Source organism: Homo sapiens, chromosome 2, assembly GCF_000001405.40.
Source record: "Homo sapiens chromosome 2, GRCh38.p14 Primary Assembly".
NCBI lineage: Eukaryota > Metazoa > Chordata > Mammalia > Primates > Hominidae > Homo > Homo sapiens.
Genome location: NC_000002.12, coordinates 215,240,385 through 215,443,261, shown reverse-complemented (window position 1 = coordinate 215,443,261; position 202,877 = coordinate 215,240,385). Strand labels below are relative to the sequence as shown.

Genomic DNA, 202,877 nt, shown 5'->3' with positions numbered 1-202,877 from the left:
GAAGGAGCCAGCGATAGCTGGAGCCTTGGAGGACCAAAGCCTGGGGAGGACTGCTGTCCTAGAGCAATGTTTCTCCCTTTTTCTTTTATGTATTAATGCCCTACCTTATACAACCCTCCAGGAAAGAAATGAAATTTAAAGTCTATCTAATATGATAAATTCATGGCCAGGCATGGTGGCTCATGCCTGTAATCCCAGCTCTTTGGGAGGCCGAGGCGGGCGGATCACCTGAGGTCAGGAGTTCAAGACCAGCCTGGCTAACATAATGAAACCCCGTCTCTATTAAAAATACAAAAATTAGCCCAGCATGGTGGCTCATGTATGTAGTTCCAGCTACTTGGGAAGCTGAGGCAGGAGAATCGCTTGAACCCGGGAGGCAGAGGTTGCAGTGAGCCAAAATCTTGTCCCTGCACTCCAGCCTGGGTGACAGAGCAAGATTCTGTCAAAAAAAAAAAAAAAAAAGTGTTAAATTCACAACTAAGGAATAAAATTTTTATTAGGTAGGGTTGAAATTTTTTAACCACTCCCCTTCTACCCCAAGAACCCACTTTTACCCTCTTGGGGCACTGTTGCCCCATTGATAATGCAGGTCCTAGGGAAAGGCAGCTGCCACTAGAACTCTGGCACTGAAGCCAGAACAAGGAGGGAGTGGGCAGGAACAACTCTCATCTCCGTCCTCTGTCCTCCAGCAAACAGAGGAAGCAGCCCCGCAGTTCACAGGGTCAGGCCCAGGGCCCAGAAGCAAGGCAGAACGATCTAGAGGAAGATAAAAAGTAACTGCCTGAGAGTGTTTCCAACGTTCTTTTAACATATAGGGCAAAGTCTCTTTGGGGAAAGCCATGTATGTCTTCGGTAAGAGCAAGAATTTTGTGTCAGGAGGACCGTGATTTCAATTTCAGCTCTGTCCCTTTCTTACAGCATAAGCTCTAGGACCATCTTTCAGCTCCGAGCTTCAGAGAGTAAAATGGCACTATTGATATCTACTTCTGGCAGTAGCTTTGAAGATAAAATAAAATAGCATATGCAGAGCACTTAGCACTGTGCCTGGCTGGATAGTCACTGAATGTGAATCTCAGAGTGTTTGTCATCTGCCCTTCTCTCCTTCCATTCATTCATTTGACATTTGCCAAGTACTTATCCAAGGGTGCCTGGTACCTAGTGCTGGGCATACAGAGGAAACAAGACAGAGCCTCTGCCCCCAGCAAACTTCCAGCCCAGTGGAGAGTCGATGGTAACAATCTTCCACATTTGATTCAAAATGCTGAAACACAGCCAGGCTGTTTGAAGGAAATTGGTTCCCAGAAGAATGGCCTTGGCTACAACAGATGGAAACTGGTAGCGTGTCAGTTGGCAGAGTCCTGTGTGACATCTTTTGATAAATTAATCTCATGTGAAAGAAGTCACCCACAAAATTCTTTAGCCAGTTGTCTTGCCCATACCTTTGGTTCTGAGGGAGACCATTATGTAATCACTTGACTAATCACCTGGTATTGACAGTGACACAACTTGACGCCACAATTTCTACAAGGCTTGTGATTGAGAAAACTTCATTCTTTGTCAATTATCAACAAACTTCTCAGACATTATACTCATGCGAGCTGCCTTCAGGGCATTTTCTTTTTCCTTTTCACATCTGTGCTTAATGAGTAGCATTTTTGCACATTGTTTTTCTAAGCTTTATATCCTCATCTGTAAGAGGAGAGGATGATAGTGCTTACCTTAAAAGTTTGTTGATGGTTAGATGAAAAAAATTCATATGAAACACTTAGTACTGGATCTGGTTTAGAGTGTTTAATAAAATGTAGCTATTTATTTCTATCTAGGTGCTGAAATCTTTGTGACTTCGTGACTACTTAAATGTGCATGCATGTAAGCAGTGCCTTAGTTTTCTTTTTTTTTTTTTTTTTTTTTTTTTTTTTTTTAGGCAGAGTCTCGCTCTGTCACCCAGGCTGGAGTGCAGCGGGGCCATCTCGGATCACTGCAAGCTCCGCCTCCCGGGTTCACGCCATTCTCCTGCCTCAGCCTCCTGAGTAGCTGGGACTACAGGCGCCTGCCACCATGCCTGGCTAATTTTTTTTTTTTTTTTTGTATTTTTTTAGTAGAGACGGGGTTTCACCATGTTAGCCAGGATGGTCTCGATCTCCTGACCTCGTGATCCGCCCGCCTCGGTCTCCCAAAGTGCTGGGATTACAGGCATGAACCACCACGCCCGGCCAGCAGTGCCTTAGTTTTTAATGTTTAAAATAGTAATGATTTTAAATGTCCATTTTATCTCAGTAAAATGGTCATACTTAATGAAAGAATATATCAAACTTATCTAGAAAATAGTTCAATATAAATTTACAATAACATGTATATGGCATCTTTACAATTCGATTGAATGTATTCTTAATTTATTTTAACTAATTAATTCACTAATTAGACAGGTAGGCATAAATATTGACAGCTCATATCAAAATAGTCTATTGTTGGCATAAATTGTTATTTACTAGATAATGTTTGTGGTTATTTTTAAGCATTTGGCTCAACTAACTTTTGTGATTAGCTGCATATGAGATGTTTAAAGTATGTTAATGCAAAAAGGATAGAAAATAATTTAAATATGGCAAAACTTCTATTTTTTTTTAAATTCAGCCTTTCAACAACAACAAAAAACTCTTTAATGCCAGCAACATGAAATAACATACAAAATTAAAATTTTTACAAGAAGCTGCTACTTTGCTTGGAAAGATGAAATGTTCTCCAAGACAGTTTTGGTTACATGTTCCAGCTACACAGTAGTTAGTTCCCATTTTACTGGATAAGTTAAACACCTTTGCCATGCCTGTTGGGAGTTACATCACTCTAATGAGAAAAGAATATTCCTGTTAAGAAGCAAAAAGCATAGATTAAGGCTTTTAAAAAGTGCTGATTAAAAAATAAAGTCACTTAAAATGTAAACAAAATGCCTATTAAGCGAAAACTGGTTAGCTTTCATGGCATAATTTAAAGCCCTTATCCAGTATTTTCTCCCTGGTTGCAGGCACCCTGTCAATTCTTGACAAACTTTTCAGACATTCTACTTACGAGGGCTGCCCGCAGGGAAGTTTATTTTTAACTTCTCACACCTGTGGTTAATGAGTAACATTTTTGTAAACGTGGCCATTTTCAAGGAAGAAGGGAAGCATTTTATGCCAAAAAAAAAAAAAAAATTCAAAATAAGAAAAAAAAAAAACTACCCTAATTTATCTCCCTCTAATCTACCTATAGAAGAAGATGAAATGAAAGTTCGAGCTCTCCAGAGTCAATGGCCTCCTCTCTAGCAGAACTGGAAGAAATTAATAACAGGATAAAAGCCAAAGGTTTCAGGAAAAACAGCCCATCAATTAAATGTTACACCTAAATGTAACATTTGAAATGTAACATCTAAATGTGACATATTTAAATGTAACCTTTAACATTTAACATTTCAATGTTAAATGTTAAATTTTTGAGACAGGATCTTGCTCTGTCATCTAGGCTGGGTCTGGAGTGCAGTGGTGTGATCACAGCTCCCTGCAGCTTTGATCTCTCGATCTTCTGGGCTCCAGTCATCCCCCAGGACTCATGTCAGACTCCTGAATAGCTGGGACGAGAGGTGCCTGTCACCATATCTGGTTATTATTATCATTATTATTAAGAGTGTCTCACTATATTGCCCAGGCTGGACTTGAACTCCTGGGCTTAAGTGACCCTTCCACACTGGCCTCCCAAAGTGCTGGGATTACAGGAATGAATCACCACACCTAGCCTGTTTTTATTTCAGTCCTTCTAAATGACTGGATCTGATCAATTATTTTTTGTGCTTAATCAAATGTCTCCATTGCTAATCTTCAAAACAAATGAAATCAATTTAATTCAGATTTCCATAATTGCTCATGCTCCTCCTTAACCTTCTGGAATAATAAAATTTCCCAATACCATTGCCCCCCGCCACCCACACCCCCCTAGTTCCCGAAAATATATGTGCTTCTTTTTGTTACAAAAAGTTTAAATTGCCTGAGGCTCTGGGAAAATTCTATCACTATGGCAATTCCAAGAAGAAACAAGGCACAGTCCTAAATGAAGATTTGTTCTGTCTCTACCACATATATGCCTTCACACAAATAGTAGGTTTCAGAAGGAGTTACTGGTGTAGAAGAAATCCACTACTATATTCAAGGCAAACTTCCTCTCAGAAAAATGAAGAAATGAGGACGCCTTGTGTATGTTGCTGCTACCTGAGAGCAAGTCTTTGAAACCAAAATCAGGAGATGGTTAAGAGTAAAAAAGAACAAATACTAATTTTTAAAATCAACTTTTGAAAAAAACAACTTTATTGAAGCATAATTTACATACCGTAAAATTCACTCATTTTGTGTATAATCCCCAGAATTTTGAAGCTTTTACCAAATTGTACAGTCATCACTGCAATGTAGTTTTAGAACACAGATTTCCATCACCTCAATAAGATTCCCTGTGCCCTTTTACAGTTAATTCCTGTTCCCAGCCCATAAACTTGGGTACCCATGAATCTACTTTCTGTCTCTATTGATTTCCCTTTTTTTGTCACATTTCTCTCTCTGAATACAGTTTTAGAAAGAAAGAAGGAAAGAAGGAAAAAGAAAGAAAGAAAGAAAGAAAGAAAGAAAGAAAGAAAGAAAGAAAAAGAAAGAAAGAAAGAAATCCAAGAGTATTTCCTACCAATAGGAGAATACAATTTACTGAGGAAGAACCCACCTGGATAAAATAGAATTCTTAAGGAAGTCCAACGATCCTGGACACCACACACGTTGGTTGAATTAGAGTCAGAGTGGTCTTTAAGATTTAATTATCTCTCCAATTAGAGATAACAGACTTAGAGTTACAAGGGACCTTGATAATTAAAGAATACTGTAGTAAGCCCTGTTATCTTAACTAAGAAACGCCTCTGTTTCTAAAGTTTAAAAAAAAAGGCAAAAAAAAAAAAAACCTTTCAAGTAAAAGAGTAAACTCCCAAGCATTCCTATAAAAATCAGTCAGATGTTATTTTTTTTCTTATGAGACAGAGATATCCTGTTTCCTTAAATAAATTAGATATCTATGGGATTGAAATATAAAAGTTTCTTCCAAAATGTAAGGTGGGCTTTCCACTTCAAGCTCCACTATGCATATGATTCTAGTGTATTTTCAGTGCAGTAAATATATCAAACTATCATGGTTTTGGTTGACCAAATACTTTTCTAATCACTTATTTCCTTCCCCCAGAATCAATGAATTTTAAGAAAGCTTTAGCTACAGGTTTATCTTGCTTACATCCGGATTTCCAGGTATCCTTCCCTCTGGAAGAAACACTCGGCTTCCCAGAAATTTACCAAGCATTTTACAAGGAGCTCTTTTATATTTGAAAAGAGAAAACTGTTTTGTCAAGTGATGAGAAATTCCAAAAAAATCCTCTAACCCAGACAGGATTCTAAATTTGGGGAAATCCATGGCACTCTTTCAATTTGGAGTGTGGGTCACAAAGATTCCTCAAGAGGTTTTTTTACACTATTTGTAGGAAACTGATATTTGCTGGGTGTTTTGCTTTGTTTTGGTTTGGTTTTAAATCCTTGCATGAATAAAAACAAATGCTAATTTTGTGTCTTTAATGTGTCAGGCATTTTATAGAACACAGAGTTCTAATTACTCCTGTGGCAATTACTGAAGGTGAAACTTTTGGAGAAAATAGGTACCTTGCCGAAATAAATATATTTTATTAGTAGCTTCTTGTGTTTTAAAGCAAATGGAACCTCTGAACTCCTAACACAAGGAGAAGGCAAAGCATTCAGTTCGGGTCTCTCTGGATCTACTGTGGAAGTGGTGGACTCCTCCTTCTGAAGATCTTTAAAAGCAATTGTGCCTGTGTTTATCTGACAAAAAGGACTGATGTGATGTGTTGCTAAATGAGAGACTTTTCAGATTCCCTTTCCACTCTGAGTTTAGAGTTCAAGGCGGGGGAATCTTAAAGGAGAACTTTCCACACTCTTGGAGTAAATAACAATTGAAATATAAAAAATCTGGCGGCGGGGGATGGAGGGGGCATTCTGTAATGGAACTTGTCAGCAAAAAGAAAATGGCAAATAAATGTGAGAAAGGGGCCGAAGGAGGGCAAGACAGTACATAGGGTGCCCCCCACCCACCCGGCTTTTAATGATTCAAGCAAAAAAATCTCTGCTTTGTGTGTAACTGGCACGGTGAACGTGGGAAAGGACACGAAGACCTTTCTCTCCCCACAGCTGGTCCAACTTTCCAATTTTCAGGTTGTTCACAGTGATTTCACTTTCAGTGGAAACGGGCGTCCCATCCCCAGGAAAGGAAGGCTTTCCTGCATGTGTAAAAAAGTAAACTGTTACTTTGTCCTTGCAAAAGAAAACTTCATTCTCTGAACTTCCCCGGGATCTGCAAAGCGCCCCGCGGAACTCCCGGTACTTAGTAGAAGCTCATTAAAGGTCTCTGTTCCCCTTTGCTCCCCGTTCGCCCGCTGGCCCTTTCTCAGAGCCAGACAGGCACAGCGCTGAGAAGGGAAGAAGTCCGAACAGGGAGCTGTGAAGACAAAATAAGGGAGTCCCGAGTCAGTACCCTTTAGTCCAAAGAAAGGGAGCGGGATGGGGGGAAAGGCAGCCCCGCCCTGGGACTGAAAAGTCTGGATTCTTAACAGCTGCAAGGTCGTGGATATTTTATGGGTTTTCTTCCTCACAAAATACACTCCTATAAGCAGAGATTCCCCCCCTCCACCCCGAAGAGAGGTGACGCAATGTCCTCAAACACTACCACCACCCCCAATAAAAAAGAAAAGGGAAGGGGGAGCGTCTTGCAACCCCTTCGCTTCACACAAGTCCAGCCACTCCCTTTCCTCCCAGCCGCTTCCCATCCCTTCCCCCATCCCCTAAAAAGTTTGATGACCGCAAAGGAAACCGAAAAAAAGTTGTCTTGCCCCAGTCCTGGCGGGCCATCAGCATCTCTTTTGTTCGCTGCGAACCCACAGTCCCCCGTGACGTCACCCGGAGCCCGGGCCAATCGGCGCGCGGTCGGCTGCGGCGGCCGGCGGGCGGGCGGGCGGGTGGGGTGGGGCGGGGCGGGGACAGCCCGGCGGGTCTCTCCTCCCCCGCGCCCCGGGCCTCCAGAGGGGCGGGAGGGGACCGTCCCATATAAGCCCCGGCTCCCGGCGCTCGGACGCCCGCGCCGGCTGTGCTGCACAGGGGGAGGAGAGGGAACCCCAGGCGCGAGCGGGAAGAGGGGACCTGCAGCCACAACTTCTCTGGTCCTCTGCATCCCTTCTGTCCCTCCACCCGTCCCCTTCCCCACCCTCTGGCCCCCACCTTCTTGGAGGCGACAACCCCCGGGAGGCATTAGAAGGGATTTTTCCCGCAGGTTGCGAAGGGAAGCAAACTTGGTGGCAACTTGCCTCCCGGTGCGGGCGTCTCTCCCCCACCGTCTCAACATGCTTAGGGGTCCGGGGCCCGGGCTGCTGCTGCTGGCCGTCCAGTGCCTGGGGACAGCGGTGCCCTCCACGGGAGCCTCGAAGAGCAAGAGGCAGGCTCAGCAAATGGTTCAGCCCCAGTCCCCGGTGGCTGTCAGTCAAAGCAAGCGTGAGTACTGACCGCGGGCTGAAACAGGCTGCCTCAGGGATGGGACCCTAAAGCCGACCAAAGTTGGGGCTGAAGTTTTGTGCGCGCGCGTGTGTGCGAGTGTGTGCGCGCTTTACTGAGAGAAACCAGCTGTGCACACAAAAGGACCGAGTTTTGAGCACGCTGGTTCTGAGGGCCTGGGATGATAAGACCGTGCATTGGAGGACGAGGACTCTGCGACTTTCCCGTGTTCTAATAAATTCTGCACGTTCAGATTGTCCTTCTAGGAATTAACCAAAACTTGCCTTTAAAGAGAAAAATGATGCATGTCTATAAATTTTCCGTCTGGGATTAGTGTGGTCCTTACTGCTACTTATTTCCTTCTGTTAAATAATTGGTCAAATATTTTCAACATGGGGGTGGAAAGGGGGTATTGAAATAGCTGTCTTGTTTCTAACTAACTTGGAAGAGATGTAATTGGTTCAGACCTCTTTAGGGCCGCTCAGGATACTTCACCAAGAACAGAGGTTGGAATTCTTTCCGTTTTTCAAAGACACACCCTCCTTTTGCTTTGAGAAAGCTGCTTAAAGTTGTCCTTTTTGACTATTACTCCAAAAGAATATTTAAGTTCCTTGCATGTTTTAAAAATGTGACTTCAATTGTCTGCCTTCCAAAATGTTTCCAACTTTTTTATGTAGACCCCTGGCCAGATGGAAATGACATCATTGTATATAACTTTTAGCAAAGTTAAAAGGAAAAAAATATGTACGTCAATATTCACATGAAGAAAATTCCATAATTTTGGGAAAAGGAGAAATGCAAATGTAACGTTTTCCTTCAATTATTTGCAGCCGGTTGTTATGACAATGGAAAACACTATCAGATAAATCAACAGTGGGAGCGGACCTACCTAGGCAATGCGTTGGTTTGTACTTGTTATGGAGGAAGCCGAGGTTTTAACTGCGAGAGTAAACCTGAAGGTAAGTGACAACAAGCCCCATAGTTAGTATCTTTTAATACATGAAGTGGTAATTGTTAAACTTTGCATTAGTAAGTAAAAATACATACACCATTTTTCTAATAGAATTACCTGTCATTTCCTCTTAAGTTTAAAAACTGCTTATATTTGCTTTTCACATGCTTTTACCTTTAAAACAAAGAAACGAATCTTTCCCAAATTAGTTCCTAGAGTCTTCTTTTTGCTTTACTCTCCCAAAGTTTTTGATGAGAAAAATGAAAGATTTTGTGTGTCCTCCGACAAAAAAAATTGCTTATAAAATTTTAATTTATTAGAAAGCAGTCTCAAATCTTAAACTGTTAGTTTATGAGCCAGAAAACACTTTGGGGACTTACATCGTAAAATGATTTGTCAGCGGCAGTTAACACAAAACCATTAGCCACTTCAAAGTTCTCATTCCTTTAGGACCAATGATATTTTTCTCATAAATTATAGCAACTCTGTCAGAGAAGCACTGATCAGGGGAAAATGGAAATCATAGGATTAACAACTGTCAAGGCCTTGTGGGAGGTGGGGATCTTCGAATTGTTTGTTTGTTTTTGTTTTGTTTTGTTTTTGAGACAGAGTCTTGCTCTGTCACCAGGCTGGAGTGCAGTAGCACTATCTCAGCTCACTGCAACCTCTGCCTCCAGGGTTCAAGCAATTCTCCTGCCTCAGCCTCCTGAGTAGCTGGGACTACAGGCACATGCCACCACACCCAGCTAATTTTCATATTTTTAGTAGAGACGGGGTTTCACCGTATTGGTCAGGGTGGTCTCGAATTCCTGACCTCAGGTGATCCACCCGCCTCAGCCTCCCAAAGTGCTGGGATTACAGGCGTGAGCCACTGTGCCCGGCCAATCGTTTGCTTTTTATGTGAACCTTGCTTTGACTTTCTGAGTCAGAGATTGGAATGTGAAACCCTTCACAAATCTAGCTCTGTCATAAGTTAGTACTTTATATGGCCTTTTCCTAAGAGCCTGAGATTTTTCTACAATATGAATAATTTACAGAAAATTTGACAATATGTCAAGGTCAAAAACCATGGCCTTATTAGAGCTTAGGATAAAAATCTGTATCTCTCACTTCATTTTATTCTTTGAGGTGTACCATGTTACTTGTGGAATAGAGAAGTGGGTTTTCCTTTAGAGGGGATTAGTGAACTAGAAAAGCTTGTACCTAAGTGAGGCTCACATGGACTTTCCTTTTCCCCTCAGCTGAAGAGACTTGCTTTGACAAGTACACTGGGAACACTTACCGAGTGGGTGACACTTATGAGCGTCCTAAAGACTCCATGATCTGGGACTGTACCTGCATCGGGGCTGGGCGAGGGAGAATAAGCTGTACCATCGCAAGTAAGGAAGAGATTGTGTAAAATGATGCCAAAATATCAAATATGAATTTCTCTGTTACCATCACTGTCATTTTCTGTTATCCATGACTGGATATTCCGAACTTTGAGGTTTGCCCCTGGTGACCAGGTACTCTTAAGTGGTCACCCAACTGGTTCCTGTGTTTCTTAAAGACGGGTATGAGCACAGATGGAATCAGTGTTTGATGTGTGTGCGTTTATGAGTGTGTGTGCATTTATGAGTGTGTGTGTTTCTGTACATAGTAGAACCAAGAGACCTCTTGGGTTCCATTTCAGTAAGACATGCTTAGGGGAGTTGCCCATTTTAAATCACCTGGATATCTTCAAGCTAGACAAATCATGAGACTTTTCTGCAGTGACTGGGAAGGTGTTCATGAAGAGTGAACCAGCCATGTGTTGTCTGGTCTTCATGTTTGCAATGCAGAGACCTCTTGCACCTCACAGAAACAGTCTGGTTTCTTGGTGACCAGTAGGTTATACCCAGGAAGCAGATGTCACTATTCCTAGGGATAATACAAAATTATTAACCCAATAGAGTTTGCTAAGGAACTTTGGGAACCGGGCTGATTCTCAACTCTAGTTTAGCTAAGGCACTCTTTCCAGTATGATTCACTGGGTTACCAATAGATTCTATTAAGATAGTATTTAAGTTTTTTAATCCATTCTTTAAATATAAGTCGTCTTAAAGACTTCTATTCAAAAGAACAAGTCCCGTGTGAATAGGCCCAATCAACTTTCCCCATATTTCATGTTAGGGTTTATCCAAGTTCACAGGCAAATCGCAAGAGGCAAGGGTCCATAGTGTTTACAATCTAGTTCAGCATTTGAATGTGCCATTGGGCTTAACAACTTAGAAAACTACCAGGATTTCCACACTTTATATGCATATGTCTGTTTGCTTTCCACCAAAATGACATTTCTATCCTAGGGTAAAATACAGGCTCTCCATGCTCCCAAAAGCTGGAGTGCTGTGCCTGATGTGGCCTTTTCACTGAATTAGTCTCAGTCTTAGCCTGCTGTGTATGAGTGAAGACCAAGCCTCCCAGCCTTTCTTTTCTGCTTAGGACCCAATTTCCTGTGATCTCTCTGGGAAAGCAGGATTCATGACCTCTTCCTTGCCATCCAGATTTCTCTGTGGTTTTCCATTGTGTTCTAAGCAAGACACTTAACTGAATTGACTCCAAGTGACCAGACCTGTTAACGTTTCCCCTGTCTCTGATGGGAAAGCTGTTGTCTGTGTCTCTACTTTAGCCAACCTAAGTACCTACCATGGGTGGAATATGAGACCAAAAAAAAAAATCTGTTCTGCCCTCTCCTAACATTTTCGTTGTATCTTCAACAGACCGCTGCCATGAAGGGGGTCAGTCCTACAAGATTGGTGACACCTGGAGGAGACCACATGAGACTGGTGGTTACATGTTAGAGTGTGTGTGTCTTGGTAATGGAAAAGGAGAATGGACCTGCAAGCCCATAGGTGTGTGAGTCTTAGGGCTGAGCAAGAGCTGGGATGCTTAGTTCTAATGTGGGGTTGGACCAGAATCACATCTACATAGGTCATAGACCTGAATTCCAGTGAAAACCAATAAAGAAATGGGAATTTTGTTTGAAATAATGAATTATTATATAATCCATAGTCTTCTTACAGGAGTTAGATCAAAAAGTACTGACTACACATAGAAGTCTTAACTTTGCTTCAAAAGCATAAGGTAGAATTGAAAGATTTAGAATGGAGTCATTTCTTTTACCTAATAGCTGATCTCAGATTCCTCCTTCGTCAAGATATAATTTATTTAAAAGAAAAAAAAATGACACTTTGGACACATTTCTATATGGAATGTCCTGGACCGAAACATGAAATAGTGTGTGCTTGTCACACTCTGCTCATTTCTTTTCAAATTAAAAGTTGTTGAGCTTCTTTGGATCTCAATCCTCAGTTGAATTTTGTAAGTACAAGCCTGAAAGTTTCTGGCTATAAATTTTACTCTGTTTACTTGTCTTCTAATTTAGAGGTTTTTGTCTTGTTTTGTATTGTTTTGCTTTCCAATATTTAAAAATAGCTTTCTTTGTCATTGTATTTAGGCCACTCAAAATTCATAATTGGTCATTTATAATTAAGATTGGAATTTTGCATATGTAGTCTCCCACAGACTAGATACATACATAGATCCTTGCTACTGGAAATGCTGCTGGGAAGTTTGGGGCTCGCTGAAAATATGTAGTCCATGTACTTATTAGGAGAATGGAATTTCTGCCTGCCAACTCAGCTTGAGCTTTCTTTTGCCTTGGCTACTTACTGTGTGCTTAGATGCTGGGTGTGTCATTCTTTCTGAACAGAGTGCCACTTAAAAAAAATGTGGCTGAATTTTTGCTTACACACTACACTTTAAATTACAGGGAGCTTGCACAATTCAAAATAACCTTTTTTTCCTGTTTTTCTTCCAAATTTCCCTACAGCTGAGAAGTGTTTTGATCATGCTGCTGGGACTTCCTATGTGGTCGGAGAAACGTGGGAGAAGCCCTACCAAGGCTGGATGATGGTAGATTGTACTTGCCTGGGAGAAGGCAGCGGACGCATCACTTGCACTTCTAGAAGTATGTTTTACATCTTTATGTTAAAGATTAAGCCAGGTATTGTTTTCTGGATTCCTAGAGAGAAGGGTAATACTATGTTACTCAGAACACATCCAGTATATCAGCATGCTTTGGTAACTTCTGGAAGTCAAGAAAACTTTCATAACCAACTTATTCCGCATCTTCAGAGAAGACTACATAAATAGAAAAACATATCACTTTGATAAGGTTCAATCTCAGCTCACTGCCACTGACATAGAGTTGAACAAAAGGTTTAGGTTTCCTTCTATGTTTGAAATTTAAATAGGGCACATTCACAGGCTAAATTGATAAAATTAAAAAGAATTTATCCCATAAATTAAAATGATTTATCTACTCTGGAGTTAGGGATAGTGTCTCTGACCTAACGCATTTGATTAGTGCTGTAAAGAAGCTGGCCTCTGGTGTCTTTACTGCTCCTTCTAAGATTGTCTTGGGGTCTTAATTGTTGCCTTTGGGTTTGAAGGCTCCTTTTTTGATATTGTAAACTAATAACAGCTAGAGAGTTTGTTGAAGTAAAACAGCCATTAACTACTGGTGTTGTAAATAAGTTTAAAATCAAATCCAAATAATTTGAACCTGTTTTATTTATCTAGCTGAACCCATTTAACTACCTTTAACATAGCCATCATCCAAATTCAAATTCTTTGCTAACAAAAATAGGTCTCTCATGAAAAGTGGTAACCATTTTGACCAAAGCTTTCCCAGAAACTTGCTGGTTTATTAGATATTTTGCATTTAAAATGTTACTGTGATCATCAGACTTCCAAGATCTTTGTGGCAATATTTTAGCTTAAGACAAATTAGATGTCTGATTCAAACCTTATCTGTTATTTAGAACTCTTTAAATAGCAAGTTGGGAAAAGTTTCTCAAAGAGAAGTCATTTATTCCAGAAAATTTTATAAGGACTTACTTTGTTCAAGGTATTATAGGGGTGCAGATATGAAATGAACATTAGCCCAGCCTTCAAAGAGTACTTAGGGGGTCAGGGAGATGAGAAAGTCTTATACATATTTATCATCTGCAAAACACAGTATTAAAGATTTCAACAGAAATACTGAAAGTAGTGCTATGGAGGTTCAGGGGATGATAATACTTTTCGCTGGGGATTTGGGAAAAAGCTCTAATCAGTAATTATACCTTCATGCAAACTTCTATTCTTGTGGTAGATGGATGTGGGTGTGTATTTGTTTGAACCTACATCAACTATTAATTTTTTTTCTCTAACCCAGGAGTTGCAACAATATCCAATTCACAAAGACATCAGATCCTCTATACTCACATCGTGGCACAGAGCAAATTTGGATTATAATTTAAATAATCTATTTACCAGATAAATGCACGCATAGACTAATGGTCATTTAGTTACAAATTATCATTTTATGTTGATCCCACTCTTCCAGTGGAGGGCTAACACTGAATAATTTGGGGCTATTTTGCTAGTGATTTTTAAATACTGTAGATGTTTGGGTATAGGGGAAGGGAAAATAATATTTTAGTCAAAGAAATTGTGCATCCTCTACATTTTTTACATAACAAATGAAGAAAGAGATACTACCACCTTCTTATAGCTTCTTTGTAGCCATTGGTGAAGACCCTTTGATACCTGCTTGCCTCCCCATTGTTATAAGCTTTTTTTTGTTTGCTTGTTTTTTTTGTTTTGTTTTGTTTTGTTTTGTTTTTGAGACAGTCTCACCCTGTCGCCCAGGCTGGAGTGCAATGGTGTGATCTCAGCTCATTGCAACCTCCACCTCCCGGGTTCAAGCGATTCTCTTGCCTCAGCTTCCCGAGTAGCTTGGATTACAGGCGCCCGCCACCACAGCCGGCTAATTTTTTTTGGTATTTTTAGTAGAGACGGGGGTTTCACCATGTTGCCCAGGCTGGTCTTGAACTCCTGACTGCAGGTGATCCACCCTCCTAAAGTACTAGGATTACAGGCGTGAGCCACCGCGCTTAGCCTGTTTTTAGTTTTCTAAAGCAAGGTCCCTATTGAAAGGCAGGCCATAAACAGTGATGACTAAGAAAAATCCTGGAAGAGCCTGAGAAGGAAAAAGATGAAATATAATGCCAGAGAATGAAGTTAGTCAAAGGAACAGTGTGAAAACAATAAATAAATAGATAAATGAAAATGTTATTTGACAGAGAGATGAAACTAGACTAAACCATTCAGCTGCCTTTCCACTGTAACAAATGTAATTTCATCTTTCAGAAGTGTAATACCTTGCAGCACCAGAGCTGAATATGAACATATTACCAAAAATAGATTACCAGGCATAGATAGCATTCCTTTTTTAAGTTTGAATTGACCACTTGCGACTCTCGACCTGATGTATGTATGTGCTTCCTTTGTGACACAGATAGATGCAACGATCAGGACACAAGGACATCCTATAGAATTGGAGACACCTGGAGCAAGAAGGATAATCGAGGAAACCTGCTCCAGTGCATCTGCACAGGCAACGGCCGAGGAGAGTGGAAGTGTGAGAGGCACACCTCTGTGCAGACCACATCGAGCGGTGAGGCACAGGACGAGCAGGGGCGGGAAATGGGGAAGCAGGTCAAGAAATATTTCCGCAAATCCATCTTTCCTTTGACATGCCATTTGAGGATAATTTGCAGTGTTTCAGCTAATAACCTAAGATAATTTACACATTATTGGTTGTTAAAACTTTTTTTAATGTCAAGTTTTAAATTTTTCAGAAAAAAAGAAAAATGACATACAAATAAACCTTAGGGGGAAAAAAGCCAGATTTATCTCCAAAAGATAAAACTGAGTTTTAAAGAATGCTAGCATCATAAAACTTACCATGGATAGATCACGCACACACGCACACACACACGTATTTTGAATATCCAAAGTTCATTTGAAAGGAAATGAGAGTTATAATTAATTATATGACTACCTGGTTCTTCTGCTAGGAAAGGACAAAAAAAGTGCATTTGGATTTTTTGTTTGTTTGTTTTTGAATGAAATATACTTCCCTGTCCCGACATTGAACTCTTTTTGTAGTGGAAACCATCCTTTATATGTGGTTTCTATGCTCTGGCAAACTTTGTTACATTCTATAAAGTAACACACAATTATTTCCTTCATGTATTGGCATTCGAAATTTTAGAAATTCAGAGAGGACTTAGAGATGGCCATGAAAGACATGATATCTAAGCATTCTTTTTAAAAAACAAGTTTTAATCATTTTTGGCATGAGAAAAAGATTTTTACGTCATAAATGTTTCATAAAAATCTGAAGAGAGAAATATGGCCAACAAGGACGTGCACTCCTCTCATTATTTTTAATATGTTTTGATTAACTTTTTACTATATGATGTGCCAACATCATTACGTAGTGTCTCAGCCATCCTTCAATTAAAAATATTAATTGTTCTAATTTTTCTTCTTTTGATGAGTTTTTGTCTTGCTTTGAGCACTTATGAAGGTGAACAAGATTAGATTTGATAATATCTTTGAGTTATTTTATTATCATTAATAAAATTGCTACTGGCCAAAAAAAATTATAAACATCGGCCACGCGCGGTGGCTCACGCCTGTAATCCCAGCACTTTGGGAGGCCGAGGCAGGCGGATCACGAGGTCAGGAGATCAAGACCATCCTGGCTAACACGGTGAAACCCCATCTCTACTAAAAATACAAAAAATTAACCAGGCGTTGTGGCGGGCGCCTGTAGTCCCAGCTACTCGGGAGGCTGAGGCAGGAGAATGGCATGAACCCGGGAGGTGGAGTTTGCAGTGACCCGAGATCGCACCACTGCACTCCAGCCTGGGTGATACAGCGAGACCCCATCTCAAAAAAATAAAATAAAATAAAAAATAAAAAAAATTATAAATGTCAGTCTACCAAAATAGATTAAAAGTGTAGGTGGGAATTAAATGGGGATAAACACTCAATAAATGTTAGCTATATATGAATATTGCCAATACTGAAAAGATTCCATTGTTCAAAAAAGTTTGAGAAGCAATGGGTTAAACAAAATGGAACCTGCTCTGCAGAATCTGTGTGTTCCTTTACATCATACTCTCCATGGTAGAGTGTAGGGGATGGGCGCCATGTCTCCCTAGTACGTTTGACCTTGGGATTCTTTGTCTGTGAACATCTTTGGGTTCTAGTGTTCAGCAGCACTTAGGGAGGCACTGAATTCAGTGTACCTTTGGTCTAGCCTCAGCCCTGATTCTGTTCTGCGGTGGGCCCTGGCCTTCAAGAGAACAGATATCTAAAAGTTGAAAGAAAAGATCGGCCGGGCGCGGTGGCTCACGCCTGTAATCCCAGCACTTTGGGAGGCCAAGGCGGGTGGATCACAAGGTCAGGAGATCGAGACCATCCTGGCTAACACGGTGAAACCCCGTCTCTACTAAAAATACAAAAAATTAGCCGGGCGTGGTGGCGGGTGCCTGTAGTCCCAGCTACTCGGGAGGCTGAGGCAGGAGAATGGCGTGAACCCGGGAGGCAGAGCTTGCAGTGAGCCGAGATTGCGCCACTGCACTCCAGCCTGGGTGACAGAGTGAGACTCCGTCTCAAAAAAAAAAAAAAAAAAAAAAAGAAAAAAGAAAAGATCAACACATCCTGTTGTGTTATTCTGAAAGGAAAGCTGTCTTAAGAGGATCAATTGGTTTTAGAAAAAACACAATAGAATCACAAATAATCCAGAGGAGAAATAAAATGTGGAAGGTGGAGGTGACCTCCAGAAAATCCAGGACAGCTGCTGAAGGCACCCTCTGATGAGCTCGGTTACTCAGAAGAGTGAGGATGTGTTGAAGGTATCTGCTGTATGGAGTGGCAGGATGATGTCTGTGATTGAGAAATATAATCCCGGCCAGGCGAGGTGGCTCATGCCTGTAATCCCAGCACTTTGGGAGGCCGAAGCGGGTGGATCCCCTGAGGTCAGGAGTTTGAGACAGGAGTTTGAGGTCAGGAGTTTGCCAACATGGCAAAACCCCGTCTCTACTAAAAAATACAAAAAAAATCAGCTGGGCATGGTGGTGCGTGCCTGTAATTGCAGCTACTTGGGAGGTTGAGGCAGGAGAATAGCTTGAACCCAGGAGGCAGAGGTTGCAGTGAGCCGAGACCGCGCCACTGCACTCCAGCCTGGGCAACAGAGTGAGACCCCATCTCAAAAACAACCCAAAAAACCAAAAAACAAACAAACAAAAAGAAATATAATCCCAGTAGCCCCAGCTGAGCTGGAGGATGGAGACCACTTGGTAGACACTTGTGGATTATTTCCTAGGCTAAATGCAAAAGCTACTGCTGAATAAGGGACATTTTTTTCCAGTCCCAGGCCAGTAGCGACATAGATTTCAGAGTGATCTCTGTGAGATCCTGAAGATCCTGACTGCAGAAAGTAGTGAATTGTCTTCTCTCACCCAGTTTTGTGACATTCCCTTTTCATGCCATTAGGATCTGGCCCCTTCACCGATGTTCGTGCAGCTGTTTACCAACCGCAGCCTCACCCCCAGCCTCCTCCCTATGGCCACTGTGTCACAGACAGTGGTGTGGTCTACTCTGTGGGGATGCAGTGGCTGAAGACACAAGGAAATAAGCAAATGCTTTGCACGTGCCTGGGCAACGGAGTCAGCTGCCAAGAGACAGGTATGCATTATCTTTTTGAAGAATAGGACTGATGACTTTATTATTTAGTTTTTGAAGGACAATACATTTTCAATGTGAAACAATAAAACAAACAAGAAGCCTGTAATCTTACCACCCTGTGATAACAATTAGGGTTGGCATTTGAAATAGTTTCTTCCAATCTTTTTAATTTATGTATTTTCTTTCTGGTCATGGATATCATGGGTAAAAATTTTATTGTATTTATCTGTCTAAAGTGTTGTTACAAGAGAGCTACTTTCTGAATAATCATCAATGTTTTATATTCTAAATCTCAAATTTCAGCAGCTTTGTGATGTAAACATCTTCCAATAACCTAATATATGTATTCTGCACTACAAACATGGTAGTCACTATGGCAATAACAATTGCTACACAATTCTCCCCCAGAATAGTCTCATATATTAATTTTATGGCATAGATATAGTCATAAATATTATCCCAACATCCTTAAGCAGCATCCTTAATTGACCTGTATAAATATAGCTTTACAAATAGAGAAACTGAGGCATGGCAGCAGAAGTGGTCATGAAGGACATCAGCAGAAGAACTCAGGTGTCGTTCTATCCACAGTAGACATGGATTCCTGAGTAATGCATTTTGACTGAAATTAACGAGATGATCATCTATACTCATAGCTTCTTCCTTTGAGGGCACAAGCTCAGTATCTCATTGAAGCCATAAATAAGCAGCTGCTGGTGGGAGATAAAGCATCTCTGTTTACTGACACTCTTTTGATTATGATTGTAGCTGTAACCCAGACTTACGGTGGCAACTCAAATGGAGAGCCATGTGTCTTACCATTCACCTACAATGGCAGGACGTTCTACTCCTGCACCACAGAAGGGCGACAGGACGGACATCTTTGGTGCAGCACAACTTCGAATTATGAGCAGGACCAGAAATACTCTTTCTGCACAGACCACACTGGTGAGTGTCCCAAGGGGGAGCCACAGAAGTGAGAAAAACTCACTTTCATGCCCTAGTTTTATTTGCCAGCATTCTAGCCATTTATTTTGAACCCGCCCAAGAAGCATCGCTTTTGTTCAGTTTGGACTCAAGAGATCGCAGCGCTCACGTAACAGCTGAGGATTCTTCCATCTTCCCCAGTACTGTTGGGAAATGACACCAAGGGAGTAGCCTTCCAGTTCATTTGATTTAACACATTGGGATTATGATGTGATTAAAGATACTTGTATTTTGGAATCAGTAGATGATCCCACAGGGCTGAGGAATACAAAGGATGAATGTTTTAGTGCCTTAGCTTATTTTCCAGTTAAAACAATGTTTTATTCAAAGCTATCATTTAATCTTTTGTGGGGGGGGTGCTGGGGAAATGACAGTGAAAGTGGGATTTAAACCTGTTTTGAAGGTGTGAAGGTAAATATGCTAAGAAGCTTAGAACTATATTATCAGACATTTTTTATTCTGAGATAGACTGTCTGTGAATGAGCTGCAGAAACCTGGCTCTCTCAGACCAGTAATTCTGTGTACATTGGAAAGCTCAGCGGTAATCTTTTCCTTCTTTGTTGTGTATTGTTCCTGGCAGTTTTGGTTCAGACTCGAGGAGGAAATTCCAATGGTGCCTTGTGCCACTTCCCCTTCCTATACAACAACCACAATTACACTGATTGCACTTCTGAGGGCAGAAGAGACAACATGAAGTGGTGTGGGACCACACAGAACTATGATGCCGACCAGAAGTTTGGGTTCTGCCCCATGGCTGGTAAGATGAAGCCCTTGTGGGTTGTCTTGTTTGACAACAATTTAGGGAGTAGAGACTAAAGACTAGTGTCCAGTTTACTCCCATTTCATTCATTAACACAATTTTGAGACAACAGAAAACTTCATGTGAAGTGTGTTTGTGTGTGTGTGTGTGTGTGTGTGTGTGTGTGATGTTACATCATATACATAAGGATTGGGAAGAATAATTAGATAATTATTTATATAATTTTTAAACCTCATTGACATGATTTAATGTCAAAAATATAATTACTTATTTGTAAGTCTGGAAATATGAATTTGCACAGGTTTGTCTTTGTAAAGAGCACACAACTGAGTAGCTTACAACATTTAATATATGTATGACGGCTTTAGTCACAGAGCTACAATATTGACACATGGTTGTGGTTTGATGGGCATAAGCTCTATCACTTATTAATAAGTGCCAAAGTGACTAAAACTCAATGTTTTCTAACAGGTAGGGAATCTCACTCTTTTTTTAAAGGTCCCCAGTTTGTATAGATGGCGAACAAATGGAAACGAATACCTTTTACTTGTTTTCAGATTTCAAGAACCCCATAGATTCCCTTTAATTTTCCAGTTGTAGAAACAAGAGCCTGGGCGGTAGGCACTGTCAAGTGTGACTATGAGACAAAGAAATTGCTTATACTTTTATTTCTTTCAACAAAAGAAGATGCTGAGTTTAGAAGAAAAAACCCACTTTTGCTTGTAATTCTATATCCAAACCCATAGTTTTTATTTGATCCAGAATAAACTGGAACTGGGAAAAGTTATGAAGCTGTAGTTAAATCCAGGCTTCTAGAACAGCAAGAACCCTTTGTGTGGATGTGTAGATATTATCTTAGTTTAACATCCCCTAACCCTTCCTGTAACTATTTTCTATGACACGTTTGGACTACGTTTTCTGCCTCCAGGGCTCAAAAATTCTACCCCTTCACCTGACAGCACTTAGATGTCTTTGATGCACACAAAGCTTCTTCCCAAGTGAGAATTCTTAGGATGACCAAACTGAACTGATCCTTTTGCACACATACATGTTTAGACCTGGTGATCATTTATCAAGTGCATTTCTTATCCATTTCCAAACAGCCCACGAGGAAATCTGCACAACCAATGAAGGGGTCATGTACCGCATTGGAGATCAGTGGGATAAGCAGCATGACATGGGTCACATGATGAGGTGCACGTGTGTTGGGAATGGTCGTGGGGAATGGACATGCATTGCCTACTCGCAGCTTCGAGGTATGCTGGCTGATTAACAAAAATATTTGAGATGGCAAAAGGTACAGAAAGGGACACTTTTTTTTATGAAAACTTGCACTATGCCAAAAGCAGGGGAAGAAATATGGAATGCCACGTCATTCATTAGTCTACTGTGCATGGTAAGATAAGCCTGAAAGGCTTAGCAGGCAGCCTGCTAAGACAAGCGGCATAGCAATGCTAATGTTCTGAAACACTCCTAGCATGTAAGTACTTAGGCTGAGCCAAAAAGATGGCTTCAAAAGTAAGAATGAAACATTTGATCCATTCAGCTTTAGGCTATGCCACTGGATTCATGTCTAGAAAAGATAGGATAATTTCTGTAAAGAAATGAAGACCTTGCTATTCTAAAATCAGATCCTTACAGATCCAGATTTCAGGAAACAAATACATAGGGGACTAACTTTCCTTGTTCAGATTAGTTTTTCTCCTTTGCACCCAGCTATATAATATGAGGAAGTATTGACTTTTTAAAAGTGTTTTAGTTTTCCATTTCTTTGATATGAAAAGTAATATTTCGGGAGAACCCTGAGCTATTAATAATCTATGTGGCTAGTGCGTAGATATTGGTCTGAATTTGTTCTCCTTTTGTGGTGTCCAGTGGGTAACACCATCCGGGAGTAATAATTACATGTGGTGTTGCAGAACTGAAAGAGACCTTAATAACACATAGAGACCTCACTCTATATAGATCAAGGAGCTGAGACCCAAAAAGGAAAAAGTAATTTTCTCAGGATCTCTCAAAGAGTGAGCAACAGAGTTGGCCTAATTTATTTTAGCGTTGTGAATACTGTTGACATTTTATTTCCCAAATCTAAGTATCTCCTCCCCTTCCCCCTATTCCAGAGACCAGACCACCACATCATGCTGGGTGTTAGATAAATATGTTTAATCTTCTTCTTATTTATCCTAACAAGCAGATATTTAAAGGAAATTATCAACTAAGCAAGAAATTTTCAGAAAGTAAGACATGTATTTGTTCAAATACTGGCTTCTCACAGGAAAGTGTATTTTACCACATTCTTTACTTGAGCATACTGTAACCTCTGCAAAAGTTACACATTTTGGGAAGAAAAAAATTTTTTTGGCAAAAATTGTATTACTGACCAAACTTTGAAAAAAATGTTATTCTATGCTTGTAGAAAAGTTATTTTAGTGGAAGGTGTTGATAATTAAGTGGAAGTAGTTGTATGCTTTGAGAAGCATACCTTTTTTCTTTCATCAATGGAACTTTAAAAAGTTTCTCACTCACCCACCTGTTTCCTAAACAGATCAGTGCATTGTTGATGACATCACTTACAATGTGAACGACACATTCCACAAGCGTCATGAAGAGGGGCACATGCTGAACTGTACATGCTTCGGTCAGGGTCGGGGCAGGTGGAAGTGTGATCCCGTCGGTGAGTAGCCCTATTTCCCTAGATGAGTTTGCACAGGGGGAATGGTTAGCAAGTTTCAGATAAGAAAAGCTATGTGAAATCACATGACTGAAGTTGGCTCCAGACTTTGATCAGTTGCTTGCAAAGAACTTTGCAAAGTCTTCTCTCTAATACTGGACCAAAATATCTCGATATTGGTAGTCGTCTGGTTTTTGCTGAATTTGGTGACAAATTTAGGCTTATTTTAATTGAATGGAATTTATTCTTGGGTTTAGAATCATAAAGATAATCCATGCTATTAAAAGTATTCTTTCCTTTTTTTTTTGTTTGTTTTTGTTTTTGTTTTTGTTTTTTTGAGAGAGAGTTTCGCTCTTGTTGCCCAGGCTGGAGTGTATGGCACAATCTCGGCTCACTGCAACCTCTGCTTCCTGGGTTCAAGCAATTCTGCTGCCTCAGCCTCCTGAGTAGCTGGGATTACAGGCATGCGCCACCAGGCCCAGCTAATTTTGTATCTTTAGTAGAGATGGGGTTTCTCCATGTGGGTCAGGCTGGTCTCAAACTCACTTCCTTACCAGCTGTGTAACAGCATGAGCAAAGGGTGTAAATATCACCCACCAAAACACTCTAGGTTTTTTTTTGGCCGCCCTTCAAAATAGAACTAAGCAAATAGTGAAGGCTGAGCCTTAAAAGAGCTGTGTTACCAGCACTACAAAGTTTAAGGTGATCCATTACTATTTCTTTACCAAAAGAGACAGGTTGCTCACTGAGAAAACAAACTGATAACATCCGTTTGTTTGACGTGAGATTACCAGAACTGAGAGAGAAGCCTGAGAGGTTTTCTTAGAAGCTGCTCAGCAGGTATACTCGTAAAGTCTAGTTCATTCATTTAAATGTCAAACAGTTTCTTTAAATTTTGAAGAAGTAAGGAAAATGAAATTATTGCAGATTTTTTTCTTGCTATTTAAATGTTAAGCCAGTTATATTAATATGGGTAAAAATAATAACTAATATTTAAAATTAATGTGTAGATTATCAATATACACTGAAATCTAAATCTTTACATTTTTATTTAGAAATATTACCTTTTAGAAAACTAAATATTCCTCCTAATAGGTACTTTGGTTTTTTTTTTACTACAAACTGTCCTGTAAGGTAAAGAATGTGAACAAAATATTTTTTTAACTGCATATATTTGTAAGAACAATTGCAAATTTCTATTTAAGCTAAATGTATGCTCTAGCACCCTGAAATTAAATTCGTAGTTATAAGTCTTCAAGGCTGTTTATCTTTTCCTTCCATGTATTTTAGACCAATGCCAGGATTCAGAGACTGGGACGTTTTATCAAATTGGAGATTCATGGGAGAAGTATGTGCATGGTGTCAGATACCAGTGCTACTGCTATGGCCGTGGCATTGGGGAGTGGCATTGCCAACCTTTACAGACCTATCCAAGTAAGTAGCTCTATTACTGCAAGTTGAGAACTGCCAATTGGGTTATAACAACAGGGCAGTGATTATTAATGCTCTCATGCCTAAGTTGGGGGTCTCCCCTCTTTCCCACCCTTTTCTCTTGTTATTATCTAATAATCAATTGAATTTTTGATTAAAATAATTTTTCTCTCTTCCTCTATCAAGTAAAAGGTAGAGAAGGCTATGAAAATGTGCCTGTTTATAATTTTACTTCTTAACTCTGTAAAATATTCTGTTAGGTTAAGACACTCTGGCTAATTTCATCTTATATCCATACATGGAAATAAAAACCACCAAGTGAGTTATGCTGGGAGTAAAGGTTTGGGGCTTTATATTATGATTCTTAACAGAGAAGCTGCATAGAGAGATGGCATGAAATGCAGCATAAGGTACGTGTTCATTCAACATGTCATCTAAGCTCCCTTTGCATCAAACTTTTCATTTGTTTGATCAGTTGCCACCAGGAACACAGTATGTTGGGCCAAGGGTTGAGTAACTTGGTCAACTCTCTGCCCACACAGTTCAAACACTCTCAAATGTTTATTGCTGGGTTTTTCCAGGTCACAAAGACATCATGCCTAGCTGTAGGTGTAATTAGTTCATTTGGGGGGAAAATTGCATTTAAATATTCACTGAGTGATTATAATAAAACATGTTAATAAAACATGAAAGGCTAATTAAAAGGCATCAGTTATTTGAGCAACTGCTGAGGTGCAAAGTCTCCAAAGTCTTCACTAACGTTTGACTGAAAATATGGCCTACATTCAGAAACAAAAGAGTTTCAGGGTGTCAGAATCTGCATGCGACAGAAATTAAGATTAACTCTGTGATAAAAGATTCACTGTGACAGAGAACAAGCTATGGGAACAACTTGGCCAAAGGTAGTGTTAGCCAAGCCTCATTCCTCCATTTCCTCATCTGTAATATGGGAAGATTGTAGCTGATTACCTTTAATGTTCCATCCTAAATACTAAACACCCAGATGCACCTTTTCTAGGAACTTGGAAGATTCTGCTTTTCCCAACCCTCAGACACTGTCAGTGCTGGGGAAGGTGACTTCACTTTTGAAGGCTTATAGCACAGATTGACCAACCTCCTAAATTGTATTTCTTGGAGGATTTAGGTGTAGGAATCACTTAATTTTTTGTAACTTAATATATATTTAAATCTGATTGTGGAAGTACTATAAGTATATGAATGGTTTGTTTGTTTATATGATGCAAATGATACTTAAATGGTAGAAACTTCTAAAAAAATGCTCTGTGGTTTCTATATTTATGATTGTTATTGGTGTTGCAATTTGCTGAAAATGATTTCCTTCTGAATGATTGAGAGAGATCTTCGTCTCTCTCAACATAAGGCTGTCCACATAGCTGCTTGCTGGAAGCATTTAGGTGGACATGTTGGAGATAAAATCTGGAAAGGAAGGAATCCTTGAGTATTGGAGTATTACATGTTGACCTTACTCCTACTCTTTAAAAAGGAGAACAGCAAGATCCCACTGAGCATAGAGGTGATTTCGGAGGGAAGAGATTGGAATTTGACCTCAGATATGCTCTTTGGTGCTTATCTGTATGTCTGGTTTGCTCCGTGGCCTAGCACGTAGGGCTTTAAGAGTGTGGTGAGAATAAGGGAACAGCAGATTACCAACAGATTGTCTCTGAGTCCTGCCTTGTTTGTTCCTCCTACAGAGAACTTGGTAGAGTTGTTCAAACTAGCAAAAGATAAGAGGCATTTGGTTTGTCAATAAGCAACTAGAAAAGCACAGATCTCAGCAAAATAAATAGAGAAAAAAAGGACTGAGTCAAAAAATCATAAATGTTTAACTTCTCCAAGGACACTACTATTGGAAATTATTCATTTAGACTTTATTTGAAACTAATTTTAAAAGTGTAGACATTGTACTATCTCCTTTTTTTGGTATCATCTCAACTATTTTATTGTTAGTTTATTCATATTGAATAAGAGAGGGAGTAAAGATTTCACAATGGCGATAGCTAGTATATGCCAATTAAGTTAATTTAAAAAGTTATACCAACTACCAGTAGCGAAAAAGGACTGTCAAAAGTTTAAATCTAAATAATGTAAAAGATGTCATAATTTTTAACTTTTCTGTCTTTAAAGGATACATAGTATAAGCTAGAGTAATTATACGTAGTATAAGCTAGAATATAGGAATTTAATTGATCTAAGAAATAACTGACACAAAGTCTCTTTACTTCCTGAACAAAAACATGCTAAATTCCATGCTGTTCAGTCCATTTCCTTTAAAGGTGGGCTATGCCACAGGGCTAGATTTTAAAACGTGGAATTTCACACCAGTGCTCGAAATCTTATGAAAGCAAAAGGGACCTCTGTAGTTGTACTCCACTTTGGCTTGAGTAAAAACCACTGCTGTACCCTTTTTCTTTCCTTTCCCTGCCCATTTTTATCCTCCTCCTTGTGTCCTTGTGGACATAGAAATATGATTAGGCTTAGAGGTGAACAGTAAAGGTCATTTATGTTATCTTTTCAAAACTTAATAGACATTTATCCATCATAAGCTTGTCCCCCCTCAAAATCATGATTGACAAGACTAAATAAAGTGTATATCAGGTGTCTCTTTATGGAGGAAATTGTAGTAGGATTTATTTAAAGGATCAATATTTAAATAGCCCTATGCCAATTATCATAAATAATTAAGGACATGATATTCCTAGCTTTCCTGATTTACATGGAAGTACGTTAAATAGTCACATCTCCAAAATTTTTCTTGAATAGTTGTCTTTAAAAATGTGTTTACATTTGTAAGGATCTTCATAAACAGAAGGGGTAATTCAAAGATAGGCATGGAATTGACTTATGCCAATTGATTAAAACAAACATCCTGTGTGTTCTGTGAAATACATACAACTTTAAAATGAAAAACTCATAATTTTATGCATGAATTTTGGTGTTCATGTGGCTTGGAAATATGTGCATTAAATGGAATTAAGATTCAAAGTATTTGCTAATCTTCAACCAACTTTGAATTGTTACTGGTGTGGAAGTGAGCATATTGTTTTAGAATTTCTGAATCTACATGGATATCCAAGTTATATATTTTTTCTGCTACAGAAAGCTTTGTTTTCCAAGAGAATTTAATGGCTTAGATAATAAAGTTTGAAAATCAATGTATTTTTTTTCCTAGAAGCTTTCAGAAAACTTAAATCTGTTAATAATCTGGTGAAGTGCTTTATTACACATACAAAATTTTGCTCTGTTTGACAGAGTGTCAGTTAGAAATTCTTGAAAAGGTTACTATAAGACACAATTTTTATTTCTAGTAATTTAAACATTGACTGACATCATAAAGATAGTGTTTTAAGAAAAGATAGTTTTCTGTTCTGCAAGCATAAATTTTCTAGCTATTTCATTATTATCTTAAATGGAGTTAACACTACTTAGAAATTGATGCTACTTCCCTTATTTTCCTTTTATTTTAAACAAAAGAACCAAAACCATACTTTAAATTTTGTTGATAACAGTGATATACATCAAGGTGTAGAAATACTGAATTTAGTATACACTTCATAAAGTCATTTCTGTTGACAACTGATTTTGGAAAAAAAATAAATTTAATCACTTAATAATTTGATGGATCAATGGTGTGATTTGGGAGTAAACTTCTTGAATAAAAATAAAACTTGATGTTTTTTCCAAACTGATAGACTGCTTAGACTGATGAGAAATAAAACTAGGTCTTTAATTATTACCTTTGCTATTTGTCTAAGATTCTACCCCCATTTAGAAATGTGTTTGTTTTACATCATCTCATATGGCCTTTGGAATGTTGTTTCCTTCTTAGGTAGTAGATTCATTCTTGATGAAAACCTTCCAAAATTAGAATTTGCTTTAAAAGAGGCTCAATACAATAAGTAAATGAAGTCTGTGTTCTGTATTACATTATTTTTGTAGGATCGTTTCACAATTTTCTCACAATTCTTACTTTGATAGTAGAGAAAATAAAAGCAAGCCAAGAGACTTTTTTTTAAAAATATATTTTATTTGCTATAAACAACTATGATTTGCATTTCTCATGTGAAGAATAATAATTATCGGCTAAAAATGGATTTGCTGCATTGATTTTCAACGTAAATATTTAAAAGATTAATGCCAGATAATTTTATTATACTCACATTTAACGACAAGCAAAGCTGTTTATAATGATGACTGTCCATGTACACAGTTTTAAGTTGAAGTGAGTGAATATTCAAGATAATTAAATGCTACATTTTCATTTTCAGGCTCAAGTGGTCCTGTCGAAGTATTTATCACTGAGACTCCGAGTCAGCCCAACTCCCACCCCATCCAGTGGAATGCACCACAGCCATCTCACATTTCCAAGTACATTCTCAGGTGGAGACCTGTGAGTATCCCACCCAGAAACCTTGGATACTGAGTCTCCTAATCTTATCAATTCTGATGGTTTCTTTTTTTCCCAGCTTTTGAGCCAACAACTCTGATTAACTATTCCTATAGCATTTACTATATTTGTTTAGTGAACAAACAATATGTGGTCAATTAAATTGACTTGTAGACTGAGGGGATTTTGGTTTTGGTTTTGGGTTTTGTTTTTTTGCGGTGGGGGGGCTGGTATTTGGAAGAATTTAGCTCTTTATGTTACAGAAATCTTTTTTGCAAGGACTTAGAAATGATAATGCTTAAGATTGTTCTTGCCCAATGTGGGAAGAGAATCTAAGGTTTTTATATGTCTTGCAACCTCATCAAAGGAAAATTACTGGCATCATTTTCATAATTTGAAAAAAAAAGCCAAATTAATATATTTCTTTTTTGATTCACTTTTTAAGTGATCATTTTTAAAACTTTACTTTTGACCCACTGAATTTATTTAGATAGAAGGAAAAGAGATGATGGGAGGGAAGTTTAGATAAAGGATGGAAGTTGGTTTTATTTAAACAATAGCCCTGTGATTTCCTAATGAGAAGTGACTAGAAATTGAAGAAACCAAATAAGGAGGATATTGGTCAATTTAGCTTTAGTTTCTCTTACTCTCTCAAGCCTGCCCTGTTTAACTCCAAAGTTCATGGCTCATAATTTGAGAAACACTGTTTTAAACACAGGAGAAAAAAATGTCCATTTTAAATCATAGCTATTGAATTCTACAATTACAAAGAAACAAACAAACAAAATTTGACCAACCCAGGCGGTTAAATTTAAACTCTTCAGGAAAAATTTAAGCTGTTAAAATTATTCTTTTTCTAAATTTCTAAAGTGGAGGGACAGAATTTTTCAGATTTAAAAGGGCCTCCTAGGTGCCCAGAAAATTAGTGGAAAGAACCACGTCTAGACGCATCTTTGATGTGTCAGAGTTCCAAGGATAAAAAGAAACTTTTAAAGTCTTCTATACTCAGCCAGGTTATCAATCAAATATGAGGGCAAAATAATATTTTCAGACAGATTTTAGGCAGTTTATCTTCCATATATCCTTTTCTTTAAGGGTATTTGTAGATACACTCCAGAAAAACAAGAGTGAAATATGAAGGAAGTTGTGGGGTCCAGCAAACAGTGCTTCCAAATCAGACCCCTGATAGAGGTGGAAAACTTTGCAATGCAACAACTGCGTAGCTGGCTTAGAGGACAGCCAATACAGATGGAACAGAAAGATGAGGATGGGATTGAGGGATCAGGGATTGAGGTCTCCAAGAATAAAAAGGGACTTCATGGAAAAAGTAGGCTTGTGGATAATTAATCACAGGGGCAAATAATGCAGTTAAAATAACAACATGACAATCAGGTGGAGGAATGTATAATAAACCCAAATGTGGCTGGGTAGAGTGGCTCACACCTGTAATCCCAGCACTTTGGGAGGCCAAGCCGGGCAGATTACCTGAGGTCAGGAGTTCGAGACCAGCTTGGCCAACATGGCGAAACCCCGTCTCTACTAAAAATACAAAAATTAGCCAGGCTTGGGGGCGCACGCCTGTAGTCCCAGCTCCTCAGGAGCTGAGGTAGGAGAATCACTTGAACCCAGGAGGCAAAGGTTGCAGGGAGTTGAGCCAAGATCGCGCCATTGCACCCTAGCCTGGGCAACAGAGCGAGATTCTGTTTCAAAAAACCCCCAAGTGTATTATAAGGCAATAATTCCTATACGAAGCAAACTAAAATGCAGCAATATTAAGGTATAAAAACAAAGAGGAATAATTCCATTGAACCTTGATTCTGGAAACTTTGATCCACCCAGCAGTCATGATGTTAGACTCATTGAAAAGAATGTATTTCTAATGCATGATGCGATCGGTCTATAGATGTGTCATGGAAACTTGGTTGCAACTTCAAGACAAAATAAAAAGTAAACATTTACATGAAAAATGGTGGATATGGAAGGTGGAGAAGAGAGGAGATAACAGCTTTATCTTTCAAAATAGAGAATTGAGAGATGGTACCAAAAGCTGATGAAGTAAAAAAAAAAAAAAAAAAAAAAGATACTTAATATAATACTTTAAATTACAAATATAAACACAAGAAGAACAAATATAATGATACAAATGTCAGACACTGGGAATGTCCAAGATTCTGGAAGGAAAGGGTGGTATTATTGAGCTAAATCCTCAACTTTGTCTGGGCACAGTGGCTAAAAATTAGCCGGGCATGGTAGCATGCACCTGTAGTCCCAGCTACTTGGGAGGCTGAGGCGGAAGGATCGCTTGAGCTTGAGAGGCGGAAGTTGCAGTGAGCCAAGATGGCACTACTGCACTCCAGCCTGGGAGACAGAGAAAGACCCTGTGTCAACATAAATAAATATATAAATAAATCATCAAGTCTCATATTAAAGACTCTGTAAATATGACTTATTGTTGACAAATGAAACAAATAGAGGTGTAAGCATGTTGTCTACATGGAGGCAAGACCAGAATAATAGAAAATGGAAACAGATTCCCTTAAAGAGGGGAATCGTGTCTTTCTCATTGGCTCAATGTAGTCTCCGTAGAGTCTAGAATGCTTCAGCACCTGGCACACTGCTTAACAAATGGTGAATGAAAAAAAAAAAAAGAAAAGTCATTCTTTTTCTTCTTTCACCCTATGTCCATAATCTGGCCATTTGCAGAACTTGATGTCCAGTGATCGAAATCAACAGCATCAGTGCATCCAATATCTTCTAGTCTCTCATCTTCTTATTACATCATTAATTTTATTTACTTTAAAATTAAGGATATCCAAAGTATTATGTGAGACCATTGCAATGGGAGACTTAAAAGTGGTATAAAATGTACTTTGGGCCAGGCGCAGTGGCTCACGCCTGTAATCCCAGCACTTTGGGAGGCCAAGGTGGGCGGATCACGAGGTCAAGAGATCGAGAGCATCCTGGCCAACATGGTGAAACCCCGTCTCTATTAAAAATACAAAAAAATTAGCTGGGCATGGTGGCGCATACCTGTAATCCCAGCTACTCGGGAAGCTGAGGCAGGAGAATCGCTTGAAACCAGAAGGCGGAGGTTGCAGTGAGCCAGGATCACGCCACTGCACTCCAGCCTGGGCAACAAGAGCGAAACTCCATCTCAAAAAAAAAAAAAAAAAAGTACATTGAATTGGAAAGTCTTCAAAAAGCAGCAGTGATGAATTTTTTGAGATTTTTAACAATTACAAAAATTCAGGGTTTTTTCTAATGGATGCCACCTGAGACTTTATTTTCTGTTATTTTCTTGTAATAACTAACCAAACAAGCTCATGTTGAAAAATGATTACTAAATTTGAGCTAATTGCAATGACTGGTTTCAAAATTTTCCACAGTGTATTTGAGTTAAAATTTCACTGTGAAGAGTACTACGATCACTCTCGCTTATTCCAAAAATATAAATGGACACTTGAGTATTTGAATTATTGAGGAAATGGTTGACTGGGTAATTTTTAAAAATCACTGGGCACAAAAAATATATTTTGACTTATATTAGTTTAGAGTATTTACACTTGAAAGAGTCTCATCTTTTCTGAAGGGTGTTTCTTTCATACACATTTTATTGCACTGAGTTTTGTGACCCATGGCATATTAATGAAGCTGAACAGGATGTGAAATATAAACTGGAAGCAAAAGATTAAATAAACCAAAATTGCATTTTTTCTGTAGTCTTGTCCAAAATTGGGTAACCACTTCTGATGGGGTAGCTCATATCCAAGAATGAGTCACAAAACCAGACTCGTTGAACCTGGTATATGATGAGTCACAAAGCAACATTCTGCCTTTGTTTTTTCAGGACAAGAAACTTGAATTGTATCCCACTGAGTTAAAAGATAAAATATATGGCATTGGCATTTCTGTACTTCAGAGAGGAATATATCTGTTTGTGGTAGGAATAAAAAATAAGTGAGAGAGGCAAAGCTTAGGTTCATCATATTATGTTACTGATATAACACAATTAACTTGGTAAAAGTGAAGGTGTGGGTGGGCGTGGTGGCTCACGCTTGTAATCCCAGCACTTTGGGAGTCCGAGGCGGGTGGATCACCTGAGGTCGGGAGTTCGAGACCAGCCTGACCAACATGGAGAAACCCCATCTCTACTAAAAATATAAAATTAGCCAGGCATGGTGGCACACGCCTCTAATCCCAGCTACTCGGGAGGCTGAGGCAGGAGAAGCGCTTAAACCTGGGAGGTGGAGTTTGCAGTGAGCTGAGATTGAGCCACTGCACTCTAGCCTGGGCAACAAGAGCAAAACTCTGTCTCAAAAAAAAAAAAAAAAAGTGAAGGTGCCCAGTGTCTGCAACTATGTCACCCCGGGCATATCACATATCACTCTGTTTTTCCGTCTGTAAAACGGGAGCAACAATGCCATTGCCTTATCATCAGAAGGATATGGAGACTAAATGGGAGAATGTAGGTAAACAGCACAGAGTATGGGTATCAGTAAGTAAACTGCAGCAGTTTGTTGATGTTAACAATAGTTAGCATTATATCTAACTATATCTAACGATATAACCATTGGGAATCCAGTTTTCCATGATTTTCCTCTAGAATGGAGCTGCCTAAGTCCTGCTTAAGTCATTTTTCTTTGAAGATTACTGAACATCATCTTCAAATGTTCATCCTTGTAAACACGTGTGTGTGTGTGTGTGTGTGTTAATTTAAATTTTCAGAAAAATTCTGTAGGCCGTTGGAAGGAAGCTACCATACCAGGCCACTTAAACTCCTACACCATCAAAGGCCTGAAGCCTGGTGTGGTATACGAGGGCCAGCTCATCAGCATCCAGCAGTACGGCCACCAAGAAGTGACTCGCTTTGACTTCACCACCACCAGCACCAGCACACCTGTGACCAGTATGTACACAACCACCCTCATGCCTCCTACCCCCGAGGTTCCTAGAGCTAGGCTCTCCTGAGGCAATGCTTTCCTTCTCAATTCATATTCTTCCAGGAGGGGCACCAACGTTTTTTAAAATGATGTTGGCGACGAGGACGGTAAATTTTCTAGATGACTGAAGGCTGACTTTCCCCTTTCTGTGACTCTCTAGGCAACACCGTGACAGGAGAGACGACTCCCTTTTCTCCTCTTGTGGCCACTTCTGAATCTGTGACCGAAATCACAGCCAGTAGCTTTGTGGTCTCCTGGGTCTCAGCTTCCGACACCGTGTCGGGATTCCGGGTGGAATATGAGCTGAGTGAGGAGGGAGATGAGCCACAGTACCTGGGTAAGCTCAATATGTCGCTCAAGACAGGTTCAGGGCAGCTGCTGGAAAACTCTCCTTGTGGGGGTGGGTGGCCTCTAGGCAGGTGGTATCTGTGGTTTGGAACTGGTTGACAGCTCAGACTGAACAAACCACCCTCTGGCATGAGGAAGGGAAGGACTGACTCTTTCTAAGAAGTGGCCGGGTTTTTCCCAAGCCACTGTCACATGTTCCTGGTCCCTGATGCCAGCTGCATCATGCGCCTACCTGTGCACAAGTTCCTACAGCAAAAGCTGTGTTCTTGGTGGAAGTAATTACCAGGACTGCAGCTGACAATGTGAGCACAGTACGGTCACTCATACTTTTCAAATTGTTATGGTGAGGGGCCTTTAAAAAACTTCATTGGCGCACTGAAGTGTGTGCCATCGTAAGCACTGAGTTCAGTGAATTTGAATTCTTATAAAGTGAACACACCACAAGACCAGCACCCAGATCAAGGAAAAGAATATCTCTCTACCCTCACCCCATCATCTTCCGCCAATAATCACTACCCTGACTCTTACTGCAGAGAGCTATTTTTAAAAATTTGGCATTCGATTACAAAAATTATACGTCTTTAGAAAAAAAGTTGGAAAAATGAAAGGAAGAAGGAGGAGGAGGAGAAAGGAGAAAGACAAGAAGTGGTGTTTTCCCATAGTACATTAATAATCACAGATTAGGTGGGTGCGGTGGCTAACTCCTATAATCTCAGCACTTCGGGAAGCTGAGGCTGGTGGATCACTTGAGGCCAGGAGTTCGAGATCAGCCTGGCCAACATGGTGAACCTCCATCTCTAATAAAAATGCAAAAAAAATAGCCGGGTGTGGTGGTGTGCACCTGTAATCCCAGCTACTCGGGAGGCCGAGGCAGAAGAATTGCTTGAACCGGAAAGGTAGAGGATGCAGTGAGCTGAAATTGTGCCACTGCACTCCAGCCTGGGCAACACAGCAAGACTCTGTGTAAAAATAATAATAATAATCACTGATTAGCTATTAGCACATTACCTTCTAGTCGCTTTTCCCTATGAATATATAATTCTTAAAATATCCTTCTTATAAGCTGTAGAGTCATTTGAGGGACTAGTTTGCTCTGATTAGTTACCTTTTCTTTTCATTTCAAAGATCTTCCAAGCACAGCCACTTCTGTGAACATCCCTGACCTGCTTCCTGGCCGAAAATACATTGTAAATGTCTATCAGATATCTGAGGATGGGGAGCAGAGTTTGATCCTGTCTACTTCACAAACAACAGGTACATGTGTGCTACATAGTGTTAAAAGAATCTTTTTCTGTAAAACACAGGCCTGTAGTAGCACTTCCTGACTGTTTGCCCCACTTTCTTTCTTTCTTAGCGCCTGATGCCCCTCCTGACACGACTGTGGACCAAGTTGATGACACCTCAATTGTTGTTCGCTGGAGCAGACCCCAGGCTCCCATCACAGGTCAGCTAAGCGTCCCCCTCTTTGGCTGCTATGTTAATCTTAATGACATCAGCAGGGAGGGCGCAGATTCTGACTGCGGACCTGCATATCACTTTAAATCTCCAATATAATTTATGGGAGAGGGGTTTGTGTGTGTGTGTGTGTGTGTGTGTGGCGGGGGTGGGGGAGTTATTTTCTATGGCACATTTCCCCTTGAAACCATTTCACCAACTCCCTTATACACACACACCACAACATACACACAACCTGTAAAGCCAGCTCATTGGCTTATTAAAGCAAGTGTTCCCAGGGTTGAAGAGGTGTAATTTCCTGAAAACGTTGCTCTAAGATTTATCCTTAAGGAGAAAGCTGAGCTGTCGTCTTAGCTCATTAGGTGATTCAACTGCCTCATCACTGAAGTTCCAAAAAGACACACACAGTGCTAGACAACTCTGCTTAGGCTGGTTCATTAATTGCTTCCCTCGTCTGGAGCTCAAAGAGGAAAAATCAGCTTAACATGAATATTTTCACCTAATGGCATCTCTAATTGACATTTATTAAGGATGTCAGGTCTTCAAGGATGACATTTATTATTAAAAAGGTTCGCATGACTGTTCTTATTTTATCTTCGTGCTGAATAGTCATTATTAGAAGAAGTGGCAATATTCAAAGAGTCAAAAAGTATCACTGGCTCTTCACTAATCAAGCAAGATGCTAAGGGATATTAGAAAAGGGAGGATTTATGGTGTTTCTAAGCCTCTGTCTCAAAGAAAACAGTGCATCTTACTTTTGCTCATGAATCTGCAGGGTACAGAATAGTCTATTCGCCATCAGTAGAAGGTAGCAGCACAGAACTCAACCTTCCTGAAACTGCAAACTCCGTCACCCTCAGTGACTTGCAACCTGGTGTTCAGTATAACATCACTATCTATGCTGTGGAAGAAAATCAAGAAAGTACACCTGTTGTCATTCAACAAGAAACCACTGGCACCCCACGCTCAGGTAACTTTTTTAAGAAGACACTTCCTATGTTATCTTATCAGGATTGTTCCTGAAGGAGGGTTGTTTTGTCTCTGTCAACAGTCCTCTCATTCAAGAAATCTTATATATTAGTTTTTCCCTAAACTTCTGATATTTAGCTGAAATGTCATAAGTAACTTATCAAAGCTGGCTACTGGCCTTTCTGATTAAAAACTGACACCATAACGTCCATCTACAAATTTTCCCCTAGAAGCTTAAGGGTCATTTCATTTTTGATTCTTAAGTATTATAAAATGATTCAGTAAAACAAAAACTGTTACATTATTTTCTGCAGTTATTTCAAAGGCTTTTTCTAAAAAATTTTTTAGTATCTTTTCTTATAACCCTCTCCCCCCACCACCATATGACACTTCATATGCTGGTAACTCACTTATTACCTATTTTAGATAAAAGGTTCAAATGTCATAATTTAAGCACTATGACTGGACCATGAAAATGTGATCTGATTAAGAGACAAAACTTAGCAAAACTCTCGAATGAGAGGCTCAATGAACTGCCTAACATATCCAAGAAACTGGCTTCTTAAAAGTAATCTTCAGCAGAGAATGTGAATGACCAGTTGACTCTTGTCTGTCAGATACAGTGCCCTCTCCCAGGGACCTGCAGTTTGTGGAAGTGACAGACGTGAAGGTCACCATCATGTGGACACCGCCTGAGAGTGCAGTGACCGGCTACCGTGTGGATGTGATCCCCGTCAACCTGCCTGGCGAGCACGGGCAGAGGCTGCCCATCAGCAGGAACACCTTTGCAGAAGTCACCGGGCTGTCCCCTGGGGTCACCTATTACTTCAAAGTCTTTGCAGTGAGCCATGGGAGGGAGAGCAAGCCTCTGACTGCTCAACAGACAACCAGTATGTCTTCTCCTATCTCTATCTCCCCTCCAAATTCTCCACCCTCACTTGCAGCCTGTGAGAAAGTGCAGTAAACCATTCACTCAGAGGTGTATGGCTTAGAGAGAGGGAAATACCCAGCCGGCAAGGGAATGCATAGTGAACACAAAGCACATTAAACTTGAAAACAAAACTCAGACAAGCTCCATGGATGCTAAGTGGTAACCCATTTCTAAAATACATGTACCAGCTGAAGGGTACTAAGAGGGGAGAACTGAAGAGAATCTAATTTGAGTGCATTTTTCGTGTAACTAAATATATCTAGATCAAAGTTAAAATGCAGGATCATAACACTTAGAGTAGAATTCATTTAACAATAGCAATTGTCAAGTGTCTAGTATTACTAGCCACCAGCTTATCTGCTCAGTTTTTACAAGCATTATTCTCATATTTACTCTTTGTTTTGACCTTAGGAAGGAAGGTCTTATTATTATTATTTTATTTATTTATTTTTTTGAGATGGAGTCTCGCTCTGTCGCCAGGGCTGGAGTACAGTGGCACCATCTCAGCTCACTGGAACCTCTACCACCTGGGTTCAAGCAATTCTCCTGCCTCAGCCTCCCGAGTAGCTGGGACTACAGGCGTGTGCCACCATGCCCTGCTAATTTTTGTGTTTTTAGTAGAAATGGGTTTCGCTGTGTTGGCCAAGCTGGTCTGAAACTCCTGACCTCAAGTGATCCACCCACTTTGGCCTCCCAAAGTGCTGGGATTACAGGCGTGAGCCATCGTGCCCAGCCGGAAGGTCTTACTAGTATCCGTATTGAATACTTAAAGAAACTGAGGCTTTAAAAAAGTTCTGCAACTTGTAGGGTCACAGAGATAGGAAGGGATAGAGCTGGCTCTATAACCTATGTCCGAAGCCCATGCTCTCAATTATTATACTCGACTGCCTCTTAAAGATTTCCTCTATTTGAAAGGTAATTTAAATTTCGGTGGGAAAACTGCTGGTTATTATTCTCAAGAATAAACTCCACAACTTATGTGATTCTGATAGTGCAAACTCACCAGTATCCTACCATGAATCTGAGGATACGTTATCATTACTGTAATTACTGTCTAATCTGAACCATGTGAAAATAACTTTTATTTCTCTAGCAAAGGGCTATTCACAGAATATTGCTTTTGACCCATAGAGAGCTTCTTCTTGCTGTCATTTTAGGAGGCATATCCCTTTTTCCTTAATCTGTTTGGCTCAGAGCTAACTGTGAACTTCAGAAGTGTTTGTTTTGCCTTTTTAAAAATACCATTGCTTTAATGTAACTATAATTTCTGAGACTGATGCGAAAGTCTTGCTGGAAAATTAGACTTCCCAAAGGATCACAGTCAAGCAAAATGGTTCCACAATTTCTCATGACTGGCAGAGTTTTGGCAAAGTTTTGTGTAGCACTCAATCTCTTACTGGCTCAGTTTTTCCAGGGTTTTGACTTTCACATAGTTACAACCTTGAGGAGAGAAAACTTAGACATTCAATCAAGTTTCAGGACTTGAGTTATGATCATTACTGATCTAAATATTTCTTGGCATGTTTCATCTTTTTTCCTAGAACTGGATGCTCCCACTAACCTCCAGTTTGTCAATGAAACTGATTCTACTGTCCTGGTGAGATGGACTCCACCTCGGGCCCAGATAACAGGATACCGACTGACCGTGGGCCTTACCCGAAGAGGACAGCCCAGGCAGTACAATGTGGGTCCCTCTGTCTCCAAGTACCCACTGAGGAATCTGCAGCCTGCATCTGAGTACACCGTATCCCTCGTGGCCATAAAGGGCAACCAAGAGAGCCCCAAAGCCACTGGAGTCTTTACCACACGTAAGCTGAAAATTAAGTGCCTTTTCTTAACTATATTTACATTCTCTATTCTTCATGCTTTAAAACAAAACAAAACAAAACAAAAAAAACATTAAAAAATTAGTACATAATTTAAATCAGTGATACTAAAAATGTGCTCCATAGACTGGCTGCTGGCCCGTTAATTGTTTGCTGCTAGTCTGCAACAAGAAAAACGGTTGTGCCAGAACGTAAATCACAAAGCACACTGCTTAGTACAGCTGAGAATTTTTCTGAAGCCAGATTTTCTTGATGAAGGAAGCAGTGTGTTAATTTGCACACATTGCCAAGCTCGCTCTTTCCTCTAGGGCCAGCACTTTGAGTAACATGGGTTTAAAGCAGTCTGTTATTAGAAAAATTAAATTCGATTACATTAAATGAATTTACCAAACACTAGTTAACGCAAGAAAAAATTAGCACCTATGTCTACATTCTATTACTTTGGGCATTGAATAGTAACTATAAATGCAGAATAAAAATATCTATGGATTGAATGGGAACCAACTAATTGAACATGAAGCCAAGGAAATGATTTCTTTATGAGTGTTGGCTGCAGAAGATTAAAGTACTTTTGCAGACGGAATCGCTCTTTTCTTAAATTACTCTTGAAATTCCTCAGAGGAGAAAAATACTAACAATAATTTTTGGTCATGTCTATCCTTTTGCTCAACATTTTAAAGGAAGTGGTCTTAAATCTCCCACATATCTACATCACAATAACAACCTCTATTCACAAACCGATTCCTATTAAATACATTTCCATTTACATTACAGAGAATTATGAGACTCCTTATTTCTAGCTGAACATCATTTGTTATTTTCAACTCGACATTTTGAATTATAGAAGCACCTAACATAAGTACTTTTTCAGCATATATTCTAACCATGGACTAGTTTGCAATTTTCTAAGAGCTTTCAACAAATGTTACTCTTCGACTAATTTAAAAGTATGGATGTTAAAAAGCATTCAAAAAGTCCATACAAGCCTAGTTTGTAAATAACTATGGAATTGATTTCCCAAAGAAAATACAAACTTTTCCCCATAAGAATTCATACTTTAAGAAAAACTTACTTCCATTTAAATTTACTGTATGAAGTTTGGCTCATGAAGGCTTTTTCCTAAATAATAGTTAATCGTAAGCAAGTAAAATTCACTTTTAATTTGCAAATAAGCTTACTTGAAAATTTGGCTAAAATTTTACACGGTTCTAAGATAGTCTAAGATCTACTCTCATGAAATTAATGTCTTTATATTTCTTGTAAATATTCATTTCTTATAAATGTCCTTCAGTGAATTAGAATGGAGATTTCAGTGAATGCGCCCTTTCAGTAGATGTCGTCTTTTACTAAAATGTAGAATTCTATAGTTGTCTTGTTCATTCCTTAACATGAGACATATTTTATGTAGTTTCTTTTGTTGAACACAGTGCTTATAAAAGAAAAAGCATTTTTAATGATGCTAACAATAATTAAGGGAAGGTGGTGGGCCAAGATATTTCAAGTACTTCTGAAGACTGATATATTGGATATATTATTTTATGCTTTGCATAATACATTCATATAAAATATAATGATTTTAACTGAAGTACTGATAGCCAAAACTAATTTTATTAGATAAAGGTTAACATAGTGTCTGGAACATTGTATGCTTTCAAAAACTATTTGGTGAATAGATAATTGAGAAAGGAATAATAATAAAAACAGCTAAATGAAGCTTATATTTAAATAAACTAATGTAAGCAGGGTATTCTACAACTCCATTTGAACTTTAAGCACTCCCTAAGGCTGTAAACATCCACAAGGCTTGCATGTTTTTGAAATTACTAAATTTCTGTAGTTTTTTACTATCTTACTAAGCTGAATTCTGGGAGTAACTTTTCTGAGTTTTATAACTTGTGCTAAATTCTTAAGAGCAAATGTGAGAAAAGTTAGGGGAAAAAGCTGTTTCTGGGGAAAATTCAGCTTAGTCTTATATTGATAGGGCAAATTTTATTTCTTTAACAGCTGGGCTGTTCTTCCCTAACAAGACCTGCCAGAACCCATAGCTCACACTTAGAATCACATCCTTTGTTTGACATCGTTTGTGGGTTTGTGGTTTGGTGATTTTCCCATAATGGCCTTCCCAGGCAGAGAGCATCATCTTAAACTTGGGAAGACTCTAGGTGGCTGGCTCAAGCAATAGAAAATACCTAGTCTTAAAGCCCAGGACAGTTGAGGCGAATATAATTTGTAAAAAAAGTTGTGGTTTTCACAGATGTTCAGTGAAAGAAACTGACTGTTCTCTGAATTGTTTTTTGTGGGCCATTAAAAATGGTCACACAGGGCTGGCCATGGCATTTTGGCACAGTCACCAGCAGTCAAGTGGTGTATAATTTCAGAGGTACTAAAAGGCATCGGGTCACCCATCCCAGTCATGTCCCCCCACCCCCCACCAAACACCATCAAAATAATAACATACATAGATGAAACAGCCCACTAAACCAGTAGTACCTCAATTCAGCCATTAGAGCTATCATTATGAAGTGGCCCACACATATATTTGGCTTTTTCTCACACAATATTTTTAAAATAAAAATAAAAAATGGCTCCTTAGAATCCAGACTGAAAAAAAAATGCGAGAATTGCGATGTTGATTCTAAATTCCCACATGGCAAAGAAAAAAAAATTGACTGGAGTTGAGTTGAGACTGGAGTCTGAACACTTTTTAATCCCTGTTTGTATAACTCTGGAGACTAATTCTTTGTCTTGCCAGCCATTCATAATTTAGTATAAATGCATTCAGAGGTTTTTTCCCAATGGGAACAAAATTTGATTGAGATGTAAAGAGAGGAAGAATTGTGGAGATGTCAAACATGTGACCAGAGCTATGAACACACTTGATACCCTTGAACTTAAACTTACCCAACTCAAAATATCTGGCCTTCTGCGATCTTACCTTTCTACATTTATAATAAGATTTGCAAGGTTGTTGGAAATCTCTATCTTAACTTTATATATACATGCCTCTTTCTTTCTTTTTCTTTCCTTTCCTTTCCCTTTCTTTCTTTCTCTTTCCTTCCTTCCTTCCTTTCTCTCTCTCTCTTTTCTTCCTTTCCTTTCCTTTCCTTCCTTTCTTTCTTCCTTTCTTTCTTTCTTTCTTTCTTTCTTTCTTTCTTTCTTTCTTTCTTTCTTTTCTTTCTTTCTCTCTCACTCTCTCTCTCTTTCTTTCTTTCTTATTTTTGGTGCTAAAACCCAAAACAAATCTTTTATTTAAAAATAAGATTTTTTTTTTTTTTGGCCAGGTGTGATGGCTCATGCCTGTAATTCCAGCACTTTGGGAGGCCGAGGTGGGTAGATCACCTAAGGTCAGGAGTTCGAGACTGGCCTGGCCAACATAGTGAAACCCCATCTTTACTAAAAATACAAAAATTAGCTGGATGTGGTGGTGGGCAACTGTAGTCCCAGCTACTTGGGAGTCTGAGGCAGGAGAATCACTTGAACCCAGGAGGCTGAGGTTACAGTGAGATGAGATTGCGCCACTGCACTCCAGCCTGGGTGACAGAGCAAGAGTCCATCTCAAAAAAAAAATTGTTTAAGTAAAATTTTATTTTCTTTCTTTTTTTTTTTTTTTTTTTTTTTTGAGATGGAGCCTTGCTCTCTCACCCTGGCTGGAGTGCAGTGGTGTGATCTTGGCTCACTGAAACCTCCATCTCCCAGGTTCAGGTGATTCTCCTGCCTCAGCTTCCCAAGCAGCTAGGATTACAGGCATCCACCATCACACCTGGCTAATTTTTATATTTTTAGCAGAGACAAGGTTTCACCATGTTGGCCAGGTTGGTCTTGAACTCCTGGCCTCAAGTGATTCACCTACATCAGCCTCCCAAAGTGCTGGGATTACAGGCATGAGCCACTGCGCCTGGCCAAAGTAATATTTTCAATAAGAAAAATAACAGTGATGTCAGGATGCTAGAAAATGCAAAATAAATTTGTTATAATTCCTGATTCTGGTGATAAAATACTAAATTTTTGCAGTATTATTCTGAAAGAATAATCACGTATTTAAAGTACAAATCTTTAGACTTCAAAGTGCATCCATGGTGGCAGATTTTGTTTAACTTTTATATAGCATCTTTTATTGCAACCAAAAATAGCTGACCATTATTGTGGAATAATTCAGCGTAAAGCTTTTTTTTTTTCTTTTTTTGAGACGGAGTCTCATTCTGTCACCCAGGCTGGAGTGCAATGGCATGATCTCGGCTCACTGCAACTTCTATCTCCAGGGTTCAAGCGATTCTTGTGTCTCAGCCTCCCAAGAAGCTGGGACTACAGGCATGAGCCACCATGACAGTTAATTTTTCATATTTTTAATAGAGACAGGGTTTCACCATGTTTGCCAGCCTGGTCTCGAACTCCTGACCTCAAGTGATCCACCCACCTCGGCTTCCCAAAGTGCTGGGATTACAGTCATGAGCCACCGATCCCCGCCCAGCATAAAGCTGTTTTTAGATCACCTTCTATAATTTACCATTGTTCTTAAATTAATGGTTAAGAAACAATATGATAATCAGTTTGTGGTGGCCAGTTTTACATTTTATAAGGGATTTTACACTGACGATATAGGGAAATTTATTGTCATCAAAGTCAAATCCCAACAATCATAAAAAGACATGAATTAGATTATATAATTTCAATGAAAGGACCACCTTAGCAAACATCTAACCCCTTGTTACTCAGGTATCATTCACGGGCCAGCAGAATTGGTATTATCTGTGTTTGTCAGAAATGCAAACTCCCTAGTTTTTTGTTGGACCTCCAGAAACAGAATCTGCATTTTAGCCAGACCCCAGATGATGTGTGTGGCACATTAAAGATTGAGAAGCCTGATCCTCTCCCAATTCTCACCCAATGAAAAAATATGTTACATCCTCTATCCACTGCTTGGTTAAACTGAGGTTCTCCATAAAAATACTTGTTATCTATATGCTATGCAATCATCTGTGAGTTTGAGTTTTGAATATGTGCATTGATTCTCTCTCACAGTGCAGCCTGGGAGCTCTATTCCACCTTACAACACCGAGGTGACTGAGACCACCATTGTGATCACATGGACGCCTGCTCCAAGAATTGGTTTTAAGGTAAACTGCAGATGTTCCTAATCTCTGTGATACAGCCCTGAGCTGTCCTTGTGGTTCCCATGTAGTGGAAACAGGGTGCTCAGGAGTCAGGAGACCTGGGTTTTGTCACCTGCTTCTGTCCATACATCTTTGACTACATTGTCAGGGCCTAACAGTCCTTCCCTGCCTACCTCACTGAATTGTTGGAAGGGTAGATGGAGGCTGCGAAAGTGTTTTGCAAAGGATAAAACATTAGCACGAAGCTGCTGCTTATTGTTATCTTATTTTCTCTATCCTTTCCTGCAGGGAATTACATTTCAAAAAAACATGGGAAAACTTTATTTGATGTGTTGTTCTAAATGAGTGTGAACAAGTTCACAAAAGCCAGTTTAGGGAGACCAGTTAAACTCAGAGTCACTTAAAAATCGCATTTTCATCCAATCAGTTTCATCTCCAACTGTTCAAAGCACTGAGGGTGAATCTCTTAATAGAAGTTAAGATTAAGGTTTCCCTGTGGATATCTGGATTCATCTTCTTTAAAGTAATGATATTAGGGAAGCGGTGAATACAAATGAATATGTTTAAAAGAATTCCATTCTTTGGCATTTAGTGTGAAGAGAGAAATATTTGTTATCGCTGGAAATCATGACTCAATCCCCTTGATCGTTTAAAAAAATACACCAAAGATAAAGTTTGTAAATGGCCATATTTATGATTATGCTACTCAAATATAGAAGAACTTTCTGAAGAGTGCCAGTATACCTTTTAATTCCCTTAATAATGTCATGCTGACTTTCAGAAGCCTTATGATGTGTGAAGGATCTCTCTAGAGTTGAACACTATTGGATAACAGTGTTACCTAAGTTTTTGAAATAGAATCTTAAAAGGATTTTAAATTATGGGCATAGTTATTCTAATTCTTCTCTTGTAATGTATCATCCTGCAGTTGAAGCTATGTACATATCTCTTCAAAAGGTGTGTTTTTGCAATACAGTTGCTACAGGGGCTGGTGCCTTTAAATGGCAACTAAAAGGTTAATTGAATGTGAATAACTCGTTAAAGGGAGAGCTCAGACATTCCTTCTAGCACACACACAGAAAAATAGAAATGAACTACCATGTGACCCACAGTCCCTGTATACGTCTGGTTTGTAACAAGAGATTCTTTATCAAGCAAAACAGTATGTAATGACATTTCTCTGGAACCTTCCATTACAAGCCACCTTAATGCAGTTTGGAAGATACCTCCCCCACCTGGGGGAATTTCCAGCTAAAGTATATAAAAGAGTCCCCAAATCATTTCCCAATAAAAGTACACTGTGCAGTTTCTGAAGAGTTTACACTATTTAAAGCATAATCATAGCCTCACAGCAGTAACAGTCCTCTGGAAATATTTGTCCTTGGTGTTTACTTTGCATTCCTTCCTCTAGCTGGGTGTACGACCAAGCCAGGGAGGAGAGGCACCACGAGAAGTGACTTCAGACTCAGGAAGCATCGTTGTGTCCGGCTTGACTCCAGGAGTAGAATACGTCTACACCATCCAAGTCCTGAGAGATGGACAGGAAAGAGATGCGCCAATTGTAAACAAAGTGGTGACACGTAAGAAGAATTTTTTCCCTTTTCTATTAGTTTTTAAAACTGTTCTACTTTTCGAAAAAAGCTAGTGTCAATATCACTTTTTACTTATGAGAATGGCACAGGGGAGATATCTTATCCTTACTTATATTATTAATGCTATTCCTGAATTTGGAGTAGCAGGTTCAATTCATGCTTTATATTTTATGGCATCAGAAATGTTCTTTCCATGTCAAGAATATTTATGAACTGGCAAGATGAAAATAATTTCAATAGTATTGCAAAATCATTAATCATAAAGAAGTCTTTGTCAGAGAATTACTGCTGTCCATCATATTTTCATAATGTAACCTATATTTTTATGGGAGGGAGGGAGGGAGGGAAGAAGCATGGAAGAGAGGGAGGTAGGGAAGGAGGAAAGATTACACAGGTCAAGAGCTTTGTGTCAGCTTTGACTTTTAAAATGTTCTTTCTGCATAGCATTGTCTCCACCAACAAACTTGCATCTGGAGGCAAACCCTGACACTGGAGTGCTCACAGTCTCCTGGGAGAGGAGCACCACCCCAGGTAAGTTTGGGATGGATCAGAGGGCAAGTATACACCATACCTTCCCAAGACAAAGATTTTAGAAACTGTGTTTCTTTCAGAGAAAGAAGGGATTCAAATTACAAATGCTTAGCTCTCCATAAAAACTATAGCAGTACATGATGTACATCATGGAGCAGCCTGCAGGATGCTTTAATGCACGTTGACTTCAATCACAGGAAGCAGAACAACCTTACACTAGTCTAGGGGGACAAGACAGATCCTCACACAGCTGTAGGGCTGAAGAAAAGCACTGTGGAAGGTGGCTTTTGCTGAGTGCATTAAAAATTGCCAAACAAATGGTTGAAGTCATATTACGTAATTTCCCTTTTGTGAGTTGTTACAGAGCCTAAGTTTATTATTCCCTGAAGTTTTATGAATGTTTTGTCATGGGTTGCACCACAAATATTTAAGGGTGATGAAAGGCAGAAATACCTTCATTTTACAGAATAAGAAAACTGAGACTTAGAAAAAATTGGCCTACTCATAGTCACACATTTTAAATGTTACAAAACTGGGATTGTAACTTAAGTTTGTAGACTCCTTCTCACACCCAATGTCACATATTTGGAATGTAATTTTTTTTTAATTATATTCTATGCAAACTGAAAATTCTGATTAAGGGGTTTCCTGACCATTTTTAGAGCTTTAAATGAAGCATTTGTCTAAATTCCTTGTTCACATATATTTGAAAATTATTTATAAAATGCTAAAATGTATAAAGATAGTTGTTAACAATATTCAAACAGCATGACGTACTATAGCAATAACAGGAAATTTTAGATACCCATTACTTTTGCCAAAACCACATGGAAGTCTCAACAAACCTATGGAGAAAAATCTTAAACAAAAATAAAAGTTCCAATTAATGTTGATTGCATTCTTACCTCATATACTTGTTAATTTAAGGGATATGTTTAGGTTATTATTTAGCTATTTCTAATTTTACTGTAAAATTCTTGTGAAATTTTTGTTTAAAAAAAAGTATTATATAGTTCTTATCTTTGCCGGGGCACAGAGCTAAGGCTATCATCTCTAAATCTGATTAATGTATGCAAACACACAGAATGAAACTAGCTCAGAATATCTCTTTTAATCTCCCTCTGAAGTAGAGTGATTTTGGTAAAGTTTTCATTATCTGCGGAAACATTGTTTAAGCCAAAGCTATACAATTTCCAGCTGAGTTGCTCTGAATTTGAAACTTTAAGTTGACAATCTTCGTGCTTGTTAGCAGCAGGATCATTAATATCTCGTCTCAATGGCCCAGCCCACACATATGGATGACCACTAGCAAGTGTAATGATCTCAATATTTATTTCTCATTCAGTTGGGTTTCCTTGTATTTGCCACATTAGTGTTTACCCTGTTCCTAATGGCAAAATATTCTGTCATCTCCTTGCCTTTTATAAAGTTTAATATACTTTCTCATTTTAATCTGTCCCCACAGATCTCTAGTCATCACTGTTTTTATTTGAATGTCTCTCATCCCTCTCAACTCTTTTACTGCCCAATTTCTGTGATTCCTGAAGACTTCAACAATCAATACTCTCTTTTTTTGTTTGTTTTGTTTTTTTTTTTTGAGACAGAGTCTCACTCTGTCACCCAGGCTTGGAGTGCAGTGGCGCCATCTCAACTCACTGCAACCTCCGTCTCCTGGGCTCAAGCGATTCTCGTGCCTCAGCCTCCCCAAGTAGCTGGGACTACAGACATGCGCCACCAAGCCCAGCTATTTTTTAGATTTTTAGTAGAGACAGGGTTTTACCGTGTTGGCCAGGCTGGTCTCGAACTCCCAACCTCAGGTGATCTGCCTGCCTCAACCTCCCAATCAATACTCTTTCTAGAATAAGTATCAGCACTTTTGTTTCTCACCTTTTCTCCTTTCTTGGTTCTCTTCCTATAAATCCCATAGTTTCAGACCTTTTAAATTAGGAGAGCTCTCTGGGGAATGTGCTTAAGGTGGAGAGCGATTCTATACTAGGCAGGTAGAAAGGAATATTCCTCAGCTGTCTTCAAATGATTCATTAAGGAAAAGCAGGGTACAGTGATAGGACCATGAGATTTGGAAACAAAGAAAGCTTTGGGGAATCACTCCCCTGGTTCAAGATTTCCTTTAAAGTGAGGATCTTGGCGGAGGTTGAAGTGAGCCAAGATCACACCGCTGCACTCCAGCCTGGGTGATAGAGGGAGACTGTCTCAAAAAATAAAAATAAAAAAATAAAGTGAGGATCTTAGTACTGCCTGAAAGGATTGTTGCAAGCATTGAATAACAGTGACAGTGGAGTCCTCAGTAAATGCCAAGTCCTGCATTCCGCCCTGTGAATCCATCATTGGAGTCTAGTTAAATATGCTCTGGCTCACAGATCCTCTGTGCAATAACTTCCCTTTTCTTTTTTCTCCAGACATTACTGGTTATAGAATTACCACAACCCCTACAAACGGCCAGCAGGGAAATTCTTTGGAAGAAGTGGTCCATGCTGATCAGAGCTCCTGCACTTTTGATAACCTGAGTCCCGGCCTGGAGTACAATGTCAGTGTTTACACTGTCAAGGATGACAAGGAAAGTGTCCCTATCTCTGATACCATCATCCCAGGTAATAGAAAAATAAGCTGCTATCCTGAGAGTGACACTTCCAATAAGAGTGGGGATTAGCATCTTAATCCCCAGATGCTTAAGGGTGTCAACTATATTTGGGATTTAATTCCGATCTCCCAGCTGCACTTTCCAAAACCAAGAAGTCAAAGCAGCGATTTGGACAAATGCTTGCTGTTAACACTGCTTTACTGTCTGTGCTTCACTGGGATGCTGTGTGTTGCAGCGAGTATGTAATGGAGTGGCAGCCATGGCTTTAACTCTGTATTGTCTGCTCACATGGAAGTATGACTAAAACACTGTCACGTGTCTGTACTCAGTACTGATAGGCTCAAAGTAATATGGTAAATGCATCCCATCAGTACATTTCTGCCCGATTTTACAATCCATATCAATTTCCAACAGCTGCCTATAAAATAGTTTTGTCCCTGTATGTGAGCACTGAAACAGCATTTGGTTGACACATCTAGTTTTTCATCTTGCAGTTTCAAATCCTTCTTTTTGAAAATTGGATTTTAAAAAAAAGAAGTAAAAGTCACACCTTCAGGGTGTTCTTTCTTGTGGCTTGAAAGACAACATTGCAAAGGCCTGTCTAAGGATAGGCTTGTTTGTCCATTGGGTTATAACATAATGAAAGCATTGGACAGATCGTGTCCCCCTTTGGACTCTTCAGTAGAATGCTTTTACTAACGCTAATTACATGTTTTGATTATGAATGAACTAAAATAGTGGCAATGGCCTTAACCTTAGGCCTGTCTTTCCTCAGCCTGAATGTGCTTTTGAATGGCACATTTCACACCATACATTCATAATGCATTAGCGTTATGGCCATGATGTTGTCATGAGTTTTGTATGGGAGAAAAAAAATCAATTTATCACCCATTTATTATTTTTTAACCTTCTTCATGCAAGCTTATTTTCTACTAAAACAGTTTTGGAATTATTAAAAGCATTGCTGATACTTACTTCAGATATTATGTCTAGGCTCTAAGAATGGTTTTGACATCCTAAACAGCCATATGATTTTTAGGAATCTGAACAGTTCAAATTGTACCCTTTAAGGATGTTTTCAAAATGTAAAAAATATATATATATATATATTCCCTAAAAGAATATTCCTGTTTATTCTTCTAGGGAAGCAAACTGTTCATGATGCTTAGGAAGTCTTTTCAGAGAATTTAAAACAGATTGCATATTACCATCATTGCTTTAACATTCCACCAATTTTACTACTAGTAACCTGATATACACTGCTTTATTTTTTCCTCTTTTTTTCCCTCTATTTTCCTTTTGCCTCCCCCTCCCTTTGCTTTGTAACTCAATAGAGGTGCCCCAACTCACTGACCTAAGCTTTGTTGATATAACCGATTCAAGCATCGGCCTGAGGTGGACCCCGCTAAACTCTTCCACCATTATTGGGTACCGCATCACAGTAGTTGCGGCAGGAGAAGGTATCCCTATTTTTGAAGATTTTGTGGACTCCTCAGTAGGATACTACACAGTCACAGGGCTGGAGCCGGGCATTGACTATGATATCAGCGTTATCACTCTCATTAATGGCGGCGAGAGTGCCCCTACTACACTGACACAACAAACGGGTGAATTTTGAAAACTTCTGCGTTTGAGACATAGATGGTGTTGCATGCTGCCACCAGTTACTCCGGTTAAATATGGATGTTTCATGGGGGAAGTCAGCAATTGGCCAAAGATTCAGATAGGGTGGATTGGGGGGATAAGGAATCAAATGCATCTGCTAAACTGATTGGAGAAAAACACATGCAAGTATTCTTCAGTACACTCTCATTTAAACCACAAGTAGATATAAAGCTAGAGAAATACAGATGTCTGCTCTGTTAAATATAAAATAGCAAATGTTCATTCAATTTGAAGACCTAGAATTTTTCGTCTTAAATACCAAACACGAATACCAAATTGCGTAAGTACCAATTAATTATAAGAAATATATCACCAAAATGTACCATCATGATCTTCCTTCTACCCTTTGATAAACTCTACCATGCTCCTTCTTTGTAGCTAAAAACCCATCAAAATTTAGGGTAGAGTGGATGGGCATTGTTTTGAGGTAGGAGAAAAGTAAACTTGGGAGCATTCTAGGTTTTGTTGCTGTCACTAGGTAAAGAAACACCTCTTTAACCACAGTCTGGGGACAAGCATGCAACATTTTAAAGGTTCTCTGCTGTGCATGGGAAAAGAAACATGCTGAGAACCAATTTGCATGAACATGTTCACTTGTAAGTAGAATTCACTGAATGGAACTGTAGCTCTAGATATCTCACATGGGGGGAAGTTTAGGACCCTCTTGTCTTTTTGTCTGTGTGCATGTATTTCTTTGTAAAGTACTGCTATGTTTCTCTTTGCTGTGTGGCAACTTAAGCCTCTTCGGCCTGGGATAAAATAATCTGCAGTGGTATTAATAATGTACATAAAGTCAACATATTTGAAAGTAGATTAAAATTTTTTTTAAATATATCAATGATGGCAAAAAGGTTAAAGGGGGCCTAACAGTACTGTGTGTAGTGTTTTATTTTTAACAGTAGTACACTATAACTTAAAATAGACTTAGATTAGACTGTTTGCATGATTATGATTCTGTTTCCTTTATGCATGAAATATTGATTTTACCTTTCCAGCTACTTCGTTAGCTTTAATTTTAAAATTACATTAACTGAGTCTTCCTTCTTGTTCGAAACCAGCTGTTCCTCCTCCCACTGACCTGCGATTCACCAACATTGGTCCAGACACCATGCGTGTCACCTGGGCTCCACCCCCATCCATTGATTTAACCAACTTCCTGGTGCGTTACTCACCTGTGAAAAATGAGGAAGATGTTGCAGAGTTGTCAATTTCTCCTTCAGACAATGCAGTGGTCTTAACAAGTAAGCAGTTGAATGTATCTGTTCCATAAATATTAACCTAGAGCATAGCAAATGAATTCTAAATTCTCAAGTAGGAGGAGCTAAGAGCAAGAGAGCTGCAACCAAGCTACAAACTAAACTCTGAATTCAATGCACAGCTCCATTAATTTTGAAAGATGTAATGTTTGTTGCTATCTTAATATACTTTTGATATCTACAGCTTTAAAAAAATCATAGTGGAAAAACACCTGCAGGAAAGTTCCATGACTTCAAACAAATTCTGCTTCTAAATAAGCACGTAAAAATAAGTGAATATCAAGAGAAATTATATGACTAAATCTAAATCTTTAGAGAAAAAAATGAGAACTGAAAATAGTGTCACCATATGTGCTTTATTCTCATTTTTATAAAAAAAGTGTCAGCAGTTGATTGATTTAGGATTTGAATACTTAGAAAAGTGACTGATTGTTTGGTCTAGATTAGAATGTTGTTGTGAAGAGAGTCAGAAGTTTAATTTGTACTTCAAAAAGAATCTGTTAGAAGGATTTCTCAGAAGACTGAGAGCTTAGAAAAAAAACTGACATTAAATAAATAACAACAATTTATGGAAATTGTCTCTTTCTAGTCCCAACCATTATAGAATAGACATCTTTTGTTAAAGAATAAAACAGTAGGCTGCAAGATGGTGCTGTGTTTCACATAAACAGTGCTTTTTATTATTTTCACTGTAATAGTCAAATATATAACAACAGCAAAAGATTCTACATAAGGGAAAAATAGCTTACATTTAGGTACATTACCAAGTATTAGTCTGAAAACATCTACCTTTCAAACATAATTTAGATAATGAAACACAAAGAAGAGCAGCTCAGCGTGACCATAATCTTGGTTTCTTACTTTGTGGCTGAGGGCAAGAATATCTTTATATTGGCATATCCACCACCCCAGGGCTGTTGCTTCTGTTCTAGAGCACCCTGGAATCACTAATTACAGCATCACCCAGTATACAAGCCCCTGCATCACAATGTCTGTCCCTTAGCCGTAGACCTGTCACATGCTAATCATGTGTTCTAAGACCTTATTATAATCCTAATGCTACAGATGACCTCAGGGTAGCCCCTCTCCCTCCTAGCAAAGTCATTATTATCCTCTTTTAAAGATGAAGCAAACCAGTGCAGTGGCTCTCGCCTGTATAATCCCAGCACTTTGGGAGGCTGAGGTGGGCCAATTGCTTGAGCCCAGGAGTTCGAGACCAGCCTGGGCAACACAGTGAGACCAAGTCTCTACAAAAAATACAAAAATTAGCCGGGCATGGTGGTGCACACCTGTGGTCTCAGCTATGTAGGAAGTTGAGGTAGGAGGATCACCTGAGCCTGGGGAGGTTGAGGCTGCAGCAAGCCATGATCGTGCCACTGCACTCCAGCCTGGGTGACAGAGTGAGACCCTGTCTCAAAAAAATAAACAAACAAATAAACATGAAGCCGTCGAGGTCCCCAGCAGTTAAGTAAATTGCCACTGGCCAGCTAGTATGGTGGAAATGGAATCCAGGCATCTGGTCCTCCATTCTGGCACTTTTCCAAACTTTTGTAGGGGGCTTTATAGAAACGCTGAAGGGCAAATGGTGTGCAGGGGAATGAGGGTTTAGTGAGTAGGAGTTCCAAATTTAGAAACCTCACTCTCTGTATCTTTTAGATATACAAATATTTACCATATATTACAGTTGCCTCTAGTGTTCAGTACAGTAACATGCTGCACAGGCTCATAGCCTAGGAGCAATAGGCTAGACCACATAGCTTATAGCTTAGGTGTGTCAAAGGCTCTACCATCTAGGTTTTTTGTTTTGTTTTGTTTTGTTTTGTTTTTGAGACGGAGTCTCCCTCTGTTGCCCAGGATGGAGTGCAGTGGCACGATCTGGGCTCACTGCAACCTCCACCACCAAGGCTCAAGTGATTCTCCTGCCTCAGCCTCCCGAGTAGCTGGGATTACAGGCGTGAGCCACCACGCCCAGCTAATTTTTTTGTATTTTTAGTAGACGAGGGGTTTCACCATGTTGGCCAGGCTGGTTTCAAACTCCTGACCTCAAGTGATCCACCCTCCTCGGCCTCCCAAAGTGCTGGGATTACAAGCCCATCTAGGTTTGTGTAGGTACACTCTATGATGCTTACACAATAAAATCACCAAATCACACACTTATCAAAATGTATCTCCACCATTAAGCTATGCCTGACTGTGTATCAAAATGGAAGAAGAAGCTGGGCACAGTGGCTCACGCCTGTAATCCCAGCACTTTGAGAGGCCAAGGCGGGTGGATCACAAGGTCAGGATTTCCAGTCCAAGCCTGGTTAACACGGTGAAGCCCCGTCTCTATTAAAAATACAAAAATTAGCCAGGCATGGTGGCAGGCACCTGTAATCCCAGCTACTCAGGAGTCTGAGGCAGGAGAATCACTTGAACCCAGGAGGCAGAGGTTTCAGTGAGCCAAGATCACACCACTGCACTCCGGCCTGGGCAACAGAGTAAAACCTCGTCAAAAAGAAAAAATAATAAAAATAAAAAAAAATGGAACAAGATACTCAGGGATGTATATTTAATTTTTTAAAAAATATTCTGCTCTCATTTTAATATGGCAGAACCGATTGCTTTCTAAGTGTGGCTTTTTTCCAGTAAAGGTTAATTATTAAGACCACTAGTCCTGGCCTGGGTCAATCCCAGTATGATCCTGGGCAAGTAAATTAAAGAAGATAACTTCTCTGTGCCTCAGTTTTTTTTTGTTTTGTTTTTTGTTTTTTCATTTACAAAATGGAGATAATTGTAGTAAATCAAATTTTTAGAGGTGATAGGTTTGTTCATTTCTTGAATGCGGTGATGGTCTCCCAAGTCACACATATGTAAAAACCCATCACTTTAAAGATATGCAGTACGTTGTATGACAAGAAATTGCTTTTAAAAGGAGCAAACTACCTTCCAGGGTTGTTGTGAGGCATAAATGGCAATCCACAGCACCACAGCAAGGATTATCATGTGCCCTCCAGAGACATACTCTCAGGTGGATGCGAGAAATATCCAGCTGTTGCAGCAACTTCATCCCACTCGAAATCCAGCTGAGTCACACTCACAGGTGGAATGGAGGGCTTCGAGAGGCCATGGGGCAAGGTGACCCTTCCTTATCATCTAATTACAGACCTTCTCAAGGTCTGTTCACTGAACACTTCGCTGTAGTGTTCACTTAGGTGTAAGTAGGCTATAGGACTGGACATTTGGATATTTCATCAGTTCAAATAGTCCTGGGCGTGCTTTAGTTTCTCATGCTTTTGAGCAGAGTTTTAAAATAAGCCCCATTTGCCCCTACAGATCTCCTGCCTGGTACAGAATATGTAGTGAGTGTCTCCAGTGTCTACGAACAACATGAGAGCACACCTCTTAGAGGAAGACAGAAAACAGGTGAGTGGTGTTGGCAGTATGACTATCCAGTAGCTTTTGCCTATCAATTCTGTATAACAAATGAAATGCTACTTCTAAAAATACATCTCCATTTTTTGTTGTCATGGTGTGTGTACCTTTGTCATCACAGTATGATTTTATCGCTGGTCTCAAAAACTAAAAGATACCTTACTCAACAATCACCTAGACTTTCAGTCACTAACAAATTAAGAAATTTGTTGTCTGTCCTTTTAAAAAACATTTTCTAAGAAGATCTTTGTTATTTAGATTTAGCAGACATTCCTTTTCATTAGGCAGCTCTGTCTAATGGCTGACCCAACACTCATTGTCATCTATTTGTCTTCCTTTACTAAGCCAGCAAGTTTACATTTTCTTTTTACTTAATAAAATATGCATTTACTAGAAGGAAGTTGAATTGAATCTCATAAATATTACATACTTAAATATGAATGCTTTTAATTTTTTCTTTCAAAAGGTACACTTTAGTGTATTCATTAATTTATTTATAGTCCACTTGCTTCCAAAAAGGACTTATGATATCTTAGTTTGGTTTCTTATTGAAAAGAACTAGTAAATGCTGTAACTGAAACAGAAATTTGCTGGAAGTCCCAGAGACTAAGTGATTTGAATTTGCAACAAACTCTGAATTTTTGTGCATTTTTGAAAAATGCATTTTTCAAAACTGTCAATTCACGAGGAATTATCAGCATTGTAATTTGTCTGGGATAATGTCTTTAGTTTCAGAAAGTTTTGTGTTTGGCATCATTACCACTCTGTTGACATATAAATTTCCTCTTGAGCTTAGGAGGCTTCTCTGAGAGTCAAACATTTACTTTGAGAGTGGGCAGATCTTGCTTTACTTGGAAGGATACACTTACAGGATAGAAACACAGAATACTTGAACACTGAAGAATTTGAAAATGTCAATTCTCAGAAGATCTTGAACACTTATCTCCAAATGTGACACAGAAACTTACTGTAATAACCCCTAAAATCTGCTTGAATTACTTAGCACAAGAAAAAAATGAATGCTTGAGCTGGCTATTTTGAATTGAGTCAATTTAAGATTTTAAAATTCATATGTAGCTTAGAATCAGTACATCTTACTCTTTGGTTTATGGCAAATCATGGTATTGATGAGACAGGAACGAAATGTTGGATGTACGTTAATTTCCCCTACACCTTCCTCACTTCCTAAACTGGTGGTGTCTTTTCTTTTTTTTTTCTCTTCCTCCCCCGGGTGGGAAAAACAGGTCTTGATTCCCCAACTGGCATTGACTTTTCTGATATTACTGCCAACTCTTTTACTGTGCACTGGATTGCTCCTCGAGCCACCATCACTGGCTACAGGATCCGCCATCATCCCGAGCACTTCAGTGGGAGACCTCGAGAAGATCGGGTGCCCCACTCTCGGAATTCCATCACCCTCACCAACCTCACTCCAGGCACAGAGTATGTGGTCAGCATCGTTGCTCTTAATGGCAGAGAGGAAAGTCCCTTATTGATTGGCCAACAATCAACAGGTAACTTTTCTTGTCTGCAAAGAAACTCAGAAGACTTTCCTACCCAGTTGGTAGATTCTGTAAAGTAGCTTGCTGTTGTCTGTCATCAGCTCTCAAAAAAAAAAAAAAAAAAAAAAAAAATAGATCATTGTCATGGTACATGGAGAGGGAAGTGAGAAAATGTGGAGAAACATCTTCCTTAGAATATGGTAAAGAAGCCCGGGCGTGGTGGCAGTAAAGAAGATAATTTTTTTCCTCTCAAGAAATTTCTCACCTGATTTGGGTATTTATGCATTTCTAATAACACAAGTTTTGTTGAAAATGTAGAAAATTGGCCGGACGGGGTGGCTCACGTCAGTAATCTCAGCACTTTGGGAGGCCGAAATGGGCAGATCACTTGAGGTCAGAAGTTCAAGACCAGCCTGGCCAACATAGTGAAACCCCATCTCTACTAAATATACAAAAATTAGCAAGGTGTGGTGGCATGCACCTGTAATCCCAGCTACTGGGGAGGCTGAGGCAGGAGAATCTTTGAACCTGGGAGGCGAAGGTTGCAGTGAGCTGAGATCAGGCCATTGCACTCCAACCTGGGTGACAGAGCAAGACCCTGTCTCAAAAAAAAAAAAAAAAAAAGGGCCAGGCGCAATGGCTCACGCTTGTAATCCCAGCACTTTGGGAGGCCAAGGCGGGTGGATCACGAGGTCAAGAGATCGAGACCATCCTGGCCAACATGATGAAACCTCGTCTCTACTAAAAATACAAAAATTAGCTGGGCGTGGTGGCATGCACCTGTAGTCCCAGCTACTCAGGAGGCTGAGGCAGGAGAATTGCTTGAACCCAGGAGGCGGAGGTTGCAGTAAGCCAAGATTGTGTCACTGCACTCCAGCCTGGTGACAGAGGGAGACTCTGTCTCAAAAAAAAAAAAAAAAAAGGTGGAAAACTGAACACTGTTTCAAAGTACCTTTAAAAATATAATTTTAGGGTAATAGTGTCATTGTTCTTAGCAGATAGAGGCTGAAGTACTTACGGGAACAGTAGCATCATGTTATCTGTATTTTAGTCTCAAGTCGTCAAGCCAGAGACAAATACCTAAGGGAAGGGTATATAGGTGTTCATTGTATTACTTTTTTTTTTTTTTTTTTCTTCCTGAAATGGAGTCTTGCTCTGTCGCCCAGGCTGGAGTGCAATGGTGGGATCTTGGCTCACTGCAACCTCTGCCTCCCAGGCTCGAGCAATTCTCTTGCCTCAGCCTCCCAAGTAGCTGGGACTACAGGTGCCCGCCACCACGCCCGGCTAATTTTTGTATTTTTAGTAGAGATGGGATTTTACCATGTTGGCCAGGCTGGTTTTGAACTCCTGACCTCAAATGATCCACCCGCCTCGGCCTCCCAAAGTGCTGGGATTACAGGCGTGAGCCACCACGCCCGGCCTTGTATCACTTTTTTTTTTTTTTTTTTTTTTAACTTTTCTGTAGTTTTGAAATTTTTCCAAATAAAATGTTGAGGGAAAAAAACTCTTCCCCAAATTTGAAATAATCATTTTATCACAATTTGAATGGGCTCTGTAACCCCTTATCTTGAATTCGTCATAATATAAAATTCTGCTAATTACACGTAGTATTTACATGATTGTATGGAAGAATCATTAAGACAATTATCTGGAAAATGAACAAACAGTAAATCTGAATATTGTTTGAAAATTACGGATGTGAAAAGTTTCCCTTTTTTTTCTAGTTTCTGATGTTCCGAGGGACCTGGAAGTTGTTGCTGCGACCCCCACCAGCCTACTGATCAGCTGGGATGCTCCTGCTGTCACAGTGAGATATTACAGGATCACTTACGGAGAGACAGGTACAGCAGTAAAATGCTATTTTACACTCTGATTAAATCAGATTCTGTTGTGGATAACCTGAAAGCCCAACAGTGAACAAAGAATTAAAGAAACTTTGGCAAGTCCATTCAACGGAGCCCTTGTTTTTTCCAAGAAAATACGTAAGATATAGATGATATAATTTGTTCTAAAACCCAAATAAAAAGTTGTTTATATACTACAACTAGAGGGGGAACGGCAGAGCTGAGGAAATAAAAGGATTGTAAATTCACAAACATATTATCAGTGGTGGAAATAAGTGATTTTTATTTTTTCTTCTCTTTACTTTTCTGTATTTTCCAAATTTTATTTAAAAGGAATGTATTCTGTTAAAAGTTTTAAAAAGGACACAATGCATGCAATCCTGGGTTGAGGGCTTACCTTCTCCCACTTCTAATGCTACTCTACTACTCAGTGACATTTTAAAGCTGAAATGTTAAAACAGCGCTAACTGTAATTTTCTCTCAATGTTTATACACTTACCAAGGTTTGCTACATGCATAAATACCCCTTTCTGTTCAAGATAGCGCTCTTTAAAAGGGAATAAGCAAGAAGATGTGATTTACATGCTGCTATAAATGTGGTAATTCAATTAATCAGTAATACCCAAGTAGCTCTAAACCCCTCACACTCTGAACTAACCCTTTTTCATACAGGAGGAAATAGCCCTGTCCAGGAGTTCACTGTGCCTGGGAGCAAGTCTACAGCTACCATCAGCGGCCTTAAACCTGGAGTTGATTATACCATCACTGTGTATGCTGTCACTGGCCGTGGAGACAGCCCCGCAAGCAGCAAGCCAATTTCCATTAATTACCGAACAGGTACAAACTTCTACTCTGGGGTGACACCAGCTTTTACTTATTCAGATACTGTTTTGCAATGTTCTCCCAAGGTATTTTTCTAATTGTAGAATAGATTTTCCTTTTTAATGAGCAACAACCTGCAGCTAGCACCTGCAGCGAACAGAGTTTTGAGCCAGATAAAGAAGGAAGCACCCCAAGGGCAGGAAGTTCAGTCAGTTTTGTCGATATATTCCGCATGTCTGCAATACGACAGGCATAGAGAGTGTTCAGTAAGTATTTGTGGGAAAAGAATGGATGAGTTGATAAAGTAGGAAGAGACACCTGCTTGTGGAATGTAGCTTCTTTGTGAATGAAGCAACCATCTCAAAAATAGGAAATGGTATTGAGATGCCTGCCCCATCCCTCTAAAAGCTCTCTCTGTATTCTTTCGAGAAGAAATACCTTTCTCATGTAAGCGATCATTCGAATATGTACCAGACCTAGAGAGGAGGACTTGTCCAATCTTGTCTCCAAGGACTGGGGCTTCACTGGTTTCTCCCTGCTTTTATTTGTAGAAATTGACAAACCATCCCAGATGCAAGTGACCGATGTTCAGGACAACAGCATTAGTGTCAAGTGGCTGCCTTCAAGTTCCCCTGTTACTGGTTACAGAGTAACCACCACTCCCAAAAATGGACCAGGACCAACAAAAACTAAAACTGCAGGTCCAGGTAAGAATCATCTGCATCTCGGCCAGGTGCGGTGGCTCACTCCTATAATCCCAGAACTTTGGGAGGCTGATGCGGGCAGATCACTTGAGGTTAGGAGTTCGAGACCAGCCTGGCCAATATGGCGAAACCCCGTCTGTACTAAAAAATACAAAAAAATTAGCTGGGCATGGTGGCTTGTGCCTGTAATCCCAGCTACTCAGGAGGCTGAGGCAGGAGAATGGCTTGAAGTCTGGAGGCAGAGGTTGCAGTGAGCCAAGATAGCCCCACTGCACTCCAGCCTGGGTGACAGAGTGAGAGACTCCATCTCAGGGAAAAAAAAAAAAAAAGAGTAATCTGCATCTCATATACAACAGGATAGATGGGGTAGGACCACCTAATATTCTTTTTTATATAAATGGCTACCTTGTTGTGAGTACTATGTATTTTTTTGTCCTATGTCATCATTGTCCCCATTCATGAGTTCAGGGCTCAAGATCATTATCAACCCTTTTCACAGTAGAAGTCTTAAGTGCATTTCTGTTTTTACATGGATAGTTCTATTTAGTGATATGGACATCTTAAATTACTAGATTCACCCTTCTGGTTTTGTTTATCATTCACACTAAGAAGAGATAAATGGCCTAACTGACTTTTTCAGCTCTTTTTAGCTATGTTGTCTTTGTTTTTAAATAGAATACTTGTGAAATTAGGATCTTAAGGCAATTTATTAGAGTCAAGTTAATTTTCATTTTTTCTGAGAGCAGTATCACTAATTGTTGGGGGCATCATATTAAGTTTTAGATCTTATCCTTGAGTGTGACTTCACTCCCATATGGTAATTTGTATTAGCAATGAACAGGTTTGTCCAAGAGGAAATCAAAGTCTGACTCTCCATATTTTTGTTACAATTCTGCAAATAAAAATTCTAGGCCACCATATGTTTACTACCAAACTCTAGACGCCACTTGAGGACTTTATAGTGGATGACGTGGATGTTGCATTTGCTTTTCACTCCCTTTGCAGATCAAACAGAAATGACTATTGAAGGCTTGCAGCCCACAGTGGAGTATGTGGTTAGTGTCTATGCTCAGAATCCAAGCGGAGAGAGTCAGCCTCTGGTTCAGACTGCAGTAACCAGTACGTAACCACTGCTTGGTTTCCATTTTCAAAGTCAAATTTTGTTCTTGGGTGTCTGAATGCCCACGACATGTCTTTTGCAATTACACATAGGGAAAGTGAACTTGTTGGTTAGTTTATGTCTTGAGCTGAGCCCTTTACGAACATCTTTTTTCCTTCTCAGTGCCAAGCGAGGAATTTACAGAGAAAGAAGTTGTGAAACCACCATAGTTAGTTGCTGTGCTTTGAATTTCTTTTGCTCAAATGGCCTCAGCGAAATCTTATTTGCCTATAGCAAATCTACAAAAAATTTTCCTAGACCGTCTTTTCTACAACTGGATGGTAAAGTTGATTGAAGTGTGCCTCATGTAGCTTTATGTTTGGGGCATTTGAAGGGCTATGGCTGGACCAGAGTGTAATATAAATGCTTAATAGAGAGGGGAAAAGAAGAGTGTAAGAACCATTATAGGGCTGGGCTCACGCCTGTAATCCCAGCATTTTGGGAGGCTGAGGCAGGCGGATCACGAGGTCAGGAGTTCGAGACCAGCCTGACCAACATGGTGAAACCCCATCTCTACTAAAAATACAAAAATTAGCCAGTCGCGGTGGCACGTGCCTGTAATCCCAGCTACTCAGGAGGCTGAGGCAGAAGAATCACTTGGACCCAGGAGGCAGAAGTTGCAGTGAGCCAAGATCATGCCTCTGCACCCCAGCCTAGGTGATAGAGTGAGACTCCATCTCAAAAAAAAACAAAACAAAACAATTATAACAATTTGAATCTGACATTGCAAATCAGCTTTACCACTTCCAAGGTATAGAAAATCCAGGTCTATGAGACTAACATCACATTGTAAAAATCAAATCGTGGTAGAATATCTTTAAATTAATATAAATACATCCCCATTGTGGGGACATTTTGCAGGGTATCTGCTTATCTCACATACACCTATGTTTTAATAAGTGATGCAACATTGCATATTTTCTAAACCAAGAAAAATTAAGCAAGTGTTTAAGTGATTTTTCCTTTTGATAGTGGGTTAATTGGACTTCATCAAAGAAAATGGTATCTGCAAAACTGCTTTGCATGTTATAAAAATGCTTATTTCACAACTTGCTTTTCACATAACCTCTTACCATTAATTTGCCTAACAGACATTGATCGCCCTAAAGGACTGGCATTCACTGATGTGGATGTCGATTCCATCAAAATTGCTTGGGAAAGCCCACAGGGGCAAGTTTCCAGGTACAGGGTGACCTACTCGAGCCCTGAGGATGGAATCCATGAGCTATTCCCTGCACCTGATGGTGAAGAAGACACTGCAGAGCTGCAAGGCCTCAGACCGGGTTCTGAGTACACAGTCAGTGTGGTTGCCTTGCACGATGATATGGAGAGCCAGCCCCTGATTGGAACCCAGTCCACAGGTATATGGTTAATTGCACCACCAGGTGCCCATGGGAGCAGCGGCTTTATGCCCTACTGAATGAATTATGCTTCACTGGGCTATTGATTCCCGTGTAAGGGTGAAAAAGAATTATTAGGAAAGATCCTCTTTAAAGAGGAATGGTAAGAAACAATAAAACTTAGGTGATATTTAAGGAAACAAGTCTGATTAAAAGAAATTTTGGAGTATCCTGGCTTATACACAAGACCATAAAGCAAGACATTTGAAGAGGATACTAAAGTTGTGGATTATTTCCTAAGCTCTGACTCCCTGTGATTACCCTCACTATGTATAAAGAAAAGAAGTTTGGCATTACAGAGCTTACTTATAAAAAGGAACCCAAACTCGGGCATTTCATAGCAGCATGATTCTGAGCACACGTGGGTAAGACCTTTCTTCTCTGGTTAGATATCATATGCTGGTGTATAATTAGCTTAAATGATTGTGATTTAGACACCTAGGAAATAATCAATAGGGCAATTGCTTTCCATAATACTTTATCTTCTTGTGCTTTATTTCTGAAGCAGAGTAGAATGCTAAAGATGTATCCTAGTGACAGCATAAACCCTAGAGGTGACAGTCTGTATTATTGCTTTTCGCTTCTCTTTTCTGCTTCTGTTGGGAGCCAGTTTTCTTCTTACGCCGCATTACAGAGAGAACGTCAAATTTAGCAGCCATATCTGCCATAGGGTCCAAATAAAGAGACAATAAAAACATTATTCTCTCTTTTTTGGATGGAATACTGCGTGAAATGGTTATCCATACAAAGATACTTTATGTAGAATAGAAAAAGGAGGCCGGGTGCAGTGGCTCACACATGTAATCCTAGTGCTTTGGGAGGCTAAGCCGGGAGCACTGATTGAGGCCAGGAGTTCATGATCAGCCTGGGCAATGAAGTGAGACCCCGTCTCTACAAAAAAATATGAAAAAATTAGCGAGGTGTGGTGACACATGCCTGTAGTCCCAGCTACTCAAGAGGCTGAGGTAGAGGATCACTTGAGCCTACGAGTTCAAGGCTGCAGTGAGCTATGATAACTCCACTGCACTGCCGCCTGGATGACACAGAGAGACCGTTTCTAAATTAATTAATTAACAATTTTAAGAAAGAAAAAGGGCCATTGCTTATTTTTCCATACAAAAGTAAAATAAATCATAATGGCCAATAAGCCAATGTAACTTTTTTTTTTAAGGGAAAGCAAAACTTGTAAAACCTAAAATCTCTTAGAGTTTTGGCATTTACCCAAATGTTTTCAGTGATTCTGAGAATTGGTGGATATAAAACACATTTCTCAGCAAACACTTTCTTCATTTTGCATCCCTTACTGTACGTACTTTCTTGTACTGAATCTTTGCTTGACCAGGGAACCCACCTAGCCCAACAAGAACAATCCATTCTACTTCTTGGAACTCACTTTATTTTCCTTTTCCCCCATTTCCTATAAGATAACCTCTAACCAATGACAATCTCGACAGCTATTCCTGCACCAACTGACCTGAAGTTCACTCAGGTCACACCCACAAGCCTGAGCGCCCAGTGGACACCACCCAATGTTCAGCTCACTGGATATCGAGTGCGGGTGACCCCCAAGGAGAAGACCGGACCAATGAAAGAAATCAACCTTGCTCCTGACAGCTCATCCGTGGTTGTATCAGGACTTATGGTAAGACATGACCGTTGTTCATTGGAATAAAGATGGAGATCATCTCTAACACAGTTTCTAAGGTGGTGAAAATATAATATCATAATAAATCTAACTGTTCTTTTCCTCTGCATCAAATAATCTTATTGTAATTTTATATCAACGGAATTCCTTTATGTTGACCTAAGTTTTCCAGATGACTATTGGGACAGAATTTTATAAATAGCTTTGGATTTTGTGCAGCTCTTTTAGATGTATTGTGCTTATTTTAAAAGGTTGTGGGGGGCAATTTACATATCCATTGGTTGAATGCATAAATCGACTTAGTTATGCATTTTCTGAGCTCTGTTACCTTGGTAAAGAATATTTTACAGTTTGTACCAGTCTACCTTGAGCCTACCCTCATTAAAACATTTTAAAATCCTTCCAGACATACATGCAGAAAACTGCTAGGAACCTAGGGGACTGATGTACCTCTTAACATAAGGCCAATTTCAGGGGAAACTACAGAAAGAGGGTTCAGAGACAAAATGGAACATTCTCTTTGCCTCTCTATGATAAGGAAAAAATTATGATTTACACCTGTCAGATCATAAAAAAGAAAAATACGCTAATACCCACTTTTCTCATTTTTTTTACCAGCTTAGTTTAAGTATATAATCTATGGCTTACTTAAGCTTAACCGCTAAGAGCATTTTAAAATTGATAAATACATTTATCACCTGCACTGTAGGAATGAAATTAATCTAGGAATTTTCAAGGTTGTGGGTTTTGCTGGTTTGTTTATTTTTTATTTTCTAACCATTGCATTTACCTAATGCTGTAGTGAAACTCCTTGGGTTTCAGTTGAGGACGTTGCTAAAGCTCACCATGCCCTTATTTCTCTAGGTGGCCACCAAATATGAAGTGAGTGTCTATGCTCTTAAGGACACTTTGACAAGCAGACCAGCTCAGGGAGTTGTCACCACTCTGGAGAGTAAGTAACAAAATGTCTTCATATGGACAAACCTTCTGTATAGACAAAAATTAAAGAATGGTAAATCAGTGGGGTTCAGTGGCTCATGTCTAAAATCCAAGCACTTTGGGAAGCTGAGGCGGGAGCGTCACTTGAGGCCAGGAGTTTGAGACCTACCCGGGCAAATAGCAAGGCCCTGTCTCTTAAAAAAAATAAAATAAATAAAATAAATAATTTTTTAGATTTATATGTTAACAGTGGAATGAGTCCTAATTTGAAAATCAATTTGATTGCCTTTTTGACGCATGACTGTCATCTTTTATACTCCTTCAGAAAGGGGTCTACTGACCCATAAAATGGAATCACTTCATAAGCTTATAATGTTGATATTATGGACTATGACTGACATCTAGTTTATGCTCTACTTGTTAGAATTTGTTTTCATAGAGCTAAGCTTGGGGAGACCCCACTGGCTTCTGCTATATCTTAACAATGCATATTAGGCCATTCTTGCATTACTATAAAGAAATACCGGAGACTGGGTAATTTCTAAAGAAAAGAGGCTTAATTGGCCCACAGGCCAGCAGGCTTTACAGGAAGCATGGTGCTGGTATCTTCTTGGCTTCTAGGGAGGCCTTGGGAAGCTTACTCATGGTGGAAGGCCAAGGGGGAGCAGGCACATCACATGGCTGTGGCAAAAGCAAGACCGAGAGAGAGAGAGAGTTGGGGGGGGAGGACCTTATACATTTAAATGACCCAGTCTCTTGAGAACTCACTGTCATAAAGAGGGCACCAAGCCACAAGGGATCTGCCCCCATGATCCAAACACCTCTCACCAGGCCCCACCTCCAGCATTGGAGATTACAACTCAACAGAGATTTGGACAGGGACAAATATCCAAATTATATCACAGCACAGTAACCATTGGACCAAATCAGGCTTAGATTCTAGTCTTCTGTTATATCAATACCTTGATGTATGCCTTTTCAAAAGTCAGGTAAAGTGTCAAAGTTTTATCATTTATAAAAGAGGGATGGCATTGTACCTGTTGAGAGAAAATACAAAATACTTGCCGTAATATTAGACACACACACACACACACACACACACACACTCTCTCTCTCTCTCACACACACATACACACACACACACACAAAATTGTTAGCTGGCCATGTTATTGTAACTCCTACCACACATATTTTTACATTATAATACATTAATAATTTTAATATTTATTGAAGTATTTGTAGATACTATAAAGCCAGCCCTGGGAACCACTGGTAGTATCTATAAAGCTTTTCAGCTCTTCAAAATAAAATGTCTGAGAGGTAGATATTTTCCTATTTTCTAATTACAGTTGACCTTTCTCTCTGAATGCCAAAGGAGATAATCTACACATTACTAGTTATATATTTCTTGAAATGGATGAATTTGATATATACCAAGGAAACGTTTTAAAATACCAAAACTTTACATGGATGAGCCAAGCAGGCACTAATCTCTAGCTATGCTCCTGTGCAGATGTCAGCCCACCAAGAAGGGCTCGTGTGACAGATGCTACTGAGACCACCATCACCATTAGCTGGAGAACCAAGACTGAGACGATCACTGGCTTCCAAGTTGATGCCGTTCCAGCCAATGGCCAGACTCCAATCCAGAGAACCATCAAGCCAGATGTCAGAAGCTACACCATCACAGGTCAGGGAACTCATTGCACTAACCACATTTGTTAACAAATACCCACAATGTAAACGGGCTTATTAACTGTTCTACGACTGACACTGATAAAATTTATTTTCAGTGTTATCATCATAACCCAGTTTTAGAACGTTATTTTCATGCTATGATCAGAAATAGTTTTGTCCTTTGAATGCCTGATTTTGTGTAATATTTGTCATGGAAATTGCGTAAGTGTCAATCAACAAGTTTGATCTTCCATCATTGTGCCCTTTCTTATTTAAAAAATTGTAACATAAGGTTTAAAACTAAAAGAAATAAAAAACAGTGATGTATAGATCTTAGCATTAAAAAGCATAGTTAATATAAAAGTAAACAATACCACTTAATAAAGGCCAAAATTGTAACCGAAGAATATTCAATATCTGAGGTCTTTTTTAGCTTTTTAAAATTGTGATTCCAAGGCTCAACTATTGACCATCTGATTACGGTAAAGAGAAAACCTCAATAAGTGGCTGACCCCCATTCTGCAAGAGGGCCTCTTCCAACATAGCATTTTTGCATTCCAGAATTTACTTTACCAGTGTCCTTGTCTGTATCAGTGATTCACTTTCGAGATATGTTTCTTGTTAACAGTTAACATCCATAGCATGCTCTACTTTACTGTTCAAATGTGGACCACTTTGGTAGTCTATATAAATATGGGATGATAGAAGAACCCAGAAAAATTGCAGGCTAGCTTGAGAATTCTCCTAGTAAAAAGCAAGAACTGTTAAAAATCATCTCTTCTCAAATCCCAGGTTTACAACCAGGCACTGACTACAAGATCTACCTGTACACCTTGAATGACAATGCTCGGAGCTCCCCTGTGGTCATCGACGCCTCCACTGGTAACTATACCTTCTACTGAGGAAATGCCATTGACTTGTATGCAATCAGTTTCATGAACTCAAAAAACAAATGTGAGGCGTATATTTTTGTATTATAGATTCCAGAGAATCTTGTTTCCGGTTTACAGTATTCTCAGATTCTTTTAAGTGTGTTTAGAACGGCTCGGGAGAAAAGTGTGGGAGTAATTTTCTTGGTTATTTGCCTTCTTAGAGACTTAATTTTGTTTTCTTTCAGCCATTGATGCACCATCCAACCTGCGTTTCCTGGCCACCACACCCAATTCCTTGCTGGTATCATGGCAGCCGCCACGTGCCAGGATTACCGGCTACATCATCAAGTATGAGAAGCCTGGGTCTCCTCCCAGAGAAGTGGTCCCTCGGCCCCGCCCTGGTGTCACAGAGGCTACTATTACTGGTATTGCTGCTTCCATGCTGTCATTTTCCTTCTTACTACCTAGGACACATGAAGTCCTTAGCAAACTCCCACAGCGTCTTTGATACTGTGTCATGAGAATGCGAAACTCTGTTCCTGATAACCTCAAAAAGCATTCTCTGTGTAGGAGTGGTAGAGCCTAATACATCCCAAAAGGCATGAGTGAAGGAAAATGCAATTTCAAGACTGTACTAATGGCATGACTAGACTCATGTTTTCCTTTCGCTGCAAGTTTGCCAGATACCTGTCAATTCAGTCCTGGAGAAAGATATTTTTCAAAGCATACTAGCTGATTGTGATTCTGTCATTACACTCAGCTCTCTATAGATATGGCAATCTTGCAGGACTTGCCAGTGCACCACCTGCCATTGACCTTGTTGACCACTATCACAGGATAGGTCTTGAGGCAGAGCAGTCCCAACCACCCACATTGGAAGAATGCCTGGAATGGGGAATAAGAGTTGTCTACCTTGGTGGGAAAGACTATAAGCCTCTAGTATTATTTTTGCCCAAGAGATGAAATATTTAAACTATCTGTATTAGTCTGTTTTCATACTGCTATAAAGAGGTTTAATTGACTCACAGTTCCGCATGGCTGGGGAGGCCTCAGAAAATGTACAATCATGGTGGAAGGAAAAGCAGGCATGTCTTACATGGCAGCAGGAGAGAGAAGCACACAGGAGGAACTTCCAGATACTTACAAAACTATCAGATCTTGTGAGAACTCACTATCATGAGAACAGCCTGGGGGAACCACCCCATGATCCAATCACCTCCTCTCCTCAATACATGGGGATTACAATTCCAGATGAGATTTGGATGCAGACACAGAGCCAAACCATATCAGTCTGTATAGAGTATCACCTGGACTTTAAAATTCCCACAGAACATACAGACATTAGAAGGAGACACTGGCTTTTTAGAATTGGGGGGAACAGGAAAATAGAAGCAGACATGAGAGGAATTGAACTAGACACTTCCCACAGAGGCTGCACAAACACTGGCCAATCTCTCCTACCCTTCACTTGCCTTTAGTTTCACTTTTCATTGATCTGCCACTGAGGACTGCTTGGTTATTAGGCCTAAGTAGATTCATGTATATAATCTGCAGGACTCTCTTTCAAATTTATATTCCAGTGGTGGTATATGATGCTGATAGATTTTCTTAAATTCAAAAAGGCAAATAAGACCACGTTAAAAGAATACCCTGGAAAGGCCAGGCGCGGTGGCTCACGCCTGTAATCCCAGCACTTTGGGAGGCCGAGGCAGGCAGATCACAAGGTCAGGAGATCGAGACCATCCTGGCTAACACGGTGAAACCCCATCTCTACTAAAAATACAAAAACAAAATTAGCCAGGCGTGGTGATGGGTGCCTGTAGTCCCAGCTACTCGGGTGGCTGAGGCAGGAGAATGGCTGAACCTGGGAAGCGGAGCTTGCAGTGAGCCGAGATAGCACCACTGCACTCCAGCCTGGGTGACAGAGCCAGACTCCATCTCAAAAAAAAAAAAAAAAAAAAAAAAAAGAATACCCTGGAAAAGTTAGCCAAAAAATGTCTATTCAGGCGTCAGATATGATAGTAAGATAATTAGTTTGCGATGCGGACTTTATATGCAGGATATTTGGGTGTTTATGGAGGAAAAGTGAAGTCGATTTTACCTTCAAGAGGCCAACAGCCAGCTGGAGAGGAAGTGCCTGCTCCCAGTAGCGTCTGCTGGTGAGACCGACTTCCACTTGACTAGCTGAGCCCATTGACATAATGTGATGGTTCTATTCTCCCTTCAGGCCTGGAACCGGGAACCGAATATACAATTTATGTCATTGCCCTGAAGAATAATCAGAAGAGCGAGCCCCTGATTGGAAGGAAAAAGACAGGTAAGAGTATCTTGCAGGTAACAAGGAGAAAGATAGGACAAAACTAATAACAAATGAGCAATCTTGCAATATGAAAAGGTTCTCCATGTTTTGATGCATTTCTTGTGATTTTTTTTATCTAACAGCATAGTGTATATATTGTATTCTTTAATAGGAGAAATAATTTAACATGCACTGCAGAGTTTGGTTTTATTTTTTTTCTTTACTACAGCCACTCAATATAAAGCCTTGTTATTCACCTTTTAAAAATTCAAACAAGATGTTAAAATGTAAAAGAAGAGCTATCATTGCTCTTCTTTTATACCTTCTGTTGAATTTTAAAATGTTTCCTTTTTTAAAGGAGGGAGAGAAACCTCTCACATTTATCTTTATTTGGTTTCTACAACTTAGAGCTAAATAATGTCTTACTTTTGCATCCAGTTTCAGTTAATTTCAAGAAAATGTGTATTCCTGATATAGGAAAATTTCAAAAATGAACATGTGTGTTTTATCTATTTTTACCATTTCAAACCATGAAAAACTGTTGAGCCAAACCTCTGTAATTCTCATACTTATGACACTGATATGATTAGTCTGGATTCTACTTCCTACAACTTGCTTCTCAAATTTAAAAAAGAAAGAGAGAAAGAGAAAGACTGCACATTTCAGTTCCATTAGGTCTAATTTGAGCAGAGGCAGCTTCTACGGGGCTCAGCGGTTTAAAGCTGTGTGTATGATAAATTCATACTAACACTTTTTTCTTTCTAAACTATAAAGAAACCTTTGAGAAAAATCCTAAAGATTTCTTTCTGGAAAAAGTGTTTTGTGATCTCAGAACTGCTCATTTTCTGGTGGCTTTTATCAAATTGATGAACAGTCATTGTTGCCTGAATCGATTATTATCATTGCTGCTACTTCCTGGAGCTTAATGCGCTTTGCTTTTTTGGCTCTAACCTCTCTCGGCTAGACGAGCTTCCCCAACTGGTAACCCTTCCACACCCCAATCTTCATGGACCAGAGATCTTGGATGTTCCTTCCACAGTTCAAAAGACCCCTTTCGTCACCCACCCTGGGTATGACACTGGAAATGGTATTCAGCTTCCTGGCACTTCTGGTCAGCAACCCAGTGTTGGGCAACAAATGATCTTTGAGGAACATGGTTTTAGGCGGACCACACCGCCCACAACGGCCACCCCCATAAGGCATAGGCCAAGACCATACCCGCCGAATGTAGGTGAGGAAATCCAAATTGGTCACATCCCCAGGGAAGATGTAGACTATCACCTGTACCCACACGGTCCGGGACTCAATCCAAATGCCTCTACAGGACAAGAAGCTCTCTCTCAGACAACCATCTCATGGGCCCCATTCCAGGACACTTCTGAGTACATCATTTCATGTCATCCTGTTGGCACTGATGAAGAACCCTTACAGGTAATTAATTGTTCTCTTCACTTCTCATGGGGCAGCACAGAAAGGAATAAGTTAGGTAACTGAAGTGACCAGCCCTCGAATAAAAAGTGGCTTCATGGCCGGGTGTGATGGCTCACGCCTGTAATCCCAGCACTTTGGGAGGCCGAGGCAGGTGGATCATTTGAGGTTAGGAGTTCAAGACCAGCCTGGCCAACATGGTGAAACCTCGTCTCTTGAAAAAAAAAAAAAAAAAAAAGTGGCTCCACTTTTAGAACCTCTTAGAAGATGGCACATTTAAGCCCTGCTTTTTTTTTTTTTTAAATCCCAATATGGCTCTACTTTGGAGGACATACCAGAGAGTCACTAGCTTTTATTTCATAGAGAAAATGAAACTATTTCTCTTATTCTCACACATTTGAGGTTCCTTTTTGAGTAAGATAGATGATTCTAGAAAAGAAAGATATTCTACCTGAATTTCCATTTGTGTGCAGAAGTCTAAAACACTACCTTTACGATTTGTCCTTGAAGAACCCCACTATCTACAACATATCTAAAGAAAAAAAAAAACAGGCGAAGCTGTGCATAGCAGCTGATAAGTGATTGATTCTCTAAAACGTATATTATTTAATTTGTGTTGACAGTATCCATTTTTTTTTTTCCCCGAGATGGAGTCTTGCTCTATGGCCCTGGCTGGAGTGCAGTGGCGTGATCTCGGCTCACTGCAACCTCTGCCTCCCAGGTTCAAGCAATTCTCCTGCCTCAGCCTCCCAAATAGCTGGGATTACAGGCATGTGCCACCGCACCCAGCTAATTTTTGTATTTTTAGTAGAGACGGGGTTTCACGATGTTGGCCAGGATGGTCTCGATCTCCTGACCTCGTGATCCGCCCGCCTTGGCCTCCCAAAGTGCTGGGACTACAAGCATGAGCCACCCACTACACCCGGCCCACTGACAGTATCAATTTTTATTGTGTTGTTACTTTTAGAAAGTGGCAGAATTTAAAAACTGACAACACTGTAGGAAATTTATGAGCTTAGAAACATGAGTTTGAGGATTTGCCCAACTGTTTTAAGGACTCCACACTGGGGTCAGATGTCACCTGGAGGAGCATGACCGTGTCTCCCATATAGCGCAGTGTCCAGGTTTTATGTGAAGCAAACATGGCCAGGGCTTCCAGAGGGCTTATGCAGACCTGCGACTGAAGCAAGATCAATGGCAGGCCGTCTCTAGTATTGTCGAGGGCTCCTGTTAACTACGGAGCACGTAGGTAGATTGTTGGCAGGAAAATCTGGCAGGAACGATGGCCCCTATCCTTGTTCCATTTCTCTCCTCAGCTGGTTAGGACCACTATACCCTCCCTCTTTTTTTTTTTTTTGTTTTTTGTTTTTTGTCTTCCTTTGCTTTGTTTAAACAGTGAGGGTTATTGGTAAGAGGAGAGCCCGTGTCATTCCTCACTATAATGCTTTCTCTCTGCTTTGGATGTACCGATAATTGCAGTTCAGGGTTCCTGGAACTTCTACCAGTGCCACTCTGACAGGCCTCACCAGAGGTGCCACCTACAACGTCATAGTGGAGGCACTGAAAGACCAGCAGAGGCATAAGGTTCGGGAAGAGGTTGTTACCGTGGGCAACTCTGGTATGTAAACACGTACTATTTAGACACAGGCTCCCCTCTGCTGTACACCAGAGATGGGCTTTTCTGTTGACTGTACCTTTGTTGCCATTGTCTTTTTATCTTTGGGATTTAATGCAACACATCAACATGAAATAAATGAGCAACTTTATATTAAATTAATCTCTCCCCCACCTCCTGCCATATCCTGTTGTCTTCACAAAATGCATACGTAATTGACAGACTCTCAAATGGTGATATGATTATAGATCTGGAAGGGATTTCAAATATTATTTAGTACAACACTCTGAGTCCTTACTTCTGAGTATCTGAGTTGATATAGGGCACAGGTTTCCTGATGTCTTTTCCCAGACCCTCTCCATCTCACCATGCTGCTGTCCTCTTGAGTGATTAAATACTGAAACGATTACCTATAAAGAAAATACCCCTTCTGCAGACATGGGGACAGTTGGCTTTTGCTCCTGATATAAAATGCTACCAACATTGTGCATTTCTGTCTGCAGAGAATGTTATTCCAATGTTATTTCCATTTTTTTCCAATGTTATTTCCATTTTTTTTTCTGACTATACAGGTTAAAAGCTTCTATAGAGGTTAAAAGATCATTAACTCTTCTTTGTAGCACCTGGGAAATCCTTTTAAATCAATAGCGTGCCACCTGGCTGCTCAATTTGCAGCAGCTGAAAATTCACCAAGGCACATGAGATAGGGGATAATCAAAACCGTGAATCCCCAATCTTCCAACAGGAGAGTTCTCTACTCCACACCAACAGAGAGTGCTAAGTCCTGTCTATGCCAAGTGACAGATTTTATTCCTAAGGCCAGTTGTTTAATTTTAGCCCCTTCCCTCATCTGATAGAAGACTGTGCTACTTTACATGTATAAATTCCTGTGAATTAAGCAGTTGAGCATTTGGCTGGAGAGAGGTTGGGAGGAGATTATTTTGTGTTTGTTGTATTACATATCCACAGTAATGCTTATCTTTGCCTTTTGTGGTTTTACTAGTAGAATGCCACGTGAACAGAATTTTCAAGAGCAAAAAGGTCTTTGTGCTTTTCTAAGTCATTTTTTTTTTTTTTTTTTAAAGATTCCATCTCTTTAACTTTAGTTAGGATGGAATTTGAACTCCTGGCTCTTTTGAGTATAGAAACCCCTAGTAACAATTTAAGTTCCTTCCATTTTTCTTTTAAACTCCTTATTCCCAGCAGCAGTATTCTACATTCTAACCAGGTTCTCCCAGCTTTGAGACGTCTCAGACTTACCAGTTCTCCAAAACGCTATTTTCTTTAAGGGTGACACCTTTTAAAAATTAGGCACCTCAAATATCTACTGCTTTTGAGCTTTTGAGTTTTGCACTGTAAAAAGAAAAATACACAGTGGGATTTTAAGTCAAATTAGTTTATCTAATTTTTAGGGAATAATTTGAAGCATGCTTTGTTTGCATAGATTTTTTTAAAATAAGCTTTTCCAAATCATAAAGAGATAAGATCTTAGGTAACATGAAGAGACTCCCTTACTTATTCCTAAATCATCTATATTCCAAGGGCATTTTCTTATTTGGAACAGTTGACCTCACTGATAAAGCTGTCTCACCACTATAATAACAATGTCCAAAATCTAGGCTTTCTGCACTATTATGCAAAAATTACAATAATAAAAGTGAAAATTACATTATAATGGTATATTAAAATGCTAAGACTTTTGCATTATAAGCAAAAGACAGCCTTTAATAATTATTCTTTATTTAGTGAACATTTTCTAAGTCTTGGAAAAGGGTCAATGTTTTGAATTCATGGCCTTATATAATCTTCACAAGATTCCCCAGGAGGTATAGATATTTTTATTATTACGCTAGTATTGCAGATGAGGGAAGCAAGGCAGAGTGGTATTAAATAGCTGGCCCAAGGTCACTCAGGTACCAATGGAGAGGCATCATTAGTCTTTGCATCCCACTAAAGTTCTCCACTAGCTTCAATTGCCTCAAGATCTGTTCCATGTTCTATGAAGTAGTTTCAACAGAAATGGCAATTATCTTAGAAGCAAGGGAAAAATAAAAGATGGGCTTCCTGTCGGGTGCCTGTGACAGGTGTCACATCTAACCATGGTTTTTTAGAGCAGTTAATGCCTTGATAGAACAGATGAATGCCTCTTAATCCTCCTGGAATTCTTGTTTTAGATTAAGTCATTGTATACAGTCATTCGATTTTCTTCTTATGGTCCAAATCGATTAATAAGATGTCTCTTTTTGCTTTTTCTTCCTTTTCTTCATAGTCAACGAAGGCTTGAACCAACCTACGGATGACTCGTGCTTTGACCCCTACACAGTTTCCCATTATGCCGTTGGAGATGAGTGGGAACGAATGTCTGAATCAGGCTTTAAACTGTTGTGCCAGTGCTTAGGCTTTGGAAGTGGTCATTTCAGATGTGATTCATCTAGTGAGTAGTTGCTTTGTCCATCCACTTCCGTGTTTGTCTCCTCAAGTTCCATGCATGCACTCATGTGCCAAGGAAGCATGTTTGGAAGACACAGGTTCTTCCAAACATGAAGCAAACAAGAGAATACTGTTTGACTCGAAGTAATATTTTGCATCATAGAAAAATGATGGGAAATTTTACTTGTTGGACATTGCTTCATTTCAAGGGTTGTATGCCAATACAACTATTAATTACACATAAGATTATGGTGCTAATTTGATTTTTGAAATTTTCTGTGAAAACAAATGGATAAAGACTTTTGGAACCAGGTCTATTTAAGAGTATTAGAGACACAGAAAAACCTCAAATCTCTTTTAATCTTCAGTGTTGAATGAGATCAGAGGTGAACATTTAGACTCAAAAACAGCCTCCTTCAACATAAACCAAACATGCACATATCATAGTACCCATGCACACACTTTTGCGTCACACACATAGCCCAGGTAGCTTGAACGTTGCTAGAAATATGAAAGAAAAAACAGATAATCTGCTTTTAGATCATTAAAAATCAACTTGAATTGATAAATGTTTGATTTTCAAATTCTAATACGTTTTAATTTTCAAATTTTTTAAGTTAAAATGTGCCTAGGAAATATCTATTATGCTTTGAGATTAGGATTAGAATTTATAAACCTTTCATTTATTCTTTGTGTTTAGGAGATGTGATGATTATTGACAATTGGTTCATTTTTATAGGTGTTGACCGTTATGCCTATAAATAAGCCTCCTATAGACATACAGAAATCATATCCTGTGGAATTAGAATATAAGACTTGGTAAAAGAGATTTTCAAAGTATTTTACTTAACTTGTATACTTGAAATCATTTAATCCAGACTGAAGTTGTAAAAGCCAGCCAGTGTTTTCAATATAGACTTCCATGTTTGACCATCTGAAAATGAAAAACACTAAAAACATCACATGCTGTTTAGGAGCTGGAAATTTTAATATTTGACTTCAAGTAGATGGTTTTTAACTCCTGAAATCGAACTACGTTTAAGTTTGTATGTTTATTACCTGTTTGAGCACTTAGGTGCAATTGTGGGAGCGGGGATGTCAAGTTCATTTATGTGACTCTTTGGCTCAACTTACATAATCTTTGTTTTGATATCACAGTTGTCTAATTATTTTACTTTGTAGCTTAAGGCAGGCTGAATTGTTGATAAAATGGAAAAAGTAGTATATTGTTATATAAGCTTCTGAGGTGTGTTTTGTTGTATAAGCCCTGGAGGTTAAAAAGTCATCCCTTATGTATAGTAGTTAAAGGCATAAAACTGTGACTTTTAGATATTCCACAGAACCAGACTTATTTGATGTGGATAATAACCAATGATTTAGCATTTTGTTTGCTTTTGTTTTATTTTATCCGGGTTCATTTTTTACTCTTCCCATGTACATGAAACAGGTGGTGGCGTGTAGAGATCAGCTGATCCTTGTTTTATGGTTAATTGAACTACTTTGTATCCAGGGTTTCTGCAAATCCAAAAGTGATTTTTCATCTAGGATCTATTCCTAACAGTCTACTCCAATCCCACTTTAGTTTTCCACAATTTTAAATCTTAATAGTGAGAATTCAAATGAAAGTCATTTCATTTGACTATTCTGATGACATGATTGTGGCAGAATAAATTGGGTCTTAAAATGCCCTAGAAAATGGTAAATGATAAAAAATAATATTTTAAAATTCAACCAAAGAAATGGCCCATTGGCCAGGTGTGGTGGCTCACACCTGTAATCCCAGCACTTTTGGAGGCTGAGGCGGGTGGATCACCTGAGCTCACGAGTTTGAGACCAGCCTACCCAACATGGTAAAACCCCATCTCTACAAAAAATACAAAAAAAAAAAAAAAAAAAAAAATAGCACTGTGGGGAGTGCCTGTAATCCCAGCTACTCAGGAGGCTGAGGCAGGATAACTGCATGAACCCAGGAGATGGAGGTTACAGTGAGCCGAGATTGCACCACTTCACTCCAGTCTGGGCGACAGAGAAAGACTTTGTCTCAAAAAAAAAAAAAAAAATAAAAAGTAAATAAATAAATAAAATAAATGGCCCATTATAGGGGTTTTTATCTTTAACTTGCTATTTTTCCAGATCATGGTTCTGAAGACCCTGTGACACGTCCCAGTTCACCTACTGTCTTGTGAGTCAGAATATACAAATAACTTTTTGGTCCTGACTTTCCCCACCCCTACAGGATGGTGCCATGACAATGGTGTGAACTACAAGATTGGAGAGAAGTGGGACCGTCAGGGAGAAAATGGCCAGATGATGAGCTGCACATGTCTTGGGAACGGAAAAGGAGAATTCAAGTGTGACCCTCGTATGTCATCACAGATCATTTTTAGTGCCTTATTAAGCATTCTCACTTTCATTATCAGGCTGTAACTCTCATTCACAGAAATGATTGGAGACTTTAGGTCTCCTTGAGGAGTGAACAGTGGGTTTCTTAATCTTTTGATTTGGGAAAGTGGAGACAAGCTTCAAAAATGAGTCATGATTTAATGTTATTACAGGACACTTTAGCACTTGTCCAACCTGAGTATTTTGACCATTATCTGCAGTAAAATGCTACAAAGAAGCTTTATTGGTCTGTAGATTCAACTTTTAAAATATGATTTCCATCTTCCCGTTGGACCCTTTCCAGTGTATTAGGTCTAATTTTTGGAAGTGCCACCCTAAGATCTGTATAGCAGTACTGCTCTTAGGGATGATTCACATAAATATGTGGTGTTTGCGCTGTGATGATACAAATTTAGGACAGAAATAGAACCCACCCCTAGATCAAGTCTGCAGTATTGTTCTCAGCTTATGCGTGCATCTGTCTTGTGTCTATATGCAGATGAGGCAACGTGTTATGATGATGGGAAGACATACCACGTAGGAGAACAGTGGCAGAAGGAATATCTCGGTGCCATTTGCTCCTGCACATGCTTTGGAGGCCAGCGGGTAAGACTGGATGTGCCAGGCTCCCTACAAGTTAGATAAGATAAAGGGTGGGCTCCTGCAAGGATGTGTCGTACACACAGGAGGGGCAGAGACCCTTCGGAAGTATTAAAATACCACATTTCCTGTTGGCATACAACTGCTGACATAGAGCTCTAGAGCAGCTCTATGTCTACCTTACATGCCATTCATTCTTTCTATTACTCTTAGTAGAAAGAATGAATGAATGGCATGTAGAGTACCAAAAACACAAGTCTTGAGTCATTCTTAATAGCAACACCTGTCATTTATATGATGTTAGAATCATTTTCCTAAGCTCCCTAGCATGTCAGAGATACTATTTACACTGAAAAATAGTGAAGCAGAGATACTATTCAAATTAATTAGTGGTAAATAGAATGTGTTTCATTTCAGCCGGTTCTCCCCATCCTGGGCAGCCTGAGACCCTCCCCTCCCCTACTATTCTCAGGCTGCTTCTATTTTTCAGCAAAGTGTTAAGTGCAGTGTAGCTCTAGGCCTCCAACTCCATTCTGATGGACAGGTGTCCCATGGCAACGTTGTTAAATATTTTGAATAATATCTCAGATGTAAGAAAATGCCACTTCTTTTAACCTCTCTCTTGATTCAGAACAGATGCTTGTTATAGGTCTAGCACTGTGCTAAGTAGTATAGGAAAAACAGAGGAAATGAGAAATGGCTTGGCTCTTAATGATATAGTTGAAGATGTTAAATTAGCATACATTTCAAAGTCAAGCTAATTAAGTTCTAAGTGGGTCTGACAAATACAGTTCTGGGTAGGCTGGAATTAGCAAGAAAGAGAAGCATGAACTGGCTGAGGTTTACGATGACTAAGGTTTAGTTGGGAGGGGAGAAAGCAGAGAGACACACCCCCTGGGATAGAAAGGAGCTGGCCCAGGTGGGCTTTGGTGAGCCAACCCTCTGCCTGCTGTCTTCTGGTAAGAAAATAGATGGGAAGAAGTGGCTTATGGAGGGCCTTGGCAACCCATTATTTAAGCCAGTACTTCTCAACCATTTCTAAAATATGCCCAGTATAACAAAAAATAATAAGCCTTTCTCTAATATGATTTCAAATTTCAAAATGAAATTATGTGTAACTCAAAAGCAATGGAATGTGACAGCCCTTTGTTTTCAACGAAGACATGCCCTCCCAGCAACTCCCCAAATCCTGGTGGGTGAGGGGCATGCTTCACACTCAAGGGTGAGACTCATTGGTTAATGCCAAATGCATTAACCAATTACAGGTATCCAAGATGCAAAGAAACATGATGGAAAATAGTCTTTGGGAAAATTAATCTGGCAGCAGGGGTGTTCAGGGGCCTGTCTTGGCTCCACCAGGGGCAGCCCATGGAAACTACTATGATCTTGTTTCACCCCCAGTGATTACATGGGGAGGGAGGTGCTCCCAATTCTGATGGAGGAGAATTGGAGATTGGAATTTAGATTGAATTCAGTATCTCTCTCTGTCTCTCTCTCTCTCTCTCTCCCATTAACACTTACAACGACTGTGATTGTATGACCTTAGAACTCAGTCATTCTGGTATGAAATTGTGTGATGGAGAATGAATTTGCTGGGAAGTTGATTTTGGTCTCACTTCAGCATCTTCTCATTATTTATGCACATGAAACCTTTCATGTGCGACACTTATTCTATTCTCAAGTGCTAAATGAAACATTTAAGACAGGAGTGGAAACTGTTCACTTTCTCATATGAAAGCAAGATTCAGTGATTCTGTAAGGAGGTAGTCACTGGTATTGTGTTAGGTATTAAGGGGCATATGTGCTTAAACAGAGAAATATGTCTAAAATATTTAAATTCTAATATAAAAAAGAAAGTGACTGTATTATTTAGGGCTGCATTTTAGTTGTAAGAAAAAAGTCCAACTCAAGCAAAAATGGCCCACACAATGGAACAGTCCCAGGACCCACCGGCTTCAGGGGCTGCTCCAGCAATGGCGCCCGGACTCCCTCTTGCTCCGCGTGCCTTCCCATGCACTGGCTTCGTGCTTCAGCGGGGTCTCTGCTGATGGTGCCATTGATGACTGACCTCCATGAGCTTGCTTTACCCCCTGCCAGCTTAAGAACAGTAGTGAAAGAGAACATGTGTGTCCTCCCATTTCCAGTAAAAACTTCAGGCAGGAGCCTCACTGGCTCAGCTTGGTCCCGTTTCCATCTCCCATGCCATCTCCGGCCAGGTGACAGGCTACCATGTCACTGCCTAGGGAAGTTTAGGAAGAGAGTGGCAAAGTGGTGCATTAGAAAGAACATGGCCAGGTCACCCCACCTCCTGGGCGGCAGGCCCAACTCCACCAGTGGTCCACTGTGTGACTTCCCTGCTCCCTCTAAGCAAGTCACTCCTCTCCTCTGGGTCTCTGTTTCCTTACCTATAAAATGAGAACGTTTCTTCATGTGATCTCAAGTCCCTTTTAAAATCGCTAGGATTCTTTGAAAACCTTTTCTATCATCTAGTGCAGAGAACTTGTTGAGGAAGTTGGGATTGGAATGAGCCTCAGCAGATGGGCAAGGTTTGAATAGGAAGAGAAGAGACATTTCAGGAGAAAGAAACAACATAGAGAGACAGATGTAGGTATAAGATATGGTAATAAGCCAAAATGTATTAAGAGTTATAAATGCATGAAATCATCATCAAAGCTTGCTTAGTGATTAACTGCTTATATTTTGCCAGTGCATATGATGTGACATTTTTCTTTAACTCAAACACTAAATTACGATGTCCTCAGGTTATCATAAACCCCATTTGACTTCATGCCTCTACTCTCTCAGGGCTGGCGCTGTGACAACTGCCGCAGACCTGGGGGTGAACCCAGTCCCGAAGGCACTACTGGCCAGTCCTACAACCAGTATTCTCAGAGATACCATCAGAGAACAAACACTGTAAGTGCATTAGCAGCACAAGTGTGTTCCCTCATACTAGACAGTCTCTTTCTACAGGTATCTTTCTTCAGAATGAACCAAGTGTTTTAATTAATTAAAAAAAAAAACAACTCATAAATGACTTAAGTGAAACACTGTATTCCATAATATAGTTTAAGTTATAATTTATGTAACTCTTGAACATCTCCTATTGCCCAGTATGCTGCTAGGTTCTTGAAACTAGGAAGAAATATTATCCTATCTATAAGCAGCTGTCATGAGTCCCCACCTCCCCGCATTTTTTTTTCTGTACACTTTACAGTATTTGCCACTAATTTTTTTTTCCTTCTTCCTTTTTAACAGAATGTTAATTGCCCAATTGAGTGCTTCATGCCTTTAGATGTACAGGCTGACAGAGAAGATTCCCGAGAGTAAATCATCTTTCCAATCCAGAGGAACAAGCATGTCTCTCTGCCAAGATCCATCTAAACTGGAGTGATGTTAGCAGACCCAGCTTAGAGTTCTTCTTTCTTTCTTAAGCCCTTTGCTCTGGAGGAAGTTCTCCAGCTTCAGCTCAACTCACAGCTTCTCCAAGCATCACCCTGGGAGTTTCCTGAGGGTTTTCTCATAAATGAGGGCTGCACATTGCCTGTTCTGCTTCGAAGTATTCAATACCGCTCAGTATTTTAAATGAAGTGATTCTAAGATTTGGTTTGGGATCAATAGGAAAGCATATGCAGCCAACCAAGATGCAAATGTTTTGAAATGATATGACCAAAATTTTAAGTAGGAAAGTCACCCAAACACTTCTGCTTTCACTTAAGTGTCTGGCCCGCAATACTGTAGGAACAAGCATGATCTTGTTACTGTGATATTTTAAATATCCACAGTACTCACTTTTTCCAAATGATCCTAGTAATTGCCTAGAAATATCTTTCTCTTACCTGTTATTTATCAATTTTTCCCAGTATTTTTATACGGAAAAAATTGTATTGAAAACACTTAGTATGCAGTTGATAAGAGGAATTTGGTATAATTATGGTGGGTGATTATTTTTTATACTGTATGTGCCAAAGCTTTACTACTGTGGAAAGACAACTGTTTTAATAAAAGATTTACATTCCACAACTTGAAGTTCATCTATTTGATATAAGACACCTTCGGGGGAAATAATTCCTGTGAATATTCTTTTTCAATTCAGCAAACATTTGAAAATCTATGATGTGCAAGTCTAATTGTTGATTTCAGTACAAGATTTTCTAAATCAGTTGCTACAAAAACTGATTGGTTTTTGTCACTTCATCTCTTCACTAATGGAGATAGCTTTACACTTTCTGCTTTAATAGATTTAAGTGGACCCCAATATTTATTAAAATTGCTAGTTTACCGTTCAGAAGTATAATAGAAATAATCTTTAGTTGCTCTTTTCTAACCATTGTAATTCTTCCCTTCTTCCCTCCACCTTTCCTTCATTGAATAAACCTCTGTTCAAAGAGATTGCCTGCAAGGGAAATAAAAATGACTAAGATATTAAAAGTATTTGAATAGTATAATATGGAGGAGTTTTATCTTAGGGAAACCCCATGGTATGATAACCCCCATCTAACATGTCTTACTTTGGGTCAGCTGACACTTTTGGCATGGCTTGATAAACTCCCAGCTAAACAGTTTGTTTACTCCTGATCTGTAAAGGTCATTTCTTTTTCAATTTAACATTGAGGAAACAAACTTTGGGATTAAATTTGACATTCAGGCCAGGCGCAGTGGCTCACACCTCTAATCCCAGCACTTTGGGAGGCTGAGGCAGGTGGATCACCTGAGGTCAGGAGTTTGAGACCAGCCTGGCCAACATGGTGAAACCTTGTCTCTATTAAAAATACAAATGTTACCAGGCATGGCAGTGGGCGTCTTTGGTCCCGGCTACTCAGAAGGCTGAGGTAGGAGAATGGCTTGAACCCAGAAGGCGGAGGTTGCAGTGAGCTGAGATTGTGCCATTGAACTCCAGCATGGGGGACAGAGCAAGACTCCATCCCAAAAAACATAAATAAATAAATGTGACATTCAGAATAGTAAATAGTGGAAATGGAAATAATTATTAGTAAAAAATTAGTAGTTCATAATAAACAAGACATGCAAAGCACTTTTTAAATATACTAATGTACAATGAAAGAAGGTATTTCAATAAACACCTGGCAAAGAATATTAAAACTAAATACAGAAAGATACTTCCTCATGTTCATTTGAAAAAAAAAAATACTAACTCCCATTTGAATTGATTTACAGTTTATAAAATGCTTTGACATTTAGCTATCTCATTTAGGGGAGGTTTTAGAGCTTAATTTTACAGGGCATGAAGCTCAGATGAGGTTTCCTTAGCGAAATACAGACCCAGCCCCTGGACTTCTATTTATTACTGATCTTTAAGCTTTATCAGCCCAATAGTCACCAAGAGAGCTGCTCTGTATGTTTTTTAAAAATCACAGAAAGTACAAAATAAAGGTGATATTAAACGACTGTCTCACATATGTCGGTCATCACTGCACCCTGGAGAGAGAACGTCATCTCGATGCCAATCTACACACTGTGGGAAGGGACAACCCCCTGAGACACATGTGCTGCAAAAAGTAAGCTGATGCTTCCATATTCATAGGTGAGCTGGTAAAGCAGGCCCTTCATCTGAATCTTGCTTAAAGCCTTGATATCTAAAAACATAAGGAAAGAGCAGCTTTAGGTTGAGACTGATGATGCTTCAAACCACTTGCCTAACTACAAACCTAAAAATATTTACCCTAAAATGCAGTGTAAGGGCCGGGAAGGGTGGTTCACACCTGTAATCCCAGTACTTTGAGGCGCCGAGGTGGGAGGGTTGCTTGAGCTCGGGAGTTCAAGGCCAGTCTGGGTAACATAGCGAGACCCCTGTCTCTACAAAAAATAAAACAATTAGCCAGGCATGGTGGCACATGCCTGTGGTCCCCATAACTCGGGAGACTGAGACAGGAGAATCGTTTGAACCCAGGAGGCGGAGGTTGCAGCGAGTCAAGATTGTGCTATTGCACTCCAGCATGGGCGACAGAGTGAGACTTCGTCTCAAAAATAAAAAATTTAAAAAATGCAGTTTAGGCAAATACAGTTGGACTGTATTAACTAAATGGATAGCAAGCCCCTTTACTTTTATGTTGAAATGTAAAAAACCTCAAGTTCCCCACTTAAGGTCAGGAAAAATGCCACCTTTTCCAAAATGTCTGTTGGATTCTCCAAAGTGATACATTAAATTTATGAAGTAAACGAATAGCAAATTAAACACATTTACAAGGCCTTTTCTTTTAGCATCACAATGCAAGAATGATGAAACTTTCTTTTGTACTGATCATTTCTCAGCAAATAGCATAGTATAGAGTTTTGTCTTGGGGAAACCCCATTGTATGATAACCCCAATCTAATGTGTCTTACTTTGTGTCAGCTGACACTTTTAGCATGGCTTGATAAGCTCCCAGCTAAACAGTTTGTTTACTCCTGATCTCAAACAGGAGAACCAACTATTTCCAAAGATCTTTTGCCGTTTTTATTGATTCAGGTTATTGCTTCCCCCGAGAATTGTTTTAAGCGGGCAAGATTGAAAAGGCATTACTAAAAGAAAAATCTATATTTAGGCAAGAAATCAACAATGCAAGAAAAATTAGGTAAAACTAGTAAATGTTAATCAGACTTTAAAAAGAAATATCATCGTTTTAAAGTTTTACATTGCCTTGCTACACTTGATTTGTAATAAAATGTTACATTTTATATTGTTTTCAGCTCTAATAATCTAAGTGAATTATGCAAATAAGTCTGTATAATAACATCACTATACACCTGTAGGGCACCCTTTCTATGGAGGTGAATAAAGAAATGATCAGGGGGAAATTACAAGTACAGGAAATGACTTTTCTATTTAATTATATTTCCATTGAAACTTCTATTCCATTTCTAGTGGTATGAAACTCATTAAAGTGATTAAGAAACATCACATCAGCACATTTAAGTGCTCAAATTGCTTCCTATTTAGTAAGTTCCCATTACTGTGATAGGGAATGTGGCAGGTTACAATTAAAAAATCCCATTTTCAAGGGAGACAATTCAACTCTTAAGAAAAAAAAAAAAAGACCGCTGTTGGGACTTCCCATGTTTGGAAACATTTAAAGATTACCATTAAGGCTGATAAAGCAGAAGAAACACAAAGATGACCTTGCAGAAACTAAGGAAGTTTTTTCAAAATACTTGAAATGCACGTTGTTTTCATTATCACATCGTCTCACTCCATATCCTCATTAAAATAAAAGATTCAACTTGAATTGCAAACAGAAACCTATATAAATTACAAATGAAGAAAAGATGTAATAAAAGAGCAAGAGAAACAGGGCTTCAGCCGAAAGTCCCAAATGGGAAATTCCTTTTTTAACATTCCTCAGTAGAGTCAGGTATGAGATATTAAAGCATGTTTTACATTTCCTTGAATTCCTTTTTACTTACTCTTTAGAGACATACAGGTTTTAACAATCTCAGGAGCCAAATTTATCTCTAAAACAGCTCATGTGGAGCCCCCAAAGGATTGAAACTAGCATTGGTTGAAGCTGTACGAGGCAGCCAGCCCAGAATGATGGACTGGGGCTGGCGTCAAGTGCCCTGAAGCTACCCAGCAGAGCAGGCTCCCTTAGGCAAGATACATCAAAGGCCAAGGAGTCTCCCATTGGGCCCTTTGCAACTTGGTACTTTGTAAATGGCCATTTCATTCTAGAATGAAGCACTGCCTTTGCCAGGAGACTGCTGGACAAGACTTTACAATGAAACATGCCCATCTCTGTAATTCAGCTTCAGATGTAAGATGCTGAGCCAAGTGCTGGAAAGCTATTTTTGACTCAAAAATGTACGGCGATGGTGGAGCAACTGGAACCCTCATTCATCGCTGGTGGAAATGTAAAACGGTGCGGCTGCTGTGGGAAACAGCCTGGCAGCTCTTCAAAACGTTAAACAGTTACCATACGACTTCACAGTTCCATTCCTAGATATATACTCGAGAGAACAGAAAACATATGTTCACACAAAAACTTGCACACAGATGTTCATAGCAGCATCATTCATAGTAGCCAAACACGGAAACAACCCAATGTCCATCGACTAATGAATGGATCAACAAAATGTGGTATATCCATATAATGAAATATCTGACCATAAAAGGAATGTACATGCTGCAATATAAACCTTTAAAATATTATGCTAAGTTGAAGCCAGACACGAAAGAGCACATATTATGTGATCCAATTTAGGCAAAATGTCCAGAATGGGCAAATCCATAGAAACAAAAGGTAGATTTATGGTTGCCAGGGGCTGGGGCGAAGGGGAAATGGACAGTGATGGCTAAGAGTTAACTTTTGGGGTGATGAAAATTTTATGGAACTAGATAATGGTGATTGTTGCACAATTGTGTGAATATACTGAAAACTGCTGAACAATACGCTTTAAAATGGTTAAGATGGTGAATTTTACGTTACATAAATTTTATCTTAAAAAATGCCACTTCAGTTATAGAAAATCTAATTTTTGCTCCTTCATGAGGAAGAGATGTGGGGTAAGAGTAGATGAAGGCTGAAGGAACTCAGAAACTTTGTGGCTACCAATTTGGAACCTGAAACAAAATTATCCATAAATAGACATCATTTTTCATAGTAATTTCCATAGGTTATCTTCCACTAGTTCCTATGCTTCCATATACACAAAAGCATTATGAAAAGAATAATCAGCATCTTTTTGAAACAGTATTTATCGTGACTCAGGTGGTATTTTAAGTGCCCGCAATATTTTGTCTCATTTGCTCTTCAGAGCAACTCTAAGACGTCAGTATTGTTCTCATCTCATTCTACAAATTGAAAGTGCGGGAAAGGCAATGTGAATCACTAAACATCACATAGCTTGTAAGTAGGAGAACTGGGACTCGAACCTGATAGACTAGCACCAGAATATGTGCTTTCAGCCAGAAGCTATTCAGCCTTTTGGAGGAGTGAATCCATCCCCATTTTACAGAAGAATCAAACTCCAAGAGGGTTAAGCTATGTGCCCAAGATTGCCCACCTACTGACTGGCAAAACAAGGTACTGATTATCCTAAGAGGCACAAAGACAATTTCCTCGAGGGAAAGATGGAGCCGTAATCAAGCACAGGAATGTGGGGGCCTTCTAGCAAAATCTCCTTCTTGACCTGGTTGGTGGTGACACAGGTGTTTGCATAAAAATTATACTTTAAATGGTAAAAGTTTCATGCACTTTTCTATATGCCTACTTCATTACAATTTCTTTTAAAGATAAATTTGTGCCTGGCACAGTGTTTGGCAAAAATAAGGTATAAAAATGTCCATGAATGGAAAGCACTGCGAGCTTAAAGACCTGCAGGGTTCTGTGCTCTGAGGAAGGGACATAGGCTGGGCTTTAGAAAGGTGGCCTGGAGAGAAGCAGGTGTCAAAGGGCAAGGCAACGGGAGGAAGAATGGAGGATCCCTTTCATGGACTGTTTTCTCCCTGTGCCCAGGGGATCCCCCAATAGAAATACACTCAGTATTGGTCAGGACGTTGTTACATTATGGATCTTCTGTCCTTCTGCTGGAAACAACAGACATAAGATCATTATGCATTTCACTTAAACACCAGTGAAACTCCACTCTTGACGTTTCGAATGATTGAATTATACTAGACATATATATGTTAATGGGGTTCCAGTGCCAGACCCTCCCAAAGTGCTCAACTTCCTTGGTTACTGGCTACCTCCACCAAGATTAACTTGAGTACATATAAAGGAAAACACCACCTCACAGAGCAAAATATGAGGAACCCAGGAGTAAGCTTGCATGTGAGGGGTGGCACTTTGGCTTAAGGCAGGACACTGCTTTTTTTGGCATAACACAGGGAAGTGAGACAGTAAAATGAGAAAGGAGCTGTTGACAGCCCTAAACTGAGTCGTTTTCCAGAGTGAAGAATGGTTGCTCTTATTGCTTGGGTGCTCCTCCCCGGGGTTCATTCAATCCTGTCCTTCATGAACCCCTTGGGGCTGGCGAGGAGTGCATCAGCTGGGCTGTCTCAAGCACACGCTGCTGGGTAGCCAATGTTAGTCAGGGAAAATGAGCTCACAGGCCAACATACCACAACACTTGAGTAAAGAGACTTTAAAAGAATAGTAACATACTAGATTACAGATCCTAACAGAAGTAGAAATAGTAAAACAAAGCTAGAAAGATGATACCAACAATTGGAAAAGAAAACCAGAAATATTTGAAGGGAAAAATAAAACTCCTGAAATAAAGGGCTCAATAGACAGGACACACAGCAGAATGGATACATTGTAGGAATTCATGAGAAAATTAGAAGACCAGACTAAAGAAATCTCCTGGAGGGACGAATAAAGAAAATGAAATATAAAATATAAAAGAAAGGCTAAGAGATATAGGAATTGCTTAGAAATGCTAACATTTGGATAAAAAACAGAAGAAATGGGAGAGAGGAAATATTAGCACAAAGAACAGAAATAAATTTCCTAGAATGAAAAACCCAGAGTGCCAACAAAGGGAAATACAAATAACACCCACACCTAAACACATTATAGAAGCTTGAAAATACCCAGGAAAAAATTAGTTTCCTGAGAAGGCATGGTGGCTCACACCTGTAATCCCAGCACTTTGGGAGGCTGAGGCGGGTAAATCACCTGAGGCCAGGAGTTCAAGACCAGCCTGGACAACATGGTGAAACCCTCATCTCTACTAAAAATACAAAAATTGGCCGGGTGTGGTGGTGCACACCTGTGGTCCCCAGCTACTCGGGAGGCTGAGGCATGAGAATCGCTTGAACCATGGAGGCAGAGGCTGTGGTGAGTGGAGATCACACCACTGCACTCCAGCCTGGGCATCGGCAACAGGGAACGACTCTGTCTCAAAAAAAAAGTTTCCTGACAAGGAACAAGAACCAGATTGACATCAGATTTTAAATAAACAATGGATGCAATAAAAAACCAAACAGTGTTTTCAAAGTATTAAAGAATTTAAAACCCAGAATTGTAAGCATAGCCAAAATGAATTCAAATATACAAGCATGATAAAAATATCCTTAGTTGGCCAGGTGCAGTGGCTCATGCCTGTAATCCCAGCACTTTGGAAGGCCGAGGCGGGCAGATCACTTGAGGTCAGGAGTTCGAGACCAGCCTGGCTAACATTCTGAAACCCCATCTCTACTAAAAGTACAAAAATTAGCTGGGTGTGGTGGCGTGCACCTATAATCCCAGCTACTCAAGAGGTTGAGGCAGGAGAATCAATTGAACCTGGGAGGTGGAGGTTGCAGTGAGCTGAGAGCATGCCATTGCACTCCAGCCTGGGCCACATGAATGAAAATCTGTCTCAAAAAACAAAACAACAACAACAACAACAAAACCTTAGACATGTAAGATCTCAGAAGCTTCATCACACAGACACTGCACACAGTTAACACAAGAGGAGAAACTGGAGGCACTGCAATAGATAGATGAAGTGAAGGTAAACACAAACCTTAGAAAGTCTGGTCTTAAAAAATAGGCTAAGTGAAAATGTGACCCCAAGTCCAGGAATCAACAGGAGTTTGGAATGGGGTGGGGTAGGTAGGGGTGATGGGGGAGAAACTGGGAGTTAAAGCTTTTAGCTTATTAGGGGGGAAATACAACCGTACATTCAAAACAATGTCAAGGAAGGAAATAAAAGTGGGTCAAACTTTACAGGATAGTAAAAATAGGCCTCAAATGTATCAATAATTGAATACAAATAGGCTGAGCGCAAAGGGAAAGGTTCACAAAATGCATTAAAGAAAACTCAAAACCAAAAGCAATAATAACTTTAAACATGGTCCGTGTTTTTAACCTCAAATATATAGGAAGTGAACATTTATAAACCTGCAGGAAGAAATTGGAAAACTCATCCTCATGGAGGGAAGTCTCAAAACCTTTTTCTAAATTCTCAACAAATCAAACTAAAAAAATTTACATAACTACGGCTATCAATGTGTAAGAAAGGAGCAGAGGCACAAATTAAACGACATCACAGGAATGCAAGGGCACAGCCCAGCACGTGGGAACTATGAGACCAAAAATCTTCAGTCAATCGACTGCAAGAAAAAAATCTAAAGAGGAGAAACCAGGTGTTGAAGATACTTGAGACATGCCAATCAAATGCAATGATGTACCAGGCTTGGGTTGCACAATCAAAAAACTGAAAGAAAAAAAAAATTAGCCATTGGGAGAGATCTAAAGGTGACTGGGTATTTGATATTCAAAATGACTTATCCTTTTAGTATGATACTTGAATGTGGTTATATACTTTTTAAAATAGGCTTTTTATTTTCTAATAGTTTAATTTTTTTTTTTTCTTGAGATGGAGTCTTGCTCTGTTGCCCAGGCTGAAGTGCAGTGGAGTGATCTCAGCTCACTGCAAGCTCTGCCTCCCAGGTTCAAGCAATTCTCCTGCCTCAGCCTCCCAAGTAGGTGGAATTACAGGCAGACACCACCACACCTGGCTAATTTTTGTAATTTTAGTAGAGACGGGGTTTCACTATGTTGGCCAGGCTGGTCTCGAACTCCTGACCTCAGGTGATCCACCCACCTCGGCCTCCCAAAGTGCTGGGATTACAGGTGTGAACCACCATGCCCGGCCTATTTTCTGAGTTTTAGATTTATAGAAAAAATTGTGAGGATACATCACACCTAATTTCCCCTTTTATTAGTATTTTACATTAGCATGGTACATTTATTACAATTAGTGAACCAATATTGATACATATTAACTAAACACTTTAGATTTTCTTAGTTTTTACCTAATGTCCTTTTTTTGTTCCAGGATGCTATCCAGGACACCACACTGCATTTACTCACCACATCTCCTTAGGCCCTTCTAGGCATGAAAGTTTCTCATGCTTCTCTTTTTGATGATCTTGACAGTAGGAAGGTATTTTGTAAAGTCCTTCGGCTAGGTTATATCTGATGTTTTTCTCATGATTAAGCTGAGAGTACAGGGTTTTGGAAAGAAGACCAAAAAGGTAAAGTGCTATTCTCCTATTTTGAGGTATTTCCTAGCAACATGACACTATTGACGTTGACCTTGATCATCTGGCTGAGAAAGTGTCAGTTTTCTCCACTGTAGTTACTATTTTATTCCCATTTCTATACTCTCCTCTTTGAAAGCAAGTCACTGTGTACAGGCCACACTTAAGGACTGGGAGTTATACCCCTCAGTAGAGTATTGATGTAAATTACCTAGAATTCTTCTGCATGGGAGTTGCATATTCTCCACTTATTTATTCTTCATCTATGTGAAGAATACTACAAACAGGAGCCACCATGCCCAGCTAATTAAAATTTTCTCTTTTTTTAGAGATGAGGATGTCGCTATGTTGCCCAGGCTGGTCTTGAACTCCTGGCCTCAAGCAATCCTCCCAAAGTGCTGGGATTATAGACAGGAGACACAGTGCTCAGCCTGTTCCCATTATCATACCCTTAATGTTAACCTTTGGTCAAGCCAAAGAACCATGAAAAAGACAACACACACTTAATTTACAAGCCAAAATCTGTATTAGCTATTTACTGCTACATAATTACCCCAGAACTTTGTGGCTTAACAACAGTATGCATCTCTCTGTATCTGTGGGTCAGGAATTCAAGAGCTCTTTTGGGCAGTTCTGGCTCAGGTCTCTGAAGAGGTTGAAGCCAGATGTTGCCTGGGACTGAAGCTGGAGGATCCACCTCTGAGATGGCTCACTCATGTGGCTGGCAACTAGTGTAAGCAAGATGGCGTCTCTCCTTGTGGAGGGCTGCTTAACTCTTACAACGTGGTCTTGGCTTATCCCAGAGGAAGTAATCCAAGAAACTAAGGCTGAAGTTGCAATGTATTAGGACCTAGCCTCAAAAGTCTTATTTTTTCTGCAGTATTTTACTGATCACACAAGTCAGCCTTGTTTCAATGTGGGCAGGTCCTAGGCCAGGGCTGGAAGATTAGCTTAACCAGAAATAACTTAGAAAGATGACCATTAAGAAAAAACTTCAGAAATTTTTATTTAGCAAGGGGATAAGTTAAAGACTTGGGAAGAGGGTAGGACTCATTGGTAAAGGTGAACAATGGCAAAGGGTTTTAGTTGAACACAGGTGCAATGCACGGGAATGGTCAGGAGCACACAGGCAGGACACACAGATGCACAGGTCTGTCCTGATGAAGGAAGGCACTGCCCTCCCACTGTGCCCACTGTAGTGATTAAGCCTGTAATTGGAATATTGGGTACAATTTCTGAGCACCAAATATTGACTACATTTTTATGCAGCTCCAGAGGGTGAATCTCGGGCTGCTGAAATTCTGGGAAACATTTCACTTAGCACTGAGAAAAATATACATCAGATTATCCATAGAGGGGGTCAACAAGACTTAAACCAATCCCCTCTAAGGTTCCAGTTCACAGGTGCCAATCTGCTGTTTGTTTGGAAAGTAGACAACCAAGCTTCTCAGAAGTGTGATTAAAAATAAATGGCATGAGGGCCGGGCACGGTGGCTCACGCCCGTAATCCCAGCACTTTGGGAGGCCAGGGCGGGTGGATCATGAGGTCAAGAGTTCGAGACCAGCCTGACCAACATGGTGAAACCCTGTCTCTACTAAATACAAAAATTAGCCAGGCATGGTGGCACATGCCTGTAGTCCCAGCTACTCAGGAGACTGAGGCAGGAGAATCGCTTGAACCCGGGAGGCGGAGGTTGCAGTGAGCCAAGACGGTGCCACGGACTCTAGCCTGAGTGACAGAGCTATTTTTTTGAGACTCCCTCTCAAAATAACAAATTAAAAAAATGAAAAACAAACAAACAAAAACGGCATGAGAAGACTCCCCTAGGAGGCAACATGGACCTTTAATATACAACTCCCATGCAGAAGAATTCTAGGTAATTTACATCAATACTCCACCTTTAAGATGGGTATAACTCCCAGTCCTTAAGTGTGGCCTGTACACAGTGACTTGTGCCATGTCCTCTGGCTGCTCAGCTCGTTTGGTTCCTGCTAATGTTTATGTTTCACACGGGCAGTGCTGTGGGATGGGCTGAGCTCCGGTAGGCAGGGGTGCTCTGGAATTCCTCATTTATGTGTTATGTGTCATGTGTCAGTTCAAAGAGCCTGCATCTTTAACATAAAACACAACTACCAAAAACTATGGATCCAGTGATTAAGAGATACTGTTTTATTTTTTTAAAAAGTTATCCTCAAAGTTTCAGGCGTGACTGTTCACCTACACATAAGCAAGCCAAAAAACAGTGTGTGGTAAAATCAGTGGTGGAAGAGCCGAAGGTTCGTATGAGCGAGGATGATTCCCAGTTCGTCGCAGGCCTCAATCACAACTTTGTCAGCAGCAGAACCGGAGGGAGCCGCAATGTACGCCACACCACTCTGGGGGAAGTATATTGATTTTCAAAACGCGATTTTATGTAAAAACCTGCAAAACTCAAAATCCCCCTCTAAAAAGCATATGCTAACAAAGATACACTCAGTCAAAAAGGCAAAATAACAACAGGATTTGGGTTCTCCATCCACCCAATGGAGAAGTCAAATGGTTCTCTGAATATTACTGATCTGTATCACTTTGCCACACCTTTTAAAAATCAAAAGCAGGATTTCTGAAACAGTTTCTACATAATGCTCAACTCTAAGCAAATGCACCCAATTCCATACTTACCCTTTTAGCTCTGTCTACGTTATCTCGGAAAGGGAAGAAGGCATCAGAGCTGATAGAAACTTCAGTCAGTTTCTCAACCCATTCCTTCTTCTCTGCCTCAGTGAGTAACTCAGGGACTTCCTCAAACAGTGCCTTCCACTTTATCAAATCTTCATCCTATGCGGGGAGAGAGAAAGGAAGAAGCTTGGTCTGACATCGTCTTTAGTTCTATGTGGTGCAAATCACCATGCCAGAAAGCACCTGGGCATTTTTCTTAGGACTTGTTTTTATTATTATTATTATTTTTTTTTTTTTAGACGGAGTTTTGCACTATCACCAGGCTGGAGTGCAGTGGTGCGATCTCGGCTCACCGCAACCTCCACCTCCCAGGTTCAAGCAATTCTCCTGCCTCAGCCTCCCAAGTACCTGGGACCACAAGTGCACACCACCACACCCAGCTAATTTTTGTATTTTTGGAGACAGAGTTTCACCATGTTGGCCAGGAGGGTCTCAATCTCTTGACCTCATGATCCACTCACCTCGGCCTCCCAAAGTGCTGGGATTATAGGCATGAGCCACCGCGCCCGGCCAGGATTTCTTAATTGTAAATAATGACCATTATTTACATGGAAGTTCACATATCTAGAATCTCTTTGATGCTTTTAGAAATATTTTCATTAAGGAAAAAAAGTGATTCTAAGTTTACCAAATAAAGATAATACCATTTTACTTTCCAAATCAGTTTATTCCAAGTACATATGTAATTTTTTTTATTTTTGGCTAAGCTACTTACATAAAAATACACTGTTTTAAAATCTCTAATTTAAATCTACTTCGTATCTACTACTTTATGTCTATTAGACTACCGTCTAATTTAAATCTACTGCTTTGGTACTACTGTAGCAAAGAAAGCAAATAAAAATTGTGTTCCAAGGGTTTTCAAAAAAACCCTCTATATCCAATCTAGGAAAGAGATGAGTAGTTCTTTAACTACATTTATACAAAAATTATTCTAAATGTAAAGGCAGTTGTAGACAAAACACAATTCATAATATTTGCTATGGTTTGAGTGTGTGTATCCACTCCAAAATTCATGTTGAAACTTAATCCCCAATGCAACAGTATTAAGAAGTATAAGGCCTTTAGAAAGTTATTGGGCAATGAGGGTGGGGCCCTCATGAATGGATTACAGACTTATAAAAGGGCTTCAGGGGAAGTATGCCCCTTCTGTGAAGTAAGGACACAGTGTTTGTCCTTTCCAGAGAGGGCTGTGCCATCTGGGAAGCAGAGGGTAGGCCTCCCCAGACTCTCAGCCCACCAGTACCTTGATCTGGGACTTCACAGCCTCCAGAACTATGAAAAATAAATGTCTATGGTTTATAAGTTACCCAGCCTGCAGTATTGTGTCATAGTGGCACAGACAGTTAATCATATTTTACAAGGTGCTTCTATCTTGGGTCATGTTTTAGCTTTGACATACTTTTATTCTTGTTCACTTCCAGGACTCTTTCAGGACTAGTAGCAGGGGTTGACTGGTAATATCAAACAGAAAAATCCAAGTATCAAAGTTGAAAAAAAAAAGATATCTTAAGGACTTCAGTTACATTCTGCAGCCTCACTCTTCAATGACACTTATGTTGATTCCTGCTCCTGAATAAAAAACTGAGGGTAGTCAATTGGCTCTTCAGAAGACCATCTAGTATTTGATTAGCAGCCTTCTGTTTTCCATCCAGCATTTTGTTAGGCACGCAATATGTCCAGAAACTGGGCTAGATCTTTTCTTCTGGCGGGCTACCTACCTAACGTTTGCGATTGTAATGTTCCCACATACCTTCTTCAAACAGAAGAACATGAAATGTAACAAAATGTATCAAGTTATTAATGGCACATGTAGAAAATGTGGTGGGAGAAGACCCCAGGGTTACCTGCCGTCAGGCAATTTGTATTTAATGTTGAATACAGACCCATCGGACAGCAAGCACCATGCATGACGTGGTGGCAGGCACCTCGACGTAGGTGAAAAGCAGTCCTTGTCATCAAAAGCTTATAATCAACAGGGGAAGTACAAATATACAAACCTACACCAAGGCTGCAATTTAAAAAGACAGAGGACTGTGGTTTCAGAAAGGGGTCAAAAACAATGAAGAAAGTTACATGAGACAGAAGAACATGAGAAATGTGTAAGAAGTTTCAATGATCAATTTTAGACAACATAGAATTTCAATGAAAGTATCTTTTTCTCTGTGTGGTGATGAAGTTAAAATCTGTTACACATAAAGGGTTGAACTGAATATTAACACAGCCGAGAACCCAATGCCAAGTCTTTCACCTCGCCAATGGTTCCAGTCACATATTGATCGATGGCATTGGAGATTTCTGCTCTCTTCACTCCTGTTTTAAACTTCATCGAAAGCACTTGTGGATGGTGTCTAAGCCACCAATAGTTTGCCTTATCTCCTGCAAGGCGAGTGCAGTGTATACGAGACTGCTGTCCTGCTCCAATGCCGATAACCTGAGGAACACAGACATTAAAGTGAACACCTCTTCCAAAGACACTTTCTTCTCAAAAGGATCTTTTGTGCACATTCTCCAAAACCTATTTATTAGTTTTGTGGAAGAACATATCAGGCCAAAATAAGAGAAATATAAATAATTTTTAAGTCATTAAAAGGGGTGGAGTAAGAGGTTTGTTTATAACTACTATTTATACCTCTTCAGTGATATGTGACATATGACTATTAATAATCTACAATTCAATAAAATTGATGGTTTGAGGTCAAAAAAAAAAAAAAGTTAAAATAAATGACCAATGCTGGGTGCACTGGCTCATGCCTGTAATCCCAGCACTTTGTGAGGTTAGGACAGAAGGATTGCTTGAGCTCAGGAGACCAGCCTGGGCAAGATGGCAACATCTCATCTCTACAAAAAATAAGAATTAAAAAATAGCTAGGGGTAGTGGCGCACACCTGCAGTCCCAGCTACTCAGGAGGCTGAAGTGGTAGGACCGCTTGAGGCCAGGAGTCGAAGGCTACAATGAGCTATGATCATGTCACTGTACTCTGGCCTGGGCAACAGAGCAAGACCCTGTCTCTATAAAAAATAAATAAATAAATAAATAAAACTAATGACCACAAAAATAACTATGGTTACTTGAAAGTCTTTTGTTTGCCCCAGTGTATAAATTACAGTTAAAATATCAACTCTCAGAAATTGAGATAAGGATCTGACATGGGTAGCTAAAAGTAGAAACAATTCCGCCAGGTACAAATGTTCTTCCTTCTTTCCTCTATTTCTATGGGTTGAATTCTAAGCAACAAGGACTTAAATGCACAGGTGTGTTTTCTGGTTTTAGTTCCTATAATGAACAGCCCCTAAGCTGTCTGCCCAACAGTCCATCTCTTTCTGAGCACAGCTGCTGGCAACCCTGCCCACAGCTACAAGAGAATAAAAGAGACCACAAATACCTGGGCAGCCGCCTCCTCCTCAACATCAGGAATGAAGCACTCATTCTACATGGACTTACAGAACTTCTTAGAACCTGACACCAGTAGACACAATCTCCCAGGAGTTTGTTACTACAGAGACTGGCAATCTGGGGTCTTCCAGGCCATAGGCTAATTCATATCCACCCACCTCCCTGTCACTTGTGGGCCAAATAATTTAACAAATGCCAAGAGATAAGCTCAGGACACCAGGTGAAGAAAAGGCTAGCAGAGACCTCAGAGATGAACCAGCTCCATCTTGTATTCTGAGGCTCGGGACACTAGGAAAGAAGTGTAATATCTTGCTTAACGTCACACAGTGAGAAATGTTTGGTATTTAATTGTGGCAGCGGTCACATACTGTGAAATTTGTGAAAACTGGTCAAACTGTACTTTAAAAAGGTGAATTCTACTGTATACAAATTATGCCTCAATGAACCTAACTTTTTAAAGATGAAGTTAACTCCTAGTCTAGCAGTCTTTCTACTCAGCAGATTCTTGATAAGACAACATAAGAAATAATGTGAAAATACCCTGCAGGCTGCAAAAATATAGGCTGGTGGGTGGCAGTACCGTAACTTACCTCCTCTTCCCTGGAAATAATACCAATGGGGGAAAAGGAAAGGAAATAATCCAGTTTTGTAACAGCTATTAGAGTCTCACTAATCCAAAATGTGCCAACCTATTCAAGGCAAGAAGCAGCACAACTACTTTGAGTACCTGGTTCCAAAGATATTTTCTGATCATCATTAGTTTTAACAGCCCACCAGGGTACTGAGGAAACACTGACAAACACAAAAGACAAACATTTGGCAAATATTCCCTTTCAAGCTGTCCAATATCTAAGGCAGACGGATGTTTAAATATCATTTCGTAAAACAACAGTCCCCCGAAGGCGAGTCCAACAGCCCACTTACCTGCCCGTTCTTGGCGTAGCACACAGAGTTAGACTGAGTGTACTTGACAGCAATGGTGGCTACGATGAGGTCTCGGAGGGCAGACTCTGGCAACTGAAACACATACACAATGGTAAATTGCATGGGGCCTTTTAAACTCATTTAACTTTAAGCTTCTTTTTTTAAATATTATTTTTTGTGGTTTTTTTGAGTCAGAGTCTCACTCTGTCTCCCAGGCACAATGGGACAATCTCCAACGGCACAATCTCGGCTCACTGTAACCTCCACCTCCCGGGTGCAAGAGATTCTCACACTTCAATTACAGGCGCATGCACCACCATGCCTGGCTAATTTTTGTATTTTTAGTAGAGATGGGGTTTCACCATGTTGGCCAGGCTGGTCTCGAACTCCTGAGCTCAAGTCATCTACGTGCCTCAGCCTCCCAGAGTGCCAGGATTACAACAGGTGTGAGCCACCACACCTGGCCAACTTTAAGTTTCTTAGTTCTATTTAATGTAAAAGACCTACAACATAGTTATACCACTCAAATGACAGAGGGAAATTAACTGTTCTCCTACACACTACCATGATTTACTTAAATATTTAACACATTTGGGGTGGAACTTAGCACAATGCATCCATAGACACAAACTCATGTTATTTTGTAGCAATTGTGGATTAAGCCTTTTTATATCACATGAGGTAAGAACTACCATATCCATTCCAAAACTGACAAACAATATTTTCTTGACCAGAGTACTTTTAAATATCTGGAGACATGGTAAAATTTACGTTCAGAACCAATGCGGAGAATTGTTTCATAGACATCACAAATCGTTATGATGCACACAGACAGCCAAGACTTTGGAAAAATCAAATTACGATCATTTTCTCTTTTGTTTAGAATAACTTAAGTTGAAACTGTTCAAAAACCATTAGGAATTACCAGTCCAAATAGAACAACAAGAATAACGCCCAAAAATATCACTATCTTTAGTATCAGGCATGAATACAAATGGAAAAGAAGGATGATAGTCCACGTCTGTATGCTAAATGGACAGAGGATATTTGCTACAGCCAACAGATAAGTTGATAAATTTGACTTCAGTAAAATTAAGAACTTTTCCTCTGTAAAAGATTCCTCATTAAAGAGGATGAAAAGACAAGCTACGAACTAGGAGAAAATTATTAACAAACCTCATATCCAACAACAAACTAGCACCTAAAACATAAAAAAACTTTAAAAACTCTGTAACAGGACAGGCGCAGTGGCACATGCCTGTAATCCTAGCACTTTGGGAGGCCAAGGCGGGTGGACCACCTGAGGTCAGAAGTTCCAGGCCAGCCTGACCAACATGGTGAACCCCATCTCTACTAAAAATATAAAAATTTGCCAGGTGTGGTGGCGCATTCCTGTAATCCCAGCTACTTGGGAAGCTGAGACAGGAGAACCACTTGAACCCGGGTGGTGGAGGCTGCAGTGAGACAAGATCATGCCACTGCACTCCAGTCTAGGTGACAGAGCGAGACTTCATCTCAAAACAAAACAAAAAAACTCAGTAACAATCAAAAATTTAATTAGAAAATGGGCAAAAGACAGACATTTTCACCAAAAAGGATACACATGTAGCAAATAAGTACACAAAAAAATGTTCAACATCATGAGCTATTATGCAAATTAAAATCAGTGAGAGATTGCTACACAACTATCCCATGTCTTTAAAAAAAAAAAAAAAGTAGCAATACCAAAAGCTAGTAAGGATGCAGAGACATTGGATCACTCATCCATTGCTGGTGGGAATACAAAATGGTACAAGCCACTCTGGAAAACAATTCAGCAGTTTCTTAGTAAACTAAACATGCAACTACCATACCACAAAGCAGTTAACAACCCTGGGCATTTATCAAAGAGAAATAAAAACTTACGTTTAGGCTGGGCACAGTGGCTCATGCCTGTAATCCCAGGCGGGTAGATCACCTGAGTCAGGAGTTCAAGACCAGCCTGACCAACATGGTGAAACCCCGTCTCTACTGAAAATACAAAGATTAGCCAGGTGTGGTGCCGCATGCCTGTAATCCCAGCTCCCTGGGAGGCTGAGGCAGGAGAATCGCTTGAACCCGGGAGGCGGAGATTGCAGTGAGCCAAGACCGAGCCATTGCACTCCAGCCTGGACAACAGAGTTGGACCCTGTTTCCCCAAAAGACAAAAACCTTATGCTCACACAAACACACAAAAACTGTACATGAATGCACGATGAATGAAAATTATAGAAAGGAAAAACAGATTTGTGGTTGCCCAAGGGTAAGGAGAGGGTGGAAGCCATATCAAGTGAGCCCGGCTACAGAAGAACATGAGGGATCACTGCAGTGTTGGAAATGCCCTGTGTCTTCAACTGTTATCAATGTCAATGGCATGGTTGTGGAACTGTACTGTAGTGTGACAAATGCTAGCATTAGGAGAAATAGGGTAACGGTTACATGGGAACTCTTACAACTGTATATGAATCTACAACTTTTATCTCAAAATTAAAAAGTTTAATTTAAAAAAAGCTATTAGGATTTCTTAAGAATTTATTACTCTAAGGTATTATTAATGTTATATATCTTTTATCTTTATCTGCTATTTGAGTCATCAACTATAAATCTGATTCCTCTGGTTCCCAGAAAACTTAGTAGCAAAAGCCAGCTTCATAGATGTCTAGACCTTCAAAGATAATCTTGGTGATACGGTTTGGCTGTGTCCCCACCTAAATCTCACCCTGAATTATAATAATCCCCATGTGTCAACAGGCAGGACTAGGTGGAGGTAACTGGATCATGGGGGCAGTTTCCCCCATGTAGTTCTCATGACAATGAATGAGTCTCATGAGATCTGACAGTAAGCGTCTGGCATTTCTCTCGCTTGCACTCATTCCCTCTCCTGCCGCCCTCTGAAGAGGTGCCTTCTGCCATGATTATAAGATTCCTGAGGCCTCCCCAACCGTGTGGAACTGTGAGTCAATTAAACCTCTTTTCTTTATAAATTGCCCAGTCTCAGGAATTTCTTCATAGCAGCGTGATAAAAACTAATACACTTGGCATCCTGGGTTGGGATCAAGGCATACGAGAAATGCCAGTGGACTGGGAGTAAGGGAATCCAGTCTTAGAAACATGCTACAAATAGTTAACACAATTAAAGCACTATTCAAGAAAAATGGGAGAAGAGGAAATAATTCAAACATGTTCAGTATTAATAAACATTCCATCCACCTGTCTGGCTCTCTCAGGACTGAAATGGTTCCAGACCTAATAATTCTGAGGCTGGAATGTTAACAAAAATCCACTTAAAAAGACGGGTAAAACAGAAAGGAGAACAAAGCTATCATTCTCTCATCCTTAAGTTTCCAAATTTCTACTAAGAATTCATATGAAGCAAGGAAAGAGTTTAGATAAACGATTAAGATCATACCTACCACTCTTATAAAAAATATCCAGAGGCACAAAACCTATCAAGATCACTAAATTATTAATGAATCCAATATCTACAAACCTTAGAAAAAAGACTCTCAGTAGCTAGGCACAATTCTCAACATGGTACCATGGAATCTAGGTCAATATCCATTCAGTATTTTTCAAAGTACATGAACCAACCAGAGTGGATTCCAAAGGGCTGAAAGATATTTCTATGTATAATGCCTACATGTTTCTTTACTTCAGGACACCATTAATTGTCAAAGATAGAAATGAAAGAATATCCATTAAATCAAACAAAAAAGATATGTTAATCGTCGTATGCTTATCAACAGACAGAACTCTCTGGATAAAGATTTTAAGGCTTATTTCCAGCAATTCTACTGAAAAGGCCTCAGGATTCAGACCTGGGAGCAAGCTGCAGCCCCTCATCTCCTTCTGTTACAGCAAATAGCTTAAGAGACCAATCCTCTTTTAGTAACAAACAGAAATGCTGGGCAGAGCGGACAGACAGCAAGTGCTAACAGACAAAGATCCCAGAGAAAATGGAAGCAGTAAGAAATGGGCCTGACAGTCTATGCTTTTCTCCTCAAGGCATTTTCCAAGTTGCATGCAATAAACTAAAGGTAAATTGGCTGAGCACAACTTTTGGCAGTCTTAGAGGACTAAGGGACAAAAGCCGAGTTCAGCGTACAGCAGTAGATACCTAGGGATTCAGGAGCAGGAATGAACCATGAACAGACCAGTCCTCACAAAGACTGAAGGCTAAATTCCTATTTAGCCTTTAGGAAGCTCAACAATTCCTGACAGAATGAAGATACCTCCTACACCTTATCTGCCCAAAAGAAGGACAAGTCAACTCTGGAGAGAAAAATAACACCATCCAGCCCTCAAAATATCGCTACAGTTTTTTCATACCCAATGCCTAGCACTCAATAAAAAATTCCAGGCTATCAGCCAGACAGACCAGAAAGCAATGGAATGATTCCTGCAAAGTACTGAACAACAAGCACAGCCTACTTTAGACCTAGGACAAACATCCTTCAAACTGAAGGCCCAATTAAGATACTCCAAAAAATAAATGTCAGCTTGTCCATTCTTTATTGTGTAACTCCGGTCAAATTTCTTAATTGTCCTTTATGGTACAATTTTGTGATCTTCACAATTGACACGATGGTAGTCACCCCCATAGAGTGACCTAAGTGTTAAATGAGATAATATATCCAAAACACAAAAATCACCATTATTATCCTAGGAACGTGTCCTTACTACAAGGTAACAAAGAGCACAAGCCCAAAAACTTGTCTATATAAAAACATTGATCATAGCACTGAAAATGTAAGCAATCTAAATATCCATCAGAAGATCCACGTTGCAGTGAGCTATGATCGCACCACTGCACTCCAGCCTGGGCAACAGAGCAAGCTTCAAAGGAATAAAAACATTCAAACAGAGCGAGCTTCAAAGGGATAAAAACATTCAAAAGTCTCTTAAAAAAAATAATAAAGGCTGGGCATGGTGGCTCACGCCTGTAACCCCAGCACTTTGGGAGGCTGAGGTGGGCAGATCACGAGGTTAGGAGATCGAGACCATCCTGGCTAACACAGTGAAACACCGTCTCTACTAAAAATACAAAAAAAATTAGCCAGGCGTTGTGGCGGGCGCCTGTAGTCCCAGCTACTTGGGAGGCTGAAGCAGGAGAATGGCGTGAACCCGGGAGGCGGAGCTTGCAGTGACCCGAGATCGCACCACTGCACTCCAGCCTGGGTGACAGAGCAAGACTCTGTCTCAGAAAAAATAAAATAAAAAAATAAATCAATCAATCAGGGTAAAAATAAGAACAATAAATATCCATCGTAGTACATCTACACATGGACTGACTGCCACATGGACTTTCAGATAAAGATATGAATATGCATTTATTTTCGAGATAGGATCTTGTTCTGTCACCCAGAGAGGAGTGCAGTGGCACAAACACGGCTCACTGCAGCCTTGATCTCCCAGACTCATGCAATCCTCTCACCTCAGCCTCTCGAGTAGCTGGACCTACAGGCGCAGCTACCACGCCAGGCTAATTTTTGTACTTTTTCTAGAGACAAGGTTTCACTACATGGTCAGGCTGGTCTTAAACTCCTGACCTCAAGAGAGCTGCCCCTTGGCCTACCAAAGTGTTGGGATTACAAATGTCAGCTACTGCACCCAGCATCTATATGTATTGATATAAAAACACATTTGTAGCCTAGCACATGGAAAAAAGCCAAGTTACAGGAGTCAGATTATGGAAGACATGATCCCATTTATACACAATTAAAGCTACTTATCTCTAGTGTGTACATATGCACAGAAGCTTCTAACATGGCCTTTGATTCATTTCTTAAACTCCAAAGCTTATGTGACAACTCAAAGATAAGCTAGCTAGCCGTGTGCATACAGACCAGTTCCAAATCCAGACCTTAATAAATGTAAAGCTCATTAAGTATTGAAAACAGACCAATGGAAGTTACTAGCAGTCAGTTCAGATACTTCCCAACTTACATCTTTATTTTTGGTAACAACATTGCTAAATAATGACTTGTCGACGACACCATTATTTCTCTTCTGGCTTAAATGAAGACCAAAGAGAGTTCGAACTTCATTTTCATCTGGTTTGTAAGATTGGTCCATCTAAAATACAAATTTTAAAAGTTAAAGTTAATCTCTCCACTTCCCTCAAATTTTTCATTTAATTTATATACAAAAGATTTCATTGTAAGTAAAGTTATATGCATGTTTCTAATTTTTTACAGTTTTCTAATTTTCTAATTTTTCTCACACAACAAATGATGTGTTAAATCATTCTGGTATGATACAATTCAACATTCTGGTATGATACAACAGCCAGGCGCTAATATTTTTCTCCAAAGTCTTTTATAGATTTTACTACCCAATAGTATTTTATAGATTTTACAACCTATATACAACATGTTAAAAAACAATGATTCCAGTGAGTGTATTTTTGGTTAAGTTACTACCTATATGGTTCTTTTGGAAGGTCAGCAGATAAAACAGATGTGCTAATTAAATAAGCAATGGCACAAAAATTAAATTCTAATTTTCCTTTCTAAAAATCTGTTACAAAATACCCAGCTAACCCAGGAATTGAAAGCTAAAAGTGAGAAAACAGGATTTGTAATCTGTGTCTTTGCTATTTGGAAGGAATTTGTATCATTTACTGCCATCTTCCTCTCCCAAATTTTGAGCCGAAAGAACATTAAGGTGTGTGGAACAATACGTGTAACACTACTCTCTCCCTGGATATTTTTTTAAACTTGACACTATTTCTTCTTTATGCTTTGGATGATCTTTGATTTAGAAAGCCCTGACATATAATTTATAAGCAAGACCCCGTAAATATTAGTTCTGTTTAATCTACATTTTCTTGAATTCTAAAATGTTCCTTTGTATTATGCACTATAAAATTTCTAAAATTGATATGCTCTCCTATTAACTGATGCTAGGAGAAACTTATCATTAGTCAGGTAGAGGGATAAGTTGTCTCATGCTTATAATCATGCGTCCAATGTGCAAACTAAGCCAAATTCTCAAATAAGTAAAATACCAATGAAGTCCTGATATTCCTTTGACACTCTCCAACTATCAGGTGTTAAAGAGATCAAGAAAATGACTCAGGTTTTGGAAAATATTTTCCATGATGCTACAAGAAAATGCTAATGGTTGTTAAGTACATAACACTCTTAACAACAACAACAAAAAAAAAACTTGATTAAGAAACTGGGGGCCAGGCGCGGTGGCTCACGCCTGTAATCCCAACACTTTGGGAGGCCGAGGCGGGCAGATCCCTTGAGGTCAGGAGTTTGAGACCAGCCTGGCCAACATGGTGAAACCCTGTCTCTACTAAAAATACAAAACTCAGCCAGGCCTGGTAGTACATGCCTGTAGTCCCAGGTACTTGGGAGGGTGAGGCAGGAAAATCGCTTGAACTCAGGAGGCAGAGGTTGCAGTGAGCCAAGATCACACCACTGCACTCTAGCCTGGGCAACAGACTGTCAAGTGGCTAAAAAAAAATAAGTATTAACTTTAATGTGGTATTCTCTTCTTTCCTTAAATAGCTGACATGGAATCTATGGTGAACTATAAAATTATTGGTATCTTACAATCAAAAGAATATACTTAATAACTTTCCTTGTAAGGAATTAGGATTCCACAGAGTTCTGATATCAATACTATGAAAAGTAGCATTAGGAATTTTTACTTTAAATTGAAATAACTCTTTGCTTTATCAATGCATAATCTTAGACCATGAGCTACTTTTCCCAATACAGAAGAGCTCATAAAAATCAGTTAAAAAAAAAAAAAAAGCCAACAACAACTTAGTAGAAAAATCATCAAAGAATATGGAAAGACAGTTCATAGAAAGGAATAAAAACATTCAAACATGAAAAGATGCTCATACCACACACAATGTTAAAACTACATTGAGATGCCATTTTCTAACTGCAGAGACTTTTTAAAAGTATAAAACCACAATGCTGACAAAAGTGTTGGGAAACAGGCATCCTTATATATTTCAGTTAGGACAATGAATTTGCCTACAACATCTAAAAGGGGCAGTATCAATTAAGATTACCAATATACATAGAGCTTGTTATTAAGCCTTAATTTCACTCTCAGGACTTTTCTAGGTTATTCACTGCAGGGGTATTTGTAGTAGCTAAAGATTGGTGACTGTCTAGGTAAGTTAAAATACACAGATACAGGACAAACTTCCAAGAAGGTGAAGCAGGGTGCACTTGTGTCAATAGGAAAATAGAAAAAGAAATGCACATGCAAATATTTGCTGAATACATAGACTATTTCAGGAAAGATAAGCAAGAAATTTAAAATAGTTATCTTTTCAAAAGGTAACAGAAGGATGGAGAGACTTTCCATTAAATATTGTTACTATTATTAGTATTTTAGAGACATGGTCTTACTACACTGCCAAGGCTGGAGTGCAGTCGTTATTCACAGGCATCATAGTACCACAATACAGCCTCCAATTCTTGGCCTCAAGCCATCCTCCCACATCAGCCTCTCAAGTGGCTGAAATTATAGGCATGAGCCATCACAACCAGCAAAAAGTTAAAATTGAGGGTAAGAAAGCTACTCTCATCTCAAAACCCCAAGTTAATAGTATTTTTTTAAATGCAGGATTGGGGAAAATAAACTATAATAAGGATAAACTAGAAGGGTATGAGTATAAAGGAAAGAGTAAACAAGGGAGAAAGAGACACAGAATAAAAGAGCAAATTACCGCTTCAAACATGAATTGCACTCACCTGAAGGACACAATAGTTTCCATTTTTCTTTTTGGAAAGTATTGTCAAGGCTTCTTCTTCATATCCTGGGGCAATTATACCATCAGATACCTGCAAAAATATTAAATTTTAATTTCTATTTTTAAAAATCAGAGAACACCTCTTAAAAAAATCTAGCAGCAATTATCAGTCTTAAATAATGTGGCAGCATATTCTGGTTTCTGCCTCCAACAAACAATGCTAACGCTATACTTGAAAAGAGAAATCTATTAGAATACAGCTTTCTGTATAGCAGATCCTAACTTTCTGTCCTCTCCAAGTTTTTGTTCGTTTCAGTTTAAACTAAGAAAATATGACTGATTTGCTCTTAACACATGTACCTCAGGAGGAAATATTTCTTCAGGGAGTGTTTTGAATGAGCAAGAGCACATTCTAGTCCTGACTCTCCTAGTACATGGTTAAATGACCTCTTCCGGCAAGGCGTTTTCCTTAACAGCAAGACCAGATTAAATCAGAGATTTGACATGACGAAAGATACAAATGTCACAGCCCTCCTGTAACCTGTAACCCAGGGATGGCAGTGGCCATGGAAAGAATCCTAAAGCAACAAAATAGTGCCAAGCCACATGCTCCTTCAGCCTTCACCTCTGCTTATTTTTTTCCCCTTTCTGAGCTATTTAATCTTTTTCTCTTTTCTTCCTGTCTTCCTACTACCAACAGTACCCCCACCTGTCTGGAATACCTGTTTGGTATTCAACTGATGGGGTAAGTTTATTAATGTAGTTTCTGTTTTTTACCCACTATGCAGTAAGATGGATTATATCGCATCACCACCTAAAATTACAACTTCTGCTCTTCAGAAACAGTAACTTTGGCATGAAGACAACAAAGAATTTAAAATAAATATATAAGTAAAAAACATCATAACAGCCAAATATCCATCTGAAACAATAATTCACTACATTTCAAAATTAACAATTTAAGATTAATGTTCTATTTAAAATATGAACATTAAATGATAAACTTAGCTAATTAAAAGATATTATAAATATAAATATTATAGGTTATGGTTTCAATTAACATTATGAACAAATAAAGCTTTATTCAACACACAGATTAAGATACATGAATGTCCACTAACTTCTCTGGAAATAATTTTTGCAGTTGGTACATCACAAACATCGGACAATGCAACAAAATCACCAAATGAAGACATCCTATCAGCCCCTGTAAATAAAATTAAAATGAGGTATTTATCACAAAGTATCCTGATACAGAAAAAGTAATAAAATTCTCCACTGTCATATAAAATTCATTACTCTAAAGCTAATCTTACTGTTTACATAAGATTTTAACAGATCAATAAGTCATTTAACTGAAGTAACCAGTAAGAAAGTATTCTTTAATTTTACCCTCTAGAGTGACACTCAGAAAACTTTTTCTGTGAAGGACCAATTTATATATACTATATTCACAAAAACAGGGTGGCAGGCTGGATTCAGCTGAAGTTGCTGACCACTGCTGTAGATGATAAACTATGGTAATAGTTTCTCAAGAACTTTCAGAAATACTAAAGGGATATTCATGGGTTATTAAATTCAACAAGTAAATGTCTCTGATAAAACATGACTCTAACCAAATGTAGTAAAGTTAGAAGAGCCATAAATCACGCCTGTAATCCCAGCCCTCTGGGAGGCTGAGGCAGGTGAATCACTTGAGGTCAGGAGCTCAAGACCAGCCTGGCCAACATGGTGAAACCATGTCTCTACTAAAAATACAAAAAAATTAGCCAGGTGTGGTGGCACGCACCTGTAATCCCAGCTACTCAGGACGCTGAGGCAGGAGAATCGCTTGAACCCAGGAGGTGGAGGTTGCAGTGAGCTGAGATGGCGCCACTGCACTCCAGCCTGGGCAACAGAGCAAGAAGCTGTCTCAAAAAAAAAAAAAAAAAAAAAAGAATAGCTTTTTGTAATTTCAATTTTGGTCACATATTAAACAATAACAAATGCATTCAATAGCCTAAATTAGCAAAATTACATTGACCAAATTCCAATTGTGTTTCCATTTATTACACTAAAATACTAACAAATACTTTTTTTTTTTTGAGACGGAGTATCGCTCTGTCACCCAGGCTGGAGTGCACTGGCGCTATCTTGGCTCACTGCAAGTTCCACCTGCCGGGTTCACACCATTCTCCTGCCTCAGCCTCCTGAGTACCTGGGACTACAGGTACCCCCCACCACGCCCAGCTAATTTTTTGTATTTTTAGTAGAGACGGGGTTTCACCGTGTTAGCCAGGATGGTCTCGATCTCCTGACCTCGTGATCTGCCCGCCTCAGCCTCCCAAAGTCCTGGTACTACAGGCGTGAGACATTGCGCCCGGCCTAAAATACTAACATACACTTTTATAAAGAAATGTATTTTGAGGTACTCACAGAATCAATCTCAAATATTAATAAAACAAATTAAATAGGAAATCCTATAATGAAACAAAGGGTATTTTACTTTAATCAAACTATATTATATAGAATAACTGTATATTTACATAGAGATAGAAGTCCTTAATTTCATCTATATATTATACAGAATATCTATATATTTTTTCTTTATTCTATCCTCTTTATTCTATTTAGGATAAAATATTGCTTTTTCTTTCTCCCCCAAATCAAAAAGCCCTATGAGTCTGACCTCTTGCTCTTGCATATGCCGCTGAGATGGGTGTGAGGGTTTTATAGAGATCATAAACCATGCAGACTTTGGCCTCATCTTCACTGAGTGGAATTCCAACAGCAGCACCTGGTTAGAAAATAGTAAAATCATAAACAAAGAAAGCTAAAGTTACTACCTGTCAACTCCTAAATCAAGACAGTTTTCTTAACACCCAGTCTACGCAGCACATTTTCTAGTGCCTGTGCTAAATTAAACAGAAATCTATTTAGCCAGATAATTATACACTAAAAATATGGTTGTGGGAGCAGTGTGAGGGAAATCTCCTCTCTGCCCTCCAAAACCACAGAGCCACTGAAGCCTGACAGTACCCAGCGTGTAGGTGAAGCTCGTTTACTTCATTACTGACTCACTCTTTCTCTCTGTTCTGCTTGATATCACTTTGATATCACACATCATTTATTTCTTCCCCACTCACATCACTTTAACACCCAATAAACACCTGAGAACAAATCATGTGCTGGAGGACTGTCAGCAAGATGTGGTGTACAGACAACTCAATTGCGGAGTTCATGATTTAAACACAGAAGCAAAGTATCTCATACAACGACTATAAGAAGTTTCAGATAAAGAGTCCAAAGAAGAACTTCTTTATGTTTACTCCATTACATTTTCAAAGATGTGGCACAAGACTTAGTCTATTGCATTAGGACATTTCACTTTTATTTTCTAAACTTTTATGGTTCCACCCCACAAACAAATTCCTGCCTCATTTTCCTGACAATATTACACAATTCTGTGTGTGTGTGTGTATCAGATTTTATATTATTACATTGATACTGTTATCAACAGATGACTTTCAGATTTCATAGCATGTCTATATTCACATTAGAACTTGTTAATATTCAAAAAAATTTAAGAAGAAATGCCTTTCGAACAATTCTGGAGCTTTCCAGAGCACAGAGCTTTACCTGCTGGGCTGACATGTTTGAAAGAGGCAGCGGCTGGAATACCTAAAGCCTCCTTGAGTTCCTTCACCAGCTGCCAGGCGTTCAAAGCATCGCACAAGTTTATAAATCCAGGGGCTCCATTTAGAACTAAATGTAAAAATATACATGCACATTACTAAGCAGGATCAGTAAGGTCAGATGTATGCACACTTCTCAAAAAAATAACATGACTAAACAAATGTTTTAAGTATAATTAAGAGCCAAACAGATACACACAAACATAAAATCTTGATGATAAAGAACAAAGCAACTGAGCCTGAGCCCATCTTTAAAAAAAATGCACATGTACATGAACACACACACACACACACACACACACACACACACACACACACACGACTGGAGGACCAGAACCAGCCAGTCTAGAAATAAATCCACAATAAGAGATTTAGGGATGGGAGAAACTATGACAAGACTAGTGATCAGTCAGGAATTCATGTAAATACAGAACTAAGATTAAACAATTGAGGTAATCACAGAGACAGTACAAAATTAAAGTTATAAACCCTATCGATGTAAGAAATTATATTACAAGCTAAAGCAACAGCTGTGGGTGGAAGAAGAGAAGAAATAATGTGTTTTTTCTTTCTTCTTTGATGGCAAACTCAACAGACTCTGCCTAAAGCAGAACTGTAGTTAAAAGGAGACTGCAACTTCAGAGTTTTCCATTACCTAGTTTCTCAACACTGGCAGATTTTTTTAGGAGCTAGTATCTCTTGTGAATAAACATAAGAAGTTCAGCACACAGAAAGAAATGGTGGGCCAGCACTAATTAAAAACAAAAATGAGCCGGGTACAATGGCTCACCCCCATGACCCCAGCACTTTGGGAGGCCGAGGTGGGTGGATCACAAGGTCAGGAGTTCGAGATCAGCCTGGTCAACATGGTGAAACCCCCGTCTCTACTAAAAACACAAAAATTAGCTGGGTGTGGTGGCGGGCGCATGTAATCCCAGCTACTAGGGAGGCTGAGGCAGGAGAATCGCTTGAACCTGGAAGGTGGAGGTTGTAGTGAGCCGAAACCGCGCCACTGCACTCCAGCCTGGCCAACAAGAGCGAGACTCCGTCTCAAAAAAAAAAAAAAAAAACCCAAAAAACAAAAATGTGTAATTTCATGTCCTTCATGGGTTAAGATAGTTTTTAAAGACCTTGCCAAATATTTACTGAGTTGCCTACTACGATGTTAAGCACTGTTCTAGGTATTCAGGATACATCAGTGAAAAAAACCGTCCCTGCAACCCTCTTAAAAAAAAGTCACTGTCCTTATGGAGCTTACTGGGGAGGCAAATAAAAAATAGGCAATAAATAGTATACAATAAAAGAAAATATTAGGTATTTATCAAAATGAGTTGAAAACTTGCACACAAATGATTATAGCAATTTTGTTCATAAACTACCAAAAACTGTCCTTGAAGTTTTGATGCCCTTCAATATGTCCATGGATAAACTGTGGTACATTCATACACAGTGAAATATTATTCAGCATTAAGAAATAAGCTACCAACCCACAAAAAGATGTGGAAGAAACTTAATGCATGTTGTTAACTGAAAGTGCCTAAAAGGGCTCCATACTGTATGATCCCAACTATCTGACATTCTGGAAATGGGTACAGAGTCAGTAAAAACAGCTGGGCATGGTGGTGCATGCCTGTAATCCCAGCTACTTGAGAGGCCAAGGCGGAAGGACTGCTTGAGTCCCAGGATATCAAAACCAGCTCAGACAACATAGCAAGACTCCATTCCAAAAAAAAAAAAAAGAAAAGAGAAAAAGATAACAGTGGTTGCAAAGGGTTGGGGAGAAGGGAAAGGAGGGATGAGGCGGAGGAGCACAAGGGAGTTTTAGGGCATTGAAACTATTCTGCATGATACTGTAATGGGGGAGACATGCCACTGTGCATTTTTCCAAATACACAGAATGTACAACACAAAGAATGAATGTTAAACTATGAACCTTGGTTAATAATGAATCAAAATCGGTTCATCAGTTGTAACAAATACACCACACTAATGCATGATGTTAACAGGAGAAACTGCGGGGAAGCGGGGTATATGGAAATTCCCTATAATCACCGTGTATTTTTTCTGTAAACCTGTAACTACTCTAAAAAAATAAAGCCCGTTTTAAAAAGAACTTGAAAAAATAATTCCCCCAACCAAAAATCAAGTCAAATAAAATCACTGTCCTCATGAAATTTATGCGAGAGGCACAGAAGAAAACAAACTAGGCAATAAATAGTAAACAATAGAAGTAAAATATCCCCTAAGGCATACAACAGGCATAATAAAACAAAACACCATATGTACAACTCCCCCATCTCCCTCCCACTCCTCATAGATGGTTTAGGCTAAGGTTGATAAGTGGGAGAAAACTTTTGGTTTCTGAAACATCTCATAGTTAAGCGTATCTGGATGGGTGCGGTGGCTCATGCCTGTAATCCCCAACACTTTGGGAGGCCAAGGTGGGTGGATCACCTGAGGTTGGGAGTTTCAGACTGGTCTGGCCAATATGGTGAAACTCTGTCTTTACTAAAAATACAAAAATTAGCTGGGCCTGGTGGTACATGCCTGTAATCCCAACTACTCAGGAGGCTGAGGCAGGAGATCACTTGAACCTGGGAGGCGGAGGTTGTGGTGAGCCGAGATCATGCCACTGCACTCCAGCCTGGGCGACAGAGCAAGACTCTGCCTCAAAAAAAAAAGAGTATCCGGTTCCCCTTCAAATATCAAATTTTCAAAGACATTAATAACTGAAATAGAAAGTGCCAGAGAAATGCTGAAAGTTGCTTAATCTAGTAAATAGCTGAAATAAATAGGAATTTTCTTCTTTCCAATCATAAGCAAACCAGTCATTAAAATCTCAGACACATACACACACTCACACAACCCCATCTTTGTTCTTGCTTCAATTTTGTTTTAGATACAATCGCAACCATACACTCTGTAATAACATCACTGCCAAATACTCAAACCACATGAAAAGGCAAAGTGCCTTTTCTATTGTGGAAATAAGCCCATGTTGGGGAGAAATCCTGGGAATCTCGCACAAGAAACGCTTATTTACGTGTCCAGGGCCGCCTCTGCCATGTTTACCACAAATAATACTTTAAACTTCAAAAGAAACGCACACACAGTCTAAGGAACAATGAAGGCTTTTATATAGTCCAATGAAAATGCTTTGGAAAATGAAAAGTATAAGAACTGACAGTACATGGGGATTTTTTTGTCTCAGAATCTTAATGGAGAATATAAACTATAAGCAGGAAATAGGTCAGATATAACAGCAGACAAATCAGTTTCAAGAAGTCCTACAAGGAAAAATTTGTGCAAAATGTCAGGTTGCTAATTATTCATTCAGTAAACATTTAGGGAATGTGCCAAGCAGTCTTCTAAGCCCTGGGGATTCAGCGACAAACAAAAACAGATGCAGCTTCTGCTCTCAAAAGCTGACATCCTGGCTGGGCGCTGTGGCTCATGCCTGTAATCCCAGCACTTTGGGAGGCCGAGGCAGGCAGATCACCTGAGGTCAGGAGTTCAAAACCAGCCTGGCCAACGTGGTGAAACCCTATCTCTACTAAAAATACAAAATTAGCCAGGTGTGGTGGCAGGCGCCTGTAGTCCCAGCTACTTGAGAGGCCGAGGCAGGAGAATCACTTCAACCCGGGAGGTGGAGTTTGCAGCGAGCCAAGATCGCACCACTGCACTCCAGCCTGGGCGAAAAGAGTGAAACTCTATCTCAAAAAAAAAAAAAAAAGGAAGCTGCCATCCTAATGGGGGAAGACAATTTGAACAGATTGAATAGAAACACATGCAGCAAAACAGGGTGATGGGATGAAAGCATGATGGGCTGCTACTTTGGTCTAAGCGGTCAAGGAAGGCTTCTCTGAGGAGGTGAGGCCTGAATAACAAGAAACCAGGACGGTGAAGGGCAGAGGGAAGAATTCTGGGTGAAGGGGACAAGGAGCCAGAGGCGCTGGAGTGGAAAGAGCTGGGCCCACTTGGAGGCACAGGGCGGAGGGGCTAGCAGCAGGCGCAGGGAGAGCTGCTGAGGGGGCAGATAGGAGGCAGGCAGGCAGCACAGGGTTTGTGGGGCAGGGCAAAGTGCTTAAGAAAAGCCAAGGAATGGCTTTAAGTAGGGTCTGACATCATCCGATTTCCATTTTTAAAAGATTACTGTGCTGTGAAGCCCAGAAAGGCCGAGAGAAAACAAATTACTTAGATTACTTCAGCCTACAGGACTTCACAGGGTGTCTGTGGGGATTTGGGAAGTGTTAGTGTCAAAGTGTATCTGAGATCTGAGGCCAGGTGTGGTGGCTCACGCCTGTAATCCCAGCACTCTGGGAGGCTGAGATAGGCAGATAACTTGAGGTCAGGAGTTTGAGACCAGCCTGGCCAACATGGTGAAACCCCATCTCTACTAAAAACAGAAAAACTAGCCAGGCATTGTGGTGCGCACCTGTAATCCCAGCTACTCAGGAGGCTGAGGCAGGAGAATCGCTTGAACCAGAGATTGCGCCACTGCACTCCAGCCTGGGTGACAGAGCGAGACTCCGTTGTCTTAATTTAAAAAAAAAAAAAAAAAATCTATCTGAGGCAGAACAATAGAACGCGGCAAACGTGAAGAAACTTTCAGATTCTCCTCCCACCTGGCACGCTGCTCCCCTCCCCCATCGCTCTCTCAGCTGATGACAGGGAAAGGAAGCCCAGGCTGCACCCCCTCACCAAATGCTGACCGCCCCAGGCAGGAAGGAGGCTGCCCTTGCTCTCAGCCAAGGCCAGCTGCACCGGTAGTGCTTGGGATTCCAAGGCCTCCATGCCTGGGACTCTCACCTCTGTCCCTGCCCCTACTCTCCCTTGTACCAGAGCAGGACAGGCTCTCACAGCCTACCTTTGGAACAGAACAGGACACACATTTAAAAACCCTCTCTAAACTCTACAAACCCAGAGAAAGTCCTACTTTCTTGTTCCAAGAAACCTCTTTATCGTTGTTAGTTCTTAACATCACATTTCTGCTTTGGCCTACTTCAATTGGGCTTCTAGATCCAATATTCCAAGGCAACGGCTTCTTACAATATGTGCAAAACAAACAGTCCCTTTTCTGTTCTCAAATGCATTCTAAAAGGTTGGAATTTCACAACTTTTCTTCTGCTGGTTCCTCCACAGTACACCTACCAAGCCTTTACCCCAAGGCTTTCTTGACCCTCTTCTCTATAAAATCCAGGCCATCCCATCCTGTCTCATGTCTTCAAAAAGATCTACGTGGCAGAGACATTCCAATCTCCATCTCCCCCATGACATCTTTTCAGAACTCCAGACTACTCAACTTCTGTGCTCTTCAGTCCAAATGGCGTCTCAAACCAGATGGTTATCAGATGGCTACAGGAGGCATTACGGAATGTATCATCTTCTGAATGTGAACCACATCAGATGCAATACAGAGAAACACACACTCTCCAGGCACAGCAAACCATGCCACAGAACGCTCGGGCTTTACCTGTGATGGGAAGCTTGGGCTGCAGTGTGTACAGCTGGGCAGGGGTCTGATGTGGGTTCATTCCATATCTCAAGGGCATCTGAGATACGCCTTTGCTGTACTGTTTCCTGAAATAATCTGAAATTGCTTCATCATATTGTGCCGTATGAGTGAATGCCTACAAAAAGCGTAAGTTTTGTGAGACACGAGCAGCACTTTCCAAAGTGGGGACAAGATGGTTTTCTACGTCCACAGCAAACAACATCTCCTCACTATTCAGTGCTATGTGGTGGCTGCACAACACGATGACACCATGAATGACAGCAAAGCACTGAATGGCCCAACAAATTACCCCTTTCCAATTCTTTTTCAATCTTTTTTTTTTTTTTTGAGACAAAGTCTCACTCTGCTGCCCAGGCTAGAGTGCAGTGGTGTGATGTCAGCTTACTGCAACTTCCACCTCCTGGGTTCAAGCGATTCTCCTGCCTCAGTCTCCCGAGTAGCTGGGATTACAGGCGTACCACACCACACCACACTCGGCTAATTTTTGTATTTTCAGTAGAGACAGGGTTTCACCACATTGGCCAGGCTGGTCTCAAACTCCTGACCTCAGGTGATCCGCCCGCCTCGGCCTCCCAAAGTGCTAGGATTACAGGCGTGAGCCACCGCGCCCAGCTCTCTTTCAATCTTTTTGACAGAACACCTCTGTAATAGCTGGTTTCTCCATTTTTAACAAAAGGATAGCAGCTCCAAGCAAAGCTTTGGTAGGTAATGCAATCTACCAAGAACTGAATACTGCTTGGTCTGGCAAACACTGCACTCCATGGATGTAACTTACAATATCATGAAAGTGCATCCCACCTTCAAGGCTAACTGGCGTCTAGTCTCCAAGGAGGTGTCCTTACTCTCGGAGCTCTGCATCTCCGTGGACACCACCACATAGTCCTCTGGTTCACACACCACTGTCACTCGAGCGTGGTTTTTGGCTGCAGCTCTCAGTAAGGTTACTCCACCTTTGAAGAACAAAAGACTTATTGATTTTTGTATGTCCCTATCAGCTTATGAACCGCTTTTAAATAAAGTCATTGTGCATGTACTTCCATTTTAATTCCTGACTTAAAAATCAGGAAAATAAGCTGGGCGCAGTGGCTCATGCCTGGAATCCCAGCACTTTGGGAGGCTGAGGCAGGTGGATCACCTGAGGTCAGGAGTTCGAGACCACTCTGGCCAACATGGCGAAATTCCATCTCTATAAAAAATACAAAAAAAATTAGCCAGGCGTGGTGGTGTGCACCTGTAATCCCAGCTACTCAGGAGGCTGAGGCAAGAGAATCACTTGAGCCCAGGAGGCAGAGGTTGCAGTCAGCCAAAACTGTGCCACTGTACTCCAGCCTGGGTGACACAGCAAGACTTCATCTCAAAAAAATAAAAATAAAATAAATAAATAAATAAATCAGGAAAATAACCCAGATGCATCTCTGCATACAAAAAAAGCTTAGAAAATATAAATGAAAAAAAGAAAATATAAATGAATTATAGTAATCCCAAAACACAATCCAGAAGTAGCTATTTTCTTTCTATTTCCTCAGTAATAAAATTCAAAATGAAATCTCACTAAAATTTAAATAATCCTCTCCTCTCAGTCTTCTAAAATGGTTTTTCTGACTTACCAATGTCAATTTGCTCCACAGCCTCCTCAACAGTTACACCTGGAGAAGCCACTGTCTTTACAAAGGGATAGAGATTGCAGGCAACAACTCTATAAAACAAAGACGAATCTGGCTGTCATTAAAAAGTCCACTCATGTGGTTTACAGCTATCTAGGAAAAAAACAAGTCAGTACTATTAACGTAAACAAAAGCCATAGAGAACTAATATATAAACTGTGAGCCTGACATTTTAGAATTCTAACGAGTGTGTTAAAAAGTCAGGGTGTCCTGCTGGGGTCGAGCAGAGGTAATTTAGTCAGCAGGTGCTCCCCGGATCTGAATACACAGTACTCCCTCCACGTCACACTGCAACGCTGCTGCTTGCATAACCTTAGCTACCCAGAACCACCAAGCCATGAAAAATTTATAGAACATTTTAATAGAAGTATAAAGTACAAGATTACAGATAACATTCTCATTTTGGAATGTGATCACTATTATCCAGAACATTAGAATTTAGATTCTTTTTCCAGTGGATTGGCACAATGATGAAAAATATCAGAGCATTCTAAGGGTGAAACATTTGTTTTGCCTTCAGAGAGGTCATAAAAATGATGGTAACAGGAATGCCAAAAGAATAATTTAAAATACAGAAGTAATCTAAAATTAACAATCAGTGAAGTACAGTTCCACTCCTAGGCCTGTAGTGCGAGGAGCTCTACGGGCAGGCTCCAAACAAGCCTAACTGCTGAAAACTAATTAAAAAAAACAAAAACAAAAACAGAAGAACAGAATTGGAGGGGAAACATTTTGCAGCTCATCTTTATTAAGTCTACTGCCCTCCTACTAAAACCAGACAAATGTCACAAGAAAACTAGAGACCAGTATCTCTTAGGTATCTTCACACAAAAACTCTCAACAAAACACTAACAAACTGAATCCAGAAAAATGCAAAAACCACCTGATCATCTCAATAGATGTACAAAAAGGATCTGACACAATTCAACAGGTATTCATATAGAAACACTCAGCAAATTAAAAATAGAAGGGAACTTACTGAACATGACAAAGTGTAAGAAAAACCCACAGCTAACATCATACTTGATGGTGAAAGACTAAAATACTTGTCTACTCAACTCAGAAACAAGACAAGAGGCCAGGCGCAGTGGCTCATGCCTATAATCCCAGCACTTTGGGAGGCTGAGCCAGGCAGATCACCTGAGGTCAGAAGTTCGAGACCAGCGTGGCCAATATGGTAAAACCCCATCTCTACTAAAAATACAAAAATTAGCCGGGCAAGGTGGCGCACGCCTGCAATCCCAGCACTTTGGGAGGCTCAGGAGGATGGATCAACTGAGGTTGGAAGTTCAAGACCAGCCTGACCAACATGGAGAAACCCCATCTCTACTAAAAATACAAAATTAGCCAGGCAAGGTGGCACATGCCTGTAACCCCAGGCTGAAGCAAGATAATCACTTAAACCCGGGAGGCGGAGGTCACAGTGAGCCAAGATCACGCAACTGCACTCCGCCTTGGGCAACAAGAGCAAAACGCCATCTTAAAAAAAAGAAACAAAACAATAATGTCCATTCTTACCACTTCTACTGAACACTGTACTAGAAGTTCTAGCCAGAGCAATTAGCAAAGAAAAGAAAATAAAAGGCATCAGGACTGGAAAGAAAGCAGTGAAGTTATATCTATTTGCAGATGATACCACCTAGTATACAGAAAATCCCAAATTCACAAAAATAACCTTTTAGCACTAATAAATGAGTTCAGCAAAGCCGCAGGATATATGATCAATATATAAAAATCAATTGTATTAAAATATACATTAGCAGTGAATGAGAAAAAAATTAAGAAAACAATTCTACTTCACAAGACAATGTTAAAGAAATTAAAGACACCCCATGTTCACAGACTGGAAGATTTAATATTCTTAGGATGGTAACATTTCCCAAATTGATCTACAGATTCAACACAATACCTATGAAAATTCCAACTGCGTTGTTTTGCAGAAATGGACAAGCTGATTCTAAAAATCATGTGGAAATGCAAGGGACTCTGAAGAGTCAAAGTCATCTTGAATAAAAAAAACGAAGTTGGGGCCGGGCGCAGTGGCTCACGCCTGTAATCCTAGCACTTTGGGAGGCCGAGGCGGGCGGATCACGAGGTCAGGAGATCGAGACCATCCTGGCGAACACGGTGAAACCCTGTCTCTACTAAAAATACAAAAAAATTAGCTGCGCATGGTAGCGGGCGCCTATAGTCCCAGCTACTCGGGAGGCTGAGGCAGGAGAAGGGCGTGAACCCGGGAGGCAGAGCTTGCAGTGAGCCAAGATCGCGCCACTGCACTCCAGCCTGGGCAACAGAGCCAGACTCCGTCTCAAAAACAAAACAAAACAAAACAAACAAACAAACAAAAAACAGAAAAATGAAGTTGGAGGACTCACACTTGCTGATTTCAAAATTTGTTACCAGCCTATAGTAATAGTGTAGTACTGGCATAACAGCAGGCACATGGACCAAGGGTGCCAAGACCATTCGATTGGGCAAAGAACAGTCTTTTCAACAAATGATGCTGAGACAACTAGACAGCCACATACAAAATAAAATAAGACTTCTATTTCATGTCTGTATATGAAAATTAACTTAAAATGAACCAAAGACTTAAGTATAAGAGCTAACACTAAAATAACTCTTAAAAGAAATGTACACACGCCGGGTGCGGTGGCTCACACTTGTAATCCCAGCACTTTGGGAGACCGAGGCAGGTGGATCACCTGAGGTCAGGAGTTCAAGACCAGCCTGGCCAACATGGAGAAACCCCGTCTCTACTAAAAACACAAAAAAATTAGCTGGGCGTGGTGGCGGGCACCTGTAATCACAGCTACTTGCGAGGCTGAGGCATGAGAATCGCTTGAACCCAGGAGGCGAAGGTTGCAGTGAGCCGAGATCACGCCACTGCACTCCAGCCTGGGCAACAAGAGCGAAACTCCATCTCAAAAAAAAAAAAAAAAAGAAAGAAAATATACACAAAAATCTTCATCACTGAGGATTAGGCAATGGTTTCTTAGACATGACACCATTAACACAAGCAACAAAAGAAAAAATAAATTCAACATCATCAAAATTAAAAACTTTTGTGGGCCGGGCATGGTGGCTCAAGCCTGTAATCCCAGCACTTTGGGAGGCCAAGGCGGGCAGATAACCCGAGGTCAGGAATTCAAGACCAACCTGGCCAACATAGTGAAACCCTATCTCTATTAAAAATCCAAAAAAATTAGCCAAGTGTGGTGGCGGGCACCTGTAACCCCAGCTACTCATGAGACTGAGGCAGAATCGCTTGAATCCGGGAGGTGGAGGTTGCAGTGAGCCAAGATGACGCCACTGTGCTCCAGCCTGGGCGAGAGTAAGACTCCGTCTCAAAAAAAAGAAAAAACTTGTGATGATCAAAGGAAACCATCAAGAAAGGCTAACACAATCCATAGAATGAGAGGAAATAAACTTACAACTCAATAATAAACAGATAAATACCTCAACTAAAAATGGACAAGAGGTCTCAACAGACATTTCTCCAAAGGAGGTAAACAACTGGCTAGGAAGCACATCCAACGGTGTTCCACATTATTTGGAAAGCAAATTATAACCACAATGAGATGCCACTTCAGAACCCCTAGAATGACTAGAATCAAAAAGACAGATAGTAACGTTGATGAGGATGTGGAGAAACTGGAGCCCCATCCAGCACACTGCTGCTGGAAATGTAAAATGGTGCAGCACTCTGAAATACAGGGTCGCAGTTCCTCAAAAGCTAAACATAGTTACCATATGACCAAGGAATTCCACTCCTAGGTATATACCCCAATGAAACGAATGTGTATGTCCACACAAAAACTTATACACAAATATTTATAGCTGCATTATTCATAATATTCAAAAAGTAGAAACAACCCAAATGTCCATCAACAAATGAACTGATAAACAACAGGGTATGACCACACAATGGATTATTTTTCAGCACTAAAAACGAAATGAACTATTGATACTATGCTATAACATGGATAAACCTTGAAAACATGCTAAGTGAAAGAAGCCAGGAACAAAAAAACCATATATTGTTAGATTCTATTTATATGAAAATGTCCACTACAGGCAAATCAGACACGTAACAATTGGTGGTTGCCGAGGCTGGAGGACGTTGGGGAAATGGAGAATAAATGCGTATGGGTATAGGGTTTAGGGTGGGGGTGATGAATATGTTTTAATATTGGATGTGGCAATTAATATGGTTTGGATGTGTGTCCTCTCCAAATCTCATTTTGCAATGTGATCCCCAATGTTGGAGGTGGGGCCTGGTGGGAGATGATTGGGTCACGGGGGAGATCCCTTATGAATGGCTTGGTGCCCTCCCCATAATGAGTCCTCACTCTGAGTTCATGTAGAGCTGGTTGTTTAACAGAGCCGGGCAGGCCGGGCGTGGTGGCTCACACCTAATCCCAGCACTTTGGGAGGCCGGGGTGGGTGCATCATTTGAGGTCAGGAGTTCCAAGAGCAGCCTGACCAACATGGTGAAACCCCATCTCTACTAAAAATAGTAAAAATGAGTTGGGCGTGGTGACAAACGCCTGTAATCTCAGCTACTCAGGAGGCTGAGGCAGGAGAATCACTTGAACACAGGAGGCAGAGGTTGCAGTGAGCCAAGGTCATGCCACTGAACTCCAACCTGAGCAACAGAGCGAGACCCTGTCTCAAAATAAAATTAAATTAAATTAAGAATAAAAGTTAAAAAGTAAAAGAGCTGGGCAACTCCTCCTCTCCCTCTCTCTTGCTTCTTCTCTCATGGGATATGCCAGCTCCCCCTCTGCTTTCCACTGTGATTATAAACTTCCTGAGGCCCTCACCAGAAGTTGATGCTGGCACCACACTTCTTGTACTGTCTATAGAATCACGAGCCAAAATAAACCTGTTTTCATAAATTACCCAGCTTCTAGTATTCCTTTATAGCAATGCAGAACAGACTAACACAGTAATGGTTGCACAACTTCTGTGAACCACTGATTTGTACATTTTAAATTGGTGAGTTGTATGGTATGTGGATTAGATCTCAATAAAGCTGTTACGTATATTTAAGAGAAACAGCCAGTATCTTTATGCAAATAACTCAGTTAGTTGTGCAAGTTGATAATTCCTAATATGAAAACCTGAAATCTGAAATGCTCCAAAATCTGAAACTTTTTGAGCGTCAACATGACACTTGGAGGAAATGCTCACTGAAGCATTTCGGATTTCTGAGGGACGCTCAACTGGCATGTTACCTGCAAATATTCCAAAATCTGAAGAAATCTGAAATCCAAGACACTTCTGGGTCCCAAGCATTTCAGATAAGGGATACTCAACCTATACATACTAAGATTTAGATTGTAACTTCCTAAAAAACTTCAGTATGTATTTTGGTATATAAATCTGGCCAAACCAAAATGCTTACACACATACAAAGTCACACAGAAGGTACGCAGTAAAGGTTTATAGTGAGTAAGAAAACACAGGGACACCAGGTTTGGCATAGTCTTTGTCGTTGGTTCGTAATGTGTTAAAAGTTTAATTTCAGGTTTTTACCTTATAAGATTGAAATCAAGTCTGGCCATGTCAGCATTATCTTCTGGAATATTACGAGCTAGGATTCCTAATTTAAAAAAGTTAAACAAAGTCATTAGCTTCAAAAAACAAGTCAGATTAAGGAATGTCTTTCAACATAGTGTCTTCAATCAAATTAAATCCCATTGATTAAAAAAAAAATTTATTTTTTTGAGATGGTCTCACTCTATCGCCCAGGCTGGATTGTAGTGGCGTAATCACAACTCACTATAGCCCTGACCTCCAGGGCTCAAGTGATCCTCCTACCTCAGCCTCCCAAGTAGCTGGGACTACAGGAATGCATCACCACACCCAGCTGGTCTTTTCAATTTTTTAAAGAGAAGGGGGGTGTTGCCATCTTGCCCAGGGTGATCTTAAACTCCTGGGCTCAAGCGGTTCTCCTGTCTCAGCTCTCCAAGTGCTGGGACTACAGGCAAGAGCCACCATGCCCAGCATAATATTCTTAATTAAAGAATATCAAACATGTAGTTGGGGAGTTATCAAACAAAAAAATTAGGATTAACAGATATATCTGGCTGGCCACAGTGGCTCATGTCTGTAATACCAGCACTTTGGGAGGCTAAGGTGGGGGATCGCTTGAGCCCAGGTGTTCGAGACCAGCCTGGGCAACAAGGTGAGACCCCGTCTCTATAAAAAATACAAAAATTAGCTGGGTGTGGTGGCACATGCCTATAGTCCCAGCTACTTGGGAGGCTGAGGTGGGAGAACTGCTTGAGCCTGGGAAGCAGACAGAGGCTGCAGCGAGCCATGATCGCACCACTGCACTCCAGCCTGGGCAAGAGTATAATCCTGTCTCAAAAAAAAAAAAGAGAGATATATTTAAAAATCTTTTTCTTCAGTTCTTGATCCCAGTTTCTTGAGCAATAAAATGTAAAAAAGGTAAAAGGAATTTTACAAAACTGTTGCTAGTTCCAGAACAGTCTATGCGTTTCTGTAAGTCAATGGCTTGTCTGATGATCTGTAGCCATTCAGCTTTATTCACCAAATTGTACCACAACTGACAAACTAGGAGGATACCAGTTTCTTGCCGTTTCGGTTTATATACAATTCATTCTTAGGTGAACGAACAAATGTAAAGCACTTTGAAAAAAAAAATTCCTTTGCAAGTCAGTTACGCTGTGATGCTTTCTTCTAAGTTTGAACTATTTTAAAAGTATTTTCATACGATGAAATCTAAATATCTTCAGCAACTTGAGCAGGAAACACCAGACTCTAAATTAGGTATCAGGTCAGGACTAATAGCAAGCAGAGGAAAACAATCTGAATTCATCAAGTAGTAAGACAAGCTGGATTTTAAACCAGTTCTAACGTATTATGAAATCTGGCAGCAACTTCATAACATTAACTTTATATGTAAATTTCTCTTGAGCCTTTTTCTTCCTTTATTTTAGGACGCTATCAACTAAAATATTCCTGGAAACCACTGACTGTTTTTACATTAAAGATACCAACCACTTACCAGCATGGACTGCAGGATGCAAAGTTTTCACACGTCCCCCCAACATTTCAGGAAATCCCGTCAACTCAGAGACATCTCTGAAAAACAGATAAACAGAATGGTACTACTGGTGTGGCTGAATTGTAATTTTCACTATTCAAAGCATCTACTGTTTTCATTTCAAGAGATTTTGAGCCTGAATTCAACGTGAAAATTCTGATTTTTTAAAGTATTTCACTATATTTTATTTCTTAAGTAAAATTCTATTTACTTCCGAAAAAAAGTTTATTTAATTTATTTCCTAACTGTTGTGTATGTTCAGGGATAATTGGTAACTACTACAGCACTGGTTTTATAATTTTCAGAGCATTTAGAAACTGAATCATAAGCCATACTCATTAAATATTACTAAGACATACAACTGAGAATTTGGCAGTATGTAACAAAAAGCATTAAAAATATCCTTGGCCGGGCACGGTGGCTCATGGCTGTAAACCCAGCACTTTGGAAGGCTGAGGCAGGTGGATCACCTGAGGAGGGGAGTTTGAGACCAGCCTGGCCAACATGATGAAACCCCAGCTCTACTAAAAAAATACAAAAAATTAGCCGAGCGTGATGGCGGGCACCTGTAATCCCAGCTACTGGGGAGGCTGAGGCAGGAGAATCACTTGAACCCAAGAGTTGGAGGTCGCAGTGAGCCGAGATCATGCCACTGCACTCCAGCCTGGGCGACAGAGCAAGACTCCATCTCAAAAAACAACAACAACAACACATGAAGATGGCATATCAAGTGAGTGAAGACATAAAAGACTGTTTAATAAAGTGGTGTTGCTATTGGAATAACGGGTTAAACCCAAACAAAAATATATTCCTTATGAATCAAAGGTTTAGCATTTAAAAAATCATGCATGTAGCAAAATTAAATATGTGAGGAATGCTTTCCAAGTTTTAAACAAAAGATTGAGAGTTCTGATTACAGAAATGTTAAATAAAAAGTTTTACATGGGAAAAAAAAGTAAACTAGAAAAAATAATCACACAATGTGACAAAGGGTCAAGTGAAGGACAGTAAATATTAATCCATATCACAAAGCAGACCCCTAGAAAGTCGTAACCACGAACACTCTGGCAGACTTTATAAGTTGTAATGGTGTGTAAAAATGCCCACAATATATAAGAAAAAATAAAGCAGGGGCCAGGTGGGGTGGCTCACACCTGTAATCCCAGCACTTTGGGAGGCCAAGGCGAATGGATCACCTGAGGTAAGGGAGTTCCAGACCAGCCTGACCAACATGGTGAAACCCCGCCTCTACTAAAAATACAAAATTAGCCAGGCATGGTGGGGCATGCCTATAATCCCAGCTACTTGGGAGGCTGAGGCAGGAGAATCGCTTGAACCCGGGAGGCGGAGGTTGCAGTGAGCCAAGATTGTGCCACTGCATTTCAACCTGGGCAACAACAGCAAAACTCCGTCTCAAAAAATAAATAAATACATAAAAATAAATAAAGCAGGAAGCAAAACTGCATCTATCTTCTGTGTAAGCTATGAAATAAAGTACATGCTTATAAAAATGCTTGAAGAAAAATATACTAGCATGTTAAGAATTACAATCCATTTTTACTACCTTCTTTATAGTTGTCCATATTTTCGAATTTTCTACAATCAACATATATAGTTTTTGAGATGGGATCTCACTATGTTGCCCAGCCTGGAGTACAGTGATTATTCACAGGCAAGATTACAGTCCATGGCAGCCTAGAACTCCTGGGCTTATTAAGTAATCCTCCAAGTAGCTGAGACTATAATAAACACTTTAAAGCAGCAAGTTCTGCCAGTAAGATACGGAATTTCCTGGGTAGATTCTCCTGTTAAGGGGAGCCATTTGCAAATGACTGGTGTTTGACCAATGACACACACAGTTCCAACATCCACAAACTGGTGACATAAGTGTTTTCAAATTCAAAATTTCTTTTCCTGGGGTTCAGGAAATAAAATCCATTTCCTCCAAATGAAGACAGTCACTTAAAACTTAGAGAAGGCGGATTTATTTCTAGAATTAAACATTTGGGGTAATTAAAAAGCTTGCTACTCCTTTGAACTGAAGAATTTATACATAATGGCTGTAGTCTCGGGAAATAATTCTATGTATGCTCACTGCTGTATACTCACTAATTAAAATCCATCAGTTTACCTCATGACAAGGTAATGGTTAACTTCCTGGGATAAAATTATTGCAGATAACAACACCCAAAAATATGCTCAGAAGCAGCCTCAGAACCAAGATCTTTTTTTTTTTTTTTGAGACAGTGTTTCTCTCTGTCATCCAGGCTGGAGTGTAGTGGTGGAATCTCGGCTCACTGCAACCTCCACCTCCTGGGTTCAAGCAATTCTCCTGCCTCAGCCTCCTGAGTAGCTGGGATTACAGGTGCACGCCACCACACCCGGCTGATTCTTTTTTGTATTTTTAGCAGAGATGGAGTTGCACCATGTTGGCCAGGCTGGGCTCAAACTCCTGACCTCAGATGATCCAGCAGCCTCAGCCTCCCAAAGTGCTGGGATTACAGGGGTGAGCCACTGCGCCCAGCCAGAACCAAGACCTTGTCCAGGCATGGTGGATCACACTTGTAATCCCAGCACTTTGGGAGGCCAAGGCAGGCAAAATTGCTTAAGCCCTAGAGTTCAAGACCAGACAGACAACATGGTGAAACCATCTCTATGAAAAATACAAAAATTAGTTGGGCATGCTGGTGTGCAGCTGTAGTCCCAGATACTCAGGAGGCTGAGGTGGAAGGATTGCCTCAGCCTGGGAGATCGAGGCTGCAATTAGCCATGATTGTGCCACTGCACTCCAGCCTGGGTGACAGAGTAAAACCCTCTAAAAAAATATATATATATAGCTTTCTCCTGCCCTCTTGCCTCTCACCCTTCATTCTTCCCTGAAGTCACAGAAATGAGAATTTCTCTTCCCCAGGGCAGTTTACAGAAACTAAAACTCTTTTTCCCCAAAGCCAGTCATAAGATTTAAACTTATGATTCTAACTTTCCACTGGCTTTCTGTCTAGGAGCTGGACGTAAAGAAATCCTCTCATCTCCTTGCCCATTAGTAGGTCAGGAGATCCTTAGGGGGTGGAGAAAGAATTTTAGAGAAGCCAAGAAGAATCTGGACAGACAGGCTTTCCTGGCTTTCTCCACCTCAGTCTACTAGCATACACCATATCCTTGCTGTCCAATCATACTTCCACCTTTCTGTCCATTCTTTGTTGAACCTAAACATAAAAATGGATGGTTTTTCCTCTGTCTTTGGGTCTTCATTCTGAAGGCTCTCATGTCATGTAAAACTTTGTTAAATAAATTTGTTATGCTTTTCTCTTATTATAACCTGTCTTCTCTTATAAAAATATTGGCCGTGACGTTTACGATGGAGAGCAAAGGATCACACCTTTCCACCCCTACAAAATCTTGGCCTCGGGTGCGGTGGCTCACACCTGTAATCCCAGCAGGCCAAGGCGGGCGATCACTTGAGGTCAGGAGTTCGAGATCAGCCTGGCCAACATGGTGAAACTCTGTCTCTACCAAAAATACAAAAAAATTAGCCAGGCGTGGTGGCGGGCGCCTGTAATCCTAGCTACTTGGGAGGCTGAGGCAGGAGAATCGTTTGAACCTGGGAGGCAGAGGTTGCAGTGAGCTGAGACAGTGCCATTGCACTCCAGCCTGAGCAACAAGAGTGAAACTCTATCTCAGAGAAAAAAAAAAAAAATCTTGGCCTCTTAACTAGCTGTGTAATCTCGAGCGAGTTACTTAACTACGTTGTGCTTAATTTCCTCACCTATAAAATGAGGATAACACTACCTAAACTAAAAAGTTGTTATAAGGACTATAAGAGTTTATATATGTAAAATACCACTGCAACTGAATAAAATACCACTGCAACTGAATGTGGCCTTTGTTGAAGAAAAAACAATTGCTCCAAGTTGTTTACATTTCATTCAGTGAACTTTACTGTGCTGGGGTCTAAATAAATCACTCATGGTGAACTTCTTATCCTTTCATAGAAGAGAAACACATTTACATTTCCAGTTTTTAAAGAAGATATGACCATAATGAAGATAAGTGAGGAGTGGGTATAGGTACAGAAACAAGACTAATCAGTTGATAAGTACCTAAAGTGGGTGACAGATATAGGACCCAAGGGATCATTATACTTTTCTACTTTTGATTGTGTCTGAAATGTTTCCATAATACAAAGTTTGGTGGGGAAAAAAAAGAGACTACAGATGAGGATTTTGCTTTACGAAGGTTCCATTACCATAGGAGGACCCAACTTGGCCCAATGGAAAGCACGCAGGTCTGGACTTTGAATTCTCATTCGGTTGCTGATGAGCAAAGAGCCAACTTGCCTGCCACGATTCTCACAGGTTTCCCATGAAAACCACAGAGACAAGACGCAAAAAGACATCCGAAAATATACAGTTATGTATTTGTTAATAAAGTAAGGCATTCTTACCATCTGAACTTGTTAAACTTAGGGAAGCTGTGTACTGCTCACATAGCTGGGAACTGCACAAAGAAAAGGTAATAACCTACCTCTACATGGATCTAGAAACCAAGAAGCAAATTTTCCACATGGCAACAAAAAGCAGACAGATATCCTTCATCTCTTTCATTCTAAAATATGTTTCAGGGGTGGTCATCTCGTTCCTCCCAACTCTCACTGCCGTTTATTAAATAGCTATCCTATAGTTTTTTTCATTTTTCTACCTTTCAGTAGACTTCCTCCCTCTCCTCCCAGAATGCCACTCCTTGACATCAGCAATGGCATCCTGGTTAATCATTTCTAAGTCCCTTCTTTCCATGGCCTAGTCAGCTAATGAAGGGCTTGTGAACGTGGGAATGAATGATTTGCACCTTCATATGGTTACCAGAGATTCTAAGGGAAGGCAGGTAAATTGGAATCTTCATGATGTCGAGTTTTATTAAATCACCAGTCAAAGTAACTGAAGTTTTCCTTGCATAACAAGTGGCCCACCTAAGTTAATCTGTTTAAGGAAGGGGCTAAGACTAGTGTCCTAAAATCAGGAACAGCACGGGTTCCAATCCTACTTTTCCCTTACTCAACTGTTTAAACTTGTGCAGAAGATGCTAAATCTGTCCAGTGTGTTGTCCAGGGTCTTTCTCTGTCACCCAGGATGGAGTGCAGTAGTGCCATCTCGGCTCACCACAACCTCCGCCTCCTAGGTTCAAGCGATTCTCCTGCCTCAGCCTTCCCAGTAGCTGGGATTACAGGCGTGTGCCACCATACCGGCTAATTTTTGTATTTTTAGTAGAGACGGGTTTCACCATGTTGGCCAGGCTGGTCTCGAACTCTTGACCGTAAGTGATCAGCCCACCTCGGCCTCCCAAAGTGCTGGGATTACATGCGTGAGCCACCTAGCCCAGCCGTCCAGGGTCTTAAAAGTTGCTAAATCTCTCTGAGCCTCACTTTTTTTCCCCATAAAGTGGGGAAGTATTACACCAACCTCACAGCGCTACTGGGAGGAGTAAATAAGGCGTTTTGCTGCTGGTGCCTGGAATACAATACTTCCTGGTTAATGTGATCACACTCCTTTCTGATGGAACTAGCTATGCCTTACCTGACTGCCAGACCAGCATCCCTGAGAGCTTTTGCAGTCCCTCCGGAAGCGACCAGATTCAAACCAAGAGCGGTCAGGTTTCTTGCAAATTCCACAAGGCCGGTTTTGTCAGAGACACTAAATAAGGCTGAAAGAGAAGACATTTTTTCTCATGATTCGCAGCACATTGCACTGTGTTCTGCAAGGCCTTGGGAGGGTCTGGGGGAGGAGATTCTCGAATCGCAAGGCCAGCACCTGGACCCTGCGTTCGCAGGCCTGGTCCGGGCCTCCCCAGGTCTTACACCCGCGAGCTGCTCTAAGGCGGGCCCCACGCAGGCTGCGGCCCGGCCGGGGAGCGGGGACGCTGGCTTTCAATCCCGCAGCGCCGCCCCTGCAGTGCCGGGTCCCGCCGGCCGCCGCCAAGGCGGGAGCGTGGGGGGCCGCAGGCGAGGACGCAGACCGCGCCGCTCCGCTAGGGCCTCACCGAGCTGGCCGGGAGCCATGGCTGCAGGCACTGGGTTCAGGGCGAGCGGGAGGCAGCAGCGGCGGCACCACGTGCGCAGGTAGGAGGGCTGCCGGGATGTGGCGGCTCAGGAAGCGAGGGGGCGGAGCTGTTTCCGGGCTTATCACGTGGCCCGCCGGCCCTGCCCGGCGCCCTGCTCTGCTCAGTTTCAGATGCAAGATCCGCGCCCCGGGGCTGAAGGGAACGGCGGGATGGGGTGGGGCTCTGCCTGGCGCGCCTGGGCGGAGTGCTTGGGCTGGAAGGGATCCTGCCTGCGATCCCGAAGTCCAGGCGTGGGAGCCAGCGATCTGCCCACGACCCCAAAGTGAGGCCACTCCACGGCCTCTGGGGCAAATGCCTGTTATTCTAGGCAGCCGGTCCCCAGAAGCTGGAAAGTACGTAAAAGTGCCAGAAGCTCCCATGCTGAAAACTAAACAAAAGGAATAGTTCATATAGCGGCAAAGCTGGAAAGTATCTGGACAGTTATCTACCATCCTCCCTTTTTGTTTGTTGTTTTTTTGTTTTTCTGGGTTTTTTTGTTTTTTTTGTTTTTTTTTTTTTTTTTTGAGATGGAGTTTCGCTTTTGTTGCCCAGGCTGGAGTGCAATGGCGCGATCTCGGCTATGTCACGTGCAACCTGCAACCTCCACATCCCGGGTTCAAGAGTTTATCCTGCCTCAGCCTCCCGAGTAGCTGGAATTATAGGCAGGCGCCACGATGCCCGGCTAATTTTTGTATTTTTAGTAGACATGGGGTTTCGCCATGTTGGCCAAGCTGGTCTCAAACTCCTGACCTCAGGTGATCCGCCTGCCTCGGCTTCCCAAAGTGCTGGGATTACAGGGGTGAGCCACCATGCCCAACTTGTTTTTTGTTTGTTTGCTTGCTTGCTTGTTTGCTTGTTTGTTTTGAGACAGGGTCTCGCTCTGTCTCCCAGACTGGAGAGCAGTGGCACCATCTCAGCTCACTGCAACCTCTGCCTCCCAGGTTCAAGAAATTCTCCTGCCTCTGCCTCCACACCCGTCTAATTTTTTGTTGTTGTTGTACTTTTTTTTTTTTTTTTTTGTATATTTAGTAGAGATGGGGTTTCACGGTGTTGGCCAGGCCGGTCTTCAACTCCTGACCTCAAATGATCTGTCCACCTCAGCCTCCCAAAGTGCTGGGATTACAGGTGTGAGCCACCGTGCCCGGCCCCATCCTCCTTTTTAATAGGCTTAAAAAATAAAACCAAGGACCAATGATTTAAGTGAGGGACTCCAGAGGCCACAGATGACAGTCAAAACGAAGTGAAATTGACATTCGTTGTTGATTTTCACGTCATAAAATTATAATTTAAATATTAATTTATAATACTATTTTATACAATTTAGTCAGTATTGTAAAAGTGCCTAAAAACTACTTAAAGATGGTGTCTTCTTGCAAACCTGTAAATATTCCTGGATGAGAGGAATGATGACAGTCAAAAGAAGGTAAGAGAAGACCTTTCTTAATTCATTAAAAACAGGGAAAGCAAAATTGAACACATTTGTTTCTTTCTAAAAATGACACCTTTGCCACAAAATAAATACATATTGTGGTCTATGAGTCTTTTTTGTGTTATTAGAATTATATTCCAAAGTAATAGCATTGTTTATCTTTTAGTCTGAGCTCACAGCTGTAAAAATGAGTCTATTTTCTCATTATCTGCATGCTATTTATTTTTGTTTTTCCTCTTCCTTTCTCTAATTCTTCCCATCTCTTTACTCCCCAAAATAAATACCTATTGACTAGAATCAATTTTTTTTTTTTTTTTTGAGACAGAGTCTCGCTCTGTCACCCACACTCTCGCTCTGTCACCCACACTGGAGTGCAGTAGCGCGATCTCGGCTCACTGCAACCTCTGCCTCCCAGGTTCAAGCGATTCTCCTGCCTCAGCCTCCCGAGTATCTGGCACTACAGGCGCGTGCCACCATGCCTGGCTAATTTTTGTATTTTTAGTAGAGATGGGGTTTCGCCATGTTGGCCACGCTGGTCTCGAACTCCTGACCTCAGGTGATCCACCTGCCTTGGCCTCCCAAAGGGCTGGGATTGCAGGCGTGAGCCACCGCGTCCAGCCTGGAATCAATTTTTTGACCTCTAAATATGTTAGCCCTTTGCTCTGAACACTTCTCACATTCCTACGAGGAATATATTAAGATTATCGCATGTCTTCAGTGTGTTTGCCAAATTTGAATTTAAAAAGGATATTTCCTTGGCCAGTCACCATCAGGTTTTTACAGGAAATCGAAAGCAAGGAAAGGAGAAAACAATGCTGACATTTATTGATAAGGGGAAATAAACAGTTGCTTCGGCATTATGCATTTGTCTGTCATGTGAATTACAAATATTTATTCGATTCAATACATTTTTATTGAGCCTTTTCTGCTTGGATGGCAGAAACTCAGTGTCAGAAGACAGATAAATATCACCTAAGCACTGTCCTCAAGGAGCTCATGATGGAATGAAAATGTAGACACATGAAGTATAACTAAAAAATATTAATAGAGGCCGGGTGCGGTGGCTCACACTTGTAATCCCAGCACTTTGGGAGGTGGAGGCGGGCGGATCACGAGGTCAGGAGATCATGACCATCCTGGCTAACACAGTGAAACCCTGTCTGTACTAAAAATACAAAAAATTAGCCGGGCGTGGTGGTGGGCGCCTGTGGTCCCAGCTACTCGGGAGGCTGAGGCAGGAGAATGGTGTGAACCCGGGAGGCGGAGCTTGCGGTGACCGAGATTGCGCCACTGCACTCCAACCTGGGCGACAGAGCGAGACTCTGTGTCTCAAAAAATTAAATAAATAGGCTGGGCGCGGTGGCTCACGCCTGTAATCCCAGCACTTTGGGAGGCCAAGGCGGGCAGATCACGAGGTCAAGAGATCGAGACCATCCTGGTTAACACAATGAAACCCCATCTCTACTAAAAATACAAAAAATTAGCCAGGTGAGGTGGCGGGCGCCTGTAGTCCCAGCTATTTGGGAGGCTGAGGCAGGAGAATGGCATGAACCCCGGGGGGCGGAGCCTGCAGTAAGCCGAGATCGGGCCACTGCACTCCAGTCTGGGCGACAGCGAGACTCCATCTCAAAAAAAAAAAAAAAAGAAGAAAAAATTAAATAAATAAATAATAATAATAGAGAAAACACGGCATTAAACTGATTTTGTAGAGCCTCTTTCATTACAGACTCTTCCATTTACAGATGTTTACTCTGGGGCCTGGTGTAGTGTCTCATGCCTGTAATCCCAGTGCTTTGGGAGGCAGAGGTAGGAGAATCACTTGAGGCCAGGAGTTTGAGACCCACCTGGGCAACATAGTGCATGCCTGCAGTCCTAACTACTTGAGAGGCTGAGGTGGGAGTTCGAGGTTACAGTGAGCTAAGGTTGCACGGCTGCATTTCGGCCTGGGCTACAGAGCAAGACCCTGTCTCTTAAATAAAATAAAATAAAAAAATAACAGGCTAGGAGTGGTGGCTCACGTCTGTAATCCCAGCACTTGGGCAAGCTGAAGCAGGTGGATCACTTGAGGTTAGGAGTTTGAGACCAGCCTGGCCAACAGGTGAAACCCCGTCTCTACTAAAAATACAAAAAGTAAGTTGGGTACAGTGGCTCACGTCTGTAATCCTAACACTTTGGGAGGTCAAGGCGGGTGGATTGCCTGAGCTCAGGAGTTCAAGACCAGCCTAGACAACATAGTGAAACACCGTCTCTACTAAAAAAATACAAAAAATTAGCCAGGCATGGTGGCGGTGCCTGTAATCCCAGCTACTCGAAAGGCTGAGGTGGGAGAATCGCTTGAACCAGGAGGTAGAGGTTGCAGTGAGCCAAGATAGTGCCACTGCACTCAAGCCTGCACTATAGAGCGAGACTCTGTCTCAAAAAATAAAAATAAAGATATTTACTCTGATTAATTCTCCCATAGTTTTAGCATCCCGACTTGATAGGACTTAATATGTTAATGACAAAAAGAGTAAATGAATTTTTTACTAGCTTTGTGATCCTGGCCAAGTCACTCCATCTTTTGGGGACCTTTGTTGCTTTACCTGTAATATGGACATAATATTTTTTCTGCAGTCCTCATCATATTTTAAGAAGCGAATTAAGTACAGGTAGTCTACTGAAAGTACAAACTGCAAAGAGACTAAGAAGAGTAAAATAGAGGTGTAATCTTCTTGGTTCCCTTGGTCTGGCTAATCAGGTATCTTTCTGGGCACCAAGGTATGTCTTCAAAGATCTAGTCACCAGCAAGCTAGTGTCTTAGAAAAGGGAGATGTTCTCATAAAGATGAGAATGCATCTTTTACCAATGGTTTATCGCAGGATTATTGTTTCAGAAAGACAGAAAGGGCGTGTATACACTATAATGATTACATTTTCATTTCTTCTTACTTCACATACCTCCAAAGAGAAGCTTGAAGACCCTAAAATCATAGTAATATACCTTAAAATATTTAATGTACATGAATTGTTTCAGTTCTTTGAAGGTGTTATAATCTGATTTTGCCCCTATGTTGTTTGTTTCTTGTGTAAATTCATCACTTTTTTTTTTTTTTTTTTTGAGACGGAGTCTCGCTCTCACTCTGTCACCCAGGCTGGAGTGCAGTGAAGCAATCTTGGCTCACTGCAAGCTCCGCCTCCTGGGTTCACGCCATTCTCCTGCCTCAGCCTCCCAAGTAGCTGGGACTACAGGCACCCGCCACCACATCCGGCTAATTTTTTTTGTATTTTTAGTAGAGACAGGGTTTCACCATGTTAGCCAGGATGGTCTTGATCTCCTGACCTTGTGATTCGCACATTTCGGCCTCCCAAAGTGCTGGGATTACAGGTGTGAGTCACCGCGCCTGGCCAAGCTCATCACTTTCTTTGAAAAACCTCCATCTCCCTTCCAAGTCTTGGATCTCCTATTGGACTCTAACGATTAATAAAGCTGCATCATCTTGGGCTGACTTGCTCCAAGGGTTTGTCCACTCAAGTGGATGTAGTTTATCATATAAAGGGATTCCCAGGAGCTTGGTATAAAATTCCTCTCTACTGTAGTTCAGAACATTAAGCTAATTTATGACCTAGTATGAAATTCAAACATTTTTCTTGAAAGTCCTGGAGATGTTTGGAGATATAAAGCTGACAATAATACAAAGAATGAATTGGAATAGTAGGAAGTAGAGAAACTGGTTAGGAAGGTTTTGCATCCACTCACACATAAGAAGGTGGAAAAGAGGTTATCTATGTGAGACGATTCAAAATAGGTAAAATTAGCAGCATGCAGGGATCAGTGACATATAGGAAATATTAGACACAAAAAACTAGGGATGATTCCATCATTTCTAGCTTCGTCATATGAGTAGCTGGTGAGGCAACACCCAAAATATAAAAATATATGTAAGAGAAAGAACAGTTGTGGCATGTGTTTATTTTAATTTAAGGTCAGTGTGAGTGGTTGGGTAAATAAGTTTGAGTTTCTAAATATTGATTTTAAAGTCTAGGTAATTGGTGCACACAGTTAAAATCATACAGCAAATTGTTGGAAATACAAATGAAATTCAGGAATAAAAGTGAGGTTAAAGATAAATAAACGTGGAAAATTAATGAAATTCAAGTAGTAGTTGAAGCCTGGAAGAAGATAAGCTTGCTTAATTAGGTCTAGTAGATAACCCGAGCGACAAAAAAAGCTAAAGAAAGAAAATTCATTCAGGAAGGCATTTAATGTTTTTTGGTTTTTTGAGACTGAGTCTTGCTCTGTCACCTAGGCTGGAGTGCAGTGACGCGATCTGGGCTCACTGCAACCTCTGCCTCCTGGGTTCAAGCAATTCTCCTGCCGAGTAGCTGGGATTACAGGTGCATGCCACCACGCCCGGCTAATTTTTGTATTTTTAGTAGAGACAGGGTTTCACCATGTTGGCCAGGCTGGTCTTGAATTCCTGACCTCAAGCGATCTACCCATCTCGGCCTCCAAAAGTACTGGTATTACAGGCATGAGCCACTGTGGACCACAGGTGAAGAGACACTTTATCCTTTTGGATAAAATAAAGCAGAGAAGAGGGACAGGGCAGAGGTAGCTGCACCTTTAGGAAGGCCTGGCAGAGAATTTCTTACTGACAAGGTACATTTGAGTGAGGACTGGAGGGCTGGGTGGGGGATAACAAGCCACAGGGTATTTGAAGGAGAAAGTTCCAGGCAGTGGGAACAAGTGCAAAGGCCGTGCATAGGGAGTGTGGCTGTAGTGTCTAAGGAATGTCAGGAAGGGTGGTATGGTAGCAACAGAGGGAACTTCACTAGGAGAAGGAAGACACAATGTCAGCAATCGGGTTGGATAAGGCCGTGTGGGCACATCGTAAAGACTTCGGCTTTTATTCTGAATGAGAAAGGAAGCCCTTGGAGAGTTTTGGGAAGGAGTGACATCTAATTTACCTCTTTCACACACTCACTCTGGTTGTATGAGAGCAAAGGTGGAACAGGGGAATCCCTACGAAAGCTCTCACAATGATCCAGGACCTTGACACTAGGTGAAAGATGAGGGTGGCACGGCCCAGAGTGGCAGCAGTGGACATTGGAGGAGGTAATTAAATCCCAGATATATTTTGAAGGAAGAGCCAATAAGATTTGTTGACAAATTGGATGCCAAGTTTGAGAGGAAGAGAAGGAGCATTGATGATCGCTTGTACAGCTGGAAGAATAAAGTTGACATCAGCTGAAATTGGGAAGGATACAAATGTAGTAGCCCTGGGGGGAAGAACAGGGTTAAGTGTAGGACACTGGATACCTATGATACTGTGTGTCAAATACTGCCAGCAGGTTAAGTCTGATGAGGACTGAGAGTAACCATTAGATGTTGGATTATCCTGACAAGGACACATTTGGGGAAGTGGTAGAGATGAGGGTCTGGCTGGAGTAGGTTCAAGAGAGAATGAGGGGGCTGGGCATGGTGGCTCACACCTGTAATCCCAGCACTTTGAGAGGCTGAGGTGGGCGGATCATTGATGTCAGGAGCTTGAGACCAGCCTAGCCAACATGGTGAAACCCGTCCCTACTAAAAATACAAAAATTACCTGGGTGTGGTGGGGCGCACCTGTAATCCCAGTTACTTGGGAGACTGAGGCACGAGAATCACTTGCATCTGGAAGACTGAGGTTGCAGTGATCCATTGCACTCCAGCCTGGGCAACAAAGCAAGACTCTATCTCAAAAAAAAAAAAATGAGACACAAAGAGGGAAGGAATTGGAGATGTGGAATAAAGATGACACTTTTAAGGAGTTTTGCTCTTAAACAGGGTTTGTCAACCTCAAAACTATAGACATTTTGGAGCGGATAATGCTTTATTGTGTGTGTGTGGCGGGGGGAATGGGGGGTGTGTCGTGAGCATTTCAGGATGTTTAGTAGTATCCAAGCCTTCTACCACTAGATACCAGTAGCACCCCTACTCCAGTTGTGACAACCAGAAGTGTCTCCAGACATTGCCAAATGTCTCCTGTGGGAAAAATTGCCCCCAGATGAGAACCACTACTCTAAAAGGAGAGTAGAGGAATAGGGTGGTAGCTGGTGGTACAAGTGGGTCCAGGGAGCTTATTGACATTTTGTTTTTGTTTTTTTTGATATAGGGTCTCACTCTGTTGCCCAGGCTGGAGTGCAGTGGTACCATCACAGTTCACTGCAGCCTCGACCTCCTGGACTCAAGATCCTCCTTCCTCAGCCTAGCAAGTAGTTGGAACTACAGATGCACGCCATCACATCTGGCTAATTTTTTGTAAAGACTAGGTGTCACTATGTTACTCTGGGCTTAAGTGAGCCTCCTGCTTTCAGCCTCCCAAAATGTTTGGATAACAGGTGTGAGCCACCACACTCAGCCTTGTTTTTTCTTAATCTGAAAGAATAATCACATTTGTTTGTCCATAACACTGATCGATTCAGTAGTGAAGAGGGAAATCTGATAATGCAAGACAGAAGCAAGTCTTATTATAGAGGGATCTACTTAGGGACTGTGGGTGGGGAGGGAAAAGCTTCTTCAAGGAAATAATTTTTTCTTTTTTTAGACAAAGTTTCACTCTTTTGCCCAGGCTGGATGCAGTGGTGCGACCTCAGCTCACTGCAACCTTCACCTACTGGGTTCAAGCGATTCTCCCACCTCAGCCTCCCAAAAAGCGGGGAGTACAGACGTGTACCATCACACCCAGCTAATTTTTGTATTTTTAATAGAGACAGAGTTTATCCATGTTGGCCAGGCTGGTCTCGAACTCCTGGACTCAAGTGATCCAGCCACCTCAGCCTCCCAAAGTGCTGGGATTATAGGTGTGAGCCACAGCACCTGGCCTCTGCCTCTTATTTTAGATTACTTATGTCAACCACTTAACTCCAGTCTCTATCATATCTCACACTTGGCTGAATAGCCACCATCAGCATTAATAGTTGTTACAGCTTTCTCAGCACCTGGACTCCTACTACCAATGTTTCTACGAATAAAATGTCAGAATGAATCCAAGAACAAATAGATCTTATGTTACCTCTGTCTCTAAAGGCTTTCTTGATTGCTGTATCCTCCATGTGGTGGATTGATTGTTTCCCCTTTTTTGATGCAGGAGCTTATTTAATTGTAACACCTGTAGCATTGAATTTCACTCATTTGTCTGTTTCCTTTCTTCCTTTTTTTTTTTGAGACGGAGTCTCGCTCTGTCACCCAGGCTGGAGTGCAATAGCATGATCTCGGCTCACTGCAAGCTCTGCCTCCTGGGTTCATGCCATTCTCCTGCCTCAGCCTCCCGAGTAGCTGGGACTACAGGCACCCACCACCACGCCAGGCTAATTTTTTGTATTTTCAGTAGAGACAGGGTTTCACCATGTTAGCCAGGATGGTCTCGATCTCCTGACCTCGTGATCCACCCAACTCGGCCTCCCAAAGTGCTGGGATTACAGGTGTGAGCCACTGCACCCGGCCCCTTTTTTTCTTTTTTTAATGTTAAACAGATAATGTGCCAATGTCCTGATGTTGTAACAAGGTTGTTTTTTGTTTGTTTGTTGTTGTTTTTGAGACAGAGACTTGCTCTGTTGCCCAGACTGGAGTGCAGTGACACAATCTCTGCTCACTGCAACCTCAGTCTCCTGGGTTCAAGTGATTCTTGTGCCTCAGCCTCCCAAGTAGCTGGGATTGTGGGTGCAGGCCACCATGGCTGGCTGATTTTTGTATTTTTAGTAGAGATGGGTTTCGCTATGTTGGCCAGGCTGGTCTCGAACTGCTGGCCTCAAGAAATCCACCCATCTTGGCCTCCCAAAGTGCTGGGATTACAGATGTGAGCCACCATTGTAACAGGGTTTGAGGAAGGTATTTCTCACAGATGCATGTGAAAACCCAAACTTCATGCTTATGAACTGCAAAAGGATCACACTCATTTCTTTTTAAGCTGTCTGCCCCTTCACGCTGAACCCCTCTTTATGGGCAGGGACTACATTTTTTTTCTCTGTGCTTATCTGAGTGCCTAATAAAATAACTAGTAGATAACACACCAACTATAAACACTTAAAAGATCTATCTCTACTACTCTCTACTCTTAGTACCCATCACCTCCAATTCATGGACACAGACATTCATTCACAGAGATTTGGGGACCTGGTTCACAGTGTTTGTGTTCTACTTCAACTCCTACATTATTTTGGTAAGGTCAATATCCCCATCAATGGCTCATTGAATATCCTTGCATTTCGATTCTCTGATTCCAAGAATGAGGAAGATACCCTAAATACTTTACATCAATACCAATGTGTGGGTGTTAATGCCTTAGAACTATCCTTGAGAAAGTCCTATAATTATGTTATTATAATTAGAATTTCAATATGAGTTTTTACCTATTAATGACATTAAAACCAAATAAAAATATATTATTTTTAGGTGAACCATAATTTATTGTCCAAACCAGAACAAATTTTACAATCTCTGCCTCTTAGTTTGATTGTTTAGTCCATTTACATTTAATGGTTTTTGTTGGTGGTGGTGGTGTTTTGAGACAGGATCTCGCTCTGTCACTCAGGCTAGAGTGCAGTGGCACAATCATAACTTACTGCACACTCGAATTCCTAGGCTTAAGCAATCCTCCCACCTCAACCTAGCTAATTTTTAAATTTTTTATTCTTTGTAGAGACAAGGTCTTGGTATGTTGACCAGGCTAATTCTCAAACTCCTGGGCTCAAGCAGTCTTCCCACCTCAGCCTTCCAAAGGGCTGGAATTACAGACATGAGCCACTGTACCTGGCCCACATTTAATGTTATTATTGATATATTTGATTATGCCATTTTGCTATTTGTTTTCTATATGTCTAACTTTTTTTGTTCCTCTGTTTCTTCTTTAACGTCTTTTTTTGTATTAGGTGGATATTGTGGGAAAATTTTTCCTATCTCTTAGAAAGAAGCTTAAGGAAAATGCAATGCCTTTTCCTCTATGGAAATGGTTATAGTAATAGTCGCAGCCATCCTTTGACTATTTTTGCATTTTTAGTAGAGACCTCAAGAGAGAGAATCTTGAGGTTTAAGAAAGATGAGAGGAGCCTGGAGTTTTTTATGCCATTATGAAGGCTTTGAATTAACCAAATCTTGGGCCGTCCTACTTTCAAACATTATTATTTGAGTAAGCAATGTCATTTTTATGGAAGGCAGTTGATTTGAAATCTACAGAAGTAACTTAAAACACCCTAAAAGATTTTTAAAAACAAATGAATATACTTGTTTCAGAAACACACTAGCAAAGGATAGCATGGACCTGCACCTAATGTAATGTGTTGCTGACCATTGAACTAACTATCTAGACCTGCACTGTATTATAGTAGCCATGAGCCACATGTGATTATTGAGCACTTTGAAACGTGGCTAACCTGAATTGAGAAGTTCTGTAAGTATAAAACAAACACCACATTCTGAAGACTTAGACAAGAACAGTAATAATATAAAATATTTCTAATAATTTTAATTGATTACATGTTAAAATGACAATATTTAAGATATATTGGGTTAAATGCAATATATTAATAAAATTAATTTATTTTTTTCTCCTTAGTTTTTAAATGTGGCCACTAGAACATTTAAAATTACATATGTCGGCCAGGCGCGGTGGCTCATGCCTGTAATCCCAGCACTTTGGGAAGCTGAGGCGGGCAGATCACCTGAGGTCAGGAGTTCAAGACCAGCCTGGCCAATGTGGTAAAACCCCATCTCTACTAAAAATACAAAAATTAGCCCGGCATGGTGGCACATGCCTGAAATCCCAGATACTCGGGAGGCTGAGACAGGAGAAGCACTTGAACCCAGGAGGTGGAGGTTGCAGTGAGCCGAGATGGTGCCACTGCACTCCAGCCTGGGTGACAGAGTAGACTCTGTCTCAAATAAATAAATAATAAAATGAAATTACATATGTCATCCCCATTATATTTCTAGTGGACACCACTGATCTAGATGGAATCTAAGAATTGTCTGTCAGTTGCTAGCTGAGATAAGACATAGAATTTCTTGAAAAGGTTTACATTAACACTTTTTAAATATTATTTATATAGCATGATTCAACTGTAAGTTACAAATTTTGGTAATTATCTGAAATTTAAAAAGTGGTAACCAATATATACTTGGTTTTGCCAGAATTCATAAAAAAATCCAGAGACTTAGAACTGATTGTATAGAATCTAGTTTGCATAAATTCAGGATTTTGGTACCAGACCCTTATAGATATACTCCTCATATCTTACTCCTGTGTCTAAGTTACCAAGTAATATACAGGGAAAAAGTTACTAAATAATAATCAGGGATCTTTAGATCAGAAATGTAAGTTCCTTTGATTCTAAAAATCCTAGATTTTGAGTTCTATGATTGGCTATGTTTCTAATAACAAGAAAAGCCAAATTAAAACTTTATTTTAAAAGTGTAATTTGGCCGGGCACAGTAGCTCAGGCCTGTAATGCCAGCACTTTGGGAGACTGAGGTGGGCGGATCACCTAAGGTCAGGAGTTCGAGACCAGCCTGTCCAACATGGTGAAACCCCATCCCTACTAAAAATAAAAATTACCTGGGCATGGTGGCAGGTGCCTGTAATCCCAGCTACTTGGGAGGCTGAGGCAGGAGAATCGCTTAAACCTGGGAGGTGGAGGTTGCAGTGAGCCGAGATTGTGCCACTGCACTCCAGCCTGGGCAACAGAGGGAGACTCCGTCTCAAAAAAAAAAAAAAAAAAAAAAAAAAAGTGTAATTAAAAAAGACCCAAAAGAATAAAAGTGTAAATAACATTAGAAAAAAGTATAACAGGGCCTGTGTTATGGGCTAAATTGTGTCCCTCCAAATTCACATGTTGAATACTAGCCCGCAGTACTATGTGGAGAGATAATGTGACTATATTTAGAGATGGGGACTTTAAAGAGACACTTAAGTTTAAATGAGGTCATGGGGGTGGGTCCTAATTCAAAATGACTGGTGTCCTTATGAGAAATGGGAGAGCCACTGGGAATGCGCCCCCACGGAGGAAAGGTTATGTGAGGACACAGCAGGAAGGCAGCCATCTGCCAGCCAAGGAGAGAGAAGCCAGAAGAAACCAAACCTTCCATTACCTTCATTTTGAAATTCTAGCCTCCAGAACTGTGAGAAAATTATTCCTCTGGTTTAAGCCAGTCAGTATATAGTATTACGTTATGGCAGCCCTAGTAAACTATGGCGGCCGCAGTAAAGCCTTAGTAACCTCCAGCCTGATACAGACTATCCTTGTATTTCCATAAAGGACTCTGAGGAGGTGGGCAAACTGTGTCCTTTCCCACATGCTTGAGGGCTGAAAAGTGATCACCACGTGAAAGTGTTGTTTTATCTTAGGGTTGCTTGCCAATATGTCGATGTTGTAATTTTCAAAGTAAAATAATTGAATATATACATGGATTTAAAAGTATATATCATGGCTGAATACCTGGGAAAGTAAATTTCCACATTTTAAGGATTTTCAAAAAACCTCATTTGCATTAAGTTTTAAGGAAAATAATTTGTATGGATTTATTTATACAACTTTATTGAATAAAATATACTGATGTCTAGCAATGTATATATGCCCATTACAAATGTATGGCTATGACAATGTTCATTATAAATACATAGCTAACAGTTATATATCACTACCACATGCCACACACTGTTCTCTACACTTTACATAGATGAATTCATTTAATCAGATGTACTTTCTTAGAATTTATTTATAAAAAATGAAACCTTTAATAATACATCATATTTTCAGAACTTGGAACCACTATCCTACGCATTTCAAAAGAAAAGTTCAGTCTACAAAGGTTAAACTAAAATCCTCCATCTAATATCTGGAAAAGCTCCATATAAAAATCAATAGCAAAAGAAAAATATTTTGGATCACTTGGAACAATAAGAGCATGATAAAATACTTGGATGTTTTTCTTGGGGCAGAAAATGTGTCACCCTTCAGGAGTAAGAAGAAAGACTCTATATGCTCAATTATAAGACGAAACACAATTGTCATCTGTCATATATCTTCTTTACTTTCAACAATCTAGTTTAGGATTAAGATTAAATATCAGACCCAAGAGACCACACATTGCATCTATTTGTTATCAAACCTGGATGTCAGAAGACCTTTCAAGCAGAAGCAAAACTTGGGAATAGCATCAGTATAATTTATTATCACTTTTTTATCAATAAATGTTAAAGGATGTCAACCATAAATAAATACAAATTTTAAGTTCAAGTATTGTGAAACCCCTAACATAATTTTATACTTTTAAAAAATATATATTTTTTCTTTTATTTCCCCATATCTACTCTGAAGGAATAAAACATAATTTACTTCAGTTCTTTAATGCTAGGTTTTCTTTTCTTTTTTTTCTTTTTTTTTTTTTTTTGAGATGGAGTTTCGCTCTTCTTGCCCAGGCTGAAGTGCAATGGCACAATCTTGGCTCACCACAACCTCCGCCTCCTGGGCTCAAGCGATTCCCCTGCCTCAGCCTCCTGAGTAGCTGGGATTACAGGCATGCACCACCACACCCGGCTATTTTTAGTAGAGATGTAGTTTCTCCATGTTGGTCAGGCTGGTCGCGAACTCCCAACCTCAGTTGATCCGCCGGCCTCAGCCTCCCAAAGTGCTGGGATTACAGGCGTGAGCCGCTGCGCCGGGCCAATGCTAGGTTTTCAATCAGCGTTTAAGAATGTGTTTCTTTTGTTTGCTTTTGGAGTTGACTCAGCATGGATATGAATAGCAGATGGATATGAATAGCAGGAGTACGGGGGCAAGGACTGGGTTCTTAAATCAGCATAATAAAGAATAAACAGGCAGGGTGCCATGGCTCAGGCCTATAATCCTAGTACTTTGAGAGGCTGAGGTGGGAGGATCCCTTGAGCCCAAGAGTTCAAGACCAGCCTGGGCAACACAGTGAGACCCTGTCCCTAAGGAAAAAAAAAATTAGCTGGGCTTGGTGGGTGCACACCTGTAATCCCAGTTACTCAGGTGGCGGAGGTGGGGGCATTGCTTGCGCCCAGGTTGAGGCTGCAGTAAGCCACTGCACTTCAGCCTGGACTACAGAGCAAGACCCTATCCTTCAGCCTGGACTACAGAGCAAGACCCTATCTAAAAAAAAAAAAAAAAAAAAGAGAGAGAATAAACATGATTCTTGCCCTCAGGAAAAACTTTTGTGTTGACTAAAGGGAAAGGAATCTAGAAAGAGCTACATTTAAATAAACGTTTTGTGTTTAAAAAATACTTTCATTTTTAAGGGTGGTGCAAGCTAGAAAGGAGAGAGGATCTACAGTTAACAGAACATAAATGTGAGTTATTCAAGTGTCCATAGCACAAATTCATTTATAGGCTTGCTCCTTCTCACCAAAACTTTATGTTTGCAAAGATGTTAAAGACAAGGTAATGGAAATGGAGGCAAGGAGGGCATTGAGGACATTCAGGCTTAACAAGGGTGGAGAAACGGAGAAGGTTAAGGAGGTGCAAGCACGGAAGAACACTCCAACCTTTCCTTGCTTAGATTATTCTCCATATATTCTTTCTTTTTTTTTTTTGGGACGGAATTTCACTCTTGTCGCCCAGGCTGGAGTACATGGCGCGATCTCCATTCACTGCAAGCTCCGCCTCCCACGTTCACGCCATCCTCCTGCCTCAGCCTCCCGAGTAGCTGGGACTACAGGCGCCTGCCACCACGCCCGGCTAATTTTTTTTTTTTTTTTTTTTTTTTTTTTTTTTTTTTTTGAGACGGAGTCTTGCTCTGTCGCCCAGGCTGGAGTGCAGTGGCGCGATCTCAGCTCACTGCAGGCTCTGCCCCCCGGGGTTCACGCCATTCTCCTGCCTCAGCCTCACGCGTAGCTGGGACTACAGGCGCCCGCCACCTCGCCCAGCTAATATTTTGTATTTTTAGTAGAGACGGGGTTTCACCGTGTTAGCCAGGATGGTCTCGATCTCCTGACCTCGTGATCCGCCCGCCTCGGCCTCCCAAAGTGCTGGGATTACAGGCGTGAGCCACCGCGCCCGGCCTCCACGTATTCTTTATGCAATGCGTTCATGCAGTTGTTCCACAAGAAATATTAAGCGAATCCACAGAGAAGCATCTCCTCATGGGTAATGAAGGAGGTTGATTTATTTCTAGGAGCTGTGCTCCCAGGAGAACACACCACCACTAGGGAGCGGTAAAGGTTGTTCCCTGGGGCATCAGTAGCAACTCAGAATTTCAAAGACAAGGACAACCAACTACATTTGCACAATGACTTCCAGTTAATGAAGTGCTCTTATCAATCATTTTCATTATAACCCAAAGACGGACATTCTATTCCTACTCCTATTTTTGAGATGCAGAAAATGAAGACCTGAAGAAGCTCTAAGGTCACAGGGCCAGGAAATGGTAGAGTTGAAACTGCTTTTTCTTACTCTGAAGTCTGATGCTTGGGCTAATTAGGTATAGAGAACTAATGATTAAAAGACACCCTCCTGGGCTGGGCGCAGTGGCTCATGCCTATAATCTCAGCACTTTGGGAGACCAAGGCAGGAGGATCACTTCAGTTCAGGAGATCAAGACCAGCCTGGCCAATGTGGCAAAACCCCACCTCTACTAAAAATACAAAAATTAGCTGGACGTGGTGGCGCGTGCCTGTAATCTCAGCTATTTGGGAGGCTGAGGCATGAGAATCACTTGAACCCACAGGATGGAGGTTGCAGTGAGCCCAGATCGCACCACTGCACTCCAGCCTGGGCAACAGATCAACACTGTGTCACTAAATAAATAAATAAATAAAAGACACCCTCCTGGAGCATAAATTTCAGCCCGGAAAGGAGAAACCACTGAATTTTGGAATTCTAATGTGTGCCATTGCTTTTCTATCTTTGTTGTTGCTGAGGATAGGTATTCCGTCCTTATTTTTGAGAAGTATTACATTCCACATTAAGGTGCATTCTAATTTTAGAAAATTGAAATATAAAAAATAAAAAACACGCTATAAACTTCAGAATATAGTATCTATAAACCATTCAAATATCCTTTTTTAGCGTGTGTTGACAATCTTTTAGAGAAAGCAGCACAGTGGGACCGTGAGTCTATGCTCCTGTCATCCTTGGCCTCGTGTCTTCCTAATGCTCCCTCTTTTTGGTTCTTATTGAAATGTGTTCATTTTAATCTCATTGCCCTAGGGCCAATACTCATTCGAAATTTCAAAGTGATGCTTGTCAGATCACTCCTGATTCATTAGCAAAGCTAGGGTAGAATCCTTTCATTTCCTTCCCTTCTCCCTTATTCCTTTTAAAAAGGCAATGTCCATTTTTAGATCAGGTCGTAGTGGTAGTTGGTATCAAAAGAGAAGATATTAAGGTGGAGGTGGACTTTGCAACACCTTTCAATAATGCTATGGGGGTGGATATGTTCTCCACCCTTATTATGTTGCATCCTTACGCCTACCTCTTTCTTGCCTTACATATTTTTCCCCCGGCTGATGATGACCAGGCAATTCTAGTAAGTAGGAATTGTGATTGCTTTGATAGCTAGGGTTTTTGAAGGATTGAGAAACCATGGGCTAATATTGAAATGAAGAAATTAGATTAGATCATCTGAAAAGTTCATTCATTCGACAAATATTTATACAATACCTACCGTGTCTTGCACATAGATTGGCTCTGGGAACATTAAGGTAAATAAATAGTTTTCAGACAAAAAAAAAAAACTTTCCAATGATATCTGCCAAGATCAAGACAGTGCCAACATTAAATGCAAAATGGCTGTCAGTAGCTTAGCAGAAATCCTTTCTCCCAGCTTCGTTACAGAAGGAAGTATTAGTGAAACACCCTTTTAGCAAATATTGCACTGTCAATTCTCTCTCTCTCTTTCTTTTTTCTCCAACGTGGAGACTTGCTCTGTCGCCCAGGCTAAAGTGCAGTGGCGTGATCTCCACTCACTGCAACCTCTGTCTCCCAGGTTCAAGCAATTCTCCTGTCTCAGCCTCCTGAGTAGCTGGGATTAGAGATGCATGCCACCATGCCCCGCTAATTTTTTTTTTTTTTTTTCAGTAGAGATGGGGTTTCACCATGTTGGCCAGGCTGGTCTTGAGCTCCTGACCTCATGAACCGCCTGCCTCGGCCTCCCAAGGTGCTGGGATTACAGGTGCGAGCCACCGTGCCCCACATATTGTCAATTCTCTTGATGGTACACTGGGAGTTATTGTGCAGAGAAACATGGAAATTGAAAAATCTAAATTTGTGGGAGCCAGCCTCCAAAATAGTCCCCAATAATGCTCATCTTCCATCTTCTCACCTTTGGGTGGTTCTATCTCATGTTGTAGCAGGGTTGGTTGGTGGGCCCTGTAACTTACTGTGAAAATGATGGGGCAGCTTCCATCTCAGGCTCTCACTTCCTTTCCCTCTCTCTTGGATCACTGGCTCAGGAGAAGCCAGCTGTCATTCTGTGAACAGCCCTCTGAAGAAGCCCGAGTAGCCAGGAACTGGTTTCCAGCCAATAGCCAGCAAGGACCTGAGGCCGGCCAACAGCTATGTGGGTGAGTTGGGAAGGTGATTCCCCAACCCTGGTCAATCCTGCAGAAGACTGCACCCTCAGCTAACAGTGAGACACAGCCTCATGAGAGGCCCCCAGCCAGAACCAGCCAGGTAAACCACTCCTGGACTTGGAACCCACAGAAATAGATAATCAACGTTTGTGGTTTTAAGCTTCTGAACTTGAGAGTACTTTGTTATACAGCTAATATAGGTTTGAAACAAAATGTGTTTCAGAGGAGTCGGACTCTGAATACAAGGAAGTTGCAGGGCCCAAAGGCTTTCATACAATTATGCATGCTTTATTTACAACCCAAACTGACTAAAGCTAGTCTATCTAGTTTTAATGGTGGATCTAAAATAGGTTTTAGACTTAAACATAATTTGGTAGCAGGACAGGCAAAACCTGTTTTCTATTTTCTCTCAATTTCTTGCCTATTTTCTACTTTCTCTTTTCTTTTTTTTATTATACTTTAAGTTTTAGGGTACATGTGCACAACGTGCAGGTTGGTTACATATGTATACATGTGCCACGTTGGTGTGCTGCACCCGTTAACTCGTCATTTACATTAGGTATATCTCCTAATGCTATCCCTCCCCCCTCCCCCCACCCCACAACAGGCCCCAGTGTGTGATGTTCCCCTTCCTGTGTCCAAGTGTTCTCATTGTTCAATTCCCACCTATGAGTGAGAACATGCGGTGTTTGGTTTTTTGTCCTTGCAATAGTTTGCTGAGAATGATGGTTTCCAGTTTCATCCATGTCCCTACAAAGGACATGAACTCATCATTTTTTATGGCTGCATAGTATACCGTGGTGTATATGTGCCACATTTTCTTAATCCAGTCTATTGTTGGACATTTGGGTTGGTTCCAAGTCTTTGCTATTGTGAATAGTGCCGCAATAAACATACATGTGCATGTGTCTTTATAGCAGCATGATTTATAATCCTTTGGGTATATACCCAGTAATGGGATGGCTGGGTCAAGTGGTATTTCTAGTTCTAGATCCCTGAGGAATTGCCACACTGACTTCCACAATGGTTGAACTAGTTTGTCTAATCCATGTTTCCTATAATTTATTGATGAAATTGATGAACTAATACTAATTAGGGGCATAATGTTCTAACTCTAGTTGTGTAAGTGAGGCCTTTATAACATTGAATAAAATGTAATTAATAACCTAATAAAGGAAAACATTTTAGAAATACTTTGCTTATATTTTCCTTTTTACATATGCATGAGTATATGAATTTTTAAAAATCTATGTCCAAGTAAGTCATAGATAAATAAGAAAATATCAATCATATTTCAAATGGCTGCTTTTTCTTTCTTAGCAATGCAAAAAATAATGGTGCATATTACAATCAATGGCATCTTTGATTGGATGTGGAAATTCAATTTTGTGTGGTAAGTACCATGCTAGAATGATTTATAAAGGGTCATTTAGCTCGAAATATCTATGACTGCTGTAGGTCCTCAATGTTATCAGTCTAGGGAAACAAGCACATAAAAAAAAGTGGAGAAATGCTATTGCCAAGCAGCCTAAGTTCAAAGGATGGTTAAATATTGGGGTTTAGAATTTAATCCTTACCTTTGCAGCTTCACTCCTTGACAGAGGTGATGTGGGATGTGTGTGTGTGTGTGTGTGTGTGGTGTGTGTGTGTGTGTGTGTGTGTGTTGGGGGAATTTGGAAGAAATGTGTTGATTCCCAACACTTAGTTCTATTCCCTCAAGAATGCCTCCCACAGCCATTACATCTAGTTGATGAGACCTATATTCAACCACTGCTTCTGTGAAATACCTTGAAGTCACCCTAAACATCTTTCTGTCGTACTCCATGTCTAATCAGGACTAAAGGCGGGCGCCTGTAGTCCCAGCTACTCGGGAGGCTGAGGCAAGAGAATGGCCTGAACCCAGGAGGCAGAGGGTGCAGTGAGCCGAGATCGCGCCACTGCACTCCAGCCTGGGTGAAAGAGCAAGATTCCATCTAAAAAAAAAAAAAAAAAAAAATCTGGTTATCAGGGTGACCTCATTAAGATGATATTTAAAGAAAGACTTGAAGAAGAGAGTTAGTTATTAAAGTATTTGCAAAACCGCTTTACATTCTCCTGCATTTTCTTTCCCTTCCTTGCACAATTTCCTCTATATAAAGCCTTATCACCATCCAACATACCATAAATTTTATATGTGAAGTGATTTTAACTTATTATATCTTCTCTAACAAAATAACAGAGTTGAACTTTCCTTACATGTTGAATCCGCTTTGATGATATTGAAGGAAGAGCTAGGAAAAGAATTACTGGGCTAGAATTTCGATCCTCTTCTAGTATCCAAGCAGCTAAATACAAAAGGATTCTCAACATGCTTTGGTGGAGAGGATGCAGAACTAGGTTCCTGGGTTCTAGAGTGTAGCTAGAGAGGAAAATAGGGCATAATGTTAATAACCACTGGAGAAGTGGCTTAAGCCAAAAAGATTCCAGTACATAAACTGTCTGCAGTAATCTTTCAGACTTTCCACTTGAAATTAACACTGGCAGACCTGGCAATGGCTTTTGACCAGTGGGTTCCACTGTAGATAGTATGATGATAATTTCCATTTTACGAAGATAAGAAAATATGGAAATGAAGCTCAGACTTGACCTTATCTGAGACAACCCAGCACGTAACCCAGCAACCCAGCCAGATCCAGGATATGACCTGAGGCCTGTCCATTGCTAGAGCTTGTGCTCTTTCTGCTACAACACATGCTTTTCCAGGATGGGAGCAATGGAAGCTTCCTTAAGCTCCTATTAAAGCTGCTTATGCTGAGCTGTTGTGCATTTTTCTGGCTGGGTTTGGATTTCCTGGATCTCTGACTGAACACAAAGTGATTAGGAAGCCCAGTGTTTGGCAATAAGTACAATGGGGAGGGTGCTGTGTGTGGGTCTACAGGAGCACAGCGTGTTTTCATAACCTCATGGAGGGAATGCCCTGCTAGGTTGCCTGTCCTGTGGAAACCAATGAGCATGGTACCTTGGGGAAAATCACTCATTGCACCATAGTTGTAATGTACTCATTTGGAGTGTAGATTTTCAAGGGGCATGTCCAGTTCACACAGAGTGTGTTTATCCTGTGGGTGTACTGATGGTGAAGTTTGGCAACACATTTTTTTAAATGCAGTATTCCTATTGTTTTCTAAAACAAATTACTGAAATGATCCCTTGACAAACTCTTCTTGGGGATATGCAAATAATCTACCATGAAAGCATGTAGCAAGTATGAATTTAAAAATAGACATTCTGGAATCTGAGTCTAGTTATAGAAAGAAGAAATAAAAAAATAAAAATCATGGAAGCACTGCAAAAAGATAGAGTAAAAGAATAACATTAGTATTTTGCTTCATGTGTCACACAGAAGCACATATCATGAGTGAGAAAATTGCCTGATACATTCGCAAAGCCTCTGAGAGAAGCTTCTCTCAGTTGAATGTGTATAAAATGTTGCTTGAAAAAATATGATCTCTTTAAGAGAGAATAGACTTTGGCAACGAACAACTACCAAGTAGACTTTAGGGAAGCTACTGCTTTTGGTATAAAATCCTGTTGGACTTAGTGTAGGAAATTAAACAATCAAAATACTTGATAAGAGATAGGAATATTTCTGTTTCAAGAAAGAATTCAGTCTCTCCCTCATATCTCTCTCTTTTGTCAGATAAAACAGAAAAACCAATTTCTTCCTTATGTAAAGATACTAAGGAAGGTAGTCCTTAGACAGTGAGAGGACAGTACTATTTTTTTTTAAGTCACCTAAAGCCTATGGCAAAGAAATAAGGGCCGCAGGTGTTTTAACACCCTTTAGACTGCTTTGATGACAGGGAATCCACAATCTCTGGATAAGACAAATAAGTCAGAGTGAGTTAAAAAGAAGCCTGAGGGTAGGTAAGTGTCAGATAAAGCTACAACTTATAACAAGTGACAGAGCACAAACAATTTTTCTATACAAGAGAAGATCTAGCTTACCTGATATTATTAATTAATATTTTGGTGAATTGTTTTTCAAATTTTATTTACTTATTTTATACCACAAGTATATACAATGTTTATTTGTCAATTATACCTTCCTAAAGATGAGTAAAAAGGGACAAAAAGGACAATTTAAGATTTATAGGCCAGGCACAGTGGCTCACACCTGTAATCCCAGCACTTTGAGAGGCTGAGGTGGGCTGACAACCTGAGGTTAGGAGTGAGGTCGGTGAGCTGAGATCATGTCAGTGCACTCTAGTGTGGGCAACAGAGCAAGACTCCATTGGAAAGAAAAGGAAAGAAGAAAGAAAGAAAGGAAGAAAGGAAGGAAGGAAAGAAAGAAAGAACGAAAGAAAGAAAGAAAGAAAAAGAAAGAAAAGAAAGAAAAAGAAAGAAAGAGAAAGAAGGAAGGAAGGAAGGAAAGAAAGAGAGAGAAAGGAAGAAAGGAACGAAGGAAGGAAGGCAGGATTGCAGGCAGGCTGAGGCAGGAGAATGGTGCAAACCCGGGAGGCAGAGCTTGCAGTGAGCCGAGATCGCGCCACTGCACTCCAGCCTGGGCGACAGAGCGAGACTCCGTCTCAAAAAAAAGAGAAAGAAAGAGAGAGAGAAAGGAAGGAAGGAAAAGAAAGGAAAGAAAGAAAGAAAGGAAAGGAAGAAAGGAGGAAAGAAAGAGAGAGAGAAAGAAAGAAAGAAGAAAGAAAGAAAAGAAAGGAAGAAAGAAAGAAAGAGAAAGAAAGAAAGAAAGAAAGAAAGAAAGAAAGAAAGAAAGAAAGAAAGAAAGAAAGAGAAAGAAAGAAACAAAGAAAGAAAGATGGACTCCCTGTGCTCACACCCACCTAAAAACTACACAGTGACTGCCCCTTCTGGTCAAACAGTGCTTTCTCCAGACACTTGTATGGCTAATTCACTTGCTTTCTTTAAATGGTACTTTCTTGGCGATGTCTGCTCTGACCACCCTATTTCTGTTTTTTTTGTTTGTTTGTTTTTTGTTTTATTTTGTTTTTTTGAGATGGAGTCTCGCTCTGTCTTCCAGACTGGAGTGCAGTAGCGTGATCTCGGCTCACTCAACCTCCACCTTCCAGGTTCAAGCAATTCTCTTGCCTCAGCCTCCCAAGTAGCTGGAATTACAGGCATTTGCCACCATGCCCTGCTAATTTTGTGTTTTTAGTAAAGGCAGGGTCTCGCCATGTTGGCCAGGCTGGGCTCGAACTCCTGACCTCAGGTGATGCACCCCCGCTTGGCCTCCCAAAGTGCTGGGATTACTAGTTTGAGCCAACGCGCCGGGCCTGATCATCCTATTTTAAATTTTCACACACCTCTGATTCCTTGTGTCCTGGTGAATGGATTATTAAAACTAAAGCATTCTATGAAATTTGATGATGAACATTCTTATCTTTCATTCATTTTTTAAAAAAGAATAAAAAGCACAAGAAAGAAATCATTGGTTATCATCAGCTCCAGGTTTAACATGTTTCCGTAGCTGCCGTACCATGATAAAGAATGTGACCAACGTGTGAACTTTGGGGTATACAACTGCAGTTGCTTTGGGGCCAATGGATTTGTGCTATTTCATCGAGATTCTCACTTATCAGGTCCTTCTTATGACTATGACACAGCATGACTAGCTTGATCATTTGGGGATCGATCCAAGGCTTTGGCCTCATTAGAACAGTAAATAACAAGCTGAGTTAATTGGTCACACATCACAGTAACTACAAAATTCTCATTTATAGTACACCAAAAGATAAAGTCTTGAAGTATATTTGTGGCAAGCACATTTTGTTTTATTTACATTTTAAAAATAAAGCAAATATAAACAGAATATTGCATCATGCTTTCAGGTTTACAATACCGAACAATTTCCTAAAGGAATGTTTTGCAATTTTTTTGAATCCATAACTGCTTTTTTAATTAACATAAAATTCTCCTGCTCCTACTGAAAATCATTGCTATCACCTACATATTCCCAGCAGCTAAAGTACATCTATGAAGCTTATTCATGGCAGTCAAATTTAAAATATTATAATATTAAGTTTGCTTCTTCAAACTACAAATATACTTCCTGAAATGTTTTCTTCCTGCCCTTCTCCTTTTTCCCACTCAATCTGTAACAAACCAGGCTAAAGATGGAAAGCATATGTCCTTTGATATGATTTTCTACAAGTTATGCAGGCATTAATGTATAATTTCAAAATATAAGTGTAATTTGTATACAAGATGTTAGCATGAATTAAACTTTTATTTAACCAGGAAGTTAACAAAACCAGTGCAAGTAAGGATATCAGACTGATATATACGTTAAGTAAAACAATAAATAAAAACAGAAATTAGATTGTTAAATTATTTGCAAATCTAATTAATGTTTCTACATGGCAATAAACCATAACCTTCAGAGTTAGTTTCTCTTTTGGACAGACATTATATGTCTGTCTCTTCTTCTTTGAGAAGTGAAAAGTTGAAGAATAAAGAAAGGAAAGAAAGGTGGATTCTTCTTTCTTTCAAATCATTTGCAGTTATCAGTTTCTCCAAGTTAAACATCCAACTTCACAGATTTCACATCCTAATTGGTAGTGAATAGTAAGTCACATAGCCCCAAGGTGAATTTATTTTCATAATATTTAAAAATAACAGAATCATTGTTTTTCCTTTTCTCAAAATTTCTGGTAATTTTTCTTTCTTTTTTTGAGATGGAGTCTCTCTCTGTTGCCCAGGCTGGAGTGCAATGGCGTGATCTCGGCTCACTGCAACCTCCGCCTCCTGGGTTCAAGCAATTCTCCTGCCTCAGCCTCCCAAGTAGCTGGGATTACAGCCACCTGCCACCACGCCCAGTTGATTTTGTATTTTTAGGAGAGATGAGGTTTCTCCATGTTGGTCAGGCTGATCTTGAACTCCTGACCTCAGGTGATCCACCTGCCCCAGCCTCCCAAAGTGCTGGGATTACAGGCATGAGCCACTGTATCTGGCCTGGTAATTTTTCTTAATACAAGTTATAAAAATGTGAATATATGCTATGAAACGGTAAATGGTGAAGTGGTGGGGTTTTCTTGGCTAAGCTTTTACACTTATGTCATCAAACTCCCTTTCCCTACACATAGATCTCTTAAAATCACTTTTTCATAGAATATTAAGGAAATGGGTTTATTTTACACCAGCTCCTGGGTAATCCCGGTGAGCGTTGCCTTTCTTGGCCTTGTGCTCTTCCCTATCTCGTGTTGTTCTGCTTTGGGACTGATCACTGCTTTTTTTGATGCTAACAATACTTACCTATCCCAGAAAAGAGGCTTCCCATGATTGGATGCAGAGGAAGCAACATCCAACCACATTTCCCTTTGTTACTCCGTCCTTTAATTCCATGCCCATCCCACACTAGACTGTAGAGATGTATCTGATTCACCTACCATGCTGAGAGTAAACAGAATTATGACTTGCAAAAAATAATAAAGTGCATGCTACATGTCATTATTCCCATTGCCCAAAGGGAGAGCTCCCAAAAGTTAGAACCTTTGAGAATAATTCCCTTTGTGTATAAAACTCAGTTTCTTTCCTTGATCTCCTGCCCTCAATCCTGCATTTCTCAGTAATTGCTTTCTTACTCATACCGACACTGAGCCTCGAATTCCCTTTTGGGAAAATCACTTCCCTCTTCACAGGGATGTGTCTGATCTTCCTCTAGACATAATAATTCACAGCATGACATTTCTGAAAATCTAAGTTATTGAAGGTAGAATATCATCCCTGAGGGCTTCCAAATGATGGTGTAAGATGAACACTAGACTCCAAGTCAAATCTCCTTGATTCTGTCTTTCCCACCCCTGCTCCAATGTTAAGTGGCGATATACTCTCTCATTAGAAACTTCCAACTCTCAAATCCAATACTTACATAGATACTTATATTCCCCCCAAGCAAAGGTACTTTTCAGAGAGGAAGAGAAACTTTTACCTAGATATAACATAATTTTCCAGGGTCCCCTGCTCAGGTGTATGTGACACTTTACATTTATTACCCTGAGTGGTCATTGATAACCCTTCATTATTCCTCTAACCTGGGCCTTTTTCAAGCACTGTTGAGCCATCTGCCCTTGGTCAGTACCCTTTAACACTGAAGGATCTGGATGAACTTTGAAATGACCATGTTTCTGAGAACAAAATGCAGCATCTTAATTTCCCCATCTTTAAGCAGAGGGACGAGCCATGAAGCGATTTCTTTTTTCTTTTTTCTTTTTTTTTCATGTCCAAGCTTCGTCTCCTCTCTTCCCAAGGGGAGTCCTTCCAGTTAAACTTATTTCTATTTGGCAAGAAAAGGGCAGAAAGTTCGTAAGCATTGTTATTGGTTGAATTGTGTTCCCCCAAAAGATATATTGAGGTCCTAATCCCCAGTACCCGTGAATGTGACTTCGTTTAAAAATAAGGTGTTTGCAGATGTACTCAAATTAAGACAAGGTCATACTGAATTACAGAGGGCCAGAACCCAATATGACTGGTGTCCTTATAAGAAGGGGAGAAGAGACACGGAGATACACACACACACACACACACACACACACACACACACACACAAGAAAGCCACATTAAGGCAGAGGCACAGAATGGAATTATGTTGCCATCAAGCCAAGGCAAACCTGAGACTACAATAAGTGTAGGAGGCAAGGAAAGATCCTTCCCAAGAAGCATCAAAGGCTGGATACCACGGGCAGCACCTTGATTTTGTACTTCTGCCCTGCAGAAGTATTGTTTTAAGCCAGCCAGTTTGTGATATTTTGTCACAGCAACCCTGGGAAACTAATACAAGCATTGTCATCATTCTAGGTACCACTAATGGCCTGCTACGTGACATTCACTTGATTGATTTGTGCATTAGATGAGAGTGTAGGTTTTGGAGTCAGAATTCCTGGGTTAAATCCTGGCTCATAAAAGCTAGGTCTGTGGGCTGGGCGTGGTGACTCACGACTGTAATCTCAGCACGTTAGGAGGCCAAGGCGGGTGAATCACCTGAGGTCAGGAGTTCGAGACCAGCCTGGCCAACATGGCGAAACCCCATCTCTACTAAAAATACAAAAATTAGCTGGGCGTGGTGGTGTACGCCTGTAGTCCCAGCAACTTAACAGGGTGAGGCAGGAGAGTCACTTGACTGGTAAGGGGGAGGTTGCAGTGAGTCGAGATCGCACTACTGCACTCTAGCCTGGGTAACACAGCAAGACTCTGTCTCAAAACAAAAACAAAAACAAAATCTAACTAACTAACAACAACAACAAAAAACTAGGTGTGTGACCTAGGGCAAGTTATATAACTGTTACCTATTATTTCTATTATTTTGTCAAATCATTAGAATAGTCCTGAAAGGTAGATATTAATATCCCCACTCTTTTTTTTTTTTTTTTTTTTTTGGAGACGAGGTCTTGCTCTGTCACTGAGGTTGGAGTGCAGTGGTGCAACCATAGCTCATTGTAACCTCAAACTCCTGGGCTCAAGTGATCGTCCCACCTTGGCCTCCCAAAGTGCTCGGATTATAGGTGTGAGCCAGCATTCCTGATCTAATATCCCCACTTAAGAGAAGAGTCTTCTGAGACATAGAGAAGTTCACCATTTGCCCATGGAAATACAGTTAGTAAGTGGAACAGTTGGATTTTTTTTTTAAACCCTCCAACTTCTGGACTCAAGAAATCCTCCTGCCTCAGCCTCCTGAGTAGCTAAGACTACAGTTGTGTGCCACCACACCCAGCTAACAGGTGTTTTTAAAATACGTTTTAATTATTTTGAAAGAGTTTCAAAGTTTCAGAAAAAATACAAGAAAAACACAATAAACTCTCACATACCCTTCACTCAAACTCCTCAATTGTTTTGGAACGATCAAATTGGCATGATCTTGGCTCACTGCAACCTCTGCCTCCTGGATTCAAGCGATTCTCGTTCCTCAGCCTCCCAGTTACCTGGACTACAGGCACGCACCACCACACCTGACTAATTTTTGTATTTTTAGTAGAGACAGCATTTCCTTACATTGGCCAGGCTGGTCTCGAACTCCTGACCTCAGGTGATCCACCTACCTCGGCTTCCCAAATTGCTGGGATTACAGGCATTACAGGTGTGAGCCACTGCACCTGACCTGTTTGGGTTTTTTTTGTGTGTGTGTGACAGCATCTCACTGTGTTGCCTAGGCTGGTCTCAAACTCCTGGACTCAAGTGATCCTCCTGCCTTAGCCTCCCAAGTAGCTGAGATTACAGGTGCATGCCACCGCACCTGGCAATTTAAAAGAAAAAAAAACATATTTGCTTCATCATTGGCACTCTCTCTCTCTCTCTCTATACACACACACACACACACACACACACACACACATATATATTCATTCCACAGATGTATCATGTATATTATATATTCATATATAACACATATTTTATATTTTTACCCCTAAGCCATTTGAGAATTACAAACGTGCCCTATTACCTTTTGACAATTCAGTATGTAGCTTCTAACAACAAGAGCACTCTCCCACCTAATGAGAGTTCAACCATGAAAATGAGAAAATTGGGGTTTATTCCTTACCATGTTGAGTGTTTTTTTTTTTTTTTTTTTGGTAAACTTTTTGTCTGAGAATAACATACATACAGACAAGGGCACAAATCATAAGTATACATCTGAAGGAATATCCAGCAAGTGAACACACTTGCATAACCAGCAGACAAATGAGGAAATAGATTATTATCAACATCCAAAAGCTCCCCACCCTATGTCATATCTTAGTTGCTTCCTCCTCCTCTTCAAAGGTGACCATTATCCTGATTTCCATCACCATAAATTAGTGTTGCCTGCTTTTGAACTTTATATGAATGGAATTACATACTATGTACCCCCCCTCCTTTTTTTTTAGATGGCGTTTCACTCTTGTTGTCCAGGCTGCAGTGCAATGACACCATCTCAGCTTGTCTCCTGGGTTCAAGCCATTCTCCTGCCTCAGCCTCCTGAGTAGCTGGGATTACAAGCATGCGCCACCACACCCGGCTAATTTTGTATTTTTAGTAGAGATGGGGTTTCTCCATGTTGGTCAGGCTGGTCTCGAACTTCCAACCTCAGGTGATCTGCCCGCCTCAGCCTCCCAAAGTGCTGGGATTACAGGCATGAGCCACCGCACCCGGCCCCCACTTTTTGTTTTAAAAAACAGCTTTTTTCCACTCAATATTACATATGTGAAATCTATTATTATTGCTGGAAATATCTGTAATTTGTTTATTTCTCATTGCTATACAGTATTTCTTGTGTGAACACATCCCAATTTATCCTTTCTACTGCTATTGGACATACAGATCATTCTCTGTTTTTGGCTATCAATATTTTTGTACTTTTTTGGTGCACATGTGTATACATTTCTGTTGGGTTTACTACTAGAAGTGGAATGGTTATGTGACAAGGTGTATGCAGTTTAGCTTTAGTACCTCCTGTACTGCCAAATAATTCCCCAGAGTGATTGTACACAATCTTCAGCAGTATATGAGAGTTTCATTTGCCTCATATCCTTACCAGCACTAAATGTTATCATTATTTTTTATTCTAGCCCTCTGGTGGGTGAACAGTTTTTCTCGTTGTTGTTTTCTTTTTTTTTTCTTTTCTTTTTTTTTTTTTGAGACAAGAGTCTCGCTCAGCTGCCCAGGCTGGAGTGCAGTGGCACAATCTTGGCTCACTGCAACCACCATCTCCGGGGTTCAAGTGATTCCCCCATCTCAGCCTCCCGAGTAGCTGGGGTTATAGGCACCAACCATCATGCCCAGCTAATTTTTGTATTTTAGTAGAGACAGGGTTTCACCACATTGGCTGGTCTTGAACTCCTGACCTCAGGTGATCCACCTGCCTCGGCCTCCCAAAGTGCTGGGATTACAGGCGTGAGCCACCATGCCCAGTCTCATTGTTGTTTTAATTTGAATACCCTATGGCTAATGAGGTTAAGTATCCTTTTATATACTTACATACTACTTGAATATACTCTTTTGGGATGTGCTTGTGAAGTGCTAGATTTTAAATATCCTTACCTGACCCCAAAGTTGATTTTTTAAATTTATTTTTCTAAATTCTTCATATACGTCATGAAATAAGTAAAGTTTTACTTGGGAGAGATGAACTATGCTGTAACTGTACCAGCATCAGTTGTTTTAGTTATCTATTTATCACTGCACACAGAGCAAATTACTCCAAAACTTACTGGCTTCAAACAATAATAAACATTTATGATAGCATAAATTTCCTGAAGGTGAAGAATCCGGGGGCACATTAGGTCATTCTGGCTCAGGATCTCTCATGAGGTTAACAGTCAAGATGCCAGCTGGGGCATTTGAGAGGGGCTGGAGGACTTGCTTCAAGATGGCCGACTCACATGGCTGGTAAGTTGATGCTGGCTGTTGGCAGGAGGCCTCTGGTCCTTACCACATGGCCCTCTCCACAGAGCTGCTTGAGTGTCCTCACAACACGGTGGTTGGCATCCACTAGAGTGAGTGACCCAAGAGAAAGCAAGGTAGCAGCTGCAATGCATTTTATGACCTAGCCTTAGAGGCCATACTACATCATTTTCCCAGTATCCCATTGGCTACACAGGTTAGCCTTACTGAATATGGGAAGGAAACTACACAAGGGCCATCTTGGGGATTAGCTGCTACACTTGTCATTATAAACTTCATTGCCCAAGCTCTTTTAAAAATGTAAATAGAAGGAAAATTACACTTTTTAAAAATTATGTTTTTTGAGACAGTCTCAATCAGTCTGTTGGCCAGGCTAGAGTGCAGTGGCACGATCCTGGCTCACTGAAACCTCTACCTCCTGGGTTCAAGCGATTCACCTGCCTCAGCCTCCCAAGTAGCTGGGATTATAGGCGCATACCACCACACCTGGCTAATTTTTGTATTTTTAGTAGAGACGAGGTTTCACCATGTTGGCCAGGCTGGTCTCAAACTCCTAACCTCAAGTGATCTGCCCGCCTCAGCCTTCCAAAATGCTGAGAATATAGGTGTGAGCCACTGCACCAAGCCTGAAAATTCTTTACCATCAAGAATGAACTTGAAGAAAGATTATTCATTTAATACATGTGTATTCTAATGGAATACATTCTCTGTTTTTGGTTATCAATATTTTTGTGCATTTTTTTGGGTGCACATATGTATACATTTGTGTTAGGTTTATTACTAGGAATAATAATTTCCTAGTTTACTCCTAGGAATATTTATTAGTTTATTCCTAGTTTATTCATATAAATTCTTAGTAGTTTATTACTAGGAATAATGGAAAATGTAATTAATTGATTTTAGGATCAGCAACTTGTATTGCTTACCAGTGTTTCAGATGTTTTTGAAAGTAAATGGATTTGGATAATTATCATAGTTTGTTTTACCCCTGTCTCTATATAAGGAGTGCCTTCTTAAATATACTTATAAGAATATTGATTAGAACTTCAGAAGTCATGTATTTAAGATTGTAAAATTGGTTGCATATGTTGTTTTAGTCTGCTTGGGCTGCCATAACAAAATACCACAGACTAGGTTCCTAAAACAACATAAATTTATTTTCTCACAGTTCTGAAAGCTGGAAGTCTGAGAACAGGATGCCAGCATGACTGAGTTTTGGTGAGGACTCTCTTCCTGGCTTGCAGCCAGCCAGCTTCTCACTGTGCCCCACACTGGCCTTTCCTTGGTGCACATATATGAAGAGAGAAAATAAGAACTCTTTCCTCTGTCTTTCTCTTCTCATAAAGCTTTAAGTTCTATGGGATTAGGAGCCTATATGACCTCCTTTAGCCTTAATTACCTTCTAAAAACCCTGTCTCTAAATATAGTCATGTTGGGGGTTAGGGCTTTGACATAGAGATTTTGAGGGGACATGATTCAGTCCATAGCACGCATAAGCATGTCTCAGGTTCTCCTCTCCTCTCTTTTCCTCTCTCTCATCTTTGGTGATATAAGGAACAAACAGATTTGTGAATATGAAAGTATTTTTCAGTACAGTCATCACCTCTACAGAAGACTGGCCATCAGCAGCTACTTTTCTAGGTTAGTTGTGGAGTAACAGATGAACAAAGGGGAAAAGGTGAAAATGGATGGTGAACCTGGGCAGGTCAGAGCAATGCATACTAAAGGTTTAATTTCTTGGAAGACTTGTGCAAAGTGTTTCCTTCTTTCCTTCCCTTTCTTCCTTCCTTCCTTTTCCTTTCCTTTCTTTTTTCCTTCCTTCCCTCCTTCCTTCCCTCCTTCCTTCCCTTCCTTCCTTCTTTCCTTCCCTCCCTCCCTCCTTCCTCCCTCCCTCCCTTCCCTTTCCTTCCTTCCCTCCCCTTCCCTTTCCACCTCCCTTCCCTTCCCCTCCCCTCCCTCCCTCCTTCCCTCCGTCCCTCCTTCCCTCCTTCCTTCCTTCCCTCCCTCCCTTCTTCCCTCCTTCCTTCCTTCCCTCCCTTCCTCCCGTTTTCCTTCCCTCCTTCCCCTCCTTCCTTTTTTCTATCTTTCACTAAGTGAACCAGTCATCTTTCAATTTTTTTTTTTTTTCTTGAGACAGAGTCTCGCTCTGTCGCCCAGGCTGGAGTGCCGTGGCGGGATCTCGGCTCACTGCAAGCTCCGCCTCCTGGGTTCACGCCATTCTCCTGCTTCAGCCTCCCAAGTAGCTGGGACTACAGGCGCCCGCCAACACGCCTGGCTAATTTTTTTGTATTTTTAGTAGAGACGGCGTTTCACCGGGTTAGCCAGGATGGTCTCGATCTCCTGACCTCGTGATTCGCACATTTCGGCCTCCCAAAGTGCTGGGATTACAGGCGTTAGCCTCCCACGCTGGCCTCATCTTTCAATTTTTAACACATCTGAGGAATATGAATAATTCCAAGTGAAGTAGACATTCATAAAATGCTTTTGTTCTTCCATCATTTAAATCCAAACTTTTCCATGCTGTCTTATTATGTTGGTGCAAAAGTAATTGCGGTTTGTGCCATAACTTTCAAGGTCAAAAACCGCAATTACTTTTGCAGCAACCTAATAGTTTGCTTACAGGAATCTAACAGTCGTTATTCTCTTGGTCAAATTGAAAGCTGAAAAATAATCTTTAAAATATAGATCTCTATGTTTATTTCAAGTCTTCTTGGCATTTTCTAAATTAAATAATTTCATAAAACTAGACCAAAGCTGTATGAGCTAAGATATTTATCACAGTATCAAAATAATTAACATTTACTGAGAAAAGTCAGACACTGTGATGCACTGTTTTATATGCATAATCTTTATTTACTATCACAACCACCCTATGAAGTAGCTTGTATAATAATCCCAATTTTTACAGATGAGAAAATTGCACTTTAGAGAGAGTACGTAACTTGACTAAAGTCACATAGCTAATAAGTGGCAGAGCCAGCCAGGACTTTTTTTCTTTTGTTTGTTTGTTTGAGACAGGGTCTTGCTCTGTGGCCCAGACTGGAGTGCAGTGGCACAATCTCTGCTCACTGCAACCTCTGCCTCCTAGGTTCAAGCGATTCTCCTGCCTCAGCCTCCAGAGTAACTGGGATTACAGACACATGCCACCATGCCCAGCTAATTTTTTTTTTTTTTTTTTTTTTTTTAGTAGAGACAGGATTTCACCATGTTGGTCAGGCTGGTTTCAAACCCCGACCTCAAGTGACCCACCTGCCTCGGCCTCCCAAAGTACTGGGATTACAGGCATGAGCCACCACCGCGCCTGGCCCAGGACTTTATGTATGTGTGTGTGTATATATATATATATATATATATATTTTTTTTTTTTTTTTTTTTTTTTAAGGCAAAGACTCGTTCTGTCTCCCAGGCTGGAGTGCAGTGGTGCAATCTTGCCTCACTGCAACCTCCACCTCCTGGGTTCAAGCAATTATCATACCTCAGCCTCCCAAGTAGCTAGGACTACAGGCATGCACTACCACACCCAGAATTTTTATATTTTTAGCAGAGACAGGGTTTCACCCTGTTGACCAGGCTTGTCGGAAACTCCTGACCTCAAGTGATCCACCCACCTCGGCCTCCCAAAGTGTTGAGATTATGGGCGTGAGTCACTGCACCCACCACCAGCCAGGACTTTAGAGTCAACAAGTCAAGTCTTTCTGACTCTAAAAGCTCTTCTTAACCTCTAGAAAAAGTAAATATTCAGCAATAGGAAACTCCTCACATCTATTATAACTTCAATATAACAGAATATTATGCAGCCATTGCAAATTATGTTCTTGGTTAATTTTTATTGACTAGAAAATGCTTATATTTTAATAGCAAACAAAAGAATAAGCAAGGTGCTGTGGCTCATGCCTGTAATCCCAGCACTTTGGGAGGCCAAGGTGACAGATAACTTGAGTCCAGATGTTCAAGACCAGCCTGGGCAACATGGTGAAGCTCCGTCTCTACAAAAAATAAAAAAAATTAGCTGGGCGTAGTGGTACATGCCTGAAGTCCCAGCTATTCCAGAGGGTGAGGTGGGAGGATCACCTGAGTCCAGGAGATGGAGGCTGCAGTGAGCCATGATCATGCCAGTGAACTCCAGCCTGGGTGACAGAGCAAGACCCTGTCTCAAAAGCAAACAAACAAAAAAATAAGATTCACACTAATGCATACATTATTATCTCAGCTATGTAGAAATATAAACATTTATGAGCTGGGTGCGGTGGCTTATGCCTGTAATCCCAGCACTTTGGGAGGCCAAGGCAGGTGGATCACGAGGTCAGGAGATCGAGACCATCCTGGCTAACATGGTGAAAACCCATCTCTACTAAAAATACAAAAAATTAGCCAGGCGTGGTGGCAGGCACCTGTAGTCCCAGCTACTCGGGAGGCTGAGGCAGGAGAATGGTGTGAACCCAGGAGGCGGAGCTTGCAGTGAGCTGAGATTGCACCACTGCACTCCAGCCTGGGCAACACAGTGAGACTCCGTCTCAAAAAAAAATAAAAAAAGAAAAGAAATATAACCATATATGAATACCCATAGAAAAAATGGGAAATAGTATATACAAATATTAGGATTGCTTTATTTAAATGTGGTATGATTATGAATGATTTTGCTTTCTTATTACATATTTCTGTAATGAACATGTATTACTTTTATAATCAGGGAAAAGATAACAGAAATTTTTAATACTTATAATATGAGGGAGGAAATATAAAGACTTGGTTTTTATGATTAGAGAAATAAGTCCATTTAATAACTGCTGTATCCATGAAGTGCAAAACCTTCAATATGCGATCTGTTTCTGACATGATGGCTATCAGATACTCAGATACATACAAAGTAATATTCTCTTGCTTGCTGAATTCTCTTATTCTTTCTGCCTTATGTTGGAGATAAAGTAGAAAGTGTGTGTTTCTCATTGGGAAGTTGGCACTTGAATGAGACTGCCGCTTTTCTCAGCTTAAAAAAGATAAAAGGAGTTATCAAGTAATGTTTTCTTTCACCTAAGGATGTTGGTCCCACTCCAACAATTGGAATTGATTGAACTCCTGTGCTTGCAAATTTAAAAGCCTTTTACACAGGGGATCTACTCACTCAGAATTTTACAAATCAGTGGATGAACTCAAAACAAAAACCCATTACAGGGCACCTTAATGTTTATCTGTTTGGCAAGATAAACACTTGTAAACAAGCACTTTCAACTGTGAGCTTCGATAATAACACTATGAGATCTGTACTGGATGTTAAAAATTTACATACAACTGTAAAGATAGGACAAACCTAAAGAAGAAAATTGCTTTTTTAAAATTAAGTTTTCTGATCCATATTCTTAATTACATTGTATTTCATTTATCTAGACCACAGCCACTTCTCTTGACTTTTTCCTTGATAGCATTTTTATTATTGCCTATGGAACGTAACATTGCATGACACAAGTATGCCATTGGTATTTGATTAAATAGTACTGCTTCCTGAAAGCCTGGAAACCTTCAATCAGGCAAAAGAAATGATATTAAATAGCCTTATGTCTGATGAACATAATAACTGCTAATTAATTTGTTATTTAGCCCTGAAATTGTCAAACCTAAATGTGCTTTTTTTTTTTTTTTGAGACAGGGTCTTGCTCTGTCACCCATGCTGGAGTGCAGTAGCTCAATCATAGCTTACTGCGGCTTCAAACTTCCAGTATTAAGCAATCCTCCCACTTCAACCTTCTGAGTAGCTGGGACTACGAGTGTATACCACCATGCCCAGTTAAATATGTATATATATGTATATGTGTGTGCGTGTGTGTGTGTGTGTGTGTGTGTGTGTGTATACATATTTTGACAGGGGACAGAGTCTCTGTCTCCCAAGCTGGAATGCATTGGTGCGATCTTGGCTCACTGGAACTGCCATCTCCTGGGTTGGAGCAATTCTCCCGCCTCAGCCTCCTGAGTAGCTGGGATTACAGGTGTGTGTCACCATGCTCGGTTAATTTTTTGTATTTTTGATGGATGATGGGATTTCACCATGTTGGCCAGGCTGGTCTCGAACTCCTGACCTCAAATGATCCACCCGCCTCAGCCTCCCTAAGTACTGGGATTACAGACGTGAGCCACCACTCCCGGCCCAAATCTAAATCTTGACATTAAATTTAGACTTCAGAGTTTCATTGAGATTAATCAAACTTGAAATAAACTTTAAGAAAGATCATATCCAGGTAAAATCAGTTCTTTTGTCTAAAAAAATTAGTTATTACATTTCAACCAACAGACCAAAGGGCCTTAACCTCTAGATCAGTGCTTGACAAATTACTGATGGATCAGTCCCCAACAAAACACACACAATTTGTTACAGACCAATACTTTGATAAAACTGAAGAAGCAAAACAATGGAAAATGAAAAAGTCATGCAAAATAGAAACACATTTATAAATGATTAGTTTCAACAGATACACAACTATTGTCAAACTTTTCCAAATGTTTTAAATCCTTACTCTCATTTTCTGTGCTTTACTTGCCATGAACCAATAACAAACAATTCTGAGAGCCATGCAGATCACGGACCACATTTTGAGTAGCGCTGCTGTCGGCTCCCTGCTCACCTTAAAGTCCCATATGTTGCTGTTTGTCTTTGGCTGAGAATCTGATTAGGTAATGGAATGAGGCTGACTTCCTTATCTTCACCTGCAACTCCCCTTGAGTAGGTTTGCAGATTGTAATTATACCTGTGTGGTATCAAGATCTTTCACCTGTAGGGTCCTGATGCAACTGAGGTATTTATAAACACCGAGGCAAGTTCCCAGGGTTCAGCTGCCCGTGGTTTCAGGTGATGACTCCGCTGGGCAAATGTCAAGGACCTCCGTGAACAGCATAACCAGCTGAACCAGAGGGAAATTTCCCCAAATGTTTTACTCATATATAGGTGAAATAGCTAGTAGTTCCCGCACTGTGTATGATCATCAGAATCATAACAATGCAGTTTTAAAAATATGTTAGAACCAACTATAACTGCTGACTCTATTATTGTTCAAACTATTTCTAAGCGTTTTCTCCCCTCCTCATTGGTTGATTCCAACACCACAGGGAATGGAGGCTGCCCACAGCCAGAGTCTTTAGGGAAAGGATAGAGTCAGACTGCTCGGTCTTTCCTATCAGCAGAAGGCCACACTGGCTGCTGTGCTGTTCTGGGCATAGTCAGCATGATGATTGCTTTGAGAGATTTAGAATTGGCATTTCTTTAGCTGTTGCGCCTTCTTTCACACCAGCTGAACAACAGTTCTTAAAATGTGGCCCAGAGACTCCTACAACCATTTCAGGAGGTCTGCAAGGTAAAAGATCTTTTCATAGTAGTACTAATGTTATTTGCTTTTTTCACTCCCATTCTTTCATGAATGGGGTTTACAGTGGCTCCATAACGTGTAATGATATCATTGTTCCGATGCTTAATGGAATGTGTGCTTCTGTGCTCTTCGTGTATTCTTGTAATACCAATCTTAATTTCAAATATGATAAATATTGACAGATAGAGCCTGCGTAAACTACAGCCGTTCGGAGTCTGTAATATTTTTTAAGAGTATAAAGGGGTTTCGAGACCAAAAAGTTTGAAAATCACTGCTGTAGAAGAATAAATTTAGTTAATTGTGTCTACAATGAAATGTAGAGGCAATTTGGCCTAGGAGATTTTTCTTTTTATAGCGTCCAAAATGCTATAGTAGTGGGGCCATGCCGTGGCAAGGAAACATTCTCCTCTGGAGTGCCCAGAGGAAACACAGCCTTGCTCAAGACGCTGAAGGACTTCTGACCTTCAGAAATGTAATAAATCTGTGTTGTTTTAAGCCTTGAAGCTTTTGGTAATTTGTTACAGCCACAATAGGAGCTGAATATAGGCCAGGTGCGGTGGCTCACACCTGTAATCCCAGCACTTTGGGAGACCGAGGCAGGCAGATCACCTGAGGTCACGAGTTCGAGACCAGCCCGGCCAACATGGTAAAACCCTGTTTCTACTAAGTATAAAATTAAAAAAAAGCCAGGAGTGGTGGCGGACACCTGTAATCCCAGCTACTTGGGGGGCTGAGGCAGGAGAATCCCTTGAACCAGGCAGGCAGAGGTTGCAATGAGCCAAGACCATGCCATTGCACTCCAGCCTGGGCAACAGAGTGAGACTCCACCTCAAAAAAAAAAAAAAAATAGGATACAAATACAGATCTGTTTCAGAGAAAACAAAGACTTGTTGAGCACCTGCTAGGCACCAGGCCATGAGCAAAATTACATAGTCAGGGCTTACAAACACTAGGATTCAAATTCAGGTTCACCTGCATTCAGAGACCAAATCCTTTCCATGAATCTTTTTTTTTCTTTTTTTTTTTTGTCCCCATTCCAAAAGAAAAAATGTTCTATGGTAAAAGTGGTGCTATAAACTTTTGATTTTCTCTAAGGACAATTGTAGAATTTCAGTGCATGATCCATATTGTCAGAGATCATGAATATTGCTTAGGTCCTGATGGCACCTTGATCGTATGCCCTTACTTGACTACAATCTAGTCGATATGGATAGCACTGTGGGTAACTTTACAGGCACTCAGTGTGTTCCCCTGAGCTAAAGAAAGGAGGTATTTCCCCCACGTTACTCCCTGTATTCCTAACTATGAATCAACTCTCAGGTTAACTGCAGCATACTCATTTACTTCTGAAAATGAAACATGAGAATTGTTAAATGTCAAGCTCTGCCTCATGAGAAGGAAATTCTAAAGTGAATTCTTATTCAATATGGGTAAGAGAAGATTAATTGCTTTTTAAAAATTTGGTGATGAAACATGCTGGTTTTCTAGTCTAAAGGAGAGTATTTACTTATATCAATATTCAACACCAGTTGATTTGTAGGAATATTTTTAAGGCAAGATTGGTTTGAAAGCAATTAGGATGGATAGAATTTGCTTTGGAAGGTAGCTTAAATGTAAGCAAGGCATCAAAATAGCTTAAATATCCAAATATTCAGAGATGTAATTCAGAGGTTTCAGGAACATCATGTATTTGGAAAAGCCAAGTTGATAGTTCCACGCCATGAGATGGTGATTCATACAAGATGTCTCCATCTTCATTTTGCCTATTATCTTTCCCCCAGTTCTACACTGTTCCAAGGGTATATGCCAGTCATTTCTGAGTTGATATTAGGCCGGGACTCAAGATCACCAAATCCCTAAAAAACCACTTACAGTCACAACCATGTCTACTAGATTCCCCATAAGAGACACAATCCATGCCTTGATGGTGAGGCCTGGCCTGTGCACACTGTTTATTACTGTTTGGGTTTGGTGCCAAAATCCTTTTTGGAATTCCTAGACCTGGCGAATTGTGCTGGACTACATAGGGCTGAAAACATTCCTATGTGTCTTTTGTCAGAGGCCTAAATGAAGTTCCTCCAGATCTCACTCTAGTGGCAAAAAAAAAAAAAAAAAAAAAAGAGAGAGAGAGAAATCCAAAGAAAAATAGAATATAGGTGGGATGGTTCCCTACGCCCAAAACCTAGACACTCTACCCCAGGCCAGGCCTTCCTGTGGCAATAGGAAGTGGGGTGTGGGTGGTTGGTGAGAAAAGGCCGTTGGAGGAGTTCATTACTAGGTGGAAAGCAGGCCTGTCTTAATTGCTAGAGCGGCAGCTGGCGGAGACATCATTTTAATAAGACAAGTCCAAAATGACAGAGTCTCTAAAATCCCTAATCCAACTGGAGAGCATAGTTAGAGAATAAGCTTCTGCCTCCTTTTCTTACCATGACATTAAAAGTTCCACGCTCTGCCTCAACACTGTGGCCCAATAAAGATCCTCAGAAATTAATGTTGCTTCTCCTTAGGTGTCAAGGACAGGGAGGACTGGAGCTTTGATCTGACCCCATAGGCCAGCAGTGTATATTACCCCACAGTTAGCTAATGTTATGGTCATAATTTACCTCCTCAGGCCTGCCTGGGATCTGTCAGTTTTATCAATGGGGAGGTGAAACAGAAGCTGATCCTCTTCCCTACCAGCCTTCCAGATTGCCTGGGCTGCTTCATTCCTCCAGCATTCCATTTAAATCAAGGCAGGCACAAGACCTGCTGCTTTGCATTGTGATGGGATGCACCTGACAGGTAGCATCTGAGCACTCTGGGATGCTATGCAGCAGTGCAGCTACAAGCATGAATCAATTAAGTGGCGATTAGGTTCAGACTCTCAAGCAATGACATAGTCGGCTTCACACTGACTTTGCTATACATAAAATCCCCAGAAAGAATAATACCTTATCCAAACTTTCATTATATCTGGTAGTAGAATGAATATGGATCGATAATAAATTTTGTTCCAATATAACATTAGTTTCAGAAGAATTTTCTCCTTCTTTCCCTATCAAGAAATCAAATTATGGCCATAAAAATAAAGGCTTATCTACTTGAGGACTCTGTGAAGAGAACAATGGTTTGCTTTTTAATATTAACATTTTAGCTTGTATTTGAAAATAAGCTTGGGTGATTTTATACAAGAGAGAATTAAATATGTTTCTCAGAACATGAACTTACATTTGGATGTTTTGGAAAAATAACCTTTTTTACATGACAATGGAATTAGATCTTATAATAATTTCAGGTTTTTGAATGAAACCTTTTAATTTTGGGGTATATACCAACTTTATAGATAAGAATGGAAAATAAAATAATGAAAATTCATTATACATCTGCCACCAAGCTTTATTAAAATAATATGCCGTATATGCTTCAATAGTTTCTGAATAAATGATGCAGTATAAGCATAACTGAGGCCACCTTCATTTTTCCCCATCTCATTACCCTTTCTTGCTCTGAAGGGTAACAACTCTCATGAATTCAATGTTCACTATTCCATAGTTTGCATATTTTTACTATATATACATAGAAACTATACAGTATTATTTTGCATACAGTCATTCTGTACATGTCCTTCTCCAAATTGATTTTTAAACTCACCATTTCAGACAGGATTTTTAACCTATGGAACCTGGGATGTGTAGAGGTATATAAAACCCCAAGCCTTTAATTTAGGATGCAAGGCCTTCAGGTGTTACATGAACCCCTGAAATTATAGGTACATGCACTTTTTTTTGAGATGGAGTCTCACTTTGTTGCCCAGGCTGGAGTGCAGTGGTGCGATCTCAGCTCACTGCAACCTCTGCCTCCTGGGTTCAAGCGATTCTCCTGCCTCAGCCTCCTGAGTAGGTGGGATTACAGGCATGCACCACTATGCCCGGCTAATTTTTGTATTTTTTAGTAGAGACGGGGTTTCGCCATGTTGGTCAGGCTGGTCTCAAACTCCTCACCTCGTGCCTCAGCCTCCCAAAGTGCTGAGATTACAGGTGGCACATTTTTTTTTTTTTCTGAGAAGAAAGTCCACAGCTTTTCTAAAATTCTCAAGTCCGTCTTTGACCATAAAAGAAAAGAACCACGAGATGGAATCTTCTTTCTTCAAAATGTTGAGATTCCATTAATGTACAAAGCTGTATTTCTAACCATGATGTATGATTTTTCTTTATTTTATTCTGCGTGTTTTTTTCTAAGTCTCTAGCATTATAGAAAATTGATTATTCTATTGGTTGGCTGATTTTTTTTTTTTTTTCCTCTTGGCTGGCTGGTAGAATGGGAGGTGGTCAGCACGTTTTGAAGGCCGGGAATGACTTAAAAAAATTGTAGACACCACACTGACCGCTAGAGGGCACTGGCACAACTGCAAAGAGTGTCTTTTTTTTTTTGAGTATAGGACTATAAATGCCAGAGGAGCCGCTTACAAGATCTTCACATATTTATTTATCTCTGTTTACAGATTTCTTCATCGAGCTTTTAATATGTTTTAAAACGTTGGTGTTCAAGTTATTTTAATGTTATCAGACTCATAAAACAAATTTAAAGCAAGCCTGAAATAAATGAAGTACACTACAGCGGATCCTTGCTTCTTATCTAGTCATTGCTAAATATTTAAGACATCAACTGCTGGTCAATTTATATCTTTATTAATAAAAATAGATAACATGATTTAAGAGTTAACATAGAGAAAGGCTTTTCATTTAAGACTTTACTAAAAAATGCTTTGTCATCGTTTATGCAACTGTTGTACATATTCACTCTTTGGGACTGTTTCACGCTTTTCTTTTCCCAATTAAGAAAAAGGCTGTAGGCATTTTGCTGTGCTGCTGGGACTCTGGCAGAAAGCAGTTATTTCACGGGAGACCCCTCCCACCCCCGACTTGCTTTTCTGTGTCTACTGAGAGAGCTAAAGTAGAAAGGGATCAATTTTCCTTCTCCTAAATGAAAACGACTCAAGGGCTTTTTATGTGCTAACTGCCAATTGCCAATTAAGAGCCAAAAAAAAAAAAAAAAAAAGGCCAACCTAAGCCAGTGTTTTAATACCAGCACATTAAAATAACTCATATTTATAAAGCACTTTACAATTTACAAGGAATGTTTACCTACAAGAAAATAACTCATATTTATAAAGCACTTTACAATTTACAAGGAATGTTTACCTACAAGCCTGACAATAAACTCCTTGAGATAAGAAAGTTAGTAAATGGTTATTTCCAATTTATGGATTAAAAAACATATGCTTCTAAAGTATTTCATGATGTGGACTACTTATAACTTTGGCTGCCACTAGGTAATATTGTTAAGAAGTGGCAGAGTAGACACTTCTCTGATGGTTTTCTGATTTCTAGTTTACTATGAGTCTTTTCTACCCCGTTTTCCATTTTCTTCTTTACTCATTTTGAATAAATTTCTTTTGGGGGCTTAATCTATAGGGTGGGGTCTTTCAAAATATTATTTAATTCATGTTCTTTATTTTGTTTTATATTCCCCTAAATTTTAGTGTTTTGTTTTGTTTTGTTTTGTTTTGATGGAGTCTCGCTATGTCAGGCTGCAGTGCAGTGGTGCGATAACCTCTGCCACCTGGGCTCAAGCAATTATCCTGCCTCACCCTCCCAAGTAGCTGGGATTACAGGCATGTGCCAACATACCTGGCTAATTTTTGTACTGTTAATAGAGACGGTGTTTCACCGTATTGGTCAGGCTGGTCTCGAACTCCTGACCCTCAGGTGATCCACTTGCCTTGGCCTCCCAAAGTACTGGAGTTACAGGCATGAGCCACCACACCTGGCCTAGTTCTGTCTTAACCATGATCTTGATACAGTCTCAGGATTGCCAAGTGAGTGTGTAGCTATTTGTTAATTTATTTAATCTGTTGAACAAAATAAGGATTCCCCATCTACATGGAGCTTACATTCTAGAGAAGGGAGGACACATAATAAATAATAAAGAAGGAAATTATATTATGTGGTAGAAAGTAAGTACCAGCAGAAAGAAAGAAAGAGGAAAAGAAAGAAAGGAAGGCAGAAAGAAAAAAAAAGAGAAAGAAGAAAGGAAAGAAAGAGAGGAAATATAGAAAAGAGAAAAAGAAAAAGGAAAAAGGAAAGAAAAAGAAAAGAAAAAGAAAAAAAGAAAAACAGCAGGATAAGGAATACAGAGTCAGGGATGGGGGTTGCAGCTTTAACTAGGTGGGCCTTCTACTGGGAGGAGGCAGGGAGAGCAGCTAGAACACTGGCCCTCAGGTCAGAGGGAAGCTGGTGTGGAGAGGACCATGAAGGAGGAGGCCAGGATGGCTGGGGTGGAGTCCATGGAGGGGAAAATACCAGGGCAGGCAGTCAGAGAGGTGCCATGTGAGGGCAGCCCATGAAGAGAACTCATGGGCCTCTGTGGGGACTTTTGTTTTTACTGAGCTCAACGGATGGCCAGAGTGGAAGAACACTATTAGAGCAAATATTTTATCAGGATCACTCTGGTTGCCTTGCAGAAAATAGACTGTGTATGTGAGTAGGGGGAGAGGTAAGTGTCAAGGAAGACAAGCAGTTGATAATGAAAGCAATCCAGAGGAAGAGGGATGGCACTCAGACCAGGGTGCTGGAGAGGTGGGAAGCGGGCTGCTTCTAGATACGCTGCCAGGTGGGGCCAACTCAATTGCTTGATGGATTGAATGTGTGGTGTGAGAGAAAGAGAAGAGGTTAAGTATGGCTTCCAAGCTTTGGGCCTGAGCAACTGGAATCATGGAGTTGCCCGAAACTGAGAAGAAGGCCGTGAGTAGAGCGGTTGGGGGCAGTGGGGCGCAGGCCAGGAGTTTGGATTTTTTTTTTTTTTCTTGTGACGGAGTCTCGCTCTGTCTCCCAGGCTGGAGTGCAGTGGCGTGATCTCTGCTCACTGCAAACTCCGCCTCCCGGGTTCCTGACATTCTCCTGCCTCAGCCTCCCGAGTAGCGGGGACTACAGGCGCCCACCACCGCACCCGGCTAATTTTTTTTTTTTGTATTTTTTAGTAGAGACGGGGTTTCACCGTGTTAGCCAGGATGGTCTCGATCTCCTGACCTCGTGATCCACCCGCCTCAGCCTCCCAAAGTGCTGGGATTACAGGCATGAGCCACCGTGCCCGGCCTTTTTTTTGTTTTTTTTTTTTTTTTTTTTTTTTTTTTGAGACGGAGTCTTGCTCTGTTGCCCAGGCTGGAGTGCAATGGCACAGTCTTGGCTCACTGCAACCTCTGCTTCCTCAATCAAGAGATTCTTCTGCCTTGTCTTGCCAAGTAGCTGGGATTACAGGTACCTGCCACCATGCCCGGCTAATTTTTGTATTTTTAGTAGAGATGGGGTTTCACCATCCTGGCCAGGCTGGTCTTGAACTCCCGACCTCAGGTGATCTGTCCACGTTGGCCTCCCAAAGTGCTGGGATTACAGGTGTGAGCCACCACGCCTGGCGAGTATGTATTTATATATGAACTTTAAGATGCTATTAGACATGCAAGTGAAGAAATTGATTAGGCAGTGAGATTTGAGAGTTTGGGGCTCGGGAGAGAAGACTGGGCTGAATGAGGTGCAGGAGTCATCAGTGTTCTAGGTATGCAACTGGACGTCATGAGAATACTTATTCCCAAGCACTTAATGTTAAGAGGACAAGGTGAAGAGGGGGAACCAGTGAAGGAGACAGGAAAGGATCAGTGGTGAGGCAGCAGGACAGCCAAGAGGGTCTAGTGTTCAGGAAGAAAGAAAGGAGAATGGATAGAAGAGCCAGCAACTGCCTGTGAAGCTCCATGCCTAGACTCTGCAACCCTCAGGCAACTTCCACCCAGAAGCATGATAAAGTGGCCTTGCACTGTGGAAATTTTCCTCTGAAAGAAAACAGGTGGGGACATTTATCTCATTCCGGTGGGGACATTTATCTCATTCCTACTTCCTCCCCCGCATCAATCACAGATTTGCTTTATTTAAAAAAAAATCTTAGTATCAATTAAATTTTACTATCTAAGAATAAAATGCAGTAAAGAGAAATGTTGAAATGATGTAAACCATCGGACCTTCTGCACTTTACGAAATTTGATACTTCCTTCTTATGCATGTGTCATTTGATTATTTCAATAGTCTCTCAGATTGGAAGAGCTTGTATGATCCCATTTTATAGGTGCAAAAACTGAAGCTTAGAGATATTATTTGCTGAAACTGCTTTTTTGGCCTAGTAAGTATTACAGATTTCCGCAAAGCATATATTTTCATAATGTGCATTTGGGACTAAAATTTGAAGCATACCATAGCTATGTGAAGACTGACAATTTTTTCTGACTTTTTCTCACACAGGGTACTTTATAAAGACATATTTAAAAATATTTATTCTTGACATTTTGGAAGAAACTTGGGGAATTTTCACCCAGAAAATACAATCCTTTTACATTTAAAATTCATAGGAAGACAGTTGTAATATATATATAGGAAATTCTTCTTTGTAGGGCAGCTTTGCAAAAGTTACCAAAATCTGAACTTTTGTATGTCCAACTTTGATCCAACAATTCTACAACTAGAAATTTACCTTAAAAAAATCAGAGAGAAAAGAGTTAGACTAAAGTATATTTGTTACCTAAAAAAATTGGAAACAACCTGAATAAATGTTGTCATATCAAGAAAATGGGCCAGGCACAGTGGCTCATGCCTGTAATCCCAGCACTTCAGGAGGCCGAGGCGGGTGGATCACTTCAGGTCAGGAGTTCAAGACCAGCCTGGCCAACATGGCAAAACCCTGTCTCTACTATAAATACAAAAAATTAGCCAGGCACGGTGGCAGGCGCCTGTAATCCCAGCTGCTGGGGAGGCTAAGGCAGCAAAATGGCTGGAACCTGGGAGGCGGAGGTTGCAGTGACCTGAGATTGCACCATTGTACTCCAGCCTGGGCAACAAGAGTGAAACTCTGTCTCAAAAAAAAAAAAAAAAAAAAGAATGCTGCAAAACTGAAAAATGATGCAACACAACATTTAATGACTGCATAGCTAAGTAGGAGAGGAAAGCAGGTTGATAAGCAGTATGTATGATGTCGCCCCATTTTTATTATAAATTATATCTATAAATTGAGGAATAACTGGAGGTCCACAAGCTTTTTCTGTGAAGAGCCAGATAGTAAATATTTTAGGCTTTATATGGTTCCTATTACAACTACTCAGCTCAGTTGTAGTGCAAAAATAATCGCCCACAGTATAGGCATAGCTGAATTCAGCCCCTGGGGTACATAGTAGTTTGTAGACCCCTGCTCTATCATTGTAAACATTGATTATCTCTGGGAGCTATAATTCTAGATTTAATATGCTTTGTTGTTTTTGCTTCTCCACAAGGTCGTAGATCATTTTTAAATTTCTTATAAAAGTACAAGATTTGATGAAATTATAATAAAGCATTTAATTATTTTTTTTGTATTATTAAGATAGACTATTGTTAGTAATTCAATCCGAATAGGATTAGGTCGCATAAATATTACAAAACTTTTATCAGAAGAATATATTAAAATAAAGGCAACTGTTGATTCCTTGGATACTGAGCATATTCTTTTATAGCCTAGTTATGATGTTTTATTTTCTATGCAATATGTGCTCAAAAATATGATTATTTTAATATTAGCTTCAAAAAAATATAATTAGAAATTAGGAAGTTTGGTAGGACAAATAGAGCTTGCATTTCAAATAATTTTCCAAAGACTTCTAGATTTTGAAGTGTGTGTGGCGTTCTTTGCCTCACTGGAAGAGAGAACCGGTCAATTAATTGTGTAACTCAAATATCTTCTGGAGCTCTTAGGCCTTCCAGCCTTGTCAGTGGTGTACTGGTAAATGTTTAACAACCAGCACTGGTGGGGGATGGCGAGGAGGGAAAACTCAGATTTGTAGCATTTGCCAATTTCTGTGGTGTAAATATTCTCAACCCTGGGTGACTTCAAGCTGCCAATGGGACTCGCAAAATTTCTGAACATTTATCCATCTCCTCTTTTGAGCCAATATGAGGCAGCTCCAGCTCACCACTGGGTCTAGTTAAAATGAGTTGAGCCCTCACTCCACCTACTATAAAAACTCTAGGCCCTACTCATCCACCATCAACCCTGTCCTCCCTCAATCTTTCTAGGAAGTCCTGAGTTCTTCCATTCTCCTGGCAGGTCTATGCTGCTGCCTGCCTTTTGGGGGTTTACTAGCTCTTAACAATCCCCCATGGCTGCTGTCCACTGCTCTGTGGGCCTCAGCTCCTACTCCTGCCTTACAGGGGCTCTTGTGGCTAACTGACTTTTCCTCACTCTCACTTCTATGCCATCAACACAACTCCACTTTGAAAATAGTTTCTAAACCATGGGTAACACTGTTCTATCCATCTCCATCTATAAGCCTCCCTCAAGTCACTGTCATCTCTTTTCCGGGTGGTTGCAGTGGTCTCCTAACTGACTTTCTGCATCCACTCCTGCTCATTCCCACACAGCAACCAGAGTCATATTTTAAAAATTAAAGTATAATGTCTATATGTGCCAAGCACCAAAAAGGAGAAATTATTGGCAGCAAGGCAAAAATCTCTTCCTATCAAGTTGTTCAACTGTCAATATTTAGTTATAAAATGTGTATCAAAATACCTCATGTTAAAATTTTTACATGAATGTGTGTCCCTTGGTTTAGTAGAAATTCTAATTTGTATGCAATTACCAGTGTTAAGAGGCAGAGGTGGGGTTTGAACTTACATCTTTATGAGCGAAGAATCTATGCTCTTGACTGTCAGGACTCTGAGTTAGAATAGTGGCCCAAGCAACAAGAAGGAATTGGAATCTCATTGACCTGACCTAGTGCTAGTCATCAAAGAGTCCAGGATGGCTTTGGTGGGATGAAGTACAGGAAGTGGGATGAGACACACTTTCAGGACAACCATGGCTGTCTTTGGGGCCATCTGAGTGCCTGTTGGGGGTGGGGTGTGATAAGTGGCTTCCAGAAACCCGTGCTGTAACTCAGCAGCAGAAATGTGCTGGTTCTCCTTCCCACCTCCGATTACCCTTCACTGTTTCAACTAGCCCATTAAGGGCTGACATTATCTACCTGGGGATGGCACTGGAGAAGTTGAGAGGACAGTGACAAGCCCCCATTGGTAGGACACAACCTTGGGAGGGTTTGCCTGGCTACAGGGCTGTGACCAGCTTCTGCCTGAGACTGGTTAGGTCTTTGACCACATAGTTCAGGAGATTTTCATCAGCGTCAGTCTCTACCACTCCAAGCTGCTGCCCTGTCTACGTTTCCATTTGCATTTACTGTAGGGCAGTGTATGGAATCATGCACATTATTAAAATGGAACGTTCACAGTAAGACTACAGGGCTTTGAGCTGTGTTGTCTTTGTGTTTCAATTTTATTATTAAGGAAGGAATAACTGACAATATTTTTTCCTGACTATAACTCATTAGGTCTGTCAACAGCAAAATTCTTAATGGACTTTAGCTGTGTGAACCATATGTGTTATTCTTTGCTTTCTTACCCTTGGGGCCATTTGGAATGAAAGATTCTCAGGAAATGGACAACATATTGTCAAGTTTGAAAGCATATGGAGCTAAACGGGATTCTAGTAAAGGCTCTTGGTCTTATAATCCAATATTTATAAGCAATTAAAGTTCACCAAAGTCTATAAAAACATACTGCAGCTGTGAATCAAATTAGTGCCTTGACCTACCCAATTAGACAAAGAAAACATCAATATAATAATTAGGCAGACAATTTCCATCTTAGAATAAATGTAAATAGTGATTATGCCTTAAAAACAAATGCCGTATTTTTCAAACTAGGAGAAAATTCATGTGCTAAAAGATACAACATCCCAGGTTAGAGAGAGTACCTCCATGTTTGATTAGTGAATTGACAAGGAGAATTGTTTTTTGGTCACTCAGCAAAATTTTCCTTTTGATTTCAATTAGTCTCTCTCTCCTTTTACAAGGATTGACTGTCCATAGATTGAAAGTCATTGCTTTGTCAGTTCAGGTTTAAAGAGCAAAGAGTTTCAAGCCTTCTAATAGGCCATTGCTGAATTCTTTAGTAATTTCAGACCACACCTAAATTTCAAACTGGTGTTAGTAACAGCCAGTCATCTGTCAATGAGGGAATGATATTTCAGAGCTAGGGAGAGATCTTTTATTGTCATGGGTTGAATAAAATTATACAAATGCTCACTTCTTGTCTCCAGTTTCCTATTCTTATTATTTCCTCTCTGCCTCCTCTATTCACTGGTCAGAGTTTCCGATTACTGAAACCATACATTTAAGAAATTGAAGGCAAAGGAGTATAGAGTAAGGAAGAGTTATCATAAATTGTCCATTTTCAATTGCAATGATATTTTGGGGGTCTTCTCTAGATGGAAGGAGGGCTCATATTAAAATTCTTTTTAAGTAGCAACTAAAACATGTTAAAAACAGGTGAATTTTAAAAAACGTGCTGCTGTGGAAACGGGGCAACAGAAGTGTTTTGGCAGTTTTCATAATAGTTATTTTATGTCTGTATATCCAAAATAATCTCACATGGACTGTGAAATAAGTTGGTCTGATTATTTTGATTCTCTTCACTCGGGCCATTAATAGATTTGTAGAATATTTTGCTAGCAGCACGTGGCATAGTCCTGACATCTTCATTATTTATCCTTGGGATTTAAGGATCACTTTATGCTATATTATTTTTTTTCCCCAGAGTGTACCTGGTGTTCTACAGATAACTTGAAAGACAAAATTTTTTTTCCAGATATTCGCATAACAAGTGTAAAATATGCTATCAGCATCTTAGATAAATCTCCACCAGAGAGGGGCTCAGAATATAATATATCTTGTAGTGTGGGGACTTTATAAATATTTGAAGATGATTCCAGAAGTAAGCTCTTAAATTCAAAATGTTGTAATTTATCCTTTTAGACTTGATGTATTTCCTTAAGCACTCAGGAAAGGTAAAGGCAAATTATTTGCATCCTCACCTTCCTTTTCATAGAGAACTTACTTGTTTCAGGAAGTCAGTCTTGAGTATTACACTTTTGTAACTTGAATTTTTTGTACTGAAGGCATCTCTTTATATCCCTCATTCATCAAAAGATCACTGAGATTATTAGCTACAGCTTGTTTATAGTTTTTGATTACAGGTCAATTCATATATTGAATAAAAATATATATGTCTTATATTGACAGAGAGGGTAAACCACCCATTCTGTCATTAGCTTTAAACCATTGAATTTCTGTAAATTATATTTTCTAGGAGTTTGAAGTTTCTGTTTGAAACAGAACAATAAAACAATAACAATTTTTTTCTTTTTTTTCTGGTTGTTAAATGAACGTTGAATAACAGTATATTCAATATCATATGCTAGTTATTGTTGGTCAACATTATGCTTTATTTATATTTTCAGTTTAAGTAAAATTCGTAGAAATTCAATGGGCATTGAATTTAATGTTTCATATAAGTCAAAACGTAGTGCATTAGGCCGGGCACAGTGGCTCACACCTGTAATCTCAGTACTTTGGGAGGCTAAGGTGGTCAGATCATTTGAGGTCATCCTGGCCAACATGGTGAAACCCTGTCTCTACTAAAAATACAAAAATTAGCCAGGTGTGGTGGTGCACTCCTGTAATCCTGGCTACTCGGGAGGCTGAGACAGGAGAATCTCTTGAACCCGGGAGGCAGAGATTGCAGTACTGCCCTCCAGCCTGGGCAATAGAGCAAGACTCAGTCTCAAAAAACAACAACAAAAAAAGTAGTGCATTAATGTTCAATTAATATATTCCATTTCCGCCACTAATCCATTCTCTTTTTGCCTTTTCTTCTTCACTCCCACATATTTGCTTAATATCTATAGTGTTTTATTCAAAGTTGAGTACAACATCCCTTTGTTCCCAAGGAGCTCACAGTTCAGTGCGGGAGCTGAAAATATAATCATTTGATGATGTCTGAACTTTCCTTGGTAGAGACATGTTACCTATTATTCATTTGTACACAGTTTTCTTCCATTGTTTTTGCTGTTTTGAAAGCTATTTTTGTGATTTATTTGATGTTAATTGCCTCAGTCGCCTCTTTAAAAGATACAATTACTTTTGTTTTCTTTCAGTCTCCTAGCAACTTCTCAGTTCTTGAAGACCTTACAAAGATAATTCAGGCTGTGGTGAATTCATTAACAAATTCCCTTTATAATTTAGGATTCTTGTCAGATCTGCCAATGTGTACAGAACATACTCAAATGAGCATTTCCTCTAACCTGCGTGTAAGACAAAAACAAACAATGAACTACTATTCTTTAATATTCTTCATTTACTTTGAAAGGATTCATGATTGTTTTCTTTAAAATGAGAGTTTTGTTTTTTTCTCAGCCATCTGAGACTATAATTGCTTCAGAATTTTCATATATTAATAAGTATGTAGTATTTTAAAAGAAATGTAATGCTTGAAAAGCTCATTTATTTCCCTAAAACTCACTGAACTGACATCAGTTTTTAGTGGTAATTCTTCGTGAAAATAATTGATACTCTGAAGTATCACTGAGGTTATCTTTTTGCTATTGATTTTTCCAGAAGTTAAATTTCTTGCAGAAGTTTGCTTGTCAACCATCACATACTTGTGCTTTCCGGGCACAACTGAAATAGTAATCATTTGAATGTTTAAACCTCCTTTTATACCTATGAATATAAATGCTTAATATTATTGAACATTTATCACTAGATTTCAAAAATATTTTTTCTTATACATCATGAGAAATTATTTACTTTCAATTTCTTTAGATGTCTTAGTCACTAATATCCAACTTTTTTTTGAATTTGTATTTTGAAATAACTTCAATATTCCTGAAAATTGTTGAGAATAGTACAACGAACTCTATACTTTTTACCTAGGTTCACTCTTTAACATTTGCAACATTCACTTTATTTCCTAATGTATGCCCCTTCCTTCCTTCCTTCCTTCCTTCCTTCCTTCCTTCCTTCCTTCCTTCTTTTCTTCCTTTTCTTTTCTTTTCTTTTTTTTCTTTCTTTTTCTTTCTTTCCTCTCTCTGTGTATTCATACACATAAATGTATTTATATGGATATTTTCATAGAGGTATACATTTTTTCCTGAGCCATTTGACAGTAGGTCACAGACAACATGCTCTTTTGCCCTTTAATATCTTAGTGTGCATTTCCTAGAAATAAACACTTTCTCTTACATAATCACAGCACAATGACCAATATCAGAAACTTTAACAATATTATTATCTAATCCACAAATATTTTCAAATGTTGCAGTTTCACTAATTGTCTCAATAATTGTCTTTTTTAAATTATATTTTAAGTTTTAGGGTCCATGTGCACAAGGTGCAGGTTAGTTACATATGTATACATGTGCCATGTTGGTGTCCTGCACCCATCAACTAGTCATTTAACATTAGGCATATCTCCTAATGATACCTTCCCCCTGCCCCCACCACACAACAGACCCCAGTGTGTGATGTTCCCCTTCCTGTGTCCATGTGTTCTCATTGTTCAGTTCCCACCTATGAGTGAGAACATGCGGGGTTTGGTTTTTTTGTCCTTGCAATAGTTTGCTGAGGATGATGGTTTCCAGCTTCATCCATATCCCTACAAAGGGCATGAACTCATCATTTTGTATGGCTGCATAGTATTCTATGGAGTATATGTGCCACATTTTCTTAATCCAGTCTATCATTGATGGACATTTGGGTTGGTTCCAAGTCTTTGCTATTGTGAATAGTACCGCAATAAACATACATGTGCATGTGTCTTTATAGCAGCATGATTTATAATCCTTTGGGTATATACCCAGTAATAGGATGGCTGTATCAAATGGTATTTGTAGTTCTAGATCCCTGAGGAATCGCCACACTGACTTCCACAATGGTTGAACTAGTTTACAGTCCCACCAACAGTGTAAAAGTCTTCCTATTTCTCCACATCCTCTCCAGCACCTGTTGTTTCCTGACTTTTTAATGATTGCCATTCTAACTGGTGTGAGATGGTATCTCATTGTGGTTTTGATTTGCATTTCTCTGATGGCCAGTGATGGTGAACATTTTTTCATGTGTTTTTTGGCTGCATAAATGTCTTCTTTTGAGAAGTGTCTGTTCATATCCTTTGCCCACTTTTTGATGGGGCTGTTTGTTTTTTTCTTGTAGATTTGTTTGAGTTCATTGTAGATTCTGGATATTAGCCCTTTGTCAGATGAGTAGATTGCAACAATTTTCTCCCATTCTGTAGGTTGCCTGTTCACTCTGATGGTAGTTTCTTTTGCTGTGCAGAAGCTCTTTAGTTTAATGAGATCCCATTTGTCAATTTTGGCTTTTGTTGCCATTGCTTTTGGTGTTTTAGACATGAAGTCCTTGCCCATGCCTATGTCCTGAATGGTATTGCCTAGGTTTTCTTCTAGGGTTTTTATGGTTTTAGGTCAAACATGTAAGTCTTTAATCCATTTTGAATTAATTTTTGTATAAGGTGTAAGGAAGGCATCCAGTTTCAGCTTTCTACATATGGCTAGCCAGTTTTCCCAGCACCATTTATTAAATAGGGAATCCTTTCCCATTGCTTGTTTTTCTCAGGTTTGTCAAAGATCAGATAATTGCAGATATGCAGCATTATTTCTGAGGGCTGTTCTGTTCCATTGGTCTATATCTCTGTTTCGGTACCAGTTCCATGCTGTTTTGGTTACTGTAGCCTTATAGTATTGTTTGAAGTCAGGTAGCGTGATGCCTCCAGCTTTGTTCTTTTGGCTTAGGATTGACTTGGCAATGTGGGCTCTTTTTTGGTTCCATATGAACTTTAACATAGTTTTTTCCAATTCTGTGAGGAAAGTCATTGGTAGCTTGATGGGGATGGCATTGAATCTGTAAATTACCTTGGGCAGTATGGCCATTTTCACAATATTGATTCTTCCTACCCATGAGCATGGAATGTTCTTCCATTTGTTTGTATCCTCTTTTATTTCCTTGAGCAGTGGTTTGTAGTTCTCCTTGAAGAGGTCCTTCACATCCCTTGTAGGTTGGATTCCTAGGTATTTTATTCTCTTTGAAGCAATTGTGAATGGGAGTTCACTCAGGATTTGGCTCTCTGTTTGTCTGTTATTGGTATAGAAGAATGCGTGTAATTTTTGCACAGTGATTTTGTATCCTGAGACTTTGCTGAAATTGCTTATCAGCTTAAGGAGATTTTGGACTGAGACAATGGGGTTTTCTAGATATACAATCATGTCATCTGCAAACAGGGACAATTTGACTTCCTCTTTTCCTAATTGATACCCTTTATTTCCTTCTCCTGCCTGATTGCCCTGGCCAGAACTTCCAACACTATGTTGAATAGGAGTGGTGAGAGAGGGCATCCCTGTCTTGTGCCCATTTTCAAAGGGAATGCTTCCAGTTTTTGCCCATTCAGTATGATATTGGCTGTGGGTTTGTCATAGATAGCTCTTATTATTTTGAGATATGTCCCATCAATACCTAATTTATTGAGTGTTTTTAGCATGAAGGGTTGTTGAATTTTGTCAAAGGCCTTTTCTGCATCTATTGAGATAATCACATGGTTTTTGTCGTTGGTTCTGTTTATATGCTGGATTACATTTATTGATTTGCATATGTTGAACCAGCCTTGCATCCCAGGGATGAAGCCCACTTGATCATAGTGGATAAGCTTCTTGATGTGCTGCTGGGTTCGGTTTGCCAGTATTTTATTGAGGATTTTTGCATTGATGTTCATCAGGGATATTGGTCTAAAATTCTCTTTTTTGGTTGTGTCTCTGCCAGGCTTTGGTATCAGGATGATGCTGGCCTCATAAAATGAGTTAGGGAGGATTCCCTCTTTTTCTATTGATTGGAATAGTTTCAGAAGGAATGGTACCAGCTCCTCCTTGTACCTCTGGTAGAATTCGGCTGTGAATCCATCTGGTCCTGGATTTTTTTTAGTTGGTAAGCTATTAATTATTGCCTCAATTTCAGAGCCTGTTATTGGTCTATTTAGAGATTCAACTTCTTCCTGGTTTAGTCTTGGGAGGGTGTATGTGTGGAGGAATTTATCTATTTCTTCTAGATTTTCTAGTTTATTTGCATAGAGGTGTTTATAGTATTCTCTGATGGTAGTTTGTATTTCTGTGGGATCAGTGATGATATCCCCTTTATCATTTTTTATTGCATCTGTTTGATTCTTCTCTCTTTTCTTCTTTATTAGTCTTGCTAGCAGTCTATCAATTTTGTTGATCTTTTCAAAAAGCCAGCTCCTGGATTCATTGATTTTTTGAAGGGTTTTTTGTGTCTCTATTTCCTTCAGTTCTACTCTGATCTTAGTTATTTCTTGCCTTCTGCTAGCTTTTGAATGTGTTTGCTCTTGCTTCTCTAGTTCTTTTAATTGTGATGTTAGGGTGTGAATTTTAGATCTTTCCTGCTTTCTCTTGTGGGCATTTAGTGCTATAAATTTCCCTCTACACACTGCTTTGAATGCATCCCAGAGATTCTGGTATGTTGTGTTTTTGTTCTCGTTGGTTTCAAAGAACATCTTTATTTCTGCCTTCATTTTGTTATGTACCCAGTAGTCATTCAGGAGCAGGTTGTTCAGTTTCCATGTGGTTGAGCAGTTTTGAGTGAGTTTCTTAATCCTGAGTTCTAGTTTGATTGCATTGTGGTCTGAGAGACAGTTTGTTATAATTTCTGTTCTTTTACATTTGCTGAGGAGTGCTTCACTTCCAACTATGTGGTCAATTTTGGAATAAGTGCGGTGTGGTACTGAGAAGAATGAATATTCTTTTGGTTTGGGGTGGAGAGTTCTGTAGATGTCTATCAGGTCCGCTTGGTGCAGAGCTGAGTTCAATTCCTGGATATCCTTGTTAACTTTCTGTCTCGTTGATCTGTCTAATGTTGACAGCGGGATGTTAAAGTCTCCCATTATTATTGTGTGGGAGTCTGAGTCTCTTTGTAGGTCTCCAAGGACTTGCTTTATGAATCTGGGTGCTCCTGTATTGGGTGCATATATATTTAGGAAAGTTAACTCTTCTTACTGAATTGATCCCTTTACCATTATGTAATAGCCTTCTTTGTCTCTTTTGATCTTTGTTGGTTTCAAGTCTGTTTTATCAGAGACTAGGATTGCAACCCCTGCCTTTTTTTGTTTTCCATTTGCCTGGTAGATCTTCCTTTATCCCTTTATTTTGAGCCTATGTGTGTCTCTGCACATGAGATGGGTTTCCTGAATACAGCACACTGATGGGTGTTGACTGTTTATCCAATTTGCCCATCTGTGTCTTTTAATTGGAGCATTTAGCCCATTTACATTTAAAGTTAATATTGTTATGTGTGAATTTGATCCTGTCATTATGATGTTAGCTGGTTATTTTGCTCATTAGTTGATGCAGTTTCTTCCTAGCCTTGATGGTCTTTACAATTTGGCATGTTTTTGCAGTGGCTGGTACCAGTTGTTCCTTTCCATGTTTAGTGCTTCCTTCAGGAGCTCTTGTAGGGCAGGCCTGGTGGTGACAAAATCTCTCAGCATTTGCTTGTCTGTAAAGAGTTTTATTTCTCCTTCACTTATGAAGCTTAGTTTGGCTGGATATGAAATTCTGTGTTCAAAATTCTTTTCTTTAAGAATGTTGAATATTGGCCCCCACTTTCTTCTGGCTTGTAGAGTTTCTGTCGAGAGATCAGCTGTTAGTCTGATGGGCTTCCCTTTGTGGGTAACCCGACCTTTCTCTCTGGCTGCCCTTAACATTTTTTCCTTCATTTCAACTTTGGTGAATCTGACAATTATGTGTCTTGGAGTTGCTGTTCTGGAGGATTATCTTTGTGGCATTCTCTGTATTTCCTGAATTTGAATGTTGGCCTGCCTTGCTAGATTGGGGAAGTTCTCCTGGATAATATCCTGCAGAGTGTTTTCCAACTTGGTTCCATTCTCCCCATCACTTTCAGGTACACCAGTCAGGCATAGATTTGGTCTTTTCACATAGTCCCATATTTCTTGGAGGCTTTGTTCATTTCTTTTTATTCTTTTTTCTCTAAACTTCTCTTCTCGCTTCATTTCATTCATTTCATCTTCCATCACTGATACCCTTTCTTCCAGTTGATCGAATCGGCTACTGAAGCTTATGCATTAGTCACGTAGTTCTCGTGCCTTGGTTTTCAGCTCCATCAGGTCCTTTAAGGACTTCTCTGCATTGGTTATTCTAGTTAGCCATTCGTCTAATTTTTTTTCAAGGTTTTTAACTTCTTTGCCATTGGTTCGTACTTCCTCCTTTAGCTCGGAGTAATTTGATTGTCTGAAGCCTTCTTCTCTCAACTCATCAAAGTCATTCTCCGTCCAGCTTTGTTCAGTTGCTGGTCAGAAGCTGCATTCCTTTGGAGGAGGAGAGGCGCTCTGATTTTTAGAGTTTCCAGTTTTTCTGTTCTGTTTTTTTCCCATCTTTGTGGTTTTATCTACCTTTGGTCTTTGCTGATGGTGACGTACAGATGGGGTTTTGGTGTGGATGTCCTTTCTGCTTGTTAGTTTTCCTTCTAACAGTCAGGACCCTCAGCTGCAGGTCTGTTGGAGTTTTCTGGAGGTCCACTCCAGACCCTGTTTGCCTGGGTATCAGCAGCGGAGGCTGCAGAACAGCGGATATTGGTGAGCAGCAGATGTTGCTGCCTGATCGTTCCTCTGGAAGTTTTGTCTCAGAGGAGTACCCGGCCGTGTGAGGTGTCAGTCTGCCCCTACTGGGGGGTGCCTCCAAGTTAGGCTACTCAGGGGGTCAGGGACCCACTTGAGGAGGCAGTCTGCCCGTTCTCAGATCTCAAGCTGTGTGCTGGGAGAACCACTACTCTCTTCAAGGCTGTCAGACAGGGACATTTAAGTCTTCAGAGGATTCTGCTGCCTTTTGTTTGGCTGTGCCCTGCCCCTAGAGGTGGAGTCTACAGAGGCAGGCAGGCCTCCTTGAGGTGTGGTGGGCTCCACCCAGTTCGAGCTTCCCTGTCACTTTATTTACTTACTCAAGCCTCGGCAATGGCGGGCGCCCCTCCCTCAGCCTCGCTGCCGCCTTGCAGTTTGATCTCAGACTGCTGTGCTAGCAATGAGTGAGGCTCCGTGGGCGTAGGACCCTCCTAGCCAGGAGCAGGATATAATCTCCTGGTGTGCTGTTTGCTAAGACAGTAGGAAAAGCACAGTATTAGGGTTGGAGTGACCCGATTTTCCAGGTGCCATCTGTCACCCCTTTCTTTGACTAGGAAAGGGAATTCCCTGACCCCTTGTGCTTCCCGGGTGAGGTGATGCCTCGGCCTGCTTTGGCTCACGCTCGGTGGGCTGCACCCACTGTCCTGCATCCACTTTCTGACACTCCCCAGTGGGATGAACCCGGTACCTCAGTTGGAAATGCAGAAATCACCCGTCTTCTGTGTCGCTCATGCTGGGAGCTGTAGACTGGAACTGTTCCTATTCGGCCATCTTGGCTCCACCAATAATGGTCTTTATAGAGTTTTCTCTCTGTGGAGGATCTGATCCAGGAACACATGTTATGTTTAGTTGTTGTAGCTCTTTATTCTCCTTCAGTGTGGAACAGTGTCTTCACCTTTCCCTGTCTAAATGACATTAATGGTTTTGAAGAATACTGGCTAGTGATTTTGCAGGTTGTCCCTCAATTTGGATTAGTTTGAAATTTCCTTGTGTGTAGATATAGGTTATGCATTTTGGGGAGAATACCACAGAAGTTTTGTCCTCAGTGCATCGTATCAGAATGTCCCTTTGTAGTTTATATCACATTGTGGTTTATAACTGATACATGGGGAGATCCTTTGAGACTATGTAAATATCTTATTTCTCATGAAAGATTCTTCATCCACTAGTTTTAACATCCATTGATGACTCTTGCCTGAATCAACTGTTACTACAATGTTTAAAAGGTGACTCTCTGTATCCTTTATTCCTTCTACATCATAATGTGAGGAAGAGCTTTCTCTTCTCCTCCATTTATTCATTCACTCATTTACTTAGCAAGATTCTTATTTTAATTATCTGAGTCATATGCTATTACTTTCATTATTTAAATTGATGCTCAAATTGTCTTAGATTTGACTAGTGGGAGCTCCTCTCTGACTTTGTTTTGGTATCCTCATTTTTTTCTTTTAATTATGCATAGATAAGTGAGTTTTCTTTGTTTATATTAATTTACTACCTGAATCACCAAGGTGCTATCTTAGTAAACTCATAAGGCAGTAGTGTTATATAAAAGGCTGATTTCCAAAAAGTTAAACATGACTCATCTAGAACCATGGTGAGTGTATGTTAAGTAATTATTTAATTAATGAGGGAACTATTAGAATGGTCAATTTGATTAAAAGGAGAATTTTAGAGTCTGAATATTTATGGATAATAAAAGACAGACTACCAAAATAAGATTACGCAGTTAGATATAAAACTGATTAATGTGCTACATAGCAATAAATCTATTACCATTAGTATTATCTGTGAATCGAAATCTGTAATTTCACAGGATTCTAGGCGTTGTCCATTATAAAACAGTAAAACAAAGTTACATTCTCCTAGAGATTTAAATAATTCTTGAGTGGGTCTGTTACACAGCACTCCATATTACATTGCCAGGATATACAGTATCCTTTGCCTTACTTCCACGTTTTGGATAATTTTTCTTATTACTGCAAAGTTATATTTCTCTTAACATGCAGACTTTTTGAATTCTATTCTTCAATTTTAATAGAAAATCTAAAACTTCGTTGGTATCTTTTGTGCTTCCTCCAAAATCTGTCTTATTGCAATGTAAACTCATCTCACTTGTGAAATTAGAATTTGTCTACTGTAATAATCCTTCCTGAATGTGAAGACTGTTATTTAGTGGACTTGGCCTCCTCTTCTTTGAAATAATTAATTCTTTACATATTTTCTGGTATCTTCTGTCTTCCTACCTTTGAGTGTTTTTTCCACAGCTCTTAAAACTGCAGAGTCCCAAATATGATACTTCTGATAAGTATAACAAATGCCAAGGGCATGTGGCATCTATGCAATTTCAAAATACCCGTCTCTGCAAATGTTTCATGGAATAGTACTCTACACTTACCCTTTTTTAACTGATAAAACATGCTACATTAGAAATTGCCAGCTTTTCTTTCTTTCTTTCTTTTTTTTTTTTTTTTAGACAGAGTCTTGCTCTGTTGCCCAGGCTGGAGTGCAGTGACGTGATCTTGGCTCACTGCAAGCTCCGCCTCCCGGGTTCACACCATTCTCCTGCCTCAGCCTTCTGAGTAGCTGGGACTACAGGCACCCACCACCATGCCCGGCTAATTTTTGTATTTTTAGTAGAGATGAGGTTTCACCGTGTTAACCGGGATGGTCTCGATCTCCTGACCTTGTGATCCACCTGCCTCAGCCTCCCAAAATGCTGGGATTACAGGCGTGAGCCACCACACCTGGCCAGAAATTGCCAGGTGCAATTTCCTGATGTTTCTCATTATTAATTCATTTATGTAGCCCTGCATTCATTTAACCATTTATTCATTTATTTAAAACATTTATTGTAAAAAATATATAACGTAAAATTTACCATCTTAACCGTTTATAAGTGTATAGTTCAGTAATGTTAAGCATGTTCACATTGTTGTACAATCTCCTGACCTTTTTCATCTTATAAAACTGAAATTCTATATGCATTGAAAAATAACTACCCATTTTCTCATCAACCAATCTCTGGAAACCACCATTCTACTTTCTGTTTCCATGAATTTGACTACTCTATATTCCTTAGATAGGTAGAATCATACAGTATTTGGCTTTTCGTGACTGACATCTCACTTTGCATAATGTTCTTAAGGCTCATCCATGTAGTAATGTGTCAGAACGGCCTTCTATTTTATGGCTAAATAATATTCCATTGTATGTATATACTATATTTTGCTTAGCCATTCATCTGTTGATGGACACGTGGGTTGTTTTCACCTCTTGGCTATTGTGAATAGTGCTGCTATAAATATGGGTGTACAAATATCTTTTCAACGCCCTACTTTCAATTCTTTTGTATATATACCTAGAAGTGAAATTGCTGGATCATATGGTAATTCTATTTTTAATTTAGGGGGACCTGCTATACTGTTTTCCATAGCAGTTGTACCATTTTATATCTGTACAAGGTTTCTAATTTTTCCACATCATCATCAACACTTTCTGTTTTTTTGTTTTGTTTTGTTTTGTTTTTTTGATAGTAGCCATCCTAATGGGTATGAGGTAATACCTCATTGTAGTTTTGATTTGCATTTTCCTAATAATTAGTAATGTTGAACATCTTTTCATATGCTTGTTGGCTATTTGTGTATCATCTTTGGTTATTCATCCATTTTTAAGTCATTCATTGTGTACCTGTTAAAGCCTTAGACTTTGAACTAATTGCTAGAGAAGCAAAGAATAACTTTCCTGACTTCAAGAAGTTTATTGCCACCTTGGGAAACCAACCTATAAACAAGTATCTGAAACAAAGTGATAAGTGCCCTGAGAAAGGTATGCACAAAATGCTTTCTGGTCATTCAACTTAACTTGTATCTGTAGTGTTTTATCCTTTGTAGTTTCTTAGTATGGTTGGTCACATACACCTTATTCCTTCAGAGATAATTTAGAAGTCTGCTCCTTCAGCAACTGATACCTACTTTTTATTATTCATTGGCTATTGCTGTTTAATTGAATTGCCTCAGGTTCCTGATTGACCATAGTAAAGTGGATAGACCTTTGAAATTTATTTCAGTCATTACACAACAGTTTGTGGCTTGTCATGATGCTAAGGACCTGACATACTGCCTAATTACCAACTTATTTTCTCTATAGGAGTTTCTTATCTTTGTAACAAATCTGGAAGGCCTGCTGGGCAGTGGCTCAGGCCTATAATCCCAGCACTTTGGGAAGGCCGAGGCGGATGAATCACCTGAGGTCAGGAGTTCGAGACCAGCCTGGCCAACATGATGAAACCCCGTCTCTACTAAAAATACAAAAAATTAGCCGGGCATGGTGGCGGGAGCCTGTAATCCCAGGTACTTGGGAGGCTGAGGCAGGCAAATTGCTTGAACCCAGGAGGCGGAGGTTGCAGTGAGCCGAGATCACACCGTTGCACTCCAGCCTGGGCAAAAAGAGCAAAACTCCATCTAAAAAAAAAAAAAAAATTTAGAAGGCCAATATTCTGTCTCTGAACAATTGCTCTGTACTTCCTGCAGTGAAATTACAGCTTCCACACCACACCGCATTGTTTTCTCTAGTTCTTTTAGATGTGGAGTCAGAAAGAGTTTGGAGAAGGAGGAAGATAGAGGGATATGAGAGGATTCTGTTACATGACAACTAGACCCAAGTCCCTATACTTACTAATGGTCACTGATTTTGTTTTTTTTGCTTTGTTTTGTTTTGTTTTAGGCAGATTCTCGCTCTGTCACCCAGGCTGGAAGGCTGGAGTTCAATGGTGTAATCTGGGCTCACTGCAGTCTCCACCTCTGGGGTTCAGGGAATTCTCCTGCCTCAGTTTCCCAAGTAGCTGGGATTACAGATGCGAGCCACCTCGCCTGGCTAATTTTTGTATTTTTAGTAGAGACAGGGTTTCACCATATTGGCCAGGCTGGTCTTGAACTCCTTGACTCAAGTGATCCACCGGCCTTGGCCTCCTAAAGTGCTGGGATTACAGGTGTGAGCCACCATGCCCCACCCTTGATTTATGTTTTTTAAAGTTTCCTTAAAATTTCAGGTTTACATGGAGCCAGACATTGTTCTTAAAAGTGTTAGCAATCAAACTACTTGGTCCAAACACAAACCTGATACCTTTATGCTATGATAATAGAAATCCACTAATGTTTTCTCAGGAAATTGCTAAAATAGTGGTAGAATCAGACTCATGTAAAATATTAACTAACAAGGATGCAGAACATATCTTGCCCTGAATATGATAAATGAGTCAATACAAACTCGTATTTAGCCACTAATCACTCATTTACCATTGACTTAATTCCTCGAGTTCCTTAGTTTTATGTATGTCAGTCTGTAGTAATTTGGTATTTATTAAAAAAAATCAATTTGTTGCTCCAGTCTTCTGGAATAGGTAAAAATGGCACATTTGCTCAAATATATAAAAATAGTTCCAGTTTTGGCCTGTCGTTTTACTTTCATCCTGAGACAACACCTTCTGAGGAGAATAATACAATCTTATTTCAATATTTTTTAAAAGCTGGAGAAGAATAGATATAAAAAGTCACTCCTGGTTATTAGTGGCAGTTGAATATGACTTCCACTCTAAAACTTGAACAAATTGTGACTTAAAATGTCTATTTGAGATATTTAGGAATTTGCTCTTCACTCTGTTTCCTGAGATATATATACTGAGGTTTTCTCTGTATATTACAGCAAATAAAACAGAATGTACTTAATAGAAATTGGAGCTTTTAATAAGTCAAATGTTCTTTAAAATAGGCAAATACCTTAAAAAGATAGAAATTTCCAAAATGAACCTAAGAAGAAACAGAAAATGTAAATAGCCCTATAATTATAGACAACCCATACCTAAAACTCTATACTAAAGCTACGAAACTTTGCTAAAGAAATAAAAATCTAAACAAAGAAAAATATTTGCCATAATAATTTGGAAGTCTCAATATTATTAAGATGGCAATTCTTTCCATGTTGATTTAATGCAATACCAATAAAAATCCTGGCAGGCTATTTTTAAAAGAAATTGATAAAATTTATTCTAAAAACTATATGAAAATGTAAGGAGCTCAGAATAGTCAAACAGTTTTGAAACTGGAGGTCTTATAGTACCTGATTTCAAGCCTTACTGTAAAGCTAGTCTCAACCCAGTTTGGAACAGATAGAGAAATTCAGAAATCATTGGATATACATGGTCCAACTGATTTTCAACAGAGATTCTAGGGTACTTCAATGGTGGTAAAACAATTTGATAAATGTATGGAAAAAAATGAACCTCAACTCTTACTCGATATTATACCAAAAACGAACTTGAAATGGACGTAAAAGTAAGAGCTAAACTATAAAATTTGTAGAAGAAAACAGGGAAAAATAAATATAAGATAAATAATTCTAACATTCATTGGGTTAGGCAAAGATTTTTCAAAAGGACAGAAAACACAAACCATAAAAGAAACGCAAGTTCGGCTGGGCACAGTGGCTCATGCCTGTAATCCCAGCACTTTAGGAGGCTGAGGTGGGCAGATCACGAGGTCAGGAGTTCGAGATCAGCCTGGCCAACACAGTGAAACCCTGTCTCTACTAAAAATACAAAAATTAGCTGGGCATGGTGGCACACACCTGTAGTCCCAGCTACTTGGGAGGCTGAGGCAGGAGAATCACTTGAACCTGGGAGACGGAGGTTGCATTAAGCCGAGATCACACCACTGCACACCAGCTTGGGTGACAGAATGAGACTTTGTCTCAAAAAAAAAAAGAAATGCAAATTCACAAGCCTGATTCCACACCTACCTAGTCGTAACCACTGCTTGCTGAAACTCAGGAATTTGTGTTAACAGGTTTCTCAGGTGATTCTTTTGCATGCTAAAGTTTGAGATGTACCAGAATAAGTATAAAAACATATTAACATGTGAGTGTTCTAATCTTGCCTCCTTCCACCCAAAATAATTGTGATTCTTTTGAGAAAATAGTGAAATGATGAGAGTTGAGACAAACTATAGCATGCAGCATGGTACATATCCCAGAAAGCCAGAGGGCATGGCATAGAGAGTTGAGAGTAGGAAAGGATAAGTATGTCATTGTGTTTGGGGGATAAAAGTCTTCAGGAAGTTGTCTGAGTTTTTTTGTTTTTTTGTTTTTTTTTTTTTTTTTTTGAAAGGGTTGGGAATATAGTGGATTAATTTTAGCATTCTTAAAGAAACTCAAGTTAATGATTTTAGAATATTTCCCAAATTTCTTTTGGTGGAGGAACTGTGGCTTTCGTCTTTTTGTTGTTCTTTTGCTTGTTTGTTTGTTTATTTTAGAGACAGGGTCTTGTTCTGCTCTTTCGTCCATGCTGTAGTGCAGAAGCAGGATCATAGCTCTCCTGGACTCCAGCGATCCTCCTGCCTCCCAAATTTAATTATCTTTATTATTTTTAATTTTTTTTTTTTGTAGAGATAGGGTCTTGCTATCGAGAGGTGACAGCGTGCTGGCAGCCCTCACAGCCCTCGCTGGCTCTCAGCGCCTCCTCTGCCTGGGCTCCTACTTTGGCGGCACTTGAGGAGCCCTTCAGCTCACCGCTGCACTGTGGGAGCCCCTTTCCGGGCTGGCCAATGCCGGAGCCGGCTCCCTCAGCTTGAAGGGAGGTGTGGAGGGAGAGGCACGAGCGGCAACCGGGGCTGCACGGGTCGGGGGCTTGTGGGCCAGCTGGAGTTCCGGGTGGGCATGGGCTTGGCGGGTCCCACACTCGGAGCGGCCAGCTGGCCCTGCCAGCCCCGGGCAGTGAGGGGCTTAGCACCCGGGCCAGCTGCTGCAGAGGGTGTGCTGGGTCCCCCAGCAGTGCCAGCCCACCGGCGCTGCGCTCGATTTCTCGCCAGGCCTTAGCTGCCTCCCCACGGGGCAGGGCAGCCTGCCATGCCTGAGCCTCTCCCCCTCTGTGGGCTCCTGTGCGGCCTGAGTCTCCCTGACAAGCGCCGCCCCCTTCTCCGCCAGCACCCAGTCCCATCGACCACCCAAGGGCTGAGAAGTCCGGGCACACGGCGTGGGACTGGCAGGCAGCTCCACCTGCAGCCCCGGTGCGGGATCCACTGGGTGAAGCCAGCTGGGCTCCTGACTCTGGTGGGGACTTGGAGAACCTTTATGTCTAGCTAAACGATTGTAAATACACCAGTGGGCACTCTGTATCTAGCTCAAGGTTTGTAAACACACCAGTCAGCACCCTGTGTCTAGCTCAGGGTTTGTGAATGCACCAATGGACACTCTGTATCTAGCTACTCTGGTGGGGACTTGGAGAACCTTTGTGTGACACTCTGTATCTAGCTAATCTAGTGGGGATCATGGAGAGCCTTTGTGTCTAGCTCAGGGATTGTAAACCTACCAATCAGCACCCTGCCAAAAGAGACCACTCGGCTCTCTGTAAAATGGACCAATCAGCAGGATGTGGGTGGGGCCAGATAAGAGAATAAAAGCAGGCTATCTGAGCCAGCAGTGGCAACCTGCTCAGGTCCCCTTCCATACTGTGGAAGCTTTGTTCTTTCACTCTTTGCAATAAATCCTGCTGCTGCTCAGTCTTTGGGTCCACACTGCATTTATGAGCTGTAACACTCACCGCCAAGGTCTGCAGCTTCACTCCTGAGCCAGGGAGACCACGAACCCACCAGAAGGAAGGAACTTTGAACACATCCGAACATCAGAAGGAACAAACTCGAGACGCGCCACCTTAAGAGCTGTAACACTCACCGCGAGGGTCCACGGCTTCATTCTTGAAGTCAGTGAGACCAAGAACCCACAAATTCCGGACACACTATCTTTCCCATACTGGTCTGGAACTCCTGGCCTCATGTGTTCTTCCTGCCTCAGGACTTTCCAAAGTGTTGGGATTACAGGTGTGAGCCACTGCGCCTGTCCTGAACCATGTTTTGTCGAACTCAATACTGCTGTAAGATTTACCACTTGAATCTCTGGGTTCATAAGAACTACGGGGCCGGCATGGTGGCTCACGCCTGTAACCCCAGCACTTTGGGAGGCCAAGGCGGGCGGATCATGAGGTCAGGACATCGAGTCCTTCCTGGCTAACACAGTGAAACACCGTCTCTACTAAAGATAGAAAAAACTAGCCGGGTGTGGTGGCAGGTGCCTGTAGTCCCAGCTACTCAGGAGGCTGAGGCAGGAGAATGGTGTGAACCCGGGAAGTGGAGCTTGCAGTGAGCCGAGATCGCGCCACTGTACTCCAGCCTGGGTGACAGAGCAAGACGCTGTCTCAAAAAAACAAAAACAAACAAACAAAAAAAACCTACGGAAGATTTTTTGTTTACTCTATAATTATATTATTCATCTAATGAATTTGTGAGATAATTTAAGGCATACTTCTTCCAGCATTATTAATATTACTTAAAGAGAAACATTTCACAAATGGGATCATATTGAAGCAAATGCTTTGTCATTAACATCGCAGAGTTCTAGCGTCTCTCTCCACACTTACAATTTGGGTATTAGGTAATTTAGGATAGTATGTAGAGTTCACAAGAAAATCTTCTAAAAGTTCACTTTTATAAAGGGTCAGAAAAATACCCTGTCCAATTAGAGTGTGCACTACTATCACAAACTTAAAGTGGTGTAGATTAAAATGAAGTCCAAGATAGGCAAATAGAAGCCAGTGCTTGAAAAGGGCTAATAGAACATGGACTATATAACTTAGTATTTAAAAAATACTTAGAATGGTGCCTGGCGCAGAGTAAATAAACACTATACATGCATGTGATGAGAAAACAAATTCAATAAAATGTGTATATTTATTAGGCCAAAGTGAAAGGATCACTTGATGCCAGGAGTTTGAGACCAGCCTGGACAATATAGCAAGACCCCATCTCTACAAAAAAATCAATAAAAATTAGCCAGGCATGGTGGTGCACACCTGTAATCTCAGCTACTCAAGACGCTGAGTTGGATCACTTGACTCTACAAGTTTGAGGCTGCAGTGAGCTAAGATTGTGCCACTGCACTTCAGCCTGGGCAACAGAGCAAGACGCTGTCTCCAAAAGAAATGACAACAACAAAAAACCCCACACACATTAGTTTATTATTGAATACCTGCTACATAACAGACAATAAGTAAAGTCCTGGGGGTAGAAGGTCTCTGCCTTCATGGAACTTAGGGTCTAATGAAAATATTAGATACTCAAATATTCACATAAATAAGGTACAAATAATTTTACGTGAGGAGGAAAAGATGCATGATGCAGTGAACACATATAGTTTAGTGAATGTAGTGATATAGTCTAGTGAGGCTTTCTAGAGGAACTGACATTTAAACTAAGTTCTGAGTTATGAATGGGAATTAATTAGGCTAAGGAAAGAGCCTGTGTTCATTCTCTAAGTAAGGAATGAAAATGACATCTTTCTGAAAATGCAAGCAGATTTATTTGGCTGATGGAAAGAGAATGTTGGTTAGAGGGGCTTACAGTGAGGTTGCAGAAGGTAGGTAGGTGCCACTTTATGCAAGTCTTTGTAAATCATGCTAAGATAAGGATGTGGGTCTTCGTTTTAAAATCGGTTGAAGGACATCAGAAGTTTTAAGTACAGTGAATGTATGGGTGTGTGTGTGTGTGTGTGTGTGTGTGTGTGTGTGTGTGTAGAGAGAGAGATTGAAAAGAGAAAAACACAAGTCCCCAGGGCCAGCCACAGTTTGGAGAATGGGGTATAGGAAGCAAGAGTGAGTGCAGGGAGATAGGAGATAGTTAGGCAGCTATTGCAGTCATCTGGAAAAGAAATAATGCTGGCTTGGACTAAGGAACTAAGGTGATGACTATGGGTTTAGGGAGAAGTAGATAGATTTTCCTGGTTAAATTAATAGAATCTGTTACAGGATTGGGTTTGTGGGAAGGGTGATGAACAAAGCAATGTCAAGAATAACTCATGGATTTTCACTGAATATGTCCTCCACGGATACAAGGAAGAGTGGGAGAAGGGGCAGGTTTTGTGGAGGAGATTGGAATTTTGTTTAGGTATTTCCAGTTTGAGGTCGCTTTGTCATTTTTGAGTAGAGCTGTGAAGAGATGATTGCTATTTTGGATTTGAGCTCAGGGGAGGGTTTTGGGGTTACAGATGTAAATATGAGAGTGAACTATTAATGTATATAGGTGGTAATGAAAGCCGTATGCATGGATGAGTTTGTATAGAGATTATAGAAAAAGGAGGCTACAGAAATGCAGACTTTATAATGAGTCTTCAGAAATTTTAACACGTAATAACCAAGCAAAGGGAGCAGAACCTGAGGAGAGTAAGTAGCAGAAAAGCAGGAGGCTATCAAGGGAAGAGGTCTCTCTAGAAGAAAGGAATTATCAACAGTATTGAATGCTGCTGAGGACTAGCAAAAAAGGACTAAAAAATAAAGAGCAATGGGACAATCAGTGCTGATGTTGGATAGAGCAATTGTGGGGTAGTGATGGGGGTAGATGGCAGACTGAAGTGGATTGAGGGGTATGTTCTGGAAATTAGCAGATTTGATCAAACAGACTAATGTCTGTTTAGGAATGGAGGAGGCTTATTCTGAAATTCTACGTACAGATTCCAAAATGTGAATGAAACAGTACCAGGAACTGGCAGGCACCATTGTAATGAAGTGATTCCAGTTAGCACATTCAGTAATAGGATCAACGGACGCCCTGTGCCTCCTAATGTGATTAACTGAGAGGATCCAACGTAATTTATGTAGAATTTCTGCCAACAATGCATAATCTGAATTAAGTCATGAGTAAACAACTGGACAAACCCAAATCCTGTACTCTTAAAAAAAAATCCATGTTGTGAAAGGAAAAGGAAGTCTGAGGAACTGCTTCCAATTAAAGCGTACTAAACGGACACGTGACTAAATGCAATGCACTATATTGAATTGGATTCTGAATCCAAAAAGGGGAAAATGCTATAAAACATACTCTTGGGAAAATTGATGAAATTTGAATATGGATTGGGTATTAGATAATATTCTTGTTATAATGTTAAAATTTCCTCTATTTGGTATTTCTACTCTGGTTCTGTAAGAGAACACCTGTCCTTAGGAGATACACGTTGAATACTTAGGGGTAAAGAAGTTGCAACTTACTTTTAAATGGTTTAGCTAAAGTAATATGTATAAACACTTTTTTTTTTTTTTTTTTTTTTTTTTTTGAGATGGACTCTCACTCTGTTGCCCAGGCTGGAGCGCAGTGGCGCAATCTTGGTTCACTGCAACCTCTGTCTCCTAGGTTCAAGCAATTCTCCTGCCTCGGCCTCTTGAGTAGCTGAGATTACATGCATGCGCCAACATGCCTGGCTAATTTTTGTATTTTTAGTAGAGACGGGGGTTTCACCACGTTGGCCAGGCTGGTCTCGAACTCCTGACCTCTGGTGATCCACCTGCCTCGGCCTCCCAAAGTGCTAGGATTATAGGTGTGAGCCACTGCACCCAGCCAAAAGTAACATGTGTATACACATACAATATACAAACACACACAGAGACAAAACAAATGTGGTAAAATGTTAGCAGTTAGTGACTATTACAACTTTTCTGCAAATTAATTTTTTTCATATAAAAAATTCAGGAACTCAGAGCTCTACATCATCTACTAATCTTTATTATTCAAAAAATGTATCATATACAGATTAGGTAAAATGATTTTGGAGATTCTGACTATTAGGAACAGCATTCGTCTATGGCCGTCAATATAATCTGAAGTCTAATCTCAGAGGTTAACAGAGGAACCAGGAAAGGTACCTTTTATGACCTTTCCTTCACAAGACATTTTGCTAAAATTGCCAAGACGACTTTTTCTGTCAAAACTCATCACAGTATTCTTACATGAGAACTTAACTAGATTCAGGTAACACACACAGAGGTAGTTGTAAGTGTGGTGCTGGTTGCTAGACGTTGTAGGGGATGTGGAATTGAGTATGGCCATCCAGGATATGTGACTGTCAGGCTCTGACAAAATCACACAATCACGGAAATTGTCTACAACACAATAAAAGAACATCAGAGAATAAGAAAAGCTACAGAGCTATGTTTCCCAGACTCTGGACTGATCTGAGTGGCAAAATTTCACCACTGACAAAAATGTGGGGTAATTTACATACAAGAAAAATGTGAGGAAACAATCACCACCATCCATTCTCACTAACATTTTATAGAGAAAGGACACTTTCATACCAAAAGACTATGACGGCCAATATCAAAGTAAAATTCTTAAAAATGAAATTAATTTTACCGTATTGAGAAAAGAAAGACCAATGAAAGCTTAATGAATGGTGTCAACCAAAGAACTTAAAGAGCTCTGAGCAAGTCAAAACTTTAAAATATATATATAGAGAGAGGAAATAAGACTCATCTGAGTCCTTAAGCAGATATTCTT

General features: G+C 40.2%; 2 protein-coding genes, 3 long non-coding RNA genes and 1 other non-coding gene across 30 annotated transcripts, besides 13 other annotated features; 2 read left to right on the top strand and 4 right to left on the bottom strand.

Moving 5' to 3' along the window:
• Window positions 4,317–7,571, bottom strand: FN1-DT (FN1 divergent transcript). Of its 2 annotated transcripts, none has more exons than NR_187198.1 (2): window positions 6,953–7,571; window positions 4,317–6,343 (listed from the first exon to the last, which is right to left on the bottom strand). It is a non-coding gene; the product is annotated as an FN1 divergent transcript (long non-coding RNA). The 2 variants fall into 2 exon arrangements; NR_187199.1 differs by having other exon boundaries at window positions 6,598–6,955.
• Window positions 7,011–7,100: a silencer, noted in NCBI's record as "silent region_12300". NCBI's record gives its function as "represses an Ori minimal core promoter by ATAC-STARR-seq in GM12878 lymphoblastoid cells {active_cell/tissue: GM12878}" and the evidence as "EXISTENCE:reporter gene assay evidence [ECO:0000049][PMID:35858748]".
• Window positions 7,111–7,170: a silencer, noted in NCBI's record as "silent region_12299". NCBI's record gives its function as "represses an Ori minimal core promoter by ATAC-STARR-seq in GM12878 lymphoblastoid cells {active_cell/tissue: GM12878}" and the evidence as "EXISTENCE:reporter gene assay evidence [ECO:0000049][PMID:35858748]".
• Window positions 7,194–82,397, top strand: FN1 (fibronectin 1). 18 transcript variants are annotated; one of them, NM_001306129.2, is made up of 47 exons: window positions 7,194–7,607; window positions 8,438–8,566; window positions 9,801–9,938; window positions 11,298–11,429; window positions 12,410–12,547; window positions 14,924–15,082; window positions 17,977–18,168; window positions 18,937–19,116; window positions 19,736–19,912; window positions 21,019–21,171; window positions 22,461–22,589; window positions 23,877–24,020; window positions 28,304–28,425; window positions 33,148–33,328; window positions 33,523–33,699; window positions 34,836–34,964; window positions 35,065–35,154; window positions 35,941–36,135; window positions 36,752–37,024; window positions 38,607–38,873; window positions 43,911–44,005; window positions 45,414–45,582; window positions 46,039–46,125; window positions 48,543–48,734; window positions 50,059–50,331; window positions 51,448–51,630; window positions 54,961–55,050; window positions 56,304–56,573; window positions 58,286–58,402; window positions 59,078–59,242; window positions 59,779–59,934; window positions 60,937–61,050; window positions 62,182–62,451; window positions 63,945–64,132; window positions 65,000–65,087; window positions 66,588–66,764; window positions 67,544–67,633; window positions 67,869–68,048; window positions 69,851–69,940; window positions 70,887–71,153; window positions 71,247–71,353; window positions 72,830–72,968; window positions 75,235–75,399; window positions 77,632–77,757; window positions 78,277–78,383; window positions 81,183–81,293; window positions 81,636–82,397. In NM_001306129.2, the coding sequence occupies exons 1-47, from the start codon at window positions 7,460–7,462 to the stop codon at window positions 81,705–81,707; spliced, it is 7,341 nt and encodes a 2,446-aa protein (NP_001293058.2). In that variant the 5' UTR covers window positions 7,194–7,459; the 3' UTR covers window positions 81,708–82,397. The 18 variants fall into 18 exon arrangements, with proteins under 18 accessions (NP_001293058.2, NP_997643.2, NP_002017.2 ...); NM_212478.3 differs by lacking the exon at window positions 50,059–50,331 and having other exon boundaries at window positions 70,962–71,153; NM_002026.4 differs by lacking the exon at window positions 50,059–50,331.
• Window positions 8,683–9,882: an enhancer, noted in NCBI's record as "CDK7 strongly-dependent group 2 enhancer chr2:216298103-216299302 (GRCh37/hg19 assembly coordinates)". NCBI's record gives its function as "activates an origin of replication core promoter dependent on BRD2, BRD4, P300/CBP, MED14 and CDK7 cofactors, with strong dependence on CDK7, by STARR-seq in HCT116 cells {active_cell/tissue: HCT116}" and the evidence as "EXISTENCE:reporter gene assay evidence [ECO:0000049][PMID:35650434]".
• Window positions 18,741–19,940: an enhancer, noted in NCBI's record as "CDK7 strongly-dependent group 2 enhancer chr2:216288045-216289244 (GRCh37/hg19 assembly coordinates)". NCBI's record gives its function as "activates an origin of replication core promoter dependent on BRD2, BRD4, P300/CBP, MED14 and CDK7 cofactors, with strong dependence on CDK7, by STARR-seq in HCT116 cells {active_cell/tissue: HCT116}" and the evidence as "EXISTENCE:reporter gene assay evidence [ECO:0000049][PMID:35650434]".
• Window positions 22,422–22,716: a silencer, noted in NCBI's record as "tiled region #10603; K562 Repressive non-DNase unmatched - State 7:EnhWF". NCBI's record gives its function as "represses a minimal TATA promoter and a strong SV40 promoter by Sharpr-MPRA in K562 cells {active_cell/tissue: K562}" and the evidence as "EXISTENCE:reporter gene assay evidence [ECO:0000049][PMID:27701403]".
• Window positions 32,082–32,376: a silencer, noted in NCBI's record as "tiled region #14446; HepG2 Repressive non-DNase unmatched - State 17:Gen3'". NCBI's record gives its function as "represses a minimal TATA promoter and a strong SV40 promoter by Sharpr-MPRA in HepG2 cells {active_cell/tissue: HepG2}" and the evidence as "EXISTENCE:reporter gene assay evidence [ECO:0000049][PMID:27701403]".
• Window positions 50,866–52,065: an enhancer, noted in NCBI's record as "BRD4-independent group 4 enhancer chr2:216255920-216257119 (GRCh37/hg19 assembly coordinates)". NCBI's record gives its function as "activates an origin of replication core promoter dependent on BRD2, P300/CBP, MED14 and CDK7 cofactors, and independent of BRD4, by STARR-seq in HCT116 cells {active_cell/tissue: HCT116}" and the evidence as "EXISTENCE:reporter gene assay evidence [ECO:0000049][PMID:35650434]".
• Window positions 66,729–67,928: an enhancer, noted in NCBI's record as "CDK7 strongly-dependent group 2 enhancer chr2:216240057-216241256 (GRCh37/hg19 assembly coordinates)". NCBI's record gives its function as "activates an origin of replication core promoter dependent on BRD2, BRD4, P300/CBP, MED14 and CDK7 cofactors, with strong dependence on CDK7, by STARR-seq in HCT116 cells {active_cell/tissue: HCT116}" and the evidence as "EXISTENCE:reporter gene assay evidence [ECO:0000049][PMID:35650434]".
• ATIC (5-aminoimidazole-4-carboxamide ribonucleotide formyltransferase/IMP cyclohydrolase) lies at window positions 74,670–131,203 on the bottom strand. Of its 7 annotated transcripts, none has more exons than XR_007075419.1 (18): window positions 131,101–131,203; window positions 130,638–130,764; window positions 125,029–125,105; window positions 123,531–123,597; window positions 117,933–118,021; window positions 117,124–117,275; window positions 116,284–116,440; window positions 110,755–110,880; window positions 109,805–109,912; window positions 108,258–108,343; window positions 107,138–107,227; window positions 104,355–104,483; window positions 98,391–98,483; window positions 96,321–96,503; window positions 94,013–94,168; window positions 91,181–91,308; window positions 83,795–83,974; window positions 74,670–80,616 (listed from the first exon to the last, which is right to left on the bottom strand). XR_007075419.1 is itself a non-coding variant. In XM_047444489.1 (17 exons), the coding sequence occupies exons 1-17, from the start codon at window positions 131,117–131,119 to the stop codon at window positions 80,610–80,612; spliced, it is 1,794 nt and encodes a 597-aa protein (XP_047300445.1). In that variant the 5' UTR covers window positions 131,120–131,203; the 3' UTR covers window positions 74,670–80,609. The 7 variants fall into 7 exon arrangements, 5 of the variants coding, with proteins under 5 accessions (XP_047300445.1, XP_047300447.1, XP_047300446.1 ...); XR_007075418.1 differs by lacking the exon at window positions 83,795–83,974 and having other exon boundaries at window positions 74,670–76,329; window positions 80,328–80,616; XM_047444489.1 differs by lacking the exon at window positions 83,795–83,974.
• Window positions 130,849–131,499: an enhancer, noted in NCBI's record as "H3K27ac hESC enhancer chr2:216176486-216177136 (GRCh37/hg19 assembly coordinates)". NCBI's record gives its function as "activates a minimal SCP1, AML or CMV promoter by ChIP-STARR-seq in naive H9 embryonic stem cells {active_cell/tissue: H9 hESC(naive)}" and the evidence as "EXISTENCE:reporter gene assay evidence [ECO:0000049][PMID:30033119]".
• Window positions 130,859–131,228: a silencer, noted in NCBI's record as "silent region_12298". NCBI's record gives its function as "represses an Ori minimal core promoter by ATAC-STARR-seq in GM12878 lymphoblastoid cells {active_cell/tissue: GM12878}" and the evidence as "EXISTENCE:reporter gene assay evidence [ECO:0000049][PMID:35858748]".
• Window positions 131,239–131,318: a silencer, noted in NCBI's record as "silent region_12297". NCBI's record gives its function as "represses an Ori minimal core promoter by ATAC-STARR-seq in GM12878 lymphoblastoid cells {active_cell/tissue: GM12878}" and the evidence as "EXISTENCE:reporter gene assay evidence [ECO:0000049][PMID:35858748]".
• LOC124907975 (uncharacterized) lies at window positions 131,290–139,603 on the top strand. Its single transcript, XR_007088075.1, has 2 exons — window positions 131,290–132,583; window positions 138,723–139,603. It is a non-coding gene; the product is annotated as an uncharacterized LOC124907975 (long non-coding RNA).
• Window positions 139,604–140,397: 794 nt separating this feature from the next.
• On the bottom strand, window positions 140,398–140,496 carry LOC124906184 (small nucleolar RNA U13). The gene has a single exon (XR_007088768.1). It is a non-coding gene; the product is annotated as a small nucleolar RNA U13 (small nucleolar RNA).
• Window positions 149,082–149,376: a silencer, noted in NCBI's record as "tiled region #4788; K562 Repressive DNase matched - State 6:EnhF". NCBI's record gives its function as "represses a minimal TATA promoter and a strong SV40 promoter by Sharpr-MPRA in K562 cells {active_cell/tissue: K562}" and the evidence as "EXISTENCE:reporter gene assay evidence [ECO:0000049][PMID:27701403]".
• On the bottom strand, window positions 165,315–168,272 carry LINC02862 (long intergenic non-protein coding RNA 2862). Its single transcript, NR_174956.1, has 3 exons — window positions 168,122–168,272; window positions 165,579–165,654; window positions 165,315–165,493 (listed from the first exon to the last, which is right to left on the bottom strand). It is a non-coding gene; the product is annotated as a long intergenic non-protein coding RNA 2862 (long non-coding RNA).
• Window positions 171,349–171,897: an enhancer, noted in NCBI's record as "OCT4-NANOG hESC enhancer chr2:216136088-216136636 (GRCh37/hg19 assembly coordinates)". NCBI's record gives its function as "activates a minimal SCP1, AML or CMV promoter by ChIP-STARR-seq in primed H9 embryonic stem cells {active_cell/tissue: H9 hESC(primed)}" and the evidence as "EXISTENCE:reporter gene assay evidence [ECO:0000049][PMID:30033119]".

What these genes read in the sequence shown, in the direction of transcription:
- FN1 (NM_212482.4), top strand. Translation starts at nt 7,460, where the DNA reads ATGCTTAGGGGTCCGGGGCCCGGGCTGCTGCTGCTGGCCGTCCAGTGC. An exon ending in ACCCCAGGCTCCCATCACAG is followed by an intron (nt 35,155 to 35,940) that starts GTCAGCTAAGCG and finishes ATGAATCTGCAG; the next exon opens with GGTACAGAATAGTCTATTCG. An exon ending in ACCATCAGAGAACAAACACT is followed by an intron (nt 81,294 to 81,635) that starts GTAAGTGCATTA and finishes CCTTTTTAACAG; the next exon opens with AATGTTAATTGCCCAATTGA.
- ATIC (XM_047444489.1), bottom strand. An exon ending in GCATCCTGCAGTCCATGCTG is followed by an intron (nt 123,598 to 125,028) that starts GTAAGTGGTTGG and finishes TTTTTAAATTAG; the next exon opens with GAATCCTAGCTCGTAATATT. An exon ending in CAAACATGTCAGCCCAGCAG is followed by an intron (nt 109,913 to 110,754) that starts GTAAAGCTCTGT and finishes TTTTCTAACCAG; the next exon opens with GTGCTGCTGTTGGAATTCCA.